Source organism: Megalobrama amblycephala, linkage group LG8 (assembly GCF_018812025.1).
Source record: "Megalobrama amblycephala isolate DHTTF-2021 linkage group LG8, ASM1881202v1, whole genome shotgun sequence".
NCBI classification, from domain to species: Eukaryota; Metazoa; Chordata; class Actinopteri; order Cypriniformes; family Xenocyprididae; genus Megalobrama; species Megalobrama amblycephala.
The window spans coordinates 34,946,814-35,183,700 of NC_063051.1; the positions used below are offsets into that span (position 1 = coordinate 34,946,814).

Genomic DNA, 236,887 nt, shown 5'->3' on the forward strand with positions numbered 1-236,887 from the left:
TATAAATAAAATCTGTAAAATGTTAAAGCTCAAAGTTCAATGCCAAGCGAGATATTTTATTTAACAGAAGTCGTCTACATCGAACGGCCAGTTTGGACTACATCCCTCTACTTCCTTCTTTAATGACGTACTAAAAAGTTTTTTATAACCTCCGCCCACAGGAATACACAAGAGTCGTTTGTAGAGTGTGTTTGTCGCCATGTCGTCGAAACGCTGTTATTTTCATCCCGCAGTCCAATCACCGGGTCTGATTCCGGCTCAAATTGATAGGGTAAAATTAAAGACATGTTTACAATAACACTGAGCGCGTGCATCTCCACGTTATGGTAAGAGGCGTGAACTTTCCGGGCAAGATGGGCTAAACTGCTGTCGAATCACAACACAGGAACCGCTGGCACAATCAGAACTCGTTACGTATTTCTGAAGGAGGGACTTCATAGAACAAGGAAGTCATCAGCCCGTTTTTATGACAGTGGAAACAGCGGTATACAGATAAGTAAATTATGTGAAAAATACTGTGTTTTTTTACACGCGAAACATGAACACGTTATATTGCACACTATAAACACAATCAAAGCTTCAAAAAACCCACGAAAAACGGGACCTTTAAATACACAGTAAGCAGGTTTATATATTTATCATCAATTAATCAAATTTCATTCAGTCTCATATATTTTAACTATTGATAACTGAATAAATTGAAATTCACAATGCACAGATTCTAAGCAATTTGAATGAATGCAGTTAATAATAAACTAAGTGAAGAAATGATACCTGTTATATTATGGAAGTTTATTCCTTTGATTATTTTTGAAAACTGTGCAGTGCATGGACAGTTTATATGGAACTCAAATACAAAAATCATACATTTAGGACTAAATATTTTAGTGTGTAATTTCTCCAGGTGTTTTTGCAGAATATGCAGTTAGATGAATGACGACTGACGAATTTAATCATAATTGAGATGCAGATGCAGGCACAAGCGCACAAACATACCTAGAACAAAGACCAGTTTTTCCCTCTGTGGATCGAATGGCCGTCCATCATAGTTAATGAGAATTGTGAACGGCTGTCCTCTTCGCAGCACCAGAGTTCTGGAGCTCAGACCGTCGGTCCTGTGCTGGATCTGGTTCCGGACCTGCTGCAGGTCGACATTTTGAACCTTGAACTGTGTACCTATAAAAATGAACACATGTGAAATGATTATGTGGCAGCTGTAAATGTTTTGATGTAAAAATAGAACTGATTTAAAATTTGTTTAATTTGCCAAGGTATAAATTACTCAATATAAAGCAATATAAATGGAGTAGTATTCATGTTTTTAACATAATTATATTTTCAATATTAGAAAAATTATCTGAAAATTGTTTTGCAAGCAAAAAAATTGACATGAACAATTTTCTCAAATTAATAGCTGCAATAATTTGGTTTGAAAAAAGGATTCATGCAATATGTTATTTTAAAAAACATTGCCATAAATAGTAAAATAACTCAAACGCTATAGCCTACTTTTGCCAAAGATTTAACAAAATGCCTTGTAAAATCAATAGATAGACTGAGTGATTACCGTTCATGATGCAGCTGCGTTGTGGTCTGCTGTTAGATTCAGATGCTTCTTTATTGTGCTTTTTATATGGTGTCCTTTGACACCTCCTTTTCCACTGAAGTTGACAGATCACTTTCACGTGAAGTCAGTTCTTGCAAAATATTACAATCAACAGATCCAACACACCTCAAACAAGTACATACATGAGCCCTTCTGAGCCCAAACATGATATTGGGACCGTATATGTGGAGGTATATGCAAAAGTGCAGTTTTTCAGCACATAAACATAACTGTTAAAAGAGAAGTATTAAAAAATCATGGCAATATGATGCGTCCATTGTAATAATTCTTGCCAATAATCGCTGGATCAGTGAGTTGTAACAGCAGTTTAACTTAAATAATTAGACCAAATTAGCAGTGACATCACTATCATAACCATTGAAGTTAGTGGATTTGCAAACCTGTGGTTAATTTGCTATAGAGAGCAATACAGAGAAAATCCTGCAATACAGAAATGTAGGCAACACTTTACAATAAATTTACAAAAATTTCTGTTGTTAACATTAGTTAATTAACATGAACTAAGAATGAACAATACTTCTACAGTACTTATTAATGTTCATTTCAGCATTTAATAATAGGCTACACTATTAAAATCAAAAGTTAACATTAGTTAATGCACCGTAAACTGACATGAACAAAACTGTATTTTTAAACTAACATTAACAAAGATGAATAAACACTGTAACAAATATATTGCTCAGTGTTAGTTACAGTATTTCACAATTGCTAAAACACTAAACCTAAATGGGTGTGGAGACAAGGCTGTCAAGGCTGGATCCGGCACAGGCTTTTCCCTTTGCCTGGCAAGAGACGACATTGCCTGTGATGTGGAAAATATCAACAATATTCAACAATATTATTGATCTGACAGTACTGACATAATAGGATGAGAACTGAACTAAGCTAGCCTAGATGATGACATCACTGTTTTCTGCAGAACTGCTTTATAGAGGAACATAATTACAGTAATTTACGTAATAATTGATTGAATCAACACTGAACTGACTTCAGCTGAACAATGACACTATTTTCTTTTAGAGCTGTACAGCCAAAATGAACCCTCTTTGCATTACTGATCATCATGTACCTGTTATCACTGTAAAGCTGCTTTGACTATACTATACTATACTATACTATACTATACTATACTATACTATACTATACTATACTATACTAGACTAGTATCTGTGTAGTTTAAATTGCAATTGAAATAAAGGTGACTTGACTTGATTTAGGCCGGACCCAACATGAAGACGTGATGCTGAAGCAGAATGAATCTCTCACTGACTCTGAACTTTGTTTTTGTGTGTGTGTGTGTGTGTGTGTGTGTGTGTGTGTGTGTGTGTACTGTATCATGCTTTTCATTTAGAGTTTTCTTTGACCTTTTAGTCATTTGCATTTAGACTGCTGTATGTTTTCAGTATGTAAGTACTGTATATACAGACATTCAATACTATATAATATTGAATATAATACTGTACTTACAGTACATACAGTATACTTTAAATTCACATTACTTGTGATTTTTATACATTTTATGTAATGGCAAAATGTGTTTACTGTGTTACAATATACTTTTTTTCTGTAACCTCATGTTCTGGATGTTGTGTTTTCCATTTTTTAATGTAGTGTCTAATGAATGATCTGTAGTGTTTATATATTGCTTAATGTGTGTATGATCTGTTTGATTTTGCCATAAGAGTCAGAAGTTTTGTGAAATTAGTTTGAAGATTGGATTTGTGTTTAATGTTTTGAGAAAATGAGTGATGGTTTCAAGAAATGTGTTTTAGCAATTGTGAAATACTGTAATACATTGTTAACAAATGAGATCTTATTGTAAAGTGTTACTGAAATGTATTTAGCACCAGCTCATTCAGTGCAGTGTACTCTCATGTCCTCATTATACACATAACATATTAAAAAAATATATTAGATAAAATAAATGAAAGTTTTTTGGGGGGAGAACTATCCGTTTAAGTGTTTACTTTAAAAGCAGATGTAATTTAAAAAGATGAAATAAGTGCTTTGTTATTGTACTTAGACACTGAATTAGATTTAGATTTAGATCTTACATTTGCCGTCACAAGCTCTTCATTTAACACCAGACTATTTCAATATTAAATACAATTTAATTTTTAAAACTTAGTCAAGATTAATTGAATACTTTCAGTTTGTCATGAAATAATAATAATAATAATAATAATAATAATAATAAAGTAGAAGTTTTTCGGTAAAGACCACATTCTTTATTTTACAGGTTGTGAATGATTGCTTTGTTGGAGACATCACGTATTGTGCAACCCTGTACAATGAAATTTACTGTAAATATTTCCTAACACTGCAATCCTCACTGCAAATGAAGAGCAGCTTTACTTCAGGCATGGGTGGATTGTCAATCTGGTAAATGCCAGAGGGGTCGGTGTTGTGTAATATTCAGTTCCTGTGAAAAACCATTTGCATGTTCATGAATATTTGCTCCGCTGTGATAGTTGGGCTTAGGCAATGGAATAGTCTCCCTTTATCTGTGAAAATGTCAAATTCTGTTTATGAGTTTAAATCTAAATTGAAATCTCTTTTTTTTTCTTTGGCTTTTTAAATTTTGTATGTTAAATTTACTGATTTTATTGCAACCCAAATTCCAGAAATGTTGGGATGTTATTTAAACTTGAATAAAATGAAAACTTAAAGACTTTCAAATCACATGAGTCAATATTTTATTCACAATAGAACATAGATAACATAACAAATGTTTAAACTGAGAAATTTTACAATTTTATCCACTAAATGAGCTCATTTCAAATTTGATGCCTGCTACAGGTCTCAGAATAGTTGGGACGGGGGCATGTTTACCATGGTGTAGCATCTCCTCTTCTTTTCAAAACAGAGTGAAGACGTCTGGGCATCAAGGTTATGAGTTTCTGGAGTTGAATTTGGTCCCATTCTTGCCTGATATAGGTTTCCAGCTATACTGAAGAGTCTGTGGTCGTCTTTGACGTATTTTTCTCTGTAGGTGAAAGATCTGGATTGCAGGCAGGCCAATTCAGCACCTGGACGAAGCCATGCTGTTGTAATAGCTGCAGTATGTGGTTTTTCATTGTCCTGCTGAAACACACAAGGAGGGGAGCATATGTTGCTCTAAAACCTTAATATAGCTTTCAGCATGTGTCTGCAATCTTCCCATTTTTGTACCAGTTCTCCAGTAGAGGTATTAATCTGATGCACAATGGCACATGTGGCTATGCTTATAGTGACACATCTGGTGATGCATCCGGTCTTCATTGGCATGTTCCACTGACACTGATGTTTAAGTGTACAACTTTTTTTTTTTTTATAGTGCGTCTCAATCAGCTCCCTAGGTGGTGAATCAGTATATTAAGTACACAAATTCGGACACTGGTAAGGATGGAAATGACCCTGACTCACCACACATTGGGACACTGATGGCGACATGACAACGTCTTCATAGTACAATGTATGGCACTGATTCAAAGCACTGGACGTGTATTGCTCTTGTAACTGCTAGAAAAAGGTGGGCCATAACAAAGCCTCAACCAAATGTGACTCAAAAGACCAACAGTCAGATGAAAGCTGTGTCAACTTACAGTCTTTCTGTAGAATAGAGGACAATAGCAATACTGGATTGATGGATAAAGATGTAAATGCACTGGAAGTGTGTGAAGCAAGACAAAAGGCTCAGAGTAGGGTAGAAGAGGTTGACACCCATAGTGCAGTTAAAAGTGGTCAGTACAGCTCTAGGTCCTGAAACCATAGAACGACTGGCTGAGAGTTTGCCATCAGGACATGGAGTTTTTTCTGAGTTGTCCAGAAAACATTTGGTGTAAACTAGTACTTTGTATGGCCTCCATGATTTTTAATGACAGCACCAAGTCTTCTAGTCATGGAATGAAAAAGTTGTCGACATTTTGCAACATCTGTTCTTCAAGAATGAGCTCTTTTAGAGACTGGATGCTGGATGGAGAGTGATGCTCAACTCGTCTCTTCAGAATTCCCCATAGGTGTTCGATTGGGTTCAGATCAGGAGCCACTGAATCACTTTCACCCTGTTCTTCTTCACAGATGTGTTTGGGATCATTGTCTTTGCAACGACATACATTTTTGAAGCTATCAGTTCAAAAAACATTAATCTTGGTCTCATCACTCCAGAGTATAGAGTCCCAGTCATCTTCATCTTTGTCAGCATGGGCCCTGGCAAACTCTAGACGGGCTTTTTTGTGCCTGGGCTTTAGGAGTGGCTTCTTCTTTCGTGGACGGCACCCGTGCATGCCATTCCTCTGCAGTGTACGCCGTATTGTGTCACAGGAAATAATCACCCCAGTTTGGCTTTCTACTTCTTTAGATAACTGCAGTGAACTTGCATGCCGATTTTCTTCAGCCCTTCTCATCAGAAGACGCTCCTGTCGGGGTGTTAACTTCCGTGGATGACCTGGACGTCTCTGTGAGATGGTTGCAGTTCCATCTTTTTTACATTTTTGTACCACTTTTGCAGTATTCTGACTGATAAGTAAAGCTTTGCTGATCTTCTTCACCTTTCTGGTGTAAAGAAATGATTTTCTTTCTCAGGTCTTGTGACATTTCTCTTCCATGTGGTGCCATTGCTGACAGTAAGAAATGGGGTTTTAACACCGTTTTATAGTCAACTGTCTGCTGGACACCTGTGTAATGAATAATTAGACTCACCTGTGGTTTCTTGTTAAATTAGACATTTGTAGTCTAAAATTTAGCTTTGCTCCAGAGACATTCAGTGGGGTGTACTCATTTTTGCATCACCCTAATTTGAGTAAAACTGAAAATCTTGTTCTCTAAGTTATATTATTAACCTAACTTTCATGTTAAGTTAAACAGATGTTATATAAAACTTAGTCTTGTCACCATTTTGGAAATTGTTTTTGTGTTCATTGAGATATTGTTTAAAATGTTACTTTTCAAAGGTGGTGTACTCATTTACGCTGAGCACAGTAAGTAGTAAATAAATTGTGATAATAAACAAATTTGACTTACAGTCACTTGAACAATAACACAAAAAATCAAATTAAAAATTAAAGTGAAAATCAACAAAAAAGTGCAATATATTTTATATAAGTGCAATTATATTTTCAGAATTACAGAACATTGAACAAAACTGAACATCATCAATGACTGCATCAAATGACAAATTCTGAGAAACATCATTATTGATGCTGATGACTGCAAGTCCACTGACAGTGGAAAATGGCATACTTAAACTTAAATTATTTTAATTCATGAATGCTAGATTATATGGTCTTTTTCAAAAGACATTTAGTGCACTTTTTGGTGAATTAAAAGCAAGCAGTAATGTAACTGAAATTAAAACAACAACATTACAGAAGCTTACATTTGTTTTAAAGAAAATAAAGTAAAATTAAAGGATTAGTTCACTTTTAAATAAACTTTTCCTGATAATTTACTCACCCCCATGTCATCCAAGATGTCCATGTCTTTCTTTCTTCAGTCAAAAAGAAATTAAAGTTTTTGATGAAAACATTCCAGGATTTTTCTCCTTATAGTGGACTTCAATGGGCACCAAACAGTTGAAGGTCATAATTAGTTTCACTGCAGCTTCAAATTGTTCAACACGATCCCAGATGAGAAATAAGGGACTTATCTAGTGAAACCAGTGCTCATTTTCTGAAAAAAAAAGAAAATTATTTAAGTTTTAACCTTAAATGCTCATCTTGAACTAGCTCTCTTCTTCTTCTTCTTCTCTATTTGAATTCCATCAGTGTAGACGCTGCTAAGTGTATTACTGCCCTCCTCAGGCCAAAGTTTGAACTAATTGTTATATACTATTGAACTAGCATATTGCATATAAAAATTAGTTCAAACTTTGGCCTGTGGAGGGCAGTAATACGCTTAGCAGTGTCTACACTGCTGGAATTCAAATAGAGAAGAAGAAGAGAGCTAGTTCAAAATGAGCATTTCTGGTTAAAACTTATATAATTTTTATTTTTTTTTTAGAAAATGAGCGATGGTTTCACTAGATAAGACCCTTATCTCTCATCTGGGATCGTTTTGAACAATTTGAAGCTGCAGTGAAACTAATTATGACCTTCAACTGTTTGGTGCCCATTCAAGTCTACTATAAGGAGAATAATCCTGGAATGTTTTCATCAAAAACTTTAATTTCTTTTCGACTGAAGAAAGAAAGACATGGACATCTTGGATGACATGGGGGTGAGTAAATTATCAGGAAAAGTTTATTTAAAAGTGAACTAATCCTTTAAATAAGCAGTTAACTAAAGCAAAAACGTTCCACAATGTCAGTGTTGCCAGTTAAGATGTTCTAAAACATGCCGTTTGCTGGTTTGCCGTTTGCCAACTCACATTTTAGCAACCAAATCAGTCTGACCTTCTCAGTATGTAGTTACTGCTCAAACTGCCTTGCATTCCCAGTTGTTCATATAAGATGAAAAGTATGTGTATTTACAGAATGAATCATGCGGAAGTTTCCCAGTAAGTTTGGATATTGTAGTATTGTTTCTCATATCATTTCAGGGTTCCCACTCTAAGCCAAATGTCAAATGTTCCCTGACTTTTCCCTGACTTTCACTGACTAAAAAGCTGAATTTCCAAAAGTTTTAATTGAAAACATATATCTATAGACCATACCAGAGCATTGTTATAGCCTATATGGACTGATTTAATGGTAGGTATTGATATTAAACTTCCCTGTACGGAAAAGAGATTTGACATTTTTCAAAATTAAACCAGGAAAATGTGCACCAGGAAAGACAAATAATAACAAAGAAGTATGCCAGTCATTGATTAAAGTTAATGATAAGCATTTCAATGATAATAATAATAAAAAATAGCATTTATATTTTTATAAAAAGTGGTGTAATTGTTACATTCACGTGGACTTTCAGTTTGTTTGTTGTCATCTGTCACGTGTTCCTTTGTTCTAGTTTCCCGCCACTATTAGTAACCATGGACACTAATCCAATTCATCACAGCTGTTCGTCATTTGAGTTAATCAATCAGTGTATTTAAGTTCCTTGTTTCTGTTGTTCAGTATGTTGTCAGGTGTCGTTCATGTCTACGCTGGTGTATGTTTGTTCATGACATGTTCATGTCTATGCTCAAGTAAAAGACTTATTTGACTCTTATCTTCTCGTCGTGTGCTTTATACACTGGTGGGAATGTATCAGTAATAAATTGCTCTGTGCATAATGAGCTGGTGGGGTTTATGGTGAGGTGTGATGGGTCGCTTTGTGCCAGAAAGTCCACGGCCACTTTTTTGCCCCAGTCCGCTCCTGCATGACTTAGACAAAAAATATATAAAATTCCCTGACTTTCAATGTCTGGAATAGACCTTTTAAAATGTCATGATATTCCAGAAACTTCATGACCCGTGGGAACCCTGTCATTCTGTAAAATAACCTGACTGAATCACTCAAGATGGCACATTCTACCAGAAACTTACATTATCTGTGAATAAAAAGTATGTCATCCAACAAAAATGTCTAAAACTGACTGATGGTTGATTTCTGTGAGTTGTTCTGATGTCATTCATTAGGTTCTCAGATATTTTTTTTTATTGTTATTAAAAGCACCTTTGAAAATTTCAAATCCTATTCTTGTCCTTAGCCAAATTGGAGCTACAGCTTTCATAGTTTTGTTACGCTAAAAACTGTTATGTAGAGAAAAATAAACTCCATCAATAACAAGTTTAAGTTGTTATCATTCTCATCAATTGATTACAAATGAATGGCATTGTTCTTTTTTATTGCCTTTATTGCATATAATATGTATTTAATGCATGCCATAGCAAAACATTATTTGAATAAATAGACATTACACTGTAAATTTGAAGGTTTTTATGCTCATCGATCATTTAAAAAAAAAAAAAATTGTCCCTCTTTTACCTAGCACTGCTTTTGAGGTTGCATTTTGTATATAAATTATATTTCACTCCATATTACATCTCGGTAATAACAGGGAGATACCATGGTAATATCTATATTATTACCTAGGAAATGACATGCAATTTCTGTTATTTCCATATAATTTCCTAAGTAATAATGTAGATATTACCATAGTATTACCCTGTTACTACTGATCCGTAATATGATGTACCACAGTTATTTTACATTGTGCTATTCAGTTAAAAGTCTATTGATTACATTTTCTGTACCATAGTAAAAATGAAAGTGAATGAGCTACAAGAGGCCTTAGTAGGACCATTGCAACTTTGTTTTCACTCCTGTCTGTGTTTGTGCCACTCTAGTTGTTCATTGTAATTATATCTGGCCATATTATTGTTAAATGGAACTTTAATGTATTTTTAAATGAAATATGTTTTTATATTGAAATAAAATTAAATTAGTTTAATTAAAAAGATGTTTGGACTATATCAGTTGTCAACTAAATCCATAAAGTCAGTCCTGTCACACAATTATGATATAAAAATGTAGTATTTGAGGAAATATTGATGAATTAAACTGTGTAGATGACGGTGGGGGTATATATCCACTACTATGTTTTTGTAAAAATCTCCTGTTTAAAGGTAGTTCTTTTACAAATATATGAGTGTTTGGTGGGTATTCTGTGATTTTGTGTACTACATTTGGCTGAAAAGTTGCTTATATTTCTTATAGGAGTTACAAAACCATACAATCAGGGACATGTGACCAAGAAAATGCCTTTTGTATCAGAGAAGTTCATTAGGAAATCATTCTAACATATACACATTTGTCTGTGACAGGGCCTGACATTTTAGGGGTGAAATGTGTATAAAAATGTATTATATTCAATCATAAAAACATGCTGAGATAGCATGATGTGTGTTTCTCATATAGTTTAACATGTCCTCTATATGACTCAATGTTCAGATATTTTCCCAAGATTTGAATTTCCCAAGAATGTCCCCGATGATCATTTTGGTTTCCTTCTGTCTCTGTCTCATCAATAACTGTGAAAATGATATCATCTGACCAGACCATTCATCATGTTACTTACAGTATGGAGCCTACTGAATTTCCCTGAAACAACAGATCACACTCATACTGCCTTGTTCAGACTCCTGCAGGCTTTTCAACTTCGTCCTCATATCAGTGACTGTGTGAGCTCAGACTCTTTGATGCAGATAACAATTGCTCTGTTATTCCATCCTGCCGACTACACCAGAATGCTAGATCGTGATAAAATGTTAGATCAGATGGATCTCCACATCAGAAATATCAGATTCGACCCCGGATCACTAGCAGAGCCTGAGAGTTTGACTGAGGAAGCCAGAGAAGAAGCAGGGTTGCCAAAATTCGCACTCCAGGGGCTGAATATCACGTTATTTTGGGTCGATTCAACCCACGGACATGAAAAACAACCCCTGGCAATAGTGTAATGCTGCGTTCACACCGAACGCGTCTGGGGCGTCTGAGGCGTCTGATTTACATGTTAAGTCAATGTAAACGCGCGTCTAGGTGTCCTGCGGCGCGAATCGGCCGTTGACGCGCGAATGGCGCGGCGCGAATTGAGCGTTCACGCGGCTGACGCGCGAATTGAGCGTCTGACGCCCAAACGCCCGAGTTGAAAAATCTGAACTTTGGCGTAAATTCGCGGCGCGTTAACCAATCAGGGACTCTGCTTTGGTAGTAACGTGTTTATGACGTGATCAGCGGTGGAGACCAGATACCACACAAAGATAATATATATATAATAGATAATAGTCGCTGTGTGAGGCCACCCTGAGCTCTATGATATATATTTTTATCGAGACAGGAATAAAAAGGACCTTGCCTGGAAGAGAATAAGCGAAAAAATCGGAAATCTGGTTAGTTGTACAACTTTTTGCATGATTTTAGCCATTGATACTAGCCCACCTTCTGTAGCAAAAGCCGGCCGGCAAACGAGTTATTTTTTTTTTTTTTTTTTTTTTATTATTATGCAATGAAGAACAAGTACAATTACAAAGAACAAAGGACAATGAGGGTTACAAATAATACTTCAAAAGCAAATTATGCTAGCTTAAAAGATTTACACCATGAAAGAGTCTTACATGCAATAGAATTATTAGAGTTTCTTAACGAGTTTACATACATATCAAAGTCTTTCCTGAAAATAAAAAAGCAGGGCGTTTTCTTTGAAAATTTACATTTATGAATGTAAAATTTAGCACAATAAAGCAATAAATTAATAATAAATTTACAATGAGAAGGGTCTAAATTCAAAGAATAACCAAAAAACACAATTTTTGGGGTTATACAAAAGTTTGGATATAAATATTTTTTAACAAAATTTGAAAAATCAATCCAGAAAACTTTACAGTAAGTACAGTCCCAAAACAAGTGATTAATCGTTTCTTCATACTGAAGGCAAAAAGAGCAATTGGGTGAAATACTATTATTAAATTTAGCAAGTTTATGATTTATCGGATAACAATTATGAATAATTTTAATAGAGACTTCAGCAACTTTATTAGATAAGAAGAATTTTTGTCGAAGAAGCCAAACCTCTTCCCATTCTATATCACTAAATATGTTATTCCAAAAACTCACACAAGCAGGTAAAGAAATCTGAGATCTATTAATAATTGAACGAATGTCTTTGTTTGACATGGTATTGAGAAGACTTTGGTCAACAAATAGGTTAGTGTTGTCAAAAAGAGGAGTGTCTAAAGAGCCTTTAGGGCCACACTTTACTAAAGGTATAATACAATCAGGAATTGCACCAAACACAATGGCATATTCTCTTGGGGGACTGGAAAAGAAAATTCTTGCATAAATTGTTCATAAGTAAAAAGAACACCACGATCATCTAAAAGTTGACTGACTAAAAGTATATTTTTATCAAACCAATTGTGAAAAAAAAGAGATTTATTTTTATATCTAATATTTCTATTATTCCAAATAAAGTAGCTATGTGGAGAAAAATGATAATTATATATAAGTGACCAACTTATTAAAGCCTGTTTATGAAAACAGGAGAAAGATAAAGGTATTTTAGAGATGTCAAAATTGCAGCGCAATAAAAAATGTAAACCTCCAGCAGAATTAAAAATATGATTTGGAATAAAATTCCAACAGGATGTGGGGTTGTTTAAAAATGTTTTTATCCATTTAACTTTAAATGAATTATTAAGAGTAGAGAAATCTACTAACTCAAATCCCCCATAGCCCGATCAGCTAACATAACACTTTTTTTAATTAAGTGAGTTTTAAAATTCCAAATAAAGTCGACTATAATTTTGTCCAGCATTCTACAAGTTTCCACAGAAACATCCAGTACCATTGCAGGATAGATAACCCGAGATAACCCATCTGCCTTAGAAAGTAACACTCTACCTGTTATTGACAGATCACGCTGTAACCAAGAATTTAATTTGCGTCGGATAGAGACAATAAGAGGTTCAAAATTAAGCTTTGATCTCTTTTTCTGATCTTTACATATAATGATACCTAAATATTTAACTTCAGATTTGACTGGGATGTCACAAATTTTAACATCAGTAGAATCTTTTATAGATAAAAGTTCACACTTATGGATATTAAGACATAAACCAGAAGCAGATGAAAAAAAACTAATTATGTCTAAGGCTAAATGAACTTGATCTTTATTTTTTAAAAAAAGAGTTGTGTCATCAGCTAGTTGGCTTATTAATACTGACCGGTTTGCCACAGAGATACCTTTCAAATTACTATTCTGAATGTGGATGGCTAAGAGTTGCATAGGAAGCAGAAAAAGATAAGGCGAGATAGGGCAGCCTTGACGAATGCCTCTCTCTATGTTGAACCTATGAGTAGTACCATATTGTAATTTAATTGAAGCATTGGCATTATTATATAAAGTTTGAATTGCATTAATAAAATTAGGGCCAAAACCAAAAATATTCAAGGACTTAAGAATAAAAGGAAATTCTATGGAATCAAAAGCTTTATAAAAATCAAGAAAAAGCAGAAAACTGTCATCCAAGATCAAATCTGAGTAATCTAAAATATCAAGAACAAGTCTAATATTGTTTGAAATAAGTCTGTCTGTCATAAAGCCCGATTGACATTCATCTATTATATCATCTAGGACACATTTAATCTTTTTAGCAAAAATCATGGCTAAAATTTTGTAGTCATTATTCAGAAGACTTATAGGTCGCCAATTTTCCAGTTGAGATTGGTCTTTTTGAGGTTTAGGGATCAAATTTATAACACCCTGTGTCATAGATGGTGGGAGAATACCCTTTTTAAGACTTTCTAAATAAACATTGAAGAGAAACGGTGAAAGATGATTTGAAAATTTTTTATAAAATTCTGAGGTCAAACCATCATTTCCTGGAGATTTATTAAGTTTTAATTTGTCAATGGCCTCAGAAATATCTTGAATTTGAATAGGAGTGTCACATAAATTCTTTCCAATATCATTAATTTTAGGTATAAGGTCCGTATCAAGAGAGTTAAAGAATAAGTCCAAATTCTGTTGAGAGTATCTAGAACGATAAAGGTCTTTATAAAACTCTTCACAATAACTAGAAATTTCTTTATAATTGTTTAAAACCACACCATTTACCTTAAGACTACTTATAGAGTTTAGATGACTTCGCTGTTTCTCTAATCTAAAAAAATAGTTGGAATTACGTTCTCCCTCCTCTAACCACCTCCTTCTTGAGCGAACAAAAGCACCCTTTGCTTTTCGAATATACAAGTTATCTAATGAATTCTGAAGTTCAACTAATTCTGATTTCTGGTCAACAGATAAATTTTCAAAATGAGAGCAGGAGAGGTAAACAAGTCTTTTAATAATATTAAGTTCCTCTGCTTTATATTGCTTAGCTTTTTGAGCGCCAGCTTTGACTAAAAATAATCTAATATTATATTTTAGCAGCTCCCAATTAGAACCAAAATTATCTTCGGCTTGGGCTTTGTTAAGAAAAAAAGTAATCCTAGATATGACAGATTGACAAATTTCCGCATCCTCTAATAAAGCAGAGTTAAGTTTCCAGTATGAATTATACGTTTTTGAGTAAGAAGAAGGGCTATTGAAAGATAGAATGATAGATTTATGGTCAGACAAAGGAGAAGGCAATATTTCAACTCTATTGACAAAATTGGATAAAGAGTCCGATATTAACCAAAAATCAATTCTTGATCTAAGAGAACCAGAATTGTTAGACCAAGTAAACTGTAAAGCATGAGGATGTTTTTCTCTCCAAATGTCAATTAAGCCAAATCGAGAGATCAAGCCCCAAAGGCCTGATGAGCTATTAGACAGTCTAGGTGGTGATCTATCCAAATTATTATTTAAAGTTTGATTAAAGTCTCCACCCAAAAGAATAAACACATTAGGATATTTAGATTTAAAATACTCTAAATGTGTTTCTATTGAATTAAGTAATTTGAGGTTATTTTTTGTGGAATTAAATCCATAAATGTTACCCAGGACAAAGAAAAGATCATTTAAAGTAACCAATAAAAAAAGAAAATGGCCTTCAGGATCAGATATTGTTTCTATTATCTTACCCCTAAACTTGTGCTTCAAAGTTAAAACACCTGCTGATAAATTTGAACCAAATGAAGAAAATAACTCATCACCCCACTGTGATTTCCAAAACTTAACATCACTAAAATTTGCATGTGACTCTTGTATAAAACAAAAATCAGTATTAAGCGATTTCGCATATAAAAAAATAGCTTTACGTTTAACATCATTACGCAACCCTCTTGCGTTAACTGAGCAAATAGAAAAATTTGGAAACATTGAACAATGACACCAGAACTGTATCAAAAAGTGAATCAGCCCATGAGATCCTATAATAATAATAATAAAAAAAATCTCTTGTAAACAAAATTAGATTGGGATCTTCCAAGAAAAAAAGCTAATTACAAAATATAAATAATTAATAATAATAACAACAACAATAACAACAACAACAAACAACAACAATAGATGATACAAATAAAATGGAAAAAAAAAAATGTATAATAATCAAAAAGTATATATAAATCAATAATAAATTAAAATTAAAAAAAAAAAAAAAAAAAAAAAAAAAAAAAAAAACACCAATGTACCTCAAAGTACAATGTACATTCTAATCTCCGACTTTTAAGTTAGCATTTTGTAGGTAAAAAACAGTCATATTTTTAGGTCAAAAAACGCGATGAGAAAGCAGACCAAAACAGCAAACCAACTCAAGATCAAATTCCCTCGGTGACCTCAATGTCCTGTAGAACAAGTTCTTTACCATCAATGTACGCCTTTGGACCAACGAAGTAAGCGCGGCGACCTTGTTGCCGAGCTTTCTCAACCAGTGGCCAAAGTTTGTTGCGCTGCTCTCGATCTTCGGGGGACAGATCTTCTGCGAACCGTAAATGATGTTTTGCCAGATAAGGAGAGTTCTTGGCAGCTTTCCAGAGCGCGTCGCGAAAGTGACGCATTGTGAATTGTAGAATAATACCTCGAGGTTTTTGACCAGAGGACTGAGCTTTCTCGTTTCTTACTTTCCCCAAACGGTGTACCACATCGATGAACTCCTGAGCTTTGCCAGCAGAGGTTGGGATGACAGCCTCACAAATATCCAATACTTTCTGTCTGATGTTTTCTCCTGGTTGTTCGGGCAAACCGTAAAGGCGCAGATTCCACCTCCTCTGGTATCTGGAGAAATCCTGTACTTTGTTTTCCAGCTCACCGATTCTTTTTTCCGCAGTTGTGACCCGTTTATCAACTTGTTCCACTTTTCCTTTCACATCCTTTATTTCTTCTGTCAGAAATTCAACTGATATTTTCACTTCCTCGATGCCTTTATCAAGAATGTCGGCTCTTTCATTAATGACGGACTTGAGAGACGTTATAATTACCGTGGCTAAAGGAGACTGCAGGTCATCCTCGCCATTAGCATCATCATTCCTGCCTCTTTTGTGCATTGGTTCCTTCAACGGAGTTTCAGGTAGTGGAACGAGTGCACCTGAGTCTGATTCAAAGTCCACCGTAACACAAGCACCGAGACTCAAAGATGAATCCATCGATTTAGATTTGCGTTTTTTATCTTTTGTCATAGTCCAAAAAGTTCTCCTGAAAGTACAGTCACGGCACTGACAAGAAAGATTAAAATAACGACGGAGAAAGAGCTGTGTTAACAGTTAAGCTGTCCACATAAACTTCACAGAGACAAAAATAAAAAAATAAAATAAGAGTATAACCAAAAGATCCCCTAACTGATCAGAGAGTGCTTATAGTAAAAAATAAATGCAATATTAAACGAAATGCACTGAAATTTACAAGCAAATAGAAAAATGTTCGAGGACCGATTCACCCAAGATGTCAACTTCACGCCGCCATTTTCCGCCCCCCCCTGGCATAACCGAGTTAAATTGCCGCTACAGGTTTCCAACTGACGAGATTATGTGTTTATTCAGAGGATCTGTGCAGAAAGAGATGAAAGCCCCTCCTATGACGCGAATTCGCGTCTGAACACACTTTGTTTAGACGCGCGAATTGAGCGAATTTTACGCGCGTCTGAGGCGTCTGACTTCAAAATGTTTAAGCGTCCAACTAGACGCGTCTGGCGCGAATTTGACGCCCCAGACGCGTTCGGTGTGAACGCAGCAGGTAGCCCAATTCTGCGGGAAAACCGCAAACTTGGCAAACCCATTTCACAGACTGAGATGACGCGTTTTAACGGTCATCAATATCGTAAATCCTGCAAAGGATTTTTATATTTTCATTAAAAAAACAAAAAAAAAAACGTAGGTACATTTATAACACTATATTACCTTTGCATCAAATTACGAAAAAAGTAGTTCTCTCCTGACTGACGTTATCAATCGCTCTCTATTCCTCCTTTTGAAAGTTGTGAAAACACTATTGTGGAGTTTTTCTTTTGCTATTTGAGCAAATAGAAACACAAAAAATATTTTAAAGTGTTTTCTCATTCACCGCTATATAATTTGATCCAACTACAAAGAGCTTAGAACCCAAGACGCGACACTTCGTTACTTTTTGGGTAACAGCCACTAGATGGCGCTCCGGCAGCGCGGCCGCCATTATGGGGTGAAAATACTAACTGGACCATTGAATCCTTCACATCTTACGCACACAAAATCAGTGAATTTCACTGCCAAATCAGAAGCACAATAGATTTATTTTTTATTTTTTATTAAGTAACCAGTAAATTGTATGAATCCTACAGTAAATGTTGTATTGTTTTATACATGTTTTAATTTACCAGTTGTGGAATCCAACCATTCAACCATCTGAGGTAACGTAGTTAGCATAAAAGGTTTTGTGAAAAAAGTGGAAGACTTAAACACAAAGTGTGTAAAATAAACTGTTAAAAGGATTTGATGATCACTTTTATTCTGTGTTGTCATCATTCAGGTTGGATTTCAGCTTTAATGTACATTTTGTTTTAACAAAGCAGCTGATATTGCTATAGAAAACAGACGACTGACGACTCGCTTTCACCCCAAAATGGTGGAAACGCAGGGCCGCTGCTGGGCGTCGGTGCTGCAATGGAACGTTCTATTGAGTGTCGCTCACATTGTATTGCATTTATTGTAGTTTTGTATTTTATTTGTTTGTAGTGCTTTGGGTTTTAGAAAAGTGCATTATAAATAAAATGTATTATTATTATTATTATTATTAGTGTATATTCTTTGCCAACTATGATGACTTCTGCTTCTGAGAAACCCAGAAATGTGAAAAAGGTCTATAGAGTACCTCAAGGATGACGTGTTTTTGTAGGCAAAACCCAGAAGCGAGTTAGCATTTTAAGACTTCCGGTTGCATCGCCATAAAGTCAATGGGTTTTTTGAATGGGTTTTTGCTAAATCGCCTGAAATAAGATCTGTGGTTAACAAAACCTCTAAATATTTTCACATTTTGATCTACCACATAAAACACACCAGTTATAACCTGCTTGTGATTTTTTAAAGCTTTGTTGTGTCTAAAAACGGTGGTTGCTAACAAGTTGCTAAAAGGGACTACTTCCTTTGGCGGAACTTCAGACGTCATCATGACAAACAGGACATTTGGACAGCATTTCTCATGAAAAAGTGGATAAGTATTCATACACAGCGCAGATCATAATCATAAGCATGTTTTTAAATAAAGTTGTTTTTTAAATAAAGTTTGAGGAAGCTTGGTGGTGGTGACGTTGATCTGCGACTATGGTGTGCTGGAGTCCGTTTATAGCCCACTGTTAGCTTTTTATATCTGACGACTTTATTTAGGCTTCAAAATATATAAATGTTGTGTTAACTTGTAAAGATTATCTTGATAGACAAAACGTGCAAGTGTCATAACCCTTTGTTAAACACAGAGCTTATTTTTTGCAATTTTCCAAAAGTCTATGGGAAAAATGCATAGGCTTTCGAACCCGTGCGCCGCTAACTTCCGGGTTGGCCAACAAAAACACGTCATCTCTGAGGTACTCTATTGAATTTTACCCAACTATGACGACTTCCGCTTCTGAGAAACCCGGAAATGTGAAAAAGGTCTATAAAGGAGCAACATTTATTGAATAATCCTAGTTGCGTATGTTTCAATGCTCTGACTTCTGAACTACTCAGAACTACTACAGGTTAAAGCTGCAGTCTGTGATTTTTGGCCCTCTAGTGGTTAATAAACAGAACTGCATGCGTCTCGCGGAAGAACATTGTAGCCGGATCTACTTTTCTCTGTGTAAGTCTATGGCGAGTCACGCAGTTACTGTGATACTCTGCGGCGGGTCCTACCAGTCCGGTCTGAAATAGTCAGAATATAAACACTTATTATAAGTGTAACATAATGATTCAGGGTAAGACAAAAACACGGTTTGGAAAATGGATTCATGTTGTACATTCTCATTATATAAATGAATTATGCATAATGCATATAATTCATTCTGAAGAACCCACTAGTAATGACTTAGAATGCATGAAAATGTTCCACAGATCTGCGAGATCTCGTTCCGCCTGTCCGCTAGAGGCGCCCGAGTGCGCGATGACGCCACATTCTCGAACAGTCGCGCGAGAAACTGACCGCGCAGCGCAGAGCCAAGATGGCGACAGGAGACGCTTGAAATTTGATGAAGGTAACATATATGGAAATTACTCGAATGAATGAAGCTACGTTTTTTTCACGATTGTACGCATGTTTATTGTTTTGATTCTCAGCTGAACACGCTTTGTCTGAATTATACCGTGAATCACTTATAGTATTTAAAGTTTCGCCAGTTAGCGTGTTAGCATGGAGGGATAGTAAACAACAACACAAGCACACATTTATATATATTTATATACTCTCTAAAACTTACACACCAGTCGATGTACAGCTGCAAGAATAAGTATGTGAACACATCTGCCCTGACAATGATCGCTTACTGTCTGTAGTTGTGAAAAGTACAAACGTTTGTGTGTTTTTAGTTAAGTCAGACTGTGTTTGCCTGTAACTGACTCAAGATCAGACCACATTTATGTGTAATCACGGATAAATTCAGATATAGAGTCCACAAACCTATTCTCTCTGTGTGTGTGTGTGTGTGTGTGTGTGTGTGTACTTGTGAGGACCAAATGTCCTCACTTATATTGTGGAATACTTTCACAACCCACTAGTGAGGACATTTGACTGGTCTTCACTAGTTAAAAGGCTTATAAATCAGCCAAAATAGGTTTTTATTTAAATTTAGTGATGTGCACATGGTTCTGCGATGGGTAGGTTTGGGTTAGGGGATAGAAAATATAATTGTTAATGGAAGTCTATGTAAAGTCCTCACTAAGATGGCAAAACAAACCTGTGTGTGTGTGTGTGTGTGTGTGTGTGTGTGTGTGTGTGTAGATGGAGGGTGAGGTGAGTCTGGTCGCCGGACGCAGTCAGAGAGAAAAAAGAAGATCCTACAAAGATCTCCTGAGAGAAGAAGAGATCATCGATGCAGAGGTGCGCAAGACCTCCAAGATACGTCTCAAGGTACTGATGAAAGACTCGCTGACATCTTCATCTTCATCATCATCATCAGTGTGTGTTGTGTAGAAACTGATCTCTGCTCTCCACAGGACGCTGATGACTTTTACACTGGCAGCGAGTTTCACAAGAAAAAGAAGCATGAAGATCATTTCTACAGAGGTGTGTGAATTACCTGGTGTGTTACTGAACATATTGAGTGAGGGAGTGAACTACTTATCCCATGAAGAATTGCAAATTATTATACATGTTAGTATAAAAATGTAAGTTCATCAGAGTTTTTTCTCTGTTTCTGTCAGCTGAAGGAGTTTGGTTTGCTTAGTTGGGGTTTAAAAGACACTTAATGTTCAGTAATATTATTGATTTGACTGCAGTGACACTCAAATGAGAACAACACTTGAACTTTATTTGGATGATGACATCATTGTTTTGTGGCTGATTCAATTTTTTCACAATTGATGAATTTTGCAGAATTGACACTGATATTGTACTATATTGATATTGATATTAAACTGAATCAAAGTAAATAACAGTAGTGTGTTCTGTAGAGCTGCTTAAAGGGTTAGTTCACCCAAAAATTAAAATTCTGTCATTAATTACTCACCCTCATGTCGTTCCACACCTTTAAGACCTTCATTCATCTTCAGAACACAAATTAAGATATTTTTGATGAAATCCGATGGCTCAGTGAGGCCTGCATAGCCAGCAATGACATTTCCTCTCTCAAGATCCATTAATGTACTAAAAACATATTTAAATCAGTTCATGTTCATGTGAGTACAGTGGTTCAATATTAATATTATAAAGCCACGAGAATATTTTTGGTGCGGCAAAAAATCAAAATAACGACTTATATAGTGATGGCTGATTTCAAAACACTGCTTCAGGAAGCTTCGGAGCGTTATGAATCTTTTGTGTCGAATCAGCGGTTCGGAGCGCCAAAGTCACGTGATTTCAGCAGTTTGACACGCGATCCGAATCATGGAAAAATGCTTCATTTCTATAGCGCTTTTAGATTGTTTCAAAGCAGCTGCACAGGAGTAAACAGGAAAATAACAGAATCAATGATGCAAGCTTCATCAAATATGAGACACATTTAAATTATTCTGTAAAGCAGCTCTAAAAAGACATCATCATTGTTCAATTCAGTGTTGATTCAGTTTAGTAATCATGTCGATGTTGCAAAATTAATCAAATCTGTCATTATTCAGCCCAGTTCAGTTTTGTTCTCATCTGAAAATGTCAGTACAGTCAAATCAGTAATATTGCTGAATATTAAAGGGGTCATAACTGTGTTGTTTTATTGTTTTATAATGTTTCCTGAGGTGCACTTATAATGTTAGTATGCTTTTTACAGCAAAGATTGTCATAATGTAGAGATAAAAGGCATTTTTCCTTGCCCTCTGGTTTGAACGCTCTGTTTTAAGGGGCGTGTCTGCTGTGAGACTTCAGTGGAAACGCCCACTGCTGTGATTGGCTGACATCTTTGCATATGAAATAGCTAAATATTACTCTCTTGAAAACTTTAGCACAGTTTTACTATTACAGCTCTCAAGGTTAACTAATTATATTTAGATCGTGGCATGAAAGGTTGCAGTGATGAACATTGTAGTCGATCACAGACATGTTGTTGAGATCATGATCTCGTCATTGAAACTCAATTTCTGCACACTAACGAATGCTTTCATCATAACTAACAGTGCAAACGTGATGTAACTAGTTTTGGTGCGAGTCCAGAACTCAGTTACTGATAAACTTGCTCTGTTTGATTGACAGCTCCAGCGATTGTAAAGGGAGCGTTCTTTGATCGCTTTCTATATATAATTTTATCACCGTTTAAATAACAGATTATTTTCATCCTACTAAGAGAAACAAGGTGAAGTTGAGCGTTTAGTCACTGGTTTGATTTACTGACACACAGACAAAGATCATCTGACTGTACATGAATCATTAATATCAGATCAGGCATTAGAATGAACACAGTTACTGACATGTTGTTGCATTACTGTCGAGTCCATATCGTAAAAGTCTAAAGTCCGAGATGTTTGATTTACCAAAGAAGTGAAATGTACCGAATACAAATAAATAAAGCTCAACTGAGACTCACATTGATGAAAATAAATAATCATATTCCTGCATTAGGATCCTTTGAAAGGTAATGATATTTTAGTCCTGGAATGCTCTTCTCTCCTCCTCATCTCACTAACACACCAGTGGGCGGGGCTAATGATGCAATGATGAAGTAGGCGTTGATTTCTTCAGTGGAGGCGGAGTTTCACCTATCTATGACAGGATCAGTCGTTCTCTGGGTCTGATGTCAATAAAAGCTTTTATTGGACTAACAAGGACGTTTTCAATTCTGAAACTCACAAGATATTCTTATAGTACTGTGACCTCTTATATATCAAAAGCTCAAAGAAAAGTTGATTTCTCAATTCATGACCCCTTTTGTTCATCATGTCTCTCTCGTGTAGATCATCACAGCTCCGGATCCCACCACAAAAAAAAGAAGCGTCCCTCAGAGAGCCAGCGCTCGTTCCTGACGCCTCCTGAGCTGGCGGGATCTCCTCAGACGGCCGTGACGGCGATGGGTCTCCTGCAGGCCATCACCTCTCCCACGGCGGTGGGCGCAGAGGCGGCGTTTCACTGCCTGTCCACATCTAAGGAGCGCAGGAAGGACCCCAGAGACTCGTCCTCCTCCAGGAAGCAGCCGCAGGTGGTGCGGGAGGGGCTTCCTGTGGTGGGCGAGGAGGTGGAGCTGGAAGGTGAGGAGATACTCGCATCATCCATGACCTCAGGAACCCAACAGGAAGTCAATGTTTTCATGCTTGTTAGAGGGAATGTTTTATTAGAGGCATTGTTTTCTATGAATGTATACATGTACACAAGCATTTTCTCTCAAAAATCGTTAACTTTTTCAGTTTACGCTGTTACGCCAGTGCAAAAACCTCAGAGAGAGGCAAAGTGAGATGTAACAGTCAGTTGAAGTTAGTTGAGCAAGAATATTCAACATTTTAAATAAAAATAAAATATAAACTATGACAGAAAGGTTTTTTTGATAATTTCTAAATGTATAGCCCAATGCAATACCTGATAAAAGGAATTAATTATGAGTTTGATCAACCTAAATCACTGACGATTGTGTCCGACAGTTCAATATGGAGGATGTCACGACGTGGCTGACAGCAGCGGCTCGTCCTCCGCTGATGACAGTGAATGTGGGAAACTCTTGATCCACGAATCCTCGTCTCAACACGGCAGCAGCAGGAAGAAGAAGAAGAGCAAAAAGAGCAAGAAGAAGAAAGAGCGAGACCGACCGCGTGAGAAGAAGCACAGCAGTAAATCAGCTAAGAGAATAGCAGCAGGTACGAACGCAACGCTTCTGTGTGTCTTAATGTCTGTGTGCTGACCTTTGACCTCTGGCCGCTCTTCTCTCAGCCAATGGCAGCACAGAGTGGAGCACGTACACTACAGGCCATCACAGCCACGAGGAGAAGAGGAGGAAGAAAGAGGGAAGCAGCAAACGCAAGAGCAAAGACAAGGTGAGGAGAAGCACTGAGACACCAGATGAGCCTGAAACACAGACCGTCTCACTCACACCGTCTGTCTGTCTGTCTGTCTGTCATGCAGAAGAAGAAGGTCTTGACGGCATATCAGATCTTTTATAAGGAGTACAGAAACAGCATTCTGGAGGAAGAGCCGGGCCTCGGTGGGTTCATCTTCATCAATCAGCCTGTTTGTGTCTCTGTATGTAGATTATTAACTATGTAAAGTGAACAACCACAGTTGAGTTTGTTTTCTCCTGAAACAGCGATATATTGCCCATTATGTTTACACAAAAATATTTTGCCGATCGTGCTGCCTCTGTGATCTCGTCAGCTCTCCGAGGAGAAAGCGGGGCTTCATACACAGAGCTGACATCGACAGGCGGAAAAATGTGCCATTCGAGTCGTCATAGTGTTTTCCTGACAACTACAGACAGTTTGGAAGAATAAGTGCAAATGCACTCAGTTTCCGCTATCCACTGGTGCAGATATAAACATGACAGTGTGAAATGGTGCACGCTCACAGCTAGTTTCACACTGGACGCAGCAGTCGCGAGTGTCTAGTTTGTTTTCATAGGGAACGCGTTTTTGCATTCCACTGCGCCGTTTTTCCATGGAAACGTGTTTGTTTGACTGTTGCACTCGCGTCTTTTGCGGCATCTCATGCATGACGCTGCGCTCAAGTTAAAAGAAGTTTTTCAAACATGCCTCTAGAAAAACAGATACTTATCTGACTGCTAAACCTGTGTCTTTGTTCATATGGACATGTGACAATAGCGTGCACCCTTACTTTACTGAGAAAATAAGGTCAGGGAAAATCCTGTAGATGGAAAATCTCCATATAAGTGCCTTTTGTGCATTTGCAAGTGTTTTTTTGTACTTGTTATTTTGCAGTTTTTGTTAGCAAAGTTTTATTTATTATTTATTTAATATTAATTATTTTTTTGACATTTCAATTCCAGTATCTAAATATTCTTAAGAGTTAAGTTCATTGTCATTTGAAAGTGTGTAGGCCTACTTGCATTATTATGCTGTTATATTATGATTATATATTCAGTGGCATAAAATGGTCTTAAAATGGTAATAATATCGCAATTATTTCTGGGGCAATATATTGCACTACAAAAAGTAGTTATCGTGACAGGCCTAATCGCAATGAAAACTCTGAATATCTGAATCGATCAGCCAATCAGAGTGGAGCTTGCTGTTTGCAAGCTTCTGGCAATATTAGTGATTTTAACAGTGGCCATATTAGGGCTGGGACAAAAAATCGATTCACGTAACTATCGCAATTTTTCTGTTTACGATTTTAAAATCTTTTTTTTACTCCAGTATTGATATTAATTCAAATGATATTGCTTTATTTTAGCCCTTGCTTGTACACGAGGAGGAAAGAAGTTACCCACTTTTGTTCAAACAGAGCAATCTCTGAGTGTTACGTGACCTAATATCCCTTTCAAGATGCATGGGAAAGCGATGAGATTACCCGCACTTCAATGAATGAAAAATGCAACACAAAGTTATTGAAAAGCCCTCGTGCATCAGATATCAGTGCTGAGAGAGAGTATAAGACACGATTAATCTCAATTCAAACACCCACGCGATCTTATTCTTAAATGACAACAGTTATTCATCTGTCCAATAAACCTTTAACAAAAACATTGCAACAGTCAAATCGCTGAACCAGAGAGAGCAGTTGTTACAGGTGTTGTCTTTTCATCTTAGTTTCATTATTTCGGTGATACAATAGTTCAAATTTTTATTCAAGTTCTGGGATAAAAGTTTATAGTTCAAATATAAACACTGATGTCTACGGCGATCAAAATGGAGTAAATCACCTTTTGATTAAATAATGTTTCAAATAACAACTGTATCTGTTATGTTGTTTTGCCACTAGGTGTCGACAATAGACTAAAAATGTGTTTTTCTTTGAATCTTGAATCGTTCAAGATAATGTAATACTCTAATGGATGATGCTTCTGAAATAAAACTCAGAAAGATGTGATGAATTGTTTTTGTGCTCAATATGACTTATCTTTTATATCATGTACAGTCTGTATAAGTGTATGAATGAACACCCATGGTCTAGAGTTTAAAAAACAAAAAGGAAAATCACAATATAATAGCAATATTGAATCACAATATTTGTAGAATCGCAATTCTTAAAAAAAAAATCGCAATACATATCGAATCGGCACCCAAGTATCGTGATAGTATCGAATCGGGAGATAGGCGTATCGTCCCAGCCCTAGAAATTAATTACAACTGAAATTAATTAAAAACCACAGTCTATTCTTCTGTTTTTAATTTTACAATCGCGTGTGCAAAAAGTGTGGAATCAAGATTTTTAAAATGTCTTTGAAAGAAATCTCTTATGTTCACTAAGGAAACAGAAATATTGTGAAATATTATTACAATTTAAAAGAATTGTTGGCAACACTTTATAATAAGCATACAGTAATAAAGTACTTACAAATCATTTGTAAACTCATAGTTTATATACAGTAGCCTCTACATTAATATTTTAATAAGCTATATACATATTCTTCATTCATTGTCACTGTAATAGAATTGTTTAATTAGCTCATAAAAATAGTTAATGTTTTTATGCTTTAACAACTTATTAACCAATTAAATGATGTACAGTACTTTGTGTTCCTTAAAATGTTTAAGTGGAAAGTACATTTTTTCAGGATTCTTTGATGAATAGAAAGTTCAAAAGAAAATGTATTTGAAATAGAAATCTTTTATAACATTATAAATGTCACTTTTGATACATTTAATGCATAATAAAAGTTCTTTTAGAAAAAGATCTTACTTTCTCCAAACTTGTAAATGTTAACCTGAACCCGACAAAAATCTGAAGCAACTGTTTTCAAACGCTGATAATAATCATAAATGTTTCTTGAGCATCAAATCATCGTATTAGAATGATTTCTGAAGGATCATGTGACACTGAAGACTGGAGTAATGATGCTGAAAATTCAGCTTTGATCACAGGAATAAATTACACTTTACTATATATTCACATAGAAAACTGTTTTTCACTGTTTTTATGATATTTTAAGTAAATACGTAAGAGACTTTTTACAGAAACATTAAAAATCTCACAGACCCCAAACTACTGACCAGCAGTATATGTGAATATTTATTGTGTGTGTTTATTTGAACTCAGATTTTGGGGATTTGAGCAAAAGACTCGCTGATGCCTGGAAGCAGCTGCCAGAGGGAGACAAACAGGTGCTGAACATCATCATTACCCATCATACAGCTGTCTGAAGTGTGTTTGCTATCATCGTACTGACACACTGATGCTTTTCAGGTGTGGCGAGAGAGATCGGAGTACCTGCAGCGCAAGCAGTTAAAATCGGAGAGCGTGAAACACATCAAGCACGTCAAACAGCAGCAAACGTCGCGACCGCTCAAAGACAGCAGCAGGGTTAAAGGTCAGCAGTCAAATCCCTTCAGGTCACTGATGTCACTGTCAGCGCTGACGTGTTTGGTGTTGATGTTTGGTCAGGTCATCATTCAGGTGCGGCCGTGACTCCTGCAGGAGGCGCCGTTATGCTGAAGAGGCCGGAAGCTGCGGTCGCTCCCGTCCAGAACGGATCAGCGCCGCGGCCTGCAAACGCAGCCACGTTCTCTCCGCTCCGAGACCCGGACGTGGACCCCATCGATGCGGCCGCTCACCTGCAGCTGCTGGGAGAGTCTCTGTCTCTGATCGGACGCAGACTGCAGGAGACAGAGGTGCACACACTCATTAAAGTCACACTCCTTACCATAACCACCAGTTTCAACACACTCCTAACTAGGGCTGGGTAAAAAATATCGATTTCTCGATTTTAATCGAGAAACATTCTGATAAATATAGCTATGCACCGTTACATATTCATTATCATTTTTAATGTTCTTCAATATTTAATGCATGTTTGAATAAATCAGTTATGACAGCCACGATTTAAATGTTTATATTTCAAAAAAACGAATTGGAGTAGAAATATACAGAAGAGGATTAGGGCCAAGAAATAATAAAAAAAATAAAACCATCTCGAGATTAAAGTCATTAAATTACGAGAAAAAAGTCGTTACATTATGAGAAAAAAGTCGAGATAAAATGTTGAGAATAAACTAATTAAATTACGAGAAAAAACTCGTTAAATTATGAGAAAAAAGTCGAGATAAAATGTTGAGAATAAACTAATTAAATTACGAGAAAAAACTTGTTAAATTATGTGAAAAAAGTCGAGATAAAATGTTGAGAATAAACTAATTAAATTACGAGAAAAAACTTGTTAAATTTCGAGAAAAAAGTCGTTAGATTATGAGAACAAATTCATTAAATTATGAGAAAAAAAGTCGAGATAAAATGTTGAGAATAAAGTCATGAAATTACGAGAAAAAAAGTTGTTAAATTATGAGAATTACGTAATTTAACAAATGTATTCTCGTAATTTAATGACTTTTTTCTCGTAATTTAATGACTTTATTCTCAACATTTTATCTCATCTTTTTTCTTGAAATTTAACGAGTTTTTTTTTGTAATTTAATGAGTTTATTCTCAACATTTTATCTCGACTTTTTTCTCGAAATTTAACTACTTTAATCTCGAGATGGTTCTATTTTTTTATTATTGCTTGGCCCTAATCCTCTTCCGTAGAAATATGATTATGTAATTCTAAATTTTATTCATAATAAAAACATCATTGAGTGTAATTTAAGTGTTTGTATATAAATAAGTTAATTTAACCTTCAATATTATTATAGTAGTACCAGCTGACTCTCATGTGTAGTTTACAGTATTAGTTGAGAGATTTTTTTCCTCTAGAAAATTTGCCATGTCCTGTAACTGATATACTACATCTAAAATAATCAATATCAAATCAAAATCGTAATCGAATCGAATCGAATCGTGAAAATTGTGTCAATACCCAGCCCTACTACTAACTAAATACTAAATAAGGAATATTGTGAAGAAAACTCAAGACTACAGTGGAGGCGTTTCAGGGAGTTCAGAAACACTGACACTGATCTAGAGAATAACTGGAACTTTGCAGAGCTTTTTCATGATCAAACCAGCAATACTAAAGAAAGATGAACACAGCATAATAGATCCTCTTTAATCACCTGCTGAAGTGGGTGTTTAATGTCTAACTGTCTGGTGTGTTTCAGGGGATGGTGACTGTGTCGGGTTCTCTGTCGGTTCTCTTGGACTCGGTGTTGTGTGCTCTGGGTCCGCTGGCCTGCCTCACCACTCAGGTCCCAGAACTCAACGGTTGCCCACATCATGTGCTGGTACTGACCATTCATCACTTTAATTACATAAACATCAGTGAGCCAAATGACTTGAACTCTCACTCTGTCTCTCTGTTTGTGATTAGTCAAACACTCTGGATAACATCGCCTACGTGATGCCGGGTTTATGAAGGATACCGACCGTGACGATGGAGCTCCTGCGGTGTCTCCACTGGCTCTGATGAAACCATCGACAAAAGACTTTAAGACTTGCGCAGTTTTGCACTGGACAAACTCACAGACACTTCAACTTTTAACCTGCTTCTTAAACCTGCGCTCCATTTTTATCTGATGTTGATTTTGTATTTCTGTTGTTTTTCTCTCAATAAAATCCATTTTAGTATGTTCTTTTAACTCTGGAGTGGACTGTTTTTTAGATTTTATTTGGTTTGTGGGTTTTTTTGTTTAAATAGTTTGTTTAAAGTCACCATGAAATCAAAATGGACCGTTGTTGTTTTTTTTAATGGAATATTGCAGTGTTATAAATGATATATCCATGCACATCTCTCCTCTTCTCTGATAACGAGGGCGGGGCAACCTGTCACTCGCATGAGATCCACCAATAGCAAACCACAACCATCCAATCAATTACCAACGGACAAAATCAAGCCCCACCCTACATAGTTCTTGTTCCAGAAAAGTTTCACTCAGATATACAGTACATGGCGTTCTCAGCCTTATTTCTTCTACAGTCGGTTGTCTCTTTCGGCTGCCATGATGCAGAGAGTCTTTCTAAGTGAGTTAATTAAAGGTGAACCCTAACCCTATCAAAATAAAAATGTCAGATGTTTAAAAGAAGCTGGTGTAGATACGGTGTCTGTTCACACAGGATGTGTTTCTGAGATTAAAATCTAGACTGAACTGAACTCATGAGGTCTATAGACGTGAAATAGAATAAATGTATCTTTTATAACGTCTTGAAAAGACAACTTTGAAACTGTGAGACACCATGATGCACCAAAATCAACCATAGTTTTACTACAAATAACACAAAAAAAAAACATGGTTATTATATGGTTAAATCATGGTCACCATAAATTAACCATGGTTTTGCTACACTAACCATGGTATTTGTAGTAAAACTGGTTATACAAATGGTAATCAATCTGCCAAAAAAAACATTGTTACTACACTTTCACTGATAATACCATGGTTCATTTTTGTAAGGGTGGCCCTGCAAATCAGACTAGTCTTGATGCTGGTTTTAGAGGGGTTTCAGTTTTTCAGCTGGTTAGAGTGGGGAAACCAGCTAGTCAAACCTCAAAAATTGAACCCCAGCAAACCAGTTGTTCTGGGTGTGGCTGCATCAGTGATTCACACGCATGCCGCGCAATCATTCCTCCACCCCAACTGCAGGTGAGGAGATCAGGGGTGTGGCGCATCTCTGAAGGGACATGAGAGAAGACACAGGGAGACTCTTCATACCAAGATCAGGAGAGAGAGAGATTAAGAGACTACACTGACCTACCTGACACACACACACACATATGGATTTCTCTAATCAGGGTAAGACTGTAAATTCACATTCTTTCTCTTATGTTCATGTTACCCTGCAGTACAGTGAGGGATTTAAAATGACTAATTTCATTAAATGAATAACTTTATTAAATGTTTTTAAAATATTTTATGACATTGAGGAGAAACACACTAGATTAATTATCTATTTAATTCATATTTTCTATTACTAATGCGTGAGTGTGCGTGTGTGTTCTGCTGAATGTCGTGTAACTGGACTGACAGGTGTCTCATATGTGGGCATGTCTGAGGACTTAGATTCAACAAAAGATATTAATCACTTAAACCTAAAAATAGAGTCTGAAACTTGAGGTGAGATTCTGAACCTTCATAAAATGTACAATGTCACTAATATTTCCTCGTCTTCTAGTGGATGTTTTATCAGTGTCTGATTGTTTCTGGAGGTTCTTAAAGTGTGTGATGCTCTTATGTTTCCCGTCTGCTGTCAGTGACATCACTACTAAAACTTTGACACTGTGTTCTTGTGATGTTATCAATTAATAAGTGTTGCCTTGATGTAATTTTACCACATCCAATAGTCAATAGTCACTTGACATCAAGTGATTGGCTCAAACCAATGCGTAGAGCACCCATAAGAAAATATGGTCGTATGGGAGTGAGCAGCTGTGGGAGGGATGAATGAGAATGATTTTTGTTCTGTCTCTGTCTTTCAGTTTCTGTGGAGCGGGGTATCGGTCCTCGGGGCTCCCTCTCTGAGCTGTGTTTGGTTTTGGTTGGCAGCATCGGCTGTGGAAAGACCCTGACAACAGACACCCTGCTGGGTCAGAGTTCGGGTCTGGAACCCCTGGCCTCTACACGTGTGAGTCAGATACGGCGAGGACTGTCAGAGGGCCGGAGGCTGAGCATTGCGGAAACCCCTCGCTGGTACTGGCGGGGCAAGGAGTTGGAGGCTGACATCCAGGAGGAGACCCGGCGGTCCCTCAGCTTGAGTGCATCCGGACCCTTCATCTTCCTCTTTCTCATTCCCATCGGGGAGTTTACAGAGATGGAGCGGCGCATCCCAGATCAGCTGGAGCGCATGTTTGGGCAGTCGGTGCTGGGTCACACACTAGTGCTGCTCACTTGTGGAGATTACCTGATGAGCCGCAGTCTAGATGACTACCTCAGGAAGGAGGAGGGGCTGCAGGAGGTGGTGAGGAGGTGTCATGGCCGCTGCCATGTGATCAATAACCGCAGACCAGACGACAGGCAGCAGGTCATCACTCTACTGGAGAAGGTGAGGTGCTGGAGGTGGGGCTACAGGTGTCTGACTGAAAGCTGATTGGCCATCTATGGTTGATTGTGGTCTCTTCCAAGGGTGTCCAGTCCTGCTCCTAAAGAGCAAGAGCAGAGTTTAGTTCTTGCACTTATTAAACACACCTGAACCAGCTAATCAAGGTCTCTAGGATCATTACTTCCAGGCAGGTGTGTTGGAGCCAAACTCTTGCATGAACGTGGCCCTCAAGAAGCAGGATTGGACACCCCTGGGCTGCGCTTCGCAAAAGCATTGTAAGCCTATGTCAGGGTACCTCAAATCCGGCCCTGGAGGGTCACTGCCCTACAGAGTTTAGCTTCAACCCCAATCAAAAGACACCTTACCAAGCTAATCAAGATCTTCAGATTTGCTATAAAATTACAATTAGTTGAGTTTGATCAGGGTTTGAGCTAAACTTTAGAGGACAGTGGCCCTCCAGAACCGGATTTGAGGAACTGTGGCCTAAGTACATAGTAGAAACCATTGCCACGAATGGTCTTTACAATTTACTTGTGCTTACAGTGCTTTTGGAAGTGCAGCTCTGGTCTATTCTGATTTAGTTTTCAGTTCTGATCTTTAGGACTGACTGACTGACCACACTATCCTTTACCAGCACTCAGATCAGATGCATTTGCTGGGGCAATACAATCAAAACTGAAAGCAGCAAAATGTGGGTAAAGATAGAACAGATTTTATCATGGCAGTGTCATAGTTGAGACCAGTTCATTCAAGTCCGGGTCCAGGCCGAGACCAGAGTAGGTTGTGTCTTGGTCAAGACAGAGATCGAAAGAGGGTCTGAATGATTCAGACAGTGTAAATATGCTTTCCTTTGGGGCGTGAGTGTCAAATCCTGCTCCTGGGGGGACACTGTCCTGCAAAGTTTAGCTCCAAGTCACTCAAAGTTTCTATTTAGTCTGAAGTCAGATTAGCTGGTTCAGATGGGTTTCATTAGGATTGGAGCTGAACTCTGCAGGACAGTGACCCTCCAGGAGCAGGTTTGGACTCTCCTGCTTTGGGGTGAATGAAGTCTAGTTTTGCAGCAATGCTGCATAGACAAGATAGAACAGAGCGGATCATATGCACAAGTCGGCACAGACCACAAAACATATCTGCAGTGTTTTAGTATTTGAAAGTGGACTCTCCATTGATCAGTTTCAAGTCAAGGCCAAGTCCAAATGCGCCTGGGTCCATGACAAGACCATGAAAATATGTTCTTGAACACATTTACGTTGTGTGTTGAACACATTTATATCTAGACAGTAACATGTTTGATGGTGAAATAAAAGAAAGGACTCATCTTAGATGATCTTAGAGGTCACACTGTAATGGATGGGATAATGTTTTATGTCAAAGTACAAATTTTATGATTTTGAGACATGTTTACCTAGTTTCTTGTGTCACAGGTGGAGCAGATGATACAGAGGAACGGAGGATTTCACCTGCTCAGAGATGAGGAGACACGTGGGAAAGACGTCAGAGAGGACAAGGAGGAGTTGAAAACAGAGATGAAGCTCAGTGCAGCAAGAGACACAATGTGGAATGGAGGCATCAGAGGAAAACAAACACAAATCAACACATTTGACAAACACACAGAGGAAACAGTAAGTGGTGGAATGATTGAGAGACACCTGATCAATGGACTTCAGTCACAGCAGCGGGAGTATGAGGAAACACACAACCAACACACACTGCTGGAGAGAAGCCCAAGCTTCAAACTCACTAAAGGTAATAAAGGAAATAAACCAGAACAAATGCACGTAGCTAATCCAGATGTTTCCAATCCAGCTCCTTCCAGCAGAGTTTAGATCCTGTCTCAGTTTAACACACTTAAACCAGTTAATCAAGGTGTTCAGGATCACTGGAAATTTCAGACAGGTGTGTTGTTGGAGTCTGCACGAAAGTGGCCCTCGAGAAGCAGGACTGGACATCCCTGAACTAATCAATCTAGTCACACAAAAACTAATGCAAAGAAGATATGTTGATGCCAATTTGATGACTAGAGAAATGTTTGTTTGAAATGATGCTCATATATGAGATGTTGTATTCATGTTTAACTCTAGAGGGAGCCATTCTCAGTCAGATGATAGAGGTGCCAGAAGTCCAATACAGCCAGAGCTTCACCAACACAAGTAGGTTCATAACATTGACTCACATCTAGAGTGTTTTCTTCCTGTCTGGCATGAAAAGAGTCTCTGTGATCTTCTAGTCTGTAATCGTCTGGTTCAGGTCCCATTTTTTTCACCTGTTTTATGGCTGAGCATGTCCTGATACTAATACATTTGCTTTGTTTCTCATTCTAGTCCATCACAGTTTTAAGAAGGTTTCGGATGACTTAGAAACTCTCTCTTCTGTATCACCATCATCCTCATATTCCTCCTCTGATCTTCTGAACGATTCTTCTATACCTGAGCTGAGAATGGTTCTGCTGGGTCGCCGTGGTTCTGGAAAGAGTGCGGCCGGGAACATCATTCTGGGTCGTGAGGAGTTTGAGCTGCATGGAGAGGATGTCAGAGCGGCAGCTCATCAGTGTGTGAAGGCCAGAGCGCTCGTGGAGGACACACGGGTCAGTATCACTGTTGGTTTGCTTGTGTCATGTAAACATATTACTGCGATTAAGTCCTTACTCTGATTGCTGGAAATAAAGACTTCACATTCTGAAGCTGAAGAGGCTTGATGTGCTTAAACCTCATTTCTGTCTCCTTCAGGTATCTGTGGTTGATACACCGGACTGGTTTCAGTCAGAAAGATCTCTTGAGGAGGTGAAAGCTCAGATTTCCTCATGTGTGGCCCTGTCGGCTCCGGGCCCTCACGTGTTCCTGTTCTGTGTCCCTGTCGACCGGCCCACTCACTCCGAGATGCTGGCCCTGAGAGCGCTGGAGGGTGCATTCGGACTTGACGCCGTCCGCCGGCACACGATCGTCCTCTTCACACGCTCAGAGCTGCTGCCGGAGGGAGCGGCAGGCGTGGAGGAGGTGGAGGCGTACATCAGTTCCCGACGGCCTGAGATGCTGGAGCTGGTGCAGAGATGCGGCGACCGCTATCACGTCCTACAGTCAAAGTCACGTCAAAGCAGCGGTGTGAAGGAGCTGCTGGATAAGGTGCAGCAGACTGTGAAGGAAGGTGGAGGAAGTTTCTACAGCTGCTCACTCTACCAGCAGAATCAGGAGGAGGTCAAGACCATCAGAAGAGACAGACAGAACTCGTCTCGTACTCTGGACGCTTTGAGAGAGACAGAGGAAGAGGAGGAAGTGATTTCCACAGTGGAGAAGAGCAACTGCCTGGTCTCGGCTGCGCCGGCTCCGTCACTGCTCCATTCCATGTGGGAGAGGACGAGCTCGGGTGCGAGACGGGTGCCGAAGCTGCTGGCCGTGGGGGCTCTGGCTGGAGCGGCGCTGGGCGTGTTCCTCGCAGGAGCTGTAGGGGGCGCTGTAGGGGCAGCGGTGGGCTCTGTGGTCACTGAGGTCGGAAGACGGAGATTCATTAAACAGAAAACAGAGTGATTCCAGAAATAGACGGACAGTTTGATATGCTCTGTGAACTGTAAAATCTTTCCCACGTTTGTGGTTTCTTTTATCATGTCAGCTAAATCTGTACAAACTCAATATATGTGCTGCATATTCATCTTTTAGGTTTTGAGTTTAAATGTTTTCAGCTGATTCTTCACCAGCAGCTTCATGAACACAAGAACATGTTCACTGCATTTCTTGCTTTTCTGTAACCATAAATTTGTGCACCAAAAATAACATTTTTTGTTTCTTGAGAAGAAAAAAGCGACACTGTAATTTATCACTAGATGTGTTCCATCCTGACAATGCAATAATATTTATATTGTAATAAAACTGTTAATGTGAACAAGTGATACGTCATCACTTCTCCTAATCCAACTGACCACACTTCATATATATTGATTAAAATATGTATTAAACAGAAATATAAGCATCTTATATATAAGCATCTTTTAAATATAATATAAGCATCTTTTAAAGGGGGGGTTATGTAGTGATCAAAAAGAAACTGATAGATAAAAACTCCAATAAATCTTTAGATTTGCTTTATAGTTTCTTCAGACAGATTGACATTCTCTCAACTTCATCCTGCAATCTGTGATGCTTTCGAAACTTTGCATCCCAATAATGTTGATGCCCATCCATTTCAGTTACATAAATACATAAATTCAGTCACCTATGTCCAAACATTTGACTGGTGTATTTTAACTGTGTGTTTACAATTGCAAGGGGTGTTACATTTCCAACACATGCTTGAGGAGTTTGGCCAATCACAGTGCACCAGGTCAGCTGGCCAATCAGAGCACTCTGAGCTTTTCAGAAGGAGGGGCTTTTGTAGACAACCTTTGTAGGTACTGCAATAATGTACAGTGTGTGAAAAAATAATGTTTTTTGAACATTAAAACATGGTAACCTATTCTGTGACATCCAATAAACAAAATAATGAACTTTTACAATATCATATGACCCCTTAAGGAGTATTATTCTTGAAGTTTACACAAAAAACTGGCATTTCTGTCAGAATGTCATGAATCACCGGTTGGGTAACCCTGTGTCAGAGTGTACTGGGTGTGTGTATGTGTGTGACCTTGGCCAGAGGAAGTGCTCAGTGTCATCAGGGATGTCGTAACCACGGCAACCACTGCAGGCATGATGAAATCGTGCAGGTGGCCGAGCGCAGTGCCAACAAGAGGGTGTGGTACCCATAATGCCCTGCTCCAGGGGCATCAGGGGGTTTTATCTCGGTGTCTCACACCAGTCCTCTGCCCCCCCAGAGGCCTCGGTATTAGAGCGCAGAGAAACGGGAAACACTCGCTGCAAAGTCCTTGCGTATCCCTGAACTATGTGAGCGTGTCTCGTCATGTGACACACGGCGTCCTGAGGCCCACGCGGGCGTTTGTGGCATGTCATTCAACCAAGCGTTACGCAAGTTTCCCTTCCTGCCATGCGGTCCACAGGAGTGAGTGTGTGTGTTTGGCGGATGGGCAGAAATGAGGAGAATGATTTTCACTTTTTCATTCTTCCCACCTTTTCATAACAGCGCGGTCCATGTCAGGAAGTCGGTTGGCTGGCGATGAGACAGCAGCAACTGTAGGTGCTTCCTGGACACCTGATACGACGAGAGAGACGAGATGCAGTCAAACCCCCAGCAGATACCCACAGATGACCTCTGACCCCACACATACACACACTCGCTGCCACAACTGCAGTGGGAAAAACAGCACAACACGGCTGAACAGCGTCACAGCTTTTCCATCCCACTCGGATTCTCACGATTCTGTCATGGATAAACTGCATCCGGCTACAGGACGGGCCTTTTTTTTTTTAAACAAAATGATTTTCCTGTCCCAGCAGTCTATGATGAAAAATCTTGGAAAATCCTAATCACACAAGTGCCAGAGGACATCCCATCTGCTCCGGACGACTGGCCGAGGGACACAATAAGTGCAAGAGACACGTCTGCCCTCGAGAACGACTCGAAGCCCCAACATCGGCCGCGGATGCAATGCAATAAAGTAAAAAATAAAATAAACAAAAACATTTTACAGCATCAGTTGTGTTAGTAAGCAAGTGACTCTTTAAAGCATTGCTTACAGTCGCCATGAAATCAAAATTAACTATTCTTTTTTTTATATTTATATATATATATATATATATATATATATATATATATATATATATATATATATATATATATGGAAAATAGCAGTATAATTATACATTTAAGTATTGAGGAATATTAAGTAACTACATGTACTTACTATAGGGGTAAGATTAGGGTTTGGTTTGGTTTAGGGTTAGTTGCATGCAACTATGCATAATTTACTGTTATTACTATAGTAACTACATGTAACATTTGTAACAATGACACTGTTAAAAAAGTGTTACCAAAGATTTACTAGTGCACATCCTTGTTTTAATAATTAATGCATCGTAATCTTTAACCAAATACTTTTCTTCCTCAGTATTTTGATTTGTTTTCCAGTACAAATATTGAAACATTCTTAAATCAAGAAGCAAAATGGCTTAAAATATTAAGTAGTCTTGTTTCCTGAAAAAAGTATCAAAATTAAATGAGTTTATGCTTAAAACAAACTAAAAGAATCTGCCTATGGGGTCAGATAAATAAACAAATTTTGCTTTGAATTAAGTTTACTAGTACAAAGACCTGAGGGTTCAGGAAATGTGAACACCTGTGTTGATCCACATCCTTGACCCTTTTTGAGCAAGTGGATCACATACAACATAACATATTTCAGCTTTAGTCAAGATAACTGTTTTGGACGTTACACTGACATTAACATAGCAACAAGACATAGCAGCCTCAAATGATGTCACTAACCTTGAAAACTTGATCAAAAACTGTCATTTTTCATTCCCAAAAGCGCTCACTGTATCCTCAGGTACCTTGTAAACAATTTCCAGACAGACAAACACCTGTGGCTCTTTACTATGGTAGCCATGGTACTTTACTCTCTGAAGAAATGTAAAACCAGCCAATCGCATTCAATCTGAATAAAGTTCAGTGTGTGTTTGTGTATTTTGTGTTCTGTTACAGACGTAACACCAATTTAGCCAGCTTGTGCCATAAAACTACGTTTCCGATCATTCTCTGTGGGTCAGTTACACATATAATGCTCATCCTTTGCTCTTCATTATCTTACACTATTCCTAAAAACTTCCTGTGTTTATTAGGAAGTGAAAATGAGAGAGAGAAATCTGAAACTGTATTTTATTCAGACCAAGATCAGTTGAATTGCAAACTGAGGAGGATAACAAAGCTTCACATCATCCAAACATCTAAGACAGAGAATCTAGAACACACTGAAATCAGAGTGAGAACATTGTTGTGAGCTGCCATCATTAGCTCTTCTACGGGCTCTTTAAACAGCTCTCCGTTAGTCTCCATTTTGCAGGAAAGAGTCAAAAGATCAACACAATATTAAATAATCCAGTTAGAGTGCTTGAGACTGTGGTAAATGTGAAGTTTGAGGTACCCGTGATCGCATGATGCCGTCTGACACAAAGAACCCACAGACTATTTATTCCCTGTCTGAGCGGCTGTGTGTTACAGCTCCTCGAAATATCAGTGAGAGGAAATTAAATGGAGAAGTGACAGACGTGAAGCATTATGTGACACATGAAACATGGACCAGGAACACAAGCCATGAAGTTAACAATGAATTCGCTGTCATTCCACACAAAAGGTCAATGTTTTCATCAAGAGTTTATACGCATTTGAGGGTTGAACACCCATACGTTGTCTCCAGTTTGTGGTTGGTATTGGTCACCGCTGGTAACTGCTTGCTGTGACCGCTAGTATCTGTTCCTGAACCTTCTCTGTGATCCCGCTATGTTTCGTCTCAATGCCGCAGGTTCGAGGACCCGAGCTCTCCTCGCTGTCCGTGTCGCCGTAGCAGCTGGAGCCAGACGACGCCATCATGGAGTCCATGGAGTCTCTGTTTTTGCAAGACGGTGAGCTGCCGTTTCCCAAATCCTCGCTTTCGTCCTTCCTCCCATCCTGACCCTCTGCCACGCCGTCCGTCGTGCTTTTACACGCCTGATCGCTCGTCTGGTCGTTCAGCAGCTGGACGAGGAAGTTGATGTACTTCATGGCGAGTCGCAGTATCTCGTTCTTGCTGAGCTTCTTGTCGGGCGGGTGTGTCGGGATGAGTTTACGGAGCTCAGAGAAAGCGCCGTTTACGTTCTGCTGCCGCCAGCGCTCACGGCTGTTAGTGAAGACGCGCCGAGCCAACTTCTGAGGAGGACCTGAAGGAGAACCACATGTGAGAAACATGGAGCATCGGGTTCATTAATGACGATGCTGAAGGGTTTTACAGTTTAAAAACATCCATGAATGAAATGATGTACCGTCATTGAGATCCAGTTCGAAGTGTGCGGACGGGCGTCTCTTCACACGAGCATTACTGAAGATCCCAAAGCTTCCAGATGGTCCGAGGAAAGAGCTGAGGGAAAGGGAGAAAACACTGCAAATAAGGAGAGAGCTTGAGGAAAAGAAATCTATAAAAGCAATTTCTTTCGCTGATTGGACAAACGTGACGCCTGCCATTCTGTCCTCATTACTGCCAAACAGCTCAAATAGATCTGACTAGAGATTAAAACTGAGACTAAAGGGGTGAAAGATTAGCAAGTATCTGGTCTACAAGAGAACATGAGATGAGTTTGTTCATTACTTTGATGCTCAACAAGACCTTTGCTATTAAGTCACATGTCTTGTTGATCAGATGCACCACTTTCACCTGCTGGACCATAAAACTGCTGAAGAAAAACTTCTAACAACCCAGAACCAACATCGTAGCATCTCTGGAGTACCCTCTACACTGCACATTTTGATGTCTCTCTTATCTAACACACACATTTGAGATATTGGGAGTCTTTGCTAACAAGCTGATCAGTTGAATCGGGTGTGTTTGATTAGGGAGACATCTAAAATGTGCTGTGGATGCTCTAAGACCAGGATTGGGAACCTAAGTTGAGCAATTAAAGGGAAAGGATTTTTCACCCCTAAATGAAAATTTTGTCATTAATTAAACTCATTTCGTTCCAAACCTATAAGACTTTCGTTCATCTTCGGAACACAAATGAAGATGAAATTTGAGATTTCTGTTCCTCCGTTGACACTTTTACGCTTCAAAACGTTCATAAAGAGATTGTAAAACTAATGAATTGGGTGGTTTATTCCAAATTTTCTGAAGAGATTCGATCACTTTATATGATTTAATTTAGGCTTTTATTCACATATTAACATTCATCAGTGAACAAACAGAAGCTCAACCGAACCTGCTTGATGAATGTAAACAAACCTCTTGCTGAAGCTCAAACGTGCTGCATAACATGAGAATGAACCTCATTGGTTCTTCCACACGTCAAGCAAACAGAAAATTTGGACTAAGCCGTTAAATTCATATGGATTACTTTTACGATCTCTTTATGAACTTTTTGAAGCATCAAAATGCCAGTTGTGTAGCAGAAAGCTCTCAGATTTCATCAGAAAGATCTTCATATGTGTTCTGAAGATATGGAAAAGACATGAGTGTGAGAGTTGGGTGAACTATCTCTCTAAGTCACTCTTTCTTGTTGTACTACGAAGGAATTAAAGAATAATTGTCGGTTCCGTCCGAGCGTCTCACCTGCTGATGAAGGGGTGCGTCTGCAGGAAGGGTGGAGGCAGGAGGGCAGTGGGGGGTCCAGCGCCGGACATCGAGGACAGTTGGGCCAGCCGCAGCTCTGCAGGGCCATGCGGGAGCGTCGGTGCGGGGTGCAGGGCTGTCAGCGGGGCCGCCAGCATGGGGAGAGGGGGCAAGGGGGGTTTGCTGTGAGCCAGGCTGATGACCGGGATGTTGGGAGGGATGGACGTCGAGGAGGATGAGGATGAGGACACGCGCTCGCCGCTGGAGACTGTGGATGCAGCTGGGGGGCTTCGCCGGGGAGGTGTCGTCGGATCCGTCTCAGCTCCAGTAGCCTCAGATTCAGTTGTGGCAGCAATTGTGTCTGCATCACGAGTCACATTAGCTTCAGGGGAGCCCGTGCGAGCAGGACTGACACGCTGGAGGACAGATGGAGATGCTGAGGAGGGCGAGACGGGCGACTCGTTTTTCTCCATCATGACCCGAGACTGTTGAGTTCTCCTGATGATCTCAGATTCTTTTCATTGTAGAGGTCGCATCTGTTTGGACCTGAAACAACAAAACAGGCAGTTTGATTTTACAAAAGCAGGAGCTTCTGAAGTCACATTATGATATATAAAGTATGAAGAGGTGTGTTGAAATTGTGAACAAAATCAGGCCAAAACAAAGTTTGCATCTGCCACCAGGAGCAAGATTTTCTGGAAAAGTCCTTGGTGATTAATAAATGGGGCCTTAAGAGTCGCGTTCACATTGTGGGTGAATTCGGTGTCACTCCACTTGTGAGTGTTTCATCCCATTGTGAACAGAACTGAACTCAACTCGTTTATTTGACACTGAAAGAAATAAAAACAAAACAAAGAGGTACATGCCCTGAATGAACAACAAACATTGCTCGATTATGAGATCAGGAGTGACAAACATTAAGAGGGATTCACTGTTAAAACTTTACAGCATTCGTGGCCTCTCGGCCAAAACGACTAATCTGTCATTAATTGCCTTTCTGAGATCATCAGGAACAGCTGCTATCCGTGTTGTTTCCAAATGCATGTGTAAATCATCTGCGAGTCATCCAGCTGTCCAGAGATCAGTACTAACGTCAGTCACTGATTGATCGATGGGTCGATCGCTATATGACAGACATGGTCAATGAAACGCCTCACAGACACGGAGTGATTCAATACACGGTTCTTCCCTCTTTTAAACATTGACTGCTATTCCTTACATTCGGTTCCTCTTTCTGTCCAGATTAACGAACTATTTCTCATAATGCCTGACGTCTATAAACCGAAGATTTTACTACAAAAACTCTCTAAGAAGCTCCATGTGTTTCCAGATGGTCATTCACAGGATGCCTCACATATTTCACTCTTCACAGGTCACGTTTCTTCCAAGCGTTCTTCCGACATTTCTTCCAAACGTCTGTGTCTGTCGTCGAGCCTTTGATGTCCATGTCAGTTTTCAGGAACTTTCTTATCATCAAAAAAGTTCCAGGACAATCAAAAAAAAAAATCCCTGTTTCATATTCAAGACACTCTATGAAGTTATTCAGACCGTCAGCAGTGCGTTTAAAGAATGACCCATGCATCAAATCGAACAGAAAGCGTGATGAAGAGCTGCACGCGAGATCTCGCTGGTCACTCACCGTGTTTGTGTTCACTTTCTCTGTAGTCAACGTGTCTCGGTGTCCACGCCGTCTGCAAAGCGATCACACACTCGCTCTCCTTGCACTTCCTTCCCGTTCCTGAGCGCTGTTCTCCACCAGTTTCTCCAGCATTGAGTGAAGTTTAGAGATGCGGCTGCGACACAGAGCGATGACCTCACTGCAGGAATGACAGACGACTGGAACATGCGCTGATGTAAAAGTGATGCACATGTGCCCATGCGCCCGTACCCCCTCCCATCACCAACAGACATGGTGCTCTAGTGGGACACCAGTTGAGCTAAACTAGTATTGGACGAGAGCGTGTGCAAGAGAGAGAGAGAGAGTTAGAGACAGAAAGAGAGAGAGAGATTTCCTCTCTCTGCTGGACAGGAGGATGTACTTGTACAATATGGTGATGTTGATAAGAGTAAAAAAAGTGCCTGCAGGCTTGAGATAAGAGCCCCCCCCACCCGTCTCTCTCTCTCCGTCTCTCTCTCGCTGGTCAGCTTCAGACACTGAAGGTTCTTGGATCATGACCAAAAGGAAGCACAACTTACATCACAATTGAATAACATTGTAAAAGCTCTCTCTCGCTCTCTCACACACACACAGGTTTGTGGGGTCATTCCATAGGCGTAATGGTTTTTATACTGTACAAACCGTATTTTCTATCGCCCTACACTACCCCTAAACCTAACCATCACAGGAAACTGTGCACACTTTTACTTTCTCACAAAAACTCATTCTGTATGATTTATACGCCTTTTGAAAAGTGGGGACATGGGGTAATGTCCTCATAAGTCACCCTGTCCTTGTAATACCCATGTTATACCCATGTCATTATACACATTTGTGTCCTGATATGACACACACACACACACTCTACATAAATGAAAGTGAAGCAGCATTGGACTGGAGTTTTGAGTGGAAACATTCAGACACTATGAATTATTAACCTGTCTTTTTGAGCACAGATCTGAACTTAAATGGTTGTAATTTATGAATATTTTGAAATACAGACCTAAAATTGGTCTCTTTTTTATCTCGGATTATTGCAGAAGTGAAAGCACTTCAAAAAAATTATCTTAACATTATTTTATTCAAAATATGGTTACACTTTAGATTAGTGTTCAATTCTCACTATTAACTACAAATTGCACCTCAAACTCCAAATTACTGCTTATTAATAATTAGTAAGGTAGCTGTTAAAGGATTAGTTCAATTTAAAATGAAAATTACCCCAAGCTTTATTCACCCTCAAGCCATCTATATGACCATCTTCTTTCTGATGAATACAATCGGAGATATATTAATAAATACCCTGACACATCTGAGCTTTATAATGACAGTGAACGAGACCAATGAGTATAAAGCTCAAGAAAGTACTTCCATCCAAAGCAAAACGTACTCCACACAGCTCCAAGGGGTTAATAAAGGCCTTCTGATGTGAAGCGATGCGTTTGTGTAAGAAAAATATCTATATTTAACAAGTAAAATATCTAGCTTCCGCCAGACTGCCTTCTGTATTCAACTTACGTAAAAAAGCTTAACTTCGGTATTGGGTAGGATTAAAGGATATGGTCAGAAAAAGAAAAAGGCATTAAAAAGTGCTATAAAAGTACTAATAAACAGCCAATATCCTAGTAATATGCATGCTAATAAGCAATTATTATTAGCATTATACTCTAAACTAAAGTGTTACCAAAAACATACCAAATAATTTAGTCTAAAATTTGCTAGAAAATCAAAGCTGTCTGTCTAACCAAGTTGTGCTCCAAATTTGAAGTTGATATCACAAAAATTGATCTGCTAAAAGGTTTAAAAGTACCGTTTCCATGTCCAGTTCTAAAATGCATTTCACAGGATAAATTTTGAGTTTAAAGCTTTTGAATGATGCCTAATTTATGATGAACATGTGATAGGGAAAAAATGCAATTAAAAAAGCGCTACATCGTCAAACTCATCGTCATCCACACAGAAATCATAATTAATAAGCAAGTTCACACAAAATTCACAAAATCTTGTGTGCAGACAGCACAAACTCAGTGTTCTTACAAACTATGTAGAAATGAAAAAAACTATGCAATAATTAATTATTTAAATAAATGTAATAATCCTGAAGATTCACTATCATTAGAACAAGAGTCAGAACAAATGTGTGTGTTCATGCACCTGTGTCGTCACGCTCTAGTAGAGAATTTGTGAGACATTTTACTGTGCATAAACACTCAGATTGCATGAAATTATTAGTGAATAAAGCCTAAAAATGTAATAAGTAAATGAAAAATAAAATTAATATTATTATTATTATTATTATTATTATTATTAATAATAATAATAATAATAATAATAATAATAATAATGTGTAACTTTCCCGGATTTAACTTGAGATAACTAAAATATTCAAGTTTTCACTTAAAATTAAAGGCAACACTTTAAGTTGAAGCATTTTTTACAGTGCATTTTGTTTCATTTTATGTATATTATAATATAATATAATATAATATAATATAATATAATATAATATAATATAATATAATATATATGTTAAATATTATGTTTTTTTATTTGCATAAAAACATGTTATTTAATTGCATCTAAAGAATCAGTTCAGAATCCAACATGAAGAATCAGTCAAGTGTCACAGATCCTGCTTCATCTTATTAGTCCGTTTGTGTGTGTGTGTGAGTAAGAGTGTGTGTGTGAACGTGTGTGTTTGTGTGAAGCAGCTGTGTTACGGTCGGTCGATTGCAAGTTTGCCGCCACGTCTGTGGAGATTTGCCTCAGGGTTAAATTAAGATTATGAGCTTAAACCGCACTGAGAAACGCTTCTCTTCATTTCCAAAAATATACGACCATCTCCAACGTTCAGTCAAACACACCGTGGAGCTTCAACTGTGAATCTGCCTTCATTTATTTCATAAAGCACAAAACTGGAAAGCCTTAGGCCTACTGGAGAAAGCCTTAGGATTCACAAGGTCAATGTCTCAGGTTTGAAGTCATAGATGCTTGTTTTCACTAGCATTTTGTTCCTCTAAACTAACTTTCAGCATTATATCATCACATTGAGATACGAAGGTTAACCGAACACACCTCCACTCACATCAGTAGTGTTTTTACTCGACATGGAGCGTTTTAATCACTTTATCTCAGGATCTCTCCACTTGTTGGACACTGAAACTGCAGTGGTGTTAGTAACTGAAAGCTTTGGCTTTGGATGCTTTGGAAGCTCTGTCCACATGACAGGAGTCAGTATCAGTCTTTGTAGTCTATACAGAAATTCACTTGAATAACAAGTGTGACAACTAGCCCCAGTCTAAATGTAAATGACGGACTGAACTAATTTACACAATTAACATGAACTCTGATGTACTAAATGTTTTCAGAAACATGCAACAATGCGACTGAAGGCGTCTCAATGCGCCTCTTTGTGTGAAAGTCAAACTGATGGTAATTATAGCAGCGAGTGTTTCCTCATGCGGGAAGAAATCGCAGCAATTGTTTGAATCAGGAGTCGCCCGTATTGTCCGTCTGTCTAAACACACGCAACAACAAAGCAGCAATAAATGACTGTGTGTGTGTGTGTTTATGTTTCATGGATATTCACTTTTCATCTGTGTAAATGATCTAACCAGCAGACGGAGGGTTACGGAGAGGACGAGAGAGAGAGAGAATCACAAACTGAAACTCACTCAGTGTGTCGAGAACACACACACACACGCTTCATGTGCAATATATAAACTTTTCTTGCTAACTCACACTTGCACTCGACACACATTTCCTCCATCCATGTAAACACTATTGTGTGTCAGAGATACAGATCAGTGAAGCTTAATTGTTTAGGGTAATAAGACTCTGTGTGTGTGTGTGTGAGTGTGTGAGTGTGAGTGTGAGTGTGTGATCAGTGCTCAGATGAGGTTAGTCAGTTCCTCTTAATTAGTGTTGTTTACAGAGTCACTCATCACTAGTTCTGGTTCTGTTAGTGATGAAACCTTCAGGACTAAAGGCTGGAATACACAACAGATTATAAAACACTGTACATCACACATTTGCCGACTTAGTAAATGGTTACAGACAAAAACAGGGCAGCATACATTAAATAGACTGATAACACACTAGCAAAATTTCACTAACTCGGGCAGAAACGGTTTGTTTCTCTGAGATGCATGGCAAATGAAAATAAAATGTGTTCTAAAATAAGCTCAAAATATCAAATGTCTGATATCATCTGATCTGATGGAATCACAATCTGAATCTAAAAAATAATTAAAGCTGCAAGCAGCGATGAAAGGGCCCTCGCACCCGGGCTCACCGCCACCCGTTGGCCTTAGGAAAACAGAGAACAGTGGTCGACATGCATGTAAGCGAATGAATACAGGAGAATTATGCCATTAAGTCATTTCGAATTGCCACACTTCCTGCTGCCAACAGGTGGCGCTTTGACCATAACCAAATATTGCGATATAGATGTGTTCAGACCCGGACTGTTATCAAACACGTGAAGTTTGGAGCAGATCGGACATCATATGCCTGAGTTACAACAACTTCCTGTTTCATGGCGTTAATCACATACATTAGCACTTAGCCAAGTGTTGCATGATTTAACGTGTTTCTAGTATGTTTGGTACTTTGTGGCATATTGAAATGTGGTTCTGGGAGGGAATTACAGTGTAAAGCATGCCATTTCCTGTTGCCAGCAGGTGGCGCTATGACTAACTGAATATTGACATATAGATATGTTCAGGCCAGGACTCTTATCACACATGTGAAGTTTGGAGCAGATCAGACATAGTATGCCTGAGTTACAACGGCTTCCTTTTTCATGGCGGAACAACAGACTTTGTTATGCCGCCACGGACACGCCCTTCAACGAAAACTCTAGATCTTCGCAATTTAACGTCTCAAAGGCCTTTAGATTAGACTGACCAAATATGATGTTGATCTGATTAAAGCTCTAGGAGGAGTTCATTAAAGTACAACGCCTGGAAAAGGCAAAAACTGCCCAAATTTTGCAAAGAAAATTCAAAATATCTCACTTCCTGTTGGTTTTCAGATTTCACTCCAAGAGACTTTTTTGTAAGTATTGGGCTGTTAGATGTATGTACCAAATTTCATACCTGTACGTGAAACGTAGTGTCAGGGGCACTTCGTTGAAATTTTTTAGGTGGCGCTATCGAGCCATTTTGCCACACTTAATTCTGAAACCCATATCAGACGTAAATTTTCACCACTTCTGACGTATCTGCAAAGTTTCATGAGTTTTCGAGTATGTTTCGGCCCTCAAAAAAGTGATTCACCTTACATGGCGAAACATCAGACTTTGTCGGTCACCACGGACACGCCCTTCAAAGAAAACTCAAGATCTTTGCAATTTAACATCTCAAAGGCCTTAAGATTAGACTGGCCATATATGATGTTGATCTGGTTCAATCTCTATGTGGAGTTAATCACAGTGTAAAACATGTCATTTCCTGTTGCCCCCAGGTGGCGCTATGACTGTAACTGAATATTGTCATATAGATGTCTTCAGGTCAGGACTCTAATAAAACATGTGAAGTTTGGGGCAGATCAGACATTGTATGCCCGAGTTACAACAACTTCCTGTTTCATGGCGAAACATCGAACTTTGCCAGGCCGCCACGAACACGCCCTTCAGCGAAAACTCTAGATCTTCGCAATTTAACATCTCAAAGGCCTTTAGATTACACTGACCAAATAAGATGTTGATCTGATTAAAGCTCTAGGAGGAGTTCGTTAAAGTACAACATGTGGAAGTGGCAAAAACTGCCAAAATTTTGTAGAGAAAATTCAAAATATCTCACTTCCTGTTGGGTTTACAAACTTTGCACCCAGGGGCTTTTTTGTAGGTATTGGGCTGTTACATCTGTCTACCGAATTTCATAACTGTACGTGAAACGTAGCACGAAGGGCGCTTAATTGAAATTTTGTAGGTGGCGCTATCGAGCCATTTTGCCACACCTAATTCTGAAACCCATATCAGATGTAAATTTTCACCACTTCTGACGCGTGTGCAAAGTTTCATGAGTTTTTGAGAACGTTTAGGCCCTCAAAAATGTGATTCATTTTGGAGAAGAAGAAAATTTTGGCTGAGCAATTCCAATAGGGTCCTCACACCATCGGTGCTCGGGCCCTAAATAAATCTGTGTCTATCATACACTACACAATTATGTGAAATCGGTCTGACTCCGACTGACCATCATGTGCCGACTGACTCGGACTCTGTACCGATAAATAGTGCATTGTATTCCAGCCTTAAGATGTTAATGTCAACTTTAATGATTCATCAAATCGTGTGTGTTGAGGAGAGTCTGTTGCTGCTTTACTAAGATCAGACACACCATTTTCAACACATCACAGAGGAAGAACAACAACAACAGAACAGTTATACTAGCAACACCCTAGAAACCAGCTGACAACCCCATAGCAACACCCCAGCAACCACCCACAACACCCAGGCCTTGAGACGGTGAGATTTGCAAGCAAACAAACACTCACAATTGCTTTTGAATCAAAGAAATCTAGTTAACATTATGCTTACAAAAAAAAATTATTTAGAAGACAATGTTCAATTGTCATAGGTACGGAAGTTTGTTTCCGAGGGAAAACAAAAAGGATTCTGAGGGAAAGAATTGCGAGTTATAAACTTATTGCGAGTTATAAGCAATTGTGAGAAAAAACAAAGATAATGTCAGAAATGTGGGATAAAAGTCTTTGAGTGTTTCTCACAATTCTGACTTTTTTCCCCTCACAATTTCAAGTTTCTCTCTCAATTCTGAGAAAAAAAAAAATCAGAATTTATAACCTGCAATTCTGACTTTATTTCTCAAAATGATTTGCAATTGCAAGTAATGAGTTAACCCTAAAAAGGGTGAGATATCCTGGGGGTTACAAACATTAAAATCAAAAATAAAAGTCATGTTTAAAAAAAAAAAAAAAAAAAAAATTATGAAATTGTATTATAAATTATATTGTACTTTAAAAAAAAAATCATGAAAATCATAAATTATATTGTACTTTTAAAAAAATCATGAAATTGTATTATAAATTATATTGTACTTTTTAAAAAAATAAAAATGATGAAATTGTATTATAAATTTAAAATAAATGATGAAATTGTATTATAAATTTAAAATAAAAATATGAAATTGTATTATAAATTATATTGTACTTAAAAAAAATCATGAACATTACACATTTTATTGTACTTTAAAAAAATAATTTATAATACAATTTCATGATTTTTTAAAAGTAGAATAAAATGTGTAATGTTCATGATTTTTTAAAAAGTACAATATAATTTATAATACAATTTCATGATATTGTACTTTTTAAAAAAATGAAAATCATGAAATTGTATTATAAATTTAAAATAAAAAAATGATGAAATTGTATTATAAATTATATTGTACTTTTTAAAAAAAAATGAAAATGATGAAATTGTATTATAAATTTAAAATAAATGATGAAATTGTATTATAAATTATATTGTACTTAAAAAAATAAAATAAAAAAATCATGAAATTGTATTATAAATTATATTGTACTTTTTTTTTAAAAAATGAAAATGAAATTGTACTATAAATTTAAAATAAAAATGAAATTGTATTATAAATTAAATTGTACTTAAAAAAAATCATGAAATTGTATTATAAATTATATTGTACTTTTAAAAAAATCATGAAAATTACACATTTTATTGTACTTTAAAAAATAATTTATAATACAATTTCATGATTTTTTAAAAGTACAATATAATTTATAATACAATTTCATGATATTGTACTTTAAAAAAAAATGAAAATCATGAAATTGTATTATAAATTATATTGTACTTTTTTTAAAAAATGAAAATGATGAAATTGTATTATAAATTTAAAATAAATGATGAAATTGTATTATAAATTTAAAATAAATGATGAAATTGTATTATAAATTTAAAATAAAAAATATGAAATTGTATTATAAATTATATTGTACTTTAAAAAAAATGAAAATCATGAAATTGTACTATAAATTTAAAATAAAAAATGAAATTGTATTATAAATTAAATTGTACTTTAGAAAAATTTTAAAAAATCATGAAAATTACACATTTTATTGTACTTTAAAAAAAATAATTTATAATACAATTTCATGATTTTTTTAAAGTACAATATAATTTATAATACAATTTCATGATATTGTACTTTAAAAAAATCATGAAATTGTATTATAAATTATATTGTACTTTAAAAAAAATCATGAAAATTACACATTTTATTGTACTTTAAAAAAAATCATGAAAATTATAAATTTTATTTTAAAAAAAATCATGAAATTGTTTTGTACTTTAAAAAAAAAAAAAATGAAAATGATGAAATTGTATTATAAATTTAAAATAAAAAAATGATATTGTACTTTGATAAATTATATTGTACTTTAAAAAAAATTAAAAAATAAATAATACTTATTCCATGCCAAAAACAAGCTTCCATGACTAGAGTTTTCAAATATCAATACATCTGATTAAAAACACATCAGCTCTAAAGTCGAGTCAGTTTTTAGCCACAAAACTTGAAATGATTTATGGCAATGAAACATCAAACATTATTTAGCATACTAAATGCACACATGCAGTTTGATAAGATGCACTTGCTCACATCTGCATGTATGATTAAATATATCCTTCACGCACGGCTGCTCTTGCATGAAACGGCGAGAGAATCAGAATTTACAGAGCGCTCGACTGACCAATCCAGACTCATTCAGACAACACATCAAATATAAATCATTACAGTGCACACCATCGGTCAGCGCTCCCTGAAAACGAACAGACTTTCACAGATAAAGATTGTGTCTGCGCTGCTGAGCGTCGAGTACCCAGGATGCACCTGGAGCAGCAGAGGGAGGATGTCAGCGACAGCTGTTTCCTGTCCACACTTCCTGTTGGAGCGCTCGGGGCGGGAGGCTTGATGTTGAGGGTTTGGCGAGACCGTCGGCCATTTTCCAAACAGGATATATCTGCCGCGGTCACAGGTGTGAGCACACGAACGCTCATTATTCATAACTCATTTCTTAATACGCTGTGAAGGGGCCGGCGGGTTTCCGATTAACAAGGTGGAGCCGATGGGACGGGGCCAAATTCACTTCAGCGTCGTTCAAAAGGACAACAGGAGTTCAAATTTACAACCTGAATGATAACGTGTAGATAAAGACAGAGTTATAGTGAATTATTTAGAGTGCCCCTTTTATGCTATTTTTAAAAGTTTTCTAATTGTGTTTTAAAGTCGCCTACAATAGGTTAAAAAAAAAAAAAAAAAAAAAAAAAAAAAAAAAAACCACAAACCTTTAATTTTCTCATAATATCCACTGCCACATCAGCTCTTTTCTCACAATGTCTGAAATGGTTAGTTCCATGATCCGGTCTCTCTAAACCCCGCCTTTCTAAGAGCTGCTCTGATTGGTCAGAAACCAAACACTCATTATCATATCTGAATTTCAGCTCCTGATTCAAACAGTAATGATGGTGTCGGTTTTACCATATCAATCTCATCGATGTGGATTTGCATTGGCAGCAGAAAACAGCGTCTTCTCGATATGAACAACACGAACCAAACTCTTCGTCTCAGATACAACTGCAGTGATTGAGGGCGGGGCAAAGCAGACACTAGGGCTGGGTATTGACAATTTTCACGATTTCGATTCGATATCGATTATTTTGGATGTAGTATATCAGTTACAGTACATGGCAAATTTTCTAGAGAAAAAAAAAAATCTCTCAAATAATGCTGTAAACTACACATGGGAGTCATAATATTGAAGGTTAAATTAACTTATTTATATACAAACACTTAAATTACACTATGTTTTTTATTATAAATAAAGTTAAGAATTACATGTTTATATTAAAAAAAAAACTAATTGGAGTAGAAATATGATTATTTCAATCGTGGCAGTCATAACTGATTTATTCAAACATGCATTAAATATTGAAGAACATTATAATGAATATGTAACGGTGCATAGCTATATTTATCAGAATGTTGCTTTCTAGAGTTCACTTTTCTAGCTGACTAATGAGTTTATGGTCACTGAGCATGTTTTTCTGAGGTAAATGTGACGTTACGTGACATTGTTTACAAGCCGTTTTATTGACGTCTTTCCGAGGTTGAAACACTGATTGAGCATTACACGAGACATGATACGGATTTCAGTAAGTTGTACTGTATATTTTAACATACCTTCAGATGTTCATGCATGTTTATTTCGCTGTAACTGGTATTAAAGCGGAGGAGAGGATGATCACATGCTTCTCTTTAACTGAGGCGCTAAAGCGATCTGTCACGCCACATTAAACAGCGCCAAAACGGTATTTATTTTTTGAATCTCATAATAAGATGGACGTCATTTGAAATCTGTGACTTTGTTTCATATCAAAAGTAACAAAGCACAAAGATTATTGCGATTTATTGGATGGGAGGAGCTACATATTCTGCTCATTCATCAACTGAAAACAGACTAGACTAATCGATTCTTGGGATTTAAGAATTGATATCGGTTCGTAAAAAATGAGAATCGATTAAAAATCAAGAAATCGATATTTTTTACCCAGCCCTAGCAGACGCTGTTCAGCCAATGAAGACCAGAGGCTGGCATTATGCAAATTAGGCATTTTTGAAGTGAGAATGAATTACTGAGACTGACACGTTTCAGTTCAGAATCTCTTCTTTCTTTTGGGAGACAATAACTCCATTTATCTGCACTTGGATCTTTGAAACTTTGCAGACCTTTTACATTCAAATGCTTTATTACACACTACATGAAAAGGAATATCCCAAGAATTATAACGGGAGCACTTGGAATCAGATTGTTCTTGATATTCTGAGATCTTTGAGTTCAGTGAAACACACTGCAAATATCAAAACTCGGTCCATAAAGAGCATTTATTGAAACCAAGCGGTAAAAATGACTCTGCCAACTTTCTAATGTCATCCATATAAACAAACATTTGTTTCTGACACATAACAGAAGTATAAATCCAAGACGAATTAAATAATTATAGTTATTGTTTTTGGCTTGAATGGGCCTTAACTCTCCTAAATTATTACCATAATGCAGAAAAAAAAAGTCAATTATCATCATTACGGAGTAACTAATAGAGTATTTTTGCATTATGACAATTAATTAGAACTTTGGTGTTAAAAGTGTTTAATTCTGAAAAATGCCACAAATGCAAACATCAGATAAATAAAAATCCTAAATCCTGCATGTTTGGTCAGGTGGAAACTCTTTGTCTTTCATCACATCATCATTCTCTCTATGCTGAGATAAACACACACACACAAGCCTTCATACGGAGTCCCTACGGGAACATGTCGGAAAAAATGAGATAGGAGGGAAATCATATTTCAGTGTTTTTGCTACCAAAACATTTGCGTCCTCTCGGTATCGAGTTCTGACAAACAGTATGTCCAGTTTAATTTCTCGCTGCCCGCCTGGCAATGGTTTTGGGAGCGAGCACAAACTAAAAGCATTGAAATATAAATCCCCTAAAAGCTCCTTACAATTCAAACTTTAATATAAACAAACAGAAAAGCCACAGATCATGATGATCACAACAAACAACCACTGCAGTTCTGATCCAAGACCTGAACATATTGAGCAAACACACTCTTAAAGGGGTCATGAATTGAGAAATCAAAATTTCCTTGATCTTTTGACATGCAAGACGTCAAAAGTTCCTCCTTAGTTCAAAAACACTTTTATGAACACTTTGTGAATCTTCAGTTTCATGCTGACTTTAATATTAATCTACATTCATGAATATGATTGATTCATGTCAAATTGAGCGTACTGTCTTATTATATAATAAAGCATCTATGTAACATTTAAGAAAACACTGACAATAGAGGACTATAATAAATACAATTTAATATTTCATTCCAGCACAGAACACCCTCTGAACACAAACACATCAGATAGCCACAAAACAAATCAGAGAGATGACTGTGACCAAAAAAAATACATTAATCAATAAATAAGTTCATTAATAAATATGATGTCACAAACAAGAAAAATGGGTAAATTAAATAAGTGAACAATCAATAGTCATGTACAGCACCAAACTGAACAGCTTTAGTCCGTTCGCAATAACAGACCCTGAGAATGATTCAGTTATTTGACTCATGAATCACAACAGACTCTCTGTTCATTCAGATGAAGAGTCACAAGTTCATCTCAGCACACAGAAAGCTCAGATCTGAGAGCTTCAGCAGATGTGAAGAGGTAATGAAAGTCCTACCAGCTGCTGCACTTCAGCTTCAGGACGTCGCCGCATTTCAGACACTTTGAGTTGGTGTTTGCTTCCTTCTTCGGGATGTTCCAGCACTTCTGACATCGCACACGATATTTCTTGTACCTGCAAAACCCAAAAGTGTGTGAAAACCAAATCAGGCCCTGATAATAATAATTTACTACTCATTATTTCCAAAAATAGTGCTTTGCATAAACCACTAACTAATAAACATGAAACGTGTAGGATGCAGCGGACTATAAAGTAACACTTTTTATTTTTTTTTTTTCACAGTGACGCTGTTGTTACACATTCTTACTCTAGTAATAACTATAATTATAATCCATACCTTAACCCTATAGCAAGTACATGTACTTACTTATTAGTACTTACTATAATTACACTGTAACAAGAACACCTTAAATTAAAATGCCAAAAAACATGCAAAAAAAAAAAAAAAAAAGAGTCAACATGAATTGGCTTTCATAACTCATTTTACTTCTGAACAATTATTCCAAAGAGGAGATTGGCCATAGAAAAAAAATTTTTGGTTCTCCAAAGAACCTTTCAATGATCAGTTATTAAAAAATTTTAATCATCTAAAAAGAACCTTTTTCCATTACAAAGAACCTTTGTGGAATGAAAAGATTCTGTGGATGTTAAAGGTTATTCATGGAACTATTGATGCCAATAAGAAGCATTATTTGTAAGAGTGAATGTTTAAAAACACATATGACTTTATTTTCTCCATGATGACCTGATGGGATGGTGAAAGTGTCAATGAATAACATAAGCTGAAGGAAAGATGTGGAGTGAGTTATTGCAAAGATTTTGAAGAAAAAACATTTATTTCTTCAGAATGAATCATTCACAATTAAGGCCCACGATAAAGATATAGCTCTAAAACTTGATCAACATACAAAAGAATATGAGAATACAGAGATAATATTTTTACGCACCTGATCCCACAGGCGTTACAAAGGGGCGTCCCGTCTTCAGCGTCTCTCCAGAGAGGAGTCTTCCTCGTACAGCAGGACGCACACATCTTAATCCCTGAGGAACAAACAGACGAGAACAACGAGCAGCACTCTTCACTTTCATCATAACCACAAAACTAACACTCAGTGAGACCCTAAACTGAATAAATGCTTCCAATTAGATCTCCACAGTAAGGAAGAGTCACGGGTCCATCCATCAATCTTCTTTTAGGATCACAGATGAGCGTGTGTTTCATTTACACATTCGCATAATTCTCAACATTTCTGCAGGTGGACATCTACAGAATTTCACCAGCATTCCACTAAATTAAACGGCTGAGGATTTGAAGTGACAAAAGCTCAATGTTTCGAATGCCTGAAAGTGAAGAATTCCTAAACCGTAACATTAAAACAAACATGTTCTGTAAAGCTGCTTTGAAACAATAGGTATTGTGAAAAACAGTTTACAAATAAATGAACTGAATTGTAGACATACATATATACACTGCCCTCCAAAAGTTTGGAAACACCCCTGGCAAAGTGTGGTTTTGGACGATATCAGCATAAATCCTCATCATTTTTTGGTGCAAATACATTACAGTAACTTGACATTATCATTGAAGACCAGCAATAATAATTTTCATTTTGATTACATAATAAAGGCAATATATACATGTCAAAATCAGTCATGCCATTTGCCAGCTGTGATGCTGGTTACTGGTTTAAACTTGGCCCAGGTTTGTAAAAGATGTTTGGGTCAGCACACCTTAATAGCTTCAACAATTGATTGCCAATTAAGTTTGAGAATACAATGAACCAATCAGAACCCAGTTTAGGTCAGATAGCTGCTAATGCTGGATATTTTGAGGAAGTTTTTTCTATGTATAAACTGTTTATGTAATAAAATATGTTTTCGTAGTTTGTTTCGTAGTTTGAAAAGGATTCATGCCGATATTGTCCAAAACTAGGGCATTTCCAGACTTTTGGAAAGCAGCGTATATATTTGGTAAAACTGTACAATAAGGTTCCATTTGTTTGCATTAGTTAACTACATTACTTAACATGAATTTGCAATGGAAAAATAATTTTAAAGGCATTTATTAATCTTAGTTAAAGCTAATTTCAACATTTACTAATACATTATTAAAATGAAAAGTTGTATCTGTTAATATTCATTAATGGACCTGAGCTAACATTAACAATAAACAACTGTGCTTTTATTAAATAACTTTAATAAATACTGTAATAAATGTCTAGCTCATTGTTAATGTTACTTAATGCAATAATCATTATTAATTAATGAGACATTATAAAGTGTTACCAAAAGTGTTACCAATTTTATAATTATCAAATATTAATTATTTTACAGTATAACTATAATTTGCAAAACTAATGTGTTGTCATTTTTTATAATTAGAGTTAAAACTAATGGTAACACTTTACAAAAATTAACATTAGTTAATATGAACTTCTACAACATTAATCTATATTAATATTAATGCACTGTGAACTAACATGAACATGAACATTTTTATTAACTAGCATTAAGAAAGGTTAATAAATGCTGTGAGAATATATTGCTCATTGTTAATTCATGTTATTTAATGCATTAAAAGAACATATTGTAAAGCGTTACCAAACTAATACTACTACTAATAAAGTTGGTTTCAACATATCTCTATAAAAACACCATATATGACAAATAACTGAAATATAATTTCTTGTGCAGCCCATATATTAATATCTTGAAATAAAATAAATTGAACTGCGAACATGTGACTGTGTTGATGAATTATTGAAATATTAACTTAGCCCCTTAGATTTTATGTTTAGTTGTTTGTCTGACAAAAAAAAAAAAAAAAAAAAAAAAAAAAAAAAAAAAAAAAACTTTAAAATGGCAGCATTTGATCACTTAAAGGCAGGGTAGGTAAGAAATTTTGTTCCAAATTTGTTTAAACTTTCTATATATATCCATGCATAATTAAAATGTAAGAACTCTGATAAAAAGAGTATAAAAATCGAGTGACTCTAGACCGTTTAATCTGTATTAAACACAGCTCATTATTTCCATCCGGGACGAAACATAGGATTGGCTTAGGCGGCTGTCACTCTCTCGCAACCATGGCAACCACCCTTTTGCCACACATGACCTGCCCACTTGCGCGCGCACGTTTGATTTGGGGAATTCAAGAGGCACGGATCCTAGGAATACCAAAACAATGGCAGAGAAACAGCAAGCAAAATTCACAGTACCGGCCTATGCAGTTAGTGAAGGCAAACCAGGCAAAAAAGGAAGACAGTAACAGTACAAGAAAAGGCAATGAACAAAAAGTCTTTGGATAAACAAAGAAATAAAACGCGAGTTAATATCGGCGTGGCTCTCCAGCGATGGCGAGAACTGAGGGAACTCAAGGGGCTGAAAAGTGACTCCTTGATGGCTTTATTTCTGCTGGACAGGTAAATCTTTCTTTTTGTATTTTGATCATACATATTTTTTTGTTTATTTTTTCATGAAGCATGTGTCATTAGCACACGTAGCTGCGTAATATAGCTAACATAACATTACTTAGCGAGCCGTAGTAGAGACGATAAATAATCTATAGGCCTAGCTCAAGATGATAGCTATAGTGTTGAATTGTGCATAATTTTGCTTTAGATAACTAAATAGATAGTAGGCCTAACGTTACTCCGCATCTAGGAACTTTTCTACCCTCTGTCTAACTCTTTTACCATGTTCACCTGTAAGTTTACCTGCATGTTTTTTTTTCGCCTTTGTTTTGTTTTTATATTCTCTACCTATGTTTACTGATGTCTTTATCTTGTATCTGTGTGTGTCGTACACACTTTGTTGTATGTGTGTGTTATTATTTTGTGTCTGCAATGCAGTTGTGAGTTGATATTTGAGTGTATGTTACTCTGTTTATCTGTAGAACAACGTATATGTTATGAATCTTACACGAAATTCATCTTCATCACAGTGTAAATGATGGTAATGGAAAAACGTGTATCATGCAACCTGTTTTTAGCTTTGCCTTATAGATAACTAACTCGTTAGCGAATTAAATAATTAAATATATTATAAAGTTATTTTTATTACATGTGATTCTGACATGATGTCACTACATGCACTGTGCTCCTTCCTCTCCGCTCGTCTCAGGTAAATAATGCGTCTTCCAGCTCAGTGGTCGGAGTCGCACGTTCATGCGTTTTGGGGGCGTGGCTTTGGAAGGAGCCCAGAAGGGAGGGGGTGGAGTGAATGGAAATAATGAGCTGTCTTTAAAACAGTCGTGAGAGGTCTACAGACACTCGATTTTTATACTTTCTTTTTCAGAGTACTTACATTTTAAATATGTATTGATATATAAATAAAGTTTAAACAAATTTTGAAAAAAAAAGTTTTTTATACATTTTTTACCTACCCTGCCTTTAAAGTAGAAGCACACTTTCCTCATCAACACACGTGATTTGAGTAATCATTCTTGTCTGGAGCACAAACACACACTTACTGCTACAGGTTTGATCAGTATCAGTACTAGAGCTAGTGATGAGCGACTGAACGGCACTAACTAGTGTGTGAGTGTGTGATGCACGCCCTCTGGTGGATGTGTCTGGTACTGACTGGACAGACCGCAGGCGTCGCTCTCCTCCTCAGAGCAGCTGCTCCTCTGGCAGGTTTGGTGAGATCTGCAGCGGCTGCTCCTGCTCCTTCTCAAGCGTCTGATCTCCTCACTGAGCAGAAGAAAACACAACATCACTCTCATCTTACAGAAATATGATATGGCTCAATCAGAGAAGAGCAGCTCCACCTGTAATTAGTGGTGATGATCAGTCTGCTCTGATGCGTGTCGCCGTCCACTTCCGGATACATGCTGAAGGTGACGCCCTGCACATCAGGGTCCTGCGGGTCGGGGCTCCGGGCGGGACGAGGCTGTTTCCTCTGCGTGCGTCTGCGGGCATCCCATGATGACGTCTCTATGAGATTATTGTTGAGGTCAGCTGGCTGTGATGAAAATGCATTTTCAGAGGCGTTCAGAGGGAGCCACGCACTCTCAGTATCTCGCTCAGACACTAAACAGGAAGTGAAGTCAAGAGGACAGTCACTTCCTGTGCACAGTACAACAGATTCGCCCTGATCAGAACAGCCCTCGTCTTTGGACTCGACAGATGTGTTTTCTGTCAAACACTTTTCACTGACGTCACTCATGTTTGTCTTTATAAGTTCAGCGAGATCATCGCTTTCTTTAACTTCCTCCACATCGGTCACAGGCTCAGAGCTGTAGACGACTGCAACTGAGAAATATGCGTTGGATGGGACGCTGCTGGAGGAAACAGCAGGACACTCGGGAGGTCTGGACAGCATAACGCCCTCTGTGCCGTCTGATGAGTCGAGATCAACCGGACCTCCGGACTGAAGCAGCCGCTCGCACTGCTGGTTGATCAGACGCATCACTTCCCATGCACTGCTGCGGTCAGACTCTCGCATTATAGAGAAAGAGCCTGTGAACTCTGAGTCTTGAGGGCCGGAGAGGATGGGTGAGCCGCTGTCTGGATTCTCTCCACGCGACGCTCCGGAACTCAAGCTCCCGTCATCTGCGGGAGGAGCGAGATTCGTGGCCTCCTGGAGCAGGAGGAGGATTGTGGACTGGGTGACCTGCTGGTGCTGCACATCTTCTGCAGGATCACGTGCATGAGAACTCATATTCCCTCATCTGTTTGCTGAAAAAGAGAGGGACAAAAACTGAGACACAAGCATTTCTGAAGCTTTTCAAATATGGAATAATAGTATTAAAGGGGGCCCTTTCACAATATATAATATAAGTCTCTGGTGTCCCCAGAATGTGTCTGTAGTTTCAGTTTAAAATACCCCACAGATCATTTATTATAGCTTGTCAAATTTGAACAAAAACATGCGGTTTTTGTGTGTCCCTTTAAATGCAAATGAGCTGCCGCTCCCCGCCCACTTTCCAGAAGAGGTCGGAGCTTTAACAGCTCAACAACAACAAAGCTGGAGAATCTCACGCAGCCAAAATGATGAAAGTGTTCAGCCTTACATTGTTCAAACCGGAGTCGACACTGATGGAGAGACTCAGGAAGAAGTTACAACTTTTAGACGTTTCTGAATGGTTAGTGGATAAATTGATGTAGTTGCTGTGGAGTTGATTCAACTCATCCACTAGCATGTGCCGTCATGTTCATCTTTTGTGCAAATCCAGCATTGAATTGAACCTCGTTTGTGAACTAAAGTTAAAAAAGTGAAATCATAATCAACCACCCCTTTAAAAAGATAGTTCACCCAAAAATCATTTATGGATCCTCAAATTGTTTTAAACCTGTATGAATTTCTTTCTTCTGCTGAACACAAAAGAAAATATTTTAAAGAATGTTGGTAACCAAACAGTTGAAGTCAGTGATGCCTATGGTTACCCATATTCATCAAAATATCTTTTGTGTTCAGCAGAAGAAAGAAATTCATACAGGTTTGAAACAACCTGAGGGTGAGTAAATGATGATTAATGATTTTCATTTTTTTGGGTGAACTATCCCTTTAAAAAGTCTCTTATGCTCACCAAAGCTGCATTTATTTAGATAAAAATACAGTAATAACAGTAATATTAAAAAAAAATAATAATATTACAATTTAAAACAGCTGTTTTCTATGTGAATATATAGTAAAGTGTAATTTATTCCTGTGATCAAAGCTGAATTTTCAGCATCATTACTCCAGTCTTCAGTGTCACATGATCCTTCAGAAATCATTCTGATATGATGATTTGATGATCAAGAAACATTTATGATTATCAATGTAAAAACATTTGTGCTGCTTCAGATTTTTGTGGAATCTGTGATACATTTTATTCTTCAGGATTCTTTAATGAATAGAAAGTTCAAAAGAACAGCGTTTATTTGAAATAGAATCTTTTGTAACATTATAAATGTGTTTACTGTCACATTTGATACATTTAATGCATTCTTGCTGAATAAAAATAAGAATTTCTTTTTCTTTAATTGTTTATAAAACAGGTTTGTTGATTGGGACTTTCCCCCAGTCATCTCAAATGGCAAAAATGTGTCCCAATCAACCTGAATTCACCACTTTATATCAGTTCTTTTTTCCCCAGAGTGATGTATTTTGATAGTCACAAATCTGTTCACTCACCATCGTAAAGACCAATAGCACAAAAGACGATCATATAGGATTATCCATAAGGTGGTTTATGTCATAGAAATTACATCAAATTACATATTTTAAAGACTCACTGTAATGGCACTCTTAAATCTCTGGGTTTAATCAGTCACGTTTAAATCTAAACTGAGGAAAATCTGTCAAAACCGAAATAAACTTTGAACTGATGATAAATTTGCCTGGCAGCAACTCTCAGTTTAGTTCTGCACTGTAATATTTCAGTCACAGCTCATAATTTGTCATAAACGTCAGAACTTACAATGTAACAGATCGAACGAGTTTTCTCTCAGGAGTCGCTACAAAGTAACAGTAAATCTCCCGCGCGCAGCTCGAGCTCACGTTCCTCAGCAGTTTGACCTGATTCAGCGAGGTCAGAGGTTAAAATGATGTGATTCGTGTGTTGTTATGAACAGATGTAAATAAACTCACCACATGAGAACGAGCCGCTGTAACTCTGTAGCAGGACTGTGGTGAACGGAATCATTTCACATGTAATACCGACTGTCACGTGATGTGATGATGAGCAGGTGTTCCGGATCTCACCTGTCCTTCTGAAGCTCCAGATTCACTTAAAAAATACTGATAACACTTAAAGTTTTCCTTTGCTAACATGAACTGAAAATTAACACTTTCACATCATTTATTAATCTTAAGTCAATGTTAATTTCAGCATTTTCACATGAAAATGCAAAGTTGTTTTTGTTAACTTTAATGCATTGTGAACATGAACAATAATTCTATTTTTACTAAACATTAGCAAATATAATAATGCAACAAATAAATATTTTTCATTATTCATGTTAGTTAATGCTTTATCTAAGGATAACCTTAGTCAGACCTTATTGTAAAGTGTTTTATTTACTCACATTTATGTATTTGTATTTTCAGTAATACTGTATGAAGTGGATCTTGGAATTATGTTTATTCATATCAGACTTCCAGACACACATAAGGTGACACATTACAGTTTATTTAATTCATCAAAAAATTAAACATGACTTATTCATTATTGTATGAACCTTCAACAGATAGTGGTTTCTAAAATGTGATGAATAATTTCATCTGTGCACACAATGACCTGAGCGGAGACAGGAGAAATGTGTGTGATGACTGACAGGTTTTTGCGTTCAGGGTTTAGTAATGAAGTGAACTTCAGAACAGCATAGAAGGACTGTTTCAGACGGACGCATGAACTGATCCATCAAACACCAGAGCAAATGGGGAGAATGACTCTTTCTGCAGCATCAATAACTCTCATGTTTTTCTCTACAGTTGCACACAGAAAAAATAAAATTTATGAAAACCAGAAATCATTTGTAATGTGGAATGCTTCTGTATTCTTTGGTGAATCTCATGAAATGCGTCATATTTCACCCCGAAAAAAGAGAATAGAAAGAAAAAAGAAGTTATATTTTGCATGAATAAAATTAAGCCTGCTTTTAAAATGTGTTATACATCATGGTCATATTTATTGCACATCCTTTCATTTTTACTTATACTACCGTCAAATGTTTGGAGTCTTGCAAGAGTTTTAAATGTTTCTAAAAGAGTCTCTTCTGCTCACAAAGGCTGCATTTATTTGATCAAAAATACAGTAAAACATTGTGAAATATTATTCCAAGTGTAAAATCAGACTGTTTTCTATGTGAATATGTAGTAAAGTGTAATTTATTTCCTGTGATGCAAAGCTGAATTTTCAGCATCATTACTCCAGTCTTCAGTGTCACATGATCCTTCAGAAATCATTTAAAACATTTATTATCATCAATGTGAACCATTTTCAGGATTTGTTGCTAAATAGACCTCAAATCTTTTAATAGTAGTGTACTTTTTTATTTTGAAAGAAATTTTTTTTGTTCAGGAAGGACACATTAAACTGATCAAAAGTGTCAGTAAAGACATTTATAATGTTACTAAATATTTCTATTTCAAATAAAAGCTGTTCTTTTTAACTTTCTATTCATGAAAAAAAAAAAGCACAAAAGTTCACAAAAATATAAAGCAGCACAACTGTTTTCAACATTGATAATCGCACACCTGTAGGTCATAGATAGGTGCGTAGGAAAGAAGACTAGTGTAATCAAAATACGGAAAAACAAGGAAAATCCCGCACACCGTCAACTTGCAAATCCGTAAAAAAGTTCTTTATTGGCAACGTTTCAATTGTATGATCTTCATCAGGCATCCGAAATGTTTGTTGAGCATCAAATCATCATATTAGAATGATTTCTGAAGGATCATGTGACACTGAAGACTGGAGTAATGATGCTGAAAATTCAGCTTTGATCACAGGAATAAATTACACTTTACTATATACTCACATAGAAAACAGCTGATTTACACTGGAATAATATTTCACAATTTTTACTGTATTTTTGATCAAATAAATGCAGCCTTTGTGAGCAGAAGAGACTTCATTAAACAACATTAAAAAAACCTTCAAGACCCCAAACTTTTGAACGGTAGTGTATATAGTGTATTTTGCACAATTCTCCTGCAGTACAGTAAGCCATCAAGTAAACTGCAAAATGTAAATTGCAAAACTCAGAAGTTAGTCATGAGAAACATATGTGCCCAAATGTCACAATGCCGAAAATCTTAATGGTCTTAAAGATAGGCTCATTTTATTTATACAAAAGAAAACAAACAGAGAGAAACAGGTCTTGGATGTTGATGTGTTCAGTGCATTTAAGCTAAAAAATATACTATATCTATAATGTTCTGTAAATCAGACTGGTTATATGAAGGATAATGAACAATCGGGAGTGGTGGAAATGCCTGTGGACCAAATTCAGCTGGAGCTCAATAGATCTGCGCTCTTCAACTCACTGGATGAGAGCGAGAGATTCCCCACACGGGCCGTTCATGTCACACACTTAACAAGCCTTTAACGACTATAAACCTGCTCACAGGAAGAGGCTTCATTTAGTGTCTGTATCCCACAGTGCTTTGCGATCTGTACCCCTGGTCTTTGGAGCTCTCGCTTAAACTCTCCTTTCCTGACCCCTGCCGCTCAGTGAGGTTTGGGCACGTGACCGTCCACGTAGAAGTTCCGTGTGACCTTGGGCATCGTCAGCTCGATGCCGTCCAGCTCCGGAGTCAGGATGATCTGGCAGCCCAGACGGGAATTCTCCTGCAGCATCGGCGCCATGTCCAACATATCGTCCTCCCTGCAGGGACAACACATGTGTGACGCTCGTTAAAAAATATCGTGAATAATTTTAATTAAAACAAAAAATAAGTTTTAATGAATGAATGATTCAATGACTCACTCAAAGACTCATTTCATTACTGCATGAATCAGCGTTTTTGAACGAATCTCTTGAATGAATGATTCAATGACAAATACATTTTTTAACAGTCACTTGTCGCCTCCTACTGGTGTAATGATGTAATTTGATCTTTTTTTTAAAGTGTCAAGTCACTTTCAAAAGGTGATTTACTCTATTTTGAACACTACCGTAGACATCAGTGTTTATATCCGAACTATAAACTCTTTCATACCTAGACATCTCTGAATCGTTGTCATTTAGTAATAAGATCATGTGGGTATTTGAATCGAAATCACAAACTTTTAACGATTAATTGTGCAGCTCTACCATTATGCCTTGTATTCTACTTGCCTTTCTTCAGGTTCTGGAAGTTTATCGTAGTATTCGCTGTTCACATACACATGACATGTCGAGCAGGCTAGAGATGCTTCACAGGCCCCTGAGAACAGAACAACGTGAGACACAAACAAACAACGGCAGGGAATTTAGTAGAGACACTAGGGACAGAGTTGGGAGTAGGGTTGTCAAACATACTGACTTTCTAACTAATTTCAAAAAATGTGACGATACCAGCATTTCCCCCTAGCATTTTGAGAGCTGTTGAGCGGACTCTTAAACCTCTCACCTCTGATTGGTCACTGTGTTCACACACTAAACAGATATGTCTGTGATTGGCTACAATGATCAACGCTTCAAAAACATGTTGTAAATAGACATGTTTGGCACTCTTCACCAAGCACTAACACAGATACACACGGGAGCGTTTGAAAGCAAGCGTCTATCAGCGGTATGTAAAAATGTCTTCAGTTACACTTACAAATTACTTCATAAAAAAGTATTCAGTAATATAATACAAGCACCACAATATGAAAGTAATGTAATCTGATTACTTTTAGATTCCTTCAAGGTCACATATGTAAATAAAGTCAAGTAAGGCTGAATCCCAAATGGCACACTTCTATGCACTTTCGGTCGCAATTACTTACAATGGCTGCTGCGTGCACGTGTCCGTTAAGTCCACGAGACCTGTAGGGCAGTGGACGGCAATAGGTGGCCCGCGGGCCAAAACTGGCCTGCCACCAATAATATCTGGCCCACACCTGAAGCCAGATTATTTTGATAGCGGCTGGTTCTGAAATAGATCTTCGTCTTGTGGTACCGTCTAATATTATCACCGTGTCTACACCAGACGCGCCACAACAGCTAAAAGCTGTCTACACTCACCCCCATGTCATTCAAGATGTTCATGTCTCTTCTACTTATGGAACGAACACAACGCCAGTTTCATTTTTTTCCGCAAGTAGAATAGGGAAGGCATAGGACACACAGCGTAAAGCCACGGTCAAACTAGACTTTGAATGTGCACATTTTTTTCAGATGCTGTAACGGTCGTGATATGACGTCGCGATCTACAGTGTCTTTTTTATAAACATGAATTCAACACATAACTTAAAGTAATACATTTAAAATGTAAAAATACAGAACCTACTCAACTTTACTGCAAAAAAAAATAATTCTTTTAATTCAGCCAAGAGGTCATGCCGTGACGAATCGATCTTCTACTGGTCGCACGTCTTCACGTGATGCGAATTCGCAGGTCAGAGTTCACCAAAATTGAACTTTGGAACGCAGCGAAATGTGAAATTTTTCGCACGAGCTTGCGTTTCCGGTCTGACGCATTCCCATGCGTTTGAATGGAAGTCAATGGAACGAAAAGTGCAGTGTGACCGCACCTCAAAGGTGCAGTTTTTAAAAAGATGTAATATAAGTCTAAGGTGTCCCCTGAATGTGTCTGAAGTTTCAGCTCAAAATACCCCATAGATTTTTTTTTATTCATTTTTTTAACTGCCTATTTTGGGGCATCATTACAAATGAGCCGATTCAGGGCTACTAGCCCTTTAATTCTCATGCTCCATGCCCATGGAGCTCACGCTTGCCTTGAACAGTGCATAAACAAAGTTCACACAGCTAATATAACCCTCAAATGGATCTTTACAAAGTGTTCGTCATGCATGCGTCGGATTATGTGAGTATTGTATACTGTTATATTGTTTACATTTGATTCTGAATGAGTTTGAGGCTATGCTCCGTGGCTAACGGCTAATGCTACATTGTTGGAGAGATTTATAAAGAATGAAGTTGTGTTTATGAATTATACAGACTGCAAGTGTTTAAAAATGAAAATAGCGACGGCTCTTGTCTCCATGAATACAGTAAGAAACGATGGTAACTTTAACCACATTTAACAGTACATTAGCAACATGCTAACGAAACATTTAGAAAGACAATTTACAAATATCACTAAAAATATCATGTTATCATGGATCATGTCAGTTATTATTGCTCCATCTGCCATTTTTCGCTGTTGTTCTTGCTTGCTTACCTAGTCTGATGATTCAGCTGTGCACAGATCCAGACGTTACTGGCTGCCCTTGTCTAATGCCTTTCATAATGTTGGGAACATGGGCTGGCATATGCAAATATTGGGGCGTACACCCCCGACTGTTACGTAACAGTCAGTGTTATGTTGAGATTCGCCTGTTCTTCGGAGGTCTTTTAAACAAATGAGATTTATATAAGAAGGAGGAAACAATGGAGTTTGAGACTCACTGTATGTCATTTCCATGTACTGAACTCTTGTTATTCAACTATGCCAAGATAAATTCAATTTTTCATTCGAGGGCACCTTTAAGCGTTTTGAAGGATGCTGAAACCGGAAGTACATTCAAGGCGATCATTTGTGTTTATAAAGCATATACAGTCGTATTTTTTTTTTTTAGAAAATGACAGATCGTTTCTCTAGATAAGACTCTTATTCCTCGTCTGGTATTGTTTAAAGCTCTTTGAAGCTGCACTGAAACTGACATTTGGACCTTCAACCCGATTGAACCTCCAGTGAAGTCCACTATATGGAGAAAAATCCTGGAATGTTTTCATCAAAAACCTTCATTTCTTTTCCACTGAAGAAAGATAGACATGAACATCTTGGATGACATGGAGGAGAGTAAATTAGGAAAAGTTTATTTAAAAGTGAACTAATCCATTTAGTGTTATCATATTTGACTCAAACTTACTGACTTTGCACACACAGGGCATAACACTCCCCCAAAACTTTTTTTTTTTTTTTTTTTTTTTTTACCTTAGTTATGCTGTTTTTGCCTAAATATTGGATTCAGTCTTTTGTCAACTTGTTTTCTTTCAATTAACAGTTTTTTTTTTGTTTGTTTGTTTTGTTGTTTTGGATCTGGTTGATCAAAAGTCTCTCACAAATACTAAAATGCTTTTAAGTCCCCATCAATGTCAAAATCAAACCTAAGCCCTTGCAGATTATGAAGGTGAACCTTAAAGACACAGTTAAGATGTTTGAACTCACCTTCGAGTTCAATGCCATGTTTGTGCGCCAGGTAAAGAACATTATCGCCAACTTTCGCCTTGACAGGAATCCTCTGTCCGGACCGGTCGATATACACAACATTAACACTAAAGTAAAGAATACATCAGTCAGTCCAGCAACAGTTTGAGAGTCATGACACAGCAGGGTCTGTACACTCACACATGCTCGTGTCTGTCCTCCTCAGGTGAGCTGCTGTCTTCACTCTGACACACACCTGACACACACAAAAACACAGTTACGCAAACTACTAATACGCCATCAGAGGTTGAAGTGTGTATGTGTGATAGACGCACCGATGGCTGGTCTGCAGGCGCCTGTTGGGAGCTGAAAACCCGTCGACCGCTCGTCCAACCGCGGCTCCCGTGCAAATCTTTAACCGGTGAAGCGGACAGATGCTGCAGTCCGGCGAAACTCGAACGAACCGCTGAGTAAAACTCATGCCCGCCCGGACTGCTGCGGACGCCGCATGACACTGTTTGATCACATGACCTGTGCTGGCCAATAGCAAACGAGACGTGATGATGTGATGTGATGACATTCGCCGGCATTAGCCTCATATGGCATATCTTTAAGGAATTTAATTCGGTCATTAAAGCTATTCCTCTTACTCTTGTTCATCTTGTTAAAAGTCATATTCATTATAACCCTACAATAATGACAAAACCAAAATTAATTTTAAATGGTCTTGAACTGATTGATAAAAAATGCAAGAATAAACATATTTTTACTATTTTCCAAAAACAAAATAAAATAACACCTAGTGGAAAATTCTTTTGGAACTCTATTATTGATAATATTAATTGGAAGGCTGCTTGGTTAATCCCCTTTAAATATTGTATCAATAACAAAACTAACGAAATACATTTTAAAATTTTGCATACCATCTACCCTGTTAAAGGATTAGTTCACTTTTAAATACACTTTTCCTGATAAATTTACTCACCTCCATGTCATCCAAGATGTTCATGTCTTTCTTTCGTCAGTCAAAAAGAAATGAAGGTTTTTGAGGAAAACATTCCAGGATTTTTCTCCATATAGTGCATTGCAATGGCTACCAACAGGTTGAAGGTCAAAATTACAGTTTCAGTGCAGCTTCAAGAGCTTTAAACGATACCAGATGAGTAATAAGAGTCTTATCTAGCGAATCGATCGGTCATTTTCGAAAAAAATACAACCGTTTATGCTTTATAAACAAAATATCGCCTTGAACGTACTTTCCGCTTCCGCATTCTTCATAACGCTTACGCTGAATGCCATACGCCTTCCCTATTCAACTTACGGAAAAAACTAAACTGCCGCGTTCGTTCCTGTTCAAGAAAGACATGAACATCTTGGATGACATGGGGGTGAGTAAATTTATCAGGAAAATTGTATTTAAAAGTGGACTAATCCTTTAAATCAATAATTTCAAGATACTCTGATATTGATGATTTATGCTCCTTTTGCAAAAATGAGAAAGAAGTGTTAACACATTTGTTTTTTTGATTGTAAAGTTACCCAAATTTTTGGGAAGAAAATGGCAGAATTTATTTTCAATCTAGTAAAAGATAAATTCTGTTTTTCTTTAAAGGATATCATTGTGTACTCTGAAAACAATGTTAACAAAGGTCTTGAATACATTGTTAACTTACTCATATTGCTGGCAAAATTTTATATAAACAAAAATGCTTAAATTCATCCCCAATATTAAAGGTATTTTTAGTGGAATTTGATTGTTTTATATCTTCTCTGAAATTGTTAAATAACAAAAAGTCATAAACATGCTTAAAATATTATGATTTTACTTTCGGATCCCCTGTTACTAATTAATATCACACTTTGTATTGCACTGTCTTATGCTATGCTCTGTTTGTAAATTGTTCTATTTTCATTAATAAAAGCCTCATAAATTAATAAAAAAATTAAGTAAGTCTTTCAATATTTCTTTTTTCTTTTTTTTTTGAAAGAGTTAGTAAATTAAGAAGTAAGAACTGGGTTTCTTGAGTCTCTTAAATAATTTATATATCATTATTTTTTAAAGATAATAGTTTTCTCACTCTCTTCTTTTCAGCATCTCCTCTGTTTAACTTATCTAGTTTTTACTATAAATGTTGGGTTTTATGATGTTCCTCATTTAGGCCTATAAATTGCTTTAAGTAAAAGCATCTGCTTAATGAATAAATCTGAAACTAATAAATAATATTAAATTGTTATTGAATACATTTGAATATATATGCAAATGTAATAAATGCATTTTTGCTTTGTTGTATTTGTGAAATTTTTACCATGAAATTTTACGATTTTCTTTTAAAGTTAAAATTAAACGGAAGGTGCACTAGTCTTTTCTTTCCTATTGTGTCGTATATCCGAGTGAAATGCTTCGCAAACAAGAACAAATGTAGGGCGGGGCTTGATTTTGTCTGTGGGGAATTGATTGGCTGATTGGATGGTTGTGGTTTGCTATTGGTGGATCTCACGTGAGTGACAGGTTGCCCCGCCCTCGTCATCAGAGAAGAGATGCTGCAAGAGTTATTCTGATTCAAGATTACGAGGAGCATGACGTAGCATGTAGGAGCATTGTGAGCTTAGATGCCTCTCGCGGTTTAAACAAATAGGGCTGTGCAACAAACTGAAGCTCTTCTTCTCATATATCGAAATCAACCAACATTTCTCTTCAACTTTTCACCAGCCACTCACTGCCATTGCAAAGCTTGGATCAGCCAGGACATTTTTAAATATAACTCTGATTGTATTCGTCTGAAAGAAAGAATGTCCTATTCACCTAGGATGGCTTGAGGGTGAGTATATCATGGGGTCATTTTCATTTTTGGGTGAATTATTCCTTTAATGGTTTACTCGTCTAGTGTTATTTGCAGCATCATCCGCCAGAGGGCACCAAACAGCCAAACGTGTGAATGAAAGAGCGTGAAACAGATTTTCATCTACAACTCTATTAACACACTCACTATATGCTTTACTAAACCTCTGGTTTACTGTTCCCTGTGTCACAAGCTCTTTATGATCAGTCACTTTGCTACTTTTGATCTTATTAGGCATGTCATGATTTACAGTAAGAGTGGTTAAACTTGGTATGAGGGAAGACACTGGTATGAAATTGTATCTACTGTAGGTTTATCATAATCATCATAAATGAAACTTTATTCGCAACAGCAGTTCCTATATCAATATCCTAACCAAAAGAATATATACCATAAGCTTTTCTTGAGATCTTTCTGCCTAAAAATCAGAAACAGTGTGTATTATTTTTGCACATGTTGTTTTAGATCACGCATATTCTCACTCGTTTCTTTCAGGATGTTATTAGATGAGCTATTGAATGGTCTGCACATGTCTTACAGATCATTTTGTATTTTAAAATTATACAGTAATTCTAATTTCAAGAAACATGTTCTCACACCAATACATTGAATTGTATTGATACATTTACTGATTACATTTATTGATACAGTATTTGTAATATTATAACAAATATTTTTTAAGGTATTTGTGCCCATCTCTAATTACAAGCCATTTCATTTTCAAACTAACTGGACCTGCTCAAATAAGGCTAAAACTTTTCTCAAAAGTAGCCTATCACTTCTTTTTTTTTTTTTTTTTTTTTGCCCTAGTGACAGCTTTTGAACCCCTTTTCCCTGAGATTGCAGAAACAAAATATCTATTGTTTTCATTTTTTTTATTGACAAACAAGTGCAAGACATTTATAAATGTTTCATTGTGGCTTCTTCTTCTTCTTGTTCCTTAGAACTTTTAAACATATTAAGAGTAAATAGTCATGAGTGTATGAGAACCATTGAGGAAAATAAAACAAATCACTCTGAAGTGAACATATCAACTCATTGTGTTGGATGTGTGTGAGTGTCAGAGACGCTGTAAAAGAACAAAGTACAGGTCGTCAGTCCAGAAATGCTCATCCTCTGTTAGGGAATGAACGGGCAGATATGATGGTTCTCAGATTATTGTGACGGCCAGTGAATCTGTAATCAGAACAGTTTAGACTCCAGGATATTTTGTTGAATCCAAATTTACATTATCTCCTTCCTTTCCTGCTGATTCCTTTATATGTAATTGATATTCAGTCACTGACTCCATTCAGCCTCCCAGTCAGACTCTCTCTACACAGAACCTGATGACACTCATCAAATCTCTCTGGATGATGAGGATATGGCTGAGCCTCAAACACGTGTCATATTTCTGTTCTTCTCAGACAGAATGAGACGAGTGTCTGCTGTGTTTGGATCCAGTGGGAGATTAGTAGTATCTGAAGAAGAGAGAACAAAACAACATTAACCACATATATGTATGTGTATGAACATACACATAAAACAGCCGTTGCAATGGTGTCGAAGTGCATGAATAACAGTTGGTGCTCTGCCGAACGCCAGTTCCACTGATTTGTTCTTCTTTAGACTGTTGACTTGTCACCGTCTGAACAAGCCCGACATAGAAGTTCCTTGCCATAGAAAAGCACCTGTTCAGCGGACAGCATCACAAGCTGCTATTGTGAATGCACCGCTCTGCTGCTTTATGCGTTCCTGTGAGAAGACGCACAAAAGCTGGGCTTGTGAGGCACTGTCAAAAGCTATTATGTATTGGTGCTGTTATATTGTTCATCCAAAGCATCACTGAAATATTTACTGTTTATTTTATTTATTTAAATTAAAAGTTAAATTCAGATCTATCATTCTACTGTTATATTTTTCAATGATCAAGTGACATTACAAAGTGAAACTATTGCAGGTGTTTTAATTGCATGTTTTTTAATTAAAAAAATCTTTCCGCTTTTATAATTTTTAGTGAAATTATTTGGTAGTCAGAGGTGTGTGTGTGTTTGGGGGAGGCAGATTTTTTTGAAAGGTTTAAAGGGGGCGAGCGCAGTCTCGAGAGTACCCCCAGCCTGCGAATTATATTGGAATTGCTCCATTTATCATTATTATTATAATGCCCTCTGAGGGCAAAGGCCCTATTGTTTTCCTAAGGATTATTATGGCTCAAGCCCTGAAAGGGCAAAGTTTTCCTAAGGCCACCGGGTGGCGGTGGCCCCGGGTGTGAGGGCCCTTTCATTGCTGCTTGCAGCTTTGATTGAGACTGATATTGTAACAAAGTAAATAAGTAATATTTTCACTCCACTGTACACTTGTAGATGGTAAGACTGAAATACAAACATACAAACATTCACATGAAGAGATTAATCTTACTGCTTAACATACATGAGGTTGTTCAGTGCGCAGTTTGGATGCTTCATTAGATTATAGAGCATCTTGAATCCTGAGGCTTTCGGGATGTAGCTCAGATCCAGCTCTCTCAGGTGTGAGGGGTTTGAACACAGAGCTAAAGCCAGATAATGACAGCCTTCATTTGTCACATCACAGTGACACAATCTACAAACACACACAGAAAAAATGAAGATATCTGTGATATTAAAACTCAAAACAAAAGCTTGTTAAATCCTTTGAATATTACTCATCCATTTAAAATAAACTGATCAGAGTTGAATATCTCTCATTTCATAAACTGTAAGTTTTGCTGAAAGGAGAATATGGTCACCAGTTGATCTATACAGCCATCTACCAGATACTGAGGATCATAAGCAAATAAATTTGTATCTCCTGAAGGAAACAACCATGTTCAAATAAGTTTGGGTTTTAGGTTCTGAGTAAATGAAGTGCTGGGAGTAACACATTACAGTAATATATATTTTTTTGCTGTAACGCAATAATATGATGCATTACTAATAAAATGTTGGTAATATTATACTCGTTACAATCTCAGTAATGCATGTTACAACAACGCATTTTAACCCTCTGGAGTCTGAGGCTGATTTGGGGCCTGGAGAAGTTTTGACATGCCCTGACATTTGTGCTTTGTTCATAAACATATTAATGGCACAAGTGTCATTACACTGTATTCAGCACAAACTAGGCTACAATAATATGTGAGAAACATGTACGTACATGTTTGTATTTTTGAAGGAATAACATTTATGCGTGGTTATTGAAAAAACAAAAAACTTAAGTCACTGAAATAAGGCCAAAAAAAGTATATTAAATCTGTGTTCACAAGACTTCTGGGTAATGGAGGTTGTAGACTAGAGTTTTTGCTTCAAAATTATGTAAAAAATATGCTGCCTACTCCTTCATTTATAACAATATGTTGATTTAGTTTTTGTAAGACACTTTTTGTCAAGAAACACAGTATGCGTTTAGGCGTGAATCATCGTGAATAATGGGTGATTCTCACCTGAGAAGACAAAAGAATCACATAATAATGACCTGAAATGACTTGCATAATAATGAGGCCTTTCAGTCAGGTAGGCTTTCAGTCATGTCTCAAGCTCATCATATGGTGTATATCAAACATACAGAAAAAACAGCAATACTGTGAAATATTATTACAATTTAAAATAATGGTATTCTATTATATGCTTTAAAATATAATGTATTTCTGTGATGCAAAATGTCTTTAAATGTCAGTTATGTTACCTCTATGGCATTTCATATAGCCTTCATATAGCCCCCAGCTTAAAAGCATGCACATTTGGAGAAATATTGATGGATTCTCAAATGTTTATGTCAATTTTCTATACAGAGGAGTAATATTTATTCAATATTTATTGTCATCACTATGAACGCTGGATACTGTGTTTTCAATTCATACTTGCAGCCGGAGGGCGCTCTGTGCACCTTTAGTCCACAAATTCATTCATCAGTGAGCGTGGCCGCATTAGCGAATAATGAGCTGAATCACGGACTTCTGACATGGCTCTCTTTTCATACAGATTACATAAACACAGAATGTTTGTTTTCGATTTGACTTTAAAACACTATTTAAAACCTGACATTTCAATGTTTCCTTAGACATAAGTCAATTGTTTCTGTCATTAGTATTCACTAAGTTACAGTTCATTTTCTGAGAACAATCAGATTGGACTTCGTTCAGAGGGAGACGAGAGATCACGCATCGTGTTAGTTTTCTTTATTTTACAAAAAGCACAACATTTTGTTTTTACTCTGAGTGTACACAAATAAAAGAAGACATTCTATAGTTTCAATTGATATATTACTTATGTCTCTATGACAAAAAAATGACGGAGTATTTTAAGTCTGTTTTGCTGCAATGTGAAAAAAATCCTGCAAAACACGTCGGCGCGTTACCCGACTCCAGAGAGTTAACCTGAAATTAAGTGGTGTTAGTTGTTTTTTTTTGTTTTTAAGAATTTACCAACAATGCAAAACATTCCAGCACCAGAGAAAAAATTCTGCACTGCAGGTAAAATAGTATGTCTATTTCCTGGTGCTGGAGTTCGATAGTTGAGATGACTGCAGGTCTCCAGATGGACTCTATATCTGTGAGATGGACATACTCCCATTATTTTCAGTTTGTCAGAGAAAAGGACAAGAACGTAATAGTCAAGTGCAATCTATGTGCAACACTGAGGGAACTCTCTACATCAAGAAATAGCACGAGTAACTTGAAGAAACACCTGGACCTGTGCCACGCTAACGTTTGTCTACTTTTGTGATTCTGACAGTGATTGTTACTTATTGTATTGTGCCACGAGCCTTCCTACACAGTCATTATGCTACACCACATCGCCCTGCACTTGATGTATAATGAACAGCAATAAACTACATTTTAGCATTTTAGAATACCTAGTCATACTTCTGTAGTTATTTTGGTGAAAGAAACACAAAAGTAACGCAAAAGTAGTATAACGCATTACAGTTCAGAGACAGTAATGTTGTAATGTAACTAATTACTTTCAAATGACAGTAACTAGTAATTTATAATGTATTACATTTTAGAAGTAACTTGCCCAACTCTGCTGTTGACACTCAACACATTGTTTTCTATACAACAATATCCTTCTTTCCTTTTAGAGAGAGTGACTCTTATACATACATATACAAAATTCAATATTAAAGAATTTACTAAACATTAAATATAATTATAATAGTCATTATTTACAATGTTTCAATATACTGAATGAATCCCAAACCTCAGTATCTCCAGCTGACAGTTTGGGCTCTTCAGTCCATCAGAGAGCAGCTTCACTCCTGAATCCTTCACTCGTGAATTGAAACTCATGTCCAGCTCTATCAGATGGGAGTTTGACGATTGTAGAACTGATGCCATAATTTCACAGCACTGACCAGTGATACAACAGCCTGCCAATCTGAACATAATAATAAAAAACTGAATAATTACACATTCATTCTTTATTTATTGACAAAATTGGGATGTACCTTGTATCATTTTTAAAATATACATGTTCTTTTTAAATTAAAGGTGAATTCATGTTGTCAGCAAAGTTATCTCTACAGTCATTTACCAGATCTTGATACACACACATCATGCAAAATCATGCAAAACATCTGAAAGAATATACTATAGCAATAAGCCCCAAGAAGTTGTGGTTTACAGATTATCTGATCTAAAATCACTGTTAAACATGGCTTCACTGGGATTATTACTTTTTAAAAATTCAGATAATCTGGGCCAGTTGTTAAAAAAAGTTTAAAGCTGCAGTAGGTAACTTTTGTAAAAATGTATTTTTTACATATTTGTTAAACCTGTCATTATGTCCTGACAGTAGAATATGAGACAGATAATCTGTGAAAAAAATCAAGCTCCTCTGGCTCCTCCCAGTGGTCCTATTGCCATTTGCAGAAATACACTGCTCCCGGTAAGAAACAACCAATCAGAGCCAGGAGGAGTGTCTTAGCAGTGTCAATCAAGCTCGCGTGCGCGCTGATCACACTCCTCTCATGCACAGCGCCAGCGCCACATACAGGCGTCAAATTCAAGATTACCGGTGTGCTGCAGCTTTGCTTATGCCGGACAAACAATCCAAACTGCCAATTCCTCGAGTGGCACCTGCTCATAAAATAAAGACGGGTAAACGGAAAAAGACAGATGACGATGATAAAAAAGCCAAAAAGAAAGAATTAGATAGAGCCCGAAATAAAACAAGGGTAAATATCGGAGCGGCTTTTCCGAGGTGGAGGGAGCTACGTGACCTGAAAGGATTAAAAACCGATGCAGAGTTAGCCACATTTCTGCTTGACAAGTAAGTATCCCTGCTTGATTTGTTTTATTTTTTAAGAACTACACAACTAAGATCATTTCAAAACAGGCCTGCCCGTCCCCTGCCTGATGCTTCCTCTGCGCCCGGTGACTCCTCGAAGTCGCTGTGGGTGTGAATTCCTCGTCGGAGCCCATTGACTCTGTGTCAAAACTCTAGCCGCATAACATACAGATAAAATGTCACGCACTGTGCAAAGCAACTATTGAAACCTGCTAATTCACTGGCTTGTCATGTTGCTGAAATAATGTACTAGCAAACCTTATTTAGCATTACATATCAATAGAATAATTACTTGCATACTGTAACGTTAGTTACCGTAATATTATCTTACTAGCTATTTATTATTTATACAGAAATAGTGCAACACCATATAGTTACATTACATGTATTGCAAAATACGTAATGTTTTGAGGACCAAGTTTGAAGTCACAGTATGGGCAGGCCATAGTCAATGTAAATCATATTGTTGATGTTTCGTCCGTACCAGTGAATGTGCCATAACTGTTTATCCCTTACTAGCCTGCGCGTTCACGGCAGGCTCCGTTGTGATGGGGGAGGAGCTGTGGAGGGAGGGCTGTAGCGCAGCAGAGAGCAGGGGGGAGTGACCTGTGAGTTGTGCTTGTTCAAATTTTCAGGCTAAGTCAATGTTTTCTAAAAACTCCCTACAGCAGCTTTAATCTGGATCAAAAATATCTAGATTTGAAAATCTCATGTTTTTCTATCCAGGATCAGGTAATTCATTTTACTTTTGTGCCGGTTTTTCAGATCACCCTGAACTAGATACACATTTTTCAGATTACCAAATCTGGATTACCAGAGGTCCAAATGGGGTTACATTCACAATGAACACTGCTAGCTAAAGAACAACAGGTGGAAGAGTCAATGTGGGTCACTATAAATGATTTATTTGAAGAGAAATAAAAAAATATAAACAAACAAACAAAAAAAATTCCCTTACAATTTCAATTCCCTTTGAACAATCAGAACCCTATGGAGGCACTAAATAGACATGGTTATGGGAAAAACAAATGAAATGGGAGTTTTAATGCGTTTGTATTCTCTCAAAAATTTTGATTTTCCCCCAAGAAACGCAAAACATTTGTGTGATTTTTTAGACAAAGACGAAACTTTGGGGAATGAAATACCTACTGCGCCACACTGTCCTGTCCTGGTGCCTGTCCTGGTGTAAAGCTTGTCTAGGCACGGCTCAGGATGAGAGGACTTGAGAACCTGGTGTGGGCAGATCCAAGCTATAATATCTAATGATGGTGTACGGGGAGGCCCAGCCAGCAGCATCACAGACCTCTTAAAGGGAAACCCTGATAGCAGGACTTTAGAGGATGCCACTTCTCTAGTTGAGTGAGCTCTTATATCATATGCTGAGGAAATAGCCACCACAATCCACCTGCTTATTGATTTGAGGCAGGGGAACCCTTCTTTAGTGACTCAAAACACAATAATAGCTGGTCTGACTTCCTCCAACCAGAGGACCTCTGTACATAGGCCTCCAGGGCCCAAACAGGGCATAATAAGTGTAGCCTCTCTTGATCAGATGAGAGGCAAGAGGGAGAAACAGAGAGAGCCTGCAGGTCCCCAAATCTTTTGATGGAAGTAAAAGCTAGCAGGAAATCCATTTTAAGAGTCATAAACCTCTCTGACACCTTGTCAGTGGCTTTGAAAGGTGCCAGGGATAACCCCTCTAGAACCATTGCCAAGGCCCCAAATAGGAACACTGGTCTGGATGACAGGCCTCATCCTCCAAGTGCCACAAAGGAAACAAACAATTAATTGGTGTTTCCACAGAAATTTAAAGGTGCGTGGAAGGCAGCTATGGCCACCACATAAACCTATAATGTGGACGGGGAAAGACCACCAGAGAAACGTCCTTGGAGGAACTCCAGTATTGAAGCCACTGGAAAGTAAACTGGGTCCAACTGGTGTTCTCTGCACCATAAAGTGAACACATTCCACTTTAAGGCATAAAGTTTCATTGTGGAGGGAGCAATAGAGTTTAATATGTTCTCAATAACCTCGTTCTTCCACAGCTCTGGCCAGGGGTGGTGTATTAAGCCCCCGGCTTGAGAGAGAAGATCCCTTCTGATTGGAATCTCCCATGGTGGGCCTGCTAGGAGCTCTATGATCTCTGAGAAACAGACTCGGGTCGGCCAGCACAGGACTACCAAAAGTAAACTGACCCAGTCCTGGTGGACCCTCTCTAGAACTCCTGGAAGCAGAGCAATTGGGAGAGGCAAACAGATCTACTTCCACTTGGCTGATCTTCCTCCAGATTAACTCCACTCTCTCAGGGTGGAGTCTCCATACCCCGGGCCTCAGCCCCTGCCTCCACAGGATGTCTGCTCCTATATATTGGTCACTGGGAATATACATTGCTGTGAGAGCAACTTGCTCTGGGATCATAGGAGAACCTGATGCGCCAGTCTGCACAGAGGGCACGCACTCTGACCTCCCTGCTGATTTATGTAGGAGACCACTGACATATTCATATTCATACTAGAACATGATGGTCCTTGAGGTCTGGGAGGAAGCGCCTCATGGCTAGAAGCACAGCCATCATCTCCAGGTAATTTATGTGCCAAGAAAGATGATGCCCTCTCAACAGACCTCTGTTAAAGCGACCAGCCTGTGAGGGATGCATCTGTATTTTCCGCTAACATGAAGCTCCCAACACAGGACCTTGGGACAGGAACCATTTGTTATCACTATTTGACAGTGATAGCTTGGCCTAGCTTGATGTTGGTGACTGCAGTTAAAATGGTCTCTATATGAGCAGGAGACAGCTGTGTCCACGTCATAGTAGAGTCCCACACTACCCCCAGAAATGTAGTTCTCTGCCTGGAAGAAAGTGAACTTTTCTTGAGATTGAGTCTCAACCCCAAGCATCTTATATGACGAAGAACGACATCTCAATGCCAAACTGCCATTTTTTCCGACTGAGTTAGGATGAGCCAGTCGTTAATATAATTTAGTGTAAGAATGTCCTGGAGTCTTTGCATAACTAGTGATGTATCCATACATTTCATGAAGGTGTGAGAGGACAGCGCTAGGCCCAACAGAAGAACCCGCTATTGGTACGCCTTTCCCCCGAAAGTGAACCCCAGGAACTTCTTGTGTTGAGGAAGAATGGCTATGTGGAAATGCACATCCTTGAGATCTGTCATGACAAACCAGTCCTTCTGAGAAAACTGAGTAAATTTTTCTACAGGTCTCATCTGAGGGAGCGAACTCAACAGGGCCGCAACAACTTTGGGTGGACACTGCAATTTGCGTTTGCAGGAAACCAATACGTCCAGAGGCACAAGAGGTGGCAAGAAGTGAAATGCTGTCGCTCCACCACAGTGAGGACCACCCTCAGAGGCCCGTGCATCGTGTCAGGACCTCCTCCCTGAAGCCTTCTGTAACACAGTTCGTAAATATGGGAAGAAGGAGGCAGGAACCGGCGAACGTTCAACATAACTTTAATATAAAATAAAGAACAAAACAAAAGTAATGCCGGCAGACCCTCGCGGACGTCTGCCGGCCACACAAACATAATAAACCATAAAATAATATCCAGGCCTGGTCCTCTCTCGTCCTTCACGGTCGTCGCTCCTCCTTTTATGCTCCTGGAGCTCCTCCGTGAGAGACTGAAGGCCGGTGCGCCTCCCAGGTGATGCTCGTTATCACTTGCATCACCGACCTCGCGCCATTCCCTCACGGCTCTCGCCCGCCCTGCTCGTCACACCTTCCTCGCCTGAATGACAGTCTGCATATCTGTCTTTGGCTTGGAAGTATCTAAATCTAATCTAAATTGCTATCACAATGCGTTAGCATTTTGCTAGCTTATTAACTCTGATCCGTGCCTACCATTTTTTCTCTTGTGCGCTTCTTTTTCTATAAGTCCATCAAACAACTGTGGTAAGTCAGAATCAGTCTACAAACACAGTGAGTCATGTCATGTTCTCCTTTTATTATCACTTGCACTGCCTGTCACATGTTTAGTATGACTTAAAAGTTTTTGTTACGTATCCTAATGAGAAAGATGTATAATAATATTAAGGAGAGGATCTATGACCTCTGGAAGCATCTCTTTCAGTAGCTTAGTTGGTAAAGGGTCTAGCATACATGCTATTAATTTAGATGATTTAATAAGTTTAGACAATTCTTCCTCTCCTATAGCAATGAACGAATGGAATTTTCCCTCAGGGACACTACAATGCACTGTCTGATGTGATACTGTAGTAGACGGTTGCATAGTTGTAATTTTCTCTCTAATATTATCAATCTTGTAAGTAAGGAAGTTCATAAAGTCATTACTGCTGTTTGTGAACGTCTGGGGTTGAAGCTTTATTTCTTGTTAATTTAGTCACTGTATCAAATAAATACAGAGAATTGTGGGGTTGTGTTTATTTGAAAAATAATCATATCTAGCAGTTTTTAAGGCATTTCTGTATTCAATCATGCTCTCCCTCCACGATATGTGAAAAGCTTCTAGTTTTGTTTTTTTCCAGCTGCGCTCCATTTTTCTGGCTGCTCTTTTAAAGGCCTGAGTAGTACTAACTCTGATAGAAAATCAGCAATTATTCAAAGGCAAATTATTTTAACTTCTTGGAATTGCTTTAAAAGAGATAGATTGGAATGACAATGTTTGACATTGTACTTGCAAGTTCACACACCTCTTTAATGTTAATTTTAGTGATTTCCAACTGGCGAAGTCGACCATCATTAGTGCTGACGTGAATAATAATCTTAGACAATTTACAATTAGCATTAGCCAGCATTTTTAAATTTGCTTTGATGTCAGCTCCCGGCAAACATGTGACTATGGTGGCTGGTGTCTCTATTTTCACGTTCCGTGTAATAGAATCGTCAATAACTAGGGCACTTTCAGGGTTCACTTACAGGATTCTCAGTGGGTGTGTCACTGAATGGGGAGAACTTTTTTGATGTTCTAATCAGAATGGAAGAGCAGTGTTTTGTCCCACGAATCGCGCTCCCCGAGCCTGGCCAATCTCATTGAACAACCCATTTTCAAGATTTGATCCAAGCATATAGCCGAAATCTGATCAGTTTACTTTAGAACAACTGAGCCCAGCTTGTTAGGAGAGAACTCCATTTACTGAACTGAGGTTGTCAGATGAGAAAGAGACACAAAATGTGCACAGCAATGGGTCTCCAGAACTGGAGCAGACAACCACTGTTTTTAGAATGTTTTACAAGACCTTTGAACATGACTGGGCCAATCATAATCAAGGACTGGAACAAACAGTTTTATTAAAAACATTTTCCAACACAGTTCAACTTTTAACTCTGGTCCCATTTTTTGATTGGTCAATCTAGTGTTCCACTGGTGATCTAGTAACAGCTGTGATGTGAAACAACTGTTCAGCAGCTACTGTGTTTATCAATGCACAATGTTTATCAATGCACTATTAACCTTAGTTTTCATGTCACCACTAGATCTACAAGCAGATGCTTCATGGATGTAACTACTGAATGAATGAATGAATGAATGAATGAATGAATGGATGAATGAATGAATCTCAAACCTCAGTATCTTCAGCTGACAGTTTGGGCTCTTTAGTCCATCTAAGAGCAGCTTCACTCCTGAATCCTGCAGCTCATTGTCGCTCATGTCCAGCTCTATCAGGCGGGAGTTTGATGATTGTAGAACTGATGCCACAATTTCACAGCACTGACCAGTGAGTTTACAGCGTTCCAATCTGAACAGAATAATAAAAAACTGAACAATTACACATCCATTAACAATGGTGTAAGACAGCTGTGGCTAACCTTGGTCCTGAAGATCCACAGTCCTGCAGAGTTCAGCTCCAACCTTAATTAAACACACCTGAACAAGCTAATCAAGGTTTGAAAGGTTGCTAGAAAGCTATAGGCAGGTGAGTTTTTATCAAGGTTAGAGCTAAACTCTGCAGGACTGAGGCTGTCCAGGACCGAAGTTCGCCAGCCCTGGTGTAAGGCAATGAAGTACAAATACTTTGTTTCTGTACTTAACCATACTCTAAATTAGAGGTGTGCAGCAGAGACAATATCTGTATCTGTATCTGTACAGATCCGCAAAATTATTTGTATCTGTATCTGTTTTCGGATAAAACCGGAAGTGGGCAGGGCTTTACCTGGAAGTTTGTACAATGACTTGAGAAGACCATTATGTATATGTAGCTTATCATATCATACAAAGTTTAAATCATTTAAACAGACATATCATATAGTAGAAACCATAGGCTATATGCATCTTAGCTGATTATAGGCTACTATAGCTGCTTTGGTTGTGATTAAATATTTTATTTATCCTATAGAAAACAATTGTAGAATTAGTTTGCTTACTATAAAAGCCAAAAGGGTTTTGAGGCCTCATGGCCTACGTAACTGTGATTACAAGGGTCAAATGTATCTGAGAATTTAGCTTGGCCACTGAACATATTTTGCTTAGTCATGCATTTTTCCAGTAAACAACAGGTGGGTGTGAAATGAATAAGACCATTGTTAAAAGGTGTCACTTGGAGGCTTCTTGCCTCTGGGCAGTGTTGATTGTCCTTTTTACAATGTTACATTTTGCCAATGAGAAAGGGTTGACCATTACAATTAGGGAGTAAGGCAAAATAAGTAGAACTTAGTTGTGGGAAAATCGGAGGGGTGAATCTTACCAGAGAATTATGCCACTTTGCCAGAGACCGATTCAGATGAACAACTGGCATCTCACTTTGTTGTTTCTACAATAAAATCAAAATCTTTTGAGACCTAGAACTTTGACACTGTAGAAATTACTCATTTCAATTTTTTTTTTTCAAGAAAATTTGGGCAAATATCTTAAATATCTTTTTCATTAATTTAATTAAAAAAGAAATTCAATAAGGAAATGTTTCAGTCTGTCAGAAGTAACCATAGCCCTACATAAATTGTATAAGAGTTAATTGTTTTTACTTTTATTTTGTTGTTATTAATATTAGTACTGTACTCAAAACCAATGATATACTGTAAAATATTTAGCATATTATATATTATTAATGATTACTTTAATTTAGAAAAAAGGACAAAACGGTTGTGGACAAAATCGTGGACCAAACGGTCACTCTTTGTAAACTTTGTTCAATGTGAGCACCGAATGCTCTATGACTAGTCATTTATGGTACAATCTAGAGCTTAGATCGGGCCCAACAAATCAAGCCCGACCCTACCCGAGCCCGAGCACGTTGTGTCCGAGCCCGGCCCGGCCCGACACGTCCACTGTAATTATGAGCCAGAGCCCGATTTAAACCCGACCATTTTTAATATGTGGGCCGTTATAACCAGGGGCGGCGCCAGATTTTTTATTTTTTTTTTAACGCAGGTGCTGCTGTGCTAGATCATTTAGGCTACAGGGGGGAGCTGCGCAGTTATATAAATTATATAAATACTATTAATAAATGAGCAAAAATTGGCCACTCAATATTAAATATTAAATTATTTTAATTATCATAATTAAAGTTTTAATTTTATTAAATTGAACAAGCTCAACATTCAGCATTCAATCAAATATTCTTAAAGATTAATTATTATTAATAATGTTACTTCAACATATTGTTATTTCAACATAATATATGTGTGAGCAACAAGCAAGATGTGCATTTGTAAATTCGGTGACAGCGTGTGTTACCAGTTTCAAAAGGTGTGTGACCGCGGCGCGCCGGCGCCTCCATGTCATAATTACATTGTCTGCTATATTGCTTTTTATGTATTAAATCGAGGTAATTGGATGATGAAAAATGTATTAAAATTAAGATACAATTTATACTAAACGAAATTCACTTTAAAGAAAATCTTTCTTCAAAACAAAACTTAACAAACTTGAAACTAAATGTGCTTATTTAATGGCTAAAACACGCAGACTCTCTTTTTGTACAAATTGCAGCACATTCATTTAATTCTGAATTTTGCACATGTAAGTTGAAAAGCATTTGTTTGTGCATAGTAAACATATCTGTAACATTTATCAAGTTCATAATTGTGCGTGCATTTATTAATTATTATCTTAATGAATAATACGACAAGGAAGAAGCATGTAAACTGCGTTGTTTGTTTATTAAAACTAGTTTAAAATGTTTCCATACCTCCGATTTTCCTCCAGACTTGCTCAAAGTTAATTCTCCTGTTTTAATTTTTTTCTTTGCTTCTTCAAGCTCCATGTTGTACTTAAGCCTCGTTTACACTGTTCGTATGGCTCCGACAAGGTTTTTTTCCGTCCTCTGAGCAGTGTCAACTCACACCAGAAGCATTTCAGAAGAGAAGCGGCTGGATTCGCGAGACCACTAGATTTGCCTGGCCAATATTGTTTTCGTTAAATTTTTCATGTTTTTAATGGCTAAATGGTTATATTTTGTCCGGTTTGATTGTGTTTATTGCTATGCCATACTTTATTTTGCTGTAGCCATACAGATGAAGTTAACACACTTAAAATTCCAGTTATGGACAACAAAAACAAAAAATGAAATTTCAAAAATTCACTTGAAATTTCAAGTTTTTCAACTTCGAATCTCTTGTCTTCAGTTTCTGTCATTGTAGTGATGTGAAATATCAGCAGGAGTTTACAGGATTATTTTGACTTTATTTTGTATTTGAGCTGCACGTCAAAAATAGGCGAGGCGCCTATCTTTAGCGAAGCGGCGCAGTGAGCCCCTTCTGGGACGCTTCTCAAACGCACCGCGGCGCGGCTGGTGTAAACACGAGCATTGACTAGAGTAGCCGCGAATAAGCTCCGGTAGCCGCGTCGCAGCCGTAACGTGCCGCACACGCGTGCAGTGTAAACGAGGCTTTAAGCTACTGAATAGTACAGCACGCACAGATGCGTCAGATGCGTGTTATAATCACAATTATAACAATAAAAATTACTTTTTGTAACATTTGACACTTTTTTGTCAAAAAGACACCGAAGACCATATAAGGGTTAAACACAGATAGCAACGTGTGCCGTTCAGGTGGGTCGGGTCGGGCCGAGTCCGGGCTCGGGCTCGGGCAGAGAATCTAAGCTCTAGTACCATCACCCAGGTGTTGATAGTGCACAAGTGCAGGTGAGACCTGAACGGCACACGTTGCTATCTGTGTTTAACCCTTATATGGTCTTCGGTGTCTTTTTGACAAAAAAGTGTCAAATGTTACAAAAAGTAATTTTTATTGTTATAATTGTGATTTCATAATATTTAGATATGAAACCAACTAAAAAAAAAATAAATAAATAAATAAAAAAAAATCTTTCAATTAGTCAAACAGCAAATAGTGGTGCTCTGCAGCCATCTACTGGTAAAAGTGATTTTTTTTTTTTTTACTTTTAAAACTGCATTTTCCAAAAGATGGGCAAAAATCTGACACTAAACCATATCAAATTATCCATGTTATCCCCATGAATGAAAGTTACAAATGTGGGTCTTTTATAAAGTGAATTTTACATAAAAATCTGTTTTTGTATGAATTTTTTTAATTATTTATATACATTTATATAAAGATGTGGAGTAAAAACATTAATAAATAGAGTAAAATTACATAAAAAAAAACTATTATTTTGTTACAAAATTACAAAGACTCTGAGTGTACACCCCAAATGAAGACTGCATAAGAGTTAAAATCATTTAAGTCTTGCCCAATTTAAACATTCAAATGCCAAAAGACGTGAATGAGAACTCTGTGAGAAGATTTGTGTGTGTGCACATCCGGAGCTGTCTCAGACAGCACACAAATACTGAGTTCTCTTTCAAGTCTTGTGCTTGAATGGACAAATTCACACAAAAAATAGGTTAACATGCCCGTCTTCATGAGTATCCTAGCAGACATAGTCGGTTATGCCTTAAGTGGACTTATACAGTCGAGAAAGACAACACACAACATGTGTACATTATCAGTATTTTGGATCTGTGCATTCACTCTGAAAATGACAGCAGCCTAATATTACTGCTGTCTGTGTTTTTAGTTAGTCAAACAACAAAAGAAAAATAAATCACTCACTGCTCTTGAATGAATAGCTTTTGTAACTTTAATACAGATTAATCTTTAATTTATACAGTCAAATATGCAGTGTTATTTTACATTTGATTACTTTATTCAATTTCTGTACCTGAAAACTGTTAGACCTACCTGAAAAACCTAAAAAGCACTGTATATTTTATTAGTATCTTTGCTCTATTGTTTTTTTGTATTTATTTGTGCACTTGCTTGTAGTTAAGCCTAAAACCGTGATACAAACCGAACAGTGTGTGAATTTGATGTGCGAGGCCCACGGGTGTGGTTGCTATAGTATGGGCCGGGGTGAATGATTTGTTGTTTGTGGTGTGGGTATTTAAGACAAAAGTTTGCTTAGCTTCGTATATTCAGTTTAACAGCATTAGGTTAAAGAAGGTAAACTGTGTAACTGAACTGCACACATATTTGTGACCCGTGCTGGCAAAATGAGTTCATTAAGCCCTCGTCTAGCGATCCGAATGCTCCAAATAGTAATAAAACATCTAAAATTATCTTTATTTGTACGTTTTCTGAGAGGAGTAACTTTTTCTCTGCTCACTTCTGGATGACTGCCCCTTCTCACCACATGTTGTAGGCCTATCGTAGCAAAGCGCAGCATTCCAGCTTTGTGAATATTCATAGCAAATTCTTGATGACATGAGTCTGAACAAGTGAATGTGATTTTCAAACCCATGCTGATAAAAACAAAACAATCGCACTGACTGACTTTTCCAAAGAGCGGACATGAGACGTGTCTCTCCAAGAGAGCGCAATCTCCACATACAAATTATGGTATTGCAAAATAGCTGTTGGTGAGTAATTATGCAAACATAATATGTTATGTCTTAAATGAACGTTTGGTTAACGGTTGGGAGAAAAAATCTGACATGTAGCCTGTAATATGTGTGTTGCCTACCAGGTGAGGGCGCTAACAGTTAAGACTCCACCGGATAAAGTCACTTGTTATTGACATACATGGCTTCCAGACTCGTTTATAACATAGCCTATCATAATTTTAGATACGTGCGTGCATTACATTAGGTCTTACTATAGGTCTGTCTCAATATTACTGCACTACTGTTTATTTTCATCTTTGTTTTTCAAACGTAAGTTACTGCATAATGCATTTTAGAATAATAATACTGCATACTGCAGATACAATACTGCAGAATAATACTGCATCACAATAAACATAGTCTCACTTTTGTCTATGTCTTTTAACTATTATAGTATTTCGATAGACAAGACATGAACTTTAACCATTGGCTTTTCATCATCAAGTCAGCTGTCACTTTATTTTGTACGAGGCCTTGGGCAGGCCACACACACACACACACACACACACACACACACACACATATATATATATATATATATATATATATATATAAAATATTACAAGCTACAGGCAAAACAAGTGAAAAATGTCAATTTTGGACAAATTTGAGGTTTTCACAAAAATTATTTCATTAGGCCCTCGTCTAGCGATCCCAATGCTCCAAAGAGCTATTAAACACTGAAAAGTATCTTTATTTGTACGTTTTCTGAGGGGAGTACATTTCCTTTGTCTATCAAAACTGCCATTTTCTCTGCTCACTTCTTGACGACTGCTGCTTCTTCTCAGCACAAGTTTGGTATAGTTTTAAAGTGCAGCATTCCAACTTTGTGAATATTCATAGCAAATTCTCCATGGCATGAGTCTGATCCAATGAAATGTGATTTTCAAACTCATGCTGATGTAAACAAAACAATCTTATGTGCGCTAACTGACAGATTTGAAGCGTGCACACAAAGACGTTGCAGACAGAGTGCAATCCCGATATACAGATATACACAGAATTACAGTTTTTCAAAATGTCTGTCTTGGCGAGAATTCACGCAAACATTATTTGTTATATCTAAAGTGAATGTTTGGTTAACTGTTGGGGAAAAACATCTGATCTGTAACATTATATTTGTCACACGAGGTTGCAGCAAAGGATGAGAAAGGATCTAAACGCAGCAGTACTTTTATTTGAACAAAATCCAAAACAGAAACTCAGGGTACAGGAACAGATCAACCAGGTATACGCAACAGAGAACTGACAACTGAACTGAACTAAACACAGGACTTAAATACACTGAACTAACAAAGGAACTAATTAACTAGACACACCTGAACAAAACTCAATCAGTAACCATAGAGACCAACAGAGGAAGAAAACAGGAAATAATTATATTATTTGATTATCATATTGTTTGATTTGCACAATTTGTTATGATATACTACTGTCAGATTATCTAATAATAAAGAGATGGCACAAATTTGTTTATTTTAAAAACATACAGCAAGATTTGACAAGCCATCTCTCATGCGTGGATATAACGGGGAAAAAACATCTCTATTGCAATACATGCTTCTTTGACTTCATCATCATCATTTTGCTTAAAGTGATATTGGAGGACAACATTTTGTTTTCACCTTATTAATAAAATGTAAAATGTGGCAAACAGATGAACCCAGAATATGAATGCAACGTGCAAAGTTTCATGTAAATTGTTTTCCCATAGGAAACCATTATAAAGAAAAACAATTAACAAGGAATTTGGTGCATTGTATTCACATTCTGGGTTCATCTGTTTGCCTGTGTATATCATGCATGTACATTAAGCATTTTCATGTTAAGCGTTTTAGAATGTTGCACTGTTTTTAGTGACTGAAATATTAAGGTGGGTGTTGTTTAAGGATTGAATGAATCTCAAACCTCAGTATCTCCAGCTGAAAGGTTGGGCTCTTCAGTCCATCTGAGAGCAGCTTCACTCCTGAATCATGCAGGTCATTTTTACTCAAGTCCAGCTCTATCAGACTGGAGTTTGATGATTGTAGAACTGATGCCACAGTTTCACAACACTGACCAGTGAGATAACAGCGTTTCAACCTGAATAGAATAAAAAAAGACGGAAATTACACATCCATTTTATTTTATTTATATTACTTCAAAGCTTAATCTAAAGTTGAGAACAATAACATGATAGACTTTACAGGTTCTCTTTTGTATTACTTAATACTGACAAGTCAAATTTTATGCTTTAATGAAAATGGATTAAAGAAAATCTGGCACTGGATTTCTAGCCTAAACTGTTTTAAAATGATAAGCAAACAGTAGCTGTCCATCACATTCTCTTGGGCTATTGTTTTCACTTGGTTTATAAAACAAATCATAGGTTAGGTTGGGACAGATAATTCACTAATAAAAATGTTACTAGAATTTTGCTGAATTTGTGAATCTATAATGTTTATTTACATTTATCAGCACTAAACAACATGGAGAAATAACCTCATATATGACCCTGGACCACAAAACCAGTCATAAGGGTCAATTTTTTGAAATTGAGATTTATACATCATCTGAAAGCTGAATTAATAAGCTTTATATTGATGTATGGTTTGTTAGGACAATATTTTGCCGACATACAACTATTTGAAAATCTGGAATCTGAGGGTGCAAAGAAATCAAAATATTGAGAAAATTGCCTTTAAAGTTGTCCAAATGAAGTATATTTACGGTAGGAAATTTACAAACATCTTCATGGAACATGATCTTTACTTAACATCCTAATGATTTTTGGCACAAAAGAAAAATCGATAATTTTGACCCATACAATGTATTGTTGGCTATTGCTACAGATATAACCATGCGACTTTTGACTGGTTTTGTGGTCCAGGGTCACTTATACCATCGTAGACTCTGTAGCATCAGCCCTGATGTGCGGGAGTGACAGACTTTATTTATTTATATCAAATAACTTATTAATATTTTATAAGTATTTCTCTTTTTTTGGTCTTATCTTGTGAGGTGCAACACATTTGTTATTGATGCATTAATATTAGGATATGTTTGTCAGATTACACAATCAGATCATTTTGTCATTGTCTTTAATTTCAAAACTCATATATAAGATAATTACATTGAATAACCTGTTTGATTTGAGTAATCATACCTTATTGTGTATCAAATGAACAGAAAAAAAAAAACACATCTGAATCTCAAACCTCAGTATCTTCAGCTGACAGTTTGGGCTCTTCAGTCCATCAGAGAGCAGCTTCACTCCTGAATCCTGCAGCTTATTGTAACTCATGTCCAGCTCTATCAAGGGTGAGTTTGGTATCTGCAGGGCCAAAGCCACAGTTTCACAGCAAGTGTCATCAAGTTCACGTGAGGATAGTCTGTAATAACAGGATATTTGTCCATGACATTTATTGCGTGCTTATCTTGTAGGAACAATGTGTGTAGTAATAATGAAGGGTTGTCATTTTTTTCTGTGAACATTCAAGTTTTCTGGGGAAAAATGTCATGTATGCTGGAACTAATGTGACAGTCAAGTGAAATCAATTTTAAAATGTATGTCTATGTTTAGTAAATCCATTTTAGTAAATACAGCTTTTACTCTCCAAAATCAATAAAAACATGATACTTCACACTGCATCTTACACCAAAATTGATTTTCAGAGTTAAAAACTTTGTTAAACAGCTGTCAGCAGGTTACTTACAATGCTCTTCTGCAACGTCTTACAGCTGGCAGGAGATTCACATGGCTTCCCGATGATGTCTTGTACATCATCAAGTTGAGCTCATCCAGCACCTCCTCTGACATCAGCACTACGTAAGCAATCAATGAGTACATGGAAGATGAGAGTCTTCTTCCTGGAGATGATCTGATGTATCTTTGGATTTCTGTATATAATGAATTGTCATTGAGCTCCAGTAAGCAGTAGAACAGGTTGATTGAAGTTTCAGGTGAGATGAGCTTCCTGCTTTGTAATTGTTCTTTAATGTGTTTGGTTATGACTGTGACGCTGTCTTTGCTGTCTTCAGTGTGTGGGAACAGGCCTCTAAGCAGTTTCTGATTCGATTCCAGTGAAATGCCTAGCAGAAACCGTAAAAATAGGTCTAAATGTCCTTTCTGACTTTCTATTGCTTTCTCAACAGCCATCTTTAGAAAATCATGTGAAGCACCTGCGTTGTAGAAAAACTGCAGCTCATCCATATTCTTGTTCAGGTAGCAGAGGAACACGTGCACTGCAGCGAGGAACTCTTGAACACTCAGATGCACAAAGCAGAAGACCTTCATCTCATGGAGTCCAGCTTCTTGTTGAAAGATCTCAGTGAGCATTCCTGTGGACTCAAAATCTTCACTTACATCGATACCACATGCTCTCAGATCTTTCTCATAGAACACAATGTTTTCTTTCTTCAGCTGTTCAAATGCTAGCTTGGCTAACTTCAAAATCATCGTTTTATTGGAATCTAAGAGCTTGGTACGTTCTCTTTCTGTTTTTCTGTCCCACTTCTGGCTCTTCATGTTCATCTGTATCAGCAGGAAGTGGATGTACATTTCGGTGAGTGTTGTGTTGATGTTATCTGCATTGTTCACAATAGGAATATCCTGAAGAACAGTGGCTGTGATCCAACAGAACACGGGAATGTAACACATGATGTACAGACTAGGAGATTTCTTAATGTGTGAGATCATTTTGGAGGCCTGAGTCTCATCTTTGATTCTCTTTCTGAAATACTCCTCCTTCTGCCGGTCAGTGAATCCTCGCACCTCTGTGAACAACCCTACATACTCAGGAGGGATCTGATTGGCTGCTGCTGGTCGTGAGGTCACCCAGACGCAAGCTGATGGAAGCAGAGTCCCATTCACCAGACTTGCAAACAGTTCATCTACAGATGATCGCTCCTCAACACACATCACCATTCCACTGTCAAAATCCAAAGTCAGTCGACTCTCATCCAGTCCATCAAAGATAAACGCAAGCTTACAACTATATATCTTACATATCTTTGTTGTTTCCAGGTCCTTCAGTTCAGGATTAAATCTCTGCAGAAACTCATGCAGACTGATCTCTCTGTCTTTAATGCAGTTAATCTTTCGGAATGGAAGCAGGAAAACACAGTCTATATCCTGATTGCCTTTTCCTTCTGCCCAGTCCAGAATGAACTTGTGCACTGATACAGTTTTTCCAATGCCAGCAATGCCTTTGGTCAGCACAATCTTTTTCTTATTTTTGTTCAGATTAAATACATCATTGCATTTGAATGGCCTGTCTTGTGATTTATGGGGTTTAATGGCTTTATCAATCTGCAGAATCTCATGTTCTTGATTGACTTCTTTAAGATCCCCCTCCGTAATGAAGAGTTCTGTGAAAACATCCTTGAGATGTGCTTCGTTTTCCTTTTTACACTCAAAAATGTGTTCGACTTTCTCCTTCATGTTCATTTTGTGAGTTTTCAAGAATTCCCGCATCCAGACATCATCTGTTATAAAAAAAATAAACAGGAAAAGATTTAAACAAAACAACACTAGAAAATTAAACACAAAGGTTTTTCAGATTAGCATGATTATCATTAAAATCAACTGGTGCAAACATATGGTATTTAAATTCATAGTACTGAAAGCAGTTCTGTTCTTTTCTGAGATCAATATATATCAAACATGCTAAAATAATTTCTGGTCCCACTGTAAGGTCATGTTTAAGGATAATTCACCTTGTTTTTTTGTTTGTTTCTCAGCGGATTCTAATGATTTTTGCACTGTTAAGAGGGAGAAAAAAAGAGACTTTATGTTAATCAAAGTATCCTGCATCGTGTTTCAACACTTCAGTAAGCAACACAACTATTATACTATTAACGAAATCGGCATATTAGAATGATTTTCTGAACGATCATGTGACACTGAAGACTAGAGTAAGGATGCTGAGTAATAATGCTGAAAATTCAGTTCTGAAACTTTTCCTGTGTTGGCAACATAGAAACATGGGGGCAGTCGTTGACCTAATGATTAGACAGTCAGACTGGTAACCCGAAGGTCTCGGGTTTGATTCTCAATACTGGCAGGAAATGACAGAGGTGCCCCTGAGCAAGGCACCTACCACCCCAATCGCTCCCTGGGCGCCACAGCAAAAATGGCTGCCCACTGCTGCAGGTGTGTGTACTCTAACTTGGATGATTTAAATGGGACAAATTTTGAGTATGGGTTACCATACTTGGCCTTCACACATCACTAAAAAGTAATTTGTACAATTTTCAAAATATTTTAACTATTTTTGATCAAATAAATGCAGGCTTACAACATAAGAATCCTTTATAAAAAAATCTGAATATAAATTTCTATGAATTTATGCTGCCTCTTGTTCTCTATTCTTTCTTTATTACCTTCAGTGTACTTGTTCTGTAACTCTTCAGCCAGCTGGTTCTGGTTCATCTTCCTCAGAATTTTCAATGTGATCTTCACAGCTTCTTCAGCTCCAAAACGCTCCATCATTATGTCCACTATGTCAGTGGCATCAGCATTCTCCAGTTTACCAGCTCCAATGGGTCCATCTTGTTTTAAGCGACTCCTAAATTTCTTTAGATTGCTTCGTTCCAGGTCTTCTAGAATATCTTGAAGCAGCTCTAAAACAGTTGCCATCTTTCTTCATGGACTGTTGGAGCAAAGAAAAAGTCTAATAGTTGCACTTTTATGGCAGAGATCTCTGCAGTATTTGCAAATAAATGTGCGTAATGTAATTACACTGTGATCAGATCAACAATTATGAAACATTAAAAAGATTAAGACAGATGTGCGATCAAGATTCAGATTTTAATCGGCTGGCTATGAATATGAAATATCGTTTTAAACAGAGAGGTTATCAAAAAAGAGTGGTCGACCAGGCTTTGAATAAAGTGACACTACTACAAGAGGATGACCTTCTTAACTCCCTGAGGTCTGAAAACGCGCCGGCGCGTTTTGCAGGATTTTTTTCACATTGCAGCAAAACAGACTTAAAATACTCAATTAAAATTAAATTAAAAGTCATTTCTTGTCATAGAGACATAAGTAATATATCAATTGAAACTATAGAATGTCTTCTTTTATTTGTGTACACTCAGAGTAAAAACACAATGTTGTGCTTTTTGTAAATTAAAGAAAACTAACATGATGCGTGATCTGTCCTCTCCCTCTGAACGAAGTCCAATCTGATAGTTCTCAGAAAATGAACTGTAACTTATGAATACTAATGACAAAAAAAATGACACTTACATCTAAAGAAATGTTGAAATGTCAGGTTTTAAATCGTGCAAGTCAAATCGAAAACAAACATTCTGTGTTTATGTAATCTGTATGAAAAGAGAGCCATGTCAGAAGTCTGTGATTCAGCTCATTATCCGCTAATGAGGCCACACCCACGGAGCGAGCACTATTCAGACGCAAATTCAGAGGCAATACATGCATTCATCGTCTCAATCGTGTATTTATTGCCTTGAAAAGTGTTTAAAGCAATGGTTAGCAATCTCTAGAAGACATGCCGTTAGTTCCTAGTTCCTTTTCTTCTTTATGAATTTGTGGCCTAAAGGTGTACAGAGAGCGCCCTCCGGCTGCAAGTATGAATGGAAAACACCATTCCTGAAATGTCCTCTTCTTCTTTAGAATAATTTGTGGACTAAAGGTGTACAGAGAGCGCCCTCCGGCTGCAAGTATGAATTGAAAACACAGTATCCAGCACTCATAGTGAGGACAATAAGTATTACTTCTCATTATAGAAAATTGACATAAATATATAAGAATCCATAAATATTTCTCCAAATGTGCATGCTTTTAAGCTAAAAGCCTATATGAAATGCCATAGAGGTAACATAATTGTTCAGACACTTTGCATCACAGAAATACATTATATTTTAAAAAATATAATAGAATACCATTATTTTAAATTGTAATAATATTTCACAGTATTGCTGTTTATGATGAGCTGAGACATTATTAAAGAGGGTTTTTTTCACAGCCTACCTGACTGAAAGGCCTCATTAATATGCAAGTAATTTCAGGTCATTATTATGTGATTCTTTTGTCTTCTCAGGTGTAAATGGCCCATTATTCATGCAGATTCACGCCTCCATGCATACTGTGTTTCTTGACAAAACGTGTCTTACAAAAACTAAATCAATATATTGTTTTATATGAAGGAGTAGGCAGCATAATTTTTACATAATTCTGAAGCAAAAACTGTAGTCTACAACCTCCAATACCCAAAAGTCTTATGAACACAGAATTAATATACTTTTTTTGGCCTTATTTCAGTGACTTAAGTTTTTTGTTTTTTCAATAACCACGCATAAACATTATTCCTTCAAAAATACAAACATGTACATACATGTTCCTCACATATTATTGTAACCTAGTTTGTGCTGAATACAATGTAATGACACTTTTGTCATTTATATGTTTATGAACAACTGAAAAAAGCACAAATGTCAGGGCATGTCAAAACTTCTCCAAGCCCCAAATCAGCCTCAGACTCAAGAGGGTTAAAAAGGAAAGTAAGAAGAACAGCTTCACTCGACCGTATTTTGTTATGGAATTTAGTACTGTCTCACATGAGATTAAGCGTATAATAAATAGGAACTGGGGAATTATCCAAAGTGATCCAAGTCTGCGTGAGATTTTTCAGGAGCCTCCAATTGTGAACTACAGAAAGGCTCCTACAATTAAAGACAGAGTTGTGAGAAGTTACTTGCCTGCTATGAAACGGACAGCATGGTTGGACAGAGAAATACGAGGAATGTTTAAGTGTGGACACTGCAATCACTGTGAGAATGTAACTCAAACCAAATCATTTGTGGATGTGTGCACAAAGAAAATGTATTCAATTAGATATTTTATTAATTGTAAAAGTACATATGTAATTTATAGGCTTCAATGTCCTTGTAACTGTTTTTATGTGGGTCAGACTAAGCGCTGACTGCAAGATAGATTATGGGATCGCAAAAATGCAATTTGTACAAAAAAACAAAGATTACCCCATGGCAGTACATTATGCATCTGTACATGATTCCAATCTGTCTACTTTAAGAATTATTGGTTTGGAAATTTAACTGGATCTATCAGGAAGGGCGATAGATTACAAAGACTTTTACAAAGGGAAGCCTTTTGGATTTTTCAGTTAAAAGCTACCATTTTTCCTGGGTTGATTGAGGAATTAGAACTTCATTTTTGTAAAAGCATTACCATTATGATGATTATTATTATTTATTATTATTATTATTATTGTTATTTGATGTATGTGATTACTGATTATACTTTGTAATAGTTAATGATATTATTGGTAATTCTGTACCTGATATACTCTGAGGAAGGCTGGATGGCCGAAATGCATCAGTGTGAAGCGTTTTAGTCGTTTTTTTAATGTTTCTAAAGTAAGCCATGTTTGAATAAAAGCTTTTTAATATTTTGGAACTGGAAGAAGTGTCTTGGATTCTTATTTATTAGATACAAGCTTGAACCCAACCAAAGAGCACCCTCTGGGACACTTAAACGGAGGTCCTTTCAGCAAGAAGCGCTCCAAGATTTTCTCCTTTAAACTTTTAAGGGCTAAAACAAATTCTTCAGGTTTTTCATGTTCTATGCTCATTATTAGATTATTTTGGTCTGATAGATTCAGTCAGACTTTTGTATCAAGGATCATGATTAGACTCAAGTAGTTTCACATTTTGTCCTAGTTGTCGTTGAAGACTTTTCTTTCACATTTGAAACCAGACTACAATAAAAAATAATATCACAGTGAAAATACTGAAAGTTAATATAGTGATTGTGAATGATACTAATTGATACTAAAAATTAGGAGTAATAACTTTTTCCAGTACAAAACTACATGGAGCACCTGACTGTCAGCAGACACCACACACACACACACACACACACACACACACACACACACACACACACACACACACACACACACACACACACACTCACTCACTCACTCACTCACTCACTCTCTATTATCTGTCAGAGTGTTGTTTATTTAAGTCTCTTGTTGAGAAACAAAGGTTTTTAATTGCTTTAGTGTCATAGACTTTAGACAGGACAGACCCATATTTAATGTTTAACAGAAATGGAAACGAGGCTGTGAGGGAAACTGTATAAATAAATTATACTGTTGTTTAACAAAATGCTGATTGTTCGAATCACAAAACATCTTTTATAAAACAGTCTTGAAAATGACATGTGATCTACAAGCTTTATACAGTGGATGCCACTGTAAAGACTGTAATCTAAAACTCAGAGACTTGTTCTGTCCTCGTAAAAATTCAGTAAAGGTATGCTGCATGAATCTCCTGTGATTACTGCACTCTAAAAAATAAAATCCATAAAAATAGAGCACAATGTACTGTATGAAGTTGACAGATTTTTCCGTATTTATTTTTTACAGGTGTTTTACCTGTATTTTGAACTTTTAGAGTTAACAGAAATGTCAGTAAAATTACAAGATAATGTCCTGGTAATTTTCTGCAAGTACATTATCCGTTTTTTGCAATATAACTTTTTTACAGTATGTAAACATGACTCTAAAACATTGGTCAGTATCTTAAAATATTTATTAACTTACCTTGAATAATGACAATATTTGTAAATGGTTCTTTGTCCTCTGACTCAGCACCTTGCCCAACAAAAGCACTGATCTTCTCTTCACTTCCGTGTTCTCATGAAAAACTGTGGGTGGTTCTCTTTTTTCAGCAGTCAAATGCAGTGAGATGATACTGTGAGAGAATAGTATCTTTTTACATATTAATTAAAACATTTGTTTATTATGTTTAATAACTTACTTTGTGGATAGTTTAAAATAGAAACACTTTTCTTGTGTGGAAAAAAGAACAAATAGTGTGCAGAACCACTTCTTTCTGATTTCTTTTTCAGACAGACAGCTTTTACAGTGCATACAGTAAAACTTCACTATTCTAAAGAGCTGTTAACATAGTGAAGCTGTATCAGACTGATTTCTCCGAGATAACACTGGAAAAAGTGTAGTGTTCAATACCAACACCTGAACTACTTAACATTAAAATTAAGATTTTAAACATGAAAGGGAAAAACAATATACATTATAGGTGTTATATATAGACATTGTTGGTGAACTTTCAGTGACAGGAGTCAGGATGAAAGGAGGGGAGCTGAGAGAGGGGGGCCTCTCTTGTTTTATTGCAGGGTGTTTTATCTCATGTTCTGTCTTAGGGTAATGTAGAAGAATTTTTATTGCTTATTTATTCTGTTGATTTATAAATTGATGCATTGATACTTCTTTCCTCTCTGTCTTGTGTGACATTTAAAACAGCTTGTTCAGTGGAAAATAACTGCTTATGCTGTTGTATTATAAGAAGCACTTCTGAAACTAACAAAGGAAGTGAAGCAAGGGTGAAAATGTTTTTGTCTATACAGCTTGGAGTTCAATAGGGCACCTGCTAAGTTTTAGACACCTCTCTTTTTTTTATTCTTCTGATCCGTATGTGGTAGGATGTGTTATGATTGTTCTGGGGTAACAAGGAACAATAAGAGGGGTATATAAGACAGCCCACATTGGGTGAGGGTGTTCTTGTCTGTAGAACTCTGTACACTCTAAAAAATGCTGAGTTAAAAACAACCCAAGTTGGGTTGAAAATGGACAAACCCAGCAATTGGGTTGTTTCAACCCAGCGGTTGGGTTAAATGTTTGCCAACCTGCTAGGTAGTTTTATTTAAACCAACTATTGTTTAAAAATTGCTATATGGCTAGCTTAAAATGAACCCAAAATAGTTGGGAAATTAAAAACCAGATGCAATTAGAGGCAACAATAATAGACAAAAGGTGAATGTTTATTAATAAGCTTTAATATTTTATTAATATAAATTTAATAGTTTAATAGTTTATTAATATACATTTATTAATAAGCAATTTAATAAATGTTTATTGTTTAATCATTATTCATTGAACATTAATAAATGTTAATTTCCAACATACTTTGGGTTAATTTTAATTAAGCAATACAGTAATTTTTAAACAATAGTTGAGTTAAATAAAACTACCCAGCAGGTTGGGCAAACATTTAACCCTACCTCTGGGTTAAAACAACCCAATTGCTGGGTTTGTCCATTTTCAACCCAACTTGGGTTGTTTTTAACCCAGCATTTTTTAGAGTGTATCTGCATTAAACAGCCTTCTTACAAGAATAAAATCAACAAAGACATTTCCTGAGTGTTTGTTTTATGACATTCTCACCATTAAAGGAATAAAGAATTTTTCTACAACATTTTGGTGTCAGAAGTGCAGATTCTGCATGTGATTCATCTGGACCTGAGAACGTTTGAGGTTGATGACCTTGAAAATTAGAAAATGTTCCTTTGTTTGAAAGTGAACTCATTTGCATGAGGGGAGTAACCTGGTAGTTTGTGTCTATTTATACTCTGATAATATAACAAACATGCAATGCATTCTATGAGATGGTGATGTCCACCAAAGTGCGAGTCATTAAACAAAGAGTAATTTGATATGAAACACCACCTAGATGAGCTACATTATCTAACAGTTCTATTATCAGACATGCAAAAACAATATACAAACAGTAATATGTTCTGGGGAAATGCATGTTCATTTATTTAAGCAAATGTGGCAATCAATTAGTGGAAAGGATGTCATTTCGATGGGCTGCATGTCTGATTCTTGTATTGAGGGGGGCAGACATTATGGAGTCTGCATGTTGTGAAGATTTACTTTTACAACTGTGTGTTTGATCACTTCAGATGCTACAAGAGTTTTGCCAGAAATCCCATATTGGATAGAAAATGATGATTATACTTTAAGGAACTTTATACTTTAATGGACTGAAAATGATGGCACATGAAATAATGTAACAGCTTCGTTCGGGATTTCTCCAGCAGGTAAGAAATTACTTTTAAGTAAACATTACCTGGCTGTTGAGTAATTAATAATTCTATTTACAGTTTTTTCCAATTGCTAACACACTAAAATGACATGCACAGCACAATTATTTAAACTGACACACAGAGAGCAAAACTTCTTCTCAAGTCTCCAAAAGTCTAAACACCTTTTCTGCTTTACACACATTTTGCATTTCAAAATGGCACTTTTTAAATGCACTGAACACAGTTCAACAATCTGACATAAAGTCACATGTTTGCCATTTCAAAACACTGCCATTCAAAATGACACTACATGAGCTAATTGGCCAATTACATGTGCCACCTGGCCAAACACCCCAATGGTTAATTGTTAACACTTCAATCAGGATGTAAGCACTATGAAAAGACCACAGGTAAGAACCTTTTTTTTTTGACAACAACAATGGAAGACATTGCACAGAGAGGAAGAGGAAGAGGAAGAGGTAGAGGAGTTCATGGCCAAAGAAGACAAACACTTTCAAATGAAATCAGAGCAACCTTAGTAGATCATGTCATCAACCATGGGCTGACAATGCGTGAGGCTGGACAGAGAGTGCAGCCAAACTTGAGCAGTTTTACTGTCGCCTCTGTCATCCGGACCTTTAGACTGGAGAACAGGTATGTAACCAAAATTTCATGTAGTACACATGTAGTATACCCCATGTCATAGTGTATTAGTTGGGTGACACCTGTTTACTTGGTGTATGACATCAGCCATTCATGAACTGTACCAGCTTCCTGTACAATGTACTCTACTGTGGGGGGAAATATTTAGGCTGCATTGTCCAAGCCCTATATATATTTTTATTTTATTTTTTCTAAAGGACTGAGAGACGACACCATGATGGAGGAAGGGGCCAAATGTTCACCGGGGTACAGGAAGCTGCCATTGTAAACTTGGTTTTGGAAAATAATGAAATCAGATTATGAGAAATTCAAAGCCACATCATCCAAGACAACACCTTATTCAACAACATTCAACGAGTTAGTCTGTCCACATTGGCTCGCATTCTCAAGCGAAACCAAATCAGAATGAAACAACTTTATAAGGTGCCGTTTGAGAGAAACTCAAAGAAACAAAGAGTTCAGACGAGCATATGTGGATGTAAGTACTATATTGACTGCAGTACACTACACGCAACATTGTTTCCCAGTATACTGGATAACACCATATTGACTGATTTTTGTTCTTTGTTTTCAGGGAGTACTGGAAATGGATGCTCATGCAATCCCACATGAGTTCATCTTTATAGATGAGGCTGGGTTCAACCTAGCAAAGACCAGAAGAAGGGGGAGAAACCTCATTGGCCACAGAGCCATTATAGATGTTCCTGGCCAACGTGGTGGGAACATCACAATGTGCGCTGCCATCTCCAGTATGCATGGTGTCCTCCACCGTCATGCCAACCTTGGACCATACAACACAGCCCATATTCTCACATTTCTGGACAGACTTCACAATATTCTCATACCACCAGAGCGTATGAATGATGCAGACCATCAAAGAAACCGGTACGTTGTAGTATGGGACAACGTGAGCTTTCATCGTGCAGCCCCAGTCCAAAACTGGTTTGCTGACCACCCAACATTTCTCGTGCAATACCTCCCACCATACTCACCATTTCTGAACCCCATAGAAGAATTCTTTTCGGCATGGCGGTGGAAGGTATACGACCGGCAGCCCTTTGTGCGCATTCCTCTTGTGCAGGCCATGGAAGAGGCATGTGATGAGATTGACGTGGGTGCAATTCAGGGATGGATAAGGCACTCAAGGCGCATCTTCCCTCAATGTCTGGCAAGGGAAGATATTGCCTGTGATGTTGACGAGGCGTTGTGGCCAGACCCAGCTGCGAGGCAAGATGCTGCCTAATTATTTTTCTTGCCTCTTTTTTTTTTTTTTTTTTACTGTAATTTTTTTTCAGAAATTTTCTTTTTCAGTTTACTGTTTTTTGTAAGAATATTTTTGTTCAGTCCCATGTAAATATATCTGCTGTGCATATGTTGCACTGACTTGTTTACTGTAGTGAAGGAAAAAAAATAAAAATGTTGCAACAGCATGTGTGTGTATCTGCAAATATTTCTGTGCATGTGAACAATCTGATACATATTTTAGTATTATGGCAAAGCATACTAAAGATGGGGGTGCTTTTCATTATGCCCAACAGTGTGTAGGTGTTTAGGCAAAAATCTGGTAATATGAATGAAGTGTGTGCCATTTCATGCAAAAGTTTGATTTTGATAATGCTATGTGTAGTTTCGGTTGCAGTGCTTCATTTTGCAGGATATATGAGGTATTTTGCAGTTTGGGTGTGTGGTTTTGTGAATTGTGTTAAGTGTTTTGATAAAACCAGACTAGTTTGAAAAATTGTGTGTTAGCAATTGGAAAAAACTGTAAATCCTTAGGGAGTTTTCGGTCCACGATTGAATGGATTTCTAATGATTTAAGAGAATTGGTATTGTGAAGTCCTTGCAAGGCACTAAAACATAAACTGATAGATTACAATTTTTAAAATTGTTTCTATAAATCAATCTGGACAGGATGGACATACGCAGATTATTGCAGGTCAAGTTCACTTTGATCCAGTGAAGTTCTGAAACAAATTCATTCCTGCTCTGTTCTGTCTCCGCCGTGTCAGAGGGCGCTGCCAATCTTAAAAGCATATTAAATTCATGGTGAATCATGAGTCAGATACCAACTAAGATATGCACAACAGATAATTTGGCTCAATAGATTTTTATGAGATTTGATTTATGTCTTTGCTCTTATAGGTTAAAATCTATGCTTTAAATGAAATGCGGGAGTTTCAAGAGTTAAACAGATAAATTAATACAAAGTACAATGTTAGGCGAATGCCATCAAACATATAGTTTATATTATTATAGTTTATAAGATACATTATATTATGTTAAAGATGTCTGAAATTTGTACTCGATATCCCTGGGAAACTTGACATATTGCAAAAATTTAATGATTTTGGCTTATGTTATCTAAGAAAATTTTTGTGAAATGTGTTGAATGAGAACGAGATTGGGTGACCAAGTTAAATAGAAATTTTGATTTGAGCAGGCACATAACAGACATCTTACAGTAATTTTAGTTTCTAGTAAAAGAGAAAAGACAAAGAACTCTTTACTATTTTATTATATACTGTACTCTATATTACAGTTTTTTACAGACGCTAGGACACATTTCTTAATACTTAGGTCACTTTTGCAAAACTCTTCACACAGTTCTCCTAACCAACTTTCAGCTTGGCAAAGCAGTTCATTTCACATCCAAAATGCACTACAACTACCAAAACACTTTATTCAGGTCTCAAATCAACTCATTCTTCCAGAACACTAGCAAAGGTTGACAGCCGACAAACACACTTTGTCACCCACAAAACAATGACCTAAAAAACACTAACAACATGTAGCATTATACAATGTTTTCTTAAAACAAGGACACATCTCTGTTTATAATTCACTGCAATATATGTTACTGGAATGAATCAGACATTATGCAGAGTTTGTCAATATTTTATGTCGTTTATTTATTTTTATAATTTTTTATAATTCCAAAATACAAGAATTTGTATACACCATCCACTGATACAGATACAATTCAATTGTTTTTATAGTATTTAATTTTAAGATTTAAAATATTAAAATATTACTGTAGGAATGTAGCAAATTGCTGTCTTATTCAGTTTTGTATTATGTTATTGTTTTGAACATAAGTTTAACAGTTTTGAAAACAGTATGTAAGCATGTGCAAATTGGCCTGTACGTACAAAGAGTTTTGGCAGTTGTTGTGTCTGAGTGAGAAAAGAATTCACGAAATTTGAGAGATGTAGTCATTGAATGCATTTTGTGCCAAAGCAATGATAATTGATCCTCAGTTTAGCCCACATAGACTTCTGTTGTGCTCACTGTGTGAAGAGTTTTGCAAAAGTGACCTAAGTATTGAGAAATGTGTCCTAGCGTCTGTAAAAAACTGTAAGTTCGATGAAATACATCATGCTGCAAAAGGAAAAAGTTAAGTGTGGGGTGGACAGGGCAAGCTTACTTGCTCTATGCCTTCCCAAGTTATGCGCTGTCCAGGTGTTTTATTTCTGCCACACATTAATAACCCAGCCCAGGATAGCCAAATTCATCCATGGATATTATTTTATTGGCCATATTCTGCCCTGTGGGCCCACTTAATAAATACATTTTAGACACCCCTATTTTGATTGGAATGATTTATTTGATTTGGTGTCTCAGCAAACACCATCTCACCATCCTTCACACACACTTTCACACTTCTCTGGCCAGAGCATCATACATTTTTGTCTTCTTCTTCTTATTATTATTATTGAATATAGAAAATTAGGTTAGGGTTAGGCTATAGGGTTCTGAGCTCTGTTGTTACTCTGTCTCTCCTCAGTCTGGCTTTTGATTGATCCTGCCACAAAATGGCATAATGCATGGCAAAATTGTCCTTAGGAAAAGTCTCAAGTGAAAGTTTCACCTTTTCCTGCACTATCCTCTCCATGCTGACCCCTCCAGAAGTGTCATACTTCCTCTTTCAGAAGGGAAGCTGAAGGCCCATCAGCCACTTCCTCTTCTTCTCTCTGCAGTCATGTCTTTTCGAACAGACTTAAATCTATATGCTCCCATTTGTCAAGAGGCTTTTCCAGAAGCTGTCTGGTCTGAAATGTGAACACTCAAGAGAACCGCATAATTCAAATTAAACTTACAGCTCTTATAATTAATAAAATTAAAGTTCTTCTTTGCAGGGAAAAAGCAAGCAGATCCGTCTTTGCAAAATGCAAAAAAACAGCATGTAAACTACTCCAATTACAGTTTTTTACAGACGCTAGGACACATTTCTCAATACTTAGGTCACTTTTGCAAAACTCTTCACACAGTGAGCACAACAGAAGTCTATGTGGGCTAAACTGAGGATCAATTATCATTGCTTTGGCACAAAATGCATTCAATGACTACATCTCTCAAATTTCATGAATTCTTTTCTCACTCAGACACAACAACTGCCAAAACTCTTTGTACGTACAGGCCAATTTGCACATGCTTACATACTGTTTTCAAAACTGATAAACTTATGTTCAAAACAATAACATAATACAAAACTGAATAAGAAAGCAATTTGCTACATTCCTACAGTAATATTTTAATGAAATATATTTCTGTGCTCTAGTGCTCTGGAAGAATGAGTTGATTTGAGACCTGAATAAAGTGTTTTGGTAGATTTAGTGCATTTTGAATATGAAATGATCTGCTTTGCCAAGCTGAAAGTTGGTTAGGAGAACTGTGTGAAGAGTTTTGCAAAAGTGACCTAAGTATTGAGAAATGTGTCCTAGCATCTATAAAAAACTGTAAACACTTGTGACTTTTATACTTTTCTAATGATATAGTCTGAGTTTGATTTTTTTCAGAGATATTGTTAGAGTAATGCACATGAATATTTTGACAAAAAAACACAAGATCAGTACTGCACATTGATAAAAAAAAAAAAAAATAATTCTCACCACATTGTAAAACCATTCTATATATCCATGCCTTTCCAAAGGTTACATTTTGCACTGAAAATCAGAACATATTCTAAATACAATATATTACATGAACAAAAACATTTGCGGAGACATATGGAGTCAAATTAATGCCTTAAAGTTTTGCACAAAAATAAAGTTTTGCAAAACACAAAAAAGAATTGAGCAATAAAAAAATGTTTTGCAAACAAAAATAAAGAATTGCAAAGGAAAAATAAAGTATTGAGCGGAAAAAAATAAGTTTTGCAAACAAAAATAATAAATTGCAAAATAAAATAAAGTAGTGCAAAAATAAAAATATAATCAATTACAAAAATCAATGACAGCTGTAATCCTATTTTATCTTTGCCACATATTTTCCATGCTCAAACCTACTAAATCATTTGCAACGCTCATTTTATTCTGCGTTTCAGTCAAGCGTGCGCTCACGATACCGGTTTTCTTTTGCGCTGCACTTTTCTGTGCGGATCTCTTTATGGCACTGGTTTGACGTGGGGGTGGAGTCAAGAAACGGGGCACACCCCCGCGAAATGCATTGGAGGGGAACGTAATCGGCGACAGGTGAAATAATTCTTTGACATGGTTAAAAATAATGAATGGTTTGTTTTTGTTGGTTTGTTTAGCATATGTTGTCGCCGATTACGACCCCTCCAATGCATTTCTTATAGTAATATGACCCGTTTCGCTCTGTCTCACTGCCTGTATCCACTTTTGTGTCCTTAAACATTCGTTTTTGGGGGTCGACAGCTTATAAAAACTTATTTCTGGGTTTTTTAGCTTGTTAGCTGTACACCTTGACACACAGCACCTTTTAGGCATTGTTCTGTTTTTGTAATGAGTCAGAAAAGACAAGAAGGCAGCCTGGAGACAGTTGGATTGTTCAATAAATGCACTCTGCCTGCGTCTCAATGTGCATACTATCCATCCTAAATAGTATGTGACACTAGTAATATTCAATACTATTTAGGGTGGATAGGGTGGATAGTATGCACATTGGGATGCAGGGTCTGTCTCTATGCTTGATTCTGTTGCGATCTGCGTCTCCTGCCGATGACGTGTTTCGCGGGGGCGTGCCCCCGTTTCTTGACTCCACCCCCACGTCAAACCAGTGCCATAAAGAGAACCGCACAGAAAAGTGCAGCGCAAAAGAAAACCGGTATCGTGAGCGCACGCTTGACTGAAACGCAGAATAAAATGAGCGTTGCAAATGATTTAGTAGGTTTGAGCATGAAAAATATGTGGCAAAGATAAAATAGGATTACAGCTGTCATTGATTTTTGTAATTGATTATATTTTTATTTTTGAACTACGTTATTTTATTTTGCAATTTATTATTTTTGTTTGCAAAACTTACTTTTTTCTGCTCAAACTTTATTTTTCCTTTGCAATTCTTTATTTTTGTTTGCATGAATTCTTTTTTTTGTTTTGCAAAAAATTTTTGTGCATTTGCATTAATTTGACTCCATAGAGACAAAGCAAAAGCATGATTTTAAATGGAAAAAAAAAGAGATAGAGAAAAAAAAAAAAAAACACCTAAGCATCATCTCTGGCCTAGCTGGATCTGGCCATACACTTCATCCACATCTCAGATGATGTCCTCTCTTACAAGACAGCGAGGGAAGAATCTTCTTGAATGGCAAATCCATATTTGCACAGACCCTGCATCAATTAGGACAGGCCTTCTCCATGGCTTGAATGAAGCATATCTGGAGATTGTAAACCTTCCATGCCAAAAAAAAAAAAAAAACCCTCCTCAATGGATTTAAGGAAGGGACAGTATGGTGGGAGGTATTGGAGTGAAAATTGTGGACGCTAATGAAACCAGTTTTGGACCAGAGCAGATAGGTGGAAATTTACATTGTCCCATATGACAGTGTATCTCATCTGCTCTGTATCCATTTGGTCTTCTGCTGTGACGATTTTGTGTTGTCTGTCTAAAATGTGAATATGTGGGCCGTGTTGTAAGGGCCTAAGTTGGCATGCTGGTGGAAGACCACATTCTGCGTGATTGCAAAATACATTGTGATATTACCACCACGTTGTCCTGGGATATTAAAATTGTTCTGTGGCCAATGATTTTTCTCCCTCTCCCTCTTACTGCAACATTGCCTTCCATTTTGTTGAAGACACATAAACTCACCTTTTGCCTTTTTATAGTATTTGCACCTGATTGTTGAGTTTACAGTTAAGCACCTAAGTGTCTGCACACCTGACGGCTGTGTTTGATCAATTGGTTTATAGGCATGTTTTTTTGGAAAGCAGTGTCTTGATATGGCAAAGAAGTGACATTATGTTAGATTTCTGTGTCTAATGTAGAGAAGTGTGTTTAGTGTTGTGCAAAACAATGTGTGTAGTGTTTTGCAAAAAGTGTGAGGCTGAGAATGTGCTTATAGTTGTGCAGATCTGGGCTAAGGGTTTGCTCCTTGAGTGTAGAGTTTCAGTAACTGTGTTATTTTTAATTTTAGTGTGTAAGCAATCGTAAAAAAAAACTGTAATACATGTTGTCACTAACACTAAATAATTCACAGGTGACAGCAACCTGGAAATGGTTCGCTTCTCCAACAATAAGGACCAGTGGATGTGCAGTTGTGATCTCAGGGAAAATCTTGCAATGATCAGTGAAATGGTTGAACAGTGTGACACCTGGGTCCAAGCCTCTCACCTTAAACTACACCAACCAGCCTCAGCAACCCCACACAGCATAAAGTGAGGGATCAAAGGTGTGTGCTGGAAATGCCCTCCCTCGCCAATGAGGGAAAACCCTTTGCAACTGCTCGCAAAGAGTCACCCTGGTGAAGATGGAATGTCCATGGGGCGAACGAGATGATCAAAACACCTGGATGAAGATGTGGACCAACTAATGTTTAAAAGTTTAGCAAAAGAATCAATTTGTGTGATGTTTTTGGATGTTTTTATTTGATTCAATCAGACTAAAGGGCTGAGTATTGATATAGATCTCATGATTTGATTGGTTACTGAAACATTAACACTAGAGTAGAGGAGCGTTTCTCAATGGGAGCATTCTGAGAACATCAGGTGCACTGGAAGCAATATCTTTGAAAGGGGGGCGTTTGTTTAAGGCGCATAAATGCCAAAGATTTACGAGATGAAACTTGTAACTACTTGCAAAAGAAAATAGTTTACTACATTCTAACAATGTCTACACCGGCGCACGTAAAAAAACAAAACAAACAAACAAAAAAAACATGAGAATTCACCTTGATTTTTTCGTTCAGGAAAAATGAATAAACAGCTGGAATATTCGATATCTACATGTGGGTGGGAATGAAACTCCCCTTTCCTCTGATTGATCAGCCAAAGATCATGTCATGCTGTCATCAGTTCTTCCTCATTTCCACGCAGCAGAATAATAGTCCTCCTCAGCTGCACTCTTAATGCATTTTATTTGCATTCATTGCATCTACATTTCATCTTTTTCTTGACACAAGAAACAGTTATTTAGTGCTTTATTGTCCTCTACTACTCTCTGTTTATATTAGCTGCAGAATTACATATTTTGACTGATCACTTATCATTTATTATTTCATATACATAGAATAATATTTGGCAAATCTTTCAATATTATTTCTTTCTATATTCTTAAATTAAGAAGTAAATGCAGCTGGGTTTCTTTGGTTTAGTAAGTCTTAAATCATTTCTATACAATTCCTCTTTTTAAGACAATAGTTTTCTCACTCTTCTTTTTCTGTGGGGAATTGACCATTCGCAAAGACCCGCCCCCTTTAGTTACTGTTGCTGTGTCCGACAAGCCGTGCCGCTCTCACACCACACATCATGTTCTCACGCAGTGAAAAATACATCGTGGAGCAAAGAGGACACTGATAACGTATCGACAGATAAGACAGAGCACGTTTTGATATGAAACAAAGTTTCAGATTTCAAATTTGTAATTTTTAAAGAAATTTAAACAATAAATACCGTTTTATGGCTCTTTAATGTGTCGTGACAGCAATCATAATGACAAAAGAAAAAACATAAATATCATGGGTTTGTGTACATCATAGTATGAGATTAGATACACAAAGCACAATGACAAGGTTAAATATCTGAAAAACTCATCATAATGCATAAAAATATATATTTTTATTCAAAAAAAGGAAAAGGAAAACAATAAGGAAATTTAAGCCACTTTGCTTGTGGATGAAAATTTGCATATAAAATAAAGAAATTAACTACATATTCAAGAGATCACGATTTGGGGTTTTCGTTATATATATATATATATATATATATATATATATATATATATATATATATCTCTTTAAGGATAAAACAGTGGGTTACAGGGTTAATGTAAGAACTTAAATCAACCCCAAATTTATTGCTTATACTACAATCACGAAATACATGGACAGCTGTTTCTTCAACAAGACCACAAAATGAGCAAGTTTAATCAATATCAAAATATTTACTGATAGATTAATTAAACCTGTCACTCATATCTTTTAAGTTGTTGCACTTGTGATAACGTCATAGGTCACATGATAACGGTAACATGGCAGATGATGTCTGGATCGCAATTCTTACAAAACCAGCATCCAAAAAGCAATCGATTGATTCTGAGCCAAATTAAACCTACCCTTTCTTAAAGGGACAGTTTACACATGCACAAGGAAGGGATTAAATAAGATTGTAACTGTTGCTCTGCCTCTTCTTTTCCTTGGGCTCTTCTTTGCTTTGGCTCTTCTCTTTCTTGGGGCACACTCTTTGCCTCCACTTTTCTTTGTGTCTTTCCCTCTACACTTTCTCTCTCTCTTTCTATCTCTCTGGTAACATTCAACATATATGTGACCCACTCTGGCGAAATGAGTCGGAAGTCGCAACATTCTATTTTAGGATATGGGCCGATAATGTGGAAAAACAATGAAAAAATCAATTTTTGTTAAGCTAATTTCAAAGAACAGACTTTCAAAAATAATCTCCCAAAGTTTCGTAGTCCAGATAATTGAGTAAAGGTATTTAAATGGCTATTAAATTTGACATGGTTTTACACAGCCGCTAACTGAATACAAGTATGTATATTTCACGTGCTCATAACTTCATGAAAAATGCACGGATCATAAAAAATGGCATATCAATATTTAAAGCAGATTCTCAAGATTAAAATTACTCTCGGAATGATTTAACATACTTGGCTAAAACATGTCTCTCATCTCTCCGGGATGCAGTGTGTATCCAATGTTCCCGGACCCATCCATGTTCGTTTTCCAACGTGGAATAACACAAAATAGGTGTCATGTTAAAGCTTAGAATCTCATCTTTTTAATGCATCTAACCATTTTGAAAAACTCCTAACGAGTGCTGAGAAGCACCCCTAAACCCGAGTTTACTGCCCGTTGGCGCCACCTGGCTGCGGAAAAATGAACAACAATTTTTCAAACTATTCTTTATGCTATCACCACGAAATTTGAACCAGATGCAGCTCACATATAGGAGAGCATCACCAAAAAAGATTTTTTTAGCGATCTTATTGTGTTCCTGAGTTATTCCGTGTCAAATAAAAAAAAAGAAAAATTATTTTTAAAAAAATTATATATATTTTTTGTCTTTTATCAGCTGTTTCTCAGCAAGAAAATGTCCAAATGTAATGTAATTTATATTTTCTTAAAATTTAAAATGTTTTCTATCAAATGATACCTACCTTTTGACTCTCCTTGCTAGAGCTTTGGTGTTATGAGTCTTTACTTTTGTGTGTCGCTCAGAAAAAAAAAAAAAAAAAAAAATCTAAAAAAGCCTTCAGGTCTTAAAGGGTTAATTCAAATAAATACTTTAAAATAATTTGAGCTTCAGCCTGGTTTAATAGCATTTATATATATAAAAATGTCTTTGGTCAAATTAAGCTGTAAAATAAATAGTTTATCCCTTTAAATGCAATGGATTTTGAAAGATATCACCAAAAAAATGGGCCAAAAACTTTAAAAGCGATTTTCTCAGGTTTTCAATTGGAAAAAGAGGGCAGATGACCATAATTCAAATGGGTATATCTTTAAAACCATTCAAGGTATGACTTTGACTAGGATATCATTTTACAGCGTATTGTCTCATCTTTCCATTGATACCAAAATCTCAATTTTAAAATTTGGGTCACTGTGACTCATTTTGCTGGATCAGGTCACATATGCTGTGTATGATTAATGGTATAACATATTATCATCTCATACATCTATTTTGTAACTGTAACCATAATCAGATATTGTCATTAAACCCTTTCAATTACAAATTATTTGTGCTAACTAGTTTTGATTTGGTATTAACTTTGAAGTGCTACATATTGCAATATATTGTCACACTATAGCAACACTCTCCCACATATTTGCTATTATAACTGTGCTTATTTCCGTCATTAGAAAAAGTAGCAGTGGGTGGTAATAGACAAGATATGTACGGTGTTCTACCATCTTGCTGATAATGTTTCTTTAGTCATTCAGCAACCCTGCAGCCTGAACCCCTGTAGGCAAATCACCCTTACATGTGTTTCACATAAGTCATACAGGTTTGGATGACATGAGGTTGAGTAAATGATGACAGACATTTAAATTTTTGGGTGAACTATCTTTTTAAGAAGGCCTACTCATAAACATTGATATAACAAAGTAAATAAGCAATCTTTTTCCTCCATGCAGCTCTACTACAGACCCTTTCAACATTTCACTCCACTGTACAATTGAAGATTGTAAGGCTGAAATACAAACATTCACAGGATGAGATGGGTCTTACTGCTTTGTATCCAATTTGTTCAATGTGCAGTTTGGATCATTCAGTAGATCATAGAGCTTCTTGGCTCCTGATTCTCCCAGGTGATTGCCTCTCAGATCCAGCTCTCTCAGGTGTGAGGGGTTTGAATGCAGAGCTGAAGCCAGATAACCACAGCCTTCATCTGTCACCTTACAGAAACATAATCTACAAATACACACAGAAACAATGAAGATGTCTGAGACATTTGAACTCTCAACAAAATCTTGTTACATCTTTTGAATTATTACACATCTATTTAATATAAACTGATAAGAGTTATATCTCATTTCATAAACCATAAGTTTGGCTGAAAGGAGAATATGGTTCTTATCACCAGTTGATCTATACAGATACTAAGAACCATAAGCAAATACATTTGCATATCCTGAAGGAAACAGCTGTGTTCAAGTAAGTTTGTGTTTTAGGTTCTGAGTAAATGAAGTGTTTTTGACACTCAACATACATTTCTGCACAACATTATTTTCCTCTTATACATACACATGCAAATTCGTGCATTAAATAATCTACTAAACATTAAATATATTGTCATAATTTATAATGCTTCAAAATAATGAAAGTGTCATAAACTGCTCTAAAACATGAAGGCTGAGGATCCAAAAGTAAACATATTTACTGAAAGGGTAATCCAAACTCATATTCCAAAAAACAAGCAAAGGGTCATAAACACACAGTAAACAGTCCAAACAATCACAGGGCACAGGAACTCAAGTAGACAGGAAAATCCAAGAATGGGCAGAGATCAAAACATGAAAATGGGAACAAATGATAGAATGCTCAGAATTGCAGTTGTAACACTAAAGAAGACTTTGCGATGAGTGAATGAACAGACATGAAGAGTCCGGGCAAAGGATTGTGGGAAATGTAGTCTATGATGGAGTGACAACAACTGGTGATTGTGGCAGAAAGAATGAATCTCAAACCTCAGTATCTTCAGCTGACAGTTAGGGCTCTTCAGTCCATCAGAGAGCAGCTTAACTCCTGAATCCTGCAGGTAATTGTGACTCAAGTCCATCTCTATCAGACAGGAGTTTGCTGATTCTAGTACTGATGCCACGATTTCACAGCACTGACCAGTGAGTTTACAGTGTGTCAATCTGAACAGAATAATGAAAAACAATAATTAAACATTCATTCTTTATTTATTGACAAAATTGGGATGTACCTTGTATCATTTTTGAAAGATATTTCTTTTAAAAGTAATGGTAAATTCTTATTGTCAGAAATGTTATCTCTACAGCCATTTACCAGATAAAGTAGTAATGATGAAAATTTATAAATGTTAACATCAAAACACAATCTCATAAAACAGTTCAAACATGGTTCAACTTAAATGTATAAACATGAAACTGTAGTCTTATTCTTTGATTTTCAACCTCTTGTTTTCCAGTGAGTGAATGAATCTTGATACACACACATCATAACAAATCATGCAACATATCTGAAAGAATATATTAAAACAACAAGCCACAAGAAGTTGTGGTTTACAGTTTTGCTGATCTAATCTCGATTCAAACACCCACACAATCTCATTCCTAATGTCAACAATTCATCTGTGACTTTTGACAAAATCACACCAGAACATTCAGATCTGCGTTTGCGCTGCTGCTGAGCCAGAGAGAGCAGTTATCATGTATAGGTATGAAACAGCTTCACAAACAGAGTTTTCAAACACACAGTATCATTATTTCTGTGTTACAAGCAGAAGACAGAAGTTTATAGTTTGGATATAAACACTGGTGTCTATGGAAGTGATCAAAATAGAATAACTCACCTTTTGAAAGTAACTTGGTGCTTCAAATAACAATTGTATTGATTATATTGTTACACCAGTAGGTGGCAACAAGTGACTGTTAAAAAATGTATGTGTCATCGAATCATTCATTTATGAGATTCGTTCAGAAACATTGCTTCATCCAGTAATTAAACAAGTGAAGTAACTGGATCATTCATTTAAACCATTATGTTACATAATTAATTCAGATTAAATATTTTAAATAGGCTGCAACAATAAACATTTTGTCAGAACCTTTAGTAAATTACACGCTATTTTGTTTAGATGTCTCTGTTCAGAATCATGGGAGAATCGTGATCACTATTTGAAACAAAATAATCATGATTCAGAATTTATACAGAATCGTGGAGCTCTAATAAACATATTATATAAATGTTTATTTATTATAATATATAAATACATACCATAGATTTTGATGGTTTATAGATAAAGCTAATTAAGCAATATCACATGAGCAAGAGTGAAAAAAACAGCGAGGATCACAAGTGTTTGGGTAAACTATCTTTTTAAGAAGACCTACTCATTACTATTGAAATTGTAACAGTAATTAATAATAAGTAATCTTTTCCTCCATGCAGCTCTACTACAGACCATTTCAACATTTAACTCCACTGTACAATTGTATATGGTAAGACTGAAATACAAATACAAATATTCACAGTGTGAGATTAATCTTACTGCTCAACATACTCAAGTTTGTTCAGTGTACAGTTTGGATAATTCAGTAGATCAGAGAGCATCTTGACTCCTGATTCACCCAGATTATTTAAGCTCAGATTCAGCTCTCTCAGGTGTGAGGGGTTTGAACGCAGAGCTGAAGCCAGATAACCACAGCCTTCATCTGTCACCTTACACCACCATAACCTACAAGCACACAGAAACAATGAAGATATCTGTGACATTACAACTCACAACAAAATCTTGTTAAATCTTTTGACCTGAATGAGATAAACATTTAGCTGCTAGTTTTTAACAGCATTTATGTAAGTCATCTAACAAAACATATTTTGGTTCCTCAATTATTCTTTATTTAAATATTTAATTTATGTTTTATTTTACTATTTATTTTTTAGTCATGTTATGTGTGGAGTTTAATGCAATTGTAATTGATGGAGTAATATTAGAAGACAATTTGATGATTCTGTCATTCAAAACTCATAAATTATAAGATAATTACATTCAATAATGTGCTTGATTTTGGTAATCATACTTATGTGTACTTATGTATATCATAACATATAAAATCATTTGAATCTCAAACCTAAGTATCTCCAGCTGACAGTTTGGGCTCTTCAGTCCATCAGAGAGCAGCTTCACTCCTGAATCATGCAGGTCATTGTGACCCATGTCCAGCTCTATCAGACGGGAGTTTGATGATTGTAGAACTGATGCCACAATTTCACAGCACTGGCCAGTGAGATTACACTCTGATAATCTGAACAGAATAATATAAAATTATACATTCATTTTTTTATTATTATTTATTGACAAAATTGGGATGTACCTTGTATCATTTTTTTAAAGGTCCCATTTTTCGTGGTTTTTTGAAGCTTTGATTGTGTTTATAGTGTGCAATATAACATGTGTTCATGTTTCGCATGTAAAAAAACACAGTATTTTTCACATAATTTACTTATCTGTATACCGCTGTTTCCATTGTCATAAAAACGGGCTGATGACTTCCTTGTTCTATGAAGTCCCTCCTTCAGAAATACGTAACGAGTTCTGATTGTGCCAGCGGTTCCTGTGTTGTGATTCGACAGCAGTTTAGCGCATCTTGCCCAGAAAGGTCACGCCTCTTACCATAACGTGGAGATGCACGCGCTTACCCTATCAATTTGAGCCGGAATCAGACCCGGTGATTGGACTGCGGGATGAAAATAACAGCGTTTCGACGACATGGTGACAAACACACTCTACAAACGCAACTCTTGTGTATTCCTGTGGGCGGAGGTTAGTCAAAAAACTGTTTGAAAAAAACCTGAAACTCTACAATCACTTAGCAGTGTGTTGTGTTTTGATGTTGAAAATATTAACATTAAAACACAATCTCATAAAACAGTTCAAACATAGTTCAACTTAAATTTAAAAACATTAAACTGTGGCCTTGTTCTTTGATTTTTCAACCTCTTGTTTTCCAGTGAGGAAATTAATCTTGATTCACACACATGCAAAATCATGCAATGCATCTGAAGGAATCTACTAAAGCAATAAGCCACAAGAAGTTGTGGTTTACAGTTTTGCTGTTCTAAAATCTGCTAGCAGACACTTTATGGATTTGACCATTGAATGAATGAATAAATTTCACACCTCAGGATCTTCAGCTGACAGTTTGGGCTCTTTAGTCCATCAGAGAGCAGCTTCACTCCTGAATCTTGCAGCTTATTGAGACTCATGTCCAGCTCTATCAGACAGGAGTTTGATGATTGTAGAACTAATGCCACAATTTCACAGCACTGACCAGTGAGAAAACAGCTTGCCAATCTGAACAGAATTTTTTTATATATATAATTATACATTCATTAACAGTGGTGTAAAATAACAAATACTTTGTTTCTGTACTTAACCATACTCCAAATGCCCGTAAAGTATGAAAAAAAACAGCGATTAAACTGCACAGCTGCATCACAAGAGCAGAGAGAGAGAGACAGGCCTCCTGTGCAGCAATGATGAACTTTTTTTTCTTGAAATCATTTAGCCAAATATCTTAAATATCTTCATTTTTAATCAACTTTAATTAAATTTAAAAAAGAGAAAGAAATTCAGTAAGGAAATGCAGTTAAGACCCTTATGAAATATCACTATATCTCAATCTGTCAGAATTAATCATAGTCCTATATAAATTAAGAGCTAAATATTTACTTTTATTTTATTGTGGTTATTAGTAGTACTGTACTTAAAACCAATGCTTTGCTGTAAAATATTTTGTATATTACCTATTATTAGCGATTACTTTCTTTAATTTTGAAAAAGAAAAACACTGAAAAAATAGATGGGATTTTTCCAGGCAGGGCCAATCCTGACCATTTTGATTCCTCATAAGCAGCGGTTATTTGTAATGATGTTGTTATCAGTTGTAGAAAGCATACTACCTGTGGAGCATAAATCATTTTTAGAGCTCTCTCCCCCTCTCTCTGTCTCTCTATCGCTCTATCTCTGTGAGTGAGTGAAAAACACTTTGACAGTGTTTATGTGAATACTCACCAAAGCAGGCATTTTGACATACACTACTGTACAAAAGTCCTAGGCACGTTAGTATTTTCACCCACCCCCACCCAAAAAAAATCATTGTAATAATCCAGTAATTGTAATAATTACTGTAAACAATAATTGTAATAATCAAGTGATTTTTGTATGCACAAGGAGTCTGACAACAGCGATCTGATTTCACCATCATCTAGTCCATCTGAGATTACATGAAGAAACAGAAAAAAACTGAGACAGACTAAATGCAGAAGAACTGTGGCAACGTCTCCAAGATGCTTGAAGACCCTTCCTGCAAAGCTACCTGAAAATCTATGTGCAAGTGAAATGGGACAAAAGCTGTTTTAAACTATAAAATCTATTTATGAAATTATTTTTGAAAGCATCTTCACTTTACAGCATTTTTACACAAGTGCCTAAAACTTTTCACAGTACTGCAGCTTTGCAGGAAGGTTTCTTCAAGTGTCTTGGAGACGTTGCCACAGTCCTTCTGGATTTTGTCTGTTTTTTCTGTTTCTTCATGTAATCTGAGATGGACTCGACAATGGTGATCAGATCTACATGTGGAGCATACTGGCTGTTGTCAGACTCCTTGTGAATACAAAAATTTCACTGGATTATTAAAGTTAATTGCAAAATGGATGTTTGGAAATGTAAAATAATATTTGCTACTGACACACTAGAGCAAAATATATAAATAACTGGCAGTGAAAATACTAACACGTAGGGATATCCCAGAAGCCGAATACCATATTCAGAAAGGAAATTATGTGTACTACAGAGCCCCTAAAGAAAAAAAAAAACATGAGATGGGAGGGGAAAAAAATATTTATTTCTATATATATGCTTTCTCTTGCAATTATATAGTTGGGTAATTATAATGTAAATAATTTGCCAGCAACAGGAAGCTGCTGTTAATATGCAGAGTATTGAAACTGCTTTTGAATGTGCACGCGCTTTTACTTTCACTTTCAAGATTCTCAGTCGCATGTGCAGTGTGTATACTAGGGAGCATCAGTACTTATTGCACATTTCACAAGATTAGATATTTGTCAGTGACACTCAGGAACTGCAAAACATTCACCATTGTCCTATCAGCCATCTCTCCTTACTCTCTTTACATGGTAAGTGAAATCTGTTGTACTACAAAGTAACAGGCTCCTGCTAGCAAATGACTAACCATGTCCCTTTCGGGGCACCGTAGACTGTGTTCCCCCCCCTCCACTTTTATAGGCCAGACTCCACCCCTTCTTTGGGATTTTCCAATAACAGGTAAGTATCATGTGTTTAAATTCAAGCACTTCACATTTTGGCACATTTATACACACTCAAACAGTAATAAACAAAATCTCAACATATGACCCATAAATAAATATACATCTTATTAATAAAATATACTTTCCCATTCGAAAGAGAACTCATGCTGCATCCCCTAGGGGTCACTATGGGGAATGCCTCTGGCATAACAGGTGTCTGAAGCATGGGTCTAATCACAACAATGAACTTGACATTGGCAGGCGGCAGCTTATGAAATCAACACTAGTGCAACCAAGAGTATAAATGGGCAACTGTGCAAAATGTCATCCTTTTTCTTGTCTTCAAGGAGACAGTTTGCTTGTATGTAAGTGAGGAGCTCACGCATTTAGCTCTTGATGGAACTAAAAACTACACTATTTGTGTCATTGATTCTGACATTTGAACTAATGCACTTGACATTCAAAGGGGATAAATGTACGCTTTTCGCAATGTGGTCACAGTAATTGGTTCCATCTGGGATTGACTCTCTCCTGAGAGATGAAAGTTGAGTGCCTGCACTCCACGTTATGTGTTACATGTTGTCATCGCAAGATGCTAATGATGGACGTTTCCCATATGGGCTGAAAAAGCACTCCTGAATGCCAGGATATATCCTCCCTCCCTTGTCTGAGAAGGGCTGGTTGGTTGGCAGGCAGTGGTGCTAAGTTGTCAGGCTGTCTGTAAGCCTACTTGGCTGCTGCTTTTAAAAAGGAGCGTGGTTAGGCCCCCTCTCGTTATAGAGAGTCATTCTTCTCAGGCCTCTGCTTCCTAGAGCTCCACCTGAATAGCAAATTCGAGTTGTTAGGCTATTCTGAGCATAGACGAAGAAGTGCTGAGGCCTATGTCCTATGAGCTCAGCCAGGGGCTAAATTGCTAAATTCTCTGTGAGTTTCCTTGGCTACTGCACTTAGCCAGAGCATTGTTAGGCCTCCTCTCACTATCGAGAGTGGTTCTGTTAGAGGCCTCAGCTCCCCTGAACTCTACCTAATATTGTCAAGCCACTGGGCCTATTCTGTAGCCTCCTTGACAGACATAGGATGTAGTGCTGAGGCCGCCATCCCATGAGCTCAGCCAGGGGCTAAGTTGTTAGGCTCTCTGTGAGCCTCCCTGGCTACTTAGCTTAAACTGCAAGCGTTGTTAGGCCTCTTCTCACTAGAAAGAGTTATCTTATTGAGGCCTCTGCAACCCAGAGCTTTGCTAGGATAGCATTTTGTGAGTTGTAGGCTCTCTGTGAGTCTCCTTACAAGATATCCTGAGCGTGGGGCATTGTTAGGTCTCCTCTTGCTTTAGAGAGACATTATGCTGAGACCTCCACTCCTATAGCTTGGCTAGGTTGTTTGCCAAGTAGTTAGGCTCTTTGTGAGCCTCTTTGGCTGTTGAGAGTGTCACTAGGCCTCCTCTCTATAGAGTGTGTTTTTAATGAGGCCTCCACATGGATAACTGTAAGTTGTAGGCTGTCCTTACAATATATCCTGAGTGTAGGTCTTTGTGATGCTGAGGCCTCCACTCCTAGAGCTTGGTTAGGTGGTAAGGTAGTATACTAGGTTGTTAGGCTCTTTAGGAGCCTCCTTGGCTACTGACCTCAGTGTGAAGTGTTGCTAGGCCTCCTCTCATTATTATTTGTTTGAGGCCTCAACTCTTCAGGAATGCCTGAACAGAAGTTCTGAGTGTGAGGCTCTCTGTGAGCCTCCTCAGATGCTGGCCTGAATATGAACGTTGTTAGGCTTCCTCTTTTTAGAGTCATTCTGTTGAGGCCTCCGTTCTTGAGAAGCTCCGGTCTATAATTGCGTTGCTGGTGTGCACTGTAGGGATGAGAACTCCTTTGAGTCCTTTGACTTAGCTCAGCCAATAGGGCACTCATCACCATGGCAGCATGGCTATTCCATTCCCCATAGTGACCCCTAGGGGACGAAGCACAAGTTCCCTTTTGAAAGGGAGCGTCTCAGGTTACACATGTAACCATGACTCCCTAAGAATAGAGAACGAGTGTGTCCCTTTGCCATGCTTTTGGTATTCTTGCAGATGTCTCCTTTCAGACAAGAAATAGATGACATTTTGCACAGGTGCACTTTTATATTCTTGGTTGCACCAGCGGTGACGTCAAAGGCTGCTGCCTGCCAATGTCAAGTTCGTTGTTGTGATTAGACTCATGCTTCAGACACCTGTCATGTCAGAAGCATTCCCCATAGTGAGCCCTAGGGGACGCAGAATCTTGTTACCTATTCTCAGGGAAACATGGTTACATGCATAACCTTAGACGATTTACAGGCAAATAGATAAACCCAGAATATTAACACAACATGGGAAGTTTCATGTGAATTGTTTTCCCATAGGAAAACAATTACCATGCAATTTAGTTCATTGTGTTCAAATGCTGGATTCATCTGGTTGCCTGTATATATTATGCATCATCAATATGGTGTTTACTGAATTTGATATATTAAAATCACTGACTTTGTACATTAAGACACGTTAAGCATTTTCATGTAGAGGGTTTTAGAATGCCCCACTGTTTTTAGTGACTGAAATACTGAGGTGGGTATTGTATAAGGATTGGATGAATCTCAAACCTCAATTTCTTTAGCTGACAGTTTGGGCTCTTCAGTCCATCACAGAGCAGCATCACTCCTGAATCATGCAGGTAATTGTCACTCATGTCCAGCTCTATCAGTGGTGAGTTTGGTATCTGCAGGGCCAAAGCCACAGTTTCACAGCTGGTGTGCTCGAGAGAACATGAGGTGAGTCTGTAAAAACAGAATATTTGTCCAAGTGTTTGTAGCAAGAGTGATAGTTTGTCATGTTCTCTGTGAACATTCAAGCTTTCTAGAAAAAACATTTGTATAATTAATACTGGAACTGATGTGACAGTCAAGTGAAAACTTCCAAATCGTGTGTCTATAAAATCACTGTTTAGTAAATTCATTTTAAGAAGATTTTACTCTCCAAAATCAATAAAAACATGATACTTCACTCTGCATGTAATGTGCAAGATGGCGCCGCGAATGGCAGCCACTGTGTGGAGCTCTCCAATTCTTCTGTAGCTTTTGTTTGTTTGTTCTGTTTAGTCATTCTTCTTCTAAAAGTTTTACCAGAGACAATCTCTTTAACATTAACCCCCTGTGGTTGGCGGTCATGCAAGCATGACCACCACACTTTTTTTTCTTATCAGTGCAAAAGACACCCAAAATACTCAGTCGATTTTGGTCATACAGATGAGTGTTATACATCATTTGAAACTGTTAAGTGACTACATTTAATTGTGGACAATAACAATAAAACCATTTTTTTTTTTTTGCTCAAAACAAAGAAAACAAACAGGATGCGCTTTCTGCTGTCTCTCTCATAGTGTAGTCCATTCTGAAATTAGTCAAAATGAGAGATACACTATATAGCCAAAAGTTTTGGGATGCCTGCCTTTACATGCACATGAACTTTAATGACATCCCATTCTTAATCCGCAGGTTCAATATGGAGTCGGCCCACCTTCTGCAGCTATTACAGCTTCAAGTCTTCTGGGAAGGCTTTCCACAAGGCTTAGGAGTGAGTTTTTGGGAATTTTTGACCATTCTTCTAGAAGCACATTTGTGAGGTCAGGCAGTGATGTTGGCAAGAATGCCCAGTCTCCTCTCTAATTCATCCCAAAGGTGCTCTATCAGGTTGAGGTCAGGCCAGTCAAGTTCCTCCACACCAAACTCATTCATCCATGTCATTATGGACCTTGCTTTGTGCACCAAACTTTATACTTGGCAGAATGCAGTCAGGCAAGTGCCGTTTTCCTAGCAACCACCAAACCCAAACTCATCCATCGGATTGCCAGAAAGAGAAGCGTGATTCATTCCAGAGAACACGTCTCCACTGCTCTAAAATCCAGTGGCGGCGCGTTTTACACCACAGCATCTGATGGTTTGCATGACACTTGGTGATGTAAGGCTTGGATGCAGCTGCTCGGCCATGGAAACCCATTCCATGAAGCTCCCTACTCACTGTTCTTGAGATAATCTGAAGGCCACCCAAAGTTTGGAGGTCTGTAGCTATAGATTCTGCAGAAAGTTGGTGACTTCTGAGCACTGTGTGTCTCAGCATGCACTGACCTTGCTCTGTGATTTTACATGGCCTACCACTTCATGGCTGAGTTGCTGTTGTTCCCAATTGCTTCCACTTTGTTATGATACCAACCAACAGTTGACCGTGGAATATTTTGTAGTGAGGAAATTTCACAAATGGACTTATTGTTCAGGTGACAACCTATCACAGTACCATGCTTGAATTCACTGAGCTCCTGAGAGCGACCCATTCTTTCACAAATGTTTGTAAAAGCAGACTGCATGCCTAGGTGCTTGATTTTATACACATGTGGCCATGGAAGTGATTGGAACATCTGAATTCATTGATTTGGAGGGGTGTCCCAATACTTTTGGCGATATAGTGTATGTCATTAGGCAGCTTGAAGTGTCTACTTTTAAATGAAGTAATTTTTATCAAAAAGAAATATTCTCTGTTCACGTAATCCATATGAAACCAACGAGAGGTACAGTTTCTCACGTCCTTGCTTATTATCTTTAATGTGACCACACCCACATGCAGCCTAGCCTTTTACATGCTAATCATCCACATGAGCCACGCTAACCTGTAAGTGCCCCATCATCTTGATAAACAAAGCATCAAGCTTTATCATTCCTCTGCTTTTCAATGAGTTTGGAAGATATGCTGTGAGGAATAAACCTTGGATTTAACTCAGAAGAATGTGATTGATAAGCGGAGGTAAGTAATTTACTTACATTAGTTATTTTGAAGTATTCCATATATAATCAATGCTATGTGTGAAACATGTCAGTGAAATCGACCTAAACTTGTATAGCCTCTAGCAGTGACATCATCAGCATGCACCCTCATCAGAGGTTATAATTAGATGTGCCACAGGTGCATCGTCAGGTCTTTTTGACTTCAGACCATACTGTGATGTGTGTGTGCTTCTCAAGCTCTGCTCAAGCTCTCTCTTTCTTTGTTAGGAGCTAGATTTCTCAGGCAGTGTGCAGAAACTTTCTCTTTTCCATCTCTGTCATACAAGCGACAAAAAAAAGAAAAAAAAAAAAAAAAGAAAAGAAGCAATCAACAAAACAGTGAGTGTCTCCGTCTTCACGGCTCATGCCTGTATGCCACACACACACCATTTTTGCTTTGTGTGTTTGGGGGAAGAGCATGCTGCCATGGCGTGCGAGCATGGTGATTGCGAGCATTGTGGAATTTTCAAAGTTAAAGTGCTTTGTGTTTGCTTTGCTTATTTCAAAGGGGTAGCACCCACTATGATCATGGGGCTCAGTGGTCGATCTGGCTAGTCAATCTGAGGAGTGAGAGACAAGTCCCTCCCTATTGCTCACTCTCTGTCCAGATCGCAGCGTCCTTTTGCCTGACTACCGAAGCATGCTCGGGCAGAGGACACCGAATCTAGTATTTCTGGATGTGAGTTAACCACCTCTGAGCATTCCTTCCAAGGTGATAAGGGGAAATGACTCGGGGCTGTCGCTTGTGCAGTGGCCAGATTACACTGGTCACGGAAACAAGACACCCTCAAAACACATAACTCATTCATAAAGATAGAGTATATACAGGTCTGTGGGGGTGTGTCCCTTTAGGACGGGGCATGTAAAATACATCAATTAGCTCCTACCTGACACGTATTAAAAATGGAACACCTTTAAAGGCAGCATGAAAGCTATTGCCAGGTATCTCTCCTTGGGTCCTAAAGACAGTAGAAAAAGGAATACACTGCCCTCCTCATTTTAACAGCGTGGTCCCCACTACCGTGAAACCGGAGCAGGTGTATCTGCTGTCACAGACAATCACTCACTGACTCAGGCTCAAGAGTTTGTGCTTTGACATCGAGATTGATCCTTGCTCATCTTGTCTCTGGGGCTGAGACGCAACACTAAGAAAAGTGTTCTCTCTCTCTCGCCCAGGGTTAAATTTGGACTCGGTCAATGTGGGGGATACAACTGTCTCCCGCTCATGTGGCTTAGACCCCGGTTCTTCCCCTTTGGTCTCACTCTAGGTGCACTGACGTTGTAAGTTGCTAACAACAGACGCTTCCCATACGGGCTGGGGAGTGGTCTTAGGTGGCCGTCCAGCCTAAGGGAAATGGTGAGGTCATTGTATCGATTGGCATAATCAGTTGCCTCAAATTGATGGCTGTATTCCTGGTCCTGAAGTACTTCCTCCATCAGTTAAGATGTTACAATGTCCTAGTGCAAGTGGACATCACTGCGGTAGCCTTCAATACAAATCGCCAGGGTGGTCTTCGTTTGTGCTGTCTGAACAGGCTAGTCCAGCGCATTCTGCTTTGGGCTCAGGACAAGTTCCTGTCCCTCAGGGTGATTTATATCCCCAGATATCTCATTGTGGGAGCAGATCTACTGTCCAGACAGAGCACACCGACGGGGGAGTAGAAACTCAACCCCGAGGTAGTGAAACAAATCTGGTAAAGATTTTATAAAACAGACATGGACCTCTTCACCTCCCATCAGACAGTGCAATGTCCACTCTATTTCTCTCTGAGTCACCCAGCTCCCCTTGGGTCTGGATGCAATGGTGCATATATGGCAGAATGCGCCTGTATGCATTTCCTCCGGTTTCTCTGCTCCCAGGAGTTCTAGCCAACAAGGGTCTTGTCTCTTACTAATAGCAATGCTTTGGCCAAACAGAGTATGGTTTTCAGAGATAATATCTTTCCTGGGTGATAATATCGCCCTGGGTGATACCGGAAGAGAGGGACCTTCTGTTTCAAGCACAGGGGACAATATTTCATCCCCAGCTTGACCTGTGCAACCTTCATATTTGGACCCTGAGGGGTACCAACTGAGGGACAGTGGGCTTTCACCTGAAGTTATTGAGACCATTCTTAGTACTAGGGCTCCTTCCACTAGAATGATTTATGCCAACAAATGGGGTGTCATTGAAAGGTGGTGTACTGCATGTGATGCAAAACCAGTCAAATGTCAGATTGCTTCACTTCTGGACTTTCTGCAGGAGAAATTATCAGCAGACACATGCCCCACTGCTCTCAGGGTTATGTGGCCGCTTTATCGGCTTGACATGCCTTGATTGACGGGGTACCACTGGGGAAGCATCCTCTGCTCACTCGGTTCATTCATGCAGCCAGATGATGGAGGCCTCCCGTTAAAACCAACATTCCTTCATAGGATTAGCCATGGTCCTTCAGGTGCTGGTGGAGACACCTTTGAACCTCTAGAGTCAGTGTCTGACAAGCTTCTGATGCTGAAAATGTTTTTTTCTTATGGCTATTATCAAAGTCTTAGTTTACTTGACTGTAACCCTGTTCCCTGAAAAAGCGGGAACGAGATGTTGCGCTTCATTGCCGCACTAAGGATGTCCCAGGACTGCTCTTCAGACAAAATATACCTGACGATGCATCTGTGCATGCTGATGATGTCACTGCAAGACGCTATAAAAGTTATAGGTCATTTTAATTGATGTGTTTCACACATATTCACAGCTGGTCACTTCTAAAGACATTCCCATAGCACTAATCAAGCACATTATCTCGTTCCCGCTTTTTCAGGGAACAGGATTACAGTCAAGTAACCTGAGACATTTTTAGTGCTCAATAATGCTCACACTACCCTATTTTGGAAAAAAAATATGAAAACATTTGAATTAAACATATGAAAATACATATATTTTTCTCTAGTGTAGTGTACTGAAGTGTTCCTTTCTAATGATTTATAGTTATTGGCTGCCTGCATTCCCCCACCTCAGACCCCAGAGGGTTAAGTAACTCAAACCAGACAATATATATTTTTTTTTTACTATTTAGACATTTTTTTGGACATTCTAGTTGGAGGGGCAGCATCAGCGGTGTTATTCAAACAGGCATTCAGATGCAGATGGGGGAAATGCGCCGGTGCTGGTAGTGATGTAGCTAGGAGATTCTGGGCCCCTTGAATAAAACATTGACTTGGGCCCCCCAAAACCCTCACCCATATAAGATATGGGCATGTCTAGTCACATCTGGTGCCATGCACCTTAATGGGCATTTCTTACAAAATAACAAAACAGACAAATAAATAAATGTAAATAAAAGTTAATGCTTTTACTTATTTTAAATACAAAGTTGTATACAAATATTATATCAAAAAGAATGACATTAATGAGATTAATGACTGATTATTGTTTAAAGTCATCAAGCAATTATGCAAGACAAACTAATAAAATAACAACAAAAGACAAGAAATTAATAAAATGATAGAATAAATGTTTTTTTTTTTTTTAAAGTAGGCCTACCAGCAATATAACAGGCCTATAAAATGTCAAATCAGTGTCAATCTGGGCAAAAGTCAATCTGGTGTCTAAAAGCTGAGATAAATATTCAGAAATGAAAAATAATGCAGTCAAATGTAAAATAAAACGAATAAGCTTTAAAATATGCTTCTCACTGTCTTCATTTTATTGATTAAAAAAATTTGCTTTTTTATTAAATAAATCTAATAAATGTTTCCATCAATAGCAGTGAGTTGTATTCGCGTTTTCTTGACAGTATTGTTAAAAATATCACATCAGCAGCCAGCAAGTCTGTAATCCTTGTGATAACTATCTATCACATCTATTTTTCTCCATGTTATAGGCTACAAACAATGCAGAAAAATTCTTATTTGGTGTCTTATTCTGGCAAAAAGTAAATCGGGCAGTGAAATAATCAGGGCACGGCATCCAATGACACTGACATCCCCTGACACTGACATCCCTACAGTTCACTAACCTGTCTTATTAAAGAATGTTTTGATAGACTGATTAAGCAATTTTACTGACCTCCCTTTCATATTCATGATGTTACTGATGTTACTGGTCAGTCTCACTTCCACTGTAACTTTTTTTAACTTCAACTATTCTCGGAGCAGCCTCAACTCTGATTGATTCTGTTCACTAGCTGCGGTGGGGCTTGTGATTTTATTGGGTCTCTCTGCTATTTGCTGCTGAGTGAGCTGAAATAATTCATAAGAGTAGTGGAATATATATCATAACTACTGGATTTAGTGGGCCTCCTAGGCAGTGGGGGCCCCTATAATTGTCACCACCTTTCACCCCACTAGCGACAGCCCTGCTCTCAAGTATTCATCTTGAGAATCTCTGATCCATTCCTAACAAAACAGATAAACTACTTCTCCTCACCTACATCAACAAGGATTCTGCTTCAAACTCTGCTGCCTTATGCTTCACTGAAACCTGGCTGAGCGAAACTATTCCGGACAGCGCTGCCAGGCTTCCAGTTGTTTTGAGTGGATCGCATCACTGAGTTAATCAGGAAAACTAGAAGTGCCAAAAATGTACTTACTTTGCTTTCCTGCAGCATCTCACAGCTGGCAGGAGATTCCTGTAGTCTCCGGAATTAGTATAGTATATCATCAGGTTGAGCTCATCCAGCACCTCCTCTGACATTATCAGTACATGAGCCATCAATGAGCACATGGAAGATGAGAGAAGCCTTTCTGGGGATGATCTAATGTATCTTTGGATTACAGTATATAATGAATTGTCATTGAGCTCCTGTAAGCAGTAGAACAGGTTGACTGAAGTTTCAGGTGAGATGCGCTGGTTTTGTAATTGTTCTGTAATGTCTATAGTTATTTCTGTGACACTGTCTTTGCTGTCTTCAGTGTGAGAGAACAGGCCTCTGAGCAGTTTTTGATTGGATTCCAGAGAAATGCCCAGCAGAAACCTTAAAAATAAATCTAAATGTCCTTTCTGACTTTGCATTGCTTTCTCAACAGCCTTCTTTAGTAAATCATGTAAAGCAATATTTTTGTCTGGCTTGTCAATGTGGTCATGCTTGACCTCGTTTTGTATCTCATCAGTGAAAAACTGCAGCTCATCCATGTTTTTGTTCAGGTAGCAGAGGAACACATGCACTGCAGCGAGGAACTCTTGAACACTCAGATGCACAAAGCAGAAGACCTTCATCTCATGGAGTCCAGCTTCTTGCTGAAAGATCTCAGTCAGCATTCCTGTGGACTCAAAGTCTTCGCTCACATCAATACCACATGCTTTCAGATCTTCCTCATAGAACACAATGTTTTCCTTCTTCAGTTGTTCAAACGCTAGCTTCGCTAACTTCAAAATCATTGTTTTATTAGAATCTAAGAGCTTGGCACGTTCTCTTTCTGTTTTTCTGTCACACTTCTGGCTCTTCATGTTCATCTGTATCAGCAGGAAGTGGATGTACATTTCAGTGAGTGTCGTATTGATGTTCTCTGCATTGTTCTCAATGGGAATGTCCTGAAGAACAGTGGCTGTGATCCAACAGAACACGGGAATGTAACACATGATGTACAGACTACGAGATTTCTTAATGTGTGAGATCATTCTGGAGGCCTGAGTCTCATCTTTGATTCTTTTTCTGAAATACTCCTCCTTCTGCTGATCAGTGAATCCTCGCACCTCTGTGAACAACCCTACATACTCAGGAGGGATCTGATTGGCTGCTGCTGGTCGTGATGTCACCCAGACGAGAGCTGATGGAAGCAGAGTCCCATTCACCAGACTTGTAAACAGTTCATCTACAGATGATCGCTCCTCAACACCTGTCACCATTCCACTGTCAAAATCCAAAGTCAGTCGACTCTCATCCAGTCCATCAAAGATAAATGCAAGCTTACAACTAAATATCTTACATATCTTTGATGTTTCCAGGTCCTTCAGTTCAGGATTAAATCTCTGTAGAAACTCATGCAGACTGATCTCTCTGTCTTTAATGCAGTTAATCTTTCGGAATGGAAGCAGGAAAACACAGTCTATGTCCTGATTGGCTTTTCCTTCTGCCCAATCCAGAATGAACTTGTGCACTGAGACAGTTTTTCCAATGCCAGCGATACCTTTGGTGAGGACAATCTTTTTCTTATTTTTCTTCAGACTAAATACATCATTGCATTTGATTGGCCTGTTCTGTGATTTACAAGGTTTAAAGGCTTTATCAATCTGCAGAATCTCGTGTTCTTGATTGACTTCTTTAAGATCCCCCTCCGTAATCAAGAGTTCAGTGAAAACATCCTTGAGATGAGCTTCATTTTCCTTTTTACACTCAAAAATGTGTTCTACTTTCTCCTTCATGTTCATTTTGAGAGCTTTCAAGAATTCCTGCAGCCAGAAATCATCTGCTATGGAAAATATAAATAAATAGAAAAAGGTGTGAACAAAACAACACTAGAAAATTAAAAATAAAGGTTCCCTTTCGTGGGAACTATCGACGCTACGTCGGATGACGGGATGACGTGACGGGAACCCTCTGTATTTTGTGTTCGTGAAGCACCTCTGTATCCAACCAATGAAAAGACGCGACGTCAGAGGCGGGTGACGTCACGGATCAGGAAGCTATAAAGCACACCTGAACACAAAGCACGCCAGCTTCTGTTGTCTTCAGCAAGCGCTCTCTGTATCTCGTTTGTCTTATTTATTGTTGTCTGTCTGATACATTCACACAGTGATCTCTTCGTCCGAGGACAAGAGTTTCAAGCACAATATATATAAGACACAATTATTATGGCGGAAAAGCAGCAATTTAGAAAGTGTGCTCCTCCCTGCCCGCGCTTTATTGTGGCTGGGGATACACACGACATGTGCGTAAGATGCCTGGGAGTTGAGCATGCACAGGCGGCTCTCTCATCGGCCGTTCTATGGCAGCCCTGGTGGCCACGGAGAGGCACCTATGGTTAAATTTGTCAGATATTAAAGAGCGTGACAAAAATATGCTCATGGACACGCCGCTGTCTCCTGGTGGCCTGTTCGGCGATGCAATGTCAACGGTCATCGACAGGTTCCAGGAGTCACGCAAACAAACGGTGGCATTTTCTAAAATCATTCCCCGCCGCTCTCATCCCCCCGAGGCTGCTGGGCGGGAGCAGCCTCGGCCAACAGCCAGCTCCTCAGCAACATCTGCGCACAGAGCGCAACAAAAGGCCAGTGTCACCTCCCCCACGCAGCGCCTGGGGACCGGGACGGGAGGCACAGGCGAAGCCTTCCGGAGGTAGGGCGGATCTGAGGACCGTCATTATCTCTCGGAAGGCTTCAAAGAAGAGGTCCTGACGTTAGTGGCGCAGAATCTCTCGAGGGCAGCCCCCTCCGGGGGTATTCGGATATCGGGTCCTCCTCGGTGCCCTCAGGGGACCGTTCTGTTAACCCTGCCACCAAGTGTGAGTCAGGGCACAGCGGTTTCCACCAATCCTCCAAGGAGGGTCGGCCAGCACGTGATTCGCCTGTCTGCCGGTGCGCCGTGTCAGATGGACGAGCCAAGTGCTCAAAAAACACCAGAGACCAGTCTCGAGAGACTGGTTCCCTTAGTAGAATATTTGGAAGAGTGGAAAAATCTCCCGAATGTTTCGAAGTGGGTGCTGCTCATGGTAGAACAGGGCTACAGAATTCAGTTCGGTTCACGACCGCCCAAGTTCAATGGGGTGCTTCCTACGGTGGTAACCCCAGAGCAGTCTCTGGTGATGGAGCAAGAAGTAACGACGCTTTTGCAAAAAGGGGCTATAGAAAGGGTTTCCCCTCCCAGCAAAATGTCGGGCTTTTACAGCCGCTACTTCATTGTTCCGAAGAAGGATGGAGGGTTGCGTCCAATCATAGATTTACGTGTGTTAAATCGATCAGTAAGGAAGTTGAAGTTCAAAATGCTTACACTCAGACAGATCATCCCTCAGATCAGGTCCGAGGACTGGTTTGTAGCGATAGATCTGAAAGACGCATACTTTCATGTATCCATCCATCCTTCACACAGGAAGTTCTTCAGGTTTGCTTTCGTGGGCGAAGCTTACCAATACAGGGTTCTTCCGTTCGGCCTATCCCTCTCACCCCGCACGTTCACGAAGTGCGTGGATGCAGCGCTGGCTCCGCTGAGACTCCAGGGCATCCGCGTGCTCAACTATATCGACGATTGGTTGATACTAGCTCAAACAGAACAATTGGCAGTTCAACATCGAGATGTTGTTCTGTCGCACATGAAGAGGCTTGGGCTGAGGCTCAACGCCAAAAAGAGTGTGCTGGTCCCGAGTCAGGTTGCAAACTACTTAGGTGTAATCTGGGATTCCACCACGATGCAGGCGCAGTTGTCCCCTGCTCGTGTGAGTTCCATTCTCGGGGCCGTGAAAGGGGTGAAATTAGGCCAGTCACTCACTGTAAAACAGTTTCAGAGACTGTTGGGTCTGATGGCAGCTGCGTCCAACGTCATTACTTTTGGCCTCCTGCACATGAGACCCTTACAGTGGTGGCTCAGGACCAAGGGGTTTTCCCAGAGGGGAAATCCTTTTCGCATGATCAAAGTCACACGGCGATGCCTTCGTGCTCTGGTCATGTGGAAGAAGCCTTGGTTCCTAACCCAGGGACCCGTGCTGGGGACTTCTGGTCGCCGTGTAATGCTTAAGACAGATGCTTCCCTCACGGGCTGGGGAGCGGTCATGAGTGGCCGCTCAGCTCAGGGTCTGTGGAAGGACCATCAGCGCTCCTGGCACATAAATCGGCTGGAGATGATGGCGGTGTTTCTTGCACTAAAACACTTCCTCCCCGACCTGAGAGACCATCATGTGCTGGTCCGTACGGACAACACTGCGGTGGTCTCGTACATCAACCATCAGGGGGGTTTGCGGTCTCGCCTATTATCCAAGCTGGCCAGTCGCATCCTCCTCTGGTCCCAGGGAAAGCTCCTCTCGCTGAGAGCAGCTTATATCCCCGGGTGGTTGAATGTGGGAGCGGACGCCCTGTCGAGGCAGGGCGCGAGACCGGGAGAATGGAAACTCCACACCGAGGTGGTGGAGTTGATATGGAAAACTTTCGGTTGAGCTCAAGTCGATCTATTTGCCACAGAGGAGTCAGCTCAGTGCCCTCTGTGGTACTCACTTCAGCACCCAGCACCTCTAGGGCTGGATGCCATGCTACAGACGTGGCCGAGGCTGCGTCTGTATGTGTTCCCCCCAGTCTCAATGCTCCCGGGAGCTCTGGAGAAGGTTCGCCAGGAGAAGGTCGACCTAATATTGGTGGCCCCTTACTGGCCGACCAGAATATGGTTTTCGGACATAATGTCTCTACTTCACGGCTCTCCCTTAGAGCTTCCCCTCAGGCAGGATCTCCTGTCCCAAGCGGGTGGCACGATTCTCCATCCCCGCCCAGAAATGTGGAAACTGTGGGCCTGGCCCCTGAGGGGGCAAGGCTCATAGGGACTGGTCTCCCAACTGAGGTTGTGGAGAGGTTGTTGTCCTTCACTCCAGAGCTCCCTCCACGAGGAAGTTGTACTTATATAAATGGAAATTATATGAATTTGAAAGTATATGTGGTCGCTATTTCGGCTCATCATATCCCTGTAGGGGGCTCCTCGCTGGGTCGAGACCCCCTAGTAGTACGCTTCCTCCGTGGTGCACTCAGGTTGAGACCTGTGGTGCGCACAAAGACCCCGACCTGGGACCTCGCTATTGTGCTCCAAGGGCTGGCTGAGGCTCCCTTCGAGCCAATAGAGGAGGTGTCAGACAAGTTCTTGACACTTAAAACCATCTTTCTCTTGGCCGTCTGTTCCGACGAGGGTCCCAGGTCCCATTGTACTTGAGGCTTTCTGCCTGCCTCCTTTTGCAAATTTGGATCAGGAAAGGAAGAATCTGCTTTGCCCTGTAAGAGCATTAGATGCGTATGTTCACAGAGCTGCCCTGTGGAGAAAAACAGAACAATTGTTTGTATGTTATGGGTCCCCTAAGAGGGGGGGCCCAGCATCTAAACAGCGGATGAGCAAGTGGGTGGTCGAGGCCATCTCACTTGCGTATGAGACGGTGGGGCGCCCGTGTCCTCTGATGGTGCGTGCTCACTCCACGAGAGGTATGGCCGCGTCCAGAGCTCTCCTATCTGGTGTCTCTATGGACGACATTTGTGGTGCGGCTGGATGGTCATCCCAGCACACCTTTATCAGATTTTACAATCTTCACCTTAACATCACTCCGGGGGCCAGGGTGCTACAAGATAGCAGCCAGGCACTCGGAGATACGGCGTAGTTGGGATTGCGTTCCCATCACGTCATCCGACGTAGCGTCGATAGTTCCCACGAAAGGGAATGTCTCGGGTTACGAGTGTAACCCCTGTTCCCTGAGTAAGGGAACGAGACGCTACGTCACGTGGCCGTATCTCCTGCATACCTGGTGCGCTTGCTTCAGACAACCTGCAGAAGCTGGCGTGCTTTGTGTTCAGGTGTGCTTTATAGCTTCCTGATCCGTGACGTCACCCGCCTCTGACGTCGCGTCTTTTCATTGGTTGGATACAGAGGTGCTTCACGAACACAAAATACAGAGGGTTCCCGTCACGTCATCCGACGTAGCGTCTCGTTCCCTTACTCAGGGAACAGGGGTTACACTCGTAACCTGAGACGTTTTTCACATTATCATGATTATCATTATAATCAACTGGTGCAAACATATGGTATTTAAATTCATAGAACTGAAAGCAGTTCTGTTCTGTACTGAGATCAATATACATCAAACATGATGAAATCATTTCTGATTCTACTGTAAGGAAGCATGTAAGTTTAATTCACCTTGTTTTCTTGTGTGTTTCTCAGCTGCTTCTAATGATTTTTGCACTGTGAAGAGGGAGAAAAAAATGAGACTTTGTGTTCATCAAAGTATCCTGAAAAAGGAAATGCATTGTTTCAACACTACATTAAGTAGCACACCTATTAAACTATTAACTAAATCAACATATTAGAATGATTTCTGAAGGATCATGTGACACCGAAGATGAGTAATGATGATGAAAATTCAGCTGTGAATTTTGTGTGTGTGTGTGTGTGTGTTCACTACTCCTTATGTGCATGCACTAACTTGGATGGGTTAAATGCAGAGGACAAATTCTGAGTATGGGTTACCATACTTGGCCTTCACATATCACTAAAAATTATTTTTTAAAAACATATTCAAATGTGAAACGGCTATTTTAAATTGTAATATTTCACAATATTTTTACTATTTTTGATCAAATAAATGCAGGCTTGGTGAACATAAGAATCTTTTTTAAAAAATCTAAATATAAATTTCTATTCTCTATTCTTTCTTTTTTTACCTTCAGTGTACTTGTTCTGTAACTCTTCAGCCAGCTGGTTCTGGTTCATCTTTCTCAGAATGTTCAATGTGATCTTCACAGCTTCTTCAGCTCCAAAACGCTCCATCATTATATCCACTATGTCAGTGGCATCAGCATTCTCCAGTTTACCAGCTCCAATGGGTCCATCTTGTTTTAAGCGACTCCTAAATTTCTTTAAATTGTCTTGTTCCAGGTCTTCTAGAATATCTTGAAGCAGCTCTAAAACAGTTGCCATCTTCCTTCATGGACTGTTGGAGCAAAAAAAAAGGAAAAAGTCTACTAATAGTTGTACTTTTATGGCAGAGATATGTGCAGTATGTGCAAATAAATGTGCATAATGTTATTACACTATGATCAGATCAACAATTATGAAACATTTTTTTAAACTTTTAAGGGCTAAAACAAATTCTTCAGGTTTTTCATGTTCTTCAGTTTAAGATTCTATGCTTATTATTAGATTATTTTGGTCTGATAAATTCAGTCAGACTTTTGTTATCAAGGATCATGATTAGACTCAAGTAGTTTCACATTTTGTCCTAGTCGTCGTTGAAGATTTTCTTTCACATTTGAAACCAGACTACGATAAAAAATAAAATAATAAAACAACACCACAGTGAAAATACTAAAAGTTAATATAGTGATTGTGAATGATACTAATTCATACTAAAAATTAGGAGTAATAACTTTTTCCAGTATAAAACTACATGGAGCACCTGACTGTCAGCAGACACCACACACACAATGTCAGAGTGTTGTTTATTTAAGTGTCTTGTTGCGAAACAGAGGTTTTTAATTGCTTTAGTGTCATAGACTTTAGTCAGGACAGACCCATTGGATTGTGTCTACCGAATCTGGAGTGAAGCCCTTTGTGGATTATTTCTGTTGATGCTGTTGTGCGTTGCACAGTCTTTCTGTTGAACTTTGTTCTCAATAAAAGCTCAGTCAGCAGTTGTTCGCCGTCCCCGACCGCTTCCTTCCCACACACAAACTTTAATATTACTACACCCATATTTAATGTTTAACAGAAATAAAAATGAGGCTGTGAGGGTGGCTCACAAAACATCTTTTATAAAAGTTTTGAAAATGACGTGATCTACAAGCTTTATTTCAATGGATGCCTCTGTAAAGACTGTAATCTAAAACTCAGAGACTCATTTGGTTCTCGTAATTCAATAAAGGTGTGCTGCATGAGTCTCCTGTGATTACTGCACTCTAAAAAAAATCCATAAAAATAGAGCACAATGTACTCTATGAAGCTGACAACATTTTCAGTATTTATTTTTTACAGGTTCAGTGTGAACTTCACTGTGTTGTGTTTTAGGCTTAACAGAAATATCCATAAAATTACTGGATAATGTCCAGGTAATTTTCTGCCAGTACATTATCAGGTTTTTTGCCTTTTTTTTTTTTTTTTTTTTACAGTGTGTAAACATGACACTAAAACATTAGTATCTTAAAATATTTACTAACTTACCTTGAATAGTGACAATATTTGTAAATGGTTCTTTATCCTCTGACTCGGCACCTTACTCAACAAAAGCACTGATCTCTTTACTTCCGTGTTCTCATGAAAAATTGTGGGCGTTTCTTTTTTTCATAATCCTATGAGAGAATAATATGAATAATATCTACTTGAACAAACAAACATATATTTGTTAGTGTATCTTCATTGAGTCTTTCCATTGACTTTATTTTTATACTGAGCAAATATTTCCTATCCTCTACCCCTAAACATAACCCTCACAAAAACTTTTTTTTTTTCTTTTTTTTTTTACATATTAATTAAAACATTTGTTTATTATGTTTATTAACTTACTTTTGTGCATAGTTTAAAATAGAAACACTTATGGAGACATGATGGAGTTTGCATGTTGTGAAATCCCAGATTGGATAGATTGGATAGAAAATTATGATTATTTTTTCAACCATTAATGAACTGAAAATGATGGTACATGAAGTAATGTAACAGCTTCATTCTGGATTTCTCTGGTAAGTAAGAAATTACTTTTAAGTAAACATTACCTGCCTGATGAGAATTTAATAATTCTATTTAAATCCTTAGGGTGTTTTTGGTCCACGATTGAATGAATTTCCAATGATTTAAGAGAACTGGTATTGTGAAGTCCTTGCAAGGCACTAAAACATAAACTGATAGATTACAATTTTTAAAATTGCTTCTATAAATCAATTTGGGCAGGATGGACAGAACAGAGTCATAAGCAAATTATTGCAGGTCAAGTTCACTTTGATCCAGTGAAGTTCTGAAACAAATTTATTCCTGCTCTGTTCTGTCTCTGCTCTGTTAGATTGAGGGCGCTGCCGATCTTAAAAGCATTGTATATCAAATTCATGGTGAATCATGAGTCAGATACCAACTAAGATATGTGCAACATTTCGATAATTTGGCTGATTAGATTTTTATGAGATTTGATTTATGTCTTTGCTCTTATAGGTTAAAATCTATGTTTTAAATGAAATGCGGGAGTTTCAAGAGTTAAATAGATAAATGAATACAAAGTACAATGTTAAGCGAATGCCATCAAATTATTATAGTTTATATTATTATAATTTATAAAATACAATATTATGTTAATTAAAGATGTCTGAAATTTGTACTAAATATCCCTGGGAGATTTAAAGATAAAAATAATTTAAGATAAAGATAAAAGATAATTTTTGTGAAATGTGTTTAATAAGAATGACATTGGGTGACCAAGTTAAATAGAAATGTTGATTTGAACAGGCACATAACAGAAATCTACAGTAATTTTAGTTTCTAGTAAAAGAGAAAAGACAAAGAACTCTTTACTATTTTATTATACACTGCACTCTATATTAAGAAGAGTAGTTTACATGCAGTTTTCTGCATTTTGCAAATGACGGATCTGCTGCTGCTGGCAAAAAGAACTAAGCTCATTAATAGGATGAGGAACTGCTGTTGTGTTGTTACCCAGATGAGAATTTAGGAATTAAGGGACTTTAATTATAAAAAAAAGAAAAAAAAAGGAATTTTATTAATTATAAGAGTTGTAAGTTTAATTTGAATTATGCGGTTCTCTTAAGGGTTCACATTTCAGACCAGGCAGCTTCTGGAACAGCCTTTTTGACAATTGGGAGCAAATAGATTTAAGTCTGTTCGACAAGACATGACAGCAGAGAGAAGAAGAGGAAGTGGCTGATGGGCCTTCAGCTTCCCTTCTGAAAGAGGAAGTTTGACACTTCTAACAATATTGGCCACACCATTTTGTTTAAAGGTAATTTTAAGGACTCAATAATAATAATAATAATAATAATGATAATAATTTTAAGATTTCAACATTTTTAAATCACAAATGCTGTCATCACAAGGGGTACGGGATAGGATCCCCCCCCCCCCCCCAATCTTCTTCTAAGTAGCTCATGAGCAACAACAAAAAGCTTGAAATATTGTAATTGCACAATGAATGACAAATTGCATTTTCAGACTTGATGGTATTCCACTTTTAATCATATAACAAGCTGATGAGGCAGACAAAAATGTATGATGCTCTGACCAGAGAAGTGTAAAAGTGTGTGTGAAGGATGGTGAGATGGTGTTTGCTGAGACACCAAATCAAATAAATCATTCAAATCAAAATAGGTGTATCTAAAATGTATTTATTAAGTGGGCCCACAGGGCAGAATATGCCCAATAAAATAATATCCATTGATGAATTTGGCTATCCTGAGCTGGCTTATTAATGTGTGGCAGAAATAAAAGAGTGCCACACCTGGACAGCGCATAACTTGGGAAAGCATAGAGCAAGTAAGTTTGCCCTGTCCACCCCACACTAAACTTTTTCCTTGTGCAGCATGATGTCATGATGTATTTCATAGAACTGATTGTGTTTCTAAATGTATAAAATATTGTCTTGTTATTGTTAACATAAGCAAAGTGGGTTGAGTGTTTTCCAGGTAAAAAAGGTCTATGCTACTGAGTGAGCTCAAGAAATTATCTGATGACAATATGTTTCAGTTTGAATACAAAGAGAAAACTATTTTGAATTGGCTAATTGAGAATAAAATTAAAATTTATTGTGCTTATTCACAAGGTGGATAAATAGTGAGAATGCACATTAAATTATAAAACCCAAAATTGTGCAAGACAGAAAATGGGAAGTCATGGGTTCAAGCCTTGCTCATTGTATTGATGGAAATGAAAGTATGAGAGGTAAAAATAAAAAAAAAAAAGAAGCAGAGACAGCTTTTAACCCACATAAAATTTCCACAGGTCAAACCAAAAAGGACAACTGGCCAGATAAACAGATGAATCAATACATGTTGTCACTAACACTAAATAATTCACAGGTGACAGCAACCTGGAAATGGTTCGCTTCTCCACCAATAAGGACCAGTGGATGTGCAGTTGTGATCTCAGGGAAAATCTTGCAATGATCAGTGAAATGGTTGAAGAGTGTGACAAGAGTGGGGGGCGTTTGTTTAAGGCGCATATATGCCAGAGATTTACTAGATGAAACTTGTAACTACTTGCAAAAGAAAATAGTTTACAACATTCTAACACTGTCTACACCGGTGCACAAAAAAAAAAAAAAAAGACAAGAAACAAACAAAAAACACGAGAATTCACCTTGATTTTTTCGTTCAGGAAAAATGAATTGTCACAGACACGTCAGGTTCCAACATCCACCAATCACAGCGCACGCCATCCCCAGAGTACTGATCACCGCCACCTGCACCTCATCATTGCACTCATCAGCAGCACCATAAAGAGCACACACACACAGCACTCCATGTCCGGTCTTGTTTGCATATACTCATGTTAATGCTTACCTCAAGGACTCCTCGCGCCATACTTACCTGTCTCCAGCGTGTCTCCTTCCCTCTGTGTGCCTCGTCTCCTGTGTGTGAGAGCTCTACCCATCTCCAGCGATCTCCAAGCTCCAGCATGTGCACATCTGAAAAGGAAAAGGACAGTAACTATCTCCATTCTACTCATTCATCCATCTACTATTACATCTCTGCTTACCTGTTTACTGCCTGCCGCTCTTCTGGTGTCAATAAACTACAGTTACCTGTTAACATCTGTGTCTGACTCCTGTGTACCGTAACACGAATAAACAGCTGGAATATTCGATATCTATGTGAGTGGGAATGAAACTCCCCTTTCCTCTGATTGATCAGCCGAAGATTGTCATGCTGTCATCAGTTCTTCCTCATTTCCACACAGCAGAATAATAGTCCTCCTCAGCTGCACTCTTAATGCATCTTTTTCTTGACACAAGAAACACTTTATTTAGTGTTTTATTGTCCTCTACTACTCATGCTGTTTATATTAGCTGCAGAATTACATATTTTGACTGATCACTTATTATCATTTATTATTTCATATACATAGAATAATATTTGGCAAATCTTTCAATATTATTTCTTTCTATATTCTTAAATTAAGAAGTAAATGCAGCTGGGTTTCTTTGGTTTAGTAAGTCTTAAATCATTTCTATACAATTCCTCTTTTTAAGACAATAGTTTTCTCACTCTTCTTTTCTTTTCATGCAAATGTAGGGCAGGGCTTTTTCTGTGGGGAATTGACCGTTCGCAAAGACCCGCCACCTTTAGTTACTGTTGCTATGTCCGACAAGCCATGCCGCTCTCACACCACACATCATGTTCTCACGCAGTGAAAAATACATCGTGGAGCAAAGAGGACACTGACAACGTATCGACAGACGAGACAGAGCAGGTTACTTTTGATATGAAACAAAGTTACAGATTTCAAATTTTGTAATTTTTAAAGAAATTTAAACAATAAATACCATTTTGTGGCTCTTTAATGTGTCGTGACAGATCGCTGTAGCGCCTCAGATCAAGCGGCTTGTGAACCGATCATCTCTTTCTACTAGTTCATTTATAGCATCAAATAAGCATGAATGAACATTATAAGGAATGTTGTTTCAACTGCAGAAAGATGTCAGTACACACTATTTTTCAAATCCATCGACGTTAATCTACTAACTCCCCTGACTGCTGTGACGGTCAAAATGGCGCACTCGGCATTATGAATGGTTAGATCACCTGTCAATCAAACCCCCCGCGGAGGGTCAATTGATTGGATGGTTGTGGTTTGCTATTGGTGAATCTCGCTGCAAGAGAGAGGGGAAGTTATTACAAAAGTGAAAATACACCAACAAAAAAAAAAGAAGAAAAAACAACTTTCAAAAAGAGGGAAAAAATAGAGAGAGAGATTGATAACAGCAGTCAGAAGAGAGAAAGATGTCAACTTTACCATCACTCCCACAACACCCTCACAGCACACTATTAATTAATTTATTCATTTGTGTGTGTGTGTGTGTGTGTAATTTGATGACAAGGTAATACAATACTAAGTATAGTGTTATAAATGTACATACATAAAAAAATGAAAATATAAAAAACTTTGCAAGATTTACAGTGCTGATGACCATTAAAACGCATCATCACAGTCCATGAAAAGGGTCCATAATGATGTGCACCAATAATCATTCAGAATAAATACTGAAATTTCATAAAAAACATGAATTTTCCATTTTGATTTTAAAAATTGAAATTTACTGTTTGTTTTTTTTACAATTCCTAGAACACATTTCTCAATACTTGTCACTTTTTCAAAACTCTTCACATAGTTCTCTTAAACTTTCATCTTCACAACAGTTAAATTCACATTCAAAATGAACTAAAACTACCAAAACACTAAAACTACCAAAACACTTCATTCATTGTTTCAAATCAAGTCATTCTACCCCCCCCCCCCCAAAACAAACACACTTTGTCACTCAAAAAACAATGACCTAAAAACAATAACAAAAGGAGCTATATGTTTGTGTCTAAGTGAGAAACAAATTCATGTAAATTAAAAGATGTAATCACTGAATGCATTTTGTGCCAAAACATTGATAAATGATCCTCAGTTTAGCCCACACAGACTGATGTTGTGCTCACTGTGTGAGGAGTGTTGAAAAAGTGACCTAGTGATTGTAAAAATCAAATCTGTAATGGTTTACTAGTGTTATTTACAGCATCATCCGCCAGAGGGCGCCAAACAGCCAAACGTGTGAATGAAACGTGATTTTCATCTACAACACTATTAACACACACTCACTATATGCTTTATTAAACCTCTGGTTTACGGTTCCCCAAGTCACGAGCTCTTTATGATCAGTCACTGTTGTTTGAAAAAGCATCTACTAATGAATAAATGTGGGTGATATATGCTGATTAACAAAATTGGCTGTCCATGTTGAGCACATGTTGATAGATTACATTACTAGTTAGACACTGATGTAATAAATAGACACTAAACATCACACATTTGGCACACACACAGTTTGTTTTTGGTTTGGTACACACATTCTCAAAGATATCTATATCTATATATATATATATATAGGCACTATACCCCTGCATATACTCTCTATAACCTATTTTAAAAGGGCTGTCAACTGACTAAAACAACTAATCAATTATTTATTTATTAATTTATTGTAGTTTAGTTACATTGTTACATTTATTCAATTTTTTAAGGAAAGTAAACAAAATACAGTATGTGTAAAAGTTGTATTTACCATTTTGTGAGGAATGGAAGTTATAAATTTACAGTCAAATTATATTAACAAGATAGCATTATACATAGTATAATATAGTTTATTTATACTATACATGTTAACTAATTTTAATATATCAATCATGTTTAATCAAGAACTTGTAGGTAGAAATAGAATATTTATTAGTAGTAAAATATAAAATTGTATGCACAGTTTAACTGTATACAGTATGTTACTGTGTACACAGAGGTAAATAATTCATAAATATGCTTTTAGAAACAATAGCAAGATACAAATCTACTAGTAGTTCACTCTTTTTAATTTTGCCCAAGCTGTGAAACAGGCCTCCATCATTTAATGTTGTAACTGCTTGATGACACATGCAGGCGTTACCAGTTGTGCCTCCGATTTCTCATCCTCATCGATAAGATGCTGAATATAACACGAAGTACCCACTAAAAGATGGCCAGTGGTCTGCATACTGAACAGAGTCCATCTTAGGGCTTCCCTTTTAACAGAGAGAAAACAAGAAGAGTGAATCATGAGCCTTTCGTATTTACTCTCTTAGATCTTTATATATTAATGTAAATTACCTTTTTAAAAGACAATTTATTTTTAAAATATACTAATCTATTGTTTTAATCATTTATTACTGAGTGCACTTCAATAAAATTTTTGTCACATAAACCCTAAATATAAATAAATATAGAATATATTATATGTTTATCTAAGAATACACATCATTTTAAAAAATATATTTTACTTTATTTCTATCTGTTGCACCAAAAGACAATATTTAATGTATACGCTGCCCTCCAAAAGTTTGGAAACACCCCTGGCAAAGTGTGGTTTTGGGCGATATCAGCATAAATCCTTATCATTTTTTGGTGCAAATACATTATAGTAACTTGCCATTATGATTGAAGACCAGCAATAATCATTTTCATTTTGATTACATAATAATGGCAATATATACATGTCAAAGTCAGACATGCCCCTTTGCCAGCTGTGATGCTGGTTACTGGTTTAAACTTGGCCCAGGTTTGTAAAAGATCTTTGGGTCAGCACACCTTAATAGCTTCAACAATTGATTGCCAATTGAGTTTAGAATACAATGAACCAATCAGAACCCCGTTTAGGTCAGATAGCTGCTAATGCTGGATATTTTGATGAAGTTTTTTCTATGTACAAACTGTTTATGTAATACAATATGTTTTCATAGTTTGTGTTGTCCCTTATCAGTGCAAAATTATCACAAATTAAAAAGGATTCATGCCAATATTGTCCAAAACCCCACTTTTCTAGGGCGTTTCCAAACTTTTGGAGGGCAGTGCATGTAAAGCAGCTGAATGAGTAGGTACTGTATAAATCTCTACAGTGGCACACAAAGCCTTGGTTACTGACAAATCATCTCAGGTTGCATATGCTACATGGTTCCCTGAGAAGGTGAATGAGATGCTGCGTCTTGGTGTTGACGCTATGGGGAAACACCATCAGCATGACCGGTGTCCGAAGCACGTGTAAACAAAAGCCAATAATCATTGGCAGATGGCAGTCCATGGCGTCACATGCGGAGTATAAAAGGAGAGCCTGAGTTAACACTACATCAACTCTCTTGAAGGAGATGCGCAGGCAAGCCCGAAAGCATGGCAATGAGACACAGTGTCTCGTTCCTCCCTGACGTCTCAGGGAACTGGGTTGCATTCGTAACCTGAGACGTTCCCTTTCGAAGTGGAACTTTGACAATGGTGTTGAAGTGGTAATACCAACTACACCATGCTGAAGGAATGCCTGCCCTACTAAGCGGTGAATATGCACAAATATAGTGGGCATAGCACCAGATGACTCTATGAAATTCAACTGGAGTTCATCAAGTCCAAGGGCGTGCATCCTATGTGACTTGCAAAAAGCCTATATAGTGGCCATACTCCAATATTTCCAGGCTCTAGGGGAAAAAAACAGTATATAATGCAAAAAATAATATACAAAACAGTAATATTACATTCAATGTCTTGAGGATATACATGTTCATTCATAGAAAGGTTTGTCTATGAATTAATGGAAAGAAGTACTTTTTATGGGCCTTACAAGACTGTTTCAATAGGGAATGCAGCTGAGAGTGAACTCTCCCTAAATTCCTTTTTGGTCTTAAAACCGTCTGATCTTGCTGGTCTGTCGTTGTTGCCATGGTAACCAGAGGCCTGTTCTGCCTTTTGGGGGTTGTTCACAGACACCCTGGCACAGTTGTGTTGTTGGGTGAGGGGTCTGTTGGATTATTCACTAGCCACTAACATCTTATTCCATCCAGTTTGAAGAAAGCAGACAGAAAATAAAGGTTGTAATCATAAAAAAATGAAATCACTAAAAGTTTATAAATTGATTCACTTAGTTTGTTTAAATTTGTTTTAGGTTACATTTAATTAAATCGCCCAAGTTTGTGTGCCATCTTTGTTCGCAGTCATGAATATAATATTTGTTGATCTCAAGAAAGCTTTTTTGTTGTTGATATCGTAAGAAAATTAGACTTGTCTTAACTTATTTTTCCTGTGATTTTGAGAAAACAGGGCAAAAAGTAATAAAAAGGCCTGTGTTGACTTACATACTTTAATTGTTATATTGTTAATCAAACTACAGAGCTTCTAATGACACACATGGAAACGCAAATGACACACACAAACTTACCTTAGCATCCTTTTTGCCTTATAGCACTGCAAATCATATGAAACAGAGTACAATCCATACAAGGTTGCCTTGTATATTTAAGCAGCCAATAAAATCCTGTGGATGGTTTTTGTAAAGATCAAAGGTCACTTTGGCTACATCCTTCCTCGGCTGTTTCCAGCCGCATCCAGGATCACTCTTGGTCATATGTCTCTGTGTAGTAATAATAAGGAGACAAAAACAAGATTTCACTTAAATGTGGTATCAGGTATTTCAGTCAGAAACTCAAACTTTTCAAAGAAAGATAGATGGGGAAAGGGGGATGTGTGCAGGAAGAACATGAAATAATAATGAAGAATTCAATCAAAAGTGTAATTTCCTGTTATATGCTCCAATGCCAGTTACTTATTTATTTTAATAATAATAAATGTTTAATTTATATAGTGCCTTTCCACAGCTTAACAACGCTTTACAATGGTAATACAAAAATACAATGCCTGGCCAAAAAAAAAAAAAAAGTCGCTGTTTGGATTTAAATAGGCAAATGCTTAAGAGTCTATGATTGGAACATTATTGCAGTCATCATATGTTTGGCAACAGTTCTTCTAACCCTAATTGATGGCGTGTGTAGCTCTTCATTTCTTAAACATCCATGTAGGAAGACATATCATGACCATATTCCAGGATGACAATGTCAAGATTCATCAGGCTCAAATTGTGAAAGAATGGTTGGTAGGGAGCATGAAGAATCATTTTCATAAACAAAATTGGCACCAGACGTTAAATTCATTGAAAGTCTTTGAGATGTGCTGGAGTAAGACTTTACAGAGTGCTTGACTCTTGCATTGTCAATACAAGATCATGGCCAAAAATTGATTAATCTCTTGATGAAAATAACAGGTGCATCATTTTCTTGGTCGAGATCTTGTATTGTCAATGCAAGAGTCAACTGGCAGCCCTAAAAGTAGCCAAATGTTAGTGTGATCTATTACCTATGCACATCATAAACCTGTGTTTTAGGTGAGTACCGGATTTGTTGATGTTTTAAAAGGTAGGTATCTTGAATATGCTGCCTCCTACGAAACCTCATTTTGGTCAAATTCTAAGGAACCACTGAATGTACCCTTCGTTGGGTGATTCCTATGACCGGGAGGAGGACATGTTCAGTTCACTTAGTTTTGTTTTGGCCATGACATATTAACTTGTCGGAATGTGATAATATGTAGAAGGCCAACAAGATATTAATTTACGGGAACGGACAACATGTCGTGGCCACAAGATCGATTTGTCGATGTAACGACATCCTTATGTCGTGGCCATACTATTGTGAAGTTGTGGCCTCAAGATCCTGGCAGCAATTAACCTCAGGCCTCAATTCTGTATAAAGCTACTCTTTGATTTTCATTTTTTGATCTGGTGTAGAATCACAAAGATAATTCCCAAAATATCATAAACAGTTTAATCCATATCTTCTCTGAAATTCAACATTAAAGCTGTCATTTCATCTCTTAGCTCCACTTTTTGCTCTTTCAGTTGCGAAAATTATGCATTTTACATTCCATTTCTGTTATCACGAAACCCACGACACACAACAAACACAGCTCCGATCACGGCATCCTCCATTCCACCAGTTTTTAGCATTTGTAAAATGCCGCACTTAAAGACGGCTGCTGTCGGCCGCTTCAGAGTTCCTATTCCCGGATGTGAACGCAACCAGGAAACACGGTCTGGGTTAGTTCTAAATTACTTCTCAGGGTAACTACTACTTAGTGGCTAGTTCCTATAACTGAGTTCCTAGAGCTATTCAGTGCGAAAGCCCCTAATCTGATTATGAAGAGCATGCACTGGTTGCCTAGGAAACATAAGAAGAATCACATGACTGAGATGCTACCTATATAGAGCATTCCACATTGATCACTTGTGAGGTACTGACATACCATGACCTTTAAAGAGGTTTCTTAGAAGAAAGGAAGGAACAAGGCATCTAACTATTGGTTTGGAGCAGAGCCTGTGTGTTAATGCATGGCATGTGTTAATTCATGGTACTTCCTAACAGTGCAGGAGGGAAGTGACAATAAAAACATGACATGACTTAAGATATGCTTTGAGAAGGTGTCCCTTCTACTCCAGTCTTCACACTTACCCTGTGTACTTTCATTCTGACCCTGGAAGGTGCCTCTGAAAAAGAAAACAAGAATGTGACCTTTATGTGTGTTTGACACCTATGCTATGGTTCACTACTTCCCACTTGTACACAGGTTCACACTTCAGATAATCAATCAAAAATCTTTGCCTTTTAGACAAATTCGGTTTGTTCTGGAACAATAACAGATTAATAAGACCAAATATTGCCCATCTGATTTACCCCAAATTGAATTATATCTCATGTTTGACCAATATACATAAGCAGCAAATTCCAGAAGGACTGGCCGAGATAAAGATGTTCTCAGCGGGTACATGAGCACTGAACAGAGCTCACATCTCTGAACATGTCTAAACAAATTTTCACACGTTAAAAACTGACGTGCGCATGAAAATTTGTCCAGAGTTTTACATCATCAACCCATACACGACTGTGAGCTGCATTATACGCCGGACTGAAATGGTGGCTAACAAAGAAATCTCTAGCATTAATTTTGATCACGGCTTGTCTTGAAAAACAAGTCAATTTGATGATCGTTCGTAGGAGAAGTCACACTGCAGGACTTGTGCGCCAAATCTTCTGACACTGCCAGAATTTCATTAGAGGTCAAATTTGATTGCAATTGGTCATTAATTGGCTGTCGGTGAACATGTCAATCTAATCAAACAAAGACTACAGATTTTAGCCAAGGATCAGAGGAATCTTTTAGGATTTTCAAAATTTGAAAGAATCTATGATTGGTTAATTATTACAGTGATTACTATGTTTCTAACATGTTATATGTTTGGGAACAGTTCTTCTAAACCTAATTGATGGAGTGTGTAGCGTTTCATTTCTTAAACGACCAGGAAGACATATCATGGCCATATTCAATGGTGCTTGACTCTTGCCTTTGGCTTGCTTAGTTGGGGACACTTGACATTTGATATTCAATAGTATTCTTGACATTTATTCAATAGTGCTTCTGATCTGCCTGCATTGACACTATTATTTAAGAGCTGCTGTGCAGCCAAATTATGTACCAGTTATCAATGTAAAGCTGCTTTGACACAATCTGCATTGTAAAAAGTGCTATATAAATAAAGGTGACTTGACTTGACTCTTGCATTGTCAAAACAAGATCTTGACCAAAAATCGATGCACCTCTTGATGGAAATAATATCACAACATTTATTTCCATCAAGAGGTGCATCAATTTTTGGTCAAGATTTTTTATTGACAATGCAAGAGTCAAGCACTCTGTAAAGTCTCCTCCTGCACATCACAAAGACTTTCAATAAATTTAAAGGTCTGGACTCAGAGGTGCCAATTCATGTGTGAAAATGATTCTTCAAGCTCCCTCCAACCATTCTTTCACAATTTGAGCCTGGTGGATCTTGACATTGTCATCCTGGAATATGGTCATGATATGCTATACACTCCATCAGTTAGTGTTAGAAGAACTGTTGCCAAACATATAACATGCTAGAAACATAATAATCACTGCAATAATGATCCAACTATAGACTATTAAAGGTGCTAAAGAGGATGTTTTGTTTTATACATTTTTGCAATATTACTTGAAACTGTCTTTACTAACTGATAAAAGACTATTTATTAGTTGCACTGAAAGTAATAATATTAAGATACATCATCTGTGCACGAGGTAGGGCCTTAAAAACATCAGCCAATCGTTTACGTGATCATCACGTAAACGATTGGCCCTCTGGCTTGTCAATCACTGCCGTGACGTTCCTTGTGAGAGACGAGCGCGGCTGCGCGCTCCAGTAACTTTCCACACTCCACAGGCGCCGCATGCAATGTTTTTGTCAGGAGACAGGAGTAACAACTGCAGATTATGAGTTACCTGCGGTGAGTCCGACATAATGAATCCAAAAAACACGACACAGCGAATGCCGGTGGTAAACACTCGTGTTCCAATACTTGTGCACGAGTTTTGGGAGGCGTTCCTTTGAAATGAGCTGTGAAGGAGGGGGGTTGTTCTTACGCATGCGCTCATTTCAAAAACTCACTAACAGTCTTTGGTTTCTCAGTCGACGAAAAAATCCTCTCTATCACCTTTAAGCATTTGCCTATTTTAAATCCAAACAGCGACTTTTTTTTTAGCTAGATATATGCACACACACATATTATCTCAAATCTCCACCTACACAGAATTCGTTTAAAATATTATAGTCAATATCAACAAAAATGTTTTTGTGGTGTTGATCCAGAACCTCAGTTTAAAACACTGACCTGCTGTGGGGCCCACTTCTGTCCTTTCCCTAAGACCATGAGGACAGTGTTGTCCTTTAAGGTCTGAAAAAACTCCTCTGTATCCACTCCAGTTCCATCCTCATCCAACACCACAGCACTGACACAATTCATGTGGAATACGTCCATCACCTAGAAAGGAAAAATCATACATTGAAAGAGCTTTGGAGCAACTGTGATGGAATAACCATGTGTCCATGTGTCCAACATTTGAATGATCACATGTATTCATTCACTGTGGTTTTCAAATACTGAGGCAGCTAACAATACACTCTAAAAAATGCTGGGTTAAAAACACCCAAGTTGGGTTGAAAATGTACAAACCCAGCGATTAGGTTGTTTTAACCCAGCGATTGGGTTGTTTTAACCCAGCGGTTGGGTTAAATGTTTGCCCAACCTGCTGGGTAGTTTTATTTCCATCACCTAGAAGGGAAAAAATCATACATTGAAAGAGCTTTGGAGCAACTGTGATGGAATAACCATGTGTCCATGTGTCCATGTGTCCACACTAACCATGTGTCCAACATTTGGTTTGCCATACTGCAAACCAGAGCATGCAAACAAAATAGGCAAACATACTTTTCTCATATGTCTTTAAGATCTTTCTTCAAAGATAAAGGTTTCATAAAGAAACATAATAATTCTTTCTGATTCTTTTTGCTTCTCTGATCCTTTTAATTCCTGTCCTCACCTTGTTCTGTAGGTCTCTTAGGTCACCTGCCATGATGCCTTTCTTAATCGAGCGATCAGAATCTGTGACTCGGAAGGGTCTGACGTGCTGAGTCCAACGTGGTAAGAGCTGCTGCGTCACCGAACCACAGGCTGATATGCATCTGTTGACAGTGACACACACTGAATCACAAAATGGCTTGCTTGAAATCTCAGTTCCCAGTTTTACACAAACAAATATAAAGAAGCTTATTCTAATTATAGATTAATAGAAGAAAAAAATCCATATTCAATGACAATCATAATCAAAACTCTGTTACTTTGACAGGGAGGTTGAAAACACATCAAAAGATTTCTTGGCATTGTCCATTGGAATCAACTGTATCGCTCCGGTAACCTTCAAAAATACAGTAAATAAATACCAATGAAATACATACAATAAATACATGCTTGTCTAAATACACACAGGACAAGAGCACACTAATACTGGGAACAGAACATCTAGTTTCTGTCCATTAAGACATATTTATATTAATTTTTTAAATTAAATTCATTAAATGTTTAAAAAGTAATTGTAAAGCTAAAACTCTAAACTCTGAATCTAAACACATAATACAGATAGATCTTATTAGCTTCTCTACTTCACTAGCTATTGTAAAAAGTATTACTTGTATATCTAATATTTTACAAGAAATCATAATCATAATCACATAATACCTTACAGCAAGCTCTTTGCCTCCGATTTGTGCTCTGGTATTGTTCCGGATTTACATTAAATCTGCGTGTCTGCTCTCTTTGTTGCCTTGGAGTATCATTGCAAAACTCATTTTTTTCACCTTTGCTCCACAATGACAGCAAGAGAGATTGGTCATGCTGTGTTGAGCAATAATGTCTAAGAGTCTCTCAGTTTCAGCTCACATCACACCAGAACATATTAAAGATATATTGAGATATAGTGTATGTTCTGTCTTCAAAAGAACTTCACTTCACATCCACTAGTAAGCTATTAACCTAATCATCTGCCAATCATTTGAGACAGGGTGTCAGAAAAAAAATAAGACACAGAAAGAAATATATATATATATATATTGCGAGAAGAGGTGAATGAGGAAGATTGGAGAAGGCATGCTTGGGGGATGCGGAAGCAGTCATGAAGAGGTGCCGCATCCCCAGGTAGATGAACCAGAAACAGCGGCAGAATTATTACAGAGAAGCAGCACTACTGTTGCTCATAACTCATTTTATTTTACAAGGTGCCAGCTGGAGGAAGACTGAGGAGAAGGAAATGCCAAAATGCTTGAACCATCAAGTACCCACAGTTGATATAGCTGCTGGTGTTTACTGTGTTTTATCAAGGGCAGGGTCAATGCAGCTAGCTATCAGGAGATTTTGGAGCATTAGCTTCCATCTCTGAAAAGCAATAAACATAATAATATGGTTTACTGACATGGTATTACTGTGCTCATTGGCCTGCCAACTCTCCTGACCTACCCCATAGAGAATCTGTGGGATATTGTGAAGAGAAAGTGAGAGACGCAAGACCCAACATCTGGAGAGCTTAAGGCCGCTTCGAAGCATCCTGGGCCTCCTAACACCTCAGCATGCCACAGGCTGATGCCTCCATGCCACGCCGATGAAGCAGTCATTTCTAAGGAGAGATGACTAACTAATTATTTGAAGGTTGGACTATGTCTAATTTTTTGAGAGGATTTGGTGTGCATCAGATCCCGAGTGTCATTGACAAATATCTTATCTTGTGAAATGTGTGGTCAGTACCGCTGCTCCTTATACACAGAGTACATGTGATCATGAATTTGAAAATGAGAGTGAATGTGCATTCAAAAGTGATTTCAATATCCCGCATATTCATAGCGGGTCCCTGATACCCACAAATGATATCACCATATCCCTTTAGAGGCTGATTTCTGGGCCTTATTTTATGAAATATTTTTTTAACTGACTGGTCTTGTGTGTTTTGTGTTCAAGGACTCTTATTGTGATATTCTATTGCCTTGCTGTTTCTGGTTTAATGTCCTGTGGTTTAGTTCCTATTAGCCTTTGTTTCCATAGCTGCCCTGTTACTATGACAACTCATTACATACACCTGTTCCTCATTAGCTTCTTGTTTGCCTGCGTATCCCCCTGCGTTTCAGTCTTCGTTTGTTGATTGTTGTCATTATAAGTAAGGCTGTTGCGTACCCTGTTACCTCATTTGATTATTCGAGTCTTCCTTGTTGGATTTATGTGTTGTGTGTGTGGATTATTGTCATCGGCTTTCCCTGTTTGGATTTTCTTTGTGTATTATATTTACTGCTTGCAATTAGTGATGGGAGAAATTAAGCTTTTCAAAGCTTTCGATCAATTGAACCAACTGCTTTGCAAAATGTTTCACTGTTTTGAAGCGTTCGAAACGCCACACACTGGTGACCCCTGCTGGTCAGAACAGTGGAAATGCAACAAAAACTTAGGCCAAACATGAATGAAAACACCTTTTACAAACCCATTGTAAATGTTTTCTTTAAAATCTATCAAATGCAATTATCGAATCATCTAATAAGATTAAATATCAAGCGTCGGTATAGTATGTGTTCTTTTATCAATTTTCAGGGCTTGTTTTGTTTGTTCCATTAATGCTAAACAGGCCAATAAGAGACTATTAACTACTATTATTCCTTTTAATTATACTAATGTCTAATTACAATGTCTAAAAATTTATAAAACTAATCAGAGATCAGGTAAAATGACACTTGGAGCCCTATTTTAACGATCTGAAACGCAAGTGTCAAAGCGCGAAGCGCAAGTAACTTTGTGGGCGGGTCTCGGCGCTGTTGCTATTTTCCCGGCGGGATAAATGGCTCTTGCGCCCGGCGCAAATCTAAAATGGGTTGGTCTGAAGTAGCTTCATTATTCATAGGTGTGGTTTGGGCGTAACGTGAAATAAACCAATCAGAGTGTCATCTCCCATTCCCTTTAAGAGCGAGATGCGCTCGCGCCATGGCGGATTGCTATTTACATGGCGTACACGCGATGAGTCAGTTAATAGGTGTGTTCGACATCGGCTGCGGCTGGATGCAACCGATCGGCGAGAGTATCCGTGTGCAGGCGGGGAGGAGCTGAAAACGGAGACATGAAGTCGGACACTTTCTGCTTCCCGTAGCGACGCTCGCGCTGCGTTTGCATACTTTATCACAGCTGAAGTGAAATAAATGCAATATTTGACTAATACCCTGATGTTTCAGAGACATTTTCATTTAATACTTTATGTACTGCTTACAGCGTCTGTTTTTACAAGAATAAAGTTCAGCATATATTATTTAAATGCCAATGTAGTGGGGTCTATGCTTTTTATCAGTTTTATTTTGATAAACATGACACAATATAACATCGCGACTACATGAAAAGAGATATAAAACTGATATAAAAACACAGATTTTTGAGCATTACTGGAACTGAAGGTGTGACAATAAACACGAAACACACGTGATCTTTGTCATGCGGTGAATCCGGCCAATCGTGAAACAGCTGTGTCGTCATCAGAGCTTGTGCAGCTCCTCTTTAGAAACTGCGCTGGCTGCCTCAGGTGGCTGATCTCGAGTCGCTCTCGTGGTACTTTGAAGCTATACGTCACAGTCACATGGTGTCGGCGCTGTCTCAAGTCAGACACAATTTCTTACCGGCATGCACTGCTTCAAGTCAGCCACCGATCGGACTGTGCGGCGCTGCATGAGCTCGAACACACCTAATATATATGTGTGTGTATTGGCACGATTGTTCAATTAATTAGCCAATTTCGTTCATCATTATAAGTAGTAATAGGCTGAATTGAAAATAGGTAGCCTAATTCTAATACACGCAATGACTATTCATCATTACATTTGTATATTTATGTAGCCTACACAATAATATTCTTTTACACTGTAATCCTTTTGTTTTTAATATTTGGCATGTTTGTGTGATGCGCATCCCTGTGTGTAATAAGCAAAGTCAACGCGCACTGTGGACGTGCCCAGAGGCGCAGTTTCTACCAACGCGCTCTAACAAAAAAATATTGCGCCATTGACTTTAGACTTTAGACTACCAGGTTTGAGTTGGTCTATGGCGCAGTCTAAATTTGTCTAGCTCCTTAAAATGTATAATGCGCGGGCAATGCGCCTGAACACACCTCCTTTTTTGCGCTGAACCGCCCAGGGAGCGCAAGTTCATTCACTACTTTAGCGACGTGCTTCTGTGGAGGGAAAAGCGCGCTTTGCGCGGGTGCAAAATAGGAATGACACATGCGTCGGTGTACAAAGTCAATTGCGCTGGGTGCAAGATAGGGCCCTTGGTGCGATCTCAGTAAATCTGCATGATTCATGGGTTCAGATCGCTTTTAAGTGTTGAACCATTGAAATTTTCAAACGTTTTGATACAGTTATGACGTAACGAAGCCTCATTTAATGACATCACGTCACTTTGGCAGTTTGTACATGCTCTGAACCACTGATTCGAAACAAAAGATTTGTAAAGGTTTTGAAGCTTCATGAAGCAGTGTTTTTAAAATTGCCCATCACTAGATACTCGTCTCTCCTCTTCCCTGTGTACTGTAACAATCTCAAGATCATGTCATGAATGTATGTTATATCTTTATCTCTTTTATCAGTAAATGACACAAAAAGACGATTGCTGTGTTAACTCACTTTTGTTTACTAGGAACTCAGTCTTCTTTGTTACATCCACACAACATACAGAGTGAACTAGAGCGTCCTCTAGTGCACAGAGTCATTAAGTGCATAAATCACAGTATGAAAGCCACCAGTTCACACTGGTGCCTTAAAGGATTAGTCCACTTTCAAATAAAACTTTCCTGATAATTTACTCACCCCCATGTCATCCAAGATGTCCATGTCCTTCTTTCTTCAGTGGAAAAGAAAGGCCTTTCCTTATTCAACTTACGGAATGAACACGGCGCCAGTTTCGTTTTTTTTTTCCGTAAGTAGAATAGGGAAGGCGTAGGACATACAGCATAAGCTTTTTGAAGAATACGGAAAGCAGAAGCACGTGCAAGGCGATCATTTGTGTTTATAAAGCATATACAGTTGTATTTTTTTTCGAAAATGACCGATCGTTTCGCTAGATAAGAACCTTATTCCTTGTCTGGTATGGTTTAAAGCCCTTTGAAGCTGCACTGAAACTAATTTGGACCTTCAACCGTTTGAAGGCCATTAAAGTCCACTATAAGGAGAAAAATCCTGGAATGTTTTCATCAAAAACCTTCGTTTCTTTTCGACTGAAGAAAGAAAGACATGAACATCTTGGATGAGTAAATTATCAGAAAAAATTTTATTTGAAAGTGAACTAATCCTTTAAGACTTTTGGTCTTCATTTTAAACATACCTATTGCTTCATATTTTAAAACTTAACCAAATTAGTTTTGTAAAATTGTCTGACTGAAAAGAATTTTTTGTGTTATATTTCTTTAAAACAATTGCCCCTTGTTTTGATATTCTGTTATATGATTAAAATACAACTCAAATATGAGGCTTGTCTTTTCCATCTCCAGCTTTAAACTTTGAATTTTGTATATGTTAACATAAGAAAAGTAGTTAATCTTTTGGTGTATTCATAACTTAAAAAAAGACTCAGACCCTGCCAAAAGAGCGTTAGTGGAAGGAGTTAAGTGATTTGGTAGCCTAAATTTAACCTTTGCAGCCCACTACTCCCTTTATGATGATAGCTGTGCTATTTTCAGTATGATGGGTGGCAGCTGTGACAGCGTTTATTGGCTCTGAGCTGCCAGTGACACAGGCTCCAGCACTGTGTGACACACACATTGTTTGGTGGTGGTGAAAAAGAGATGAGCTTAGTCATACCGAAGGCCCATATGAGAAGCACATGTGTATATGCAGACACAGACACATCAGGAGGCTCGAGCAACAAACCACACCAGAAGAAAGAACCAGTGATCAACCTGAGTGGATTAACATCAATATCCTGTCGTGTGGAATAATTTCCATGACCTCCTGCAACTGTTAATGATGTGATTTTGTTTTCCTTCAAAATCATAACAAACACAGAGGTCAAAGGTCATTTCTTAAAAGAAGAAAAGCTGACATCAGGGTCAATATCCTCTTTAGTCTGAAGAAGAGGTCCTGAAGATTAGTGTTTCGGCTGGTCCTAAATGCTAATTTAATACTCCTGTTGACACGTGAGTTTACATTTGAGATGTTTACTTTTTTACAATGGAGTTTTGACTAGGTAAATTAAATAATTTATGTTTCAAAAATGTATATGTTACTAAATATTTTAAGTATAGGACTTTTAACAGATTAGTTGGTCCATTTTCAAATCTTAATATTTATTAAACTTTCATGATCATCATAATCTGAATGTATGTTAACTAACGACTAAACATTATATATTATGTATTAATGTTTAATTAATTTAATGTTAATTTTTATGTATATCTGCATAAGCTACCGCACATTTTTATTTACAGCCTGTATGCTGTACTTTACAGATCATAATGTGAATGAAGTCTTTGCTCATGTATATTAATTACTTTAACATTATTTCGGCACAAGTGTGTACTAATCATCCCTTTTATTAGGGCATGGTTCATATTACTTGACCGGATGCTCCTGGAAAACTGACCAAGCATGACCCAATTATTATTTGCATGACCCGAATAATATTTTAAGGGGCAGAATCAGTTGTTTTCTATGCTGCACTGACTGATATGGCAGTCATCATGGATTTAGATTGACAAATTCTCAAGGCCCACAATCTGAATTTGTTTTGAACAGAACTCAGGTCACAAGATTTCTTCTAAAATTGAACTAGACTTTTCTTGGCACAGGATATTATGGTGCAAGTCATTAAAACGAGAGAGGTGTGATGGAACAAACTAAAACATCTGTGCATGTGTAAACTGACCAACAATTAAAAACACATCAGTGTGAATGCCCTTTTAAACAGTAGAAAACATTCTCAAGCCACTGAAAAGCAGCCATAGTGTGAAATGTAAATTGTAAGTAAGTTTAGATGGATTAGGATGTTTACAGTGATGTCATTTTGATGTATGATCCCTGATATAGAAACGTGATGAATTCTGATGCTATGAGTGTTTGTCAAAGTAGTTCATCTGAACACGCTTTGTCTTGTGTCGCACATGGCCAACTCTCCAGGGTCTTTATTTGGACAGACTATTTTTAAAAGCTTCCTCCTGATATACAGCACCAGCTGTCTGGTCTTAAGTAAGGAATGGGGACCGGAGTTATCTTGACTGCTGTAAGAGGACTTCCTTTGTGCAAGGCCTGTTTCACTATCCCATATAAAGTTCACAACGTACATAGTATTGTACCCTTACAAAAAATTTAACTGTAGTACAAGTGTGGTAATTTGGACGCAATAACAGCAGTACTGAAAATAGCAAATTTAGGACTGAGATAGTTTCTGATTAGGTAATCAGTAATTACTGAATGAAATCAGCTAACTATGACAAATTATAAATAATTGACAATTGATTACTTATCACAACATTAGCATGTGTCTGAGACGTGAGCAGTTTTGGGGGCCTGAAAACTCAAGTTTTTTAAACAATAACATTATCATTTCTGTGTAAACTGGTGATTAAGTGATTAATGTAGTACACTGGTTCTTGCATTTCTTTAATCCTCTGGTGCTCTTTCGGCCATTTTTGACTGAAAAATTTTACGTAGAATTTTTTACTTTAAAAACTATGAAACTTGGTAAAGGTTTTGGCACTTGCTATGTGAAAACACACACACAAAAAAAAAAAAAAAAAAAAAAATCATGGACATGATTCAAAAAGGTTGAATGGTCCTAAAAAATATAGTCGGCTCCTCACGGTCAAAAATGAGCGCATTGGAAATGAATATGAGATGAATTTCATCTAGTGTGAACTTTTGGTACTGCATGCAGCCAAACAGAAAGTTTTTACTGAAAGTTCAATTTTTGAGATATCAAGCTCAAATTTGGAACACAACTTGTTTAGATTTATGGCTTTAATTTTATTGCAGTTTTAGAGTAAAACATGTTTTAAAATATGTATTTCATGTAATAATTTAAAATAGTATTTTTGTGCATTTTTCACAGCAAATAAAAATTTTTTTCACTTCAGCAATAATTTGCCAAGTGTCATCTTTAAAAAGAGACCAAAATTAAGTCTTTATTGACAAAAAGTCAATAAAAGGATAATAACAGCAGCGTAAATATAATTTAGTACCATAAAATCCCCTAAAAAATACAAAATATTAAATAAAAAACATTATCGAACTAAGATACAGTACATTCATTTCATTGAAATAAAAAAATTAAAAACAATCTGTCATTTTTGAGGGTTAACACTGATAGAATTGATTCCAACTGTATTCATATGAATTGCAGTGCTTAGCATGGTTATAGAACATGTGCTTGCCATGCAATGTAAATTGTACAGTATGTATAGCACATCTTTTCAACACTAAAAGCCACAACACAATCTAGAGCATTAAAAAACTGAATTCTCTCATTGTGAAAGTTACTTACATGTCCTCACACACTCTGTTTATTATTGTTAGCCAAAGTTTATGTATTTGTTTTATCATTTTTCCAACTTCCGGTCTGATTATAACCATCTATAAAATGTGTGATTTACTGAGCTGCAAATTCCCAGATTAAACTCATAACTCAATGACAAGAATGTTACAAATGTGATGAACTTTGTTTTGTTTTTCCAGAGCTGGGTATGTGCCACAGAAATTTGTGCCATTCCTAATTCCGAAAATAACACAGAATAAGTGATTACCAGGCAGTAAAAGATATGGATATTTTTGGAGGTGCTCCACGTGTTCTTGGATACCCTCGTCCAGTTCTGGTGAAATGTGGAACAGATGCTGTGCTTAAATGTCAGATTGGTGGAGATCCCCAACCAGATGTGGTTTGGGAGCGGAAAAATGAGCCTATTCTTCCTGAGGGTCGTTACCGAATTACCCAAGATGGCAAGGTGTACACCCTTTACATCTCTGGGGTGACAATGGAAGATGCTGGACAGTATATTTGCAAAGCCAAGAACAATATTGGGGAAACATACGCAGCTGCTACCCTTAAAGTCGAAGAAGAGCTTCAAGAGCTCCAGCAAACACAGCCACTCCCGCCACCACCACCACAAAATGAAGTAAAAGTGATTCCACCAGAACAAGAAATCAAAATGATGATTCAACAACAGGACAGGGTGGTACAGAAAGCAGACCCATTTCAAGACAACAAGCCTCGATTTCTTATCAAACCTCTTTCTCTAAGAGTAGACCGAGGAGAAGATGCTGCCTTCTCCTGCAAGCTCTCAGGTGATCCTTTGCCTCAGGTGGTTTGGGAGAAAGATGGTAAGCAGTTGAATGAGATCTATGAGAGTGCCCACTACCATGTGGGACAGCAAGATGGTGGCTGGTTCCAGCTGAAGATTTTCAGAACAAGAGCACCAGATGGAGGAGTCTACATGTGCAAAGCAGTCAACAAGTATGGAGAAGCGATGACCGGGGCAGTGCTCCTGGTAGAGCCCATTCCAGAACAAAGAGAGGGAAGCATGACAAACGGCTACACCAATGGTCATTACTCACCACAGCATTCGAGGGCCAAACAATCAAAAGAGCCTCACCTGAATATGTCCAAAGCTAAGAAGTTCACTGTCACAGAAGGCAAGCATGCTAAATTCCGTTGCTATGTCACAGGAAAGCCTAAGCCAGAGATTGTATGGAAGAAAAATGGAGAGATTATTGTGCCGAGTCGAAGACATCTAATTTTTGAGGATAGAGAGGGATATTACACCCTTAAAGTACTGTACTGTAAGCAGCAGGATACGGGACTCTACATATGTGCTGCTTCAAACGCACTGGGAAACACTCTGAGCGCTGTGCAACTGTCAGTTAAAGGTAACTCAATTTTTAATTACGCTAATTATGTTTTATTCATTGTACTTAACTAACAAGCTAAAACATCTTTAAGTTCTGTGACAATTTGGCATTTTTTTTGAGTGTGTCAAATCACGCCATAATCAAAAGTTTGTTTGAAAAGAGTTGTTTGTTTGGTAGCTACTATCACCATTACCTCTCATTATGAGTTAAAGGGTTAAGGCCTTTGCACACCGAGTCTGAAATTTGCATCTGAAATTTTTGCATGTTCAAAAATAAATACAACCTCACGTTATGTCAATCACGTTTACACACTGCCTCCGAAACTTTTGTCTGTCATAAAAAAATGTGAATTCGGTTCGATTTCCTGCATTTTGGCATGCATTTTGAGAGACATTTTGACAATTCAGAGCCACCGTACAAGCAAACGGCAAAATCCCGAATGCCATCTAACATGTTGCTCCACATCGTCTACAGCACAAAGTAGCACTATATGACGAACAAAGTGCAGAAAAAGACGGAATATAAAGACAGATTGTGCCAGTATCGCTAACAAAGCATCAAACTGAGCCACTGACATCCTGAAGTAAACTTTGAAACGCTCAGCTCCTTGATGAGGTGGAACTCCTTTCTCTCTATGCAATCTCAGGATTGGATGGACCCAATATTTCCTCTGTCTTTTTAAGAAGAGAGAGGACAACTAGTTTTTCGCAATGGATTCATTAATACGCATCGAAGGCAAGGTCTCTGTGCTTGACGAATTTTTAGGATCACGAATACGAAAAAACGCATACGAAAATTTCGGACTCAGAGTGCAAAGGCCTTTAGTTCACCCCAAAATTAAAATTCTGTCATTAATCAATCACCCTCATGTCGTTCCACATCCGTAAGACTTTTGTTCTTCTTCGGAACACAAATGAAGATCTTTTTGATGACAGAATGCTGTCAGATTTCCTTCCATAGACTGCCTTTGTAACAGCCACTTTGGCGCTTCAAAAACTTCATAAAAAGATCGGAAAACTAATCCATATGAGCATATTGAGTGGTTTAGTGTCAGATTTTCGCTTATGTTGATGAACAGACTTAAAGGATTAGTCCACTTTCAAATGAAATTTTCCTGATCATTTACTCACCCCCATGTCATCCAAGATGTTCATGTCTTTCTTTCTTCAGTCGAAAAGAAATGATGGTTTTTGATGAAAACATTCAATGATTTTTCCCCATATACTGGACTTCACTGGCCTCCAAACAGTTGAAGGTCTATTCTACTTAATGAAAAAATGTAACTTCCGCAAGTAGAATAGGGAAGGCGTACGACATACAGCGTAAACTTTTTAAAGAATATGAAAGTGCGGTTTTGGCGAAAGCACTTGGAAGGTGATCATTTGTTTATATAAAGTATATGCATTTACATTTTTTTCAAAAATGAGCAATCGTTTCTCTAGATAAGACTCTTATTCCTTGTCTGGTATTCGTTTAAAGCTCTTTGAAGCTGCAGTGAAACTTTAATTTTGACCTTCAACCATTTGGAGGCCAGTGAAGTCCACTATATGGAGAAAAATCCTGGAATGTTTTCATCAAAAACCTTCATTTCTTTTCGACTGAAGAAAGAAAGACATGAACATCTTGGATGGCATGGAGGTGAGTAAATTATCAGGAAAAGTTTATTTGAAAGTGGACTAATCCTAATCCTTTCACTCATCAATGTAAACATTGATCAGTGAACATAAGCAGAAGCTCAACCGAACCTGAATAAAGCACAAGAGCAAACGTGTGGCTTAACCAATGAGAATCATTCTTCAGAAACTTTGGACTAAACCGCTCGATTCATATGGATTAGTTTTCCGATCTCTTTATGAAGTTTTTGAAGCGTCAAAGTGGCTGTTACAAAGGCCGTCAATGGAAGGAAATCTGACAGCATTCTGTCATCAAAAAGATCTTAATTTGTGTTCTGAAGGTGAACGAATGTCTTACAGGTGTGGAACGACATGAGGGTGAGTAACTAATGACAGAAATTTAATTTTAAGTGAACTAACCCTTTAATATGTTGCTGTAGACCCCCAACCACCAAAATTACAAAACGCCACCAACCCAGTTTGATACCATGTTTTCCAAACTAATTTTTCTCCCTTTCCTATCGCATACCACCTTGGAGAGCTTTTTTTTTAAATAAAAAAAAATAATAAAATAATGAGAATAAAGTGTTTAACTGGTATTAAATTGGCCTGTGATTGAAATCAGATGTGGTGTCCTCACATTGATTGGCCATTGGACTCATTTTGTTGCGCAGACCTGGCAACCCTGATTATGTCTCTCTATCCCTAAAGCCCTCCACAGATAATTAATTTATTATTTTAATAAATACAACCATATACACTCAATATTTGTTGCATACTGATTAATGATATACTACAAGACACTGATTTGCAAATAGTATCTAAGTTGCACTAAGTATAAATAACATATAACAACTGTTTACACTTAGCAAATAGTATTTAACTACTTAGTGTAAAGAAAATACTGTTAAAAAATGAAAGAAGAAAGTGTAAATAGCATTTATCACTGCAAATATCCTCTGCCATAGCTAAAAAAAAAAAAAAAAAAGTGACTATGGCATATTATTAACACTGATATGCCCAGTTCTAATATTTTTTTTCTTAGTGTTTATATTCTTCTTATTAATAAAACATTGGTTGTAATGTGAAATTCTTACTCTCTATCAGCATGCTATAACAGTGTCTGTCTGACGTTTGTGGGTAACTATATTTAGTTATAAAGTCATGCTCTGAGCAATGTATTCGATAACACTGTCCAGTGGTCAATGCGTGATGAAAGGTGAGAAAAGCCTCAGGGCTCAGAGCGTTCCTGAGTGACAGCATCACTGCAGTCTTATCAACAACACAATAGGGCATAGCTTACATTTCACAGGGTGCAATTAAGCCTGCAGGATTATGTGTCTTATGTGTAACTTTTTTTTAACCACTGTTCTTGGCCGGCCTCATCCCAATTAAGGTATTGTGGAATTTGAAAGTGAAATGAAAGCATGTTTGATAGTAAATCTCTCACATTTATAGGGCCTCCAGTCCGTTTTAAGCGAGCTCTACAAGATGCAGAGGTCAAGGAGAGGGATGTTGCTGTTCTGGAATGTGAGGTTCCGGAAGAGTCCATTTCCGCAGCATGGTACCTGGAGGATCAGAGGCTGCAGCCAGGAAACAAGTATAACATGGAACAGAAGGGCACACGGAGAAGACTAACCATACAAAATGTTGGGGCTGATGATGATGGAGTTTATCTGTGTGAGATGCCTGACGGTGGAAAGACAATTGCAGAACTGGCAGTTAAAGGTACAGTGCGTAAAAATTAAGCCTTATTAGGGCATTCAGTTAATCAAGTTTAACACCAGCAATTTTCAAAATAACCAAAAGCATTCAAAATAAATAATTAATTTAATTTAAAAAATAATAATAATAATAATAAAAAAATGATAATAATACATTTGCATTGCAGTTCAAATAGAAAGAGCTGGCTATTTTGTTTACTTATTTTTCTGGTAGGTACGATTGTGAAGAAACTTCCGCGGAGGTTAGAAGTGATGGAAGGAGAGAATGCAGCATTCTTTGTGGAGGTGGAACAAGATGAGATGGAATATCTGCTGGTTTAAAGACGGTCTGCAGTTGCAAGAAACACATCAAACCATTGTCAAGTCTTTCGGCAAAACCCACATCCTGGTCTTTGTCAACACATCATATCAAGACTCTGGCACAATCACCTTTATGGCAGGCAGATCAACAACAAGCTCCAAACTCAGGGTCAAAAGTGAGAAAACTTTACACAACTTTTGTTATTGCATAAAAAACTTTTTGAATATAGTGTGGGCTTATTATTTAGAATATGATATCTTTCTTTTTATTCAGCTGCCCGACACTGCCCGCCCATCTGCCCTGTGAGCGTCCAAATGAAAACTGACAGTGTAAATGGTGCCGTCCTTTCCTGGTCACCATCACCTAACTTGCAAAACTCCACCACTAAGTCAGTGTATGTGTTAGAACGACAGGAGGTGGGCTCTCAGGAATGGCAGCGATGCCTGACAACAGAGACGGGCACTTCTGCTGAAGTCCTGGGTGACAGTGTGCCATGTGAGGGTGATTACCGTTTCCGTATCTGCTGTGTTAATAAATATGGCAGAAGTGGACATGTGGAGTTCCCCAAAGTAGTACATCTGGGTAAGAATGTAAATTTCACAAACTTTCTGTAATACCAAGCTGTCAAGAATTATTTGCATTACAAACTAATAAGAAACCTATTAGAAGAAGGTAGTGATGGATATAAGTGTGGCAGGTACTATCAAAGACTATAGAATAACACAAGACGCGTCAGTCGTATTGTTTTGAATTGGAGAATGTGCAATGCTGAATAAGTCCTGGCTTCTAGATAATAGCCAATCGCTGATTGGTAAAGTCATCGCATCACCGCAGCGGCCGTTAGAAGCTCCGGTTCCAATAGAAACAGTCACACACACGCCTCCGAAATGAGACACATGAGACGCACACTTAGGACTGCGCATGTGCATTAGCTTGATCCAGCCTGAAAAATATTTTTTTTTGCAATGATTTGAGCGTTTAGAGACAAAATTTATGAGACAGTTGTCAGATTTCATTGATTTCAAAGATGAAATTTAATCAAAAGCTTGGAAAAGCTGCGCTTGCATACCCGAGAGGCATTTCAAAGATGGCCGCCAAGTAAAATGACTTGTCTTAAAGGGACTTTTGTACTACTTACCAAAAATACCCTTATGGAAACATCAGACTGATGCAGAAATAAAATAAAAAATGCAGCAATAAAAAAAAAATTGCTGTGAAAAAAAAAAATGCTGATTATTTCACTCCCCTATAACTTGCATAAATAACTGAATAACACAGTTAATTCTTTAAACATTAACAAAAAAGAAAGTAAATTACTACTGTGTTTTGCACAGAATCGAAGTCTCTGCTGTTTAGAATTAGAGCATGCATGAGTCAAAATAATGCTGCATAGATTTGCAAAAGAATTAAGTTTTGCAAAAGAAAAATAATGTATGTTTGCAATTCTTTATTTTTGTTTGCAAAACTTATTTTTTCTCTCAATACTTTATTTTTCTTTTGCGATTATTTTTGTTTGCAAAACATTTTTTTTTTTTTTTGCTCAATATTTTTTACTTTTTGCAATACTTTATTTTTCTTTTGCAAAACTTTATTTTCTTTTGTAGTATTTTATTCTTTTGCAAAAGTATGTGGCATGGTTTTGACTCCATAGACATGCATTAACTAAACAGAGTAACACTAGAGACTTCTTTTAATACCATGAAAGTAGTGATGTTACTCCTGACATTTTCACTGAAAAGGATATTATTTTAAACATACTTCATTTACATATGTATTTATTAGCAGACACTTTTATCTTTACTTTTTAATTGAGGAACATTACAAACAATTGGTCATAAGAGCCTACAATATTTATAGTACAGAATGACAAAATAAGTGTCTTCAGATGTTTCTTGAAAGCTGCGATTGTCTCAGAAACATAAAAACATATTTCAGAATCTACTTTAATTATTGTATATAATTATTTTTATGAGGTTATAGTAGATATGTTAATGTGGATTAAAGTGTTAAGATAACATGAGATAACATCTTATATTTCATTGTCTGCAGTTCCAGGTCCAAAGATCAAAACCCCGCTGAAGAACGCTGTAGTGACTGCAGGGGAGGACGCTGTGTTCTCCATTGAGCTCTCTGCTAACTTGATTGGCACATGGTTCCTGAATAGCCAGCAGCTGCAGGATAGTGAACGCTTCTCCATGACTCAGTCAAAGAACCAACACATCCTGCGAATTCACCAAGTGCCAAATGTGTATGATGGAGCTGAAATCACCTTTATTGCCACTGGCGTACGAGATTCAGCGGCCCTACAAATTAAAGGTCAGTTCATGGGGGATTATGATTTTTTTTTTTAGGTTTCAGTCACCAATCAATCAATCAATCAATCAATCAATCAATCAATCAATCAATCAATCAATCAATATGTGTCAATCAAATGAAATTTCTATCATTAATTACTCACCCTAATGTAGTTCCAAAACCTTAAAACCTTCTTTCATCTTCAGAACACAAATTAAGATATTTTTTGATTAAATCCCATATTTTTATCCCCCATAGAAAGCAACATGATTACAACATTCAATGTCCAGAAAAGTAATTAAAGACATCATTAAAATAGTTCTGACGTCAAACCCGGAAGCGCTGGGGGAATGACAGGGAAGAGACAAAATTCTTAAATAAAGTTGTTATTTTTGTTTTGTTTTTGCAGTTCCTGAGGTAAAATTTTTACCATTGTCAGAGATGGACACCAAGAAGAGCGCTGAAGTGGGAAATCCCATTGTGTTGTACTGTGAAGTTTCCCACCCCACAGCCACCGTTCAGTGGTTCAAAGACGGACAGGAGCTTCATGTAGAGGAGGGTCTGAATATCCAATCGGATGGCAACATGAGGAGGATCGTCATTCAATCAGCAGAGTACTCTCATTCTGGAGTGTACACCTGTCAATCAAACAATGACATACTCACATTTAATGTGAATGTTGAAGGTAAAAACAAAACTATATGCAAACGTGCAATATTTATTTTCTTTTGAGACACTGGCAGTGGTCACATTCGTAGAACAGCAGTAATTTAGGACGTCGTAAATTGTCTGCTGGACAGTTGTAAGATTAAACATAACAAGAAAGAATTCACCTAGACAGAATTATCATTTTGCTGTTTGTTACACATGCTATTTGCATTGTTTAGTGCTGGATTCACTGAAAAAAGTGTGCAAATCAGACTAATAGAATAAAACCTCAAAATCAGTTTCTAAATGCATAAAGTGCACTTGATTACACTGTGCATCTGGATATATGTCTGGTTATAGTGTTTTTCCACATAATTTCATCATCATTTGAATAATCGAATATATTACACACAAACATCCCATTTAAAATTTTGTGCGACTTTCTGCAAAATCAACAGCAGTTGTTACTGAAAACCCTTTCAGATTAATTTGACTTTTTCATTATTCAATATTTGTCTTTTCTCCTTCCAACATCTCATAGCCTCAGACCTTTATTAATTAAAAATCTAACACCATCAACCAAACCTTACTGAAATATTCTCCTGACAACTGTCAGTTTTGACCATTTATAGCCCTTTCTGGAATCAAATAGCTGGTCAACCATCCTAACTTGAGAATTATTATTAAGTCATTATTGGTTACACCATGTACTTACCCAAGAAAGTACTGGTTATATAAGGTAACTGCATGGGTTAAGGTTAGATTTAGGGGTAGGTTCAGGGTTAGTACCTAATTATAACTTAGTTACTGTAATTGCTATAATAAGTACATAGTATATACATGCGGAACAGAACTGTAAAATAAAGTGTTACCTCATTATTAATAGGTGTACATGCCCATGTGTTGTTTAAATTTGACACTTCTGATGTTAATGTTTTTATTCCATGTCATAATTACCGTAATTGCAAGATTATGACTTGTAAATAGCATTTATGTCCTCATAAAACTTGTAATTACAACATGTAAACTCGTAGAGCTCTGATCACATGACCGCTGTGCCACCTGACTGCTGCAGATTAATTTTGCCGTTGATAGTGTTGCCATAGAAATGCTTAATTCCAAGTCCAAGGATGTCATGTGTTGTCATCTCAAAATGACTGTAATTACAACATGCCCTGAACACAGCATTACACTGAATATTATGCATCAGATATTATGTGTATTGTATTTTATAGTTAATTTAAATAATTAAAATGCTCTTCTTTTTCCACCAGCCCCCCCTGTGTCATTTAAAGAGATTACGCAGGATGAGAGGCAGAAAAGCGCTATGGAACTGGACCCTGTGGTCCTGACGTGTGAACTTTCCCGACCAGATGCACCTGCCTGCTGGTTTAAAGATGGAGTTGCGATTCTTCAGTCAGAAAACATCACCATCCAGTCTGACGGCTCCATGAAAAGACTCATAATCCGTTCAGCGGGGCTGGAAGACGCTGGGACGTATACTTGCCAAGCAGGCGATCAATCCATGTCGTTTTCCGTCAACATTAAAGGTAAAGTTCAAAGATTTAGTTTTGCATTAAAATCATATTGCATATAAGGCATGTTAGTCATCATTGTACAATCTAAGGTGAATCACTAAATGAAAATAAATAAACTGATCTAATGACTTACATCTAGAACCTCCGGTTACAATTGTGGACCCAAAAGATGACATCCACATGGAGCGTTATGTCTCTGAGGAGATCGTCCTGAACTGTGAGCTCTCTCGGTCCAGTGGAGAGGCTCACTGGTTTAAAGATGGCCTAAAACTCCAGGAAAGTGAGAATGTCCGAATCAGTGCTGAAGGCCCGTACAGGAGGGTAACCATTCTCTGCGCTTCCAAACGGGATTCTGGAGAGTATGTATGTGACGCAGGAGGTGACTCCATTTTCTTTCAGCTCATTATTGCGGGTAAGTATCAAAGCATAGGTTTCAAGTGATTTTTTCCTCTCTGTTTTATGCCTCATTTCTAGAAAAGACTTTGAATTGAATTATTATTTTAAGTAGAATTGCTGTTTATTACTTAGTAATGATTATAGTAATATAGTATTCATATAGTGATTATCCAAAACAAACATTTGTTATATTCATTTACAGGGCTTGACATTAACTTTTTTGCTCACCAGCCACTGTGGCTAGTGGTTTTCCAAAATTACTAGCCGCTCCTTGGCCAATTTTGACATTAATACCATGGGGGAAAACTGTCATATAGATATTTTTAATATTATCTTATAATTTGGCAGCAGGTTTATTAGGCTGCTGTCACTTTAAGACCTGATGCATGGATCAATTATACTGTTACACATGCATTTTCTTTCTCAGCTGTGTTTATGTGAATACTCGTCAAGACCGCCATTTTGACATTATTTCATGTGTATTTGACTGTTTAAGCGCAATAAGCAGCGAAAAAGAACTCAATTTAGTGCTGAGAGTCAGCTTTATGTGTTCCAATTTGGGTGTGAGCACAAAATCTGTGGGAATGAGTCAAATTATGTGCAATATGCACCATCCCATGCTTAAATTGAAAAATGTATAAAATTTAACCCGCCAAAGTGGCTAGTAGGAGTGACTGCGTTACACGCAACTGCTGAAATACACCCACATTTGGCAGGTTGGCGGGTGTTAATGTTAAGTTCATTTATATATTATTGCTGGAATAACCTATTCCTCATTGTAGGGGGAAAAAACAGCAAAAACCAGCAGGATGTATGTATTCATGTTTTATCAACCATTTCACTCTCTTAAATCCAGAGGCTCCGGTCCGCATCGTGTCTCCCCGTGAGTCCGAGGTCGAGGTGTGTATACTGAGCTCTGAAAGGCTGGTCCTGAGCTGTGAGATTTCAAAAGCAGACGCAGAAGTCTGCTGGTTTTGTGATGGCATGGAGGTGGATGAGAATGATAACTTGAAACTAGAGGATGATGGGATTTACCACAGGCTGGTGATTCCCTCTGCTACAATAGATGATTCTGCAGAATACGTGTGCGAGACGGCAGATGACTCGGTCACATTTTGGGTGAAAATAGAAGGTAATTTTGTGTCTCTTATCTAACATTTGAACATTTTCATAATATTCTATTCTAGGCCTATTTATTCATTTATGTATGTATGTATGTATGTATGTGAGTCAAAGATGAAAAAGGTTTTTCAAGCATCAAAACAATAAGTGTAAAACAGCTTTGAATTGTTGTTTTTTTTTTTTTTTCATTACATTTTTTCAGTACATCACATTGGGTCCTGTTTAATTTGTTTGTTTTTTTCTGAGCAAAAATTAAATATCATACATTTTTACCATGATTTACAGAAGACAGCCACTAAAATGTCATTCAGTGTAAAAATCTTGTCAGGGATATTTAAAAAAAAAAAAAAAAAAAAAAAAAAAAAAAAATATAATATATATATATATAATTTTTTATATAAAAAATCTATTTATGTCATATTAAAAACTAATTACTTTTACCCAAAATGCTAATTACTTGTAATTTTACATTTTAGAAATTTGTCACTATCCTAGGTTTTGCCCATTTGTTTTTACTTGTTTAAAATGCAATTAAATTTAGTATGCTCACTTATTCTTTTATATATTTTTAATACGTACAGGTCAGAATAAGTTTGTTGTTTCAGTTTTTACATAAATATAAGTGTTACACTGAATGACAATGGAACATTATTTGACTCACATTTTGACATTTTATTCTCCCAAAACTTACATGAAACCTTAAAAGTAGATGTTTTACTTGAATTTAATGTGCTTTCTCTGTAAAATCACTGTAAATTTCTATTGATGCAGACATCTAAATGTTTTGACCCATGGATTTGTGTTTATTTATTTATTTATGATTTTTTGATTACAATTTTTAGAGTTTGTGTGTTTTTTTAAATATATCAGTAACATTGGTAAGATCTTTTAAACCAATTGGTCTCACACAGAAAAGGACTATGCAACTTGTATTATAAAGATATTGAAATGCTAAACAAAGTATTGCTTTTGTGAAGTTTTGTTGATGAGATTTTTTTCCCACAGAGCCCCCTGTTAAACTTTCTTGCTCCAAGGAGACAGGCGGCATTACAGAGAGTTTTGCTGGTGACCCAGTAGTGCTGGAGCTGGAGGTTTCTCGTGATAATGCAGAGGTGTGCTGGATGAAAGATGGAGTGAAGGTGGACGAGAGCAGCAACATCACAGTTACTGAGAATGGCCTCGTACGCAAGCTAACTATCCATTCTCCATCTCTGAGGGATTCTGGGATATACACCTGCAATGCCATTGATGACACAATGGATTTTAAAGTCAAAATTACTGGTATGATGTTAAACCACTACATCCATCATAGTTACAGGTCTTTTAAAAGCTATTACTTATTACTATTTTTTTCTTTTTACAACTTTCTCTCTCCCAGAGGCACCGGTAAAAATCCTGAATAGAGAACAGATCAAAAATGAGCACAAGGTTGTGTTATATGATGACTTTGTATTGGAGTGTGAGCTCTCTTCAGCCAATGCTGTCGTCAATTGGTATAAAAACGGCAGCCCTATTGAGGAGAATGAGCGCTTCTGTTTTGAGGAGGAAGGAGCCTTCAGATCCCTGGTCATTCTCTGTGCGGAGCTGCAGGACTCTGGAGAATATATCCTTGATGCTAAAGATGACACAGTTTCATTTCATGTCACAGTACAAGGTATAAAACGTCTTTCAGTTGTGTTGGAGTTGAGTTCATGAGCCCTGAAGTAGACAAAAAGCATGACTTTTGATGAATTCTCTCTCCTCCAGAGCCGTCAGTGAAGATCATTGGCAATTCTGGTGATCCCGATTATCAGGAGATGGTGACAGGAGATGAGCTCATCTTAGCTTGTGAGGTTTCTCGAGCCAACGCACCAGTTACGTGGCTATTCAATGATAAACCGCTGGTCCCCGATGAGCGCACGTGTATTGAAATCCATGGAACACTCCGGAAACTGACCTTATCCAACATCCTCCTTTCTGACTCCGGGAAATACATGTGTGATGCTGTTGATGACAAAATGATAACTGTTGTTAAAGTTCAAGGTACTGTATTTATTTTCCTTTTTTAGTACAATAAATGTGTTTGTCAGGAGTTGATTCGATATGCAGTGTTGCAATGTTGAGAAAACACTTCTTAAAAGTGAAATTATTTCAGTAAGTCCAGAGATCAAGTGCTGTGTAAGTTTCAGTTTTCAGTGATATTTACAAGTGGCTGATCAGTTTGTGTGATTCCACAAACCTGGAAGACCTTCTGAATATAAGCAGTAGTCTTTTTTAGTGAGAAAAATGTAAAAAAAAAAAAAAATAGTAGGGAGAATCAATGAATTATGAATAATTTACTGCCATTATGAGAATAACATGTAATTATGTAATCAATGAAAAAGTAACTGTAGTCTGATTATGTGTATTTTAAAATGTAATATAATCTAATTACAAGTACTTAATTTTTGGAATCTGGTTACGTAATCTGGATTACATGTAATCAGTTACTACCCAGCTCTGGATACGAATTAATAATTCATGGTATTTATTAAAAAAAATAAAAAAATTTAAAAAAAACGCTCTACCTTGAAAAGTAAACGATAGAGAGAAACATGCTATTACTTTTAGTTTGATGGTTATACTACATGACGTTTCATTAAAACATCATTAATTGAAGTAATTCAAAAACCAACATGAATACATTTCTTAGCATGTGTTTTAAACTAGATCTTTCTTTATCGTGGAAACTCTTTGTGTCACTGACTCAATTACATGCAAAATGTAATAAGTCCGTATGTGCCTTAAAGGATTAGTTCACTTCAGAATTAAAATTTCCTGATAATTTACTCTCGCCCATGTCATCCAAGATGTTCATGTCTTTCTTTCTTCAGTTGAAAAGAAATGAAGGTTTTTGAGGAAAACATTCCAGGATTTTTCTCCATATAGTGGACTTCACTGGGGTTCAGCGGGTTGAAGGTCCAAATGTCAGTTTCAGTGCAGCTTCAAAGAGCTCTACATGATCCCAGACGAGGAATAAGAGTCTATCTAGAGAAACCATCAGACATTTTCTAAAAAAAAAAAAAATTATAAACTTTTTTAACCACAATGCTCGTCTTGCACTGCTCTGTGATGCGCCACACATTCTGTAATCATGCTGGAAAGGTCACGCGTGATGTAGGAGGCGGAAGTACCGCGGTAGAGCGAAAAACATCCATTTTCTCTCCAATTGTCCGACATCATCGTTTTACCTTTTTTTGTAAAGGCTGTTTGACTTGGTCTTTGCACGTTTATTTTGTAAACACTGGATCGGTTCTTCCTCCTACGTCACACGTGACCTTTCCAATGTGATTACGTAATGCGTGGCGCATCACAGAGCAGTGCAAGATGAGCATTTGTGGTTAAAAAGTATATAATTTTTAAATTTTTTTAGAAAATGGCCGATGGTTTCTCTAGATAAGACTCTTATTCCTCGTCTGGGATCATGTAGAGCTCTTTGAAGCTGCACTGAAACTGACATTTGGACCTTCAACCCGTTGAACCCCAGTGAAGTCCACTATATGGAGAAAAATCCTGGAATGTTTTCCTCAAAAACCTTCATTTCTTTTCGACTGAAGAAAGAAAGACATGAACATCTTGGATGACATGGAGGAGAGTAAATTATCAGGAAATGTTAATTCTGAAGTGAACTAATCCTTTAAGTGTTGTATTTTTCTCCAGAGCCTCCCGTTGAGTTCCTTAACAAAGAAGAGGTGAATTTGGTCTCTGGTTATGAAGCTGAGGCTGTCACTTTTACTGCCATGGTTTCCAGACCCAACGCCCAAGTGCGGTGGCTTAAAGACTGGACTCAAGTCAGTGGAGAACGTTTCCATATTTCCAGCCTGGGCCTGACCCGCACTTTCACCATTGACCCATTAAAGAAGCTTGACAGTGGAGAGTACACATGTGATGCAAACACAGATGAAATGCACTTCAGTCTCCTGGTCAAAGGTTGGTAGCTGGAATCATGCTGTTGCTTGTGACATGAACAGAAAGTCATAGTAGCATTGCATCTCATACAACATATAATAACCTGTGTGCGTTACAGATATGCGTATTAAATTTGTGAAGCCACTGGTTGATACGGTGGCCCATAAAGATGGTATGATCACACTATGCTGTGAGCTATGCAAAGCCAAAGCAGATGTCCAGTGGATGAAGGATGGAGTGGAGATCATTCCCAGCCGTCGCTTCTCTATCCGTGCCAACGGGACAGAGAGGACTCTCACAATCCATCGTATCACCAAAGAAGATGCCGGAGAGTATGCTTGTGAGTCCAAAGATGACTGCACCAGCGCCAGAGTAAGGGTGGAATGTAAGTGTGAAACAAGCTACTTGTTAGAAGATATTAAACGACACACTGACTTAGTCACTAACCTCCATCTGCTTTGCAGTGCCTCGTGTGGTGGAGTTCCTCACAGAGCTTCACAATACCACAGTCATGGAGGGTGAGGATGCTACCTTTAAGTGCGTGGTCTCTCCTGATGATGTTCAGTTGGTCTGGCTCATGGATGGAGAGCCCATCAAACCCAGTGATCGCTTCCAAATTGAACAGAACAGTCTCTGCCATACTCTGATTATTCGGAAGGTCCAGCTGCTGGATTCCTCCCGGATCACCGCAGAGGCTGAGGGAATCATTTCTAAAGCCAGCCTCAAGGTCCAGGGTAAGTCATTAAAAGCTAAACAATTATTTTTTGATGGTTCGTTCGCCTAAAAAGAAGGTTCTGTCATCATCTAATCACCCTCATAAGATTCGAAACAAGTCATGGAACACAAAAGTATAGAATGACCAATGCTTTAAATAAGGAAGTAAAACTACAACAGTATTTTATGATTTTTTGCTCGTCGTCCAAAAAAACAGGCATTAAAGGCACAATTATGTAACTTTTCGCCACTAGAGGTCGCCTATTTAAACAAAGGCATAGCTCGATGAGACTCCAAAGAAATCTGACGGGATTCAGCCAGAAATCATCATGTTCATGGATGAGGTTATTAACGTTACTGTAGTATGAAACAGAGCAGGATGGCCGCTGGAGCGTCACATGGCTCGAGAGCAGCAGGACTTGTATTATGCCACAGGCGCCACTTATGCTTTTTAAGGTCAAGCGTATGTGGGGTAACGCAGTGCTGTTTATATCATATTAGATACATTTGAGTGCGTTGCAAACTGTTAAAACGTTACTCTGTGCGTTCGCTCGGCGGCTGCTGTGAGACACTAGTTGCACACTGCAGTAAGATAGATCGATTTTGGAATATCATATTAATATGATCAAGAAAACAAGATGTAAATAATAAGACTAAATGTGTTTAGCTATATAATAGTGATTAGTTTTCTGTCTATAAATGTATCCAAACAGTTTTTCCCTTGTCTAATAAAACATGTAATATATTAAAGGTGCCCTAAATTAAAAATTGAATTTACCTTGGCATAGTTAAATAACAAGAGTTCAGTACATGGAAATGACATACAGTGAGTCTCAAACTCCATTGTTTCCTCCTTCTTGTATAAATCTCATTTGTTTAAAAGACCTCTGAAGAACAGGCGAATCTCAACATAACACCGACTGTTACGTTACAGTCGGGATCATTAATATGTACGCCCCCAATATTTGCATATGCCAGCTCATGTTCAAGGCATTAGACAAGGGCAGCCAGTATTAACGTCTGGATCTGTGCACAGCTGAATCATCAGACTAGGTAAGCAAGCAAGAACAACAGCGAAAAATGGCAGATGGAGCAATAATAACTGACATGATCCATGATAACATGATATTTTTAGTGATATTTGTAAATTGTCTTTCTAAATGTTTCGTTAGCATGTTGCTAATGTACTGTTAAATGTGGTTAAAGTCATCATTTCTTACTGTATTCACGGAGACAAGAGCCGTCGCTATTTTCATTATTAAACACTTGCAGTCTGTATAATTCATAAACACAACTTCATTCTTTATAAATCTCTCCAACAGTGTGTAATGTTAGCTTTAGCCACGGATCACAGCCTCAAATTCATTCAGAATCAAATGTAATCATCCAAATAAATACAATACTCACATGATCCGACGCATGCATGCAGCATGCATGACGAACACTTTGTAAAGATCCATTTTGAGGGTTATATTAGCAGTGTAAACTTTGTTTATGCACTGTTTAAGGCAAGCGCGAGCTCCGTGGGAGGGGAGCGTGAGCATTTAAAGGGGCCGCAGCCTGAATCTGCGCATTTCTAATTATGCCCCAAAAAAGGCAGTTAAAAAAAAATCTATGGGGTATTTTGAGCTGAAACTTCACAGACACATTCAGGGGACACCTTAGACCTATATTACATCTTGTAAAAAAACGTTTGATGGCACCTTTAAAGCGTCTTTGGTGTTTCCATGGTTTCTACAAAATAAAACCGGAAAAAGGGGGTAACGCAGGTATGATGTCATTGATAGGCGACGCACGGACACAGTTCGTGTCCTGGTTAAAATTGCTTATTTCTCTGGATTTAAACATTCTTGGAAACATTTGCGATAATGTAAGTACACAAGTCTATAACACTGTTCTAGTGGTTTTTGGATATTTTAATCCAAAAATCTTACATATTGTGCCTTTAAAAAACAGAAAACAGGCATTAAAAAGGTATTATTTCAACAAACAAGAACAATAATATGTGCCATATAATAGTTTCTTGATGAAAAGACTGACACCATGATCCAGATTTGAAAGCAACAGTGGAAAAGACTTTTTCAGCGAATAGTGACTTTTTTTTCAGTAAAAAGTCCACTTATAGAGCAAATGACAGTGCGAATGCAAAGAGAAATATGTTCTTTTTTATGTTCTGTACATTTCTGTACATAAACACTCAAACATCTCAAGTTGAATTCTGTGAAAAAGATTCACTTTCAGTCGTCCCACACTTTAAACACAAATCTAAGGGAGATTGAGCTTTTGGAGCAAAACGTTCCGTAAACGTTTATGAAACAGTCTCCCGCTACACTTTAGGGGCCAGATTTATTAAATAGGGCAGAGAGAGAGCAATCCCATAAAAGTGCTGAATGCAGTGGAAAGTTCAGCAGGTGATTTACTGACAATGCACACATTAAAGATCAGATCTTAGCCAGATCATTCCCATAATGACCAACACAATCTACCGAGAGCGGCATAAATACCAGTAAACTGACTAGTGCAAACCTTATTAAATCACTTTGCATGATTCATTTATATCCTCTCCTCCCATTAATTTTGCATCTGAAAGGGAAACTCCCACAAATGCAAATGCAATAAGTTGAGCCACAAAAATAACCCTTGCATACGCCTTTTCAGTGCTCATTTTTCTTAATAAATACTGACAGTAGTTTTTTAATGCCAAAAGAGGGTTTGTGCTGGCGCAAGCTGTTAGTAAATCTGGCCCAAAGCCTGCTTCCTCTCTGTCCAGCTCTTAAAACACTACTATTCTTTAGCATTCAATAGGAATTTAATTTAATCAATGATTGATGTTTTATGAATTTGTTGTTTTATTTGATGGCTAATTGAGCCTGTAAAGCATTTTGAAACAACATATGTTGTATTTAAAATAAATTGACGTAACAAAAACATTTTTTTTTTTTTGTTTTACTAATATTTTTGTAAATGCATGACTTTGTAACTCTGTAACCCTTTACACACAGAGGCACAGGTGTTGTTTACGAAGAGAATGGAGGCCGTGATGGCTGAGGAGTTTGGAGAGGCTACATTAGAGACGGAAGTGAGTCTGGAGTCTGGAGAGGTGCAGTGGATGAGACAGGGGGTGGTGATCCAGCCCGGACCCAGACATAAACTCACCCAGGATGGCTGTAAACGTATCTTGACCATCAGTAACCTCAGTCTGTCTGATAGAGGGACCTATCGCTGTGAGACCCTCCATGATCGTGCGCAGGTCAAGCTCAACGTGGAGCGTAAGTGGCCGAGAGCATTAGTGGAAACTCTGAGCATGTCTTCTTGATTGTGAAGCCAACACCAGGATGAATTCCTTGGAGTTTCAAATATTTGTCACTTTAGCCTAACTAAATGTAATTCTGCTGAAATAGTATACAATTTATAATGCACTTAAGAACTTGGCAGGCATTTCAATAGAAGCATCAGCTAATTCTGGTCCTAACAGTTCTGAAATTTTCTGTACATTAAGCAATATTTTCTGTTTTATAAGTAGAATTATTGCATTCTAAATAAGCTCTGTTACTATTTAAAGCGAGGAAGATTGTCATACGCAAGGGGCTGATGGACATTGAGACCTTTGAGAGAGAGACGGCGTCCTTCGAGGTGGAGCTTTCTCATACTGATGTGGAGGGTGTGTGGCAAAAAGATGGTCTGCGTGTCAAACCCAGTAACAACTGGCGTGTTAGTTCCAACGGACGAGTGCACGGCCTCACTCTCTCCAACCTCACATTAGAGGACACGGGAAACATTGTCTTCTCTGCAGAAGGTCTGAGAACTACTGCCAGACTGGTAGTCAAAGGTGGGAAACATTTATGCACGGGATTCAATTAAAACTAATGGCATATTTTGTCACATAATTGCCAAAAATGACAAACATTGTGCATCAAATTCTTAGAAACACCAGTAATGATCATTAAGAAGCTGTCCGATGTCAGAGTTGAGGAGGAATCTTCAGTCATTTTGGAGTGTGAGCTGTCTAGACCAAATGTGGATGTCAGATGGCAGAAGGTACTTCTAAATTCGCTAAAAATCACTGTTCATTCCTAAAAATATGTTTTCACTTGTCTTCTCACTGAGCTTTCTATGGATTGATTGGCAGAACGGGTTGGAGCTGAAATCCAACAAGACTTTGAGGATTTATTCAATGGGACGTAAGCGCTGTTTACAGATCCTGGAGTGCAGCATCAGTGACTCGGGCCTTTACACTTGTGAAATAGGTGACCTCAGCACTTCCTGTAAACTTGAGGTCTATGGTAAGCCTATGTCACTTTAGTCATCATCACTTTCCCAGCTTGATGCCTTTCAAAAACTTTGAGAAAATGCACACTTGCATTGAACTTCTCCTGTTGTGTAAGAGAGGATTTTAGTTTAGGCTAGACATTTTTTTGCTTGCTCCAGCTTATGCTTGAAAGTCAAGATGGACAGTAAAGAAGAGGCTCACTAATTTTGCTAATGCTTTATTATCATGAAAGGTTAGCTGGAGTTAAACTTGGCATGAAATCAAAACGTATTATTACTGGTCTTTGTGAATCATCTTTGCATTAATTCATAATCACAGTGCTGAAATTGCAGTACAAATGTAGAAATGAAAATAAATGTAAGCATTTATTATTTGCATTGAATTTAAGCAAAGTATATGTTAACACTGTGAGCTCAATTTTTTTTTTATGTATAATTAGAAATGCATGTCAACAGGTTGTGTCTTATCAAAGACTATAGAATAACACAAGACGTGTCACTCGTATTGTTTTGAATGGGAGAAAGTTTGGCGGAATAAGTCCCGCCTTCTAAATAAGAGCCAATCGCCGACTAGTAAAGTCATCGCGTCACTTCAGCGGCCGTTAGAATCACCGGTTTCTATAGAAACAGTCAGACGCGCGCCTCCGAAGAGACGCGCATTTAGGTCTGCGCATGCGCATTAGCTTGATCCAGCCTGAAAAATAGTTTTTTTTGTCATGAATCGAGCGTTTAGAAACTAAATTTATGAGCCGGTTGTTGTTAGATTTCATTGGTGATTTCAAATATGAAATTTAATCGTAATGTTGGCAAACAGTTTTGGAGAATTTGATGGTTCCCCATTCAAAGAGATTGCATGATGCCCAGGATGCCCGAGAGGCGTTTCAAAGATGGCCGCCGAGTGAAATGACTTGTCTTAAAGGGTTTTCTTTTAATTTGTAGTAGAATCACTAACTGAAATGAATGAAATGAAAATGAAGCACTGAAATAAATGATCGTAAAATTAAGACGTTGTTAAGACTTGCTAACAAATGTTAGTCAGCAGCATTTGTGTTTTTGCTTCTTTATGATATTAAGAATAAAATACAGTAGGTTGTTATGATCATCATAATTTTCGTTAATTAATAATGAAAATATTTCAATATAAAAATATATGTAAAATATAATGTAACTCTTGAATATTTCAAAATCTGTTGTTCCAAGGTATGTTTATGTTTTGTGCTGGCATATATTTTGTTGTTCTTTATTGTTGTCACTTCTCAGTGACGTATGCAATCGCTTGTCAGATAATCTGTGCCTTAAATATGACCACTTATATATTCTTCCAAGCTTGTAATAATCTAAAACTGAAATACACAATAATTCTCTCATGTTTTCAGAACATGAATTGGAGGTCATAACTGGCTTGGAGGATCTTTGGATTAAGGAGGACCAGAATGCAGTCTTTATGTGTGAGCTGTCCATGGAAGATATGCCTGGGGAATGGTACAAAAATGGCAGCAGGATACGTCCCACCAGCACCATCAAGACTCGTACAGAGGGTGAGGCGAAACTCAGGGTTGTAAATATATATAGAACTGATCCTTTGCTATTTTTCTGTACTTAGGAATTACTTCTATTCCTGAAAAACTAAGGAGTCATTTTTCTTTTACCTTTTAAATAGGGACAAAACACTTCCTGCTTATATGCAACGTCAAGGCTGAGGATTCAGGCGAAATCAAGTTTGTTTCCAAACAAGTGGAGTCAGTTGCTTATCTTGAGGTTGAAGGTACTGGAAATGTACATTAATTAAATATAATTCTGCATTCATAGTGATTATTTGGTAACACTTAACAATAAGGTTTCATTTATTCACATTAGTTGGTTGAGGTGAACTAACAATGAACAATACTTCTACAGCATTTATTAATCTTAGTTAATGTTAATTTCCACATTTACTAATACATTTTTAAGTTGTATCTGAAAACATTCAAAAGCATTGTGAAAAAACATTTTTTTTTTATTAATGGACATTAATAAAGTTGATAAAAATGTATTGTTCTAACTAACTAATGCATTAACTAATATTATTATTATCTGATCCCACCAAAAATCCTTTGTCAATATCTATTTTTACAGAGCTTCCTGTTAGCATTGTCCGTCACCTCAGGGATCGAACAGCGCTGGAAAAACATAGAGTCATTCTAGAATGCACCGTATCATCCCCAAATTGTGACGTCACCTGGTACAAAGGGGAAGAAGAGTTGGAATCCACAGAACACATGGAGATAATACAAGAAGGCTGTTACCATAAACTTGTCATCCAGCAGGTGGCGCTGGAGGATGAAGGAACCTACAGTATTGAGGTTGGGGAGCACACATCCACAGCCAAGCTGATGGTTGAAGGTGAGAATTGTTTGGATCTAAATGACTATATATCAATGATTTTATGGCATTAAGGTCGTAGCTCAAACTTTCTGCTTTTTGACTTCATAGCCCAGTCTATCCTAGTGGTGAAGGATATAGAAGATGTGGAAGTGACAGCTCCTGAAACAGCTTGCTTCCAGTGTGAAGTGTCCGTGACCCTCATCAAGCCTCCCGTCTGGACACTGAATGGAGAGACCCTGCAGTCAGGGCCCAATGTTCGCATAGAGAACCAAGGGACTGTCCATAAACTGACATTCAAAAACACCAGCTCTGACATGAGTGGGACAGTCAAGTTTACCACGGGGAAAGCCAAGACTAGTGCCAAACTGAGCGTGCTTTAGTGAGTTATCAAAGGTTTCGCACTTGAGAACAGTATAAAAGACAGGGAAGTAGTATACAAATGGACGTGTGATCATATCCAGCAAATTAAAGTAATGCTCTTTGACCCTTTTAACCTTGTTTACCTCAAAGTTCAAAAGTGAGACTGTAATGGCGATATCAAAAGAGATGTAGACTGGCCACTGCACAGATTTACTCCTGAAAGGATTGATATTTAAGAAAAAAAGTCATAATTTAAACCTGATGATTGTGGAGTCTGGAACAGAATGATAGGAAGCAAATGTCATTGTAAAATCAATGTGGACTGTGAAAGTGTATGAAGAGATGCACCTGAGGATTTCCTCTTTATGCCAAGTTTTTTTCTAGTAGAACCAAACAATAATTTATGAATGTAACACAACTCTCTCATGAATGTTGATAAAGAGGAAAATGTTGTGTGTTATGTGGATGGAACACTTTTTATAGTATTTATAATCTTTAATATTTTACAGAAAAATAAAAGACAGAAGGTTCTATTTTACAGATGCAAAAAATGTAGTTTATTTAAAATTTGAAATAATGTGTTAAACGAAAACTACACTTATATCAAAGCTAATATGTTATATGAAACCATGCCAGGGTACTAACTGTGCTGCAAATGTGATATCCCATAAATATAATAATTAAAAAAGTCAGAAGATTGTTTTGTGTTTTCAATTAACATGTTTTATTTTTAATTCTGTTGAAAGAATGCTTCATTAGAAAGGGGAAAAAACTGTAAATATATACTCATACCTGTTATCAAAGTACCCATATCAAATATTTTACAAAAGCAAAACAGCAAAAAGTCTAAAGACATGCCAAACAGTGTGATATACAGAGTTTGAAATATAAAATCAAATGTAAACATACATCTACAAGATTTACACAAGATTCGTAACGGTTTTCATAAATAAACTTTGAAACAACTTGAAACACCAGAGCTTGAAGCTTAAAAGTGTATTATATTGCTGACACTCTCGATATATATATTAAACACTGACAAATCAGCATTTTACACTGCAGACAACTGTGTGCATTTAAAGAATTCCCAAAAGAAAAATGTAGAAAACTATTACTGTATTCTTCTTCATTGACAGCTCCTGCAATTCTTAAAATGATACTTAATTCAAGTTCAAATGGATGCATCACCAATTGCAACCTACATAAATACTAAACAATAATGATATTATTAAAAAACAAACATTCTGGTACAATCACAGATCCAAAGATAATTTAATCCAGTATTGCTCTTTATGTAATGTCCATCACCTTGAAACAACTGTTACTTGCTATTGACCAGCTTTTCCTTTTATCACTCTTAACATGTAGTCTTTTCTTTTCTTGATATAAGAGTACAGTTTATTCTTCAACTCATATTATTTGTCATCAATGAAGCTTCTGGTAGAATTTCCAGACATTTTACCAGCTCTGTTAAAGTCAAAGTCGTTATTTTTCTTCACTGGTTGGTAGATGAAGGTCCACTCTGGTAGACTCTGAGAAGGACCTCATGTTTAGTAGCCGACTCCGCACATCTGCGCTGGTGCTCCGCCAGGAATTCTTTGAGCCGTGTGGTAGTGAAAGTCAAGGTCTGTCGACGTAGCTTCTTTAAATATGAGTCATGAAGCCATGAATGATTGAGGCAGTCCTTAATGGTGGGTCGGCACCTGAGGAAAAAGTCCACAAAATCATTAAAAAAATGGCATTTTTCATGGTTACTCTCAAACAACACCAAGTGTGTTCATGCCATGTTGTAATTATGTAACGATTCTGAACTGTGAAAAGGCGTATCAAATTAACACGATTCGAAAAGCATGCAGAGCTTTTTCTGTGTTCACACCATGTCATAATTACTGTAATAGACCACTGAAACCAAGGAAAATCTACATAGAAACCATGATAACAATAACAAGGAAGTGATTCATGTGAACCAAGTTGCACTTTCTCCAATGGTAGAGCCACAGAAGTTGGTATCTCCTTATATAACAGGGGTGTCCAATCCTGCTCCTGGAGGGTCAACGTCCTACTAAGTTTAGCATCAACCTGCCCCAACACACCTGCCGGGAAGTTTCCAGAAATCCTGAAGACCTTGACTACTGTTTAAGGTGTATTTGAATAGGCCTGGAGCTAAACTCTGCAGGAAGGCAACTTTCCAGGAGCAGGTTTGACTATCCCTGATGTAAAAAGTGCAATGCTGTGGAGGCTCCAGGAACAGTTTGAAAACCCTTGCACTTAAAGGGTTAGTTCACCCAAAAATTTAATTTCTGGGTAACACTTTAGATTACAGCCCGGAAAGTACTGCATAATTACAAAGAATTTACAGAGTAACTTTCGATAATTATAGTGTACCTATACAGTAAGTATGTGCAAGTATAGGGGAACAATATGTAAAGTCTTGGGAATAAAGGGGTAACAACCAGGAAAATAACAAATTATTTATACTCTAAGTATTTTAACAAGCTCCACTTTAATTTACAGCCCGTAATGTCATACTTAACCTGTAACTACATGAAACAAAAGCATATGTCCCCATGTATTAAAAAAGATTGCAATAGTTCTTTCTACTTGCCTTGAAACAACTTAATCAGTGCACTTTCTCTCTAAATTGCTCCCAAACGTAAGATTGTTGTCTATCATAACAGTGTAAGTACCCCTTAGTTCTAAAATACTTACAGTATAAATAATTTGTTATTTTCCTGGTTGTTACCCCTTTATTCCCAAGACTTTACATATTGTTCCCCTATACTTGCACATACTTACTGTATAGTTACACTATAATTACTGAAAGTTACGCTGTAAATTCTTTGTAATTACGCAGTACTTTCCGGGCTGTAATCTAAAGCGTTAGCAATTTCTGTCATTAATTACTCACCCTCATGTCATTCCACACCCGTAAGACCTTCGTTCATCTTCGGAACACAAATTCGGAACACAGATTGTTGAATAAAGTTGTTATTTTTGTTTTGGTTCTAGCACACAAAAAGTATTCTTGTCTCTTCATAACATTAAGGTTGAACCACTGCAGTCACATGACTGTTTTAACTATGTCTTTAGTACTTTTCTGGACCTTGAATGTGTTGATTATATTGCTGTGTATGGATGAGTCATATACCTCTCAGATTTCATCAAAAATAGCTTAATTTGTGTTCCTAAGATGAATGAAGGTCTTACAGGTGTGGAACGACATGAGTGAGTAATTAATGACAAGAATTTTCATTTTCGGGTGAACTAACCCTTCAAGGGTTGTTTTTACTTAAGTTGCAACTGGCTCCTGGATGTGTATTGGATACTCACCATTGGTAGCCATTTAACATCTTCTTTAAAAACGTGGAGGCACTTTGGGACACCTTTGGGTAGAGCTTAGATGAGTCAAACTTTGCTGCATGGATTTTTGTCTCTGTCAGTTTTGGGTCTTTGTCCTGGAAAGGATGTCTACCGCTGAGCCTACAGTATAAACAAAGTGACTTAAAATGAAACACCATTTTTGCTTGTTTGATAAGCTGTTTCTCTCAGAAATACACCATAATACAATAGTTGCAACTTCTGTTTCATGCCGACCTTAATTCCTTCATAGATGACTTACATAATGTAGGAAAGAACTCCCAAGCTCCAAATGTCTGCCGGGGGTCCTACTAGATCCCCTTTCAGCATTTCTGGAGCTTGAAGAAGGCAGGACACAAGGTCATTAATGTCAATAATAAGACATGGAGAGGTATTTTCAGTTCTTATTTAGAGAAATGTTAAAGGATAAGAATTGCACGATGTGCATACCCATGTACTCCAGAGTCCCAAGATCTCTGCTGTATTGTTGGAGTGAGAGAGGGTTAAACCTTTGTGCACTGCCAAAGTCTATGATTTTAATCACATTGAGGTTGGTGACCATGATATTGTCTGGCTTGATGTCCAGATGAAGAATCCGGCAGTTGTGGAGATATTCTAAACCCTGAAGGATCTGGACAATGAATCCCACTACATCATCTTCAGAGTAACAGAATCTGAAAGAGAGAACAAGACTCATCTGAAGACTTCATTTTCAAAATCCTGTTTAAAATATAATAAATTGACTACACACCTGTCTATGAGACTATACAGGATCTCCTTGCCTGTGCAGTTCTCTGTTATGAGCACAAGGTAGCGAGGTGTGATATAGGCTTCATGCAGGGCCATGATTCGTTCACAACGGAGGGACTTCAAGATCTCATACTCCTTTATGACAGTTTGCTTAGTCTGCTGATCATAGGGAATTATCTTTGCTATGAACATCTTCCCTGTTGCGTTTTCTCTGCAATCTCTTATCACGCCGAAACGACCCCTATCAAAAATCGAAAGTGCTTGCAGATTTGTAAACTGTTTAAATAAATTATTTGTATAAATAAAGGGACAAGTAATTTTATTTTCTCACCTGGCTTTCTCATCCAAAAAGCTGTATGGCTTCTGGGGAACTCCTTGCCTCAAAGTGGTCTCAGTTTTGGTGTAGGACACCACTCGTCCTGTAGGTGTCTCTGGTGTGGGTGAGCTTGCTCCTTCTCCTATTGGACTGATACTGCTGACCAGAATCACAGGGGGAGAGACAGGGGTGGGAGCATCTGAGCAAGTGGCTGGAACATATGTAGGGACAGGGGAAATTGATCTGCCTATTGAGGGTGGAGCTGTGCTTGACCTTGGAAATACAGTTTGGGCTTGGGTAATAGGGGGAATCATGTTGATAGCGCTTGTTGGCTTGGGGAGAACAAGAGGAGGCATGGACGTCTTTGGGAAAGAGTGAGAAACAGGGACTTCTGAGGAAGTCTTTCTGACTTCACCAGACTGTGCAGTAATAGGACTAATAGACTGACTAAACACACTTGGCTGTGTTAACGCAAAAGCAGATGCCGTCACAGCGGTGGTCACAACAGGGAAAGAGGCGGAGGGGTTTGTCTTCATTTCTGCAGGGTTATTGAGTGGTGCCGCTGCAAAACAGATGTAGGATTGATGTACAATCCAAAAAATAAAAATGAAATGGCAATAACCAGTCTACTAAAATATAAAAATAAGTACAACTGAACTCAGATTACATATGGTCCCTCTCTATATAGTGTTAAAGTTAATGAGATAATTAAGTGATTAAGTTATGAATTGAGCATTAGTGATGAACACCTGCTGTTAACAAGCAGAATCACTGAAGAGAAACACAATAACTACAAATGACTTCCAGCCACAGTCTTAGATGAAATCAACTTGAAGATAAAAGACATTAAATCTCTCAGGATCTGAATAAACAACTCCACAAACAGCATTATCTCATTAATTTTAACTCTGCTTCAGTGTTATTTTAACTCTATGTAGAGATGGTCCATATGTTCTCTGAGCAGAGTTGATTTAACTCTGGGGATTTTGCTGTGTACATGCTCAGTACCTTCAACGTTAATGCGTATTCCCTCTGATACATTACTGTATGGACCTCGGCCAGCTTTATTTACACATGCCACACGGAATCGGATGGTAGAACCAGAAGGAAGTTTAGTGGAATTGTAGAAACAATCAGTCACTCCTGTAGCTTCAGTCAACCACTTATCATCACCTACAGATAAAATGTAAAAATGTAAATCACTGCACACTTTGAATGACAAAGTGATAGTACTAATAATTATAATAATACTATTTAACACACAGTAGTAATATTTTAATCTTGTTGGTTTGTTTGATACCATGATAAAACATAATGCAAGATGTATTAGACATTCCCTACCATCAGATTTTCTCTCAAGTGTGTATGTGCAAGGAACTTTGGTGTCTGAAGGTTTCCATTGAACCAGAGCAGTGTCATTGTATATCTGTGGAATCTCTGGGGTTCCCGGAGGTTTTGGAACACCTTAAAATGTGATATAAACAATATATGAGAATCAGAAAATAACTTGTGCAAGCATATAATGAACAAAATGTGAGAACACCCAATCATCTATTTGGCATTAATACTGTCCACCTTTTTTCCTGACGAGCTTACTGCATTTGAATTAAGGGAGGTTTGGGGAACTTCCACTCAAAGACTGAGACGAATCATTTCAAACTATAAAGTTGTGCTGCAAATAATCCTTATCCATCAGTTTGACTGAATAAGTTGTCAATTTTCCTTCATGTTTTGATTTTTAGACATCAGAAGAATAACATAACACTTGGTATTTTAATGTGACATGATATCACAAGAATATCTGTGGAAACAGAATATCTGTTTTCTATGGAAGCTTGTTTCCACCACTGAATAAAAGATAAAAAAAAGGTAACTGCGAATTTTAATCTCACAATTCTGACTTTTTTTCTCACAATTGTGAGATATAAAGTCAAAATTGCGAGTTACAAAGTCAGAATTGCGAGTTATAAAGTCAGAATTGCGAGTTATAAAGTCAGAATTGTGAGTTATAAAGTCAGAATTGCGAGTTTTAAAGTCATAATTGTGTGATATAAACTTACAATTGCAATTGTGAGATACAATTCTGACATTTTTTCTCCGAATTGCGACTTTATATCTCATGATTCTGACTTTATAACTCACAATTGTGACTTTATATCTCGCAATTCTGAGAAAAATTGTCAGAATTGTGAGATAAAAAGTCGCAGTTATCTTTTATGAGTTTTTTATAGAATTTATCTTTTATAAGTTACTCCCATAATTCATGCAGTGTGTCATGGGGCATAGAAAAAAGGTGGATACTAAATAGTAGGCAATCTTCCAGAGCTTACAGGCTAAGGACAGTATACAGGAAGTAGTTGCAGAGGCCAGGTTGTTAGTGGCTACACATTCATAGATTCCAGCATCTTTCTTAGAGGTCTTCATGATCATCAAAAGTTGCCTTCCATCTGGGCAGCCCACTAAGCTCATTCTGTCATCAATCTCCAAAGGTTTCTTATCTACGAACAGAAACGAAGAAAAGTTTGAAAATTGTTGGTGAACTACCGCTTTCATAATTAAAAGTGAAACATTTAATGAAAAATACCTTTCATCCATAATATTTTAGGCTCAGGGCTACCAGCTGGAAGACAACTAAGGGTGACTGGATTTCCTTCAAGAAGAACATGGTCCTTTAGTGTAATGTGGAAAACTGGAGGAAAATCTGAAATAAAAAAATAAAAAAATAGACGAGCTGTTAATTAGAATTGCTGATCAAAACTATGGCCAGGAGTAGAAAGAATGGAATGAAATTTTTGTTTCACCTTCCTTTGAAGTTACAGGTGCCCTTGATTTAGATGGTGTCCTGTCTCTCTTACTTCTGGACAAACCCCATCTGTCCCACCTAGACCTCATGTCAGTTTCAGGAGCTGTCAACAAAGAAATGCTTTTAATGCAATTTTGCAATTAAAGGATTAGTTCACTTCTGAATTAAAATTTCCTGATAATTTACTCACCCCCATGTCATCCAAGATGTTTGTCTTTCTTTCTTCAGTGGAAAAGAAATTAAGGTTTTTGAGGAAAACATTCCAGGATTTTTCTCCATATAGTGGACTTCACTGGGGTTCAACGGGTTGAAGGTCCAAATGTCAGTTTCAGTGCAGCTTCAAAGAGCTCTACATGATCCCAGACGAGGAATAGGGGTCTTAACTAGAGAAACTATCGCTCATTTTTTAAAAATATATACTTTTTAACCACAAATGCTCATCTTGCACTGCTCTGTGATGTGCCACACATTACGTAATCATGTTGGAAAGGTCACGAGTGACGTAGGCAGAAGTACCGATCCAGTGTTTACAAAGCAAAGATTCAAAGACTTAGTAAAAAAAAGCTAAAACAACGTCTGGGATCATGTAGAGCTCTTTGAAGCTGCACTGAAACTGCAGTTTGGACCTTCAACCCGTTGAACCCCAGTGAAGTCCACTATATGGAGAAAAATCCTGGAATATTTTCTTCAAAAACCTTCATTTCTTTTCGACTGAAGAAAGAAAGACATGAACATCTTGCATGGCATGCGGGTGAGTAAATGATCACGAAATTTTAATTCTGAAGTGAACTAATGCTTTAATGTGTCTTTATCATTTGCATAAATTAGTTTCCAAAGCTTAATTCATAATTTACAGTATTTAACAACAGCTTACATACTTATCAACAAGTGTTGGAATAGTTTTGGATAACTGACAAAAAATAAAACGTACTGCATAAACTGAATCATACATACTCTGAAAGGACTCTACAGACTGTACACTAGAAGAGTCGTTCAGTGTCTCTTTGGATGATGTAGAAGCAGTTTGTGAAGGAAGCTGGTTCTCTGGAATGTCCACCTTCTTGTGAATGAGCCCATCAGACTGAGAGCGGCGATGACAGGAGAGCAAAGGTGTTTTCTGTCCTTCATCTCTAGTTTCCTTATCTCCCTCCCTCTTCTCAGGCTGACTTTGTTTTCTTAATGAAAATCCAGACACCTTCGACTCAAACTTTTTTCGCAATGCCAGAACTGGTGAATCGTTTATTTTCTTGATGTCTTGCTTCTCCTCTTTTAGAGTTTCTGCATCAACGTGGGGTTTAGTTTCCTTATCATCTCTGTCTTTTGACTTACTATGCACTCTATCAAATATTCCTGAAACAGATTCAAATTTACGTCGCACTGCAAGGACAGGCGATTCAGCAACCTTCTTACTATCTTTCCCAAGATTTTCTTTGTTTGAATCTATAGTGTTGTCAAAGGTTCCCGTCTCAACTTCTTTTTTGTCCAAGGACTTGCTACGTCCCATAGCCCAGGTAACCCGTCGTCTGTTAGCTACAGAATCTGAGGTCTCCTCTTTGCCTTTTTTTTGAATGGGTTGCACGCATCTCCTTGCACGCATAGAGAATCTTCCAACAAGTCCAAGCCCAGATTCCTTCTCCACCTCCCTGAGGTCTTGGACAGACTTGGATTTTTCCTGTAATCTTCTAGGTCCAAACTCCAATGGGGCGCCTACAGGTCCAGGTCGATAAACCTCTTCATCTAATTTCCGTGGGAGAACTGGTGAGTTTTCTACAGACTTTGCCCTTGCCAATCGTTTCAGGCCATGTGTCAAAGATGATTCCCTCTTCTTAAACCTTGCCTCAAAAAGTTCCTCTGAATCAATATCTTTGATATCCTTTCTAAGGGTTGGCTGGTGTGCTGAGGAAGCAGCAGCAAAAACAGCTGGATGTCCAGTGGTAGGTTGAGTATCTGGCTGTGGGATTTTCAAGATAGGGGTGGGTAACACTGTGGCAGATGATGCCTGTTTGCCATTTACCTGCACTTTACTGGAATAATTTGAGGATATGTCATGTGGAAGTATATCAAGAGATGATTCAGTACTTTTATTACTCTTTCCTTGCACACTGTCTTGAGGGAATGAGTGTTCTTCCATCTTCTCTAACTTCTTATCAGTGTCATCTAATATAGATGCAGGCTGAGAGGTATGTATAATATGGACATTACCAGTAGACTCTTCTTTAGACACCTGTTTAATTTCCAAGTCTGGAGTTGGTGGCTTGGAAGAAATTTCTCTAGGAAACACAGGTGGAGGACCAGCCTTGGTTTGATCTGTGATATTAGATGTGGCTAAGGAGGGAATCTCTAGTGGGGCTCCAGATCTCCTATGTAGTGAAATCGTCTCTGAGTTTCCCTCCCTTAAAGAAGACCTCTTCCTGGATACAGTTTTTGTTTCCTCAGGACTTTCAGTGGAGGATGCCTGAGATGCACTCAACCTGGCTCGTCTGAAGTTACGGTCCAAAGATGCAGTTCGTCTCTCATCATCAACACCCAGTGTCTCAAGCAGGGGTCCACGAAGACCACTCATATTCTTGTCAACAGTGCCCCCTCTTAGCAACCTCTGCCTCAGAAGATCAAGTTTTAGAGCATAATCTTCCTTGCTTAGCTTGCCTGTCTTTGGACTACTGCTCCGGTGTGGAAGCTCCATGGAAACTGCCTTTTTCATGTGCTTTTGGCTTTCCTTAATATTATCATTCACATTTACATCTTCAGGTGTGATCTGCAGAAGAAGCGCACTATCAGCAGAACTCCCTCTTCGCATTAGCGCTCTTCTGGACTTGCCTTCTACCTGTTCAGCTTGTACACTGGCATCCCTTTGCAAGGATTCTTTCAAGTGTTCAGTCCTTTCTGCAATCTCCAGGTGGTCTACATTCTGCTGTCGATCAGTTGGCTGGCATTCTGTGATGTCCTTGAGCCGATGAATGTTTTTTTGGTAGGAATCATTGGATCCTCTAATGACATTATCATCATCCTCATGGATCTCAGTCAGAGACATCCGGGAACCAGAGAACATCATTATGTGGGGCATAGGGATGAAAGGAAGTTCATCTGTGTCCTCATCTGAGTCGGAGGATGACGATGGAGGTGGTGAGCAGTCTTTAAGGTTTCTAGGCACCGCAAGGGACACATGGCTAGAAGAGTCATCCAGCAATTCTGATATGGATCTCATCACCATTTTAGACTTGTATCTAATGAGCGAACACTGGAATGGCAAAATGAACAGAGTTAGGCCATGAATATTGTTCATTTCTTATGTTTTTTTCTTTATTTTAAAAAAAAAAAAATTATTGCTTACCTGCCATTTACGTCGGGCTAGCACTTGCTTATGTAATGTTGTGGTGATGCTTTTTCCCTTTGTCAGTGACTAAGGAAAAATGACAATTAGATTAATGTTCTCTAATAATAATAATAATAATCAAAATATATATATATATATATATATATATATATATATATTAAAAAAATAATGGATATGACAGTGTTAATGTATTTGGTCTTTGCGGAATCAATCTGCTATGTTGCTGCCAATACATCCACACCCTTACGAAAAAGACTTCAGGTTAATTTTAAGTACATGCATACTTAAGTAATGTTCAAGTAAATTTTTAAGTATACTTTATGTAGTAATTATACTAATATCAATGTACTATTATTAAACATGTAAGTCCCTTACAGAAAAAAAACACATGAATTTCTCATGTGATCACATGGGGGTTTCACATATGATCACATGGGGTTTCACACATTTTCAAATGGGAAACGTTCAAAAGCACACATTTTCCGTGTGCAAAACACGTTTCACATGTAATCCACATATTTTCACATGTGCTTCTAACATGTTTTCACATGTTAAATTTCACATGTGCAAAATCACATGGGGGTTTCACATGTGATCACATGGGTTTTCATATGGAGTTTCACATGATGTGATCACATGAGGGTTTCACATGGGGTTTCACATGTGATCACATGGGTTTTCATATGGAGTTTCACATAGAGGGGTCTCAGATGTGATCACATGAGGGTTTCACATGTGATCACATGGGGTTTCACATGTGATCACATGGGTTTTCATATGGAGTTTCACATAGGGGTTTCAGATGTGATCACATGAGGGTTTCACATGTGATCGCATGGGGTTTCACATGTGATTACATGGGTTTTCATATGGAGTTTCACATAGGGGTTTCAGATGTGATCACATGAGGGTTTCACATGTGATCACATGGGGTTTCACATGTGATCACATGGGTTTTCATATGGAGTTTCACATAGGGGTTTCAGATGTGATCACATGAGGGTTTCACATGTGATCGCATGGGGTTTCACATGTGATTACATGGGTTTTCATATGGAGTTTCACATAGGGGTTTCAGATGTGATCACATGAGGGTTTCACATGCGATCACATGGGGTTTCACATGTGATCACATGGGTTTTCATATGGAGTTTCACATAGGGGTTTCAGATGTGATCACATGAGGGTTTCACATGCAGGGTTTCACATGTGATCACATGGGTTTTCATATGGAGTTTCACATAGGGGTTTCAGATGTGATCACATGAGGGTTTCACATGTGATCACATGGGGTTTCACATGTGATCACATGGGGTTTCACATGTGATCACATGGGTTTTCATATGGAGTTTCACATAGGGGTTTCAGATGTGATCACATGAGGGTTTCACACATTTTTCACATGGGAAACGTTCCAAAAGCACACATTTCCCATGTGCAAAACACGTTTCACATGAGATCCACATATTTTCACATGTGCTTCTAACGTTTTCGCATGTTAAATTTCACATGTGCAAAATCACATGTACATGTGTTTTTTCTGTAAGGGTGTACTATTAGGTGTACTATATAGTGTACTATAAGTGTAACAGTAGTAAACTTTAAGTGCACAACTAGTTCACAACTATGTTTCTCGTTTGCACTGCATCTGTACTACAAGTGAATTTATAAGTATACTATTAGTTTACTATTTTAATACTTGTAGCACATTTTTTAGTTTATGAAAGTACACTCTTAAGTACCTCTCAGTAAACTAGTAATTTTATACTGCAAGCAATGCTCCCTCTAATTTTTTTTCTCGCTGAGCAAAACTTTTCTCTGTTGAGCGCACATTTTGGCCACCTGAGCAAAAACATACTTTATATCAGACCTGTACAATGAACGTAAATGCACAAAAAAAAAAGAAAAATGGTTTTATCATGCAACTGTAACATTTAACTTTAATGTGCCGTTTCTATTTTATTTGACCCTTGATGTAACTTAGGGATTTATTAAATAATATGTTTGAAAACAAGCAGTTCAGTCACTAAATTAAGCACATTTTAGGTTACTTGAGATTTTTTCACATTGCTGTATTAACTGTAATTTCTGTCCTCCTGCAGGACAGTTCAATTCTTTATAATAATATAATATGAGCAGTTACAATGATGGTTTGGGACAACCATAATGTGTTTTTGTACAGTCAATTATTAGCAAGAGTGTTAAACCATCAAAATTACATGTTTATTGCTTATGAATTTCCCAGATTTTATATATCAGGAGGTTTCAGATTTTTCGTGGCAAGGGAGCCCTAAACAATCCCCTTGTGAGATCAATTTTTTATTAGGCTTACATTATAATATAATATAATAAAATATAATATAATATTTAAGTATTTAAACTGATATAATAATGCTTCCATTTGTTTTAATATATTATATAGTGAAAACAAACTGAAGCATTTAAACTGATAGCTAAATATTTTTAAGAAAAGTGAACGTTAACTCTTTTATAGTTATCTAAACATCCCTGAAACCCACACCACCACCACACACAAATCTATTTAAACTGAGGTATATCACTGATGTCTTTTGAGTTTGCAAGCTACACCTGTGGGGGGTGGGGGGTGTGATTGTAAATGTCTCAGAGTTTTGTTAGCATTCTGTGCCCATCATCCGTTACTTCCGCCACTTTTCATTAAAACATAACGTTTCATTTCACATTTCTTTTCATTTCGCGTTGCCTCTCGTATTGAGGTATTTAGTCCGCAAACATGACAGTATTCGTATTCTTACCTCGACTGATTTGGCTCAGGGCCAGCCAGCTCACGCGCTCAATCGTTCTCTTTCTATGAAACCTGTAAACCGTATTCACCGGTTCCAACTCTATAGCGACAATAACTCTATAGCGGTTGTCCAGAGCACTGCAATTATTTCTCATTTAAAATACTACAGTCATTTTCATGTCTGTTCTCTGCGCGGCAATTATTTTTTTCTGCGCGGCCGCGGCTTCAGAAGTGCGCAGCCGCGCACGCGCGCAGCTTAGAGGGAACATTGACTGCAAGTATACTTTTAAGTTTTAAGTAACCATAACATCATACTTATTGTTTACTATTTATATATTCTTTTTGCACTTTAAATATACTACTATGTTCCTATTTAGGTATTACATTTTTATACTTTAAATATACCTTTAACTGCACTTTAACTCTTTCCATTTTAAAAACATTTTATTCTTCATGTATCCTTTTTTATCAACACTTGAATGTAGGTACGTTTCATAAAAAAGCAACATTTTAAACAAAAAGCTGAGAAAATTTTGTTTTTATAAAAGACTTCATCCAGATGGGATTCAGAAAGATGATCAAAACACAGATGGAGTAGATCGGGTCCATCATCAACCCCAAAGCTTCACAGTTTTGATTTATATGCTGTTTAATGTTTGATGATCGTGTTATTTTACATTTGCGTAAGCAATCTTCTATCACTTGTTTCTGCTTCTTCTTCTTAACCTGTGTTTTGATCCAGAGATTCTGTACTGGAAGATGCATAATAGCGCCCCCTACTGTATAACAGTTAAAACATGAAAAGAGTAAAGTAGATTTGAAGTAAAAAATGAAAAAAATTCAGTAGAAACATATGTTTTCTTTATAAATCAATATTTTCAAACAATGTAAGTTTATAAGACAGAGTGTAAAAAGTATTTAATAGGCTCCTCAAACAAAAGAGTAAACACAACTACAAGCTAAGTATACTTAGGCTTTTCTGCCAGTATAAGTCAAGTACTTAAGTGCAATTATTTAGTATATTTCTGAGAAGTACATAAAAAGTAGACTGAAAGTATACTTTCTTTTTTTTTAGTTTAAAAGAAGTATACTAATAGCACAGTTGAATAAACTTTTTTTTTCGTAAGGCTGTAGATGCAATTAGCTTGTGCCATGTAGTGATGATGTGATTGCCTGCAGATTGCATTAAGGTTTTAGATATTTCAAAGACACAGTATCTCTGTTTTGTTCTGTTGAATGGCAGCTATGTATTGTGTACACATCTTCTGTAGGTCAAAGTTACCAAAAGTGTGTATAAATATTTTCTTTGTTTCACTGCATTAATCAGTACTGCATCCTGTTTGTTAATATTCTATCATACCTTGAACCAAGGATGAAGAAGACATTCTGTGGCATCAGGTCTCCTGAAACATTAAATTCAAGCGAGTATAACTTCATGACAATTACAACAATCAGACATATTTACCTCAAAGATTGTGGTGCAATAAACACTTACAGTTTGTTTGGGACAAGGAGCTTTATGATGAATCCTTTTGCTTCTCTGCAAAGGTCTTTAAACATGCTTTCCTCAAATGCAACATTATAATTCCTGATGTTCAGCAGAGTGTCACGGTCATTTTCCCCAGCAAATGGGGAAACTCCTGTTAGGCTGTAAATTATGTGAATGATAAAGACATGTAACACACGTTATGAATGCAAAATTCTGTCAGTGGAGAGCTCAAATATACATACCATAAATAAGTTATGACACCCACTGGCCTATGGAGAGAAAGATAGCTTTAGAAAATACAGAGAATGAAAGTTTAACCCTCTCAAAGACTTAGGTGAAGTGATGGTCTTTTACCAGATGTCTGTAGATTTAGAGATTGGTGACTGGTTTACAATCTCAGGAGCAATAAATTCTGGTGTGCCATATTTGCAGTACAATTCCTCATTTGGATTGACTTTCAGAGCATTGCCAAAATCACAAATACGAATGTGATCACTTTTTTGGTCTGCCATGAGAATGTTTTCAGGCTGAAATACACACACATACTGTATAATTACTTGTCTCTGAAAACTGTAATTTGTAATGATTAGTAAAGCGTTTATCTGTTGACCTTTATATCAAGGTGAATTATGTCATTGCGGTGAAGATAGGCGACACCCTCGAGTAACTGCCGTATGATAGACTGAACCTGAACACAGAACACAAACATAGAAAATATATTAGCATCATGCAAAAACAACTCATTTTTACTGAATACACAGTTAAAACACCAACCTCGGATTCGAAGATGGTTGTTCTTTTTGTTATTCTTTCCAAAAGCTCTTCGTGGCACCTTTTAATCATTTAAGGATAATGATGCAAGCAAACAGCTTCTTATCAAGAAAAGGATAATTCATCAGGAGGAAAGGATACAGTTCAGTAATAATGACCACTACACGCCTCTTTTCGAAAGCATCGTAGAAGTGGACGATATTCTCATGGTCTAACTCTGACAGGAGGGTCATCTCTCTTAGGGAACAAGTCTTACTCATTGCCCGCACCGAGATGAATTTTGCTGCAAATGATTGACCTTTTTTTAGTGTCACTCGCTTGACATATGAAAAAGCCCCTCTGTGAACAAAGACATTACAGACCTGTCAGATCCAAATATATTCAGTGTTCTCCTAATAATAATAAAACTATAAACAGCAGTGTCCTTCTGGTATGGTATCTGACCTGCCAATCTCTTTGTGTATGCCATAGTAATCAGTCAGTCTGCGCATCCTCCGTAGAATTGTGCCTTCATCTTCCATTTGCTCTTCTTCTTCCTCCACATTTTTGGCTGTGAATATATAGAAGTATAGAAGAGTGTTTATCAAGTGACAGCAGCCCAAAATACCAGTCATTACCCAGGAAACACTGGTCCGACGGCAACGTCGTGTCCCCTGGCCAAAAATAAATTGTTATAAATGTAACACAGAACGTTTCCTAAAAATGCATTCAGATACATTTGTAGATCTGTACAATTCTCTGGGGTTGCATGTATAGTTCAATATATAATACTTAATTAATTAATTAAGATTAATTAATTAATTGGGAATATTTCAAATGTAATTTTTGGAACTATTTTTCAAACATGACGGGATGTGTCAGAGGTCGGAGTCTTTTCAATGGTCATTAAACGTCCAAATGTTGGCTGGGTAATGTTAATCAAACAACAAAAGATGTTAAATAATAGTATACATGTTAAATAAACCTATATACTTTAAAGACATAGTTTATTTAATTTGTTCATCATATTTGTCTTATTGTTTGTAATATGCTTCCTTGTTCTTTTTTATGTAACAAAAATAAAGTAACTATATCGTTATCATGAAATAAAAATTCTCATATCATGAAAGTTTTTTTTTTTTTTTTTTTTTTTTTTGAAGGCCCTTCCTGTCCCGTATTCCACCCATAGACTGTATAAAACAATGGATGTAGTGTCCATGACGTCACCTGTACATTTCTGAAGAGCATTTTTGAAGCCTAAAGTGGGCGGAGCCAGCCGTCGCAATCTTGGCAGCACGTCACTAACCGAAAATGTGCAAAGAGGCGGGACATGGGTGGAGCTAACCGACAGCAGGCAAACAGCTAGTAGTGACAGCAGCGGCTATCCACCTGCCACTCAAGTGGCCACACCCTTAATTATGCAGAACTGTAAAGGCCCCTTCACACCAAGAACGATTACTATAAAGATAGCTATAACGATAACTATATTTGCGTCCACAGCAATAAAAGATAACGGTCTATTTATTCTAAGCTTTTTCTAAGTTTTTGCTGTTCTTGTTGCATTTACACAGCTATAACCAGCAGATGTCCTCAGCATGCTATGTTTCGAGTGAATAGCTAGTGTAATCGATCTAATCTAACAGAGAATTTAGCAGACGAAGTCAATATAGTAGAATAAAAAAACGCCTAGTCTTTTTCACTGCAACTTTAAAGGAAGCAAGACAATGTTGTCGAAACTAGCGCTGGATATCTGAGGTAATTTTATGTTTCACTGTTTGCTAGCCTGGCATAATAATCTCATTGTTAATACTTCTCACCATATATTCCGGGGGTATGACCGATTGTTTTCCATATATACATTTTCTTTAAAGTATCCTTGAAAAGTGGGTTTGACTTGTCAAACAGTGGTGGCTTTTTCTGGATCTCGGCGATTAACTTTTCCGCAATGACGTAAAAAAATCCATAAAAAATCAATCTGAAAGCGATCCCAACGATATTGTTTCTCTATATCATTATCATTATAGCTGTAGTGTGGACAGTGCTGTTCTTTTATATTTAGAACAATTTTTAGAACTACATCTTTATCGTTATCTTTATAGTTATCATTCTTGGTGTGAACGGGCCTTAAGGCTTAATTTAACTTAAATGGATGAGTTATAAAAAAATTCAACCCCCTCACAGTTGCCATGAAGGGCAAAATTAGCTATATAGACCAAAACCACTTTTTGTACCAGGCTGTAAATATATTTTTTTCTGCTGTAAAGTTGGGCATTTTAGCATAGGGGGTCTATGGGATTGACTCCTTTTTGGAGCCTGCCTCTAGCAGCCAGTCGATGAATTGCAGTTTAAGTCACTTCCATGTTGGATTCAAAAGAGAGGCCTGAAGGTTGCTGCTTGATTCCATCATGACAAATCTGGTCACCCTAACTATACCAAACTAGTTTGTACTGAGTAAACCTTGAGTTATTCACTAGAATCGCTTTTGGATAGCCATATTGAAACTAATTTGTATAACTTACCAGTATGGACCATAAGCTCAGCCTTACAGGACACTGACCCAGCCATGTTCCTAGCAGTGCAAGTGTAGACCCCTATATCCTCAGGCTGAACACTGAGAATAACAAGCGAGCACTCTCTGTCATCATACACAAAGGTACAATGACTGCTCTCTGCAAGAAGAACACTATCCTGAAAGTCAAACAGAACACATCACCAAGGACAGCAAACAATTCTCCAGTGAAATTTCAGTTATAGACATTAACATACTCAAGACTATAGACATTAATGTATTCAAGAGTGTAAACGTACCTTGTACCAGAGGATATCAGGGTCAGGTTTTCCATCTACAACAACAGCAAAACGAGATGTTTCCCCAACACACACGTCCAAGTCCTCCATGATGATCTCAAATGTAGGGGGCACTGAAACAGACACCAAAGATCTACTTAATGTCATGATATCCGTCAGGAAAAACTTTAGATTAGAGGCATATTATAGAGTAGCAAAACACTCTTAAAATGTTACAAATCTTATAAATTGCACAAATTAATAGTTGCCTGCTCTGCCATGCATTGTTGCTGATGTGCAGCTAATATTTATAATGAGGTTGAAAAAAGTGAGTCTTCACCTGCCATGGCCAGCTGCAGAGTGCAGAGGTCACTGCCATACTGGTTGTTTGCCATGAAAATAAGCTGCCCTACATCATTGCTTTTCACTTTGGCAATATGGAGGGCATGCTGGTCATCATCAGGCATGGTCATCTCTAATGCACCAGGTTTGTTGACAAGCACCACTCCCCTTCTGGTAAACAATGGCATATTTAATATTTACATTTATATTGTAGTTTGAATGTTTGGTTTGCATTTGACACTAACCTTTTCCACATTCCTGTTGCTTGGACATGATTAAGGGTTATTGTGATGGTGACAGGCTGGTCCTCAACTACATACACAATATCAGGTTTGTCCAGGATGACTGGAGCTTTGTGTAAATACTGTCCTGTGAAATGGAAAAATAATGAAAACATGGTTTCAACAAGTCTACATGCAATGTGCATGCATCAGGTCAACATTTCAAGAAAAGGTTCATGAGGGGCTGTTTTGGCCTGCTGAGATGATCTGCAATCAACCCTCTGGTCCTCTTCGTTTAGGGGTCACACTTGGCTCCTTCACAGTCAAAAGCGAATGAAGCCTTGAAATGTTTTTTTTTTTTTTAAACCAATGTAATAAATTTTTGTTCGATAATATTTTTTGAATATTATTTCGAATATTCTTAGCTATTTTTCCCCATTGAAAATAACACTTTTTTTCCTAATATATTTATAAATTATTTTTCAATTAAAACAGGATTCCATGTTAAAATAGAGACAATGCATTTAAAATACGATTTGAAGGTAGATTAGTGCCATCTGGTGGGAGTAAAACAATAAAAACTTATGTAATGCCATGGTGTAACCAACAGATTCCTATATAGTTCTATATAAAGTGGCTTATAGACATGTTTTTAGACATAAATATTTATTTTTATTAATTTGTGGATTCGGATTTATACTTAGACATTCTCAAAGACTACTTTTTTCAAGGTTTAATTTTTTTTAAATGTTGATTTGAAGTGTCAGTTTTTGCATCAAGTTTTTACTGCAGTCAAACCTGAACACAGAGGAGGACATTTTATTACACATAACATCAAAATTTAACAAAAATTCTGTCTATTATGCACTCTTGATATTTTAGTGTCACCCCTTCATTTGTAGTTTGTACCACCAAAAGATTCTCTGAGTTTTAGTATTTTTTCGTATTTGTAATTCATTTCCTATGTCGTAATTTTTGACCGTGAAGGAGCCAAGTGTGACTGTGTTTTTCCAACCCTTTAACATTTATGAATCATGTCCATGATTTTTTGTGTGTGTGTGTGTGTGTGTGTGTGTTCACATAGCTAATGCAACAAAAGTCACCAAGTGTCTGATGAAGCAAAAAAATTAAAAAAATTAAAAACATAAAATTTTTTGGTCATTTTTGACTGAAGAGGACCAGAGGGTTAAGTAAGGCTATGGCTATGAAAATTACACTAATTAAAAGTGCAGACTACTAGAAGGTACCGTATATGTAATCAGGAACAACATGAAAATATTCCATCAAAAAGTAATCTTCACATTTATCTGTCATGGGTACAAACAGAATTTGAGCTCAACTCATTTCTATACCTCTGTCAATGAGCTGGACCAGGTCAGTGGGTGGTGAGGGTTTGCTGAATGCTTTTCCAGTGGTAGTAAGGACTCTGAAGGAATAACACACTCCCTTAGAAAGTGAGGGGACTGTATAAGAGGTGTCTCTGAGGCTGGAGGCAATGGTTGTCCATTGGGTGGAGCCCAGAGTTTGTTGTTGAACAACGTACATGAGTGAAGCAGGATCTGAAATAAATGAAGGACAAGGTAAATGCTATGGTAAACAGGTAAACTTTTTACAAGTTGATGACTGAGAAGTTATTGGGTTTATTGAATGGATTTTTCGTTAAATGCCTGAAATGACAACTGTGGATAAGCTCAAGATATTATCATGTTTTATTCTATGTTTTATGCTTTTACTTGTTATGAAAAAGGTGGTTGCTAATAAGTGGCTAAAGGGAACAACAGAGGTTGTCACATAGATATACAGCCTTATTGTGTTTATAACCAAAATCATAAACTTTTTTTGGTCGTGGAGCTTATTTTCTGCAAATCCAATAGCCAGTAGAAAAATCAATGGTTGTTTTTATAAAGGGAAAAAAGGCAATGCTAAATATATGCCATAATTGCAGCATCCAAACAATCCAATGATCCAATCAAAATGGACAATATCAAGTCCTTCCATGATTTTTCTTATCATGTTTCTCATTCACATACAGTTGTATATGAAGAGCCATTTCTAATTACTGGACATGTATATCACTGTTTGCTAGTTTAACTCAGACATTGACAGAATTTTCCGTCATTTATGACACAACGCTTTCCCACCAAAACACAGGAAAAAAGAAGCAGAAACAAGCGATAAAAGCTTTAAAAAAAAAAAAAACATGTTGTAGTCTTTGACAAAAACACGATTTTCTCAGCTTTTTGTTCAAAATGTTGCTTTTTCTATGAAACTTACCCACATTCAAGTGCTGATAAAAAAGAATGCATGAAGCTAGAATAAAATGGCTTATTTTTTATGTTTAAAAGCAGAGGCTCTGTTCTTTCTTTTGCATGTTTCATATTCAGATATTCATACAACAAAATATTCTCGGGGCCATGACATTTTTTGTGAAAATGATCACAAATGCTGATGGCAACTTATCACAGATTATAGAACATGATAAACTAACTTTAATCAAAATATCAGAAACTATCTTGCAAGGGTAGTTTAAGAAAAGACATAGACAAATTTACCCATGGATGGGTCCAGGTTATTTGGTCTTTTCCAGCTCAGTGAGACTGTTCTCCCAGTGACAGATTCAATTACTGGAGGATCATCAGGTGGCTCAGGAAGGCTAACTGTCAAGAAGCTACAATGTAAATAAGGCAGACACATATGAATGTTACAATACTACTATATATGAGAGGAAGTTCCATCTTACCTGCAACATATAAATGAGCATAGCAGGCAGCCTTGCCCACTTTATTGGAGATGACACATTTATACACACCACTGTGGCCATGACACACAGAATGAATGACCAGACTGTGAACATCCCTGTCTAGAAGAGGTACATGATAGGATATGATTAAAGACGACATGCATTCAGGAGACAATAAATGTAGAAAACGTTTAACTCCCAGTTAGAATTCAAGACAGTGCTTTTGATGGGCCACAAATATCCTTTAATGTGCTTGTGACAATGTTTTTGTGGACTTACTCTGTATCATCTTTCTGTCATCGGTGCTGCTCTCTATCTTCTTGCCATTGTGGTACCAAATGATTTTGGGGTATGGCAGGCCTGTGACCCTGCACTTCAATACTGCTTCTTTCCCTTCTACTACTTCCAGGTCACTGAGAGGTTTTATGAAGTCTGGCATTGTCTTGTGTTCCACCTCTCCCTCAGACACCTCAGGCTCCTCAGGGATAGATGGCATCTTTTCTAACCTTGACCTTAGAAGTGCAAAATAACCAAACAAATGAGAAAAAAATGAATAAAAGGGGATATACACACTCTAAAAAATGCTGGGTTAAAAACAACCCAAGCTGGGTAAAATATGGACAAACCCAGCAGGTTGGGTTAAAAGGCACCTATTATGCCCTCTTTCACATGATGTAATATAAGTCTCTGGTATGGTCAAGTTTCAGCTTAAAATACCCCCCAAATTTTCCCCTATTTGGGGGTGAGCAAAAACATGCCTTTTACTATATTAATATATGGCTGGCTAAAAAAATAAATCCAAAATTGGTTGAAAAACATGGCTGGGTGAAAACAACCCAATCCCTGGTTTTGTCCATATTTAACCCAGCAGTTTTTAGAGTGCAGAATTATTGGCACCCTTGGTAAATATGATCAAAGATGACTATAAAAATAAATCTGCATTGTTTATCCTTTTGATCTTTAATTCATAAAATTAGCAAAAATCTAACCTTTCAATGTAAGAAAACAATTAAAAATGGGGGGAAAATCACATTATGAAATAAATGTTTTTTTTTTTATAAAACATGTTGACCACAATTATTGGCACCCCTAGAATTTTTTTATGAGTAAAATAACTCTGAAGTATATTCCCATTCATATTTTTTTTTAGCACACCAGGGTGATCATGAACATGAAATTCTCCAGCCATGACTTCCTGTAACACAGGAGTATAAACATGAGGAAAAACAAAGGCCAAATTCCCGTAATCATTCATCACAATGAGTAAAACCAAAGAATATAGTTCTGATGTGCAGCAAAAGACTGTTGAGCTTCACAAAATAGAAAGTGGCTATAAGAAAATAGCTAAAGCATTGAAAATCCCCATTTCCACCAATAATTAAGAAGTTCCAATCAACTAAAGATGTTACAAATCTGCCTGGAAGAGGACGTGTGTCTAAATCGTCCTAATGCGCGGTGAGGAGGAAAGTTTGAGTGGACAAAGACTCTCTAAGGATCACAGCTGGAGAACTGCAGAGATTAGTTGAGTCTTGAGTCTCAGAAAGCCTAAAAAAATGATCAAACAGCACCTACATCCCCACAAGATGTTCGGGAAGGTTTCAAGAAAAATCCTCTGCTCTCATCCAGAAACAATCTCCAGCATATTCAGTTGTCAGACAAGACTGGAACTTCAAACGGGACCGGCTTCTATGGTCAGCTGAAACTAAAAAAAAGGCTTTTTGGCAGCAAACCCACCAGATGGGTTTGGTGCACACATGGTTAAAAAGTACCCCATGCCCACGGTTAAATATACTGCTGGATCTTTAATGTTGTGGGCCTATTTTTCTGCATCTTGTTCAAATTCATGGTGTCATGGATTCTAGCAAATATCAACAGATAAAAAATCAAAACCTGACCGCTTCTGCTAGAAATCCAATAATAGGCTGTGGTTGGATCTTGCATCAGGACAAGGATCCAAAACAAACATCAAAATCAACACAAAAAGCTTCTGCCATGGTTGTCCCAGTCCTCTGACCTGAACCCTAAAGAAAATGAGTGGAGTGAACTGAAGAGAAGAAGCACCTCATGGAGCTGGAATCTGAAGGATCTGGAGAGATTCTGCATGAAGGAATGATCTCTGATCTCTTGTCAGGTGTTCTCCAAACTCATCAGGCATTATAGGAGAAGACTCAGAGCTGTTATCTTGGCAAAAGGAGGTTGCAAAAAGTATTGAATAAAAGGGTGTCAATAATTGTGGCCAATGTGTTTTGAAGAAAAAAAAATTGTTTCATAATGTGAGTTTCCCCCCACTTTCAATTCTTTCCCTTCAATGAAAGGTTAGATTTTTGTTAATTTTATGAATTAAAGAACAAAAGGATAAACAATGCAGATTTACTTTTACAGTCATCTTTGATCATATTTACCAAGGGTGCCAATAATTCTGACCACCACTGTATATATATATATATATATATATATATATATATATATATATATAATTAGACATAGTCTTACATGTGAGTAGATATGGCCGGTCGAGGTTCCTGTACATAGAGTTCAGCTGAGCTCTCTGCTTCTCCATGAACATTTCGAGCAATTACTCTGTACAGTCCCTCACTCTCCTTGTTAACATGAGTGATGAGCAAAGAGTGATGCCCATTTACTTTAAGAATGCGAATATTATCAGTCTCCGCCACTGCTTGTTCTAAGACACAAAATAGGTATTTTCAATCAGTGTTGACAAATGTTTTTGTCACTTTTATTCCAAGCAGAGTTATTCCAGAAAATGTCTTCAGCATCTGACTCTTTATTTTTACCACAATGAGTCCAGGTGACTTCAGGAGGGGGAGATCCACTGACTTTGCAATCGAATTGTGCAGACTGGCCCTCGGTAGCCTCCAGTACCTCCAGTTTCCGTGTAAAGAGTGGCTTCTTAGATGGAATCACCAGAAGATTAGCTGTACAAGTGAGCTTATCTGTACCACATAAGAGGGGAAAAGAAGCACAGTTAATATTAATCAGAGGTATTGGAAGTAAATAAGCATTACTGGAAAACAATATTAAAGCATAGGTAGCCTGTTATTGATGCATATAACACAGATGTTATGACTCCTACCTTTTGCTGAACTGACTTTGCAAGTATAGCTTCCACTGTAGTCTTCGTGTGCAGATTTGAACAGAAGACGGCATCGTTGTCCATCAAACTGCATCTTACAGTCAAACACTGCTGGCTGTATCAACTTCCCATTGGCCAGCCAATCAACCTCCACAGCCTGTGGCCCAGTTATGAAACATTCAAACAAGGCTATCTCTCCTGCCTTGACCTTCACATCCTGCATTGGTCTGGTAATTGTCAGAGATGACTCAGCAGGAGAAGCTATAGGGAGAAACGAAGAGTTACAAATCATGTACCATCCGAAGATCAAGCCTTAGCTTGAAATAGAATTGCTTGCAGAAATATCAACATTTAATGAAATATATTAAGATGCAGTGTGTGATTGCACTATTCAAACTACAAATCAACAGATACAGTAATAGACATTCTGTCACCTTGCAGGTATTACGGTAGTTTGTATGCATATTGATATTGGCACCTAGTGGTTGATGTTGGTATGCCATGCTAATTGTTAGCTAGCAGGCATTTGCTGACTGTTAAGAATTATTTTTTAATGGAGAAAAAACAGATTTTTATGGAAGGAAAAATAAGACAAAATAAAAAATAGATACAAATCAAGAGAAAAAAAAATACAAACATTTAGTTTTTATCAAATAAAAATACAAAAGAAGAGGAAAAAGACTCCAGAATGTACTAAGAATAAGATTTTTTCACTTTGTGATTAAGCGCTTCTAAATACTAAGAAATTCTGAGATGTACATTGTAAAAAAAAATGATTATGTGGATAACATTAATGCTTTAGTCTTAAAATTCGTCCCATTATTTAGTAAATAAATAAAAACCTCCTTTATGCGGTCATTATTACATATAATTAAATTGCTATCAACATCATCACAATAAAAAATGTCGTTGTACTTAATGTCAGTAATTTAATTCCACCCACTCTGACTTTCACAGTTCATTACTGCACTTGGGTATTTATTTCCTACCATTAATGTTGTCATGACAGTGTAATGGTTGGCAACAGAAGAGAAAAACTGCAGAGGATCTTGGCCAATGAACAAAAGCAGATGGCTCTGAGTGAGATTTCTAACTGACCACAGCTGGGGAGGTAATAGATTTACCTTCTAGTCCATGATCCAATCAAATTGTTTCCACTTATGGAAGGCAGTGCCTCCAGCACGGAACAGACACGGCGGATTCATGGAAAATTCCACAAACAATCTTGTGTTGAAAGGTGTCACAGCAGTGTACAAATGATTTGGATGTTAATCTCACAGCCTTTTGTCTTCAAATAAATAAATAAAATCCTTTGCAGTGTTACAAAGTTATAGTCTCTGGTCTTTTTTGCAGAGAAGGAAAGCTGCTTCTGTGCCATTGTAAGTAATGCCCACATGAAATGCATTTTCAATAACAAACTGAAAGACGCTGATTAATTTCTTTGTGGAACATGAGAGGTGTTTTTCTGTCACTCTGAGCTTGAAACATTCAGTGCAATGTGAGGACAAACACTTTCAGCTATGCAAGATTGATTTCATGAGTTGTTGTGTTCTAAAATGTCTCTTAATGCAATTAATTATGCTACTGTATTAGTTATGTCACTTGCTATAGTGGTTATTACTTGTGCAAAGTATGTTTATTTGTGGTTGTAAGCACATCTGCAGAACATCTGAAGAAAAACATCCTTTTCCCCAGTAAAGAATAACATACAATACCTATATTATATGTATCAGCAAAATGAGACAATTGACACAGTGAAATAGAACTAATAAGACTCTGAATTCAGAGTCTGTTACATGTTTAAGCACACTACTGTAATTACGCGAGTGTCTCCACTGTAACTTGTTATGGTATTACGTGTGAAGACCATGAAGATGTAAATCCAAAAGAGATCATAAGATAATTTTAAAGACCCAAATGATGAGCATTTAAATAATACTGTAGCTCAGGTCTGAGATATCTCACCTCTGGGGCCAGGGTTTCCCCCGATGACGCTCTGAAGCATCACGTCTGATCCAGCAGCTTCTGCAGCATCCTTAAGAGGAAGTTCAGACATGGGGGCCTCTGCGGTGTCCTCCTCCACAGACATGCAGGAGTCATCTGACCGGTCTTCTGGGAGGATTCGGGCAACGGTTGTTACACAAAGACCAAGTGATGATAAGGTAACATAATATCATGAACTTATTACAACCTCACAATGTCTAGTCAGCTGTCTCTATTCCACATTTAGTACAAGTTAAGGTCATAGACAGCATGTGTGGCATGTTGATTACCACAAAAATGGATTTCCACCAGTCCCTCCTTTTCTTTAAAAAAAGCAAAAATCTAACTTAAAGGGTTAGTTCACCCAAAAATGAAATTTCTGTCATTAATTACTCACCCTCATGTCGTTCCACACCCGTAAGACTTTCATCTTCAGAACACAAATTAAGATATTTTGATGAAATCCGAGAGGTATATGACTCGTCCATAGACAGCAATATAATCAACATTTTCAAGGTCCAGAAAGGTACTAAAGACATCGTTAAAACAGTCATGTGGCTGCAGTGGTTCAACCTTAATGTTATGAAGAGACGGGTTTTTTAATTTTGTTTTGTGCAAAAACAAAACAAAATAACTTTATTTAACAATCTCTTCTCTTTGCTGTCATTATCCTTATGCAGGTGAACGCAGTGAGCACAGTGAAGGCTTCCATGTTTACATCCGAATGCCGGCTTGGTATTGGCCAAAGCTGATCATGTGATCAGCACACGCATGCATGTGTGTGACGCAGGAGCCGGCCAATAATGAGTCGGCGTTCTGAACCTGGAAGCGTTGGACGTAAACAACGTGTGAGAATGACTCAGAAGAGAAGAGATTGTTGAATAAAGTTATTTTTGTTTTGTTTTTGCGCACAAAAAGTATTCTCGTCTCTTCATAACATTAAGGTTGAACCACTGCAGTCACATGACTGTTTTAATGAGTGGAACGACATGGGGTGAAAATTAATGACAGCATTTTCATTTTTGGGTGAACTAACCCTTTAAAGTGAGTCATTTACAATGGAAGTGAATGGACCAATTCATAATCATTAAAATACTCAATGTTCCAACAATATAGCCACAAGAATTTGTCTGTTAACGTGATTTTATGGTGGAGAATATGCTTACTAACCTTTCCTGTGTAACTATATAGAATTTTACAACTTTCTTGCCATGACAACAAGAGCTAAAACCTTAAAACGGCTCTGTTGATTTATACAGCTTAACAGCTCTCATAATGACCAACTTTTAACAGAATGAATGAATCTAATGCTTTTATAAAATTATTAGCTGCACATGTCTGCATTTAAATCCTCTAAAAAATGGTTCGCATTCTACGAAAGAGGATTAGGGCCAAGCAATAATAAAAAAATAAAACCATCTCGAGATTAACGTTGTTAAATTTCGAGAAAAAACTCGTTAAATTTCGAGAAAAAAGTCTAGATAAAATGTTGAGAATAAAGTAATTAAATTATGAGAAAAAGGTCGAGATAAAATGTTGAGAATAAACTCATTAAATTACGAGAAAAAACTCGTTAAATTTCAAGAAAAAAGTCTAGATAAAATGTTGAGAATAAACTCATTAAATTACGAGAAAAAACTCGTTAAATTTCAAGAAAAAAGTCTAGATAAAATGTTGAGAATAAACTCATTAAATTTCGAGAAAAAGGTTGAGATAAAATGTTGAGAATAAAGTCATTAAATGACGAGAAAAAAGTTGTTAAATTATGAGAACAAATTTGTTAAAATTATGAGAAAAATGTTGTTAAATTTCGAGAAAAAAGTTGAGATAAAATGTTGAGAATAAACTCATTAAATTATGAGAAAAAAGTCGTTAAATTACGAATTTGTTCTCATAATTTAACGACTTTTTTTCTTGTAATTTAATGAGTTTATTCTCATAATTTAATGAGTTTATTCTCAACATTTTATTTGGACTTTTTTCTCGAAATTTAACAACTTTAATCTCGAGATGGTTTTATTTTTTTATTATTGCTTGGCCCTAATCCTCTTCCGTACCATTCACTTCCATTGTACATTTAAAAACAAATAAAAAAAAATAAATAAAAAAAACAGGGACAAGTCAAAATTATTTTTTGTGGTAATCAACATTGTGCCACAAATTATGTTGATTGAGCTTAACCTGTATTGATCCCATAATATTTCTAAACATTTTTCAGTTTTATTCATGGACACTCATCCAGTTAACTGCAGTGATTGACATTTAACAGCATTTACACAAGCATGAGTTGCACGTTATATTTTAACCTACTGTATCTTAACTTTTAAAGTACTTTCTGACTGGAAGATGTTATACCTCTGTTTCTTCTGGCTGTCTTTCCTTCATTTCTGTTTGCTTCCTTTTGACCACTTTCTGCTTTATCTGCCTCTTCATCCACAGGCTTATTTTCAACCATAATAGTAGGTATGGTCAATTTAGGTGCAACTGATGAGTCTTTTCCCTCCTCTCTCTCCTTAAATGACTTTGGAAGTGTGGAAATTGAACCAAACAACCTTGGAGGTTTTAGGGGTGCTTGTACCAATCCCACTTGCATTGGCAGGGCAGGTGGTATTTCTGCAGGTGATTTGCAGGACACATTTGTCCTCGGTACTCTTGGTGAACACTGTCCTGGTATTTTACTGAAAGTGACATTTTCATTGACGACTTTTCTCTCCAACAATCGCCTGGGCTCAGAAGTCTTCCTGCACTGGTTTTCTGTCAAATCAGTGTGTGCTTTCCCTTCATGTTGCTTTGAGTCCTCTGGCAGTTTCTTTTTCAGTAGTTCTGGTGATTCTTTCTTTGGCAAGGCTGACGTTGGCAAATCATTTGAATCAGTATGTTTTTTCACTCTCGAGTCTTCCACCTTCTGAATTACCTGGGCTGGAACTGACACAACGTTTCCAGTAGACTGTGGAACGAGCTGATCCACTGAAAAGGCTTTCTTGATGTTGGACTTTCCAACAAGTTTCTTTATTCGGTGAAGCTCTTCTGAGAGTTTACTCTGAAAGCTTTTCTCTACATAGGTTGCCTGTTCCTCCAGAGAGGATGCTTTCTGCTTGAAGAAGGACCTCTTGAGTGCCACATCACTCATGGAGTTGTCGTGGGGCTTCCCTGCTTTGCTCCTTCCATCCTCAGAATTGCAGGACGATGCTCGATTGAAACCCCAAGACAGTCTTGATGAAGACACCTTTGGAATGTTACTGCTGTGTCTTTGCTCCTCAAAAACTCTCACTTTGTCTAAGATTTTGGAACTTGGCTGGGACACTTTGGGAGTTTGGATAGAGGATGAGTCTTGGCAAGCACTGCTTTGAGATGAAGCTGAGATTTTTGAAATCTTAACAGGGAGTTCAGCTCCATTCATGGCTGTTTTAGTGCCATTGTGGGCTTTTTGGAATGGCTGGGTTTGGACAAATGGAGAAGCTTCCCTTGTTATAAAGTCCAATTGGCCCCTGAAATGAGGGTGATTGTGGGAAATGTTGCGTTATGACAAAGTAAAAATAATAAAATGGCAAAGGGAAAGCAATCAAAATGGTCAAACACAGCATGCACTGAAAAACACATTAAATCTAAAAGACTTCAATTCGAGTACAAAACATGTTTGTTCAAAAAAAGCCATGGCAAACATTATCAAAACATGATGCAAGTGGAGTCAAAGGAAAGTGGAAATCAAGAAAACACATAAAATGGCCACAATAAATGAAGAATAAGGTAATGGAAATTGTTTAGACCTGTTGTAAACTATATTTAAAAAATGTTTGTGCCCCCCCTAATTTAAGATATTTTGTGCCTTTTTATATCCAGCGTGCCAGCACTCATTCCTGAACACTGTAAATGGAAAAGGTCCTTCTTCGATAGAGGCTCAAAACACTGCCGTAGTAGTCGCTGGCTAAGGACATACTCTCCTCTGACCCCACTGCCACGTAGTACACACTTATTTGTGAGGCCCGTGCAAGAGCTTCAATCCCCAGGTGTCTGACCGGAGGGCTCTCAACACACCCAGCATTTGCTTGCCTTCCAGGTGACAAGGGATCCTCAAGACCAGGCGCTCTGGAGCCCAGGGTTCGCATTTCCCTCTCCACTACTAGACCATCACTTGGGATGTGGGAAAGCATTGCTCTCCCCCTGCCTGAAAATACACAAAGATCTGTTATATTATAATAAAGTTAAATCTTTTTTTATCAATCGGTTAATTAGATGAATTGATTAATTCTAGGGCGGTCAAGCGATTCAAATTTGTAATCTATTTAATTACATGATGATTAATTAATCTAATGCATTGCAAATTCATCGTACATCAGAAATGATTCCCGAATGATAATTTACAGTCATTATTGTGTAGACATTAAAAAAGTAGCTTTATTACTATTTATTACACATTCTTTTGGACCATGAGGGTGAGTAAATGATTTCTGGGTGAATTATACATTTAATGTTTGTTTGTTTTTTTTTTTTTTTTTGGAAGTATATGTATTATTTTGAAATTATACTCTAAAAGCGACAAGAATATTTTTTGTGCACCAAAAAAAAAAAAAATAAGGGCTTATTGATGGCCGATTTCAAAACACTGCTTCAGGAAGCTTCAGAGTTTTATGAATCTTGTGTCGAATCAGCAGTTCGGAGCACCAAAGTCACGTGATTTCACCAGTTTGACACGCGATCCGAATCATGATTCGACACAAAAGATTCATAACGCTCCGAAGCTTCCTGAAGCAGTGTTTTGAAATCGGCCAAATTTGAAATTTGTTTTTTTTTGGCACACCAAAAATATTCTGGTGGCTTTATAATATTAATATTGAACCACTGTACTCACATGAACTGATTTAAATATGTTTTTAGTACATTAATGGATCTTGAGAGAGGAAATGTCATTGCTGGCTATGCAGGCCTCACTGAGCCATCAGATTTCATCAAAAATATCTTAATTTGTGTTCTGAAGAGGTCTTACGGGTGTGGAACGACATGAGGGTGAGTAATAAATGACTTTATTTTCATTTTGGGGTTAACTAACCCTTTAATGTGTCGTGACAGATTGCTGTAGCGCCTCAGCTCAAGCGACTCGTAAATCGATCATCTTAATTTATATCATCAAATAAACATGAATGAACATCAGAAGGAATGTTGTTTAAAATGCAGAAAGATGTCAGTACACACCATTTTTCAAGTTCAAGTCCACCAAGGTTAATCTTCTAACTCCTGACTGCTTTGTCGCACAAAATGGTAGATTCGGTGTTATGATTGGTTAGATCGCCTGTCAATCAAACTCCCGGCGAAGGGTCAATTAATTCTCAAAATAACACATTGCAGCTGTGCGCGATCTGCTGTGACGTCACAATCAAGTTGAATTGTGGGATATAGACTTGCTTGAAGTGTACATTGGAGTAGACTCGCTCCCTAGGTCAAAATCGAGGGGACGAGGGTCTGTCCATATAAACTTCCCTCGTCTACTTCACAAAGTAAAGGGCAGGGATTCCGCTCAGGCGAAGTAAAGCTTAGGAAAGTTTGCGAGTGCATGTCTAAAAGTAGAGTGGAGCACAGCCGTTTTGGATTTGAAGCGGCGTTGCACAGACCGATCGGTGTATGACATCAAAGTACCGCGAGTACTTAGGTTCTGCTTTGTCTTTATATTTTCGTTGGCAAAACTGAGCAAAACGGATGATATTGTGTCTAAAATGTAACACAATATTAACTTCTTATTTATTGAATTGTTGTATAAATTCAGTATCACGTTTGCACTCATGCTATGAGTGTTAAATCATTTTAATGCGTTATTTTTCACCGTACGTAATTAATCTAATTAATAAATTAAATAGACAGCCCCAATTAATTCAAAAACATTTCTGAATTCTAAGCTTTGTTAGAAGGGATTATCCATCACAACCTTTTCACAAGTTTTTCTTGCAATGAATAATTCTGAAAAGGAATCTCCAATTTTAGAGTACTGTGATTGTTAAAACACCTAGTTAAAGGGTTAGTTCACCCAAACATTAAAATAATGTCATTTATTACTCACCATTCCACACCTGTAAGACCTTGGGTTATCTTCGGAACACAAATTAAGATATTTTTGATGAAATCCGAGAGCTTTCTGACTCCTCCATAGACATTTAATTAATTAAATGAATTAATTACCACTTTCAACACCCAAAAAAGTAGTAAAGACATTGTTAAAACAGTTGACGTGACTGCAAGTAAAAGTATTCCCATCGCTTCATAACATTAAATTTGAACCACTGTAGTCACATGGACTATTTTAACAATGTCTTTACTACTTTTCTGGGCCTTGAAAGTGTTAACTCAATTATTTAATTAATTAAATGTCTATGGTGGTGTCAGAAAGCTCTCAGATTTCATCAAAAATATCTTAATTTGTGTTCCGAAGATAACCGAAGGGGGTTGAGGGTCAGTGATTAATAACAGAATTTTCAGTTTTGGATTTGGATTTGGATGAACTAACCCTTTAAGCTCTGTGGCCAAATGTAAAAAATGATGCTAAAAACTGAATATTGCTGAAGGGGAAAAGCCACTCAGTGTGATCTTACCCGTCGGTTGGCTGTTGATTGCTTCCCCCTGAGGAGGCATGAACTGTTCCTTCATCTCCATGGAGACCTGAGGCTCTGCGCTTTCATCTTCTGTACTGTTTGAGTCTACAGGAATGGTTGAGGCATGTAGAAATGTGATTTTGCAAACAAAACATAGATGAACATAGATGCTTTCGTAATGAACTAAATGCAAGAAATTTTAGAAAAGTTATGCCGTGACTTGAATGCATATGTGGAAATCTTACACAATCTCTAGGTTGAGCTTCAAATGAAAATCTACAGTATATTTTACAGTTCTGTGTATAATATTGCATGGCTGCAAACCCAAACCAATCCAAGATCCCAGTAATAAAAGATGAGGATTTTAGAAACGGATAACAACAATTACCATTGCTTTGCTTCCTGCACAAGCGAAAAACTTCACTTCCATAACGGCAGCAAGCAGAGGTGGACAAGAGAAGACTGTTACTATAGAAACCAATGTCTGCAGACATGTACTTGTGTGGGAGTATAAACATAACACACACATGCATGCGCGCGCACACACACACAAACACACATATCCACATTTACAGGCTAAATTAAAAAATGTTATCATCATTTAATCTGTTCTTTAGTGATATCCAACAATTTGTGATGTCAAAATGTAAAAATGAAGAAATATTGTCGTAGCAGCTATTTTAACAATTCACGCCAAGATTATTCTGCAAGTTGTGCGCGCACTTTAATTATTGCATTTTTTTACAAATAAACTTGTGATTTTAGACTTTCTACAGTTTTGTCGCAAGCAAAACACACCATGAGTGAATCTCCCAAACGTCCAGCTAGAATGTCCAGCTCTCTGGAAAGACAAAAAATAAACAAAAGGCTGTCTGTTAATTTTGAGAAAAATTTTCTTAGCCTGTTTGTTGCATCTAAGTGGTGTAAATAATTTGGCTTTCATTCAACAATGTACAGTCTATGCATAAATATGTGATGATGACAACTACATTAAACAGATTTCCTATATGATGACTTGTGATTTTTTTCCTCCATTGTCAATTCCCATGCTGGCTCGCAGCATTTCAATGCACTCCTACGTTGCAACCAAGGCAACTAGGTAGTGTAGTTGTTCCTATGGGCATAGTCTTTTCAGCGCCTGAGAAATTGTTTATTGTTTATAAAGGCAAATTACTGAAAAATAATGCTATGTCTGATATGAAATAACAGCAACAATGCTCTGTTTGTTTTGAAGTCATTGTACATAAAAAATGAACAATAACAGAACAATATCGCTTATTTTACATAGCTACGCTATGAGTGTGATTTGCCAAATATAAGAAAAATCTCAAAAAGTCAAGTTGTATAGTTTCTGAAATGTATTACTCTGGATAGAACGCTTCAACTCACCTGGAATCGTTTCTTTGACCAGATTTTCTTCATGGCCTCAGATGAACTTAATCTCCCTTTCAGAATAAACAACGTGTTTCTGCTGAGAATACCGCTGACTATTTCTAACCTGACTCCTACACTCCTAATAGTCTCAATTATGTCGTTCCCAGAGCCTTTGCCTCAGGTAGAATGTACCAGAATCCACAATTATGCAAAAAGCACTAGATATAGTACAAGCATCCAATCATGATCCTCATGTGACAAATTTCAGAGCTCTGATTTAAAAACAAAAATCCTCAAGTGAACAACAACATCCAAGCTCTTTTGGGTCCCACAGAAGCTCTTGAATGACAAACAGAAATCCAAGTGACAGGATATTCCAAGGCACAGCAGGAGGTGGAGGTCAGATCGGTCCTAGTCACAACAGAAGGGATGGAAAATCTGTCTTTTACAGATACCCACTTGCATTCTCCCAATCCCCTAAGGAGATAAAGACATAAACGGGGGAGTGGTAGAGGAGACGGACTGAAGGGAGAAACAAAGAACAAGCAGCAGCCAATAACAGAGGCAGATCTTAGTGCAATCAAAGCAAAAACAACATTTCCAGCTGCCTTAGCGTGCGCTCTCTCTCTCTTTCTCTCTCATCTCTTCCTTTGTCTCTGGTGCTGGTGTGAAGAGAGAGACTATTGGTCTCAGCGCAAAGCATCAATTATATATTCTGTCAGGCAGTGATTACGTCACACTACTCCCATGTCGACGGTGCTGCTGCTGGAATGGGAAAGGAGGAAAGCTGAGACAGAGAATGAACTTTCTCTTCTCTTGCTACAATGACCTCTGCATTCTTTTAATCAGCGTACACAATGAAAATTGTATATCTTTTTTCTTTTATAGACATACATAAAATTTTGTGTACAGCGTGGAGAATGATATTCAATCTTCAACTGGCACACGTGCATCAGTAATGCCACATAAGACAAGAATAATTTTGTAGATCAACTAATCTTCTCACCTCAAGACTGTACAATGAAGCAATGGCCTTATTATTTCAAATTTAGCTTGCAACTGCAGTTAATTCTTATTTTTAGGTTATATTGCAAACTAATTCTGTAGCTTTAAGTTATTTTGCTATATTTTATTAGATTTTCAATGAAACTGTAACAAGCAGACTGAGCCAGATGACGTGTAAACAGAGGAGCGGCAGCAGAAAACTGGCATAGATGTAGAAGATGGCACAATGGTAATGCAGGTAAATAAATGATAAGGATACGTCTGACAATGAAGATGAAGAGGATCCACAATGGAGTCATAAAGAGAACACTGTGGCTGGAAAGTCCTGTTTACAAGATTAGAAAACAAGTGAGTAAGACACAAGTATGAGGTGAGTATTTGAAGTGTTCGTGATGAGCTGTAAAAATGAACAGCCGTGTGTGATATATAGGCCGGGAAAAGAGAGCAGAAAGTGAGAGGAGGCTGAGAGTCTGGCGGAGGCGTGACATGGCTGGTGGAGAGAGTTTTGGGCATATTCAGCTCAAGGCAAGAAGCGGCTCCAATTCTGCTGGTGTTAATGACAGTAAGTTTAAAGAAATCAAGAGATTTCATGGATCTTGTTCTCAGACTGGCTTCTGGATTGAAGGTGATAGCCTGAAGAAAGACTGACTGTGGTGCGCAGCAGATTGAAGAAAGATTAGACTTGGGATATTAATTGTGTTCCGTAGGGAGACATTATGCCTTCCGAGATGCCAAAGTTGTAATAGTGTCTCCACGGTCTAAAAGGCTATTGGTAACACCTTCAGTTGAACCAGACAGCATGCCTTAGGGCACTGGTTCCCTACATACCCTACCTCTCCGAATCAATACTGTCTCCAAACCACAGGGAGATGCCAAAGCACTGCATATAGCTCCTATATGGATCCATTCAGAATTATTAAACATACCAAAATACGAATGAAAAATAAAAACACTCTAAATGCGTGGAAACTCAGTGATCTCTAGGCGATGTCATAAGTGAACAGTTCCTCTGTCAGAACAAGCAATCGAGTCTATGTTTGGAGGGTCTGATGCTCATGTGTATATTTGTGATCCTTACAAACTCCTCCAAAACACGCTTCCTCATGAAGCGGCTGGGCCACGGCCCACAGGTTGAAAACCACAGCCTTAGAGAAATTGATATTGAGGATATTGAGGACATCGTACTGAAGCTGGGGCCACCAGTACTGGGTGCAGATGAGTGAAAGGGTTTGGGTTATCCCTGGATGGAGAGGAGTGTAATGAGTCCAGGGGTGAATTCTGCAGGGTGACAGGAATGAATATACCGTGGCAGGGCTTCTGGTTGGCACAGGCAGGGGCGTAGTTTGTGGGGGGGATGGAGGGGAGGTAACCCCCCAATATTCAAAGCCATCAGTTACAACCCCCCCAATACAATACAACCATACCAACATTCAACCCTCCCAAAGTTGAAACCAAATCTATGCCCTTGGGCACAGGTTATTTGTTCATCTCAGGTCCACTGGGAGAGATGGTGGTACAAGGGGGAAGAATGGATTCTAATGCAGAGATCAGAGGATCAGTAGAATAAAGGCAAGAAAGGGCTTCAGCTTTTGTATTTTTGCATGTGTGATTAAAAAAAAGAATCTGGTGAAGAATAAAGCCCACCAAGCCTGGTAAGAGTTCAGCGACTTGGCATTGTGAAGAATTAGTGAGTTGAAACAGATGTCATGAACCCTTGAGTGGTTTAATGATTATAATAGTTGAAATAGACCAGGACTTGCATCTTTTTAGGTTCTCTTTGTCTAGGATGCCGGTTCTGGGTATGAGGGGCTATTTATTTTTCATCACTGTTACACTCTATAACTCCTTGAGTGAGGAGCAGGCGAGTGAGGAAATGGGGGGCTCGCTGCCAGGTGCTCCTTAACATTCACTCCACCAGCCCTGTTCCACTCCCATAGCTCTTGGCCCCACCCTGCTTCACGCCACATTCATTCATTGTCTCCAGTGGCAGCAATTGATTTGCATCCTTGCAGGACCCATGCAGTCTTGAACTGGCCCCAGCCTTGCTCTGTAAAACATCAATCCCTAAATGCCCTCATCAAAAGACTTCAAGCTAATTACTGTGGACAGAGAGAGCGAGTCAAGCTGTGGTATATAAAATAGTACTCAACAATGCAATTCAATCATGAACACAACATTTCCCCTTTTTTAAAGAAAAGAATAGTACACCAAATCTAAGTTGCATAGTCCTTTAATCAACTAGGCTTCTGAACAGCACGATTAGGTCTAGTGGTATGAGTGTGTGTATAGTGAGCCATGTTCTCAGCTGGAGTTGTTGGTGTGCATGGAAATGCTGTGAGATGGGAAGCTTTCCATGTCTTTCCATCACTAAGAACATATGTACCGACCCCAAGTCATATGGCAACCATAAGAGGATCAGGGACAGTGCCCTTACTTTATCCCCCTCCTGGAAACAAGGATTGCAAGCACTCCGCTTAGTATCAGTGTACTTTTTCATTTTTTGTTGTAGCAAAATTGTGCGTATTTGCCTGCCATAGAGGAGCTGAAATGGTGAAGTACCAGTTTCAGCATGTGGAGTGGCGTGGTAAACCTGCAAGAAGTCACTTACCACAGCTTTCAATGGCTGATGTTGCTGAATGGCCAAGTGACAGGAACAGACAGCATCATGAACCTGAGCATCCATCCCTGGCCTCTAATAGAGATCACAAAGGTGTTGTTTGGTTCTCACCCCTCCCTGATTTCCTTAATGTGCTATGGAGACCAGCACCGATCGAAGTGCAGCAAATGCAATCAGCATTGAGCCTCGGAAGACAAAGTTGTCCTTAACAGACAGTCCCAGTCACAGTCTATAGTGTGGCAACAATTCAAAATCCAGTCCCTTTGGATGACAGAGGCCAACCATTAGAAATCTATGTTAGACAGACAGAGAATTACAGGCAGCAGATAGAAAAGCAACAAACTCCTCATAAACGTCATCAGCAGGAGATGGAGCAACAGCATTATCTGCAGGAGAAGCTGGTAAAGGCAAACGTGACAGATAATCAGCAGGGGCATTTTGAATCACCTGCACACGTGATTCATCAGGAACAAGACCCGCTGCTGAAACAGTATGTCCTATGAACAACAGAATCAACACTTGTCTTTATTGAACTCCAAGCCAGCAGATTCTAGTCATTGTTCGACCGCTTAAAGTGCTTTGTCATCTATAGACATGTCACGTCAGTGAATGGTAATGTGGTCGAGGTCATTTTCAATCCCTGACAAGCCTGTCAGGATGATGGTCATCATCTTCTGAAATGCCGCAGGTCCATAAGGAACATGATAAAAATAGAAACGTCCATTGTGAGTAATAAAGGCTGTGAGGTCACAACTGTCCTCATGCAGCAGCACTTGGTAGTAGGCATTAGTCAAGATAATGGTAGAGAAACTTTTAGAGCAGAGAGTAGTTCATCCATGTGTGGCAATGAAAGAGTCCACAATCAGTGCATTATTCAGAGGTCAATGCACATCTTAATTTTACCTCACATTTTCTGCGTAACAACAATTGGTGACACCCATGCAGCTGCGTTGATGTGTTCTATCACCAGCTGCTTGTAAGGAATTTAATTCCTCTGATGCAGCACTACGAACAAAGAGTGGCAGACGCCAACGTTTTTGGCACACAAGTGTAACGGTTTCATCCAGCTTTGTGCAGCGCATAAAGGTTTTGGCACATCCAAACTCAAGTGACTCAGCAACAGTGCACTGAAACACTGGCAAAGGAGAAGCAGGCTCAGGAACGTCATTAGGAACCAGGACTTGATTGTTTTCAATCCTCACATGCAGTGCAGACATTAGGTCCCTCCCCATGAGTGGTGTTCCTTTGTCCACAATGAAGAATGTAGCAGTGGTCATCAATGGAAATGTTCACTGACAAATATCCAACCACCAGAATTTGGGCTTTTGAATACGTCACAAGCCTAGATGTGGGCTGCAACAGCACAACATTACTGAAATGATATGCAGAAGTGCTGTAGGGTAGGATAGATACAGAAGACCCAATGTCCACACCAAATCAACCACACAAGCCTGTGAGATATAGTCACTGTGCTTGTAATGCTGGGAGTAGAAGCTGAGTATTTCATATACAGTAACTTCTGGTAATTCAATTTCACGGACTGTATTTGATTGCGCACAGATTGGCACAGTTTAACATAATGTCCATTCTTTTTACACTTTCTGCATGTTGCAGTTGCAGTTTGCAGCGTTAGCTAAGCGTGCCTACTAGGGGTTTAATAAGGTCTAGATCTCTTGTCGAGGTGAAAAGCTGTCTCGTGATATTGCCATCTGATGGAGTGTGAAGGTGAAATAAGGATAGAAAATGCCACCACTACATTTACATTATATGCCTCCACTGTTTTTATAGAAATAAAAACCATTTAATTCAGTTGGATAACAGTCGTTTCAATTCATCCAGCTCATCCAACACGAGCAGCAGAGTCATACGTTCCTCAGAAATCTGAGTTCACTGATCACGTGACAAGAGTAAGTGATGTAACATGTTAACAATTTAAACTATAACAGCATACACTGTAAAAAGTAATACGCTCTATCTACTCAATAAAATTGTGGCAACAGATTACAAACAATATTATTAATTAAATTCAACCTATAAGAATTGAGTTAGAATGAATCAAATTAATTCACAAAAAGCACAAACTGACATGAAAAGCAAAGAGTCAAACTGCCCAACTAAATGAAACACTGATCACCATAATAGTGACCAAACATTTTCAATAAGATCAACATCTAAACCTCTGTTCATTCATGTGTTTCTCTTTCCTTCAGTGATTCTACTTGTTATCATCAGCTGTCTTCAATGTTGGCAAAAAATAAAATAAATAAATAAATAAATAAAAATAATCTTTGACGTCTATCTGTTATTCAGATATTTTGTTTAAATTTTACTTAAATTTTACTCATTTTAAATGGTTTAAATGTAAGGAATTAATTTGATTAATTCTAACTCAATTCTATTTGTTGAATTTAATTAATAATATTGCTTGTAATCAGTGTTGGGCACGTTACTTTAAAAAAGTAATTAGTTATAGTTACTAGTTACTTCTCACAAATAGTAACGGAGTTAGTAACTGAGTTACATCATTATAAAAGTAACTAATTACCAGGGAAAGTAACTATTTGCGTTACTTTAAAAAAATTAAAATATGTCAAATAACTTAATGCCCCCAATATTAAATATAAGTCTAAGAATAAATTATTCTTGAACCGACTCGTGACTCGTGATCCGCTCTTTCTTATGAAATTTCTCTGTAATGTACATAACCTGTTGGTATCCACTAAAGAAAATGTAGTTTCATATATATGTTTAAATAGTCCTATGTTATGTTTTAAATTAATTTACTTGATTATGAAAAGTGAAAAGCATGAGTAAGATGCATCATAAGAAGCGCAATATATCGGGAGTCATGGAGTGGGTCAGACATGATTTTAAACACTTCATTAAGTTTTGTTTGGTAGAAAGCCTTCCTTTAAAGTGAATTTCGTTTTGTAAAAATTGTATCTTAATTTTAATCAATGTTTCATTAACCAATTGCCTGGATTTAATAAATAAAAAGCAAATATAGCAGACAATATAATCATGGCAGGCGCGGGCACGATCACTGGCGCGTGAACTGGAGCGCGTCTTACAGGCTAGAGAACCGAAACTCAGCGGCTGCTTGCCTCGCAGACAAGAGAAATATATCTATAGAAAGCTTGAAATATCTAAAAACGAAAAGAAATAGGCTACTCTGATTATGTAGCCTAATCCGAATGAAATGTACATTCTCTATAGGCGCGTCCAGTATATGCAGAGATGATGAGAGTCTGCAATGTCAACTTCATCTTCGCAGCCGACACTGATTAAGAAAACATTACTTTATTAATAAACAATTAAAATGTCTCCTTGCTGTTTTTTGTCATATTCATAATTATTACTTTTGCCGGTTCTTTATGGCAAGCTTTATGCGTGAGCTGGAGTGCATAGCATAGCCTATATAACATAAACGCTCATTATTAGTTTATTCTCTCCAGTATTTAAGAAATTAAATTAATATAAATGTGATTAGTCAACTAATGGCTTAAATGAATAACTACTAGTCGACTAGAAAAACTTACATTTCCGATCCAGCATGTCACAAAGGGTATTCTGGTTTGAGCTCGCACTCAGCTCGCATGCTCACAGACACACACAGAGCATCGTTCATTATTAGCCTATCAGTTTAAAATTAGCCTATATTTGTGTAGGCTATGACTAACCGCAGCACACACCAGAGAAAAATCTTTGCAGGTCCTGTATGGCTGAGAGAGAGGGCTACTCGGATGAAAACCGCTTCAGTGAGCTCAGTTATAGTAACGCGGCATTTTTTTGCCAGTAACGGTAACGGCGTTGTAACGGGAGAAAAAGTAATTCGTTTGATTACTCGTTACTGAAAAAAGTAACGGCGTTAGTAACGCCGTAACGCCGTTATTCCCATCACTGCTTGTAATCTGTTGCCAAAATGTTATGTTATAGTAGATATAGAGTATTAGTGTTCCAACAGCTCAAAGTGTTCTGGTAGTTCAGTGAGTAGTGCTTGGTGAGAGTAATGTAGCTTCAAGTTCCCAAGGAATGCATACATCTATAAAATACATACAATGAATGTGATTTAAGTCACTTTGGATAAAAGCATCTGCCAAATGCATATGCTAAATAAAGGAAAAGAACGTGCTGTAGGTTGAAATCATGTTAAATTACAATTAATTCACAAATTTCACCATCTTTTTAATTGCTTACAGCAAAATTATTCTGTTTCCTGCTCTTGATATTCATGTGCTGATCTGCAGTTTTTATTCAACATTAACAACAAGCTTTGGTCATATTTTGACTGTACTAAAAATAATGGCATGCTAGAAATGTTATTGTTTCATATTAAATCTAAAAGGCAATTATACTTCATTTTATTACAACTGTGCACATCACAAATATTTTAAAGGGATGAGATCTTTAAAATGTCTGACCCTAACTTCCTGTTTCAATCAAAAAAAAAACCTGGAATTTAATAATTCGTTTTTGATCCATGGATTTATCCACTGACCTACAAAATTTTGGGACTGACAGTAACAGATGCAAGGATGAAGTTACCAAAATAAATGTCACAAGTTCACTTCGATTATTTGAACAGACCAAAATAAGTATTGTTCCTTCAAATCACTGTCCAAAATGTTATTGACAATGTTGAAAAATAAGCTTTTGATCATTAGATCATTAGATTATAATATTATTGTTTACATTCATAGAAATTACGAAAATATGGAATTACTGCAGTTAACCATACACAGGGTGGAATATTATCACTGGCAGGATCAAACAGGCAGGCAGACAAAGATTTTGTGTAGAACTGAATTAATATTCATAAGCCTTCACTATTTTGTGACATCACAATACTTTTTAAAGTGATTTTTTCCTCGTCAAAAAATAAACCCCTCATCAAACTGATCCAAAGTCATACTTAATTTGCAGTCAGACAAAAAATAAATAAATAAAAAATATTGCATTGAATATGCCAAAATAATATGTTTTATGTTATTATTTCTAACAAATGTGGTTTGATTGAAACAATTTGTCAGTTTGGTCAATCATATAACCTAAACACAAGCATTATAGCACTCACCTGGGATGGCTCTGCCACAAATATGTCTGAATTCAGAATTTTAACTTGCACAGACCCAACTCACCTTGTTCTTTCTCCTTCCTAGAACAAACAGTTCCCCTCCTCACACTATTCGTAGCGTTGCTCTGAACAAACAGATTTTGCCTTATCATGTCCTCCAGTCTGATGATCTCATTCCTGACTTATCTCCAGACCACAAATGTAAAGCTCAAATTTTCCCCTTAAAAGTGTGGAAATTTCCCCCTTTTGTCCATCAATGTTTCTCTTACTGGATTACACCTCAGAAGTCACTGATGTTGTTGGGAGAGTCCAGAGGTCTATTTTGAGTGGTATAATAAACCCTTAGTGGACCCCTCTCACACTAATACCATCAGATTACCTATGAAGGCATAGTCAGTTTTTGGCACGGCTCTGCATAGCTCTTCTTTCTATCTGTGAATTCCAACAAAATCACAACAAAAAAATCTGCATAGTCATATTGTGGTCGATCACATGCTTCAGGTGTGTTTCCTCCGCAGCTAAGACAATCTGTGCTCCGCTTTAGTAGTTTTCATACAAAGTCAATATTTATATTTCTTAGTCAAGCCAAGAATTTCCCCACCTGTGTTTTTCATCAAGCAAACTTCCATTCACTAAATGGGAAATAAACTTCTCACTGGATAAATGATGCTTGGTAATTCCTAAACTCTTATGCCGATTACTTGTTATTATTGTGTCTAAATAAAAACACAGGCAGCAATCCAACACAGCCACATCTATAATTGAGGATGATGTGTAGCGGAGTAACAGTAAATCTGTAACTGGAGCTCTGGCACATTCCAGGCTGTAAATACCCAGAGATAGACAGACAGAGAGAGACTGTGGAGAGAAGAGAGCGGGGCGAGATACAACGTTCCTAAAAGAGAAGGAGTGAGAGGTGCTGAGTGTCCTGACAGCTGATGACCCTGCAGTCGCAGACACTCGCTGTGTTGTAGTTGGTGTGGCTCTTGTGTATTTTAGATCAGCAATAACTTACAGAAGTGGGACTTGGATTGGTTTGGAAGCATTGAAGTTTACACAGTGTACCTCTATTATTTAAAATGAATAAAATAATTTACTGTAATGTCAATGGATAATCATATGTTACAAAAAAATACTATTACACTCTTGATAACATTTTCACAGAAATGCCATTGAAGAACCATTTTGGAACCTGTATGTAAGAAGTTCTTATAACAATCGTTTTTTTTTTTTTTCTGGCTGATAATCTAAAGGACCCTTTCTCCCTATAAAGAGCCTTTTGTGGTTTGGAAAAGTTCCATGGAGGTTGAAGATTCTTTATAAAACCAATAAACCTTTATTTTTAAGAGTGCAGCTTGTCATCAGGGCTTAAATGGATATCTATGTAACTTATTTACCCATGAAAGATTTATAGCAGTACTTTAAGGGAACACTTATGTGTACCTTTTAGGGGTAGATAAGGTACACTCTAAAAATGCTGGGTCAAAAACAACCCAAGTTGGGTTGAAAATGGACAAACCCAGCGATTAGGATGTTTTAACCCAGTGGTTGGGTTAAATGTTTGCCCAACCTGCTGGGTAGTTTTATTTAACTCAACTATTGTTTAGAAATGACTGTATGGCTGGCTTACAGTTTTTTTCAATTGCTAACAAGCATTTAGCAATACTTAAAGTACTTTTTCTAAACTCTTAACACAGCAACACACAAACATCACACAGTTAGCCAAATAGTTAATTTTCTGCCCAAAACCATATTTTGTTATATAAACACAAACTCCACATTTCAAAATGCTAAAAACCTTTTTCAACACATACTAACTCTATCAAAACACAGCAAAACTGATTCAAAATCGAGTCGTTCTGTCAAAACATAGCACTAGTTTTCTATTCAACATGAACATATAGTCAATCAAAGCGCAATGACTGTCAAAATACTAACAGTTGATGGCATTATGAAAACTGCATTACTTGTCATGTTTCGGTTCAAATTGGAGAAAATATGAAATCCATTGTTTTTATAATTCAGTTTCCTTTTACTACAGTAATAGTATAATGCATGCAAGCCATTCTACATTTTTGGTTGAGTGTTGAATGTGTGCATTCTTGGCAACAGAAGTGAGTCATTATTTTATAGAACGTGCGGTAGAAAAAGAGAAGAAGGAAGTAACAGAATTGGTCAGGGCAGCTACTGGTCAGATGTGTCCCTTATGCAGGACTTCAGTGACCCCTTGGTTGAAATCTCTTTCTGGGGTTGGGTTTGTGGTGTTGATGTTGCCCTCATAGAGGGTGGGATGGTGTCCCCTTGGTAGTTAGTGCCCTACGCAGACCACATATTCTGCATATATGGAACAATGGTAGTGGAATCGTTGTAGTAAAATATTTACATGAAGCTTTTACTGAAATGAAAACATGAAATTGCTGCCATTGATCAACAACAAATCCAACATACATGGCCTTTGGTTACTGTTGAAGCTTTTTTCCACCACAGAATAAAAAAAGTATAAAAGGTAATTGTGACTTTTTATCTCACAATTCTGACTTTTTCCCCTCAGAATTGTGATATATAAACAATAGGAATTGAGTTTAAACAGTCAGAATTGTGAGATAAAAAGACATAATTACCTTTTTATTTTCTATTCATGGCAGAAATAAGCTTTCATAGGTTCCACATGTAAGTGAAAAAAACAGAGATGCACAGTCCAGCACACATTCTTCCTCCTCTCCCATACCTCTTCTTCTCCCTTGTCCTGATCCAACTTCTCCTTTCCTCCTTCATCTATTCCTCTCCCTTACCCAGATATTATTTTCTCTCTGCTCCTCTGTGTTGTTCTTCATCCACACTGAACGAATCCGATTCAAAGAGTCCTATTTTACTGTGTATGTCCATGTAATGGAAAGAAGTTCAACCCCTGACTATACTTCCAACTGAGACTGGAATCTGCTCAATATTTCAGTGATCTGCTAATTAAAAATGCTTATCAATTGTTTCAGTATTTGTTTTATATATTTTTTTCAATACTTTTGAGCTGCTGTTGTTGCAGAATTAGAGGTTTTATCCTATATTTAAAGATTGGAACATTGGGTCTTCTGACTTGCTGTGTTTAAGACTTTGCAAATAAGATGAGAAAGATCCATGATTTTGGTATGAGGTAAGCTTATATGAAAAGAAAATTTAAGCATTTAAAAAATGTGTTAATTGATTGCATTTTGTGTGAAAACGACATGAATTGTGTTAATGGTGTGGCCACAACAGATGGATGTTCTGCTAAATGTGTTTAGAGTTTTGAAAATGTGACTACAGAATGGACAAATGTATGTTAGCAATTGAAAAAAACTGTAAAAAGGAACCCAAAATTAAAAATCAGACACATAATTATTAGACGCAACAATAATAATCAAAAGGTGAACATTTATTAATAAGCAATTTAATAAATGTTTATTGTTTAATTATTTTTAGTAAACTTCAATGTTAATTTATTAAACATATTAATACATTTTAATTTCTAACATACTTTTGGTTCATTTTAAGTAAGAAATACAGGGAGTGCAGAATTATTAGGCAAGTTGATTTTCTGATCATATTTTTTTCCCAAGCACATTTTACCAATTCCAATCCACATCAATCTTAATAACTACTATTAATATTGTTTTTAATCATTTATAAGTGATATATAATTGTTCATGAAGGCTGGAAATGAAAAATGCCTTATATTCAGGTGTGCAGAATTATTAGGCAAGTTTTCTTTTACAGGCAAAATGAGCCAAAAAAGAGATTTAACTCAGACTGAAAAGTCAAAAATTATTAAATACTCATGAGAAGGACGCAATACTAATGCAATACTAGAAATTGCAAAGTTAAAGCATGACCAAGGGACAGCAAAATGCTCATTGGGTCAGCGGGGTCAGACAAAAACAGGTGGAAAAGAAAAGACACGTTAACTGCAAAATAATTAAGAATTATGTGTGAAACCATCAGGAACCCTTTAGTCTCCAGCGCCACCATTTTCCAGAACTGCAACCTACCTGGAGTCTCCAGAAGTGCAAGGTCTCAGGATCTCAGAGACTTAGGTTAGCTAAAGAATCCTAAAAAATGACCCGCACTTGATAAGAATCACAAGCTGAAGTGTTATAAAATACATGAAGACTGGGTTTTTATAGGCCTTGTAAACAGACAGCTTGAGAGTGACTCCTGAAGGACCAGCACCACATCCTCTTGTACCACTGTTTGAAGAATTTATCTTCCAGAATCTGGCAGTAAGTTTTGGAAGATCATTTTTAGTCCATCTCTGCAAGACAGACATTTCAGGATAAGAGATGGACTAAAAGTGAACTCAAACACCTTACTGCCAGATTCTGGATAAATTCTTCAAACAGTGGTACAAGAGGATGTGGTGCTGGTCCATCAGGAGTCATTCTCAAGCTGTCTGTCTATAAGCCCTATTAAAACCCAGTCTTCATGTATTTTATAACACTTCAGCTTGTGATTCTTATCAAGTGCAGGTCATTTTTTAGGATTCTTTAGCTAACCTAAGTCTCTGAGATCCTAACACCTTGCACTTCTGGAGACTCCAGGTAGGTTGCAGCTCTGGAAAATGGTGGCGCTGGAGACTAAAGGGTTCCTGATGGTTTCACACTTAATTCTTCACCTTAATTCTTAATTATTTTGCAGTTAACATGTGTCTTTTCTTTTCCACCTGTTTTTGTCTGACCCCGCTGACCCAATGAGCATTTTGCTGTCCCTTGGTCATGCTTTAACTTTGCAATTTCTAGTATTGCATTAGTATTGCGTCCTTCTCATGAGTATTTAATAATTTTTGACTTTTCAGTCTGAGTTAAATCTCTTTTTTGGCTCATTTTGCCTGTAAAAGAAAACTTGCCTAATAATTCTGCACACCTGAATATAAGGCATTTTTCATTTCCAGCCTTCATGAACAATTATATATCACTTATAAATGATTAAAAACAATATTAATAGTAGTTATTAAGATTGATGTGGATTGGAATTGGTAAAATGTGCTTGGGAAAAAAATATGATCAGAAAATCAACTTGCCTAATAATTCTGCACTCCCTGTACAGTAATATTTAAACAATAGTTTAGCTAAATAAAACTACCTAAGCACATTTAACCAAACCACTGAGTTAAAACGACCCAATCGCTGTGTTTGTCCATTTTCAATCCAAATTGGGTTGTTTTTAACCCAGAATTTAACCCAACGTTGTCCCTTTAAAGGTATTACCCCAGTGACTGTTGTACAATTGTTGCATTAGTTTTGTTTGTTTTGTTTTTTTCTGGCAGTGTGGATTCAGAACCACTGAACACTCTAAAATATGTTAAAAACAACCCAAGTTGGGTTGAAAATGGACAAACCCGGTGGTTCTGTTAAATGTTTGACCAACCTGCTGGGTAGTTTTATTTAACTAAACTATTGTTTAAAAATTACTGTATTGCTTGCTTAAAATGAACCCAAAATATGTTGGAAATGAACATTTATTAATAAGTTTAATGAATAAAGATAAATAAAACAATTAAAAAAAAATTAATTGCTTATTAATAAATGTTCACCTTTTGATTATTATTGTTGCCTCTAGTAATTATGTGTCTGATTTTTAATTTCCAACATATTTTGGGTTCATTTTAAGCCAGACATATAGTCATTTTTAAACAATAGTTGAGTTAAATAAAACTACCCAGCACATGGGCAAACATTTAACCCAACCGCTGGGTTTGTCCATTTTCAACCCAACTTAGGTTGTTTATAACCCAGCATTTTTAGAGCGCAGGAAATAAAGCCAGTCTATGCCATGCATCAAGAGAGTCAAGATAACTCCTCTCCCATCACATTAAGGGAAATTTATCTTAATTTTTCATTCAGACCTACAACCAATCAATCAAGCTGGCTTCAAACAAACTTTATGCATTGGGAAAGCACACACTGTTCCACTAAATTAGATTAGATCCACTAATTCAGAACTCTTCAACTCAATTAACAATCGTTGTTCTTTCTGGGAGGTGCTGCATCTACTCTCAGGGACGCATCTTACCTTCTCCAAGGTCCAGCACAGCAAGAACAGCGCTGGTTCTAGCTTCACCCAGGTGATTAACAGCCACACAGGTGTAGAGGCCTCCATCAGTCTGCTTACAATCTCGTATCCACAAGCCATCGTAATCCTCATGATCATTTACCAGAGGTTCATCATTATGGTACCAATGCAGCGTCGGTCTCGGGCTTCCTCCCACAGACACCCTCAGCCGGACATCACAACCTCCTGCAACAGCAGCCCACTTCAGCTTTCGGAGGAACACAGGTGGAGCTTCGACGGGGTACTGATCCGGGACGGGAGTACTGTTCGGGACTAGAGTTTGTCTTCAGCAATTCAGCTTTTCTCATTGTGATTATTGTCTTGAGCAGTACAGTTAAAGTGAAGCTTTTAACAGTGTTGCAGTGAGATAAATCCTTTTGTGGGCATTGATTTTAGATATTATATTCCTCAGTTTGTCAGAGGCTGTCATGATGAAACTTGTCTGTAATCTGCAAAAATAATTCAAAGCAATGGAATTTTAAAATTGAGCAATTATGTAATATATATATATATATATATATATATATATATATATATATATATATATATATATATGATGAAACATCAATAAATATATCTTTAATAATTGCTCAAATAATACATCAATTAATATATATTAAATAATTGCTCAATTTTAAAATTCCATTGAGTAATTATTTATATATATATATATATATATATATATATATATATATATATATATATATATATATATATATATATATATATATGATGAAACATCATCAGTCATGATGAAACGTGTCTGTAATCTGCAAAAGTAGAATTTTAAAATTTAGCAATTCTTTAATATATTAATATATATATATATATATATTCGAATATCTGAGCAGAACCTTGTATAAACACAAAATGAATATGTGCACATCGAAATATATCTAGAATTATTTACTATTTAATACACTAATTATTTGAAATAAGATTTTTTCTAAATAAAATGTAAAATGTAGATTTCATGTACACCATGTGCATTAAAAAAAACAGCGAAAAAATGAAAAGAAACGGCAAGTAACATTGAATTTAACTTGAAATTTTTAAGTAGAAAGACTGAAATAGTATTTTCTTGTAAAACATATACTCCAATAAACATTTTTTTAAAGTAAATCACAAGGAAAATGTAGCCTTACCTCATACCTCTTTATACCAAAATCCAGTTAACAATAAAAACAAACAAGAAAACAAGAAAGAGAAACACAAGTTCCTCTGAATAACTGCAGCTTATTCTTTAAGCCTTCTCAGGATCATGTCGTATTAGTCAGTCCCAGTGTCTGTTTACACAAGAGCGGGTAATTGAGTGTTCCTTCCCTCTTTTGGATTGTGACCCTCTCTCCCAGCAAACTAAAAGTATGTCACAAGACCCCTTGCTGATGGCGGGGTAGCGCATGTTAGAGCTCAAGTCATTTAAAGATCTAACACGTTCCATTCTCTCTTCTGCCCTATCTTTTCTTCCATGCCCTTTATACGTCACTGACTCTCTGTAGAGGTGACAGAAGAGAACGACCAGCTTTCAAGTGACAGCTGGGCAGAATCTGTTTGGTCTTCCCAAATCCTCTTGTAATGCTTTTACTATGAGAATTGAGTGTTCAATACAGTATTGAGATATGTGACACAAGACAAATGAAGATGTGGATATTGCATGCATTTTTTGATTGATTTTGAGGCTAGTATGTGTCCCTTTGGGGAAGACCCCTTTGTTTCTTAATTAACTTACGACATGTGACACAATCCATTTCATGGATTCAGGTAATTATCTATTTGTGATTTATTTACTGCTTGCAGAAATGTTATTTTGGCACAATGCATGATTAGTTTTCAGTGGCAATCAACTGAGAAAGATGACTTTGCACACGTAATGGTGTACAGTAGTTACAGCACCTACTAACTGTCAAAGCTAACCAGACACAGTAAAGACAAGTATACATGTGACTACACTCTGTGACACAAATGTGACACTCCTCCTCCACTCCCCTGAAACATACCAGACACTTTGTAACCAACCAACACCATTGTTTCTGTGTGCATGAAGACAAGACATTGAATGAATGTTGACTGATTCATTTGTTAAAGATAGCATGGGCTATCACATGATATGATTACCAAACAGTTTTGAATAATAGTATAAAGAACACAGGATTTTTATTGTGTTGAAACAGAGAAAAGTAAGCAGATGTGCTTATACTCTAAAAAAAAAGATCAGTTTATTTTTTTTTTTTAAGTTTTCTATTTAATTAATAATAACAATAATATTAGTAAATATAGCTGCAAGCAACAATTAAGGGGTCAAGCACAACAGAAGCAAACAAGGAAGCAAAAGACCAACAATGTCATAATGGACTATGATAGCAACTGAGACAAAGACACTTCAATCAGATCAACAGTACTGTAGTTAGTGCCAATTTCATGTTTGGTTCAATTATAGCGCCACCAAGTGGCACAGTCCCACCGCTTTTTGTGTGTGGCCTCAGAGTGCCCCCATACATAAGCATGTCAAATTTGGTGACAATATCTCATTTCGTTTAGGAGTTACAAACATTTATATGTATGAACACATACAAAATGACCCATACCTGAATTTGCATTTTTTGCTGCATACTATAACAATTTTAACATTTGGCCATAAGCATATAGCCAATGACCTATGTTTTCAATTTTCATTTTGATTAGACTAATGGTTTCGAAGATATTTGCAAATGTTGTTTAAATGCTAAAACACAACGTTGCACTAACCATAAGGCGAAACCTAGCGTGTCTGGTATTGCTGGATTCAGCAAGAATTCAGGAATCTACTGTGAAAATAAGTCAATCACATCCAAAGTTATAAGCATGTAAATAATTTTTTCACCACTAGGTGGCGCTGGACCGAAACTTCTCAGTCTTCTTCAGGGCATCATGCCGATGACCCATACCAAGTTTCATAATGATACATTCATGCATTTGTTAAATACAGCATTTTGTGAAAAAAATCTAAATGGCCAACACCCAAAATGGCTGATATTGGACTTTCAAGGTTTTTGGACAAACTGTTCAGAAGTTATATGCAAAAATAGCCATTTTTTGTATCTACAGACCAGTATGTGGCGCTGCACCAAAACGCAGCAGGTAGCCTCAGGTCATGCTTGTGATGACAAGTTTGGTCTGAATACGATAAAGCGTTGAGGAGATAGAGCCTTATGTCTATTTTTGCAAGCACTTCTTCAAATTCGTTTGAATTCGTTTTTCGAAAATGGTTTGACAAATTAACTTGAATTTCGCAATGTTTTGTCAGCATGGTCTGAAGATGATCTGGTTCAATTTTCGTGAAAATCAGAACAACGGCCTACAGGAGGAGTTCAAAAAAGTATGTTTTTCGGAAAATACAAAATGGGGGAACATTTTCATGACGAAAAAGGATTTCAATTTTGTTTCTAACCCTTATGGATCAAAATTTATTAGCATATGAACACATGAGTGAAACTTGGAAACTTGTGGTGGCGCTAGAGGCATTGATTTAGAGACTCCAAAATCGGTGTAGTTAATGTTGGAACTGACCTCTATCAGTGTGCCAAATTTCATAACTTTCCCATAAGCAGTTCTATGGGCTGCCATAGACTTCCAAGAAGAAGAAGAAGAAGAAGAAGAAGAAGAACGCCAGTGGATATAATAGATGCCTACACACCTTCAGTGCTTGGCCCCTAATAATCCATACAATTATAGGCTACTATATCACATGTCATACATGTTACAGACTGCAAATCCGGAAAAATAAACTGCAATAATTTAATGCTTAGCCAACTGCAATTATAGTAGGTTTACCCCACCTGCTGGCACAGTGTGGAAAGCTTAGACACATTTCTATAATAATGCATATTCTATTATATTGACCATAAGAACCTAAATAAATCCCTGCAAAAGCCATCTTGTAAGTACACTGGTCTAAACCTAAATGAGACACACGACTAACAAAACGAAGGTGTTTGCCATGAAAAAGCTCAGTTAATATTACCTCAAAAACAGCATTATATATTTGCTTCTGTTACCAGAACTTACAAAAGTACTAAAGTCTTCATTTTGTCTTTTACATTCTGGTGGTGGATGTGAAGAAGCAACTGCCTGAACTGATCTTCTCTATTTCAGAATCGTTCTGCCACAATACTGGCAAAACACCAGATGCAGAGATATTCGCACGGCCAAGGTCAAGCGTTTGATAATGTAACATCTTGTTTGTTCTTTTCAATCCCACATGGGGAAGAAGGTGTCAGTGTCCAAACTCTCCGAGAAAATCTCACAAAGAACAATGAGAAATAAGATATAATGATTTTTGATAATAGACAAAAATGGAATTCAATATAAGCCAATATAGAGATTACAAAATAATATATGTTTCAAATTTAAAACCCTTGTGAGTTAATTAAAGACGCAGTTCACCACCCAAAAA

The 236,887-nt window shown here is 37.5% G+C and overlaps 11 protein-coding genes, 1 long non-coding RNA gene and 1 pseudogene across 20 annotated transcripts; 4 read left to right on the forward strand and 9 right to left on the reverse strand.

Annotated features, from left to right (window-relative positions):
• The window catches only part of LOC125274450, a 15,087-nt pseudogene extending 13,464 nt beyond the window's left edge, over positions 1 to 1,623 (reverse strand).
• A 17,872-nt stretch (positions 1,624 to 19,495) lies between these two features.
• On the forward strand, positions 19,496 to 29,700 carry LOC125274452 (HMG box-containing protein 4-like). Of its 3 annotated transcripts, none has more exons than XM_048200868.1 (12): positions 19,496 to 19,643; positions 20,387 to 20,515; positions 20,602 to 20,671; positions 22,984 to 23,274; positions 23,662 to 23,874; positions 23,948 to 24,051; positions 24,140 to 24,218; positions 27,230 to 27,294; positions 27,377 to 27,500; positions 27,575 to 27,801; positions 29,224 to 29,346; positions 29,433 to 29,700. In XM_048200868.1, exons 1-12 carry the CDS (start codon positions 19,638 to 19,640, stop codon positions 29,475 to 29,477), a joined length of 1,476 nt encoding a protein of 491 aa, XP_048056825.1. In that variant the 5' UTR covers positions 19,496 to 19,637; the 3' UTR covers positions 29,478 to 29,700. The 3 variants fall into 3 exon arrangements, with proteins under 3 accessions (XP_048056825.1, XP_048056827.1, XP_048056826.1); XM_048200870.1 differs by lacking the exon at positions 19,496 to 19,643 and adding an exon at positions 19,670 to 19,696; XM_048200869.1 differs by lacking the exon at positions 19,496 to 19,643 and adding an exon at positions 19,685 to 19,895.
• Positions 29,701 to 30,703: 1,003 nt separating this feature from the next.
• On the forward strand, positions 30,704 to 35,968 carry LOC125274454 (GTPase IMAP family member 8). Its single transcript, XM_048200871.1, has 6 exons — positions 30,704 to 30,852; positions 31,536 to 32,098; positions 33,520 to 33,841; positions 34,177 to 34,245; positions 34,417 to 34,679; positions 34,822 to 35,968. Exons 1-6 carry the CDS (start codon positions 30,834 to 30,836, stop codon positions 35,614 to 35,616), a joined length of 2,031 nt encoding a protein of 676 aa, XP_048056828.1. The 5' UTR covers positions 30,704 to 30,833; the 3' UTR covers positions 35,617 to 35,968.
• Positions 32,071 to 33,975, reverse strand: LOC125274455. The gene is made up of 3 exons (XR_007186251.1): positions 33,837 to 33,975; positions 33,501 to 33,555; positions 32,071 to 32,195 (listed from the first exon to the last, which is right to left on the reverse strand). It is a non-coding gene; the product is annotated as an uncharacterized LOC125274455 (long non-coding RNA).
• Positions 35,969 to 38,837: 2,869 nt separating the features above from the next.
• On the reverse strand, positions 38,838 to 43,466 carry lyl1 (LYL1 basic helix-loop-helix family member). The gene is made up of 4 exons (XM_048200872.1): positions 42,913 to 43,466; positions 41,274 to 41,819; positions 39,994 to 40,088; positions 38,838 to 39,891 (listed from the first exon to the last, which is right to left on the reverse strand). Exons 2-4 carry the CDS (start codon positions 41,747 to 41,749, stop codon positions 39,410 to 39,412), a joined length of 1,053 nt encoding a protein of 350 aa, XP_048056829.1. The 5' UTR covers positions 41,750 to 41,819; positions 42,913 to 43,466; the 3' UTR covers positions 38,838 to 39,409.
• An 11,362-nt stretch (positions 43,467 to 54,828) lies between these two features.
• zglp1 (zinc finger GATA like protein 1) lies at positions 54,829 to 62,902 on the reverse strand. Of its 2 annotated transcripts, none has more exons than XM_048200873.1 (5): positions 62,795 to 62,902; positions 59,988 to 60,897; positions 59,801 to 59,910; positions 56,164 to 56,257; positions 54,829 to 55,330 (listed from the first exon to the last, which is right to left on the reverse strand). In XM_048200873.1, the coding sequence occupies exons 2-5, from the start codon at positions 60,878 to 60,880 to the stop codon at positions 55,210 to 55,212; spliced, it is 1,218 nt and encodes a 405-aa protein (XP_048056830.1). In that variant the 5' UTR covers positions 60,881 to 60,897; positions 62,795 to 62,902; the 3' UTR covers positions 54,829 to 55,209. The 2 variants fall into 2 exon arrangements, with proteins under 2 accessions (XP_048056830.1, XP_048056831.1); XM_048200874.1 differs by lacking the exon at positions 62,795 to 62,902 and adding an exon at positions 62,625 to 62,777.
• Positions 62,903 to 64,967: 2,065 nt separating this feature from the next.
• Positions 64,968 to 69,584, reverse strand: fdx2 (ferredoxin 2). Its single transcript, XM_048200875.1, has 5 exons — positions 69,330 to 69,584; positions 69,191 to 69,249; positions 69,011 to 69,117; positions 65,989 to 66,076; positions 64,968 to 65,535 (listed from the first exon to the last, which is right to left on the reverse strand). The coding sequence occupies exons 1-5, from the start codon at positions 69,567 to 69,569 to the stop codon at positions 65,379 to 65,381; spliced, it is 651 nt and encodes a 216-aa protein (XP_048056832.1). The 5' UTR covers positions 69,570 to 69,584; the 3' UTR covers positions 64,968 to 65,378.
• A 2,183-nt stretch (positions 69,585 to 71,767) lies between these two features.
• Positions 71,768 to 99,608, reverse strand: LOC125274459 (NACHT, LRR and PYD domains-containing protein 3-like). 3 transcript variants are annotated; one of them, XM_048200877.1, is made up of 10 exons: positions 99,514 to 99,608; positions 95,303 to 95,571; positions 94,637 to 94,681; positions 92,635 to 94,405; positions 92,137 to 92,310; positions 90,848 to 91,021; positions 83,663 to 83,836; positions 77,028 to 77,204; positions 74,239 to 74,409; positions 71,768 to 73,563 (listed from the first exon to the last, which is right to left on the reverse strand). In XM_048200877.1, exons 2-10 carry the CDS (start codon positions 95,556 to 95,558, stop codon positions 73,554 to 73,556), a joined length of 2,952 nt encoding a protein of 983 aa, XP_048056834.1. In that variant the 5' UTR covers positions 95,559 to 95,571; positions 99,514 to 99,608; the 3' UTR covers positions 71,768 to 73,553. The 3 variants fall into 3 exon arrangements, with proteins under 3 accessions (XP_048056834.1, XP_048056835.1, XP_048056833.1); XM_048200876.1 differs by having other exon boundaries at positions 71,773 to 73,289; XM_048200878.1 differs by lacking the exon at positions 74,239 to 74,409 and having other exon boundaries at positions 71,769 to 73,289.
• A 3,304-nt stretch (positions 99,609 to 102,912) lies between these two features.
• LOC125273272 lies at positions 102,913 to 103,707 on the forward strand. The gene is made up of 2 exons (XM_048198476.1): positions 102,913 to 102,942; positions 103,039 to 103,707. The coding sequence occupies exon 2, from the start codon at positions 103,051 to 103,053 to the stop codon at positions 103,705 to 103,707; it is 657 nt and encodes a 218-aa protein (XP_048054433.1). The 5' UTR covers positions 102,913 to 102,942; positions 103,039 to 103,050.
• A 10,225-nt stretch (positions 103,708 to 113,932) lies between these two features.
• LOC125274460 (NACHT, LRR and PYD domains-containing protein 12-like) lies at positions 113,933 to 142,171 on the reverse strand. Of its 4 annotated transcripts, XM_048200880.1 has the most exons (11): positions 141,163 to 142,170; positions 138,031 to 138,158; positions 136,536 to 136,804; positions 136,012 to 136,056; positions 129,790 to 131,608; positions 123,014 to 123,187; positions 118,254 to 118,427; positions 117,205 to 117,378; positions 116,634 to 116,807; positions 115,072 to 115,245; positions 113,933 to 114,295 (listed from the first exon to the last, which is right to left on the reverse strand). In XM_048200880.1, exons 3-11 carry the CDS (start codon positions 136,789 to 136,791, stop codon positions 114,109 to 114,111), a joined length of 3,177 nt encoding a protein of 1,058 aa, XP_048056837.1. In that variant the 5' UTR covers positions 136,792 to 136,804; positions 138,031 to 138,158; positions 141,163 to 142,170; the 3' UTR covers positions 113,933 to 114,108. The 4 variants fall into 4 exon arrangements, with proteins under 4 accessions (XP_048056837.1, XP_048056838.1, XP_048056839.1 ...); XM_048200881.1 differs by lacking the exon at positions 138,031 to 138,158 and having other exon boundaries at positions 141,163 to 142,171; XM_048200882.1 differs by lacking the exon at positions 141,163 to 142,170 and having other exon boundaries at positions 129,790 to 131,605; positions 138,031 to 139,909.
• A 2,258-nt stretch (positions 142,172 to 144,429) lies between these two features.
• Positions 144,430 to 152,707, reverse strand: cidec (cell death inducing DFFA like effector c). Its single transcript, XM_048200883.1, is given in 8 exon segments — positions 144,430 to 144,620; positions 146,795 to 146,862; positions 146,864 to 146,984; positions 148,926 to 148,951; positions 151,152 to 151,301; positions 151,861 to 152,002; positions 152,159 to 152,235; positions 152,556 to 152,707. Coding segments are annotated over 7 exon segments (711 nt in total). The 5' UTR covers positions 152,209 to 152,235; positions 152,556 to 152,707; the 3' UTR covers positions 144,430 to 144,466.
• Positions 152,708 to 157,601: 4,894 nt separating this feature from the next.
• obsl1a (obscurin like cytoskeletal adaptor 1a) lies at positions 157,602 to 183,694 on the forward strand. Its single transcript, XM_048200884.1, is given in 25 exon segments — positions 157,602 to 158,022; positions 160,556 to 161,743; positions 164,797 to 165,066; positions 165,277 to 165,374; positions 165,376 to 165,538; positions 165,637 to 165,945; positions 167,413 to 167,679; positions 168,068 to 168,343; positions 169,581 to 169,856; positions 169,984 to 170,256; positions 171,097 to 171,372; positions 172,368 to 172,643; positions 172,741 to 173,016; positions 173,109 to 173,384; positions 175,041 to 175,310; positions 175,408 to 175,674; positions 175,754 to 176,023; positions 179,006 to 179,272; positions 179,566 to 179,832; positions 179,929 to 180,041; positions 180,133 to 180,286; positions 181,649 to 181,810; positions 181,933 to 182,037; positions 182,388 to 182,654; positions 182,745 to 183,694. Coding segments are annotated over 24 exon segments (6,555 nt in total). The 5' UTR covers positions 157,602 to 158,022; positions 160,556 to 160,638; the 3' UTR covers positions 183,017 to 183,694.
• A 2-nt stretch (positions 183,695 to 183,696) lies between these two features.
• spega (striated muscle enriched protein kinase a) lies at positions 183,697 to 232,741 on the reverse strand (the record flags this gene model as incomplete). Its single annotated transcript, XM_048198478.1, has 37 exons — positions 183,697 to 184,699; positions 186,327 to 186,476; positions 186,616 to 186,691; positions 186,804 to 187,027; positions 187,105 to 187,344; positions 187,435 to 187,981; positions 188,428 to 188,592; positions 188,761 to 188,883; positions 189,750 to 189,917; positions 190,004 to 190,120; positions 190,221 to 190,325; positions 191,177 to 193,460; positions 193,554 to 193,622; positions 197,681 to 197,723; positions 197,816 to 197,968; positions 198,052 to 198,078; positions 198,164 to 198,336; positions 198,420 to 198,497; positions 198,584 to 198,641; positions 198,722 to 198,919; positions 199,025 to 199,130; positions 201,079 to 201,247; positions 201,368 to 201,480; positions 201,687 to 201,859; positions 201,934 to 202,057; positions 203,262 to 203,468; positions 204,462 to 204,566; positions 204,650 to 204,769; positions 204,929 to 205,161; positions 207,143 to 207,332; positions 207,445 to 207,603; positions 207,744 to 208,004; positions 209,709 to 209,855; positions 212,082 to 213,214; positions 213,762 to 213,891; positions 216,305 to 216,409; positions 232,417 to 232,741. Coding segments are annotated over 37 exons (9,006 nt in total), but the record flags the coding sequence as incomplete, so codon positions are not given.
• Between the last annotated feature and the right edge of the window lie 4,146 nt (positions 232,742 to 236,887).

What these genes read in the sequence shown, in the direction of transcription:
- LOC125274452 (XM_048200868.1), top strand. An exon ending in CGAGGAGGTGGAGCTGGAAG is followed by an intron (nt 23,275 to 23,661) that starts GTGAGGAGATAC and finishes TGTGTCCGACAG; the next exon opens with TTCAATATGGAGGATGTCAC. An exon ending in AACGCAAGAGCAAAGACAAG is followed by an intron (nt 24,052 to 24,139) that starts GTGAGGAGAAGC and finishes TCTGTCATGCAG; the next exon opens with AAGAAGAAGGTCTTGACGGC.
- LOC125274454 (XM_048200871.1), top strand. An exon ending in CCAGAGCTTCACCAACACAA is followed by an intron (nt 34,246 to 34,416) that starts GTAGGTTCATAA and finishes TTCTCATTCTAG; the next exon opens with TCCATCACAGTTTTAAGAAG. An exon ending in CGCTCGTGGAGGACACACGG is followed by an intron (nt 34,680 to 34,821) that starts GTCAGTATCACT and finishes TGTCTCCTTCAG; the next exon opens with GTATCTGTGGTTGATACACC.
- lyl1 (XM_048200872.1), bottom strand. Translation starts at nt 41,749, where the DNA reads ATGATGGAGAAAAACGAGTCGCCCGTCTCGCCCTCCTCAGCATCTCCA. An exon ending in ACGCACCCCTTCATCAGCAG is followed by an intron (nt 40,089 to 41,273) that starts GTGAGACGCTCG and finishes CCTTTCCCTCAG; the next exon opens with CTCTTTCCTCGGACCATCTG. An exon ending in CGAACTGGATCTCAATGACG is followed by an intron (nt 39,892 to 39,993) that starts GTACATCATTTC and finishes GTTCTCCTTCAG; the next exon opens with GTCCTCCTCAGAAGTTGGCT.
- zglp1 (XM_048200873.1), bottom strand. Translation starts at nt 60,880, where the DNA reads ATGAGTTCTCATGCACGTGATCCTGCAGAAGATGTGCAGCACCAGCAG. An exon ending in ATCATCACCACTAATTACAG is followed by an intron (nt 59,911 to 59,987) that starts GTGGAGCTGCTC and finishes TCTTCTGCTCAG; the next exon opens with TGAGGAGATCAGACGCTTGA. An exon ending in CGACGCCTGCGGTCTGTCCA is followed by an intron (nt 56,258 to 59,800) that starts GTCAGTACCAGA and finishes TTTGTTCCTCAG; the next exon opens with GGATTAAGATGTGTGCGTCC.
- fdx2 (XM_048200875.1), bottom strand. Translation starts at nt 69,569, where the DNA reads ATGTCATCACATCACATCATCACGTCTCGTTTGCTATTGGCCAGCACA. An exon ending in ACAGGCGCCTGCAGACCAGC is followed by an intron (nt 69,250 to 69,329) that starts CATCGGTGCGTC and finishes TTTTTGTGTGTG; the next exon opens with TCAGGTGTGTGTCAGAGTGA. An exon ending in GAGGACAGACACGAGCATGT is followed by an intron (nt 69,118 to 69,190) that starts GTGAGTGTACAG and finishes TCTTTACTTTAG; the next exon opens with TGTTAATGTTGTGTATATCG.
- LOC125274459 (XM_048200877.1), bottom strand. Translation starts at nt 95,558, where the DNA reads ATGGCAACTGTTTTAGAGCTGCTTCAAGATATTCTAGAAGACCTGGAA. An exon ending in TGTCAGCTGAAGATACTGAG is followed by an intron (nt 91,022 to 92,136) that starts GTTTGAGATTCA and finishes TATTCTATTCAG; the next exon opens with GTTGAAACGCTGTTATCTCA. An exon ending in TGTCAGCTGGAGATACTGAG is followed by an intron (nt 74,410 to 77,027) that starts GTTTGGGATTCA and finishes GTGTGTTTGTAG; the next exon opens with ATTGTGTCACTGTGATGTGA.
- LOC125273272 (XM_048198476.1), top strand. Translation starts at nt 103,051, where the DNA reads ATGGATGCTCATGCAATCCCACATGAGTTCATCTTTATAGATGAGGCT.
- LOC125274460 (XM_048200881.1), bottom strand. Translation starts at nt 136,791, where the DNA reads ATGGCAACTGTTTTAGAGCTGCTTCAAGATATTCTAGAAGACCTGGAA. An exon ending in ACAGAACAAGTACACTGAAG is followed by an intron (nt 136,057 to 136,535) that starts GTAAAAAAAGAA and finishes CCCTCTTCACAG; the next exon opens with TGCAAAAATCATTAGAAGCA. An exon ending in TGTCAGCTGAAGATCCTGAG is followed by an intron (nt 117,379 to 118,253) that starts GTGTGAAATTTA and finishes TATTCTGTTCAG; the next exon opens with ATTATCAGAGTGTAATCTCA.